This window comes from Aulostomus chinensis, chromosome 14 (genome assembly GCF_037954235.1).
Source record: "Aulostomus chinensis isolate RoL2024-O1b breed Wild chromosome 14, RoL_Achi_v1.0, whole genome shotgun sequence".
Classification (NCBI taxonomy): domain Eukaryota; kingdom Metazoa; phylum Chordata; class Actinopteri; order Syngnathiformes; family Aulostomidae; genus Aulostomus; species Aulostomus chinensis.
The window spans coordinates 15,286,900-15,537,772 of record NC_141333.1 but is presented as its reverse complement, the minus strand read 5'-3'; the positions used below and the strand labels follow the sequence as shown (position 1 = coordinate 15,537,772).

The 250,873-nt window shown below is 42.6% G+C and overlaps 7 protein-coding genes across 16 annotated transcripts in view; 5 read left to right on the top strand and 2 right to left on the bottom strand.

Annotated features, from left to right (window-relative positions):
• Positions 1 to 3,116, top strand: part of shdb (Src homology 2 domain containing transforming protein D, b) — a 24,856-nt gene extending 21,740 nt beyond the window's left edge. For all 3 annotated transcript variants that reach the window (XM_086223344.1, XM_086223343.1, XM_086223345.1), the window contains one exon: positions 1,401 to 3,116. In XM_086223344.1, the coding sequence (XP_086079470.1) occupies positions 1,401 to 1,587 (187 nt within the window). In that variant the 3' untranslated portion in view covers positions 1,588 to 3,116. The remainder of the gene's footprint in view (positions 1 to 1,400) is intronic.
• Positions 3,117 to 7,032: 3,916 nt separating this feature from the next.
• s1pr3a (sphingosine-1-phosphate receptor 3a) lies at positions 7,033 to 11,541 on the bottom strand. The gene is made up of 2 exons (XM_086224838.1): positions 11,244 to 11,541; positions 7,033 to 10,486 (listed from the first exon to the last, which is right to left on the bottom strand). The coding sequence occupies exon 2, from the start codon at positions 10,406 to 10,408 to the stop codon at positions 9,209 to 9,211; it is 1,200 nt and encodes a 399-aa protein (XP_086080964.1). The 5' UTR covers positions 10,409 to 10,486; positions 11,244 to 11,541; the 3' UTR covers positions 7,033 to 9,208.
• A 19,857-nt stretch (positions 11,542 to 31,398) lies between these two features.
• mier2 (mesoderm induction early response 1, family member 2) lies at positions 31,399 to 47,359 on the top strand. Of its 2 annotated transcripts, XM_086224607.1 has the most exons (13): positions 31,399 to 31,440; positions 32,444 to 32,603; positions 34,471 to 34,584; positions 34,809 to 34,920; positions 36,015 to 36,094; positions 38,869 to 38,938; positions 39,182 to 39,336; positions 39,915 to 39,996; positions 41,502 to 41,596; positions 41,673 to 41,803; positions 42,096 to 42,238; positions 42,896 to 42,993; positions 44,726 to 44,860. In XM_086224607.1, exons 2-12 carry the CDS (start codon positions 32,577 to 32,579, stop codon positions 42,949 to 42,951), a joined length of 1,065 nt encoding a protein of 354 aa, XP_086080733.1. In that variant the 5' UTR covers positions 31,399 to 31,440; positions 32,444 to 32,576; the 3' UTR covers positions 42,952 to 42,993; positions 44,726 to 44,860. The 2 variants fall into 2 exon arrangements, with proteins under 2 accessions (XP_086080733.1, XP_086080732.1); XM_086224606.1 differs by lacking the exon at positions 42,896 to 42,993 and having other exon boundaries at positions 44,726 to 47,359.
• A 12,071-nt stretch (positions 47,360 to 59,430) lies between these two features.
• plpp2b (phospholipid phosphatase 2b) lies at positions 59,431 to 78,893 on the top strand. The gene is made up of 6 exons (XM_086224777.1): positions 59,431 to 59,892; positions 72,391 to 72,542; positions 72,806 to 73,068; positions 73,147 to 73,204; positions 75,129 to 75,305; positions 76,290 to 78,893. Exons 1-6 carry the CDS (start codon positions 59,817 to 59,819, stop codon positions 76,446 to 76,448), a joined length of 885 nt encoding a protein of 294 aa, XP_086080903.1. The 5' UTR covers positions 59,431 to 59,816; the 3' UTR covers positions 76,449 to 78,893.
• A 14,267-nt stretch (positions 78,894 to 93,160) lies between these two features.
• Positions 93,161 to 133,484, top strand: tle2a (TLE family member 2, transcriptional corepressor a). 4 transcript variants are annotated; one of them, XM_086224139.1, is made up of 20 exons: positions 93,161 to 93,778; positions 106,085 to 106,245; positions 117,812 to 117,875; positions 121,375 to 121,419; positions 123,591 to 123,653; positions 124,062 to 124,166; positions 124,592 to 124,802; positions 125,209 to 125,225; positions 126,088 to 126,183; positions 126,604 to 126,648; positions 126,962 to 127,123; positions 128,041 to 128,167; positions 129,032 to 129,234; positions 129,405 to 129,484; positions 130,117 to 130,366; positions 130,503 to 130,750; positions 131,854 to 132,001; positions 132,180 to 132,330; positions 132,578 to 132,654; positions 132,763 to 133,484. In XM_086224139.1, exons 1-20 carry the CDS (start codon positions 93,755 to 93,757, stop codon positions 132,868 to 132,870), a joined length of 2,385 nt encoding a protein of 794 aa, XP_086080265.1. In that variant the 5' UTR covers positions 93,161 to 93,754; the 3' UTR covers positions 132,871 to 133,484. The 4 variants fall into 4 exon arrangements, with proteins under 4 accessions (XP_086080265.1, XP_086080268.1, XP_086080267.1 ...); XM_086224142.1 differs by having other exon boundaries at positions 93,162 to 93,778; positions 124,062 to 124,103; positions 124,595 to 124,802; XM_086224141.1 differs by having other exon boundaries at positions 93,162 to 93,778; positions 124,062 to 124,103.
• A 2,931-nt stretch (positions 133,485 to 136,415) lies between these two features.
• On the bottom strand, positions 136,416 to 222,701 carry tle2b (TLE family member 2, transcriptional corepressor b). 4 transcript variants are annotated; one of them, XM_086223254.1, is made up of 22 exons: positions 222,599 to 222,701; positions 221,716 to 221,757; positions 216,995 to 217,399; positions 204,914 to 205,011; positions 203,747 to 203,810; positions 185,491 to 185,535; positions 160,300 to 160,362; positions 157,537 to 157,611; positions 155,947 to 156,127; positions 154,432 to 154,448; positions 152,469 to 152,609; positions 151,121 to 151,174; positions 146,466 to 146,633; positions 145,914 to 146,073; positions 144,817 to 144,986; positions 144,147 to 144,223; positions 142,901 to 143,150; positions 142,451 to 142,698; positions 141,715 to 141,862; positions 140,392 to 140,542; positions 140,010 to 140,086; positions 136,416 to 137,790 (listed from the first exon to the last, which is right to left on the bottom strand). In XM_086223254.1, the coding sequence occupies exons 3-22, from the start codon at positions 217,016 to 217,018 to the stop codon at positions 137,683 to 137,685; spliced, it is 2,319 nt and encodes a 772-aa protein (XP_086079380.1). In that variant the 5' UTR covers positions 217,019 to 217,399; positions 221,716 to 221,757; positions 222,599 to 222,701; the 3' UTR covers positions 136,416 to 137,682. The 4 variants fall into 4 exon arrangements, with proteins under 4 accessions (XP_086079380.1, XP_086079381.1, XP_086079383.1 ...); XM_086223255.1 differs by lacking the exon at positions 222,599 to 222,701 and adding an exon at positions 222,413 to 222,459; XM_086223257.1 differs by lacking the exons at positions 221,716 to 221,757; positions 222,599 to 222,701 and having other exon boundaries at positions 144,817 to 144,917; positions 216,995 to 218,551.
• Positions 222,702 to 242,792: 20,091 nt separating this feature from the next.
• Positions 242,793 to 245,137, top strand: LOC147249897 (tripartite motif-containing protein 16-like). Its single transcript, XM_086223725.1, has one exon. The coding sequence runs from the start codon at positions 242,806 to 242,808 to the stop codon at positions 244,612 to 244,614; it is 1,809 nt and encodes a 602-aa protein (XP_086079851.1). The 5' UTR covers positions 242,793 to 242,805; the 3' UTR covers positions 244,615 to 245,137.
• Positions 245,138 to 250,873: the final 5,736 nt, after the last annotated feature.

The following is a 250,873-nucleotide window of genomic DNA, read 5'->3' as shown; positions in this document are numbered from 1 at the left end:
CATTGTTTTTGAGTAATCATGCTGAGAGACAAACTCCAACTAAAACATGACCTCATGGCTGAGGCAACAATCACAAAGTTAATAGCTGAGAAACGCCTAAAAATGACCTCACCAAGGGGAAACCAGCGAGAGCAAGACAGAAACAATCAGGACGTAGTTCCTGGTTAAAAATAGCCAGCTAATGTTGTTAGCTAAACACACCCAAAGAGAGGTTGAAGACAAATGGTGAAATTGTTTTTGACCTACTTTGAACTTCCACACTCTCCATAGTTGCACACAGTTTTCCTGTGCAATTACCAACACTGGTGGTGCATTCACTCCCCTCGGGTTTTACCTCCAAATATGTCTGTTACTGTATTTTTAACATTGCTACTTATAGATTGTGAAATGAGTGCATATGAGCAAAGCAGAAAATATAGAAAATGCAGGTTTTAATAGGTGGAAGAACAGTTTAACTGTGTTAAACTCGACTTAAATTATCGGCTTCACCCTTTGTCTCATTTGTCTGATCAACTTGTATTTCTTCAGCTTTTCTGCTGTGTTCGCAGGAATTAATTTGGTGAGGACAGTATTATCGTAACCAAACTGACAGTGCAAACTGCCACCGCCGGTTGGAATGAAGTAGCTGTTTAGTCTTTCATGGGTTGGGAGATAGAACAAGAATGTGTAGATAAAGAAATTATGCAGCGTCCATGTGCACATGCAGTGTATTAAGAACACGCACTGATGTGATTGGGAGGAAGGTTGTATAATGGAGACTAAATAAAAAAGCCACTAAACAGTGAGTGAGTGCTGAGATAGGTTTTTTTTTTTTTTTTGCCACATTTTTATAGCAGCATGAATATTTATGGAGGGGCACTGGTCCCCAAAACAAACAGCTGAGTGAAAGCACACTGCCAACTCCGACGTGATCAAGCATCTCCAGTGAGACCACGAGCTGCTCGTTGTTTAGCTGTTTCTTTTTTTCACCGGCCTTCGGGATTTAATTTACTTGAATAAGACAATGACGATCAGGGTGACAGCACTTGTCTTTCCCTCCGCTTCTATAATTAGATAAACATCATCTCTAGCTCTTAAAGGGGAAGTCATGGCTGCTTCACTCTTAAAGGGGAGAAAGCGGTGTAATTCTCCCAGCTTAGCCACTTTCACAGTCCAGTGCATTAAGCTCTCTCTCTGCCTTTGTGTCCATGTGCCGTTACACCACTACTCCATCCATCCATCCATCTTGTCTCCTCCCTCCTCATTTGAAACACATTTACAGGAGAAGGAAGTGAACATAAAGAGCAGATGTGACGGATTGTGTGGTGTGTGATGTTTATGTACCACCACATTTCATGTCCTCTCCTCCGCACTCTCATCTTGCATCCCCCCATCTGAATCCTGTTGTTTTATCCTCTCAGGAGCTGTCAGGGTTTCATGCACATGAAGTTTACCCAGTGTAAAGATGGCAAGTATGTGCTGGGACAGAACAGTCCGCCCTTTGACACCATCCCAGAGGTCATCCACTTCTACACCACGCACAAACTCCCGATCCGAGGTGCGGAGCACTTATCCCTGCTGTTCCCAGTACTGGTGCAGACACTCTGACTGATCCGGAGACTCATACTGGACCCTCAGAATCTCCTCATGGTGGGAAAGATAAAACTTCAACATGAACATCTCAGTGGAGCGCTCTTTCCTTAATTGAATTTGGAGGATTCAACTCACCACAGGCTGTCGCCATCACCCACCACTGCTGTTGTAAACGTGCCAAGTATCTCGAACATCCTGGATGGATTCACATAAAATGTAATACCTGAACTGGAGGCCACCTTTGCTGTAACTCATCTCCAAGCGGGCTGATTTCAGGACATCTAAAGCGCTCCCTTTCCCTATTACATTTCTCTCCCAGCTGACTGAAATGCAGAGCAAGTTAGTCAGCCTGCATCTGTAAGCAGGAGAAACATCCAGACTGAATTACTGCTGTTTCACAAGAACACCTCATTAACACTGGTTAAATGTACCTGTTGTTAGGTGAAAACCTCGCTGATTTTTCACATTTATACCAGCAACGATCAATTACATTGTACTGTTAATCCTGGGATTAGGAAATCCTTTTGTAAATGCTGGCTAGTTCAATACTGTTCTCAAGGATATGAGGTTTTTACCAACAGCAGTGATATTTGTTTTCTATACAAATCCACACTTGTACCATAATCTGTCCTGTCCAGCTCTATACTGTCAAGCTGCTCCATGTCGACACACATCTCAGTGTTACTTGTTGATTGTTAAACAACAGCGAAGTTGTGTTGTATGGACACTTGTGTTGCTGACCTGTATCTCCTGTTGGTCGCCATTTATTAACCAATCACTGCTGTCGTTGTCTTTTCACTGACTGAGAACATTTGAATCAAGGGGATGTCAAACAGGAAACACTGAACAAACTCTGTGAATGTTGTCACATTGTCTTTCTTCCAGCATTTTTAATTACAGAGTTTCCGCCCGCCAAATGAGGACATGTTGATTGGTGAGTTGTATTTGAGTTGAAACGCTCGCCATCTGGAATGTATTCCCATGTCTGCTGCCTGGTTGCAGCTCTGTGCAGCTAAAATCTGGTTGTTGATTTGAGCCAATTTTTTTACTGGCGGCATCTGACCAGCAAATGAATGAATCACTTACATCATTGTTCTCTGTCCAGACATTGTACCTCTGTTGTATTATTATTATTATTATTATTATTATTATTATTATTATTATTATTATGATCATGTCACCAGTAAAAGATGACAGGATGGATAATATATCTCCTGTGTTGATGCACCTTCTCTGTACGCGTGCCAAAAAGAAAGCCGATCACTTGGGAAAAAACATATTATCGCTTTGCTGTTGTATGTGCATCAGTCATAGTGACTTTGACTCCCAAAATGTTTTCAGTTCATCCTTGAGTCTCGGAGGACTTTTGTTCTAAATTTGTGGAAATTCACTCAAGGTGTTCCTGAGCATGTGAGGTGACAGAGGCCCTAATCTTTGACCAACAAAATCAAGTACCAGTGGACATTTGTTCCAAATTTGAAATGCTGGAATGAAACCGTTGAGCAGTCAGCATGGAACATAATGCCTCTGCCCCAGAAACATAAAAAAAGATATACAGTTCCTCCTGTTTGGTGTTTGGTCTTTTGTGAAATGATGCCTACCTTTTCAAGCCTTTAAAGACTGCCTGCAACAAGCAGATATGCAACCTGCGTGGATTAGTATCACAGGTCACATGCTATTTAAGGTTGAGAACCACTAAATAGATTGTTTCTTATTATTATTTTAACAAAGAAAACACTTCCAAAATCCTCTGCCCAAGAGTAAAGCTGATCAGATTTTATATCGTAGAATCCTTTTCAGCCCAGGAAAAAGAGGAAGAGACACAAAGGACTTGGCAAGATTGCGTGCCTCACATACTCAGTCTCACACACACGCATTTGCTTTCCTTCATCCATTAACAGCAGGGTTGGGAGGGAGAGGGTGAGGGACTGGGGGTGAGGTGTGGCTGAGGAGGCGGGGGTGTGGGGGGGAGGCAGCCCTCATTATTTGGGCTGCACTGCAGTGAAAAGCACTGGGATTGCTTTCATTACTAAGCCAAATGAAATAGCAGAGGCTGATTACCCGCGTGACGGAGAGAGGAGACGAGCTGGATCGCTCTCTACTGGGGAAAAGAGTTGAGGAAGGGGCGGAGGTGGGGGGGTGGGGTTCGTGCTGCTGGGTTGTACTTCTGCAAAAAAGACTCCAAACAAGTGTGTGTCTGTGTGAGTGTATGAGAGAGAGAGAGACAGTGACATTGAGGGGGGCTGCTCTAGTCCCATTTTCCAAGCAGGCTCCCTGGGGAGAAATATGAATAACAACGACAGTGGCAGCACAGCGTGTAAAAATCAAACAAATATCACGCTCACATGTTTCTGCCTTTTGTGTTACCTTGTCTCTGGTTTTTGGGGACTTTACATTGTTTCTAGTTGCTAATTCTTTGCCAGACTGAAGCTTATGAAACTATTTTAAAGGACATTTGTGTGTAGGTTTGGAACAGTATTCCTTGTCCTATCTGTGTGTATATATATATATATATATATATATATATATATATATATATATATAACATCCATAAAAATCCATTCTGTTTCTGTCAGTCGTGAAATGTGTGCCGGAATCAGCTCAAGTGTGTCAGCGTGCAGCTGTCACATCAGAATCAGAATGTGTGTAATTTCAGATGTGGTGGGTGTCGTCGATTACGCGGTGACGGCAGCTGTTAATCCATCAGACAGGCTCAGAGGAATGAACACCTGTGATCTCCAGGGAACAAACCATATAACACACACACGCACACACACACACACACGCACACGCACACACACACATATAGGCTAAATATTGAGATTGCCGTTGATTTCCTGACCTTAGAAGCAAAAGCTATGACAATGTCATCTCAAGGTCTTGTTAGTGATGTTTTCAAACAAAAGATCCTCCTAAAAAGTTTTTAGTTTTTGCAGTTTCACATGAACGGATGTAAAAAAAAAAAAAAAGTCCAAATGCTTATTTCTGTTATATTTGTCATTTTCATGTCTATTTTAGGGCAATTCATTAACCTCCAGTCTCAGCTTTAAACACTCAGAGCTAAAAAGTGCTAAAAACAAATAAGGAAGTTTAAGATGTTAAAAAGAACTCCACAATTTGAGGAGGGTTTTCTGTTCAGATTAAAAAATTCACAAATGATTAAATATTGTTGTGACTTTGTCAAAATGAATCCATTTTTTTTTAAAGAAATGTTGACCAAATAGTTTTTCGTCAATGAAAACAATTTGTGTCTACAACTGTTTCCTTGACAACAACTAAATAGTTTTCATTGACCAAGAAAAGATTCAATTTCTGAAATTTTAGTCTCCTAAAATTTGATTGAATAAAAACTGCGTGAGGGTCATGATGACAACAGACAAGGACTTTTGACAACATTTTTATAAAAACTTGACCCAAACTCAGAACAGAACAGAGAACAAAAATGAAAATACCTTAATCTTCTGTGGCTTTACAGTCACAATGGAAAAATGTGCCTCTATCCTTCCCTGGAACTCTACCAAAAAAGAGAGTTTGATCTCCGTCTAAGGGCAAAGATGCAATAAAACCTTTAAAGGGTCGTCATAATTTTAGATTTCAGCCTCACAAAGTGATGAGCATATTTTGTTCCTGCGTTGATATCCTGTATGGTGTTGAAATGCGCATCTGACGCTCATCGGGAAAGTTTATGTGGGATTTCCCCTCCTCCAAACAATAAACACTCAAACCTCCAGGGTGAGTTGCACGCACGCAGGCAGAGAAAGCAGCCAACTGTGCACGCACGCACGCTCAGTTCCACAAGTGAGAGACACTGGGACACGCATGTCAAAAGGCTGTTGTGGTCTCCCCCCCTGCCCACCCCTCCCTCAATCCTAGACATGCTAATCCCTACAGTTGTGGCAGGCAGGCGTGCAGGAGATAGATCGGAGGTCGGTGTGAGCAGGTGTGTGTGTGCCCTGCCTGAAGACTGCAATCAGAGATGGTTTGCAGAGAAAGCAGCTGCTGTTTGGAGGGATTTGGGGAGAGCGGGGGTTATTCTGGGGAGGAATGTGGATCACTTACGTGTTCTTGTAGAACACCATTTTAAAGGCTGGTCACACACAAATAAAAGCGCTGGAGACTTTGTTTGGTTGAGGTTATTATCAAGGTCAATACCGAGGAAAAATGTATTCAGGAACAACAAATGATCTATTTTGTTTCCTGTCATTTTAAAGTATAAAAGATATAATCAAGCAGTCACATTACAATCCTGTCTCAGAGATGTTTTCCTGAAAGAATGTTCTTGTTACCACATGTGAGACACAGGGGCTGCACGGTGGTGCAGTGCTTGGCACTGTCACCTCACCGAGTCCCGGCTCGGGCACAGAACTTTCTGTGTGAGTCTCCATGTTCTCCCTGTGCGTGCGTGGGTTCTCTCTGGTACTCCAGCTTCCTCCCACCGTCCAAAGACATCAAGAGGGGACGAGGCTGATTGATACTCTAAATTGACCGTAGGTGTGACTGTGAGTGTGATTGGTTGTCTGTCTCTATGTTTTGGCCCTGTGATGGACTGGCGACCTGTCCAGGGTGAACCCTACCTCTCGCCCGTAGATGCTGGGATAGGCTCCAGCCCCCCCGCGACCCTTACTAGTAGGAATAAGCGGAAGGTGACGATGGATGGATGGATGTGAGACACAATATAGCTAAAAAAATATCACTATTCCTGTGCATAACTGAGTATTGACTCAAGAGATTTAATGTGCAGAAGCGATACTGGGAGCCCAGCAAACCAAATCTGTGCTTGCTCCTTCAGAGATCCTCCAACAAAGTGACCTTTGCCTTCCCAGCTCCTCTCCAGCTGCTCCCTGGATAAAGCCCTCTGATCCTGGGGAGCTTATCACCAAAGTCTGCCTGGGTCTTCTTCGCTTTCTTTGTTCCAAGTGTAATTACACTGTATTGAATGGAAGAGCTGATGCCGGGGAGGAAGAATCATTACACACCACATGAATGTGTGTAAGAGGTGTTCAACTCTGGCTTCAGCTGCGTGAGCAGCAGCCTCAAATGGGACCCCTCGCCTTTCTCCACCTGGCCCCTCTTCACCTCCGAGCGGCTTCAAACAGGGACTTGAGAATGACAGAAGCATTTCATACTGGCACATTCAGAGGTTCGGACCAGATGGAGTCTTTGTTCTTGTGACCAAAATACACACATGCGCACACACTCGCGCATACACTCACATGCATGGCTGTTTGCAGCACATGCGAAAGCACACGCATACACACTTCCTTAGCACACAGACATGGAAAGCCAGGATCACGATGACAGGGGGTGGTGTGATTCGCTTGTCCTCTGTCGTGTTCACATTAGTCATATGCAAATCGGCATTGTGCAGTGAGAATGACACAAATCCACCATGTCTAAATCCTCAAAGAACACTGGTGACGGCTATTTAGTTAACATGATTTATTAAAGGTGTTTGACCCACTTAGAAACAGGGCAGTTTATGGTGTTTGTTTCACCCTCAAGAAGCAGACGTGAATAAATTCAGGTAAACAAACCCTTTTCCTTGCATAAGACATTTTAATCAAACTAAATCGATGCAGGGTAATCAGGCAAAAGTAAGGTAAATGAGCAGAATGAGCTCAGAAGTTACTGATGTGACACAGTGTAATGTTTCTGAAGTTCCAGATGGCACGAGGCCATGATCATCACAGGCAAATTCAGGAAAGATTGCGTGAACATTTCTGACAGGAAGCAATCAGTGACCTTTAAGCCGGGGATACTCGGCTCGTGCTGCATCCTTGATGTGAGGTGGATGTGCGTAACAGGGACACATCCTTCAGCGGAGGTGAGTGTGAAATGCCAGTCTGTCACCTCCAGTCTGTTTTTTTTTTTTTTTTTGCTGTGCGATGTGGTGTGAACAGCAAACTCTGTTATCAGCTTTTCTATTGGTTCGGTTCAAAGGAACCGTCACAGGTCCGCAGAAACGGAAGCACCTCCTGATGCCAATCATCTCTAAGAATTCTTCAAACTCTGCCAACCTTTTCAAAATGCCACGTTAGGGAACTTTTCTGTTTTAACACGTTCTGAGAAATGAATCAATTAAACGTGCCATGGGAACAATCTGTTTAACAGGAACAGGATTTCGATGTTCTAAATTCTGCAACACCCATTCCGTCACAGGATATGGTTGACAAGGACAGGAAACACGTCAAAGTGAGAGTCATGCACCTTTCGTGACTCACCTCATCAAACCCCTTTGTTAAAATAACAGTCATTATTCCGTTTGAACCAGGTCTCTCCATTTTAAATGACATCAATCAGCCTCACGTCAGGATGTTAAATCATGTATCGGGCCATGACATTTCTCTCCTCCTGTCTGAGTAGCTCATGATCAACAGACAAGCTAAAGCATTGCTGCATTCATATATTTATGATGAGGATTTTTAATGATGTCAGACTACGTGCTACTATTCATAGGAAGCAAAAGGGACAAACGTGAGGTTTGCTGTATTTGCACAAAGACTGTTTATGCAGAGGATCAGAACACATGAGAGGCAGAACGTCAAAAGCAGGCAGAGTTAATATTACGACACGACACGTATGAAAACCTCATAAAACGTAATTGGATTTTATTTTATTTGCTATATAATAATATGAGGCACTACACCATCCTAGGCAGAAATGTCATTTAAAGTCTAGCACTATCAAATGCTTCACATCCAACACTCCTATTCTCTAGTGGTTAGTCGATGTGAGTGGTTTCTAGATGTGCTGATGAAGGAAAATGGACAATGAGTAGAGTTATTAGCCCACGCCAATTCAGCCCACAGTGCAGCTGATGCTGACAAAAAGAGAGCTTCAACTAATGAAAGATAAACCATCTGGTGAATAAAGTGGTCATGTAGAGCCGAGCCCTTCTCATTTCGTTTCCTCTGACGCCCCCATCAGGACAAACTGTACGTGTTTGCCTCACTAGTGGTATGAACTTATGCAACAAATATCCTCTTTGTCGTGCGTGCGTGTGTGTGCGCGTGCGTGATGAGAACGACAACAGTGCTTCTCAACTCATAAAAATTCAAGAACGATAATGTCCCAGTACCATGAGGGTTCTTTTTTTTTTTTTATGCACACAAAGCACAAGGTGTACCTTAACAGTTTAGAGTATTAAGGTGACAAATGTTTTCACAGAAAATAAATATTTTACCAAGTCAAAAAATGCAGGTGTTGTAGGAGCGCTAGCAAATACAGTAGCACATGAAGCATAAAAGTGCCCCGATCATTTCTGCGTAACAAAAGTACAATTCAAATTGATACATTTCCAGACCTGACACTAAATAAAGGTTTTCTTTGAAGCATGATCAATATGACAGTCTCACTCATGTGGATTTGGCTTGTTTAGTGTGTCTAAGAGTTCAATTTCATACATTTCATGCACTTTGGTGCTGTGAGTGATATTTTTGAGTTACAGTGGCTTTAAATGTCAACGTTGATCACTTGAATCACCAATCTGAGTTGATTTGGCTCTAAGTGTTTAATTTCTATCCATGCTATACCAACTTAGTGCATAACAAAACAAAAGGTACCCCCCCCCCCCCCAACCAGGGCCGTGCCAGTCTATGTCTACTTCTGTGTGACGTTGTCTTTAAGGTGCTTGGACTCAGAACTTGCTGAGGGGCGGCAGAGCTCCTGCCTTTACCAGCACAGCAGAGAGCAGGTCTGCTGGCCCAGTGGGGTGGGGCACAGTGGTGGCAGAGGGGTCTCCATGTTTGCTCTCAGAGTTTATAGGTGTGGAAACCTTCCCTCTATTCAGGGTGGACTTCCCTGCCCCGCTGCCTCCTCCTCCGCCAAAACTGGTCCTGCTGTTCTCTGCTGTGGGGATGACAGTGCCCAGATGGGGGTTGCCTGCCATAGCTGTCCCAGTGGACTCCATGCTGGTCTGACAGCAGCACAGCAGTCGGAAGAAGGCAGCCCTCATCTCCCTGCTGGACAGAGTGTATATCAGAGGGTTGAGGGCCGAGTTGAGCACAGCCAGGGCAATAAACCAATCCACCTGGTAGAGAACAGGGCACTTTTCAGGGCTGCAGCCTACATCCAGCAGGAGCAGGAGGAAGAGGGGGGCCCAGCACATGACAAACACCCCGAGAACAATGACCACTGTCCGCAGCAGGGCCAGTGAGCGCTCCGAGGGCCGGCTGCTGACCCTGCGACCACTTGAGGTCACGAGGCGATAGATCCTGATGTAAAGGATGATGATGGCCACCAGCAGGGCACTGAAGACACTGATGCAAAAGGCCACGTAACTCTTAGCGTAGAGTGGCAGCACTGTGGAGCAGGAGTTCAGATTGTTCAAGCAATTCCAGCCCAGGCTGGGCAGAGCGCTGAGCAGCACTGACACCAGCCAGCAGGCTGCCAGCAGTCCTAGAAGTCTACCCCGACCTGCAGTCTCACACGGACGCAGTCGCACCATCGTCATGTGCCTCTCGATCCCGATGGCCAGGAGGCTGAAGGTGGAGGCGCTGAGGGCCACAAACATGCTGCCTTCTCTGGCCAGCCACTGCACTGGAGTCAAGAAGAAGGTTTTGCGTCCTGAGGTAAAGATGTTAACCACGTAGGCCACGCCAGCCAGCAGGTCTGACAGCGCCAGGTTTCCAATGAGGAAGTACATTCGGCTATGGAAACGCTTGTTCCTCCACAGAGCGAGTAGAACCGTGACGTTCTCCAGTACAATCAGAACACAGATGAAGAGCAGTACAGCCGTCTTACAGGCCCCGCCACTTCGAGGCCGGTCCCACTTCCCAGAGTGGTTGTAGTGGTTGACGATGTCAATGTTCATGCCTTCCTCGAGTAGGTTTCCCATACTGCCAGGACTTCCTCGGTCACACAGCAGAGGGCGCCACAGCACAGGAGACTGGCATCCTACAGCCTCCTCAAGGACCTACAGTTGGGAAAGCAGATGTAATTTGGGAATTCATTTTAAACACTTTAAAGCCACGGAGGTAGCGTGCTGAATCATGCGGGCAACGTTTTTTAAAAGACTCTAACATTCATAGCCTGCATTTGTTAAAAAAAGAAGCGAGGAGCAGATTAACAGACCAAGGAGTACAGAGAAAAAGATTCCAGGACAATTTGGATCAAGTATATAAAAACACATTTCTCACATAAATGTCTTTGCTTATGTACGTTGGTTCCACATAATACAATTAAAAAGCCTCATAAAGAAATAAACACTCAAATTTGCATAATTGTTAAATAAATCTTCATATCACCGGATCCTTGAGAAAAAAAAGTCAGAAGCTCTTGTTCTCTGATACAAGCACTATTATGAAAAAAGGCTTCAAAATAATCTTTAAATCATGGGTTTAAGTGGTTGAGAAGTCACCACATGGTTAGATTAACAACTTTTTCCTCTTTAAATTAAAATGACATGTATTCTAAACTGCGAAAACATTGGGCAAAAAAACCATCATGAGTACCTACAGGCTACACTCCTCCATAAAATAATATTCAATAAAGGTTTAACTGAGCAATGTTCCTTCTCATGAGACCTTTCCTGTTGTGGAACAACGGTTCAAAGATTTATGGGACCCGCGAATTTGAGCGTCTGGACATGTTTTAAACGACAGAATGAATCTCCAGATCTGTCATTCAGAGTTCGTATTTCACTGGTTAGAGCATCTTTAGTAACTTTTTACCTTTTGACGTCTTTTGCCTCATTTAAACATCCCGGCGACAGTTTCACAACTTGTGAAGAATTCTCTCTCCTGCGTAAAGATGCGATGGAACAAAAATTACAAGAATGTGATATATTCTCTTAATAGTGAAAAGTCCAAAAGTTACTAAAAAGTTTCCAAACATCGAAGTCCAATCCTCGGAAAATAACTGTCCTGAACTTCTCAGTGTCCTCACGTCATTATGAGCCAGTCCTGCTGGACCCGTCCCCTCTCAGACTGCGGGGCGGGTCTTCCTTCACCTCTTCTTTCTGGAGTCCAGGAAGAGGTCAGGACCTGATGTCGTCTAATGCCAGATGCTTAAATGTTCCAAAGATGATTCATTTTATTTTGTTTGTTTAAGAAAATCTCACAATGACTCAGATTGATATATACACACACACACACACACACACACACACACACACACACACACACACACACACATATATATATATGTTTTTAAAGGCAGATCTGGCGTCTTCTGTAGACGCTGCTCCAGAGTGCTCTGGCCAGAACATCTAATTTGTCTCTTCCAATGTGTCATAAACACTTACTTGTCCCAGTACATGTTAGTTTTGGCCCCAAGGCCCTCTGAAAGCCTCATTTATAATGATGCGTCATCTCCAAAAAAGCATCCCACACCAACGTTTTTCCATGAATTTCCACAGGTTGCCAGACTTCATCCTCTATTTCTTCTATTTATTCGGTAGATTATTAGTGCGTATTCTCCTCCAGAGAGTCCAGAGTCCCAGTTTTGTCATGTGATCCAGAGTTGACCAGAGTGTCATAAAAGAACACAAACATATGTGTTTATTTTCCATTTATGGGGAATCTGTTGCCTCCGTGACACATTAAACGAAGCTGCAGCCTCTTTAATATCTGCGATTTGATGAGTCACTGTTTTTTTTGTGTCCAGAATGAAGGATGACTGGTTCCCTTTGCTCCTTGAGAGTGTGAGATAGGTCAGACCTCCCCTATTGGAGATAACTGGACTAGACGGTCACACTTCCATTCCCTCGTCACGCATTTGATGAGATGAGAAGAGGGACTAAATACAACATTGAGACATGTGAAGATTTCATCTAAGAGGTCACAAGGTCACCATCCTGTCGGTCCATGTGTAAGAATTATATTTTGGCCATGCATGGCTGAAAGATCTTACAAGCTGAATAATTACCAGGATGTTTAACAGCCTAAGTAGTTAATTCTGAGTAAAGTGGCCAGCAGAAGAACCTCTGCAATCACTCAAGCATGTGTGTCTTGTGTAATGGCGTGACTGAAGCAAAGCAGAAAACAGTAGATTGCACCATCAACCATTGCAGCAAATACAAAACTTTGAATTTCGTGGCATGGTCCTGTGGGAACCAATTAAGCTTTTTTCACTGAGAGGCCCTGCAATGTGTGACTGGAGGAACTGAATGCCAAAGGTGAACATCTGGATGTGGAAATAGAGGGACTTGTCGACATGTTCAGGAATTTGCCCGAGCAGCGATCATCCTGTCTGAGTTGCTGCTGCTTTGGTGTAAAAAAAACAAAAGGCAATTCTATAGGTTAGCTATTATTCCAACTTCCGTAGGTGCTGTCACGCCTAAGCGGTGTTTGAGCTATGGGTTTTACTGTTTTTTGACCTGACAGTCTCTGACTTTAGTGACTTTAGGTACGATAACACAACTTGTGGGGGATGTTTTCAGATTGGACTGTGCCAAAGCAAGCTACATGATGGTGGAGAGAAGGTATGACAGAATAAGAAAAGGTTGACAGAGCAAGGAAGAAATAAGACTTGAATTAAAGATGGCGACTGTCGGTGAAAAATTGCTGGATTTGTTGTGACATTGTTTGCAACACAGATAGCAACGGTACAGTATTCCAACCCTCAGCTGAACACCATGTGAATAGAACAGATTGCCCCTTTATTGCCATTATAAAATTGTATGACAAGATTGGAGAGCTTCTCCTTTCCAGAGCAAACAGATATTTAAAAAGAAGAAAGTGTGTGTGTGTGTATATATAATATATATATATATATATATATATATATATATATATATATATATATATACACACACACACATACGGTACAGGCAGTGCAATGGCCTTTATATACTATATAAAGGAATATATACTAGGAATATGGAGAGAAGAAAGAAAAATGTACAAATGTATTGCACATGGTGTTTAAATAAATCCAGAATAAATATCGTGCACAGGGTGATTAATATTTAGTGTTATATTGGCTTCATGTATGTGGTGCACAGGGTAACTTCCTGATAACAGAATCCTGCCTAGTAAAATTAGCTGAGGGGCAGAATTTCAGCTGAATGTGTGAGTCGTCATGGTCCCGCCGTTGAGTGTAGCGAGCGCACGACTGGATAAAGAAAATTTGGATTCAGCTGGACGATGAGAGTTTATTAAAAATGTTTTTGCTTTTGCAAATCGTTCAATAACTATTCGCTTTTAGTTGTTGCTTAAGGACAGAAAAGACAAATAACCCCTGTAACATTTTGTCTCGCATTTCACAAAAGGAAAGTGGGACTTATTTTGAGCGTAGCTCTGAAAAGGACAGAAATGTAGACTGTGATGGATGATAGAACAGACACAGAAAGAAGAGAGAGCAGGAGACTGAGAAGAGGCAGAGCTGACAGTTTTCCCCTGTTTTCTTTCTTTCTCAGTCCCTCTGGTATCCCTGTTTTGGGAGGAGTTACGGCCAGTCTGGCCTTCTTGTTCATGTCAGCCGTGGCATTGTAGAAAAATGAATGACCCTCAGAGCTGTTGACTTTACCCTGAGCACTGAGAGATGTTCAGACACTTTGACAACCCATTTATAACCATATGAAAACAGCCTCACAGGCCTTGGCTCTGTGTTGTTGCAAGCTGGACACAGACTTCCTGGATTTTTTATTCTGTGGAAAGAGGAAATGTAGCTACAGGTCATTGGATCTTGGAAAAAAATCCCCGAAGTAAAGTCCGGTGTGTAATGATGAGGATGTTGTGCATGTCATCTCACAACTTTTGTGAGCACGGCTGCATTATATCTACGTGGGCAGCAACATCGTGAGTCAGGATGCCCTGACGTAAGCCCAGCTGATGAGTTAGATGTTGGAGAATGCAAAATGTAGTGGGAACAAAAGAGGAACTGCCGCGGTGGAAAAGCAAGGCCTCTCAGGTCGTCAACCCACTGTCCTCTACTCACGCAGTTTACCCACACCCACATAAATATTCCCATACGAGATGTACAAGAATGTGGTAAACAACACACTAAATATGACATAGAAGTATATATTTCCCCAGCCATGTGGAGGAATTTCAAACCTCATCAAATGTGTGCATCAGTCTCTTCAAGCTCAGTTCACGGACCTGATTATTGGAAAGCAAATGATTTGATCTAAATGGTCGATATTCCAGGTGACTGGTTGGAAAAAAACAAAACCAAAACATTATTCTGAGAATCCAGCACCAAAAAGTGATTTAGGCTTGGATAAAGCCACACATGTCCTGTTTGAATTCATCATACCAAGTGGAAAGTTTGAGCCAGTGATGGACTTGAGTGCCACTCAGTGAGAAAATATGAGAAGATTAATTCAGCTAATTTCAGGGGTGACCAGTATTTTCCAGCAATGCTCTGTTGGATGCAGGCCTCCAGCATCTGCAAAAAAAAAATCTTAGCCCATTTTTCAGGTTATTATATCCTTTTATCCAAAAAAAAACCCACAGCAGAATAAATTCGACAACTAAACAAATCCTGTCATTAAAAAATGACCTGCACTGTTGAATGTAGTTTTGTACAAGCCAGGGTAACGTCTCTGCAGGAGGTCATGAGCTGAGCTCTGAGGTATGATAATCTATCTGATGTCACGGTGCTTCTGGTGGGTTATCAGTGGAGGCTGGAGCTCTGTGAGGGCACAAGGTGACTGCTTGTCTGAGGACCAGACTCACTGCTTCTTGTTGATAACCTTTTTTATCAGCATCCAACCCAAAATAGCAGCATCAAAGCCTGCACAGACGGAGAGACGAATGGACGACAGATGGCCGTTCAGTGTATTTCTATAGTAGATTCGTCATTTCGTTAACATGTGTTGTTATGCATAAAAATATGTTCGTCCTAATCTCTCTGTTCTCCAGAGATTTAAAACAGGATTTGTTTTTGATGGAAGTTTAACATTGTGGATGAGATTAGACAGACTATTCCTTTTTGCACCGTTATCAAGAGGGGGATATTATCAGTAAGGAAGAGGAAGACTTGACTGCAGGTTCCAGTGGACCCTAAATCCTTCTCTTCCTCCTATCTGAACTTGCAAACAGTGCATTAGCAAATTCTGAGCTGGTCACATCTATGTAACCCCCTCCTAATAGGTCTCCTGAAGGAGGTCTCTGTCTGGACCCTGCATCCTTAACACGAGTGTCCCTCAGGGCTCAGTCCTTGGGCCTGTGCAATTCTCTCTCTATACTTCATGTCTCATCCATGTAATCTCAGTCACTGACACTGACACTGACCTTCATTATGTCTGCTCTCTCAGCGTAGCTCGTTCATCTACATGCTATGTTCCCGCGTGGAAAGTCTGCTTGCGACACAGTTGCTGATTTCAAACCAGGGAAATAGGGGGGCGTTTAGAGGAATTCTAATAAAGTGGGGGCTGTTGCAACTTACAAGATTCAGACACAGTGGTTAACAGTTGCCTGTTAGTTCTGTTACTTTGCCTATTTCATTGGCAGAATCAACCAAAACATGTATTTCAATCATCCTGCCCTGGTACCAACCCACTAACTGGCAACATCAGCCATGTCCTGTCCCTGGAAGTCATTTTTACTGGTTTGAGTGGATCAGGAGCTCAATGTTGGTTGTAAAATGATTTTCTTTTTAATGAGGTTAAGTGTTATTTATGCTAATGTTGGCTTTATTAAAAACACAAAGTCCCATTTAAGCACACATACTTATTACAATGGTCATCAAAGGGCATATAAACAATTTAATACCACAAAATAAGAAGCATAACAAAAACAGGACTGCTACTCCAATTTCCTTTTTCACTGAAAAACCAATACCAAATAATTTAGCTGCGTCAGCAAACACAAATGCTGGGTTCTCTACATATCCTATGCAAACATGTATCTGAACTCTTCATCGTTGCTCATCTATGTCTGCACTCACACAATCGCTCTGGAACTTACAATGTCAAGAACTGAATGCCATTATTTATTTTCCTTACAATCTGGGGGCCACACTAAATAGACTGCAAGACTTTGCCTTGCCAAAGTATGATGAAAATAACTTGGACCTCAGTCATGTAAACAATCATGCCCGATTTTCTCAGAACTGCTTTTCTGATCGCTGGGAAAGCTTGTTTAAGAATCCTGGGAGTGTGTGTGTGTGTGTGTGTGTGTGTGTGTGTGTGTGTGTGTGTGTGTGTGTGTGTGTGTCTACTTACACATATGTCTTTGCGAGAACCAATCTAAGTAGGATATATAGGATAGAAGGGATGTTGTTGGAAAAACCAGGTCTTCACGTTCTTCACTGGTTACGCATTTGATGATTATGGCCAGGGTACATGGCTAGGAGGTACATTATTGTCCCTGTACTGATAGAAATACATTCTCATATGTCTTGGTGACCAGCAATCACTTCTCTGCTGTCTGAAATGACCTCTGATTTTTCTTTTCAGCCTCATCGCCATCTCTTGCTGACAATGATATTAAGCTTCTCTCAACCCAGAACCACTCCGTACAATTTAAATTAACTTCTTTTTCCATGCAAAGAAAGGAATAGTTCAGTGTAATTTGGAAAATATGCTAATTTGCTTTTAAGAGTGAGCTGAAATTCTCAGCATGTCTTGTGGCCTTGTAAACAGAGGGAGAGCATCTAGCCCGTATCTGTCAGTTAAAATTCAACATTTTAACAATACCATATAAGTCTTATTGATACATGTATGCTATTAATTTAATTTAAGCAGAAACAGCCAAAAATGACCAATCGATCAACTTTATTGTCACATCAAAAAACACTCAGCAAAACAGATGCAGTATCTCAAAAGTTCTGTTTTCATAATGGAGGTTTCCAGGTCATTGGTCTGTTGAAACAATAGACTGTCAAAGATGTGGGAAGTAAGCGTGATGTCACCATCCACTTGCGAACTCCCATTTTAAAGCCTTGAGTATGACTTTTTTTAGTGACACGGTTTCAATTTTTTTCACGACAGTTGACCCTTTGGTGGATATTGCGATGTTGAAGCTGGAAGAGAGTGAGGGGCGGAGCTGATTAAGACATTTTGTCAAATATATCCCTTTATCATTTGTTTTACTCAAAACGGAATCATTCAGCTAAAAAAAAGGAATATCAATGAAAACAGTATTAAAAGTAATTTCCGCCATCTTGAAGCATTTAAGGACAGTCATTTATTTTTACTAGAAGTGTAACAGGTTGTCATTTGTTCCATCAACTGGTTACCCTGCATAAAGAAGGCCGCTCTTATCGAGTATAAGTCGGAGAACAAACAAGAGAGGAAAAATAGAAGAGGAGAAAAACACTGATGCAGCAGGAAAGAAACTGAGACCGCAATGAACAATAACTGAGGCATTTTTAGATCTGATTCTACTTGAAACATTATTGGTAACAGGGGAGGGTGAGGTGGACAGGTATACATGAGAAAAGCTGCGTCTTAAATTGGTAGAAAACTGATTTTTAGGTCAATGTTTAAGGTTTGGTAAGGGTTTGGCAAGTGGTGATGATAATGTAACGTATAACGAATGTCTATGTAATTCCTCCAGATGTTACTTAAGTGTGTTCGCATGTGTGAGTGGGTGTCATGCGCATGCTGTATGTCTGTGTACATTTAATGGCGTATCAGAGTGAGAGGGGTTTGACTGCCACAGAGCAGGAAACTCACATCTATTATTATGCATCTTATTTTTGGAAGTTTGCATATCTTGGCTGGCTGTTTTGTCCGTGTGCTACTCTATAAGAAAGAAGTCAGAGGTGATTTTCCCTTGAGACGAGCGCTAATGGTCATACGCTCCACTTTGGAGTTCCACATATGTTCCACGACCCCAATAAGGCACCACCACCCGCCTCGGCAGCAGTCGCTCTTGAGTGCAGGGACCCTCCGCACCAACCCACCACCCTCAGCTAAGAGCCTGAGAAAGACTTAACCCACTGACAGAAAAAGACCAGACTCCATCTTCAAATGCCACCAGTACAGATTTAGAATCACTTTAACCTTTCAAGGAGATCCATTTTATCATCTTAAAGTATCATTATGGTACAAGTCTTAAAGTAGCCTAAATATCAGAAGAACTTTTCCAGGATAACAGTGACTGTAAATGAGAAAAAAAAAATAGTTTGATGTTTTGGTAAATACTCTTAATTGCCTGTTTGAAAGTTGGATGAGCTGATTTATACCCCTCTCATGAGAGGGCGGCTGAAGCTGCTATCAACAGCTGACAACTTCATGTGTAGATACAAACAAAACCACAGCATTTTGTTCGGAGAAACCAAACAATATGGAATGATGTATTTTGTTACCTTTATACCAGGAAAAACTTGCCGATCGGGTCTTTCCTATGTGCTTTGCTAAGCAAACTGGCGATAGCTTCCTATTTACCAAATGCACTTGACAATCTTCTCCTTTAACTTATGGAAGAAAGTTATTTTTGAAGTCGTGTCCTGCTTGAGTTATTTGTTTACATAGTTTGGTTTCCTGTTTTATTTTGTAGTGCTCACCTTTATTTTAGATCCTTCTCTTCCTGCCCTCGTTTCCTGCCCTGCCCTGGTGTGCTCTTCATGTGTCCACATCACGTCTGTGTGTTCCAGTCTCTTTCTTTATGTTTTGTCTTTTTGATAAGCTGAATATTAGCAATCCTGCTTTCCCTTCGCTTATTCCAACTTCCTGTGTTCCAACCTTGTTTGACTTTATTCCAGAAGACCATTTTTGAGTTTTTACTGTCTACTCCAGGCGTGAAGAGGTCATGTCACATATGAGATAAGGTTGTTGGCTATACAATTCTTATAATATGAGTGTAAACACCATATTAAAAAAAAAAAAGACTTGCAGTGAAAACATCACATCATAAAAGCTTTAATCTTTAACATTTCTCATGAAACGAAGGGTATTTTCTGCTGTGTTTCTGCTTTCTGGTGAAATAACTGGCTGATAACAAATCAGTTTTGTTGGACATCTGGACTTTCAAATATAATTTGTCTCTTGACGCTATTAAAACATTCCAACAAAATCTTGAAAGTTAAGATGCTTTGTCAATTTCAGGCCATACAAACAAAAGTGTTGTGATAGTGTTTTTTTTTTTAAGGGTATCGGTGCATTATTACTTGATCATACAGAGAAACTGATGCAGGATGAGAAGACTTAGGTTTCCGTAATGTAATGAGACAAATACAGTGTAATCTTTTACTATCTTTCACGAAGTTGATAAGTCATTAACAAATAACACTTTGGGACACTACGGCGGCGCGTCGGTTAAGTGCACAACACGTAGGCCAAGACCGTGCAGACAACCAGGAATCAATTCCGGCCCGGTTCCTATTCCGCATGTCATCCCTCCTCTCCCTCCCCCCTTCCTGTCATTTCTTCACTATGTACTATCGAATAAAGCATTAATAATACCAAAAAAAATCTTAAAAAAAACAAAACAATTTCTCTTCGTATTATTCAGAGGATCCTGGGAAATTAATCATCAGCAAAACCACCAAGTTTTCTATCATGAGTCGGACTCCCCACAACACACTTCGTCTGTTAATCAGTAGACGGAACGTGAACAAAGTGGACTTGAGCCTAAGATAATGATATCACTTTTATATTCTGCAGTGGTGTGAGCAAGAAGAGCACAAATGAAAAAAAATCCCACTGCCACCACACGAGTCTGGAGGTATTTTCTCAGCGTGTCACCTCGCTGTGGCGGCTGAGTGAAATGAATGGCCAATGTTTGTGAATGAATTACTGCTGAATGGCAATCAGTCACAGCTGGGCTAACAACATCTAACTGACAGTGGGCTCTGTAGCTGGTTGGTGTGACGCGGTGATGCTGCACATAAAGAATGGCTTGATAGAGATCTGCAGAGGTAGTAAAGGCTGCCATGGTGACTGTTGAACCAGCAACAACAATAAGACAGGATGACCATCGGGCATGGCCATCCTAAAGCTCCCTGGCTCCAGAGACACGCTGGACAAAATAAAAGCTAAAAACACACACTTCACATCTGATTAGACAGAGCTGCTGTGACAGCTGACCAAAACAGGACGAGTCCACCAGTAAAGCCAAATGAATTAGCATAAAAGGTTAACCTGGGACTTGGAAAGAAAATGCCTCTTATTTTATTGTTGTCTGTCTTCAGAGGCTGCAGATGATTGAACATGAATCATTCATTGTCAAGGCAGTTGATAAAAGTGACGAATACTCCATTTAATTGACCATTTCTGATGTTCTATTATTGTTATTTCTATTTCACTCCATCTACTTGATAGTTAGAGTTACAAATCCAAATAGGGTCCCACTGAGTGTGGGAGTGGTCTCTGGGCAACTCAGAAGAATATAAACAGGTCAGAGCTGGCAATATTTTTCAATAGCGAACATAGTGAATGGGTTCTCAGTAGACTACAATTTCTAAACTATTACTCATATGTATAGATATTAGGGCTGTGCAATAAAAAGAACATGGAACTATATTGGCAAATAAACAGTAATTCTAAAAAACTGAAATGCAAATTTTGAATGAAATATTTCTGACGCCAAATTTTCAGTTATCGCTATCAGGTGAATTACAAATTAGTAGATAACCCAGGTTATTGACATTTTCTGTAAATCATCCATCCATCCATCCGTTTTCTTCTCCTTTTCCTGTTTAGGGTCGCAGGGGGGTGGAGCTACAGCAGCAGCTACAGGTGAGAGGCGGGGTTCACCCTGGACAGGTCACCAGTCCATCTCAGGACCAACACATAGAGACAGACAACCATTCACACTCACAGTCACACCTACAGTCAATTTAGAGTATCAATCAGCCTCGGCCCCTCTTGATGTCTTTGGACTGTGGGAGGAAGCTGGAGTACCAGAGAGAACCCACACAGGAACCGGGAGAACATGGAGACTCCACACAGACAGACCACCATGTCGCCCTTTCTGTAAATTTTTTAATATATATTCGTATGATATCGTATTGTATCACAATAAATTGTGCTAAAATTTCATTTTTTTGTATTGTGATACATTTCATTAAGTGGTGGATGTAGAGCCCATCCTCAACCCATCCGTGCATTCGGCCTACACGGGCGTGCTGGCTCGGTGTAAACTGTGATCGTTTCATAAAAAATGAGAAATATGAAATTGGAATTTTATTCTTTCAACATAAAACTTGACATAGTAATCCATTAATGCCAACAATTACTTGTGCTGCCCTGCATCACAAGTAATTGTGTATGAAATGTATGAAGGGTTTTCAACATCGCAATCAGTAAAGCAACAATAGCTGTGAGGAAATTCTGGGCATCTGCACCGCATGTGTTGCTGGAGATTACCTGAGGATTCATACACATCAACTCACACACACACACACACACACACACACACACGAGTCCCTGTCCTGCTGTGCTGCGGTCCACCTGTGTTTATGAGACTAACACATGAAGGTCCAGAACATTAGGATCACAGTGGTCTCCTTCACCTCCCGCCTGGGCTGACTCAATCATCCCACATCTGTCCTCCAGTCCCTGGCAGCATTCGGTGGTGAGCTACAGGATCCAACAGCAGAACAGGAAGGTTTTACTGCAACGGTCCTGTTGCTTATTGAAAGAGAATGAAATGAACAAGAAAGAGAGAGAGAGAGAGAGAGAGAGAGAGAGAGAGAGAGAGAGAGGTGTGGAAGAGGTGGAAGGGGGTTACATGGAGGGGTGGGGTAGTGAAAATAAACAAAGCCGGCTGCAAAAAGTGGAGCTAACAATGGCGTGTCACATCCAGCTCTGTTCAAGGTTTATGTGCCTTCTGTACAAACAAAGGGTTTGTCCTCACTCTGAGATCATCATTTCCAACACTTTGGCCTTTGCATTGGACCACCATAATTTCCCACAAACCTCTCTCTCTCTCACACACACACACACACACACACACACACACACACACACACACACACACACACACACACACACACACACACACACACAATTACTAAAACCTTGCCCTTGCTTTGGACTGCCGGACTGTTTTCCCTGGAGTCTAAACTAAAACAATCAAACCACAAACACAGGAAAATAAACATATACCTCCAACATTTTCATCACCTTTACTTGCCTTCACCAGGGCCCAGAACCAGTCTGACATTTTTAAAACACATTTCCTGTTCTAGATAGTATCTTATTAAATATTTTGAAAAACAAAAGCTTAGAAAAGTTGGACATCTTATCTGGTGCATTTTTGTTCGGCATGGGCATGCCTCTTTCAAATTCACCCTGCCACCATGTGAAATAACCCAGCGCTACTTGGATACAAACTTCATCTCACAGAACGTTTTATCTAGATGAGAGAACTGATCGAGACTTGCATTTCCAGATCGTTTAGCGCATGTTGGACATCGTGTTTTCTTTTCAGCTCTCAGGCTGATGGATTGTTTTTAATGGACTCCGACCAAAAAGATAAAGACATGACCTCTTACAGGACAGCAAGTACTAAAAGACCATCACCACAAAAGCACTCAGACACTCACTTGGCATTCTTGCTACCTTGGAAAATATCAGATCAGATATCAACTTAAGGGTCAAGAAGGAAACCGACCGCTTAGGGAGGTTGATTAAGTAAATAGACAATGATTTTATTATGTTACTAATATGTATAAAGCATGGCATGTTATATTTGAATGTGACAATTTTACACCACGTGTATGAAAGAATCATCTGCAAAGAAAGTCTGCAATTTCCAATTTGGAAGTAGCTACGTAAGATTTTGCATCAAGAAAATCAGCGGCCGTTGAGAAGTGATGTCTATTTTAAACAAGCCGCTTCCTATCTCAGGTTATGTGATGTAGAAGGGGGCTGGTTACGATGGCGGATTAGCGGTGGATTCAAACAGAAGTCCGGCTGTGTTCTGTATCTATGCCACCTGTGTGTACACACCAGCATGAAAGGCCTATGTGTCTGGGCGTCAGTGACTTAATGACACCACTTACTGGCCTAATTCACACTCAGGTTCTTGTGCATGTTCAGAAAAAAACAACACGCCAGGAAATCCTACCAACAGAGAATCAGTTGTATCAGTCAGATTGCTTTACCTCCTTTGATCTGGGTCGAAATAGAATTCTGTGTATTCTTTTATTCAACATTCAGCGTTCAGTATGTTTTCGCATCGGCAATTTGACACCTACAAAAAAAAAAAAAAGGAACATTTTCCAAGCTCCTTGTGAAATGAATTAGGGCCAAAAATGGCAAACGTGGGCCCAGGAAAGGAGCGGTTTGGCCGGAGAACCACAGAGAAGAAAGTGATAGAGGGGTTAGAGGGTGGAGAGAGACTAAAACAGGACAGGGCAGAGCCACACACATCTTTCCAGTCCTGTGTTTTTATTTGAGCTTGTTTCGTCTCGCTGGAAATGCCCTCTACTGTTTCCATGAGGACCTATTGTACAGCCCTGTAGACTGCTAATAAAACTAGAGAACAATACAGAGCAAAATAGGCAAGAAAAGTACAGTATAGCCGTCTTACTGTTCTCATATAGAGAACATCCGTAACAGCCATGCATTAAAAACAACTATTTATCTCCCATAGATGCAGATAGATTAAAAAAATTGTCCACCCTTTAATGTTTCACTTCTTTGTTTTTGCTAAAATGTGCCTTACATAACTTCAGCAGCATTGTTATGTCATGAAACAACTTGTACTTATGATTCAGATCCTGTGTTTCACAAACCACAGCACAGGCATCTGATATTAAGCGCGTTTCACATGGAATGCAGCACAATACACGGAAATCCAAGTCTCCAGAGTCTTATGATACCACCTTTGAATATCACAGTCAATAAAACCTGAATTATTACAGTAATAACCTCAGTACTGGCAGGCTTGTTTGATACACACATATATTCTTTTGTCCATTTTCTTGTCAGTGACTTTTTTTCCCCTCTTCTCTCTACGACTTCTCTCACAAAGATACATGATCCTGCTTGTGTTTGATGTGTTTGATGCTTGTGGGACTCAAAGGCGAACTAGAATAAACATGGAGACAGCGAGGCAGCCTAACTGTCAAGTCAGGGGAAGCGTGCTGTCGGCTGCATGACCTGTGTTTTGCTGTCTCTTGCGGTGTGTTGGTTTTAGTGGGGACTCCGAATGGAAGCCCTAAATCCCAGTTAATCTGTCACAGCGCTGGGAGAGCTGGGCACTCCAAAGCCACGCTATCTGATCATCAGCTTTGTATTGGTCTGCTGCCCCGCTGAGACACAAACATCCTGTTTGGAGAGGGAGTGGGGGAAAAAAAAAAAAAAGAGTGAGACACAAAGAAATGCCAGCACAAATTGTCAGAAAATGAACAGGACTGGAATATAGTGGCTGGAATGTTAGTGCAAATGTGCAATGAAAGTCTCACAGTGTCTTTGCCACAGTAAGATTCATTGTAGGTTTACTTGTCTGCACTTAAATTCACATTTCTGTCAGCAAAGAGAAGTGTAGACAGTACGTCATATTTGTATGAAGCCAAAAGGGCAGCCAGTAGATTTCAAATTAGTCCAATTATGCATCCACATCGCTAAATGTAATCTCTCTATCCATCTGGGCCAGTTAGGAATACCAATTGTAGAACAAACAGAGGAATGCTGGGTCATTCCCCTGTCTCACACACACACACACACACACACACACACACACACACACACACACACAAAACCCTACCGTTAAAAAAAAAAAACTTGCTTAATGAATTTTGGACACTTGACTGATTTTGTTCAAATGTATTCAGGAAAACTGCTGGCTGCCATATTGAAGTTTCTCAGTTCCTGCGTTGTCCTACTTAACAGGACAGCACTGCCCCCTTGTGGAATGGTACTTAAAGTGTGGTGTTCCCAAGTGTCCAATGAAGACTACATGAATAAAAAGCACAGGAGGCCTAATGATATGTTACATCATAGTGGAATACACAACTACAAACTCCATTAAATAAAACATGTGTGTTAGGGTTGTTCCTGTATAGCTTATCAATTAAAAAAAATCATATGGAAACATTAAAATCAGCAAATCACCGCTCGTTACAAAGAAGAGAAGAAAATGCACCAAGATCATGAAATGACATTTTACTTCCCTTTAACACAACATAAAAAACTCTGAATGCAAAAACAACTCATTAGACTTGAATATTATGATGAAACCTTTTTTGTGTGCCTTTGTGTTTGAAAAATTCCTTACAAATTAAATAATATTGTGAAATTGTTCATTATTACAGCGTTTGTCTGAGTATCCTTTCATTTTTGGTTTTAAACACAGCAAACAACTGTGTTCACATCAACAATGATCTTGGTTCCTCGAAAACATATTACACGTGGAGCTTCAGGTTTTGTTACACGCAACATGTGCATGTTCTTCTCGTATGGTTTGGTCATCATGTTGTCATCATGGATGAGCCGCAGTGGTGAGCGCAGGTCCGCTGATGACCATGCGCTCGGTCCTGTTGACCAGACAAGTCATTTCTAGGAAGCTTGTTGAAGAATGAGGAAATCATTTCCATGTCGACAGTTGTGTTATTACAGGTCTTGTTTATATTTGTGGTAGAGTGAACATGCTGGATGAACTTGAATAACTCTTATTCAAATACATCCTGGTCTAGTTACACAACATAGAGGGACATATAACACTGGAATTATTTGACACATTTAATCAAATCCAGTGAAAAACTCCTAGAAGGAATAGTGATAACTCAGAAACTTGCATCACATGGTAAAAGGCAGACATGGCGCTGCATGAGGTCACATTTTTTTTTTGTGGCATGTAGACGACAACTCGTTCTCTTTGTGGCTGACACTTGTGACAGCTCGGTGGTCACCATGGTGACTTGTTCACGCTGAGCAAGAAAGAAGCAGAAAATCAAAAACTAAAAGAAAACCCTCGACCTTAACATAATATGCACTTTTCAAGCACCAACATGTTCACAGCAGATGGAGGGCACACAATTTATACACTAAGCTATCATACCTCCTCCCCCCCCCCCCCCCCCCCCATGTTGTATCACCACCGTCATGCACAAAACACGTGTATGACAACAGCTCTTTGTTTCTCTGGGTGGGAAAAGACCTGGCGACAGAAAAGATGGCTGACATCATCCACTACCTTCTCCCGTATACAGGAAATCATGTGACATCAATGGTTAGAATTGTTCTGCTTTTTTTTTTTTTTTTTCTGTTTCGCTATTACACTGCATAAACTGGAGAACAATGAAGAAGCCGCAGTGGTGATGAATGCTGGAATGTTTGCTACCGCCCTCAGGAGACCCTGACTACATCAGCTATTTGTGAGCTAATCTATCTCATATTGATTATAACATTGGAGAGAAAGTATCCACCGTGAAAGTTTGGGCTGAGTTGTCCATGATTCAGCCCTCCTTGGATGACATGAAAGACTTTTCACAAACATAATGAATTATTTTTTTACTACCAGGATGGTTTAAATGACAGTATTAAGGGGGGCTATATGTAGAAAAACCTGTAACAGAGACCAAACCAATGGAGTTTGTCTTTGGTGATGGTTTGTCTTCAGGAGTATTTACAGTATAGTCGGGGATGTATGATGTATGTACGATTGATAAATGGATGAAGACAGGACATTTTGTGCTGGTTGGGATGGTTATTGAGATATTTTTGGAGTTGCAAATTTGGAAAGGTGAGCTTTGTATATTTCCATCTCAAATTTTCGAATCAACTGAGATTTTATAACCATCAGAGTATCAAAGCGCTCGGCCGATATTAGACAAGAAGGAGGATGCCCTGTCCCTGGCTTTGCTTCCTGTAACCAGCTCTGTGACGACATACCTGGATACAGAGAAGTGGCAGCTTCCTCCCACACTTCCAAAATCTGTTCTAGAGGGGATTATATAGCTTGGCAGAGCACAAGGCCTTTGAGCGATGGATCCATGCAGGCAAACCAGAGTTGGCCGTGGTTCACTAGCCTACACCCTTGTTGTGACAGCGGCCTTGAAAAGTTTACTTATGGGTGATTATTGCACCAGTCGCCCTTGGCTGCCAGTTTGTCCAGTACGCTACCATCACACCCTCGTCTCCACCACAGGCCTTCCTCAATTCAGATGCAGAAGAGTCAGGGGTCTCAGTTTTTCCCCCCTGAGGGACTCAAAGGGCCACAGGGTTAGGCAGTCTGACAGTTACAGGGATTTTTATTTTTCTCTTGATGGGGCCTTATTTTACCCTTGTTTGCTCTAATGTGTTGCTGGCTTGGCTGAATATGTTTTTTTGTTGGTTTGTTTGTTTTTTGTTATGAAAAGTCAGTTGTTGTTGATTTGTGTTACTTTTGAAGGGAATTTTTCGTTATATTCCATCATCGTAGAGTTTGACACAGTCTAAAAAAAATTATGAATGTGTGAGTGTGCCTTACAAGTCTGTAATACAGGGTTCAAAAGCTTTTTGACTTGCATTGTCAGGAAAATATGATTTTTTTTTAATTGCTTGCCCACTGTTAAATCCATGAGCAGTTGAGTGTTAATTCATACATAAATTATAAAGAGGGAGTGCATGTTTGTTTATGTTAAGTATGAACATAGTTTAAAAAAATTGTGTTTCTGCATGTAGGTGAAATATACTAAAATTGTTTCAAAAGAAATTTATCCCATTTGAATTCAAAGCACTCACAAAAACTTAAATGTAATTGTTCTTAATCCCACGGTGGTGCAGTGGTCAGCGCTGTCGCCTCACAGCAAGAAGGTTCCGGGTTCAAGCCCCGGCTCCATCACAGGATCTTTCTGTGTGGAGTCTGCATGTTCTCCCTGTTCCTGTGTGGGTTCTCTCTGGTACTGCAGCTTCCTCCCACAGTCCAAAGACATCAAGAGGGGACGAGGCTGATTGATACTCTAAATTGACTGTAGGTGTGACTGTGAGTGTGAATGGTTGTCTGTCTCTATGTGTTGGCCCTGTGATGGACTGGTGACCTGTCCAGGGTGACCACCTCTCACCTGAAGGCTGCTGGGATAGGCTCCAGTCCACCCCCCACATGATCCTTAACAGGAATAAGCGTAAGAAGATGGATGGATGTTTTTATTCCATAATAAGTTACTTGAATTTGGGTTAACTTCAGTTCTGATTGCTCTTAAGGGCAAGAACACATTACACTTTTAGTATGAAGTATCTAAATTACGAGGCATTACGGAGGAGTAGAAGACCTACAAAATCATCGGTACTATAATGCGTATACCGCCATCTACTGATGACAACAACAAGACATTGATATTGGCAGATTGAGATTCTGGGAAATCTATTGTTGTATTTTTACTGTAAATTTCAAATCCATTATATCAGTTTCATCAAAGGTCAGTGCTATTAGTCCAACAGGTTTGTAAATAATGTTATAATGGCAGAATCATAAAATCATTTCAAAATACTCAGAATGCAATTCATTTTTTATTCCACTTGTAGACTAAAAATTCTCTGCCCATTGTTCCAGGACTCTCCAGCTGTACCAGTTCAGTTTTTAAGCTGGACACCCCCTTGGCATCCTGTAAGTAAAGAAAACATACACAACTACAAGTGGATTGTAACTTTACGAGTTTCAAATGTGCCCCTTTGCTCCCTATAAACGAAGAAAAGGCATATATGAGTAACAAAGCCTTTAAAACAACAATCACTGTGAACAGCTTTTCTTGTGCACACAAAACAGAGATAAGGAGACCCTGCAGAAACCTCATGAATACAGAGTCTCATTGTGGAGCAACTAACGAGAGGAAGAATCCTTCATTGAGGGAAGCTGAACGTTAATGAACACTTTCTTCTGTCCCGTTTCAGCCTGGTTTACTCTCAAACCTCTCACACACTGTTCAAATATGAACAATAAAATGACTTCTGACACAGCAGCCATGTTAAATCAACAAATTCAGATATGTAAGTTAAATAAAGAACTCTGTGTATGATGGGTGCAGTAGATGTGTGAGGATTTCTGGTGTTTCAAAAAGTCCCGCTACGTCTCACTCCGCCCTGTACGTGGGATCGGGGACAGCATCTTTGTGTTCTCACGCTGTCTATCTGCTGTGATGAATGTGAAAATTGATTTCCATGTTTATTGCCCTCTTCAGTACGTCTGGCTGGTGTTTATCCAGTGTTCAAATCTTTATTGTGTATTAAACTGTCTTAACCATATAACCTTCAGCGATTTTAAAGCTTTAACATTGACTTTGAGGAGCCCATCCAGCAGGCTGGCCACATACTCACAGGAGGAACACCTACACGACATCCCATGACATTCGTTCGGGTTCCATAGGCCAAACCTGGCCCTTTGAATAAGAAACCCAGACCACGCAGTCACACTCTCTCCAATGGCAAATGAGCTTTGCTCTGTTTCTCTGGGTGGTTTGGCCTTTGTTAAACACAAATATGCCTTTATTTAGACTATTTCACTCAGGTGATGTTGACAGAGGGAAAGGTAGAAAGCAACCCTTTGACCTATTTTGGTTATACAGAATAAAATACCTTTTAGACAAAGCCTTTGAAAACAATCCTAATAAAACGCATTATTATAATTCGGAACGATAAACAGTTACAGTACATTAAACTGATACGTCACCCAAAATTATGTTTTTCCTTTCTGTCTTGAGCTCACAAAAATGTTTTTCACCCCCTCGTGACTTCTCAGTGACCCCAGAATCCAGAAATCTCCAGCTGCATATTTTTAGCTGGAAGCTAACAAACAGCTCACCTGTCCAAACAAGTACCAGTTCTGCAGGACTTCTTATACTTATTTATTTGATTTTCACTCAAATCAAAGTACCTGTATGTTACTGAGAATCAGCTGGATAAAGAAGACTGGGAATGCTGGATGCTGCACTTGGAGGTTTGGGAATATACATGCCGGCTCTCATTACTGGTCGGTCTCCATCATCTTTCAGTTAAGATCACGCGGCTTGTTTTTATCTGAATTCTGGAGTCACCGAGATGTCACGAAGGGAGACAAAATGTTCTTGACACCTAAAAGTGAGTTACTGAAAGGCAAATTACATATTAAGAGTATAACTTTACCTTAGTATTTAATAATGAAAAAAAGACAACCAGAGACAAAGAAAATGAGCAATGAGAGTGGCTTAGGAATAATGAAAAGCTGCACATAAAAATCTACATTATCAACTACATTATATTGACTAGACCGGTCTGGCAAAGGCTAGCTTCAGTGTGTATGTATCCATTTATTTTATTTTGACAGGATTGGGGAAAATAAACTTGAAAAAGATATCCTAAATATTTGTTGCTTTTTATATGGTGACACAAATTTACTGCTGGACTCCTGTTGAGATTACATAGATCCACACCAGAGATGTATACCTCTTCAAAAGTTATATTATAGTTTCATTATCTCATTTATTATTATTATTTGTAAAGTGTTTCTATTTGTAGTTGTTTCACCTGTTGACATGTCTTCATTTTGACATAACTAATTCAATGATTTAATTGAATTAATAATTTTCGATAAAAAATCTATCAATAGCTCATAATAATGTGTTTTGTTTCCGGTAATTGAATAATATCACGCGAAGTCAATATATACATTTAATCTAATATATGTTGAGAGGTATTCACATATATTTAAAGAAAGGCAGCTGTTGTGTTTATCTGCTTCGGCCATGTCCTGTCCCCTCCCTCGCTGTACGAGTCGTTATAGTGTCGTTCTTTAACACTCAAGCTGAGGCTCCTAATTACATTTCATTTAATAATCATATATGTTGTATTGTGAGCGGGGGGAAAGGAGGAAGATCACATTAAACGCACATGAAAATAAGAATAAAAACATATTTTATAATTTATCGCATTCTATTATGGAGAAACAAAAGCAAAAGTTTTGAAAGAAGCAAACTTAGCAAAAGTTGCGGTTGTTGTCGAGTGCAATTTGAAGTAAGACAAATAAAGAGTGTGTGAACCTGAGTGTGTTGGTAATAAACGGAGCTGTGGACGAGTAGACCTACAACATCCGGGCAATAGGCAGCTCGCGCAGAAACGGAATGGCGGCGGAGGTAAGTGGGCGAAAACGAGGAATGTAACGACCCAGATGATAGAGAAACTGAACCGACTTGAAGACTGCTGTCAAGCCGGACGGTACACACGACTGTCGGCGGTTTGACCGGCGAATGAAAGCTGGGTGAAAGGGAGCTACTGGGGGTTTTGTTAGGGGGGAAGGGGAGGAAGAAATGGAGAAGCTCTCCGGCGGCGTATCGCTTCTCTCCGCGTTCTTGGCGTTAAAGAGCCATTCCCCCCTGCCCCGGTAGTCACACCGTAGAAAACAATAGGGGGCTCGAACACGGCGGTGCTGAACTATTTTACTAAGTAGGTTGAGGGGAAAAGTTAGGAGAGATGACAGGACGTGGCGTGGTTAAACTGCGACGGTGTTTTCGGGAGATATTGAGAACTAGTTATTTCCTACTTGCGCCACTCGTAGTGAGCCGGAGAGAGGAAGAGACGTTCAGCACCAAGTCACAGGAAAGCGCCCCTGGTCAGGCACCCATGGGCTGGGAGAGCCTCCCCGCATGGACGTGTAGTTTTTACTGGACTTTTATCAGTCAGTAGTATTGTCTGACTCATCTTCTAACTTAGTAGGTGTTTGGAGCCATCTAAAGTTCCTCTCTTACTTTGTAGAAGTCTGGTGGCCTCAACTGCACATCTGCAGACTTTGTCTCTGTATTCTTTTGACCTCAAAACTAGAAAGAAAGCACACTAAAGGTGTGCCATCCCCTAATATGAGAAACATTCTTTATAGGGGAGGAAAAAGCAGTAGTCAAGTCAGTGACACTTGCAGGGCCATAAATCCCATAAGTGATGAAAAAAGGTTTTAAGTGTCAGAAGTCACCTGATCTATAATGGGATGAACCAGGATCAGCCACTATTTGATCCCTGGTATGCTGTTAGTCTGTGCCATAGATGCTTCACTATTGTAATGCATCCCCACTCTCTTGTAGGTGATTTTAACTGTTTGTGTGTGTGTGTGTGTGTGTGTGTGTGTGTGTGTGTGTGTGTGTGTAGGGGGGTGAAAGGCCTCTGAACCTGGCTGTAGAGGTCACAGCCTAGTGGAGATCCTGAGGCACCCCATGAAGTCCATGAAGAACCTCCGCAGGAGAAGTCTCGGCAGGAGTTGGAGGAGAACTCTCCTCGCCCCATGAAGATGGCAGCACAACCCCAGATTGTACGGTCGAGTTCTGCCGTCTGTCTGTGTGTCAATGTTTGTTCTGGTATTAGAGCTGCAATCTCTTTATCTTAAGATCATTATGTAATCTTGCAAACATCATTGCTTCAAATAATCACATCAACAAATGCAATATTGTTTCCTTTGAGAGCAAACACAACCAATTTTTTACATCATCAATGAAAGTTTCTTCTATAACTTAAATGACATATAATTAATCTTAATAATCCCTTTTTTGGTACTGTAATTAGATGTAATGTAGTGTAGTTGCTAATACTGGTTGGACTACAAACAAAACTAAAGCCCTGCATTTAGGCAAATATGTAAGATAAGCAGAAGTGATGTGCAAGGGCTACTGTGCATGAATGCAGAAATCCCATTCTAATATGAACGGATAAACCCTGAGTTTCACAATTCTCACATAAAATGTTCAGATTATTGCACTCTGTCTTTTAACTTAAGTTGCACTGCCTTCATTTTATCCCCAAAAAGCCACATTTACACACACACACACACAGTGTAACGACGTCACTGACATTACTTTTATGCAAAATTGCCAACTTTATTTTGTTTGAGTTGTTAAACGTGGCTAAGAAAAATGAGTATTCCACTTATAAACCCTGTTTCCATGGATCCACATAAATCTAGCCTGGTCAGGCTTTTCTGAAAGAGTAAGAGTGGAACACAAGTTCCCCATCAGTATTTCTCTCCATCTATATAAAGTGTTGCACACCATGAGGCTTTATGAAATTAGAATATCCCCTAATGTGTGTTCATGTAAGTGTTTTACTCTATCCTTACTTTGTTATGACATATCTAATAATTATTGAAACTTTGAACGTATTTCAGTTTACATTGAGCTAAGGTTTAAAAGTATTGTAAAAACCCTCAATTCCAGGGACCTATTCCAAATACGCTGCATACATATCCACAGAATACCACTAAAACCCAGATATAATCACTATATCCCACATCTTTATAAGAAAATGCGAAATTTAGAAAAGGACACTCTCCTCCAATACCAAGCAGAATGTGCTGTTTACTGTAATCTTTTCACTTTTGGAATAATCATGAACACTTGTGTGCATGTAAACATAGCAATTGTTTTCCCCTCTGGAAACAGTGGATGATTACAAACTTGTCCCTGATCAACAGTATTTTTGGCTTTTCTCATTTTTTCAACCATGGAATAATAGTGATTTAGTTATTTGCAACTTACTTCGAATTCCAACAGAAATACTCAACATTGCTGGTAATACTTGAATATATAGAGTAACTCCGAATATCCAGGGATTCATTTCCCCATCTTTTTTGGATCTGAATGATTATTAAAGACAAAAACCTTTGTTATCTGTCTACTATTGCGTTTGAACACCAGAACCATCAACCGTGAAAAGGCTGTAACTTTATCCTCCATGCAATTCAAAGTGTATCTGGTAAAAGTGCTCTTTTTTTTGTTGTTGTTTTTGTTCCTGACTAGCCCCGATTGTTACTTTTGGCCGTATTGTTGAAAGGATCCAGTCTTTGTACATACCACTGGCCTGTGGAATGGGCATAGTGGAGTATTTGCAACCACTTGGTGGCTGCAGATCAGAGCATTCTTTCTCAATATTGAACTCATACTGTATATTTTGACTCCATTTTGACTTCAGTAGTTTTGCTGAGCAGCAGCAACCTCTGCTGACACATGTGGTGTAATCCAGGACGCAGGGACATTCAAATCTGTTTCCTTTGTGTTTCTGGATGCTTTTGCTTTGGGAATACTCTGACAGAGTTACGTGGGTCAGTAAAAGTAAGAGTATTGAATACATATGGTGATAATTCAGATATATTTGTGTCTCACATCCCTTCTTAACCCAATCTTTAGGCCGGTGAGCTGCCCTTGGAGAAGCTGCTAGCTCTGTATGGCTACACGGTGTCAGATAAAGAGAAGAAGACCTGTCACGTGGCTGCCAGTCTGCCAGACATGACACTGGACAAGGTGAGATACACCTGATGCATATCACCCAGGGCCTCCTTCACATTTGCAATCATTTTGCCATCATTCTGAACTGTTTGGTCGAAGTCACATGAAGAGGGCAGAGAAAGAGGTGTTTTCAGTCTGAACTGATAACATGATAACAGTTCAAGGAGTGCATAATTGTTGTGTCTGTTCAACTGTGTGCTTTTCTAAAGTGTACTGTTCTATTGTTCTCTCTTGTTTAGCATCAGATAACTGAGGACCACTTTCCTGGAGAGGAGGAAGAAGAGTCATCTGCTGATGATCTCACCCCCTCGGTCACCTCAAACACCTCCGATCTGCTTCACCGCCTGCAAGGTTAGTCACACACAAAAGATTTCTTGACGCATTTCAGGTCACAGCAGCAGATTAAACTGCACATTCCAGGCAAATTGGATGTGAAAATTTGCAGTTTTAGGAAAAGAAACTATATTCCAGGAGCTTTTTTGTGTGTATTTTCTATTGATTCAATTTTTAACATTTGCTGAGACCAAGAAACATTCTTGGTGCTGTAATCCAGTGGTCTTGAACCTACGTACGTCTATGGGCTACCAAACATGCTCACTGACCGCAACGCCAAAGAGTCAGGCCTGCTGGCATGGCAGCAAGAGTGCATACATAACTCATCCATGACTGTGGGCATCTGTCTCGTACATGTCAGAGTATTTAACAACACCTTTGACTTGTTTGTTTTTGTATTATGTATCATGAAATTTCTTAACCCTTCTTATATTCGGACACAAGGAGTTTCCTAGTGTGTTAGTACACCTGGAAGTCCAGTCATTTCCTTTTGAAAACTCTATCATCTCTTCTGTGTCTGAGCAGCACCTCCTTCCATTTATTTTGAGTCTGTAATGTTGAAAAACCTTTTTGGGGGGTTTGTATAAACCACAGACTGTGGTTTCAAAAACAATCTTACCAGGCATGTGAATATTTTCTATTGGAATACAGCCCGTATTATACCAGACATCCATCTGTGGGAACAGGACGTCAAACATTTATGAACTGGGAGACATTAGATATAATGTGACAGCCTTCCCCTTTGTAGTACTTATTTTAGAATTAAATAGAGAGATAAATGCAACATAGGGAATGTATGCTGTATTTATACCTTTTATTTAAGGGGAGATAAACTGAGCTGCCAGTTTTTCTAAAGCTGAATAAGAGGAACTGCTTTGTTCCTCTAATCCCTTATTAAAATGATTTTAGTTGTATTTCTATAACATTCATTGCTACCAGCACCTGTTGAAGCCATGTTTTGCTACAACACATTTATATTGTCAGCAGAAAGACATGAAAAACTAAATTGAGGCAAGAGTTTTAGACATCCCCACACAGCCTTGGAATAGGCTGCTGCATGACCTAGATAGTGATAAACAGATGATCACAGTCCTCCCCTCTTGTCCTCTCAGCTGGAGACAAAGACACATTAGTCAGCTCATCAGACGAAGACTCTGATGATGCCTCGCTTCCCTCCAATGAAGAACACAAGGTAGGCACCAACGATATTGGCAGACATGTCATGATTATGGTTTGGTATGAACCAGACTCCCTTCACTCTGAGGAACGATTCAATGAGACATTAGCACTAGCACAAGTGTTTGGTGTAACATTGTCACAGTGTGGGCATAAAAACCTGGTATGGTGTGTACAGACTGTGCATGGCTGAAATTATTCAGTTCGCCACAGGAGCACAGAATGGAACTCCTCCCACACATGCATTCATGGGAGGGTTCGAGGGAAAAGTGAATGTTGTGCAAAAACATGGGAGGAGGTTCACAAGGAGAAAGTATTTATGTATTCCTTTGTATATATGTATGAAAGCCGTGGGAGGGAAGAGCAGTGAAATTTCTTCCTCACTTCATCCACTTCCTTCTGTGTAGATGTCAGACCACATCACACCAAATGATACTGAACACAATGTCAATTTTTTTTTCTGGTTCAAGATGTACCAGCAGTATTCAAATTGGGTATCTACTCTTGTGAAGATTTAGTCAAGTCAGTTTTAATAGTATAGCGCCAAATACCAACAGAAGTTACCTCGTGACACTTTATTGGTAGAGTAGGTGTATCATCAAACTCCTTCAATTAATTCACACCCAACCATTCTCCATGAGCAAGCACATCCTCAGGGCTTCAAGTTCTCAGGCACGGTGCCGGAATTCCGATGCAGATCATATTTCTAAAGCCACAGTAATTTAATCAGAGTGGTAGATTTGTAAAATCTCTGCATTTAACTAGTCATTTTAAACCAAAGCAAATAGATAGTTTCAACTAGCAATGATATAATCACATTACTCAAGGTAACCAAGGAGTTTTAGCCAATCAGAGGCAGAGTAGGGCGGGCCTTAAATAGGTTTTCACAGGCGCGCGGCACTCGAGTTGATTGACGATGTCATTACCAGACACGGCTGAGCGTGTGACTCACATCAGGTAGCGACTCACACACAGACATTAGCAGTTGAGTTTATATTAGCGAATTAGCAAAGTTGACAACGGGGAGGATGGAGGCCAGGTTTGTTACACCTGGTGAAGATACTTCACACAAGAAGGTAGGGGTGAAGAATAAGTGGCGCTGGGCGTGGATAGAGGAGAGCGGAGCAGACGGCAAGCCTTATGGTAGCTGGTGTCAAAAACTAAGGGAGCCAGGTGCTTGTTTTTGTATGGCATGTTCCAGAAAACTAATTTGTGGAAGCAGTGGAAAGAAAGTCTTGGATCGTCACGTTTCAGACCCGGTTCACAAAGCTTCTATCCGTGCACTCTCCCACACAACAACCTTACCGGGAGTGACGGCGACAGGTACTCCCATTAATATATCTATGTCCGACTGTGTTTGGAAACCAAAAATACGTGTGTGTGCATTCTTAGTTGAACACAATCTCTTGTTCACAATGGCCCAGCCACTTGTGGATTTGTGCAAGAAGCTCGCGGGAGAAAAAAAGGCATTGTCTACGTTATCCGTTTCCAACAACCACGCTAGCAATTTAAAAACACACAATCTTGCCCCCGATTTCAAGAAACAGCTGTCTGAAAACTATGTACTGAGATTTGAGATTGTATTTAATTCGTAGTTCATCATTTAAAAACCATGAAACATTGGTATTCTAGCTTCTTGATTTGATATTTGATTGATACTCAAAGTACACCATACCAGCCCAAGAAAAACATAAAGTTCAGGCACAGGATTTCTTGCAACACCATTAACAAAAACCATCCTTTTGACAGGCGGGAACATCAAGCAGATCCAGGCTCAGTAAGAACGGACATCTGCTTTGACCAGTTGAGGGGAAAGAGAGCTGGAGAGCAGGGGCAGAGACAAAAACAGATCATGTGAAAAGACAGATATAGAGAACGAACGAGACGGATAGAGATAAAGAGGGAGATAAAAAAAAAAGGAGGGAGAGAGAATGACGGCCAGGGACATGAACAGGCCAGAAGGAGAAAGACTGGGGGGGACCAATAACACCTGGAAAATGGATATTTCCAGGCTTGAACAGGTTTTTACAAAATAAACAGAGCCAGAAAATTTTGGTGAAGTCATGTAAATGTCACAGATACCTGAATATTAGAAAATGTGTGGTTCAGTAAAGATCCGCTGAGAAAAATCTCATAACGGCTAATATTGATTACATTTAATACATGTTTATGTCTCAAAACCATGTTGCTTGTCAATAATTTTAGTTAAACGCATGCTAGTACATTTTTACATGGATTTCTATTACCGGTAATTTTTCTAGTCGGAACAGATGTTTCAGAGAGGATTTGGTCATGAAAAATGTCCTCAAAAAAATGGAAAAGTCTTGGTCATTTCTAGGTACAAGTGTGCACGAACCTTATTATTGTTATTGCTAAGTATTGTAGAAGCTCCTCACTCCTCTGTCTCATTACGTAAAACCCTTTGTCTCCATATAATAGTGGACGGATTCTGTTTAGTCAAGGATGCTGCAAATTAAAGGTACAGGAAAATGACATATGCTGATTACATCATCTGCCAAAGGTTCACTATATTCATCATAAAAAGAAAAAGCACAGTGTTCACCTTCGCTTGACTGGCCAAGTCCCTGTTTGCACTGCACTTTCCAACCTACATACTTCTGGCCCTCAGTCAGTTTAAGTGTAAAAAAATATATATATATTTTTTGTGAGAGAAAAATCTCAGGATTTACCTTTGGTGAATCACTTGATTCTAACACCCATTTTAACACTTTTATTAGCTCTGATACATTTCAGTCCTTTAACCATGTGTTTCTTTGCCATCCTTCACAGGAGATCATGGTTGGCTCTATGTACCAGGCAAAAATCCCTCCACTCAGTCCCTACAACTACCAGGAGAGCGGTACGATCATGTTATTGGTGTAAAAGCAAGTTTCATCTTCCACTCACTGTAGGTCAAGTATAGCATATTGTATGATCTTTGAATTAAAATCTTGACGCACCAAGTATTTCTATACAAATCTCTCTTTGTAGAACTAGAAAATTATGTCCATAGTCGTCTCTTTACCACCTTATCCTCCATCTCCTACCTCGTCACAATTTTTCCTTCCACAGGGTCTCACGCTCTCATTCTTTCTGTGTCCAGCGTACAACAGTGAGGAGGACCAGTTGTTGTGGAGGCCAGAGGTTCTCCCGGTGCAGGAAGTGGAGAATTTCCTGTTAGATGCACAGAGACCCCATGGCCAGGAGGGGGCAGCCCACAAGCAAACACCAGGAGGCACCATCAGAGACAATGAACAGGTACATACACTGCATCCCAGTGTTTGTTGTATATTCCACCTGGACTCATTGCACACGCTGCCTCTTGTGTACTCTTTAAATCTGCTGTGCAACCGGGCAATAAATGAGAATTTGAGATCCAACTCCGAATATTCAGATACCAGACTAATTATTGATTCTTACACATGCACAATTAGTTATAATTTTTAGAATTTATACTGTTTAAAGTAATATTCTTAAAAAGCTGAAGGACAAATGATTCTCACTATGGAGGATATTGTGCTTGTAAATAGGCATCGTGCTTATTTCTGATATTTTGTATCACTTGTAGTGGGTTTTTATCACATATGTCTCAAGGTTTGTGAATCTTTAACAGGTCTGATCAAATCACGTCACATTCAGGATGACGAAACTACGTCAAGTCAGTGCAGTTGATAATGCCTTCACGGCTTATCAGTAGTGTGGGTTTTTTTTATTAAAAGGTCATGAGCTCTTATGAATGCTGCTCAATTTAAACATTGAGGTCAAGTTTCTTCGTACTTATTTCACTTTGTCTCAGTCTTAATCTTTTTTCACTCTCTACCTTCCTCTGGCTCCAGGCACTGTATGAACTAGTGAAATGCAACTTCAATGCAGAAGAGGCACTGAGACGATTACGCTTTAATGTGAAAGTTTTCAGTGGTAAGACCCTTCCTCTTGTTACACAGGAATCTGTGCTGGACTCAAAATGCAAAGGTCACTGAATCCACTACATCCTATCGAAATGTTTGCAACCATGAAGTTGAAACTCCACTTAATGATGTAACACCACAGTCACAAGCAAAAAAAAATATTCAAAACAAAAGAGGAATACATCTCCCATGCCACTGTAGCGTTTGTAACATCACTTCACCATCCAGTGAAGTGAAAGCTAACGCTCCATCTGAAACACCACCATATTCATGCACCAGATGAAACAATTGTCAGGAGCAGCTTGTTGACAAGATCTGAGACCAACAAGGTTCTGTTAAGATGAACAAAGCAACTAATGGCACCAAAAGTTGTTTATTTAAATCGGGTCTCATTTCTGTCGTTGTCTCTCAAGAGCCTGATTTAAATTTGGTTTGCAAGGACAGGATTTATCAAGTGTATTTCCCCTGAAGTGCAGCCAGTGTTTGATACACAGGGAGATGCTTGTTTCCATTTATCGGAGTCCAGAGCTGAGCTTTATCATGACTAACATCATAACCACAGTAAAGGAGAGGAAAAGAGTTTCAAATAAGTAGTTGGTTATCCAATGTCTTTATATTTCAATGGAAGCCTCTAGAAGAGGGTGTTAAACGGTGAGTAAGGTGATGATGAGGCCCTCTAGTTTAAAGATTTTTTATAAAGGGGAATTTCCTTTTTTCCCCCCTCCTTGCTATGAAAGAAAAAATATTTTACCAATGCTGTAAATATGGACGGAATGCAAATCTATAATAACTCTTGCATTCCCACAACAAAGTATTCGGGGAAAAAAGTTTAGAGTTGCCAGTGTCCTCGTGAAGTGGAACGTTTCAGAGAGTTTAGGAAAGTGAACGAAATCTACCCTTGCAGGACATCAGCACACAAAGGTAAAATAGCATCCTTCCCGAAACCTCTGGTCTTGGACAACAGGACTAAATATGCTAAATATGACCATGGCAAGTTTCAGCTGAGGAGCTGTGTAAAAACTAGATACAATTAAGTAAATTAACTACAAAAATAGGGATGTATGATAGTAGTTGTTAATGTCTGATATTCCAATATAAAGGGGATATTTACTGATGTCAGTTTGTCTGTACAATGAGTAATGATGATAATGTATTTGCACACTAAAAAAACATGTAAAACATTGTAAAAAGCTTTTCTTTATTTCCAGAACAATTGGAAAGCCCATGAATCTTGTATTTTCTGCATTTTGTCCTCATCGTGCATTACAGATGATGAGTAAAGATGACGAGAGAGATCATTGGTCAAAAATGACCTTTTTGCCGAAACCAATAATATGCTGATTTTCTTGTGAATCCCTTTAAACAAATAACCAAAATTGTCCCCTTTATTTTTTGAACTTCCCATAGTGCTTAATGGTTTCTTTTGTTCATCTACTATAACTTCTAATTACTTTGCATTTATTTAATAAATACTTACAAAAAAATTACTTTGCTGGTTCTCTCCTTGCTCTTTAGAAGAGCTGTGTGCCTGGAGTGAGGAGGAGTGTAGGAACTTTGAGCACGGCTATAAGGTTTACAGGAAAAACTTCCACCTCATTCAGGCTAATAAGGTGAGTGCTCAGGAGATTGAAGTCAGTTTTCTTAAATCCACTTGTCAGTAAAAGACAACGTGTTCCTTCCGCTCAGGTACGAACACGCTCTGTGGGGGAGTGTGTGGAGTATTACTACATGTGGAAGAAGTCTGAGCGTCACGAGTACTTCACCCAACAAGCCACCAGGCTCAGTCGCAAGAAGTACAGCTTACAATCAGGGAGCATGTGAGTACTGCTGGCACGCAAACACAATTGCAGCTGAGCTGAATTCCACCTAATCATCATCTGTGAGTGTATCGCGCCTAGTTGAGTTCATGAACGTTTCCATATATATCTTTGCAATTTTCCTGAAGGAGAGCGGAGCATGATGCAGGAAACCAGAGGAGGGATTCATGCGCTGCTTGTTCCTTTGATTTTAGAGCAAATGAAACTTGAGGCCATTATTCTGCTCTTTTGTGTTTTCAATAAGAAACTGTCTTGATAACCTCAAGGCTTTTTATGACTGTTTGTGTTGCAGGGAAGATGGATACCAGGATGGAGAGCCTGGGGAGATTGAGCAAAGCAATAACTCCCCTGGTTTATTGTCTCAAAGCTCCACTGGCCCTGGAAAGCTTGAGTCCCCATTACCTCCACGGTCGAGTCTGGACCTGGACAAACAAGGTAAATTCTGATTAAAGCACTTAGAGTTATCTCCTGTGGGGGCTCAAATATTGGATCCTGCAGCCAAATGTGCCACTTCAATTTTACTTTGTTTTACAGCCTTGTAAACTTCTGTCTTATCAATCACCAACATAACCAGCAATCAGCAAGAGAGCGATAGTTAACAACAGGACAGGACTAAATGGAGAAGAGGCACATCAACAGTCCAACTCTCCACATTTCTAATTACAAGTTCCATTTCAAAGGGATGCTGCTGATAGTGCTCTCAGCTCTGCTCTTAAATACGGTGTTCTAAAATAGTCCCTCGGTGAGCCTGCAGGACCGACTCTGGTTTCCAGGAGGAAGAAATATTTTAGGGAAATCAGTCAGAAAGCTACGATCTCCTCCCACCTTTCTACATGTAAACCATTTACATGCCATACATACATGCATTTTTGCTATCATCATGCAGTATTATGGATTTTGATTTCAATTACGTGCTTTGCCTTTTATTTTGACATCATGCATTCATTATCTTCTGTTATGAATCATTTGTATGTGTTTTATCTCCCCTCTTTTGTGCATGTTTTCTCCCCATTGTTTCTCGCTTTCTGTTTTGTTCTGTTCTTGTGCGTGTGTCTGTGTGCATGGTTTACACGTTTGAACATGGTGTTTCAGAGCAGGAGGGCCGCCCCCGGCGCAGAAGAACTTCCCGCTTTCTCTTAAAGCCATGACCTTGGTCCAGACAGGCCACAGAAAGCAGGCTGGGCCTGCAGGTAAAGCTGGCGAGGAACACAGAATGGGCCTCATGCAAGAACCCCTCATACACACACGTGTCGTTCTCCACAGAGCCACAATCCCAGTATGGCCTGAAGTGAGATTATCAGTGGAGAGGTTTTAAACATGAAATAATGATTATATATGTATACAGGATACTATATGTAAAACTAAATACATGTGCTGCAAAATGAATATGCTGTTCACATGATCATCATAGTGCTTCTTTTTATTTCATGATTTGTAGTTCAGGAGGAAATGTTCTGTCTGGTATCATTTTCTGTGACACGTATAATCTCCTCATCTGTGGCTCGTTCTGCTCATGGAGCAAGATGTTTTCTAGCATCTGTTTGTCTTTTATTCGAATCACAGAGCATCACTGCTCTGATTCGTCATTGACTGCTCTACTATTAGAGCCTCTAACATCATTACCGTCACTGCTGTTCATCACGTTTGTGTCTGATGGTTTCCTACAGCAGCACTAGAAAGGTCTGCTGTGGTGGAAGATTCTTTTTATTACTGTGCGGTAACAGTTAAGGGAATGATACAGCAACCTGCAATCAGGGTGGTGCTATAAGTGGGAATGTTGCAGACATAAATTATGTTAACTAGAAGGGTGCTCCCTGGGGTAAACCTCCAGCAGGGCCAATGCCATGTAAATGCAGTTTTTCAAGTTGAATGGATTTTCCCCGAAAATATTAACGGATTTTTCCGCAGCGCACGCTACACCCCTGCACCGATGCCTCTAACAGAGGGACTAAAAACCAACCAACAAACCACCATGGTCAGGTGGTGTTCACCCAGTTTAGGACTTTGGTCAGTTTTGCTTGGAACACACTTAGAACGACGCAGAAGTATTGGATGAGAATACGTTGTTGCACGAGGCCCAACAAGAGAGGTGACAGGGAACAAATCCATGAACTGCTCTGTCGAAGCTATAATTAATTCACTAAGAGTTCATGCTGGGATCAGCACTTTGATTTTGATTTATAACTAGACTGACTAAAATGTCCATGTTAACATGAAATCTAGAATGTCTTAAAGCGATACGTCACCTTAGCGTATTTTGCCTCTCAGAAACTCATAAATTGGCATCTTCAGCTTATTTTGACATTTTTTCCTTCCTTCATGATGTCTTTGTGACTCCAGAAGGCAGAAAGAGCCAGACACGTTGGATTGAAGGTAGGAGTGACTGCTGACAACAACAAACTGTCTACAAGTGTCTGTTACTAAAGTTCTCCAAGTTCGTCGTCCATTACGCTCTACGTGGTCTTTACCCAGCCATTTGTTCAGCAATCCACAACCAAGGTGGCTTAACTGAACCTGCTGAAATGTCCTGTTGTGTTTGGTGCTACTGTGAATGAGCAAAGGCCCTAGCTCAAATCAAAGTGAACGTGGATTACTGAGCATACGGCTGGATAAACCAGACAATGCATTTGAGTTCATAAACCGACTTTTTTTTGACAGTTGTGCTGTTGTTAACAGCCAGTTGCTACTAGCTTCAAGCTAAATATACACGGCTGGCTGGAGTCAAAAAGAAGTGATGAAGTAGTAAAAGTGAGCAGTAAAATATCTCTGAACTCAAGACATCTATTTGTGAGTACTTGAAAGGCAAAGGTGAATTATTACTTTAATATTATTTGTTTAAATAAAATTGTAACCGATGATATGGCAAAGGTTAAAAACCTTTCGTTAACCCACTATCCGATGAACTGCTTCACATTTGTCTAGATGGAGAGCTGGTGACGGGGCTGTCAGAGATGTGTGGCGACGGATGTCCTCAGCAACTGTTTGGCGGTCCTTTCTCCCTACCGCCCATTAAAGATCTGCAGGATCCTGTCTCTGGCAGTTTTTGTCCTACAGCTGGGGCCCAGCTCCAGTCCCAGCCCTCGCCACAGAGCTCCCAGTGTGCCTGCGAGGACCCTCCGTCCTGCCACGACGATCACTGCCTCCCAGGCTCCTGCTTCTTCCAGCTGCACATGCGTGACGGCCCTTTCACGTCTGAGGGTCCTGACTGTGGTACAGCGGGTGACGTGACTGACTCCCCAATAGAGTGCAGGTGGAACTTGGCCTGCTGTGTGCCTCATCTCCCTCATCTGCTGTCCTCCAGGCATCTGCCACCCTGCTGCAGCCCGCTCCCGTCCAGCATCCCTGCACTGACGCACAGTGACAGAACATGGGAAAACCAAAACTGAGTGGTACTCTAGACCGGTTATACACTGGGATAATAGGAAGCAGAACACAGTGGACATTTTCCTAACTGGAAGAACAATGGACCTACAACCTGTGTTATGGGGGTTACTCGTCCGTCGGGCTGTTGTTTTACCCACCTTCTATTGTGAAATGATGAGCGTGTTGATCACTACTTTCAGGTATAGACTATTGTTTATCATGTTTATCAACAATTTATTACCACAACCTGCTCCAAGGCAATAATTTAACTCTTAAATGGACATGATGGGTACACGATGGAGGCAGCCATTCAAACAAACAGGACACAGGTGGCTAGTAACATGAAGAACAACATTCACCACTGTTACCTACTTTTGACTGATGGGCCGGTGTGGTGAACGTTTCATCCATCATGAGTCCCACACACACGGCTTCATCCTGCAGAGATCAGTCACAGGAGCGTAGCACAGCCCACAGGAAGGTCTGTCCGTTTACTCAACATAGAGTCATGATTTAAAACTTCAGCCCTCAGTCATTGGCTCTCCTCCCTCAATTAGTTCTTTAATTCACTTCCATCGTCTTGTTCTCCTCGTGTTGTGGTAGAAGAGTCATTCTTCCTCACGATTATGTTCGACTATGAAGAGCTTCAACTAAAGATTTTGGAGAATGACGGAGCTCTATATTTTTTGCAGGTTTTTCTCATCCCTTTCGTCCTTGTTCTTCCCTGAGGATTTGTATAGAGATGATAATGCAGTGCTCTGCTATAATGTCTGATCGTCATCATGTTCAATATTTAAGAGCCTCTTCTACATGCAGAGTTAGCATGAATTAGCATTGTTAATTTAAAATGAACACGCTAGGCTAGGTAAGTCACTGAACGCAAACACAGATTCTCCCTGCACCTTCCCTAAACATCCCAGCTGCCTGCAGTGTAGTGGAAGACAGCGGCCTGTTCCAGGAAGCAGGTGGACCAACATCTTACATCAATTTATAATCCAGAGTGCTCTTGGTTTTACTAACTTGGTGAATCTGCTTCTCGCAGCAGGCTACATTGAACTGGTAACATTTAATAGAATTATTGAGAAAAAAAGCCCATCCAATTAAAGTTTAATCTACGATGTGTCAACAAAGGTACAATATTTCGAACCCACAGTTTCTCTTTCTCCTTGAGCATCCATGCTGATTTCCCCTAAACATGATGTACTTTTCTGATTATGCATCTAATTTATTTTACAATCCAAAACTCTTAATTGGGTACTGGCTAACAAAGTCAACTTTTTCTCTCCCTTGTGTGCAAATCAATTTGGAGAATTTTATGCAGTCATTTGTGTGTTTTCAACAGCACCTCGGTAACTTCAAATAAATTGGTTGTGATATGATAAACAGTTTGATGTTTTGAATAAATCTGTCAGTTGATTGTTTTACATGAAGTGAAAGGTTAAGAAATTTGGAAATTTGGGTGTTGGTTTGATAATAAATAGAAAAGGTAAAAAAAAAAATCTGTAAAAAGCTTAGAATTTTTTTAATTTGTAAAAATATGAATTTGAATATTTAATATATTTCACTTAAACACACTTCATTTGGGTATATTTTAGTCACTGTATCCAAAGAGGCAAAGCAAAGGTTTCAGGAAAAGGAAGGACTTGGTTGGTTGTTAAAAATCTGGCCCTGTGTTCATCCTTCCATCTGTTCTTCTATTTATTATGGGGTTTTTTTTTGTCTGTAAATATGTGAGCTCTTCCTGTGATACACGCTAACAACCAAGCCAGTTTCTGATCAATGTTTGTTTTGTCTTAGGCGTGTTTACATGACGGGGGGTTTAAAGACGACACCATGAAGGCGGGAACACAAGTAGTCGCTGCCTTTTTGTTAATTTTTTTTTTTATTATTATTATTTTCACTTTTATTTCAGCAATTTATATATTACACTGCTCCTGTTATGTCTGTTTAAAAGTATGTTTTGTAAAAGATTCTAAGATTAAACTGAATAATGGTGAAATATGAAGATGTTGTGTAATGTTTGATGCTTTTTGGAGGTCAGATCCCCGGGGACCTGCTTTTGAACGTTCTTCTGTTCCCTAGTTTGTTCTCCACGGGCCACAACATAGAACATGCTTGACATTTACACAAGTACAGAGCTTTCCTTTTTGGGGGGCTGTATAACTTCTAGCTATCATTGTGGTCTGTTAAAGAATGTGCTTTTGTTTAGCTGCACACAAGTCAATAACCTTGCATCCAACCATAGAAAACTACACTTAAACCCAATTACTCTGAGGTTTGGTGTCAACAGCCTGAGCACTTCAACAGATCTCGTCACAAACTGGCTCAGGAAACGCCTGTTTAGATGAAATTACACTGTTATTTGACTTTACATGAAAATAAATCTTGGCTACCACAGTTGACTTCTGGGCTTAAACTATATTAACTTCTTTACAAGGCCAACATGCTGTAGAGACTCTGATTTGTTTAGCATTCTTCCTGTTATTATCCTTTTAACCGTAGCTGCAGCGGCTAAGATTTATTCCCCATAAAGTCTCCCTCAGAGTACCTGCCCAGCCTGCTGGGCTCACTTTGAGGTTGTCACATGGTCAACCAAAACTCTTTGCTACAATGAGGTCATCGATCAGCAGCGACAGCTTGGAAACTTCCTGATTTTGTGCATTTATGGTGGTATTTACTTGAAGTCAACCTGCTAGTGATTGTATGTGTGTGTGTGTGGGGGGGGGGGGGGTGAATGCATCAAAAACATGGAAGATGCAATGAGGAAATAAAATCTAAACATATACATCATTAGAACCGTCCACCTTCATCCTCCTGATGGGCAAGCTGCCTCTTCTGTGGAGGAGGGCATGAATAAAGAGGGAGATGAAGTGTGTGACAGAGGAAGAGGAAGGACAGGATGGGACTGCGCCTCTTCGCCACCTGACAACTGACTTGAGTGTGTCGTCTCCAAACCTCTTTAGGTTTCCTTACGGGCAAGTTGTGCTGTTCCCTCACACCCTGATATCCCTCAAGAGCTGCAGTCCTTCCAGTCCCCAATTGTGTCACACCAGTAAAAGGTGGCTTCTGCCTCTCACTGCAGCCTTCTGTGTCGGGGAGACAGTTGCTTCTGCCCGGCTGCTGTAGAAATGCACCGATCCATAGTCGTGATGTGTTTCCTCATCTGGACTGTCTTCATCCTCCAGCCCTCAACCACCTGCAACTAGAGACGCAGTCAAAACCAATAACGGCGCTGAACCCCTACTGACTTCAGTTGCTGTGACGGCACGTAGCAGAGCACCAAGAGGCTCTGCAATAACACACGAAAGCCTGATAAGAAAGATGATCCTGGCTTAGTTTTTCAAGGTTATAGAATTATGCCCGAGCAGAGTATAAACCATTCACCTGAAGAGTCGTGGTGTGTAACAGGCTTTCCGACTTCATAGCTTCATTCTGTCTTTTCACTGGATTTTCATAAAAAAACACATCACCAAAATTTGTGTGTGTGTGTGTGTATGTGTTTAATGCAGGGCTTTCATCAAGCCTTTAACAAGCTTGACTATTTTTGTAAAGCCTGAATGAGTATTTGTCTGCCTCAAATTGGCCCTTGGGAGAATAATAAAGTTGTTTTTTTTTTATTAAACTGAACTGGTTAAGCATGCACATGCACCGTTTTGATCTTTTATAAAGGGTACCGCTTCAGTATTTTTGTTTTGAGATGTTTGCACGCGTTGAGATTGAGGGTCTTTTTTTTCTCTCCCTCAGAATATTATACACTGTCTGTAGGGGCTTTCAAGAAACGATGAGATGATATTGTTTATCCGAAAGAGGCGTCAGTTGTTCCTGCTGTTGTGATTCTATGTTGGCGTCTATGAACTGAATCATAGGAAATGACACCTTTCAATGATATGTTGCACGAGTAGTCACTTAAATGCACTGTTATTTGCAAAGTAGCAATGTGACGGCACACCTGTGGGTGGGGCCCTCCATTGTCATTGTCACCTAACGTGTGCTGGGAATCTGAAATGTGGAGCACACCGTATCACCACAGACACCACCTGAACTAATCCCTTCACTTTGTGAAGTTAAACTGTTGTCTGATTGAAGTAAACGCGTTACTACTTTAGTTATAATGCGTTTTCACAGTTATTGTTGTTATTGCAGCTATAGTGATGGATGTGGGATACTTGACATGGGACAGGCTAATTATTTTATTATTTCAAATAAAGAGGTAAACATAGCCTCTCTTTTTTTAACCAATTTTAATTAATTACAACAAACTCAGTTCTCTCTCCTTGCTTTCTTTCAACCAATTCCTCTCCCTCTGGTTCTCTAGTGCCCTCTAGTGGCCCAGATCTGCAATTCAGTTCTCCTTTCATCATGAGAGGGAGCCATCCAGTTTACTCGTGCACAATCTTCAGATTTAGCTTGCACAAATGCTTTTTTTTTTTTAAAGAAAAAGAAAGAAACTGCATATAGAGAAAGTACTAAAAGAGAAAAAAGGAGAGAATGTACTAAATGAACAGTCCTGAGGGCATTTTTGCTATGTGCGGTCATAAAAGCACCATTACATGACTAGATTATGTTTCACTTACTTTATTTTGTAAGATTGATGATGACACAAAACAGATTTGTATACACAGCAGACGAGTGTAACACATGTGGGAATAAGTATGAGCACGTGTCGCAGTGGGTGAAGTGACTGGTCTATCTGGAGTCCATCAAATCTGAATCTGACAGGACAGTGGGAGCCGGCCCAGTTATGTGTCTCACTGAAGTTCAGACCCAGTGCCAGAGTGGCTGAAGTAAGCGTACTGTTAGTCAACAAATACTCATACAGGAAAATACTGGTTTACGTTCTCCTCCTGTCCATGTGTTCATGGTGGTTTTTCCTCCTGACAGAAAAGGCTGAGCTGATCTCCCAGTTCCATGATGCGGTTCAGGGAATGTCTCTAACCTTGGTCTCTTTCTTAGCTCTCTTCTTAATGTCTTACTGTGAGATATTGTGCGTCTCCTTTGTGTATTCGCAGTGAAGAGGCTCGGTTGAGTTTCATACGCATTGTTAAACTGTGCGTTTTGTGGAGTTTGGTGCAGCAGGAAGATCCTTCCGATGAACCGCCTCTGTCTCTCCAGTAGTTCTAACAGGTCTCAAACATAATTTCGCTTTTTTACAATCAGACGAGGACAGTGCAGATTCATTTCAAGACGGTAAAACTCGAGGGCTCGTACCCAGTAAATTAAACAAAAGTAACAGATAGCAGGAAATATTTTTTATTTCTTCCTTTACCAGCAACTAAATAATCAAAGCATTTTGTAAAGTCTTGATGTCACATGGGCCTAATAAGTTTTAACCTGTCACTGTCTCTGATGCCTTTGATGCAGCCAACATAGAAAAATGGGAGTCACTACAAAGTCACGTGCGTTACAGATTTCGTTGGATGGAAACTATCGTAAATAGGAGGAAATGCCACAGAGTGGGAAATTACCTGATGACCTCCTTTTCACAAAGTCAGGAACACAACCTGAAGCTAAACGTTTCCTTTTTTCAAATATTGGAATGGATGAACAGTACCGCCGTCCAAATATACATAAAAAGTCTGACATTTTCCTCCATAAATTGAGATCACATCTGCAATATGCTGTCTTAGAGGAGGTTCACTGACTTCATTGACAAGGTGCAGCTCTCCCGAGACATTACCAGCAAAGAAATTCCAAATCCTTCAAAGCAACAGAAGGACTCTGGATGAAACATACAACAGATGGGTGAAGAACCTGTCAGACAGGGAAGGTACTCACCCAACCAGAGACACGTGTCCCCGCCAAATGTTTGACTTCTGTCTGTAGCTGACTTCATCACAACAACAGAATCAACCACGAAGAAAAACAAGTGTCAAGCTGAAGGTGATGACAGTTTGGAGGTGCACCGTCCTCCGTGCATGCAAAAGTTGTCAGATTTCTCAGGGGCAAAAGTTGAAATCCCACCAGTGGGTAGAAGAAAACCTTGAGTGCTTAAAACCCTCAATCAAATGTCGTCGCTTGTATCGTTTGCATGTATCAAGATTCACAGATTCTACTCTGCTCTGCTTCTTATCAGCAGCTTCAACTCGGGTCAAACTTGACCAAGGAGGAACTATTTCGTCCCAGGTTGTGAGCTCTTTGTTCACGTGTACAAACCAGAGAGGCAATCAGGAAACAACTACTCCGCCCTCAGCGATAGATCCTACCTCTGCCCAGACCAGATCTGTCTGAACACCGACGACTTCAAGTACAACCAGGAATTTTACAGACAATAACATGGCTGTGCCACCGTCTCACTGGTACTTCCTATTGTGGTCAACCTCTACATAGAGAACAAGGCCCTGAGGTGCTTCAGAGGAAAAACAGAGACACTTATTTAGTTTAACAGTATTCTTCTTCTCAGCGTATGCTGCACTAACTAACGAGAATAAAAGCCTGCTCTGAAAATGTCTTGAGCAATAAAATTAAGAAGTCACGTTGCAGAATTTATATTAAAAAAAAGTATCAACAAGGCTGCAAACCGACTTCTGAACAGATGAAGGCGACAAACCTTGTGCTCAAAATGTAATTAAATATGTTCTGATTTTAAAAGATTTATTATAATAGTTTTTTTATATGAGCACAAAGCAAACCAAGTTATTTTTTATTGTATTATTTCTCTTCCCCAAGCAACCGTTACTTTAAATTTCTTGGTTTCTCTCTGGACAGCTTTATAGGAAATGTGTGTATCAAATATATTTAAAAGTATGCTTTTCTCTTTTGATATCTTCTGTTTATAAAATAGAATGTGGGACAAACACAAAAAAATCTATTTTTGGACTTAAAGATGAACTAGAAAGCCACAAGTGGCTACAAACGGGCCCTTACACCCATGCACATGGGTGTGTGTCGCAGATCGGTACATCATTCTGGTCATGAAACCCGACAACATTTGGATTTTACATAAAGGAGGGGACAGCGTGGGTTTATAACATTTTGGGTTTCATGGAGGATCTTCACAGTTTGCCGTCCCACCCAAAGCTTTGCAGTTTGACATGGCAAAGGGGTCCAGAATACATGGTTTAACTTTGAAGAGAATCAGTAAAAGCCCTTTAGAGAAGTTTGTTAAAAAATTAAAATGGTGGACTTCCTATTGAGTGACGGTCATGGCACCGATGAACTATTTCATAGGCCTCATAATGTTACACATTCTTACTTATTTCCGTGCGTGTGGATGAAACACAAAGGCACAGAGAATTTTTTGAAAATTTCTGGGAGGCTCAGGTCAAGGTCATTGCATTCTGCAAACCTCTTCACCAGAACCATAATATATACAAAACGTCAGTAGGTGTGACGTGGAAGTGCAGTGCAGTGAGGAATAAATGATAAATGATATTGATTAATTAACTCGAAATTCCTTGAAAAAAACTCTATCTAAAAATATTAATTTATATTTTTGTGTAAACTTCTGACTTGGGGAAAAACAGAATTTTCATTACATTTAATTTCCACATTCATATTTGTTTAAATGTATACTTCCTGCCATGTTTCTGACCCCGCCCCCTGGAGGTAAGCCCCGCCCAATCCACCGGATGTTGCCGGGGATTCTTGATACTGATTGGCTACTAGGTTAGTCGTTTGTTTATGAACTCAGCTGCTATATATAAGCTCGGGAAGTGTTCTACTTCTTTGCTTCAACCTTGGTTGAACACTATTGAGAGAGACAGAGACATTCTTTAATATTTCTTCCTCTCTTCCCCACCAAACGCTTTCTGAAAAAGGTAAGTGGCGAACAAATTGACGAGCTTGTGTGAATATTGTATCTCATCCAATGTGTAAAGATTCCTACATGTTTGTGTGAAGAGTTCTTTACATATTGAAGTCATTAAAAGTGTTTTTGGAGAGAAATGTATATTTATTTACTCTCCTACCAGCAAACAAGGAGACAAATACCCAGAGACACCTGCTGAAGTCCATTAGCTGTCGGTTAGCTTAGCGCTGTGACTGCCAGCAGTGCACCTTCAACAACAGTCCAAAAACAGCTTCTTCTTAAACGATGTTTTTCTTGCATTTATTAGGACTCAACTTCAGCGTAGTGCTCATGCAATTTTATAATCAGACACAATGAGAGCTATTTTACTGAGTGATTGACCGAGCACCTTCCAACTAAAAAGCGCCAAGTAAAGCCAAACTTTTATCCATTTCAAGAGCTTGAAAAGATGTATGAAATGTATATATTCGAAGTCTTATACAACAACAGAGGCACCTATTGGTTTTAGAACAACTTTATATGAACCATTGTGCTAGCTCCGGTGCTACGCTAAGCTGCGCTAAGCTAACTAGCTAGTCTCTGCGGGTTCCAGCTCCCCAAAGCGCACACAGAGGGAGAAGCGCTTCTCTCTCGTTGGCTGGCAGCGGGAGGACAGATGTTAACCTCTCTGTAGAGTTAAAAAATGGACAGCACTGCTTGACTTCGTCTATCACTGGAGTCAATAACAGAGAAGAATGTATCTAGAACGCAAGTATTAATGCAAGTTAGTGCTGGTAGGGGTTTGTTCCGACTTTGGTGAGTGTGTTTGTTCTTCAATGTACCCCAGTGTTTGAAGTGGTTCATATTATTTAACAAAGTTAATTCACCAAAATGTACAAGCATGTTGTGCCAGCAGGATGTTGGTCTCAGTAGATTACCAGGCCGGCATTGTGTTGCCTTTTCGATGATGTGCCTCTTTGTTGCCGTTGATTTGCTGACGTGTGGCTCCTGGTGAAACTCCCTGCAAATTTCTTTTAAAACAACCTTCTGGAATAATCGCGGATATTTTTGCACAGACATGCAGGAGTGTGACTTGTTGATAGCATCTAGTAATTTGTGAATTAAGCAGCACTACAAGCGTGATCATGAAGACCTTCAGAAGGAATGATATTAAAATGCAGGTTAATGAATATTGATGTGATTGAGGTGATGGTAGCGTAGCTTCTTGTAGCTACTTGGTCTGGACCAAGTATGTAAACGCATCAACAAGGTGTTGTGATTGCTTGAGTTATTTCATGTCTGGACTTCTCCTTCTAGATGCCTCGTGGCCGTGGCCATCGCTCTCGGGCTACAACCTGGTCAACTGTGACCTGGGAGCCACAGGAGCCCCGCTTCCACCATGATGCACGTATGTACCAGCGACTCTGTGCAACATTGCTGTTATTTAAGGTGCCTGTTGTACTCCCTGTTTGGAGAAGCCCTGGTTTACCAAGAATGTCTACGAGTTAAATTTGTGTGTTTCCACTCGTTCATGATAGGCTACGGTACTGGCTACCGGCACGCTGTCCAGAAATGGCCAGTTTCAGAGCTGACTGGAAAAAGCCACAAGCTGATCCTTCCAGTGGAGTCTCCACATCAGAAGGTAGACCTGATGTGGAATTGAAATGAAATCAATCAAGTCAGAATGATTTAGTGTTTATTTCTCCAAGCACCTGGTTGTTTTGTTTCAGTTTGGACTGATCGTTGGGGACTCCCACCTGCGAGGAGTCGTGGATGGTTTTGTTAGGATGCCTGAGGGAAGACTGGCCTTCGGTGTGATGTCAACACCAGGGGCCAGCGCCGCTGAGCTGAGGACTGAGGTCCTCCACGCTGTGGTGCCCCGTTCACCCGAGGTCGTCTGCCTCCTGGCTCCTAGCAACAACTTGACGAGGAGCAGGACCATCAGCCAGGCAGGAGCAGACTTCGGCTTGCTCCTGACCACCGTCTGCAGGCGCTGGAGGAATGTAAGTAGATGGTTTTAATGTTTGTTTGTTTTAGTCATTTATTGTTGGGTTAAATGTGATTGCTTGTACACACTCTTAGACATACAAATATAATATTTAAATGTGTACGATGAGCAGTTTGATTTTATCTGTTGTTTTTTAGGTCTTTGTTCTTGACTTCCCTCCACGTCTCAACATTGACGTGGCTCACCAGGAAGCTCTGCGCCGGGAGTTTCAGCACGTGGCTGCACGAAATGGTGAGTGCGTTTGTAAACTGTGCTACTTTTTTATTTGTGATTTTTTTCCTGGTTGAGGGATTTGAGTTCTTTGTGTCTGATTAGTGGAACTGAATCATGTGTTTCTGTTCTGTGACTTTTCTGTATCGATAGGAAGTCTTTGTTAATAGTTGCATGTGACAGTTGACGTGTTTATCCAAAAATACCTGCACGTTTCTAGAAAATCTAATTTACTGGTAGTTGATGATTTATTGCCTTTTGCTGGTTACAGTTTGTGAAAGTTACATTTCCACAGTTACACTGTATTTTGAACCATCTGTCAAAAACCCATTATCAGCTTTTGCAGAACCAAAAGGGTCTCCATGATCTGTCCAGGCATTTTAATAATTAGTGATTGTGATGTTTATTGAAGGTGTGAAGTACGTGCCTGTTGCTGAGCACTTCCCCCTGCAACGCCGTGAGCTGTGGTGCAGAGATGGCGTAAGTAAACCCCATGTTGTTGTTGAAGTGTGTGACATGCATCTCTTTGTAGCTGACAGTAAAAGTTCATGGATTCAAAGTCCAGTGTTGATTTTGTCCATTAACGGTGAATGTGTTGTTTGTGAAGGTTCACCTGAGTGACAGCGATGGGATGAAGATCCTGATGAGGCTGCTGGTCTCAGCTGCTCACCGGCAGCTGTAGACATCAAGCCAGCAGGATCCGGTCCCTCACAGACCCAGAGGTGACGGGTACAGCCCACCTCTGGGTGGAGAGAGGAGCACAGGTGGAGGCAGACTGGGACGGGACACGGAGCGTCCACGACCTCAGAGACCCAGAGGTCACTGGTGTTGGTGTGACTGATGACGGGGACAGAGGAAGTCTGGACGGAGGACCTCCAGGTAGGAACTCCTGACTAAAGTGTGGATTTGATAGATGGACGCAGTGTTGGTGGTTTAGAATGATGTTTTTAATGAGGATGCTGGATGATGAGAGAATCAACTCAACCCTGTATTGTCTTTCTCCTCCCTAGTCAAGGGTGAGAGCCCCCCCACCTCCTCATCCCTCTCTTCTCCTCGGGTGGCAGCAAAATCTCGCGCGGGGGTGTGGTCAGGCAACGTCAGGGTCCTGGTGCCCCTCCTTGACCCTGTTCACTCATGAGACCGGTGCAAAGAGACCAAGGTAGACCAGCCTTTATATCTGGGCGTAGCCTTGGTGGAGCAGGTCTCTTCAGGTAAGTAATGTTTAGCATGTTACCATGGCAACAAGCTAAATGCACACATACATTTAACATGGCGACATTTTAGAAAATACACTTTATAGCCCTTCATCAAAAGAGCAGGACAAGAGGACAGACACATTTGTGTCCTGCATTAGAGACCAGCTCACTGCTAGTTAGCTTAGCACAATCAATAGCAGATGGTGATAAATAGAGCCTTTGACTTTGAGTTCATCTTTTCATTTTAAACCAGCAATGTTTTAAACATTAAACCTACAATAACTTAGTCCTCTAAAATCTTCTCCTTTAGCACTCCAGGGGTTCTTTTTTCCTTCATTGCAACAGCATTTTAACATCCATTTGAATGACATTCAACAACACAACACACACCGTTCTATGTAGCTTTAACACACTTGTGAGGTCCTCCTATACCATAACAGACATTTGCATATGAACATCAAATGCTGTTGCTAATGAAGGTTTTCTTTCCCCAAATGTCATAAAAAAGCAAAAGACACTGGTAGAGGTACTTCCATACAACTGGAATGGGGTTCAACTCCCTGCGGTGTCCATGCTTCCAAGTATGACATTATTTACTCCATGCAGTCGTAAGATTTTTAATAAGCATTCATGTAGTTTTCATAGGTTACCCTCGAAATAAATATGTCTGGTGTAAATACAAAGCAATCATTGCCTTTATGCTGCAAATACTTTCTGAACTGTGCTGTCACTATAATGATCATTATTCATCATTTACATGGGGGGGGGGGGGGCTGCTCAGCATGAAGCTGCTGACTTCAACAGGCAAGACAACAATCTGCAGACCAAACAGAGCCACCGCACAAAAAAGGTGGAGTGGATCAGCCTCAGAGGGGAAGGAAAATAGTTCATCAGCATTTTTTTGTTCATTGTTGTGCATTGCCACATAGTAAAAAACTGGTCTCCCCCATTATCAGACAAGTAGGTCGAGAGACTTCTCTACGGTTGGGAAACAACATTAAGTTTCTCACATGCCTCTGAGGCCGTATTTGAGCTGAGTACGGTCATCAAGCTGGGAGAAAAATGTAAAACGTCATTTCCTGTCCCCGCTATTTAGCTCTATGGCTAAGAGTCAGTATTGACGTGGAGATGTCTTCATGGTGGGACCTTCAACAAACGTGGTTTGAATCGGATCCGATCGCGTGGGGAGGAGATACAGAAGTTTAGGTTTTTCACGACGTACATCGGAACTTCCCAGCCCATCACGCCCGCCTAGTGAGACGGAAACTCCAAAGCTTCACAATTCGATATCAAGCAGGGGACTTCTGTTATTAAAACTGGTTGATCATTCTGCTGAAAGCCTTTTTATATTAAAATTCTGGAGGGAATTAAATGCTATCTTAAAAAAAAAAAAAAACAGCCAAGCTGAATGTTACCAGAGAAGTTCAGGATGAAGTCCCCTCTACAAGACCTATATTGATGTCTCACTGGACACCAATATAGGCCAAATGCTTGTGATTATCTCCAGATATTAAGAATATATACTAAATTTATATTTAATTTCATCTCACAGCATTTGAGTAAGAAAGTACAAAATGACTCGGTTATTTAAAGGCATTTTCTAGTGAAAAATGTTTGCATTGCTTCCAAAATATCTGAATAAATGTGAGACTCGTGTCCAACTCACTGTATGAAAATATATGAGGGGGGGGGGGTATACTGGGACGATCAAATCTGAGTTATCGAGCTGGAAAGTGTTGGACAGAAGCTTCTCGTTATTGGAAATAACCAGCAGGGGGCAGACTAATCTCCTTGTATTCCAGTACAGTTACACTGGCACCTCGACGTCTTAAAACAAGATATTCTTCTATTGTTTAACTGACAGCTGTAGTTTGGATTATTTGATGTATTTCCCCATATTATTTGAAAACGTGAACCATATAAAACAATGATGCATTTTCACAGTGCGCTCGTGTAATTCCATCAACCCACGGTGCTGCGCGGATAAAGATTTGTCTGTGGAAATCAACGTGGTCTACACCTGCTCTGGAGGCTGCAACCTTTTTATTGAGTCTGCAAGGAAACATCCTGACAATGTTGCCCCGGAGTGACGCTGCTGTTGAGCCGGGCTCATTCCACCGTCCCTGCAGAGCTCATAAAGCTCTCCGTGGTGTTGAGTTTGGTCGTTTGACTCTCGATCCACTCAACAAGTTTTCCCAGTTGACACGGAGATGTTGTTTGTTGCGTTTTAGTCAGCCGTTATTTTAAGTACTCTCTCCTATGCAGGAAAGTTTGTAACAGCGATGAGCAGTTCAATTCCGTCAGGATTTCAGGGGAAGCGTTAACTATTCACCAGCATGGGAGAATTTCAGAATAAAAGCACAAACTCAATCTGAACTGAACGAGAACTCAATCTGAAATGTAAATATTAGATGTAAGAGTTTTAACAACCTAGTAACAATCGCTAACATACAGAAAAATCACACATACACACACACAATTTTGAAGTGACTTTTTTTTAACTCAACAGGGAATACACAGTTTTGACCCCTTAGTCTTTTCCATAATTTTACACCCAACACTGAAACACCTGTTTCTTTTAAAAGACTTTATTTCTAAGGGTGTGACAAATGCACAACCCTCTTAAATGATACTTTCCTTCTCTTCACGCAGAATAAAACCGTACAATATATTAAGCTTGTGAGAACCACAGACCTGATTTTAGGGATTTAATTTAAAATGTACTCAAAAAATCCATAGATGAGACGAGAGATCCAGATATTCAACAGTCCTATGTTACTTCTAGGTATTCGGACTCATGGGGGGGGGGCTGGCCCACAAATGCCACCAATGGCAAGGCCCTGCCCACAGCTGATGAGTTCAGATTGTACTTCAATATTCCTAATATTTTCTTCTTTACTTCTCTTCAATCCTCGATGTTGTTGTGCTCGGATTCTCCTTTTCCTCTGGTCCTTACAGTTCGTCTACATTCTACACGTGTCGAGTCGATTTGTTCCTTCTTTGCATTAAAACTGCAGGGACCAGAAAACCGGAGTGGTGCCAGACAAGGAAGTTGGGAGGAGGGACCAGCGCAGTGGCGTGGTGTGTGTGTGTGTGTGTGTGTGTGTGTATGAGCGCGACTATGTCCGTGCGTGCGCGTGTGTGTGTGGTGAAAGACTACATTGGGATTCTCCTTCAGAGCAGCGACATCGGATGATCTCTCAACTACTTTTGCTTTTGTGCTCGGATCCCAGCAGTAATGCGCGCAAACGGACGCAGCAGGACGTCGCCGCGTGTTTACTGGGAAACGAGTTTTTAAAGGAAAGTCGCGCACCTTTGCTGTCAATGTGAGGGCAGGTAGTGAAGAAGATCCCGGAAGAACTCGTAGTGCAGGTTATCAACTCGTTTGCATAACTTGAACTGAGAATACAAAGCAAGCCCATGGACGTGTTGATATTTTTGTAAAAAAAAATATATATATATATATATTTATATTTATATGTATTACCTGAAGTAGAGATTTTAAACGATATGAACGGAAAGAATATGAAGGAGATGAGGAAGAAAAAGCTGTACGTGGTGATGGACGTGTTGTGCGTTTTAGTTGGTGAGTTGTGGACTTTTAACTCAAATATATGCCTACTTGAAAAGGGTTTTTGATCATATCTTTGTGTTGACAACATTTTATGCATTCTTCCTGGCTTCGTGTGGGCTGTTTGTGTGGTTTTAACTCAGGACAACCCCTATGGAACTTCTTTTATAATGGAAACCCTGCCTATGTTTGCACCACAGTGTTTGTGCATCTTCAGGACAACTCTCTTTTAAAGGCAAATAGCTTCTCATGCTCCAAAGCTAAAATAGTAGTCATGTCTTGCTGTGTGTTTATGCAGATCCATCCTTGCTGGAATAGAGTCCACGCTGAAATACGGCATTAAAAAGCACCATGGTGAGCTGTGTGCTCCAGCCTGCTGCTCACCAAAAATACATTGCAGGACTTTACAGAACTTCAGGAAGCTGAATGTTTGTTTATGGAAATCTGATATGCATTTTCTTCCATTTTTGTTTGCCAGGAATCCTCCCAAGAATGTTCCACTTCCCAAATTCTAGTACATTTCCCAAGATATACTTCCGCTTCTGCTCCACGGACTATTGTTGTATGTTCAATTTTAGGAAAGAATGATTCCTTTTAGGGAGCGCATTGTTTTTTTGTGAAAATGAGCTGCTGAAAAGAGGAGTGATATCAATGACACATTTTGTGGTCTCCCTCGTGAGCAGTTCTTTGTCCTCATCCATCAGTCTTTAATGAATGAAGCTGATTTTAACATGATAATATGCTTCTTCTTGTTATAACGAATCCTCTGAAGAAGATGCGACCTCTGGTGATCATGTCTATATGTGGAATGTACCACTCTGGTGGTACCACAAACCCTTCCACAGACATATGTTGCATAATGGTCGAGTGTTGTTGTGTCTGCACAGGTGATGGTGGTTAATGGTGATGGGTGGGCATGATGGCATGTGGTTCCACCCCCCCTCACCACCACTAACACCGGCTTTCAGGGAGCTTAGGGGTGTTTTTCATCTCTGGAAACAGGCGCCAACCGCTGAATTTGATAAGCCTCACCATTTCACTGTCACAAGTCTGGGATTATTGTCTGGGCCGGGTTGGTCAGCCAGGTCCTGATGGCTCCATCCCACCCCTTTCCTTTACCACCCACATCATCGACCCAAATAATCATCAAGTCAACCCGAAGCTTATGCGAGGTTGCGCCAGCCATGTAATGATAACATGGAGCTTGTAATTACACTGACCATTTGATTATATGGAAAACCAAATTTTGTTTGGGTTGGGAGATTTGGCTGCATGTCTATCTACATTTCTTAAAGCAAAATTTACAGGATCTATCCTTCCTGATAAGTAACTGATATTTACTTTCTTTATTTTTGAGTCATTCAATTCTGACTCCAAATATTCAACGCTTGTTCACTATTGTTGCAGCATTACTCAAACTGTGAGAGATATGGATTTTGGACTGTATCATAATCATTTTTGGTATTTTTTTGTATTTATAATGTAAATGGTAGAATCTTAACACACGGCAAGAAATCTCTATTTCTGACAGTGACACAATTATCTCATCAACTCCTCTTCTCGTCGTGTGCATTGCTGGCACCTTGTGGAAGTGCAGCGCAACGCTTTACCATCTAAGGTCTGAGATGACAGTCAACTGAGATGACAGTCAGAATCACTGAGATCAAAGTAGGAGATCGACAGTGGTGTTAGATCGTGTGGAACACATGCTTCCACACTTTTGTTGTTCCATGTGTAAAGCGCTTTGTTGTGCTGTAGTTTGAGACAAACCTGTTTGTCCATGATGTATTCAAAATACACAGGACACAAGCACTACTGGATATAAAACAATTCCTAATCCTGACACTCATCAAATATTAAACAATACCAATTAAGTTTGCTTCAAAAATATATAAGAATTTGATTCACAGATCAAATCACTGTGAAAATGCAAATCAGGATTTATAACCTAAACTCACAAACAAAACAAAAAATAGAGCTCGTGAAAAAAAGTGCCCCTTCTTCGTAAAGGTGTAAGTAATTATTATCAAGATAGAAAATCTATATCTGTGGTGGTTTATCATGGATGTTTAGAACAATCTTACCTGAAACCATTATTTGTCATGAAATTCCAAGGACCGCTTTGTGTCATTCGCACCCTGCCCTGCCCAGGTCAAACTAACAGCTGCTGGTGTTACATGAACATGCTGTCTAGCAAACCCTTAGCCCTTTTTCAAACAAATCTGATTCCTCACACACAAGATCATTTGCCCTCAAGTTGTTATCTAAAAATTCCAATCCTAAGAGTGGCATGAGCTTGATAAAGACTTAGGTTTTATTGTGCTCTGGAGGGTTTTGGGCCTGTCAGGCTCCTTTATTCTTTCTTCTCAGTTCTCTTTGGTGTATCCCTCCCTTCCTCTTGCCTACTCTCTCCATGTAAGTCTACACTCAGTACAAATAGATGGTGGGTGTTGGCTCAGAGCACACAGAGGAAAGACCGGGGTTAACCGCTCCCTGCCCACAGCTAACATTCATAGGTACGGTAGGTGTAGACTGCGTAGGAGGCGGAGCTCTGCTCACACTGCCGAATGAATTGGGTGCAGCCGTAGGCAATATGAATGGCAATGAGCTGTGAGTTATGAGTAATGGCATAGATACTCCTAGTGCCGTGTGGCCTTGAGGCGAAGGCAATGGTGGAACACATGCTTCCACACTTTTGTTGTTCCATGTGTAAAGCGCTTTGTTGTGCTGTAGTTTGAGACAAACCTGTTTGTCCATGATGTATTCAAAATACACAGGACACAAGCAAGTTCTGTCGAGCTGTTTGACTTATTTTATCCACACGGACGCAGCTCCTCCAGAAAGATGTTACTTCTTTATACTATTTCATTTATTTGTAGGACCTGATTGTAGTGTTTTTTTAATTGACTGTCTGTCATTAACAAGAAGACAATCGAGCAAAAGATTATGCTCCGCTGCTCAAAGGCACAGACCTACCTTTTTGGGAAATACATTTATTTGCCATCCTCACCGGAGCCAAGCAAGCAGATCAACGGCCTTCTTTGCTCTGTGGAGGGAGCTACCACAGACACAGCTAACTGCTAGGTAGCTTAGCGCAATGATTGGTAGTAGATGGGAATTGTTAGCATACTTCTGGCAAAAGACATCATGAACTTTACCTGACAGCTTTTTCTCACACCCTCCATCCATTACCATACATCGTGCTAAGCTAACCAGTGGTCAGCTAGTTTCTGGGTGCCTGATGTACAGCGGAGAGAAGGGTATTGATCTTTTTGTCTGGCTCTGGGATGGATGGTTAATGAACAAATTTCCCCCAAAATGGCATGTTCCTATAAATGCTGTCTCTAATTAATTTACCCTTGAGCTAACTCCCAAAGGCCTACAGAAGTGAAACTACAAACAGTTGCAACCCATTTCCCCATATTAATGTCATCGGATTACATTTTGGTTCCATGTAAACATCCCCATGTTCCGCTCTTTGACCTTGCTGGAAACCGGTTAGAGTTTGTTGGTGAAGCGGCACTGCGGCGTCTCCAGGGAGCCAGGCCTCTCATGTGGTTGAGACTGGGAAGGATGATTGTCCTACGTTCTCAGAGAACGGCATAGGAGACTCCTGATGGGAATTGTTTTCCTCTGGAGAGCCGTGTCATGGAAACTGAAGGCCTATTAACAAACACACGTTCCTCAGAGACACATGGTTTTCTTTATTGTTGTTCTAATTGCAAAAAAAAACCCTTTGATCAGTCATAACGAATAAGATTCTTTTTCATGTCTTTTTAATCATTACCATTTTTTACTGAAAGTCATCCCAGTGCACAGTAGGGCTGACTCATGATTTTAGTGGAATGGTTAATCCCTCTGATGATGGGGATGTGAATTTTGCTGGGGTCTGTACCAAACAAGAATTTTCCTTCACGTCTGCAGAATTTGATTCGTTGGCCGGTGCATCTCCGTAACACCGCAGTACTTCATTTATGATGCTGTGATTTCACTAATATTTCAGGTAATTAAGCAGTCCTTTAGTACATAGAATGTCAGAAATGTCATTAAAGATACAATTTGTGGTAGATCTTTCCTACTACTAACCAACAGGGGGCAGCATTTTTCTGTTTGGAGCTTATGTGATCTAATGTGTCGGTTGAAATTTCCCCAAAGCTGCAGGGTGAAGACGTCCATGACTATAGGTGCAGCCAAAAGCTCCTTCACGCCACAGTAGCAATTTTTACGTAATTTCCACAATATCTCCTTAGTGTCATTATTTTGAACGCGTTGTTCCACCATAATGGTTGTCCATTTTATATGTTGCGACTACCTCAGCTGCCTGATCAAAGGAGGGATGCTGTCTCCCCTCACTTTGTTTCTGTGCACTTTTAACCAAACCACGATGTAGAACAGCACCAAAATTTTTCCAACTAACACGCCAGTGAGTCACTATCGCTGGGTGATGAGCTCCAGAGGGAAGTCTGAGGAGCCGTGGCTCCATAGCACTACGGTGACTCGCTGTTGCCTCTTCAGGACAAAAATGGTATCATGAGACAAGACGAGCCAGCACGAGCTTGTTTAGACTAAAACAAAAAAGTATTGTTGGAAAAATTGTTTAATCAGATGCCGTGAATTTAATATAGCAACAGGCTTATAAGTTGACAGCATTTATGCAACATCTCATCGCATACAGTGATTTACTGAAGAATCACGTTATATTTAGCGGTGATCTTTGAAGATTGAACCCACACACACCACAGGCTGGCTTTGAACTATTCCCCCAGACCTTAATGGTTACGGTTCAAACCTGTGTGGCCTATTTCTTTGATCCCTCCAAACCCAGACTCTTTGATTGCCGGTCCTGATTTAGTTGCCCCCACCACTCGTACGCTCTCGTCTGCCACCCTGTCTCCTTCTGCACTGCTTGTACTTAAGCATGCGTAAATGATGGACGGAGAAAAGCAGCGGGATTAAAAATAAAGAATGGGTAACAGCGGCAGGATTTGGTGTGACTGAAGTTGGGCGTTCCTCTTGTGAATTAGAATTCCAGAGGCCAACGCCGCAGAGCGTTGAAGGCTCAGCACATACCTTCCACATTAGTCAGTCCAGCTTGGGGTGAGACAGTCTGTAAGGGGGAGATGTTTTGTTACTGCAGTGCATCTTTAAAAGGTCTTTAACATCACCTACACAGCTTTGCCACCTTAGGTTTACCGCCGTCATGTTACACCGAGCATGTATGAATCGGAAGGAAGAAAAAAAGAGAGCGAAAAGGAAAAAAAGTGGACTGCATCTGAAAAAAGCCTGAAAAGCCTGCCTCTGTGCTCGTCCACAGCAAGAGGACATGAGCGGGAGGCAGTCGCGTATGGATGAACCGACCAAAAATATAAAGAAGGGAAAACACTGCTAATGAGAGGCAATATAATTTAGTGAAGAGTTGAGGAACAGAACGAAGGAACCTGGTTGACCTTCAAGCTGGCATGAGATGGAACATGAGTGTGGAAGAAATTAGACCTGCGAGCGGTCTAGCAAATATTCCAGCTGTGACCCTGAGGGAAAGTTGTAGACCAAGCAGGGCAGGCCGAGGGCACGAGAACACCCTTCTCACGCATGCACACCACTAGAAGGTTTTACACACCTTTTGAAATATGCATAATGAAAACACAGATGTACGTTTTGCGAATGGAGGAGAATGAATATTCGTTCTTGTGGTTTTGCAGGTGCAGCAGGTTATGTCAGAGGGTGAGAAGGTGTGAGGTGCTCTGCCTTCCAGATGATGGTGGTGGTGGTTTGAAATGGCAGTCGTACAGCAACATGAAAGTGAGGAAAAGCAATGACAGAGATAAAAACAACTCTGGCTGGGAGAAGACACAAGGAGCCTAGAATCTCAGCCACAGATTGTGGTCCCCATGGTCAAGTGTAATTGCACATCTGCCAGCTAAATAAAGCAGCATCCCATTGAGGCCTCTATTTTAGAAGCGGAGAAAAGTGTGTGGGAGGACACTGCGATCATCGGGAGAATGACGGGCATTGAGACAGAGAGGGAGAGACAAGAATGAATGACTTTGAGCAAGAGGGGAGAACCAGAGTGGAGGATGTGATGCAGCAGTGGTGGAATGAATGATGAGTAGTGCAAATTTCCTCTCACACTGACAGCTTTATGTGTCAGTAGGGTGTCAATTCAGACTTCTTCTGACTGTCATTGCTTTTCAGACCTTCTTGGCCAGTCTCAAGTCTTTAACTCTCTTTCCCCTTTTCTCCAAGTTTAGCGGTAATACAGGAACCAGAGATGCTCTATAATATTTGCGGATATTATTCCTTTTTGAACGTGTCGGCCCGATAGGCAAAACTGGTTTCTCTCCGTCTGTGGCCATCATCTGATTTTTATCTTAAACAGTGCTGATGATAAATGCTTTACAAGCAATTCTAAATATTTTGGAAATAAGAAAAATGATGTGTTTCCTAGTATGTAAAGAAAATGTAAATACTGAGAATGTATACAATATCATTGTGAACTTTTTTATTGATGCGATCAACATTGGTAAATATCAACAATTGACCCATCCAGTCGTTAAATATTCGCTTATCCGTAGAAATGCCCAGTATCCCCAACAGGATCACAGGTGTATGACAGTCATTATCAAGTTAACCTCCCACGAAGCTAGTAGCAAGCTGACATATAACTGATACTGCTAAGCTAATACTGTTTATGCTAACTTCATCGTTTCTCATTAAGTGGCTGACATGTTCATATGTGCTCTCAGATGCCTGAGAAAGTTAAATGTGGTCAATGCTGCATCCTTTATTTTGACATCGCAATCATTGCATGTCGTAGTTCTTTAATTTAAGCTCTATGTGACGTTTTTATTACCAAAACAAATGGCGTAGGTGTGCTAATGCTGCTCGCCTTGTTTTGCTGATGCAGCATCTCTGTGTCCGTGCCAGACAAATGGTTACGCATGACAGGAGGGATTATATTCAGCTGTCAGATAGTTCCTTAATGTTGTTGTGCAAAATAAAGATTGTTAACAAGTCTCAAGGCTCGAGCCTTTGGAGAATGAATTCAAGTCAAGTTGTGTTTGTGTTACTGAAATGTGACTTGAGTACAAGTGTCTGCAATCAGTTTATCAACTCTCTATATTACGATTTCTGCTCGGGGAAAACCCACATTGCTACTGCAGGTGAATGCTAATCTGCGGCCATTTAAACGTGGAGCCATCAAGTTCTCAGAATGCATCTAAGCCCTCTAGAATGGGCCCTCCTTAATCTCAGACAGGAAAGCCTGATCGCTGCATCCTGTGGCTTCAAACGGACTCCCATTAGGGGCTCAGGCAGCTGGAGATTAGCTTCTTGGCTACATTCCAGACGGTTAGTGTTTCCCTGCTTGCATCCAAAAAGGGCAGGTGTCTAGAAAACTCTTTTTCCTACATCCTAAAAATCCCCCCTCTTCTGTACCTGCCCTCTAGGTATGTGTGTATGTGTGACAGAGAAAAAAATATCTGCTGTAGATGTCTGAGTTAAGCTCCATGTTTAGGAAGCAACAGCAGCAGAGGAGCGGTTAGGGTTGTGGGGTTGTCTCGTGGTATCTTAGAGGCCTATTTCATCTGCAGATGTCTGTTTTTGCCCGTCAGTAACTGTGTGTGTGTGTGTGTGTGTGTTTTCAATTGAGTGGCTGGTTTGTTTCCTGCAGATATTATCCACTCTGCTCAGGAGACACACACACACACCTCAGGATGTGCCCAATTATACAAGCGCAGACTCTTACATCATTTTATTTGAGGGCTTTTATTCGAATCATATTTATGACTAACAAGAAAAAGTCAGGTGTCAGTCGAATCGGCGCTTCATTATGAACACAGAAATAAAAACAAAATCGGTTTTACAAGCAGAGTTATGTGAGACTAAGTACCCAGCAGACTTCACTCTGTCTATGAACTGTGTGGCAAACTGGCAACACTCCCAGAGCCTCAGAAGGTTTGGTTAAGAGGATTTAGTGAGTATAAAGACACAAATCATGTACCTAAACAGATAAATACCTCCAATGCTTCGTAATGCAGTGTTGACGATGGTCTTGCTAAGACTATTCATCCTTTTGTCAGCTTGTTCATTGAGCGTATTTAGAATATTTCATGACCCGCTAGAACGTCTCTTCAAAGATTGTCCACTTCATTTTTCTGCCAGCGTGATGAGTAACCACGACTTTCGTAAACCACTTCAAAGTTACAATCCTATATATTGTAGAAATAATGATGTCCCTCTGCTGTTTTTATGGGACATTCCCCATGCTGTGTTTTTTTAAATGAACAATTCTGACTTTGGCCAGGCCAATCTTGCAAAAACACTGCAGTTGTATGCGTCAAGCAGCTTTTTTTCCCCTCTGCAACGATATGTGGTGCTATGTGCAAACATTCTTCATTCGATATACAGACACAGCAAAACATTTCAGGATCTAAAATAATATTTGGAAGATGATTTAGGTGGCTGCAAATTAAATATGGTTTCTCCGAAACTGTCAAAGAGATGTTAATCTCTCTGTTTGATTTAAGGCTATAGCCTGAGCGAAGGTGAACCAGCTGGAGTTGCTTCTTGACATTCTGCCTCATTTCATGCCAGCTGGAAGCAGGATGCAGGATACAGATGCAGAAGCTGCCATCCAAGAGCCACACCACTAAATCCATGTCAGGGTTCTCTCCCGGGTCGGGGGGTGCCTGAGACAGGATGTTAGTCTAATATAAGAGCGCTTATATTGTGCCGCAGATGTCACAAACAGGATTTTGGTGGCATGTAGAGAAACATATACAGAATAAGACATTATACACACAGTTTACCACGTCCAGACACAGCTGACAGGTGTGTAAACAGGAAGGTTGTGGATGTCTGGTGGTTGGTGGCGAGTGGGAAGCTGCTGTCCTGGAACAGGTGTCGTCCAGCTGCTTGTGCTCACTAATAGTGAAGACAAATGGAGGGGGAAGGTGAGATAGGGGCGCTGAAATGAACTCAGATGAAGACAAACACAGCAAAGTAAACCGAAGTATTGGTAGTCTAGGGGTACGCAGGTCTACCACAAAGAAAGTTTCTTTAAACTATGCAACTATGGAAGATGAATGAGCTCATAAATGGAGCTCAATCAGGAGAGAAATGTGCAATTTTCAAAAGTATATATAATACAGTATATAACATGTTCATACAGCTCAGATTTTTTATTTTCACATTGCAAACTGTCAACTGGAATGTCAGTGGTTTGATAAAAGGGTCATATTGAAATTGCCGTATCAAAAGCAGAATTGCAAGATGTTATGTTCTTGATATAACCGACCGTAGTCAAAGTCCAAGAGTCAAGAACAAGGTAGAATCCAGTTTAGCCGATGCTTTTGATGCGAGCTGAAAGGAAACATCTAATGAAAGACCCGTTCATTGGAATGGCCTCAGCTGTGTGATGGTGCATGCTCAGCAGGCGTTGGTGATCGTGGTGCTGATAATGGGTTTGTTGCATCCAGGAAAAGAGTGCAGCCCAACAATAAGTGGAGGTGTTTTGTCTCGTAGCGACTACGCTTTCATCGTTCACCACAAACGCTGCCATTTTGTGTACTTTCCTAATGGGATATTCCAATATGACCGGTGTTCATTTGGTTCTGGTTTGACCACATTCCTCATAAATTCAAAAAAAGAAAGGTTAATTTTGAGAAAAACCTAAAATTTGCAATAGTGATGACTGCCTTTTAGTGTCATATCTTTCTGTGAAGACAGGAGACAGTGCTGAAGTCAAAATTATCTCTGTCTTCCTCCTTTCTTGTTTGTTGAGTCTAACATGGCTACTCCGAGGTCGGGTACCAGGAGGCAACTCCCCATGGTGTGTTTATCCTATAGAGTGCTATTGTTTATCCTCCTCTCAACACAAAGCTCGTGTTCTTCCTCACTGAGCCAGCCGTCTTTGTCTTTATTGTGTCTGCGAGGAACACGTGTGCAGTTAGCATGATGCTAAACAATGTCAGCACTCATCTCATGTCGCCTCGGAAATGTGATGTCACACAACACACTGGCCATTGTCTGATGAGAAGCTGAGGAGTCAGGGGTATTTCCTGACTTCATTTGTTCATTTCATCGACAATGGCAAGAATGGAAATCACTACCCAGGGTTGTTCCCTGTCCGTATCTAAAAATTCAGTCAACAGAAGCCCAAGAACATTTTATTCGCCTTTTATTTGAACAAGTACTCCCATATGTATATACTTTTTGTTGTCGTTCCACACCCATCGTGAGAAGTTTCTGAGTCCTGGTCTACCATCGTCTTGTGTATTTCCTCAATGGAACTCTCCTTGAATTCCTTCAGCTACAGACATTTTTTGAAAGAATGGGAGGGGTGCACTACTCATTTACACAGAAATCTAATACCATTGGTGAGTGCACTTTTAAGGAGTGTGCAGCGCTTTTTCACATCTGTTTCTCTTGTGTGTAGTATTGGCGGTATGGTATTTCCAGAGTGGCCCCAAGTCTCTGTCCACTATTCATAACGCAACTTAGGCTGTAACAAATGTTCATTTCCACCCATTAAATTATGACTAACAATGTAAAATGTCAAAAGATAATGACACTCACCAAACTGCTGGTTTGAAAAAATACAAAATATAACTTCCAAAAGTTAGCGTCCTGAGTGCCTTTGAATTTTAAGTTGATGGAACTTGAGAAGACAAGCAGAGTTAATTTTGTAAGAAAAGTTTATTTGTTTAATCCATACTCTAAATTGACTGTAGGTGTGACTGTGAGTGTGAATGGTTGTCTGTCTCTATGTGTTGGCCCTGTGATGGACAGGTGACCTGTCCAGGGTGAACCCCGCCTCTTGCCCGAAGGCTGCTGGGATAGACTCCACCCCCCGCAACCCTTAACAGGATAAGAGGAAGACAATGGATGGATGGAAGTGTATTTGCCTTTAATCATGACAAAATTAGCTCAACTTGTCTTGGCAATCAATTTTTATTTTTTTTTTTTGGAGTAACATTTGAAACACTTGAGTGACCCTTTATAGTAATGTGAAATTGAGAAATGGCATTTAAACCCTTAATAAAGTTGTGTATTGCAATAAAAACAATCCTCTTTTTTTCACAACTGGGTCTTTCTCAAACATGCTTTGTCAGCTTCAACCTGATTCGACTGGAAACGGTTTCTCAGCACTGTCGGCTCACAGTGAACAAGTACAGCTTTTAAACTCCATCTTCACTTCATGATAGGGTTTGTGCTGCTGTTATATGATCATGACATATTAGAAGCACTAGAATTAAAAAAAGTAACACTTAAGAGTGACAATTATCAAATCCTAAAGTTAGCTTAAAAAAGGAGAAACTATAGACTGGCAACAAAATCAAAATCAAAATCAACTTCTAGTTAAAAAATGATTTCATTAAAATCTCAGTAAAATGAAGTGACTCATTTTTAAGATAATTACTTATTCCAAGAAATCAAGTAATTTTTTGCTGTCTGCATCGGTGGATCATTTTGATTACTTCATGTATAAAGCACACGGGACTCTTCAAATGACTTGAAATACAGTTTGAAAATGAGGCACGATGTTGACTTTGGGGATCATTTTTATCGCTGAGGAAACGCAGCCTTATTACGAATGTTACGGTCAGATCAAATGGGATTAAATGGTAAAGTTTGTTCAGCGTCGGCGAAGACACGTGAACCAGCTGCTGCTCGAGCTACCTGTGGAGCAAAAGCGCCTCTCTGCCTTTCATTCATGTCTGTAAATACGAGTCCGGCCTGCCAGTGTGGGCAGAGGACGATTCATCTGGATGTTTACATGAACCTGTGTTTGTCAGTACAACCCGATTAAAATTTCTCCCTGTTGTACACACATTCCTGCAAATACACAGGGTTGCGAAGATGGTGTGTGTGTGTGTGTGTGTGTGTGTGTGTGTGTGTGTGTGTGTGTGTGTGTGTGTGTGTGTGTGTGTGTGTGTGTGTGTGTGTGTACATCAGAGGAATAGATGAGAAGATTTCTGGTGTTTGACATCAACTCAAGGACATCATTTGTTCTCTGGGGATGCTTCAGCGTCTATATTTGGTCTTGTTTTTGCACTCGGCCACATCATTTAAAAAGGACGAGTGCGTGCAATAATTTGTGTTGCATCTTGAAAGTGTTTGCGTACTTGTAATTTTACACAAACCTAAGTCTATAAATACATTTTTTTTTCTCTGTTTACTTTTGTAATTCCTTCCGGTGGATTTCTCAACTGACAGTTAACTTCCAAAGAAGGTTTTTTTTTTTTTTTTTTTCCCTTTTGGGTTTCATCATTTTAGAAGTCAAGCTCTTTAAGGAAAGAAAAAAGAAATGTGCTATCCTTAGAGAAATGTTTTTGCTTCTCAGTTTAGGAAATGATGTAATGTCTGAAACCCTGTTGAAAAAGAACAAAAAAACAAATATATTATTATAAAGCTTTTTTTTTCTTCTCAAATGTTGAAGCGCATTAGCCCAGTTCCATGTCTGACTGCCTCAGAAATAACAGACTGTTGTACTCTTGGTCTTTTCCTTTATAGCGGCACTCCCGTTCATCGTCATGACCATCGTGTTCAAGCCATACCAGCGGGGGGTCTACTGTTATGATGAGAGCATCAAGTACCCCCTAAAACCAGACACCATTACCCACGGCATGCTTGCAGCTGTCACCATCTCCTGCACAGTCATCATTGTAAGTTGTACTTCTTAGAGGGCGTTTTATGACTTCTCACCTCAGTAAGCTATTAGCCTCATTAAAAATCAAAATTACGGAAAGTTGTGCAGCACTTCACTGATGCGATTACATCCCGATGCTATTTGCTCCATTACTGAATAGCCAGAAGAATCAGGCGCATATGTAAGAAGGAAAAAGTGGTTTCATTTTAATGGTGCATAAAAAAAGGGGGGGGGGGGTAGTACAAAGCCTAAAATACCCTTTTTCTACATTTTCTACAGATATCCTCTGGAGAGGCTTATCTAGTCTACAGCAAGAGGATTTACTCTAATTCAGACTTCAACCAGTATGTAGCCGCTCTCTATAAGGTTGTGGGAACCTTCTTGTTTGGAGCAGCTGTCAGCCAGTCACTAACGGATCTCGCCAAGTTCACCATTGGCCGCCCGCGACCTAACTTCATGGCTGTTTGTAATCCTACAGTGTGCACGGGCTACATGCAGGTGATTAACTGCACTGGAAGGCCTCAGGATGTCACAGAGTCCAGGTAGGATGTTTACACTGGTTCTGAGTTTCAAAAACAAAACAAAACCAACATGAGTTTTGATTAGTCCTCTCTGTCCAGGTTGTCTTTTTACTCTGGCCACTCGTCTTTTGGAATGTACTGCATGCTCTTCTTAGCGGTAAGTGCAACACGTGTGCCTCAATCCATCGAAATGTCCTTAGCACAGTATATGGAAATCTCCATGCATCCACCCACATGCATGCAAATATTTCAATCAGGTATAATAGACCCCAGATGGCCTCATCCCGGAACAGTCCTCTGCATTTTGATCAGTAGTTAATAGCTACTTGTTGAAAAGGAGAAAGGGTTCATAGAGACAATTTGTGCCTGTGGACATGAAAGGACACGGCGATAGTTCAGAGACAGAATGACGATATTGAGAGAAATGATCTGCAGGCCTGTGTTGCCTTTTTCCCAGCAATGATGAAGTCGAAAACATGCTCTGTGTTCTGCCTTCCAGGCCTATCCAGTTCATTACCCTTGGCCTCATCTCTTTGTGTTAAAAGCCAGGCACCAGTGCTTAGACAGCAAGCAGCAAGAGGCCAAGCAAAGCAGCGCTGCTCAGTTCAAAGAAAATACAGAATATCTCCAGCTAGTGTCGCTTGCTGTCAGTGCTTCAGTCCATACTTTGTCAGGCAAATACTGCAAGTAAACAGAGCCAAACACTAATATCCAGCATGTGTCCTGTATGATGTATTACTGGAAAAGTGTCCTGCAGTGTCCTGTAGCTACGTGGCAAGGGGGATTTGAGTGTGATGCCAATTTTTGCACCTTCAACCGCAGTCCAGCCCAGCGAAGTCAGTTCTGTTGCCAGGTTCATAATTTTTTTGGCTGCAGTTGCTTTCCAGCAAAATACTGTTTCAGTCAGTCATTTTTTTATGTAGACAGTAGACTTTTTAACACCTTTTTAAAGTTAAATCAATCACTGCTTTTGCATTTATTTGAACAACTCACTCTCACTCTAATACTGGAGTTCCCAAATGTGGGTTCAAGCCCTCCTGCAGAGGGGGGCACAGGACACAAGTCCCTTTTACACAGCTTTTTTCAAGGTGGGAATATTACACCACTGTTATGTGTTGCTGTCTGTTTGAAAGCACACAGAAAAAGACTGGGGAAAATAGATCAAAACACCTTGAGCCAGAAGGCTGGAAGGCTCTACAGAACGCCATAAAATCACAAGCTTGGGCCGTATTGCGCTTGCTTATATAAGCGCAATCATGCATCCATCCATCCATCCATTTTCTACCTCTTATCCTGTTAAGGGTCACGGGGGGGTGGAGCCTATCCCTGCAGCCTTCAGGCGTGAGGGGGGGTTCACCCTGGACAGGTCACCAGTCCATCATAGGACCAACACATAGAGACAGACAACCATTCACACTCACAGTCACACCTACGGTCAATTTAGAGTATCAATCAGCCTCGTCCCCTCTTGATGTCTTTGGACTGTGGGAGGAAGCTGGAGTACCAGAGAGAACCCACACAGGAACAGGGAGAACATGGAGACTCCACACAGAAAGATCCTGTGCTGGAGCCGGGACTTGAACCTGGAACCTTCTTGCTGTGAGGCGACAGTGCGAACCACTGCACCACCGCCTGCTTAGCGCAATCAGAAATGGCAAATTTAAGAATGATTTGCTTTAATCTTTATTAGCCAAGTTGCAAACCTAAAAATAACTCTGAGTTCTTGAGGTGTTCCTGACCGAATTACAGATGGAACTGGAACACTAGAAGTAGAACAAAATGTAAAAACCAAAATACAGTACGGCTGACTGTCTATTTAGGCAAATCTAGACATGAGTTTTGCTGCATGATTTCATCGCCTGGTCAGAATATTATATTACACCTAAACAGGATTATGTCAATTCAGATAGATGTTGGTCTGGACACTAAATGTCTTATTACATCCTTTTTTGGTGTGATAACCATTCAGAGGCTAAAACCACAACATTTAAAAGGAAAGGAATGTCCACATAAACACACCGTCTCTCCCTTAACTCCCCGTCTCACCCTCTACTCCTCTTTTACTTCATTTTCCACTCCAGCTTTATGTGCAGGCCAGACTGGTGGCTAAGTGGGCTAGACTTCTTCGGCCCACCATCCAGTTCTTCCTGGTGGCCTTCGCGGTCTATGTGGGCTACACCCGAGTGTCTGATTACAAGCACCACTGGAGCGACGTGCTGGTGGGGCTGCTGCAGGGAGCGCTCATCGCTATTCTAAACGTGAGTCTCCAACTTTTTAAAAACATTTAGGATGCCCGCATGATATTTCCATGCCATAATATTCCATACTTGGTGCTCTTAGAAAGGAACAAACAATCAATGAATTCTCTGGAATATTTTTTGTGGTATCAACCAATAAAATGATGACTGGAATACAATGTTTGTCCAAATAGAGAAGATTTCAAGCTGAAAATACTCCACATGTTCTATGAAGTAATTCCAGCCGTCAACTTGATGACATTGTAGCTTTACATCTTATTTGTGGTTTCTGGCTTTTGGAAAAGCAAGTCTGGGTGGGACTGTCCATCATATGAGTGACATTTAATGGAAATCTTCCTGTTAGTACTCCCTTCAAAGTACTAAAACCACAGATGGAACAATATTTCAGCTTTATTTAATTCCTGCAGTAAAATCCATATAGACAGGAAGTAACAAGGGAGGGAAGTGTGCCTTGATACAAACCCACACACTCACACCGACACGTTCTCAGGCAATAGCCCATTTTTCTCACCTCATACAGCTGGGTTCCTTTATTGTTTAACCACTTCCCTGTTTTGATTGAACGACAGTCAGCACCATCTTGCGGAAAGTCTGGTGCGCGCGCGCGCGCGCGTGTGTGTGTGTGTGTGTGTGTGTGTGTGTGTGTGTGTGTGTGTGTGTGTGTGTGTGTGTGTGTGTGTGTGTGTGTGTGTGTGTGTGTGTACCCATGTATGAGTAATTGGGATGTGAGCCCACAGCTTTGGCCTTCACAGTGCAATTAGAGACCCTCCTGGGCATAGTGTTTTATAGCCTGCAGGGGTTGTGCCTGCTCTCTGTGTGTTCTCCTCAGATGTGTGTGTGCATGCGTGTGTTGATGTGTGAGTGTGTCCCCTAACAGCTGTGCAGAGACCTGTCCAGACATACGCAATCACACTTTCCAACTATTGGATCTCTGACATAGCTTAACTATGGGAATGTGACCAACACACGTCCTCTTCTTTGCAGGTGCACTGCGTGTCAGATTTCTTTAAGAAGCGTCCGCCACGTTGCACCACACCAGAAGCCACTGACAGCCACGAGCCAGAGAGGAAACCTAGCCTGCAGATCGCAGACTCGGAGCACGGCAACCATTATAACTATCACCACAATCCTGGCCCTGTGTGATAAGGGCTGACACTGGGGAGCGAAGGCTGCAGACTGCAGACCTCTTTGACGGAGTCAGGCTTTGATACTGTTTGGTCACCTGATGCTATTATGTGTGATGGTTTGCTGTTCTATGACAAATCATGGACATGTGAGATGTTAGAATCAAACCAGTTGTGTTTGAAAGCTAGCGATGTGGTCTGTAGCTTGCAGCCTTGCAGCCCCCAGCTTCCTCTGTGTCAACCACTCACACCCCGCCTGCTTCCCAACCACTGGACTGACTGAGGGGCCTGCATCTCACCGCCAGGTGCAAAAGCCTCCTCTCAAAGACACCAAAATGACCTCCTTTTCTCCTGTAAGAGAGAGAGGAGCATATTGTTTCTAAGACATCATTGTTGATGTTGAGTGTATGTGCTTAAAGCTTCATTAAGAGACAGAACCCCCCCCCCCCCCCCATGATTGTCTCTCGACGTGCTTTTGGCTTACGTGTTGGCAGGCTAGCTGCATAACAAGCATGATGAGGGCAATTACATATTTTTCTGGCCACCTGATGAATGTAAGTGTGATATTTGGTTGCTTTTTGCCAGCATCTCCTGGGAATCCCATCCAACTGGCTTTATATTTGTTCCACTTTTTAAATTCCACTTGCCTCACTCTTGTGAGAAGGTGATGCATGACATTTTTAGCGCCACATTTGCAGCTGGATTGAAAAAAGAAAGATTAAATATGTCACTTAATAGAGTTTCAGTATGTTTTTTAATGTCTTTTTGTAAAGCACCCAAAATTTTTTTTAAGCAGAATAAATACAAGAATTTCTATAAATGTAATCATAAGCACAGTTTGTTCAGTGTAACTTCAGTGCACCTTTAACTGAGCTGTAGTTGCCGCAATGTTTCATTCATTCAGGTCGTTTGGATGCTTGTGTGCAAAACTGCTTCTTAACAAAGCATCACAATTTAATCATCACTACAGGTGATCTGACATTAGATGACTAAGTGTTTGTGATGGCTTTCTTACACGCTACACAAACAGGTTTGTAAAGCTAACTCTGCTAATTTAGCATGCCTGTTAATCCTCCCAGTGCAACTGCTATGTGGTATCAGCTTTTTGGGTCATCAGAGCTGCGTTAAGCCGGGATACACAGCTCAATCTGGCCCTGTGTGAGTTGTCTCTATCATGAAGAGGATGTGTTGAGTCAGATTCAACATTAGCGCCGGATCTGGCTCCATTCAATGAAGTGATATGTTGAATTTGTACGAAGAAACATTGTTTCTCGACACGTCTTTTGCTTTTTTAAAACTCCGAGGAGTTTGTGATGTTTCACCTGTGTAAAGTGGACTGCAGGAAGCATTTTAAGACAGGCAGACCACTACTCTATTGCCAATTAACTACAAGAAATGTCTTTGTTTGTTTGTATAATACCAATAATCAAAGAAGGATGAGACACCCATTTTTTTAATGGTCTTTAATTTATTTTAAATAAAGACGTTCTTTATTCTTAAATTGTTAATGCCAGCGCTGTTGAGGATTTTGTGCAATCACCCCTGCTTGCATCTATGAGCCACGCATGCTGTGTGTACCAACACTATACGTCTGGTGTTCTATGCTGAGTGAAGTATGTATAGGTAAGTTTTAGTTCCATCTGTACAGTGTATCTGCCCATTTTCTCTCTATGACTGGTGCCTTTTGGACTTGCCACACAAACAGATCTAATTCCAGGTCTAAACATAATCCAGATGCCTTGGCAGACTTTTAAAGGGCTGTTGTAATGATAAAAGGTTACATGCCCATCTGTGTTTGGAAGCTGGTAACATTGTGCCATTTCCACTTCAAAGATTCGTCTATGTTCCTTTTCCCCTTCCTGCGTTGATAGATGGGGCTCATTTGTGAGTAAGTTCTCCTCAACAGTTCTTTTACAGCATGCAGATGCCCGGAGGACTGACGAGAGATCAGACTGACCACAGTCTTGATAGGAGGGGAGGGGGGGTGGGCAAGACGACAGAGAATCTCACCTGGCAGTGATTGTGGGGCCTCAAAGCTGAGCTGGGACCAGGGAAAGGCGGGGGTATTAACAGGGGTGGGGTGTGGGGGTATCCCTTCGTAAACCTTGGTCCTGGGGGACTTCTACACATTTAAAACAGATTTGCAGAAAGAAACAGCTGGAAATGGTTGAGGTGAAGTGCTGCGTGAGCGTTACACCCCCCCCCCCCCCCCAGCTCCCTCCATTTAAATCATCTGAGTATATCTGCAACTGAAATGAGGATATAGAAACATCATGGTGTTTGATGGTTCTCGACTTTAACCTGGCTCCATGTGTATTGTGTGGTGTTTTGTTTTTGGAGTAGTACCTTAAGGTGCTGTGTGTATATATGTGTTGTGTTTACTATTTGTGTAGATTATATCTAGGTTCTAAACCACAGAATTTTAAATAAAGTTATAATCCAAATGCAGTTTTTTTTAATGCAGTCATTTATTGCTTTACATTGTCTAAATACAAAGATCATGCCATCAGTTTGAGTGCTTTTCTTTAAAATGAAGAATGAAACTATGTTATTGCGGTTTAAAGATGTTCTTGGCAGACTCACTGTAGTCTTGACAACCAATCATTTTTCGTTCAAATGATGTAAAATTCTTCAGCTCATAAGATGTCACAAATTGAATTGAAAGCCGTTTAATGCATTTTTCTTTGCTCCAAAGGGCCCTAGAAATGTGTCAGGGGGTTTAGTGAGTTCTCTCATTCTTGAAACACACATATTTTTGAAGTAGCAGAGCAATTTACCCTCCGGAGCTGAAGGGGCACTATCAAGCTGGATGCTGATGTACTGTTGAGTCAGACAGTGGTGTGTGTGTGTGTGTGTGTGTGTGTGTACCCCAACTGACATGTTTAACTTCTACAGAGACACCTGAGATAGCAGTAGACTTTGGGATGATTTGGGAACATTGTTGTTACGTTGTTAATGATGCTATTTTGGGGGATGTGAGCGCTGGGAGCAGATATTTCATGTTGGCAGTCTCTACTGGCCGGAAGTGTGGGCAGACTGATGTTACAATAGTAATGAATAGTTTTGTTTCAGGCCATATAGGTGAATCATGTTGGGGATTGTTGCTAGGCGAGAGGCAGGGTTCACCCTGGACAGGTCACCAGTCCATCTCAGGACCAACACATAGAGACAGACAACCATTCACACTCACAGTCACACCTACGGTCAATTTAGAGTATCAATCAGCCTCGTCCCCTCTTGATGTCTTTGGACTGTGGGAGGAAGCTGGAGTACCAGAGAGAACCCACGCAGGAACAGGGAGAACATGGAGACTCCACACAGAAAGATCCCGTGATGGAGCCGAGGTTGAACCCAGAACTTTCTTTCTGTGAGCCAACAGTGCTAACCACTGCACCACCGTGCTGACCTGGTATCTTGGTTAGATAACCACAAATTAAACATGTTTTTTTTTTTTAATTAAATGAGCTCTGCTGTTACAAATGTATGAGAGGGAGCGATTGCTAAATTTCTTACTGTAATTCTGGCATGTAACTAACATGTTTTAACACCAACGTGCCACCCGCAATAAAATATCTACTGGGTCCTCTTACTTGTATTTAATCTTATAATGTCGTCGATGTTAAATTGAATGTTATTTCATTGGTTTTACGATGTGATCTGCTCTTCTTCATTAAGCCTTGCCTGGTCTTGCCTGGAAAAGGTTTTGTATGTACAGCACATAATCCAACGGGATTAAGTGTTCCCAGAAACATACTGAAGGTTCAGCTCACCTGAAATAGCTAAACATTACTTTTATTCAGTAAAGGATGAGTTCTGAGGTCCATTGTAAAACAATTACAGAGTGTCCATATGAATATAATTTCTTCTGTGTATACTGGCTGTTCAAAGATCAATTCTTTCAGTACTGAGGGGCCAAATCCTGAGTTAATTGTCAGCGGAAAGATCTATAACCGATCTATGTGAGGCTAACGTGAGCTATCTGCCATCCATATTAGTCAGGTAGACAGTTAAGGGAAATAAGAGGTGATCAATGCAGCTTTGACTCACATAAATAATGCATGAGTGTGTGAGTGCAGTTTTACTTTTGGAGACACACGAGTGACATTACTTTAGCATTTGACATGAGAAAAATTCAAACCACGCACCGATGATTCACAGGGGGTTAATCACAGCTCCCCAGCTTCAACTAGAGAATGGAATGCTCCGCAATGGTAAACTATTTATTAAGAAATAAATACAGGACCCGTAAGGATATTTTTGGAAGGTGTTGTTAAACAAAAAAACAACCCACTGTCATCCCTCATTTAGAACCGCATTACTACTTCAGAGTGATTTACAGTATGAGTTCCCATTTTTGCTATTAATTTCTCAAGAGATACATAACACACCCTCACTGAATACATTATCCTGGAGGCCTAATATTCATTGTACCCTGTTGTATCATGAGACAAGGTCTCCACCTGTGGTTGTAAATATTAAGACCCAATCTAAAAGACATCATCGGTGGATTTCTTACTGAGGAGTTAATGAGGCAGGGGCTCGCCTAACAATTATCCTGAGGGAAACCATGGAGCTCTTGTAAAATACTCTCAAACTGTCTTGAAAGGCGAAATGTGGTTTAAGCAAACAACCAGATATTGAAACTGGCCTGGTATGTCTTATCTGCAAACACAAGTGTCCACACAAACAAAGCAAATAAATCATTCCTTAGAAACCACCTCAAATCCTGAATGGTTTGGTCCGCAGGGATGGGATTATGTGAATGACCTCTATGGTGAGAGGTGGTTCTTGCGATGAGAGGTTTGGGGAAAACCTCAACACTGGATGCAGTAAGCATAACAGAAAATACTTGGTAGTCAGTATTTTTGATGCTGCGGTGGACGACGTTAGATGACCGTTCAGCTCACTTTAGCCTGTGTCCCTGCGGTTGATTGATGTGTAGTTTTAAGCTACAACTTCATGACCAGAATCGGAAGTAAAGAAGAAGATTTAATGTGGGCTAAGGGCTTACTGGGAAAACTTCATGAATCACTGAGCCTTCTTGATTTAAAAGCTGATTTAGGGCTCTAAAACTAAATATTTTCATTATGTGCATGTTTTTGGCTTTTTTTTCAGCGATTCAACACGCTCGGTGTGATATGATTTGACCTTATTGTGCCCTGTCAACCACCAAAGGTTGCATGTCTGATGGAAAACCATTCAATAATATATGGCGATGAATCAGGGACAAACACTCGTCAACTCCCTCTAGAGGAGCCGGCAAAGGGAATCAGAGGGATCAAAACACCATAGAAATAAAAGAAACTTGTCCTTTCTCCGTCCCACAGTGTCTCTAACTTCCACCACACAATGTAATGACACTTGACGTTAACTCTAGACTATAGGCTCACTTTTGCTAGGTTTTCAATTAATATTATTGTGCTGCATAGATTGATAGATGTTACAGTGCAGCTTCTGTTCCTTTCTCATGCAGGAGGCCAGCGGAGACATTTTTAGCTTGGCCCTCTGTTCTAGCAATTAAAATGCCTTCAGAAATGAGCAGCTTGTCTAGTTGTTTTTCTCTTCCCATTATAGACAGCGGCGCTTACTCACAGGGTCTGTGGTCAAAAGGTTCGCTTCTGCAGAGGAACAATCCTTCTACTATTCTACACACACGCAAAACAGTTGTCTATATTATTGTATATGTATGTAGCTTAGCTGAATATATACATATATATATATATATATATATATATATATATATATATATAAATAAATAACCTCGCAAACTTACAAACGTTTATTGCCATTCTCTGGAGCCAGACAAGAAAATAGATCTCCTCCTCTCCTGTATGTTAGCTTAGCACAATGAATGGTAGTGGGTGGGAAGTGTTAGCATACCTCTGTCAAAGGTGATTAAATGTTGTTGTTGTTGTTGTTTATCAAAACAGTTTTACTTCTGTACAAATCAAAACCTTATCTGTTTGAACCAGTGGAGGAACTACAGGTTTTAGAAGCTTAATTTAGAAACCAAAGACATGCTATACTGCCCATCCACTCGCTAAGCTAACTAGTGGTCTGCTGGTCTTTGTAGGTCTCAGCTCCCTGAACACACAAAGGACTGAGGGGTGTGGCTCTGAGGAGGAGGGCAAATAAATGATTTTCCCAATAAAGTTGTGTTCCATTAAGCTTTGCTTCATGTTACATGCCTAACTTCCATCTTACCTTAATCTATTTTTTTCATAAGTATAATCTTTCGCTATGGAGGTTAAGATAACACACGCCACTGTTCTGTTCCATATTCCTGTCTGTCATTAATGTTAAACTTCTCCTTAGAAAGGAGAATTATCTTAGGAGACCCCTGGTCAAGGAGGATGAAGCCATGCACTCTCAAAACTTCATTTTAAAAGATCGCAATAGTTTAAACTCAGGACAGCCAAACTTTTCACTCTCACTGGCAATGAACCACTGGAAAGAAAGAACTGGAAACGACTTGGTAGTAGGCCTGGAGCAGATTTTGGCTGTGGTGCAGGTTGTCATAAAGTCTAAGGAGGTATCTAAAAGTTTCTAGCCTTTTGGCCTTGGAAGTTGTCTTGGACAGCAGGTTTATGCTCAGGGGCCCAGCTGAGAGGGCCGTGCTGGATAATGACACACTTTCAAGCAGCACAGAGCAGAAGCAGCTTATCTGGCTGCTAGCCATCCTCACACCACCACCACCAGTGACCCCGATGAGGGATTTATATATTTACACACACCACAAGGCAGTCAGGGGGCTCCATGTCTTCCCCCCTTGATGCTACAAGACGTGAGACTTTATGGATTTATGGTCGGGGGGAAAACGTGTCTCACTGTGGAATAGTAGCGACACGGAGACGTAAACAAACCTTGGGTGCGTCGCTGGAGGCCTTGTGCGACAGGGCCTCAGTTGGGAAACAGCCCAAGGTCCTGTTTCAGGCTGCAGTGATGTAATTCCAAAGGGAGCTGCACCTTGTTGCTGGAGTCATGTGGATGAATACCAGCTGTAGTTATTAATTCACAAGTATGTTAATCAGGAAAGGTGAAGTTTGGTTCCTGTGTCATATGTTTACACAAGAAAATATGATATATACTCATATACATTCTTGGCATACTGTGAAGCCCTCATGCAGAGACCACCCATCTCATCAGCCCATATGGGTCTCTCACAGCAAACTTACAGTATTTATCATCCCGTTAGGTTTCCAAATTTAGATTGCAGAGTTTTGTATTATTTTTATGGGGCCAGAGTGGAGATACAGATCCCATATAATGCACGAATGGATTCAATCCAGCAGCAAGCTCAACATTCAAGATTCAAGATTCACAAACTCATAACAATGCACAATGACACTTGAAGTATATTTTTGTGGCCTGAAAGTTAATGGCCTGAGAGAGTCATTCTACCAGAGTAAGCTGTGCGAGTACTGTATATCCTTCTGAGCTTGTTATTCAACACTCTTGTTTACATAATTGCTCATATTCTTCTGTTAATGATAAATATCTGCCTCTGAAATTTCCATCTATGTGCTACTTTAACTCTCTTAAGCTTACATTACAATATCTATTATCATTGCTGTTGACAAAAAATACTATAATCAGTAAGATGATAGTTTTGAAGCCGTCCTCCCCATCAAGAGTCCTGATGCTCCTTTTTGTGTAGCTATTTTTTTGTGTTCTATTTTGAATGTCCGCCACACAGACTTCTACACTTGGAAGCAAATATCTTACTCTTGTATCTGTAATTTAGAAATAAAGTGTTTGCTATTCTAGTTCCTGCAGTATCTACACGTCTGATAGACGACTGCAGGGCAGGTGGGAGGCTCAGCTGGTCTCTCCTGGAAAATCCAACATGCCAGAAATCTGCAGAGCAAAATGAATGAAGGGAAAATGTCAGCATGTATGGCATTTGCCAAAAGAAAGAATGAGGTTGGATCATTTTAATCAAATTCAACAATCTTGTGAAAAGGGGAGTTCATTTTGACTGACAGGGAGACGTAAATGCTTACGTCCCCTAGGATGCATGAGAAATTCCTCTGGAGTGTAGGAGGAGTTCAGGGAGGCCATGGCACCATCTGAGAGAAGCACAAGCTGGCAGAGGCTGGTGCCTGATCAAGTTTGGAATACTGGTCATCTAAAGGCTAGAGATGCCAGCTTATGACTGAGAGAGCGCCGGTTGACCGACAGGATGAAAGTGGGTGGGGAAAGTGTGTGAAGACCTAGAGTTTGAGGGGCAGATCACCCAGGGATGACATGAATGTCAGTGTAAAATAAACGCTAAAAATAGGCAACAGAGTAAAAAATATTCAAGTTAAAAAATTAGATTTTGAATTGGATATGAATGAATGAATGAATGTCGATGTTACAGAGTTGTTTATCCACCCACACAAACTGCTGTCAAGAACAGGAAAAGACAAGGGGTTGCAGAGAGCAGAAAAAACAAACAGCCACGTTTAATTTCTGTTATCAAGTTACTCTTAGAATTAATATTAATTAATTACATCTGATGTGATCTGTCGCCAGCAATGTTCTCCGCTTAATAGAAAGCTGCAACTGAATGATTTCTCCAGTCCATTGCTAATGATTATTAGCACTGGAGCGTGGCAAATCTTTGTAATTTTTTTTTAACCTCAGTGTTTGAACACAGTCAACTGGGTCCAAATACAGTCACACACTTGAAAAAGCAGAGGAACTCTGTTCTTTTCATTCCTGCAGGAGACTGCAACACTACAGAATACGCGGCTTTACATGTAATTTATATCATATTTCATTCAAGTGAGTAACCCATCTGAATGTTTTGGATTGATTCAAAAATTATCTTTGTGTGTATGAATGTAGCATTTATACAACATCACTTCATTGGAGTGAAACCAGTTGCTTAAACAAAGTGAAAGTTAAACAAATTTACACATCATTTTGTTTATGCTTTGTTTCCTTGCAACTCTTGTAGAGAAGCTAGCTCACATTACATCGCACTGTTAAGATATCAATCTACTAAAATATTCCCAGAATGCAAACAAGATCAGAGCTGGGCGTCTCTACCGAGGAACCTCCCGGTAGAGCCTGCTATGGGAAAGAACTCTGTCAGTCAAAGAGCCGTGACCCCCGATGAAAGATATGGAAAGGGAACTGACGTCAGTTATCTGTTAACACCCAAGGAGACAGCGACGTCGTCCACATCTGATACCAAAGACCCTCCTTGAGCGGCAACAGGGGTTACTACCCTCCTACGAACGGTGTGAGCATCTACCATCACACAATCTGTGTTACATCACATGACCACTGAGCCGACATCATGGCTAAGATCACGCAAGTGAGGTTGAAAGCTAAAATGGAAAATTGGGCCTAATGTTTATATAATCATACTGTATAACCTGCGACTAACTTCTTTTAAATAGGATAGAAATTTATGATGATGTTCTTCTTTGAATCACAACAAGAACACTGGTTGTATGTATTGTATGTATGGTTGTACTCTGCAATGTCCTCCCGTCTCGGTGGTCTTAACCTTTGACCTATGTAGTCCAAATTCTTCTCAGTTCACCCTTGTGGTACTATTGACGTTTGCATTCATATAAAGTGACCTTTGACCTTTGACCATGTCACTGCTATGGAAGCATAAAAGCTTGTTGAATTTTAAAGTTAAAATGATATCTAGATGCCAACACTGCACTCAAGATCAAGTTTACACATTAAATGTATTTAGTCATCTATTTTCCTTGAAAAATTCTTTGGATATTGGGTTTTGAGAAGTTCTCTCTGTACAAAAATCACAAAAGCTGTTACTGCGCACGTTGAAATTACTTTCTAATGAAGCTCGGACATCAATTTTAAGTAACTTGTGCATCCTGAAACCTCCCGCTATTTAGCTAAGTTACATCCACTTTTAATCAACATGTTTTGGGGGTTTGGGTCACTGCTTCTGCTGCTTGCATCATTTGTAAAATTACAGACTGATTATGTAAAGAAATACATACTTTAAAAGGTTTTCAACATCTCATAAGTCCCCCGTTCTTTTTATTGCTCTGTTCAGCAGAACCTCTCCAAATGCCTCCCAATTAGAAAAGTTTCTATATTTTACTGACAATCCAGCTCTTGTCTCCATTAATTATTTCATTCTATTTTTTTTTGTAATCGTATCTACCATGTTAAGCCACTCATCCGTTGTGACTCAAGATCTTTATCTATTCCAGAGACACCATATGGATGAAGTTTACCACTGAAGGTGCGAGCCAGGATTGAATTCTGCTTCCTTGACACGACTGCAGACTGAAGAGTGGCCTGAAGGGTTCAGACTGGCTCATGAGCTCTAATTATTTATTGTTAATGATAGATGCATTTAAAAAACAAACAAACGAACATGTGTCGACTAATAAACACATGAAGGTCTTCAACACACACACACACACACACACACACACACACACGTAGACACATCTGCTCATTTTAAAAGAGGAATAATCACCTCCTACATTAACTCACTAACTTCCCAACATTAACAGTCCCGCTCCGACACCGTGTGGTGTTATTTAAAATTGCAGGCTGCTGAAAGGAAATGGCGTCATATGGTCCAAAGTAGTTTTTAATTTCTTGATTTGAGAAGCTTTTACCATTTTCCAAGAAGCTGCTGGTGATCCACCAGTAATAATCTCGTGTTTAAATGAGGAACAGTGGTTGGTTCAGCGCGTTTGCTCACCCGATGATTTCCTGGACAGGTAACTCTTGTTTGAATTTTGATGTCAGACCACCTGGTTAAAGTCCAGGCTATTAAATAAGTAGACATTCTCTCCCTGGTACCATAAAAAGGAATCAGTACCACAGCGGACAATTCCCATTTTCTATTAATTTAACTACGGTCGGGTTTATAGAAAATCAACTCATCTTGATAGAACTGCGCTACTTCTTCTGATCAGCAGGTGGCGTAAGTGGCTGCTGGATTAAACTCAGCAACCACATAATGTCTCATTCAAGCTTACAAGGACGCAACAAATTTGTTCTGGTGTTTTTTGTTTTTTTGTTTTTGCTTTGTCGTTGTTGTTGAATTTGGGGGATTTTGCCCTTAGTTTAGTCTAACACACAGGAGCCTGACGTCTATTGTGAATTTCTCGTACTATTAAAATATCTGGATAATTGACAGTTATAAGAGCTAAACAATAGATGTCAGAGCAAGAAGTAACACAATGCTATCAGGCTTCTCTTCCTGTGTGTAAGACTAAATGAGGGCTAGAGTGAAAGAGAACTAATTTGTGCACAACAGCGTTTCATGGCAAAGCCCAATGTTTGCGTATGAGTTGGTATGGAAAAGCGAACACCATGTTTATGTGCCCCGCCACCTGTACAGGCAGACAGAAATATCAATAATTACAACAGACCTTATACAAAAAAATAAAAATTATTCTTTAATTCATTGTTAATGTTGTTGTAAGGTGAAAAGAAGTGTTGAATTCAAGCGTGTAAAAGCTTCAGTAATTTCAATGAAGGAACCATGGACTAGTATTACGTTTTGACATGGAGAGCGAAGTATTATATTGTTGTATTTTTACTCTGTTTGTCAAATTGTTTACTCACCGGTATCCACTCCATAATTCATAAGAAGAACTATGCTATCTGGAGGTGTTAAGGCACATATTAATTGTAGGAATTTATTGTCTGCTATAATTTTGTCAACATTTACCTACGATGGATCTCCTCTCCTTCATGCATCGATGACGTCTTGTTATTCAATCAGAGAGGCTGTTTTTAGTTGTAGCTGACCTCATTTTAGAGCCAAACTCAGCAAATATGCAGCAGATCGTTTTACCCTGCACCCTTTACCTCTTTTGCATAAAGAAAATAAATGATAAATATATTCCCCCCACCTGTTTCAGTGCATTAACACAACTATTAACACCTGACCCTCACTCTTCAGCTTGCCCTACACTCATGTTAAGTGGAAACCTGTGGAAGTAACCGCACACTTTTTTCAAGAGCGTATCACTCCGCCGGTGTGAGATGAGTGACAGCACATGCAGAGTGCTGTGGGTAGGATTTGCAAGTCAATGCTCAGATTTAACCTCTTCGCTCTCCCCTCAGCGCAGATCTACTGCCTGAATTCTAAATCAGCCTCTGAAAGGATGCTCTTTTCTCACTTGGCCCTTAAAAAAGGCAGAGGAATGTGAGAATATGAAGTGTGGCATTGTAGAGGAATTCCACTGGAACATACGAAGCTGTTCACAAAAAAAGAAAAAAAAAACAGCAAGCCCTCTTCTTTCACTTCTATGAACTTGCAATGCAGTTTTAGATTTCAGGGCCAAATTGCACACACTGAGATTTGGGAAGTCAAAAGGAGATCTTGTTGCACTTGACTGCAAAAAGGCACAAATCACTCCATTGTTCTCTCTAATAAAGACAACATACCATTGAAAAGTAGAGGCGTACTGTACTTTCTCTCTTTCCAAGGTTACAACAGGTTATGAAAACTGAGTCCTATTTAGGCAAATGCAAAAAGAAAGGACAGAGGAACACAGTATCGATCTCCCCGGTGTTGTGACATGTGGTGCGACTGGAGGAGACTCTTGCGTTACAGCACAGCTCTGGAATTTCTGAGGTCCCATATACACATGCCTGTGGGCGTAAATGTGTCAGCGTCTGTTTTATGTGTGCATACGTGCGTGTGGGTGTCACAGAGGGTATTTATTATTTGTATCTGCCTGCAAGAGGAGATGAGGTGTGTGTGCGTGCGTGCGTGCCTGCGTGTGTGTGTGTGTGTGTGTGTGTGCATGTGAGCGTAGCTGCTGCTGATGTGGGTCATTACCCTTTCTTTTCCCAAGGGGCCATGCAGCAGGAGAGGACAGGCGGGAAGGGGATGGGTGGAGAGTGTGTGTGTGTGTGTGTGTGTGTGTGTGTGTGTGTGTGTGTGTGTGTGTGTGTGTGTGTGTGAGCTAGCCTTCTCATGTTAAAGGGACATAAATCTGGTATTACAATCACATCATTGTGAGGACTTTCCATTTGTGACGAAAGCCTCTATGACGTTAATCATAAAATTAAAGGTATATGACTTGCCTTAATTTTAAGATAAGGAGCATGTTAGTGTTTGAGGTTAGCGAAGGGTTAAACTGGCAGTGGTTAGGGTCTCCAGGATGTCCTCTGAAGTGATGGAGACATGACTGAGTGTGTGTGAGGGGGAGGAAAAGGGAAGAGGGGTCCCAGAGGAGCAGAGACCAATAAATCACTGTGCCGTCTCTGTGCTGACACCCAGCTTGTCTGATGAGGGACAGGGATGGGTGGGGGCAAAGTGAGGCCACTGAGAGTGGAGCACCACCATGACAACACTGTGGCCTTGTCTTCCTGCCATTCTTGACCCCATCCCAAAGGCACTGGGGTACTAAGGAGGAGGTGCGGGGGAGGGGGGACTGGTGGGATGGGAGGCGTACAAAGTACATTAGAGATACCAGAAAACTGAAAGTTTATGACCTGAACTAAAGCACCTTCCTCTGTCATCATCCTTTTCCCTTGTGATGTCATTTTGTAAGAAGGCTGCTTTTACTCAAGAACAGTTGAATCAAATACAAAAATCTGCTCTTTTACTTATAATTATTGATGTTATTCCATTCATTTGCCTGATAAGTTTTTTTGCGATGCCTGAAGAACCTCCTGCAAGCGTTGAGCGTGATTTAGATCAAAACTGAAAAGTGGTACATGAGTTTTTTTCATGTCAGCACTTGAAAATGCAGCATGTTTTGTGGTTTCATTACATTGTGGTGTGTGCTGTTATTGGAGAGATTGGTTTCCCCGCTACGTCTGTGATGGATTTCTATCGTTATTGCAGCAAAATTGTGGGTGTGGGACGAAAGCCTGTGCTATTTGATTCTGAAGGACTTTCTCCCAAACCTGATGTTTACCATTGATGTTTTTACATACTTCAACATTGTCGGCAATCAGTTTCTATTGCACAAATAGCTGGAGGAGAAAATATCTCATGTGATATGAGGCAGTGTTTCTCAACCACTGGGCCCAGGACCACGGATGGGCAGTGAAATTCTTGCAAGTTGAAGCTCACATTTGCAATTTTTTTTTTTAACACGCCCATAAAAATCTGAAAGAACTTGGTTGTATTTAGCCAAAATAATGTTTTTTTTTTTTAATGGGCTCTGTCCTGTTACAAGTATGAATAAGTTTAGCTTTGTTTATTTAATTTAACAAAGGACAGAGTGCCCTTGTGCATTCATTATTTGCAAGAAATCAAAAGATTGGTGCGCCAGATTTAGCAGATAGCTAATTTATGGACCCTGAAGTGGATTAAAATATAGATGATAACATCGAAGGTCATCAGAAGGTACACCTGTGGAATACAACAAATGACTAAATAATGCCTTCTGTTCGAGGGCTCTTCAGGTGTGCATTCGTGGATTTGAGAGAAAACATCTCAATGTTGTTTTCAGGTTGTATCTGCGTCATCACAAGACGAGCAGAACTTATTGATCCGAGCAAAATGTTGTTAGAATCGCTCTCATTGTGCTGCTTTCCAATTAAAAGGGAAAAAAAAAGAGTTGCGTCTGCCCACATTTATTGTTAATATAGTCCCAGTTTGATACCTATATTGTCACCATAGCAACCACAAAGGAATTAAGTTTGAAGGAGTTTATTCCATCATCGCCCCATTTGGATAAGCAGCAGTTTGGCAGCTGTCACTTTAAGTTGTGATTATAAAGGGGATGCGTCCATGTTATTATCCTTTCAGAGACTTGTGTGTGTTGGTGAACGTGTGTTTACTTCTGCTCAACATACATGTGTTTGACAGAAATGTGATTTTCCAGCCTCACACAATTGAGTTAAAACCAAAATCTCATGTTCTGGACCATTGTGTTGTCCTCATCTAGTAGGGGGGTGGGGGTACTTTGATGTCCCTCTGAGGAGGCAGAGAAGGGCATTGTGGACTTATTTAATCACTGGAACTCAGCCAATACACACACACACACACACACACACACACACACACACACACACACACACACACACACACACATACACCTAGCACACTCCTTCATCTGACCTGCCAATAGCAATAATATGTGTCCTTCACTTATCATTTTCTATCATCTATATTATCATGCCCCCCAAACCCCCAGCACAACGCAGCCTCATACATCCTGTGCACCCCTTCGCCAGCTCCCCCGCCCCACTGCCAAACCACTTCCCACACACACTAACATGAAACATCTCCCTGTGCAGCAAAAGCAGCAGCAGGCTGCAAAGCGTTGCATTCCTCATGACTTTTTATTCTAATAAATGTGATCCCAGAATCCGGTAGGGGAGACCAGAGCTGTGCATTAAAATTCATGGAAGAAAATGGCAATAAAATCTTTCTCTCTCTCTCTCTCTCTCTCTCTCTCCACTTGCTCCCCTCACCCCTCTCTCTTTTTCATTCCCTCACTTGTCTGCTCAGCACACACACGCACACACACACACATTCACAATCTGCACGTACACACAGACATATACACAAGCCACACATTTTTTCATCACTGGTGTGCACTAACCCCCCCACTGGCTTGTCTTTCTCAGCATCCCCCCTGCTGTCCTTCATCCTTTATTCTCCTCCTCCTCCCTTCCTCCCTCCCCCCTCTGCTTTTCCACTCTCTCTCTCTTTCTCTCTCTCTCTCTCTCTCTCTCTCTCTCTCTCGCGCGCGCACACACACACACACACACACACACACACATCTATATATTCCAACTCCACCTCTGGCAGGTTGTGATTTCCACTGTCAGAAATTGCTTTTTCAATATCTCGCTCTCTAATTATGAGCCCTGCTAAAGGGGTCTTGCCACCAGAATACCAATTTTCCACACACCCCTCCTTCTCCACAATAATTCTCCTTTTCCAGGTATGCAGACATTCCATATATAACCATGTAGGCATTGAACACATCTACTATTGTATTTCTTTAGGGGGCTGCCATGTCCCCCTGGGCTGTGATTTACACATAGTTGCTCCTGTGGTCTTGAATAATTTCTAGAAATGAACGAGGTGATGCAAACCTTTAAGCAAAATCGATTTATTTCGACATCAAATAGGATGAAATGTAACGTTTTTTAATGCATTGACAGCTTGTGGCGAGAAAAGTGGAAACCACTGAATCTTGATACTGCAGCCACCGCCACCACCACCACCACATCCACCGCCGCCGCCGCTCGGCTCCTCCTCGCATTCTCAATCGCCAAACCTAGGAAAGGGTTAACCTCGCCGAGCGGTTGTAGCTCGCTTGATTGACGTGCGGAACATTGCGCCGCCTGCGCGCTCCAATCAGCGAGCGGTCAGCACACCCCACGTGGGCTTGCCCGACTCCGATTGGACAGTTTTACCAGTGTTTACCGTGCTGAGGACGAGCCCCACGTGGAGATTTCATTCAATCACCGAACAATTCCGGTGAAGCCCTTCTTCCCCCCTTTTTTTCCTCTTTCTTTTTTTTCACTCACACACTACACCTTTTATACACTTATTTTTTCAGAATTGTGTGCATATATTTTCACTAATTAACAACACAAATTCAACAAGAAACTCGGCAATTAATTCTTTGCAAATATCACAAGGCTGTTACAACTTTATAATGTTTCCAAGTAGAGAGAAACAAATCATTTTTAAGGCGGAAAAATTAGCATTTCAAACCGCCTCATTCATTTTGTGGGTATGTGAGAAGAGGAGTGTGGGAGGGGGGGGGGCAGCAAACCATGTCTTTAGGTGCCCCTCTCCCCCCACCCTCTCTTCTTGAAGAAAGCTCCTCATATGTTATGTCTCATTGAGGGTCGGAGGGGGGAGTAGTGGGAGAGGGACTGGGAGTGTTGCGTGAAAAGAGTGCAGGCCAACGAGCGAGACAAAAGAGGCTGCGGCTGCGTTCACTGCTGCTGTGTCCGTCTGCGAAGCCGCAAGCGAACCACACACACACATACACACACCCCTCTCCGGTCTGTAGGCTACGGGCGGTGAAAATACATCGGGGAGGGATTGCGTTATTGTAATTTCTGGAAGTTGAGGACTTGTGAAAGCTCTCCTGGACCGGGCGTTGCTGCTCCTCTCTGGCCGTCCTCGCCACCAGCAGCAGCAGCAGCAGCACAGCGCGGTGCGGTGCGGTGCGGGTTTGGAGATATAAGCCAGAACAAAGGAGTCTTGGAGCGGGGAATGAGCGAGCCTAGACTGGCCCTGCTGTTGCCGCTGAAACACGGCCAAATGCCTCTTTGAGACGAGTGGGCTCCATCGTGTTTCTCGACGAAGCTTTCGGCTCCAGACGGGAGAAAGAAGAAGGACCAAAAAAAAAAAAAAACAACCCCACAGAGAGACGCAAGTCGGCGGCTAAAATGTTTCCTCAAAACCGACCTCCGGTAAGTAGGCTGCTGTTAGTGTCTTCTATTGTTTTCAAGCCGGAACATCCATTCAACTAAGTGTTGTGGTTGTTTTACTCAACCTCTGGTGTATTTCTCCCTTTGTATGCCACATATCGTATTTGTATATGAACGCCCTGTGTTTGTCATATGAAGGTCAGTCAGATTATTATCCTCAATTGCGGTTTAGTGACCCCCCCCCCCCCCTCCATACACACACACGGTTCTCCCCCCTTCCTCTTAACTTTACCAAAATCTCACGCATGTCCTTGCTTTCTACCTTCCATGCTACTGTGGAGTTGACCCAGATGATGAAGAGTGTGAGTGTGTGTGTGTGTGTGTGTGTGTGTGTGTGTGTGTGTGTGTCCCGGCTTAGAGGCTGAGAGGGACCAAAATGTGTCAGCCTGGTTTGTTGACACCTTCTCTATCACTCTTCTTTATACTATCAAGGATTACTCCTGGTTTCTTCTTTATACTATCAAGGATTACTCCTGGTTTGCTGATTTGTAGGGCTGAGATTAACAATTATTACGTCAAGAAAATGTAAAAAAAAAAAAAAAAAAAAATCCCAAAGTGTCACGTCCAAGAAGCAGCTTTTGTCCATCTGTCTAAAACTCAACATACAATTCAGTCATAATTGACAGAAAAAGCAGCGAGAAACCAGAAAATGTTTGTGTTAAAAACCACCAGAATAGCTGATGATTTAATTGTTGCACCTCTACTGTTGTGTTAAGAGCAGAGAAATTCTCTGTAACACCTCCTTACGCGGCTGTTTCAAATTGAAAAAGAACATTGCCATGCTGCCTGTTTTGCTATCTGTGCGAGGTTAGGAGTGAAATTCATGCTGCATGGCTTTAATTTGTTTCAGTCAAGTTAGGTGGAGAGCTTTTGAGCAGACTGAAATACATAAACACCGGTCCTCCAGCTGTGTGAAGTATCAATTAAGACCTGCTCATTTGCCTAACCCTCATCTCCATGCCTCAGCCATGCCACCCTGCACCCCACCCTTGGCACTGTTTTGACATTCATGTCCCACACATTGAAACCAGATTAATGTGAGCCACTTTTAATTCTTCCTACAGGTAAAGGCCCTTTAATTTGCACTGCTATCATATGTTGCATTTCAGCCTCTACTACCGTATGAGTGGTCTTGAGTTCCCCCTCCTTATACCCTAAAACTCACAGCTCGTACCCAGCACCAGCAGCTGTGTGTGTAGTAAAACTGACTGCAGGAAGGCAGAGCAGGAGGCAGACTGTGGCTCTGTGGTTTGCACTGTAAACTCAATCCCTCTCATCCAGTCTTCCCTCACTGTGTTCCTGTGAGAGCTCCAAAACCACATCTTAATGTATGGGCAGGCATCCCAGGGTGAGAGGAGCAGACTGCGGCGGGGCTGGGTGGAAAGTTTAGACCATGCCGTCCTGTTTCTTTTCAACCCTCCGCAGATCTCACAGTACCCTGCGATGCACCCATCCCTTCGAAGTCTCACAGCATCGGTAGCACTCTCAGCCACTCAACCTGGCAGGATGTCAAAAAAAAAAACAAAAAACGAGAGAGAGGCGGCCAATAAGCTGTCACTGCTGGATGCAGGTCTGCTGTGAAGGATGGCGCCCTGTATATTATGAAAATGGTCATTTTATCAAGTAATAATGAAGGATGGTGTCACATTTGTTTTAAACTTAAGTGCATTTTCAGATCCTGAATAAGGCAAAGTAGCTTGTAAGTGCCCGGTGACGAGTAATTTAACCCGCGTTATAGCCTCTTGTCACAGATCATTCACGATTCGTCATGATGGGTAGAAACTGCTGGGCTGTTTTAACCCTTCAACATATATAAAAATCTCCTTCCTCTACACAGAGTGCATGAAGGTAATTATTTCAGCCGTCTCATACCAACTAAAAGATAGCAATCTAATCTTGTGCATAGATGTAATGACACTGTGGCGAAAGAGCCTTAGGTCCCCGTATGTGTTTGGATAATTTTTGGCTTCAGCTTGACGCCAGATAAAGTAGACGAGCCGGGGAGTGTATAGGACACGGCGGGCCTGGCTGGCTGTCGTACGTCCTCAGCGTTGTTCTGAATCTGCCATTGTGACAGAAACATGGAAGCTAGTTTGTAGACACAGGGAGGAGTAGCTAAGTCAGAGAAAGTATAACCTCAAAATAGAATAATTATATATCAAATCCCAGCAATCTTTGTTAATATATACACTAATTCAACAAAATATATGTAGTTATTAGCTGGTTGTCTTTACCTCACAGCAAGACTCAAGGTGTCCTGTGTGTACACTTTTAGTAGAAAGGGGAGTTTGAAGCGCCTTTGCTGCTCAGTCTAGTCTGCAGAAGACAATGATATTTTATCTTTCAAATGATGGTAGACATGCGCATATCTGAAAGGTCACAGTAACATTGGTCGTAATATTTCCTCCAGCCCTTTACCTCGTTTATCTCCTGAACAATGCCCCCGGGGTTGGAGGGAGGAGGGGGTTATTAAAAGGTTGAGGGCTCATTCATTCCAACAAGTCCTTCTAAACTACACAGGTGTAGAGGTCGTTTGTTCCCTCTGATAGGACATATTTGAGTTATTATAAGTTTAGGGACAAAACCTTTTGGTTAGGGTCTGGAGGTGATGATGGTTTCTGTTCAGATGAGCGCTCCCTTGATGAGAAGGGGTAGAAAGCACTCACTACTGGCGACACAAAATCAACAGCTGCCGTCTGCTGCTCAATATTCACTCTTTACCTGCTACCATAGTGAACTGGAAAGGTTGTCATATATCCAGTTGAAATAGCCTTGGAGCGGCATTTCACGCCAGAGACCGTCAAAACGTTTATCTCCACTGAGTAGCCTAGAACGTGGAATCTCCTCCACCACAGTCCACCTGGTTTCCACATACGTACGTCTGGTGTCCAAATCTGCACAAGATGGTCTGGAAGTCCCTTCACTTTCTATGGGAACCTCCATGATAACCTCATGTTCGTTCGAATTTTTTTTTTTTGGGGTGGTGGGCGGGGGGGCATGGGTGTGTGCCTCAAACTCTTTGAACAAAAATGATCTTTTGCCTCTGTGGTCAGCGTGTTAGCAAAAACAAGCTGACAGAGTATCAGAGAGGTAAATAATAGGCTTTTGCCTTTGTCTTTGTCTCTGCAGCTATCGTTTCAGTCTTCATGCTCATTTTCCTCACGTGTAGGTGTAAAAAAGGAGGCAAAGTAGCCTCTGGACCCCGAGCTATCATTGGGTGCTTAAATTACCTTGGAGAGGCATGAAGTTAACAACACCTGATGTCTGTATGTGGAAGCAAGCCTTCCAGTTCATCACATCTCCATTCTAAAGATTTTTTGTTCTCGTTTCATCGATGTCCTGCGATTTCTTGCTTTCTTGCAGTCATAATTACTGCAGCCGCTAGATGGCATCTGTCACATTTGTGTCAATATTGATCGTTTTCACCACTGTGAGGGAGGGCGGGCTGCTTACTCTTGGTTTACATCAGTTGTCACCCATCTGATATCCGCTAATACTGGTCTTTATCAAAAGTTACATAAAGAAAATAACCCCTGGCCATCATTTTGTAGTTTATATCCATTGTGACAACTTTGCAAATTTGGTGGTTGGACTGGTTTCCAAGTGTTTGTTGTCTCATCTAATCCACCGATTTGGTTCCAACTGAAACTGCCCATTGTCAAAATTAATATTTGCTAGCTCTACTTGCTGGTGCAGTTGGATCTCCTGCTCTAGCTGTCGGTGTATTAATGTTCCATCTCCATCTTTACCTTTTTAAATAAGTGGGATTGGATAATGGTGTTAAACTGGATTTGTGGCTGACCTTTTGCCCAACTGGTGGTGGTGTTTGTCTCGGAGGATTATCTTGAAAAGCTCATTTTGTCACAGACTGTGCACTCGGAGAAATATACGAAGATGATTCCCGATCAAAATCCTTCATAAATGTTGTTATCAAACAAACCTGTAAGGAAACTACAAACCTGTTTGATTATGGACCCGATATTGAGGTCACGATGATTCAACAGGATCACACAGCTGCTCTTGGCCCTCCTTGGATTTCTTCACCCACTGTGTTTGGTTTCATCTCACTTGCTGACCAAAGAGTTTAATTTTTCAGGCGTCACAAAACATGAGCCTCGTTAAGAATTTGACGCAGTCATTTTTATTATTTTCTGGTTTTCAAAATAATTTAAGTGAAAATTCTATACATTTCCCAGCCCTTCTCTTAACCTTCTCTTTGTCTAATGGTGAAGTCAGCGCTCAGCTGTGTATGTAACAACTCAAAACTAAATTGAATTTGTATCATCTGCCAGAGCTCTACGTTCCGTTGTGATGCCATATGTGCCGCTGTTAACTAATTAATCTATGCTGATGCAGAAAAATCTGATGACATGTTTTCACATACAGAATGCCTGATCCAATTGCAATAACAATATAAAATCTATATTATAAGAATAATAATATGATAAAATCCTTCTAAAACTTGCTAACATCTGTTTTTCGTCTTCCATGGGAAAGAATTTAACTAGCGTTCACTCCTGTGTCAAGTGACCCTGTGGTAGACGTAGGAATTTATCAGCTCTGGGTCCGATCAGCCTTGATGTAAACACAAAACCCTGGTGAACACAATAATTTGCGGCCCTTGTCAATCATCTTGGCCACAAATTCAACCCATCTGCCTTCTAACTAACATCACTCAACCGCCAGTGAATTTGGAAAACTGACTGGAACGAAATATGCAAAAACTACTGAAAACACGGTCACTGCCATCCATGACGCTTTCTATGACACAGTTTATTTACCCTGTTTTACGGGGTGGGGGGGGGGGGTAAGTGTGAAAAACATTTGCTGGACATTTGAATTTGAAGTAGCTGCCATTTCCACGTATGTGCAGAAGACTAAAGCTCTTCACCTGTGCCCAGTTATGATTTTACTAGTATAAGCAAGGTGGTTGTAGATTTGCTGAGTTAGACTGCTCTGGCTTTGAAGGAGTGACTGATAAAACCTTCCTCCCCTCCATCATCAGATCCAGCACAAAGCCAGCCTGACTGCCTTAGTCCTAGCCTTCTCTTAGCTCTTTATCATCAGTGTCGGCCGGTGGTGAACGTGGCTATCGATCAGCAGCTCGCCTGCCTTGCTCAGCCAGCAATTAGAGCTGGGAGAGAGAGAGAATGCAGAGGAAAAAGAAGGAAAAGAGGCTGAGGGGACTGTGGTTGATACAAGCCATTGTGGAGGTGCGATTCGGTGGAAGGAACAAACGAGCTGAGGGGGTTACCTAATAAAAGAAGGCACCTCCAGCAATTAAGCCAGCTGACAGGCAAACTGTGGCGCTTCGCTAATGTGGGCTGACAGCAGGGAAATTTGAATAACGAGGCTTACGGGAGGAATGAGAAGGTGGAGGGGGTTTGGGGAGGGTAGAGAGAAAGAAAGATGTGTGAAACAGGTGCCTGGCAGCCCCTCCCCTAAGTGCAGGAATCATTGAGAGGTTACCAGCATGTGTCCCCAGAAGCACTAGCTGCTTGACGTGATGAAGTGAGGGGGGAGGGGGAACGGAGGGGGGCAATGGGCCTATGTCTTTCCCCCATCATTGGAAGGAGTGTTAACTATGCAGAGTCACGTTTGAATAATTTTAGAGGACGGCGTATTGGCATGTGTACTCTCGGAAATGGGTAGGTGTGTCGTGGGCGTGTGTGGGCGGCGAGACGTTCAGAAATGCTCTTCTGCTTCAAAGTGTCGCTGCATCCCTGGTGGTATCGTCAGATGACAGAGGGAGAGTTTGGTGGGTGTTTACTCTGATGATCTGTGGCTACGGAGTGTAATTAGTGGCCTTAGTAATGGGCCAAGCTGTACGAAGGGAGGCAGCAGCACAGCGGCTTCCCAGATGGAGCAGACAGACAGAGAGATCAAGCTCTGATGAAAAACCAGGGGGGAAAAAATGAATCGACATGAAACACTGGAGAAGGAAGTCTTCTCTGTGTGAAAAGGCAAAGTTTTATATAGGATAAACTTTCTTTTGGTTCTAGTAGTTGAGTTTTGGTAGAAGTTTGGTCAAATCTGGACATAACCAGCATTCAGGGTTTGCATTGAGGGACATAAAAAGGCTGAAAAGAAACAGAAGAGAGGAGAAAGGTGTGTGTATGTGTGTGTGTGTTGTTTCTTTGAAGGCATGACAGCGCATTTTCAGGGGGTGAAAATTGCAAGAGAATGTAAGAACGTGAGAGGTTTTCTAAGTTTCTCCTCCTCATCCTCCCGACATCCTCCCGCAGGCGTATGAAGAGAACGCTTGGAAGAGTTCTTTAGTGAGAACCTTTATATTCCTGTGGTGGTCACACAACCACACCGTTACCATAATGGGCCCGACTGTGGGTCAATGTGGGTTGCGAGGGCTGAGATGAGTCCTGTCGATTCTGACGTAGGGGCTCGTCACGTGTGAGCACAATAAAGAGCATGTGTGCTTGTAAATACTTGTGGAAAGCTGCATTGTGTGCACATTCAATTAGTTTTTTGTTGCGGTGTGTGTGTGTGTGTGTGTGTGTGTGTTTTTTGAAGGGGGAAGTGTGTAGAGCAGGGATGTGAGGTCATAGCGGTTTGTTACTTGTGGTGTCATTAGACGTAAGTCAAATGAAAACAACATGGGTTTCATTGAGAGAATACCACACTGGTAACCTCAGACTTTATTGTGTTTTTTTAATGTCTGCACCACAGGTGGGGGGACTCGAGCCACATGACTGTCGCAAACTCGAGGGAGTTGAGACTTGCTTGATGTCTGACACTCAACCCAACTTTGATTTGCTCTCGAGTCTTAACTTTTAATTTCATGGTTTTTCTTCTTACTTTTTTTTAGATATTGAGAGGTTGGGATTTGTTTTTAATGATTGGGTGACTCCTAACGTGCAGCCTATACTGTACTTTCTCACTGCACACACCTGAATACACGTAGGTTCTGTTGACCTGCTTCAATAAAAACTGGTTGATCTTTTTTTGCATCTTGGTTCATGTCACTAATAAAGTCCAGAATAGACCAGAAACAGAGGAAAAAAACGGTACAGAGTCACATGGCGGTCATGACTATTTCAGTTCTTGTGCTCCCATCTGCTTTTCAGACTCAAAGCTGAATGAATGATGTTGAATGGACCCCTACTCACTAATGACTAATAACCAATAATTTCAATTACTGCCATCTAAATAAGCACTGTAATGTCCATAGATTTATCACTAATTTTTTTCTGAATTTTGAAAAATATTAGGTCACAACTCAAGTTTTAATTGAGTGTATCAGTGTTCACCACAGTGGTGATGCCCCCTCCATTGATTTGGATAAATACGTGTGTGATTTTTATTTTTAATACAAGCAGATATCGTGGCTATATTATTATCAAAGATGGGTTTCTGGTTATATTTTTTTCTCCTCCAGTTCACTGCGGTCTAGACTCGACTTCATGTTTTTCTTTGTACATTTGTGAATGTCTCCTTTGATGATGCTTGGATTTCCAACCTTGATACAATTACTTGGTAAATATTCAATTTTTAGGAGAATTTTCAAGGAAAATTGGACAGTGAGGACATGAAATTCAGACTTGTTTTCAAAGAGAAGAGCATGCTGGTGTGCTTATCTGTAATTTTCCTCCTGCCATCATCAGGTCCTCATTTAATCATTACTTGACATTACATAGGGGGTGTGTGTGTGTGTGTGTGTGTGTGTGTGTTTACACGTACTTTTACATCTGTGGTCATTTCTGGGGTTTTTTCTGTTTGGTTCTGGTGCAGTCTGTGGCTCTAACCCCCTGACTATTCTGAATCTTCCTTCGCTACCTTCCAGGAAAGGGAACGACCTCAGCAGCACCAGTAACAACACTGAGCTGATCTAAAAAGGTCACTAATGAGATGATCTCTAATCATATCAGAGAAAAGCCTTCTTTCTTCATATCTTCCCAACACAGTCCCTCTCCAGTATTACTGAACCTACCTGATGTTACGACTGTACCACACAGAAGGATCTGGCCTCGACTTGTGTAACAGCAGTCAGTGTAAGCTTTGTTCAAGGGCAGACGGTGTGTCTCTTGTTTGCATTTGAGCCTGGACACAGCCAAGAGGGAGGGAATAACTCGCTGTGGGATTATGAGGTGAGGCTCTTGCCTAGATCCATTCCCAGAGGTCATCGCCAAGTCAGCTTAATGACCTGACCTCTCACTGCAAGGTCTGCTCATCTGTTTACGTGATCAGGAGGCGGGACAGTGCTTCATGGGATATGTAACCAGTTAGAGCTGGAACACGATCTATGCTTTTCCTGTGTTTCCAAGACAGCATCTGTCACACGCACCCAGTTTAGTCTGGTGTGAATCATCATAACAGTTCTGACCAACGGACTGGAGATGTGTGCTAATGTCTTGAATGACTGAAGCAGCAGAGAAATGGCGGCCCCCCCCCCCCCCCCCTTTCCACTGGAATGACAACAACAACAACAAAAAAGAGCAGTCATCTCAAGCCCTTACTGCCTATATACCTCTCACCTGTGCTCCTGAGGCTGTGGAGAAAAGAAAAATAGTTGAAAGAAGAGGGAGGTTGGTGATAAATTGGAGAGTGAGAGGATAGTACCGCTTTCTTCCTACTTCCATCTTCCCATAAAACGACCTTAGTGCTCTTTTTCCCTTGTGAAGTCTAATTGGTGTGTGTGTGCGCGTGCGTGTACGTGTGTCTTCAATCACAGGTTTTCTGTAAGGAAAAGTGTTTGTGTGAGCATGTGTGTGCAATAGTGGATTTGTGTGTTTAAAGAAATAGGTTTGTGTGTGTGTGTGTGTGTGTGTGTGTGTGTGTGTGTGTGAGGCTGGCGGTGCTCGAGGAGGGGGATCTGGCCGACAGATTGAGAGCAGCTTGTTAGAAAGAGGAACAATGAGGCCACAGCCCCCCTCCTGTCTTCTTTTTTTCCCTTTTTCCTTCCCCTTCTCTCTCTTTCCTCTTATCTCCTATTTCCATGCCCTTTTGGAACACACTCTCCCGTATATTTCTGACATCTCACTCGCTCCAGTCTTATCTGTCCATTTTCTCTTTTCCCTTCACCTTCTACATTCAGAAGGTGAGACATTCTTTCTTTCTCTCTCGTCCCTCGTTCCTCCTGCTTCTGTCTCTCCTCATTGTGTGTGTGTGTGTGTGTGTGTGTAGATATATATCACATATCTACAAACGCTTGGATATAAATGTATGTTGGTGCTGGCCCACTCAGCTCTTGTCATGCCAACATGGAAGTGCTTTTCACAGCTTTCATTCAACCCCCTTTGCATTCTTTTTTGGCGCTGTTATTGAGGGATGTTGTGATTAAGCTGTCAATTAAACCTTATTTGTTGTCACATTAGACACTGAGATGTGAGATGTACATTTTTTATTTTGACTGTATCGGTAATGATTTCACAAGGATTTTATTTTTTGTTGAAAATGAAAGCTTCGTCATCTCCTCTTTTTAGACTGTTTCTATTGATAGTTGCTCCAGAAGTTGAGATGGAACGTAAACGGGTTGAGAGAGGCATAAAAGTGATGGGGGTAGGGGGAACAAATTAAGACTTGGTGGAAAATGTGAGAAATGCTATAGGAGCTGAACTGAGCGTCTCTTTCATCCTCAAGTCTGACCATCCTCAGGTTAGTTTTCCATAAATTACAAACAGGCTCTGCAATGTGCACTGGTTTAGCCAGTAAGACATTGTTTCTTCCTCTTTCCTTAGTTGATTCTTCTTCTTTTTTCCTTCTTCTCCGGGCCGCTAGAAACAATTACCCTCGATTTCCCGAGATGGAAACACAGGAGATGCACTAGACAAATGTTTGCTCTCCTAATTCTGTCTGTGGACAAGCATACCTGTTGGGAGGAATGTTTAGAAAGATCCATTTTAATGGCTCATCTTTATTCCATTCTGCACAAGGAAGTTGAGTACTTTACGACAAAACCCTGGGGGGTTGGGGGAGCTGATAGAGCAGCCCAGACAAACACTTACAAAACTTCAAGCCCACATGTAAAAGATACGTGAAAACAGAACAGTGAGTGTGGGGTTCAGCTAGATGGTATCAATGTGCCCTGACACTTTCTGTAGCTGGTTACATTTTCATTAAAGTATTTGTAGTATAACAGAGTTAAGCTTAAAATTATTGACTTTGAAGTGTTAGGGAAATACCAAAAGATGTGAAGGGTTTTTACTGGATGTATTTCAGTGGAAGGTATTATTGTGACGAGGGCTGTACAAATAATTGAAATTGAACCAAAATCATAATATGGCCAGCCACGTATGCAGAAAGACTCACTGTGTCAAAATAACACTTTGAATTAAATACTGCGTTCTGCAGAGGTGTCCTGCCTACATGTCACGTTCTACAGCCTGAAGGAAAAAATAATTGTTTGGTAGAAATGCAAACACATTTTTGCATCATTTTGGAAAAATGTTTTGAGCACAACATTATAGCGTTGAAAGTCACATCAAAATTGCAGTATCATTCACAGTAACTGCAATTTATTTTTACACGTGCAATGCAGTTCTGACTCCGAACGCTACATTTTTAACACACATTAATTTAACGTATCATTTGCAAGCACTTGAACAGTCGCTCTTGTCTCATAACAACGCAAGGTGTTCCTTGAGATTAGAGTGCTGTGCGCAGGAGCTGCTGATATAGCAGAGGTGCTCTATATTCGTAGAACCTGGACCTACATAGCCATCAATCTCTGGAGCGCTTCCCCTGGCGATAGTGAGACTCTCAGCAGGTTTACATGCAAGCCGAGGTCGTTGTTTTTGACCTCTGGCATTGTCCAACTATACCTCCACTTGGAAATAATGATTTTACTGAAGGGAACACGTCCGGTGTTGCTGGTTACAATCAGACTACTTCTTCTTCACCTTTTTAAACGTATAACAAAACAAGCTAACCAGCGACATGTGACATGGCTGTTGAGCAGAGGATTTGCATTCAAAGTCTAGTAAAGGAAATTGGGCAACTCCTTAAACTGAGACAGCCTGTCTCCTCATTGGTGGGGCTGTAGTTTCACCCTTCAGCTGCTCACTGCTCCGTAGAGAATGGGTTAAATACAGAGGATAGATTTCGCTGTGCAACGTACATGTGACAAAGGCTTCTTCCACATGATGATGCCCCCCTGGACTGTGGACTGTTCAACTTGTGGGTAAAACACAGCAGCGGGAACCTACGGAACATGTGCAGACCAGCAGGCCAATTGGGAACTGATTGAAGCGTGTAGATGCCAGAGAACTTATATTCCCAAAGGCATTATTCATCATGCCTACATGCATTTCAGAAGTCCAGTTCTAATCATTTTAACACAATAATTTGACTTTTTTTAACATTATGTAAATTTACTAACTATTGGCCTAGGAGGCAACAGTCACAGCCCACCTCCCTCAGAGGAAACTCATTTTGACTGCTTATATCTGCGATTTCACTCTTTTGGTTTCTAACCAAAGATCGTGATCAGAGCAAGAGATTTGGAAATATGAATGAACTCATAAATAGAGAGTCTGATCCTTTACTATAGGAGCGGACACCTAAACTCTCTAGTTGTATTGGTGAAAAGAGAGCTTGATACTTGTTTTTTAGTTGGTGCTTTTTGCATGAAATGTATATCTCAAAATCTCATCATCAAACTTGACCATCTTGAAGCTTGTGAACTGTCTGTCCCTGTGGGCTACTGTTATTTTGACACAGAGCCAGATAGACAGACAGACAGACAGCCCCCTCCACCCTCCAGTCCAGCTCTCAGCCCCCTTTTGTCTGCCTGTCCTGCAGCATTATGCCTATGGTTGTAGCCTCCTAATTGCTCTGGACCCTGCAGAGAAGGGAGACTAAGTACAGGGTTTCGGTGGGGTCTACAGCCATGATGGGGTCCTTTTTTTTTCCCCTTCCCCACCCATTTTCTCCCTCCCACTGCTCTTATTTATTTCTTCAACTCAGACCTGCAATTAAACAATGTGTGTGCTCATTTGGCCAAGAATCTCTTGGATTCTCTTGTGTCCTGTCCAAGTCTCGGTGACCCTTTCACATCTTGCTCTGTTGGCGATGACACTGTAATAGACAGCCTCCCACCACGGTTATGCACAGCAGGCTGGCTAGCAAGTACGCAGGAAGGCCCTCTTCATTGCTGCTGTGATTTGTATATTCAACTACCGGTACTTATATTTTTATAGAGTTCGTATCTTATACACAATTCTTTTACCTCATCAAATCTGTTCCATTACAAAGCTTGTGTTGCCATTAACAATTTCTTTTTGGAAAGAGTGCCACACATAAATAATCAAAGCCTGGTATGTCTTCTGTTTTCAGGCACCTCTACAGCCACCCCCGGGGTCCTCGGCCTCAGTGGTGGCAGCCGCGGCGGCAGCAGCAGCAGCATCGGGGACACCCCAGTCTCTGAAACTAACCTATCCAGAAACACTGGACCGCATCAAGGAGGAATTTCAGTTCCTCCAGACCCAATATCACAGGTGGGTGTGTCAAGGTGAAGTATTTGCTTCAGATGCAAGATGATTAGTGGGCACAATTTTTTCAAGTCATTTTTATTTTCTGTCCAGATAATCAATGCTTTAGACAGGAGCGTGCATCTTGCAGTTTTATCTAACAGCAATGAGCACTTCGAATATATTTGACCAGTACAGTGTGTTCCCAGCTGACTTCGCACTGCACTGGGGTAAAAGCTCAGCTTTTCCCAGCCAGCGTGGTTTTGCTTGCCCTCTCCTCTGTATTAGCTCATACATTAGCACATAATAAGTGTTCAGGCTTCTCTTTTTGCATGACTGAATGTGTGTGTTTGGTGTGCTGTAATATGTCCAGAATGCCTTTGAATATGGGATTTGGCTCAGATCTGGAGTCCCACTATTCTCTCTCTTTCTCTCTCTCTCTCTCACACTTTCTCGTGCGTTTTCTCTCTCTCTCTTTCTCTCTCTCACTCACTCTCTCGTGTGCTCTCTCTCTCTTTCACTCTCCCCTCGCGCTCTCCCTTTGTTCTCTTGGCACACCTTCACAGGGTCCCCTCCCCGCACTCTTATCCTCTCATCCAGCTTTGATTTTAGCTGGACAGAGTATCCCCTCCCTCTCTTTTGGTCCCACTTCAAACTTCTTTTGTATGGCCCCCTCATCCACAGTCCTCTAACCCCCATGGCTTCTACAGCTTCCAGTGCACACACAAACAGCTGTGTGTGCGCATGCATGCATGCACATGCATGTGTGTACTTGGACAGCGATGTTTGTGGGGTCTAATGTGAGTATTGTGGATATTTTTGAACGGTCCTCTGAGAATCCCTCAAATGCCAGAGTAAGGTTTAGGTTCTTTTTGGGGATAAATGTTGGTATCACCGATTTTCATTTCTGTTGTTAACTTATCGTGTCACATTGAGTGCCTGTGAAGACATGAATTTCTGTACAGAAGGCAGCTTCACATTCTGGAGATATTTGTTGATCTGCTGCAGTCATTAAAAAAAAGTCTTACTGCATGTGAAGTATCCCGTTTGGAATCATCTTTGTTTTTTCTCAGCTTCCCGCCTCTTAAGTCCAAAGCTGTTATACTGAAGTTTGTGAGGTCCCTGGGCACGAATTTCATCATCAGAGGGTTGAATGGAAGGTCTGTGCACCTGTGACCGAGCGCTCTTCTCGTGGTGATGAAACCGCACGATTGCAAAAACCTTGAAAAAAGGATAATGACCCACATGTCACATTCTCCTTCCCTTTGTTCCTTTATTGCTTCTCTACCTTTTACTCTAAAGCACTTTTTCATTTCTATCTGTGAAAGTTTCTATTTAGATGAATGTTACTATTTCTTCTTGCATGAATGGTACCATTATTTCAATTTGAATTTGTAGTGTGCCTATGCTGAAAGCAACCCCCACTAGATGCCGATCAACTATGCATGTGTCGAAGGCATCTTACAAGCAGACGCCACATAGTTTTAAACACTACGCATCTGAATATAGCTGTTCATGTACGCATCTGCCAAGAGGTAGAACAAAGGCTTGGGTTGGGAGCTGTTGCCCACCCGGCCATCTTTCCCAATCATCTTCTTCAGCCTTTGTCTACAAACACCAGGGTTGTTTGGTTGTGAATTTCCGAAATATCATGTGATTCACCATCCAGTGACGATGCTCTGAAGTTGGGATGCTGTTCGGTGGAGTCTCCCTTTGTTCCCGTTGTGACTTTGCCCACTGCTCCACCTAGAAATAGACAGTTTTTATGTACATACAGAATTAATTTGGACAATGTACTGTCCTGGTGTTCCTGCTGCTGGATGTACCCTGTTTGAGAATCCTTCCCAGCCCTTCCTCATGGAGCTCTGACAGATCCTACATGCCTTGTTTCTCAGCTCAACGCTGCAGGCTGAGATACTGGCGAGGCTTTGACTTACACTGCTGTAGTTATTTTCCTCAGTGGAAGAAAAGTATTTGCGCTCAACAAATCCAAAGGCAACCTTAAGTATTCACCCTGTGAACACTTACTGAAAAAGACTAAAAAATATATTTGCAGAGATGCCGTGAACCACATTCTGAGTAACATTGACCCAGACAAATCAAGCCATTCAGGGGAACATGAGTCACCCATGGAACTGTTGGTTGAGACTGTGTGATCAGCTCCTCTGGCAGTGGTTCAGCGTTAACCTTGTGTTACAACACACCTGGAGCATCGCCCTCTTGCCAAGAACTGGTACTGAGAACTAGCTATCAGGATAAATAATACATGAACGATGAGATTAAGATCATGATTGGGAGCAAGAGCGAGCTTGTGATTCCATCTGCATTGTCCAGTTTCAAGAGCGGGCAGTGTGCTGTTGTTGCGGGTCTGGTTCAGGTTTCCAGGAAAGATTGTGTACAGCCTCCCTGCAGGCTTCTCCAGCAGTCTCACAAAACACAAAAGCACAGAAGATTAAGACAGCAGGGATGACGACAAAGACGGGAAACCAACTGTGACCATAGAAAGTGTACATTACACTGATACTGCTGTTAAACTTCTTTTCTCACATGTGTTGGATGTACGCTAAATCTGATCCTGAGTCGTTCCAATTAACAGCTTCGTACCCACATCATAATTAGCTCACGACTGGCAGCTAACCTGGGTTTTGCAACATCATCTTAGAACTGGATGGCAATCAAAATCATTGTCTTTCAGCTCCCATCACCTTTGTTTTGTATCTGTTATGTCACACTGACGAATTCTGGACATTCAAGGAAATGACAAATAAAATGTAATTACAGACAAAACAATTACTTCAAGAAGTTTCTGCTGATTTTTTTTTTTTAACTAAAGCATTACAGAGGTCACCATTTTTACTATTTTACATTTGATTTTTGCACATCGTGGTATCAGTATTTGGGGATCTTTATTACATACTCAACTAGTACTTGTATTTATTGTAGTTGATTGTAGTGTATTATAGTTTATTGTAGTTGATAGTTTCTGCTATTTATTGGCCTTTTACTTTTTCTGCTCTGACTTCTCTGTTTCTTCTGCTGTAATAGTGCCAATTTCCCCACTGAGGGATGAATACAGGTTTGTCTTATCTTATTTTATCTTATCTTAAGTGTATTTTCAGACGGTGGCTGTGGTGTTTACCTCAAATTTGCAGCTCAATAAATAATGAAAGTGATGTTAATATTTAATTTGAAATGAGTCTGAGGCTTTCTTTTTGGGGAATAGTTATCACTTAGACCATTCAGTTGCGCAAATTTGGTTGACTCATCGGCCTCTCTTAAGCCCCGAAAGCAAAAAATGTAAAAATATTGTCTGAAATATCCGCACAGTTGTGTGAGTGTTAGATTGCGCACCAACTGGTCACCCTTAAAAAGCCCATTTGGCAGCAGTTTTGGAGAGGAGCACACATGTACCGGTCTGCAGGATTAGCTGTGACCTTGTTTGTGCCATCAGCGTATGAGGTCACACTGCAGATCCACATCTGATCACCAGCTACACCTCATGTAATCAGATCCACTTGCACACTATTCACACTGCCGGGAAAACATGACTTGGACGCTTACCGAGATGGGCTCACATACACACACACACACACACACACACACACACACACACACACACACACACACACACACACACACACACTGGTTCCCGATCTCCTGCATGTGCTTAACACACAGTCACAAATGTACGGGCCACCCCAATTATCTTCACACACGAATAGATGTTGTCTGGAAATAGCAGGGCTTAGTTGTGTATTTTGGCTGCAGAGAAGGTGGCTGGATTCTGATAGATGTTGGATTAGACGGCAGGAAAGAGACGGAGGGAAGGGATTAGCGCTGATGAGCTACAACCGTGTGTGGCGGGAGGATGTATGTGTGGGTAGATGGCGATGTTCGCAAATATGTGTGTCTCTTGTTTTGGTGGCTTGGTTGGTATGTAGGGACGAGAAAGATTAGAAGGAAACTAAAGAAAGAGGGGGGTTAATTAAAGGGTCATTGGTGGGTTAGCGGCTCAGATTTTTTTTGGTGTGTTTTAACTAAACAGGCTGTAATAAGCAGACTGAGGGGAGACGGGAGGAACTGCTGACACAGAGCTCTCATTACTGTAATTCTCTCTCTCTCTACCTCTCTACACACACTGTTCATATCTGTTCATAGTGTTGCTTCCTGTGTGTGTGTGTGTGTGTCTGTGTATGTGTGTCTAGAGTAAGATGGGCTCTCCAGTTGCCACTAACATGCTGCCACTCATCTTTGAGAGACCCTCCACTCTTCTCTGCCTAAATACTACACAGCACTAGTGACACTGACACACACACACACACACACACACACACACTCTCTCTCCGTATCAAATGCAAAGGATTATACTGCTAATGAGAGTGAAAACACTGATATTGGCAAGTGACCCCCAACCCGCATCAAACTACTGCTGTCCCTGGCTGATGTCAGTTCATCTTCTAACCATAGAGAGACGGTTAAGTATGGAATCAGTTGATACGAATTTCATATCTGAGTTTTACTGTTGGTCTGACAATACTCACAATATACAGTGGTTCGCACTGTCACCTCACAGCAAGGAGGTCCCGGGTTCGAGGCCCGACTTGAGCACGGGATCTTTCTGTGTGAGTCTCCATGTTCTCCCTGTTCCTGCGTGGGTTCTCTCTGGTACTCCAGCTTCCTCCCACAGTCCAAATTCATCAAGAGGGGACGAGGCTGATTGATACTCTAAATTGACTGTAGGTGTGACTGTGAGTGTGAATGGTTGTCTGTCTCTATGTGTTGGCCCTGTGATGGACTGGTGACCTGTCCAGGGTGAACCCCGCCTCTCGCCCGAAGGCTGCTGGGATAGGCTCCAGCCCCCCCCCCCCCCCCCCCCCCATCCTTAATAGGATGAGCGGAAGAAAATGGATGGATGGATGGATGGATCATTTGTAGGAATATTTCCTTTTTTTGCAGCCCCAGTTTGTAGTTATTGAATAATATGTATCACAGCCAATTACAGATGATCTGTTACTCCTCAAAGATAGAGGTGCGAGTGTGTACCTAAAATTGTATAAATGCTTGTCACCGATCCTGTTGAAATACAGATTTGTACACTTTAGGTCGCCTTTTACTTACTCTTTGTTTTAGTCTGACTCTTAAAGACCGATAATGTACTTTTTAATTGTTGTACCTGTCTCATACCTCCATTCTGATTTGTGAACAAGTACTGCTCCTATATCAGTTTGTTAATATACACATGCACAACTGTACCAAATCCATGTGGACGGATTCCAAAACATAAACATACACAGATATTTGAATACTAAACATGTCACTGTTGATTTTTAAATGTAGATTACTGTCATATTTTCGACTTTGTTGTTGTTGGCTCTGTCCAACTAATATTACGCTCCAATCAATTCTTCTTTGCTGCTGCAAAACAGTGGTTGCCAGGTGAAGAACATCACAACTTCCTGTTAAGGCTACTGTTTTAGAACAGCAAAGAAGAAATGATTTCCTGGATGTCACGCTTTGGACAGACATTACTGAGCTAACTGGGAAGCAGCAGGGTCCTGTTTCAGGGCTAATTTCAGATACTGGTATTAAAATTGAAACAACTTTACATTTACAAAATAAATTATCTCAGAAACACACTAATACATTTTTGCTCATTCAACAAGCCTGTGGAAATTTAATTTGCATTCCTGATAGAAGTGCCTGTCCACCAAAGAGTCTTGTGCCATCCAATCTTCATTCATATTTCAAACGTACTGGGACAGGCGGCGTGCATGCACCTATAATTAAATAGTTAGGAAATGATGAAATTATATTGCTTTAGGGAGAACTGAGAGTTTGTGGTTTGTTTGTAGTTTAGTGTATATTTTATTTTGCCGTCGGTTATATAATGCAAATTGTGTGTGTGTGTGTGTGTGTGTGTGTGTGTGTTATCATGAAAAAGGTGGTCTTAACCGTGAGTCTGGTAGCAGACGGGGGTACTGTTAGCTCGCTACTGTGCGACAAGATCCCAGCTTTGTTTCATCTGTGGCAAGTGCCTATGTTTGCTCTTGTACATGCCCCTGAGAGATGATAAGAGTACACAGGCAAGTTGGGTGGGTCCCTCTTGTGTGTGTGTGTGTGTGTGTGTGTGTGTGTGTGTGTGTGTGTGTGTGTGTGTTTGAAGAACTAGGCTGGGAGAGATGCTGAGGGTTTTTCCAGCGAGCGGTGAGGATGATCAATAGTTAATGAGATGTTAAGTGAACAGTCACATACCTGGAGGCTGGGGGACTAATCAGGACCACTGCAGTTAACACATGGCTTGTGAGTGTGTTTTCATACTCTTTAATGGTGCGTCACTTGCATCAGTCAGGTGCAAAGGGAGTTATGGGTCAGTCAGAGCTGCAGCCACTTATCATTTGAGCAATTGGAGTAAATCAGCCACTAAATATTTTCATAATTGAATGGTCTTTCTGTCTGTTGTTTTTTGTCTGAACAAAACATGTCAGAGCTTTTATGTGGTTGCAGACTTCCGATAATTTAGCACAGATAATGAAATGTCTTTGGGTTTTAGAATGTTGGATGGACAAAAGAAGCAATTTGAATGCGTCACTTTGAGTTCTATGATGAGCGTTTTTTATCTCATTTTTCTGGTATTTTAGACAGAATGATTCATCATTTGATTGGGAAACTAATTGTCAGAGTCATTGATGATGATAGTTGCAACCGTGGATCAATTGAGGCTTCAGTCAATATAACATAGTAATTAAGTGCTGATGACTGAGAGATTACTCTGATTTTTTTCTTTTTTTTTTTAGTTTTGGAAAAGAGAGCTTTAATTACATATAGTGTGAAAGTGCGAAATAAGGATGATGTCTGGATTATTTCCTCAAACCACAGGTTGACATATGCTTGTGTTGCCAAACCAAAATAAAATGGAACACCATAGTAATAAAAAAACAAAAAAACAAACAGGAAGTACTCACAATTGCAATGTTGGAGCCCAGCATTGTTCTTGGCATTCTCTCTTTAAATGACTAAAATAATAAATCAATTATCCAAATAGCTTGTTTACAGCTCTGTTGAGGTTTGACACCCAGCCCAGATGTTCTCACAGTAAAATGCGGAAGAGTGTGTTTGGTTTCATAAACCTGTGACCTCACCTCACATGTTCACATCATGTGACATTAGCATGTGTGTGTGTGTGTGTGTGTGTGTGTGTGTGTGTGTGTGTGTGTGTGTGTGTATGTATGTATGTGTGCATTAATGACAGACCACCTGGTCAGCTGAGAGATGAAGAAGAGATTAAGATTTTCCTTTTGACTAAATTGTTTGTATAGAATGCCTTTGACCACACTATAAAACTGTTATTCTACCATATATGTTAGCAAAAAAAATTAAATATTTCATCATCAATAAAAAAACAACAACATTGATTTGATAAGCTGGCTAATTTAAGGGCTCTGTGTTTTCCTCATCTGGTTCCGTCGATGCCTTTTATATGAGGAAATATCAATGCTCACTTACAACGTAACACGGTTAAGAACAACAACCACAAGCAACGTGGAAAAAAGAAAAATATGAAAGTCTTTGTTCCTTTAGTAAAATAATCAACGGGGGAATCGTGAAAGTAAAAGTATTGTGAAGAAAACAAACCCAGGAAGGGAAAGTTGACATTTTTACCCAGCAGCCTTTTCAAACATGAAGACTAAAAAGGCAGTTGGCACATTTCTACAAAGTGCACCATCTTAATTAGATGCTTCACCGTCTGTAGCATCTCGTTAGTGTGTTTGTGTGTGTCTGTGTGTGTGTGTGTATTCATGCCAGTGTTTTATCTAGCAGGTTTTTTTGTGCGGGTGCATGTGTCTGTGTTCTGTGTATGCAGTGTATTTGCTAAGCGGGCCAGTTTAGTGTGCATACATGTGCACACATATTCTTTAAATGCTTCTGGGCTCCACATGCTGTGTCAGTGTGTGTGTGTGGTTGCATGTGTTCACTGGCGGTGCAGCACTGACAGAGCTGTCTGAAGGCTGGCAGCCTGCAGATTTGTAGCGCGTTCGGCTGATCACCTTATCTCCTGTCACCGCCAGTGAAAGATTGGAGTCCACCGTCTCTCTCTCTTTCATGCACGCATGCATGCGCGCGCGCACACACACACACGCGTACTCTGCTCCCACCCTCTCGTATTTCTCTGTGTAGCTGCGTCTTTCTCTTCATCCTTCGTCTTTCTCAGTAAATGGTGCTGAGCCAAAGACTAATTATTACAGGCAGTCATTTTGGTGTGAAATACCCACTTCCTGCTCACCGCTCTCCTTGCTCCCTCATTTTCTGCCCCTCTCCACCATTTATGCTTCTACAGTAATAATGGTGTACACGCACGCGCGCGCGCACACACACACACACACACACACACACCACAATTTTGTCCCTTGGAAGTCCATTTTCTGGGGAGGGTGCGACCTTGTGGTCTTCCTTGTAAGCATAAAAATGTGTGTGCGTGTGTGTGTATATACACATTTACTATAAAAGCTTGTGATTCTGCTGTACCAAAAAATGGGGGACAGAGCTCAGGGGGAGTAGAGATGTAAAAATGTTTGCCTCTGATCAATGGAGGCTGATTCGAATTTCATGGTCAAAGGTCTAGGTTGCTGTGACCTCACAAATCATGTTTGTTGCCATCACTCAATAAATCTAACAGAGTTTGACACAAAATCTAATGGTAGAAAATGAAGAAAGGATGACATTTCGTATCTAAAAGGTCAAAGGTCAGCTTCCCTCATGAGATTCTCTTTAAGATGTGCAATCTCAGGGTGGTCGCTCCAGTTTTCCATTGGTTCTTGACTCTTTTTTTTCAATCTGAAGATGTGGATTTCTGCTTTTTTCCTCCATTTGGGATCCATCCATCCATCGTCATCTTCCGCTTATTCCTACACATTAAGGGTCGCGGGGGGGCTGGAGCCCATCCCAGCGTCAACGGGCAAGAGGCGGGGTTCACCCTGGACAGGTCACCAGTCCATCACAGGGCCAACATAGAGAGACGAACAACCATTCACACTCACATTCATACCTATGGTCAATTTAGAGTATTCAATCAGCCTCGTCCTCTCTTGATGTCTTTGGACTGTGGGAGGAAGCGGGAGTACCAGAGAGAACCCACACAGGAACAGGAGAACATGCAGACTCCACACAGAAAGATCCTGTGCCCGAGCCGAGACTCGAACCCAGAACCTTCTTGCTGTGAGGCCACAGTGCTAACCACTGCACCACCGTGCAGCCCTCCATTTGGGATGTGACGGCTAATTTTCCATAATCATTACAGCAATAATCATGATCCATTTTTGACTGCAACATTATAACAAGTCATTATCGATTAATCTATTGATCCTTTCATTGTTTGGTGTAGGGTTTCCGTTAAAATGGAGACGGAAAATATTGTTTTGTTGTTGTTGTGTCTTTCAGCTTACGGTCTGTAAGCTTTAGAAGCTATTAGGGTTGTAAGGCTGTGGTTTGGTTTGTATTGTGTTTTTTGGGGGGGTGGGGTTCAGTTCTGTTTGTTTTGTACATTAAAGAGAATAAAAATGTCCTCAGTAAATGAAAACAAAAGGCAGAGACACTTGGAGCTGAAGAGATTAAATAAAATATTCACTCACTACTGCATTTTGCTGTCTGTCATGGTCGCCAGTGTGCCAGTGCCTATACTTTCCTCTGCACTTTGTCAGCAAGGGTGATGCTGACAAGCTGTGTGTGTGTGTGTGTGTGTGTGCGCGCGCGCGCGCACGCGCACGCGCACATGTGTTGCTGCATATTGCACACTCAGCTGATGCACACAACATAATGTAACTTGTGTCCTTGTTGAACCAAAAACTTCTGCATCAAGTGTGAAAGTAGGGTTGTGGGTTCAGCTTTGCATTCATATTAGACAAGTTAAATTGTCATTAATGAGCACGAATAGAGCTGAAATTAATTGATCAAACTACAAGAAAATGATTTGCAATTGTTTCTTTAGATGCATTTTTTTGGTGAGTAATAAATTAATATGCATTGAGCTCCAACAGTTTAAATTTCATTCATTAAAACAAAAATGCAAAATTCCATTCAACATTTTTTCATTGTTTTCATCTTTTAAGTTAAACCTGTTTAGGGGTCGTCTTCAAACACAGGAACTTCCCTAAAAAATCAAGTTTATGTTAGAACTCTGTGTGTGTGTGTGTGTGTGTGTGTGTGTGTGTGTGTGCCTGCTCTCATCCTAAATTTATCACTCTCACAAACACACACACGCCAGTTGCATTATTTCTCAGCCCAGCTGAGGCAATTCCACTGTAATAAAAGCTATTGGTGTGTGCGTATGTGTGTGCGTGTATATGTGTGTGCGTGCGTGCGTATGTGTGTGTTTAAATCCTCACTACCCTCCACCTTGCTCCACCACCACCACCTCCACCACCATTTCCCTCTTCTAGTCCTGATTTTTTTTCCCTCTCCTCCCTCGTCTCTCCTCTCCTCAACTGGCTGGCAATGATAAATGAGTCAATTATGTGTGAGTGTGAGTGTGTGTGTGTGTGTGTGTGTGTGTGTGGTGTTGGGGAAGGGGAGCGGATGGGGCCGTTATTACCTGTTGCGGCTGGGGGTAATGTTGCGGTATTAATCATATTCTAATTTTCCTGCGCTGAACGACCCTCCCATCCCCACCACGCTGCCCCCCCCCCCCCCCCCCATCAATCTATCTGCTGCCTGCAAACAAATCAGCGTAACCTGTCGAGGGCCCAAAATATACTGCCTCTCTGGGGAGGGAGGGAGGTATTTCGATGTGAGTCAGGCAGCAATGGAAGAGTTGCAGAGCTAAAAGGGAGCCATTTGGACCTGTTACACAAACACATTTCAATATGGAATTGTCTGCAAACCCAACCATAGGCATTATCCAATTTTAGAGGACACCAGAGACTGCTTTGCATGCACAGAGAGACACAGAGGACAGACCAATATATAGGACACATGGGAGGCGGCTATCATCTCTGAGAGCGAGTGGTGGATCACACTCATGTGGCTTCCTGGCGTGCTCAGACTCGACAACAGACAAAACAAAAAAGGCAAAAATTATTGCATTTTTAAATAGAATTGGCATTTTTCACCCAGTTAAAGCAGAGACGTGAACTTGCCAAAGTGCCGTCTAAGGTGAAAGAAGGAGGGACGATGAGACAGAGGGACAGACAATCAGGCTGGCTGGTAATTAGAGAAGCAATGCAATGGGGAGGAGTGAGAGGAGGACACATTGGGAGATTGAAAATCGTCCAGAGAGAGAGAGAGAGACACCTGGGAGGTGCAGTCTTGGCTGGGTTTCAGGCTCCAAGCGTGACTTTGTCTATTTCTGCTCTGGTCTGAGTTGATAATGGGTTGTCAGCACCTCCGTCACCCTGCTCCCCCTTCCCCACTGGGTGTGAGAGCAAGGGAGAGGATGACTGGGAGAGATGTGAGAAATGTGTTGTCATGTTGCTAATTGCATTGTGTATTTATATTTGGAATATAAAACAAATCAAAACAGTTTTAGAGACCCATTGGGCTTTCCCCCCCAGACCCCCGCAGTCCACTCCCTTCATTTATAAAATGTTTCTCTCTGTTGCAGTTTGAAACTGGAGTGTGAGAAACTGGCCACAGAGAAGACTGAGATCCAGAGACACTATGTTATGGTGAGACACACACACACACACACACACACACACACACACACACACACACACTGAACCCATGTCTCTCCACATTTACTCACAACAAGTGCATTGCCAAGTCCTCTGGATCCCTTTCATCTACTAACAGCTGCCAAACACCCACCAAAAACCACACGCAAGACCACACACACACACACACACACACACACACACACACACACACACACACACACGGGATCAGACTGTAGAATAAACAGCACTTAACATGGGCGTACTTGTGTTTTCAAGCCTTTCTTTTTGTCTCCAAGATATAAACTGGTTGTGTGTGTCCACATCTTTCCCCATCCAGCAGCGATGCAGCTGAAGTCTCTTATGTTCAGGGAACAGCGACAAAACGTTTTCTAAACTTTCTCCCTACTTAGCCACTGTGTGCACAACCTAGCGACACGTAAGTTAGCCTCTCACAGCTGGGTGTGAACTTTGTGACGTGACAAACCTGGAGGTCTTATTAACCCCGTTGTGACCTCATCAACACCTGCGTAGTGACCTTTAATCAGCGCCTTGATATTCTGCACCTGTGCGGGAGGTTACCTCATGATTGCTAACATGATACTAACACATTTGTGGGCAAAGCTAGAGAGATATTTTTTTTTAGCACAAATCATAAATGCATGATGTATCAATCAAATACGGTGAAAATGGCTGCAAAAACAAAGTGTTTATAAGTTTTTATGTGTGGGTTTGGATTTGGACCATAAACCATTAAACATTTGTCACTGAATTCCACAAGAGCTGAAATGATTAGTCAGTGTTAGTTGATTGAGAAAATTGATTGGCAGCGATTCTTTCTTGCACTGAAACAAAATAGCCGACAAATGTTTTCTTTGTCCTTTGGGTTGACAACTAAAGAACATTTGGAATTGTGCAGGAATTTTTGGAGCCTATATAAAACCACATGCTGGTGTGGCTTCAAACTGTTGGTTGTACAAAAGAAACATTAAGAAAATAACAGCTGGAAGAATTTATCATCAAAATAGAAGCTAGTTGCTACCTGACAGTAGCTGTTATGTGTCTCGTTACGTTTTCTCAGGACGGTCGATGGTTGCTGTAATCAGCGGCTGTGACACGCCTGCCCGATTTTTTTTTTTTTAAGATACTCATGTGCCTGAAGCTTGTCATCACTGAGGAAAGACAGCCAACTAGTTAACGGTCTGAGTGAAAATCCAAGAACTGAAACAAACAACTCTGACACATTTCCATCCAGCACAGCAGACAGAAGCAGCAACGTGCCTCTGAACCAGTTTCCTCTGCAGTCGTGCCACTCCGAGGCAGCTCTCTGAGTATTTGGGGCTGTATGATTCTACCGGATACGTGATCAACAGAAAGGCTAAACCTCTTTGTCTTGCTTTGTTGTTTTAAGCTCGCAAACCTCCATCTTTGATTTACCTGTGATCAGAGACACACATAACCACAGCTGACGGAGTGAGGGCTGCCCAGAACCTGCTGTGCCAAAAACGAGCTATGTGGCAATCTTGGCATAGAGTGGGGACTTGTGGGGGGGGGTTGAGGTTTTGCTGGGAGGGGTTGGGGGGCTGGCATCAAGTACAGGCGAGGTCTCCGTTCCTGGCTGATGATGTGGGGGAGTTTGGATGTTGCTAAGCAACAGGCAAAACTTGGCACACCAACTGTCAAGCAGAGCTGCCAGCTGCCAGGAAAGGCATCTTTTATGGAGGCACACAGACACACACACACACACACACTCACTCAGGGAGAAGCACGTAGAAACACACACCTACACAGTTGCAGACTTGCGCTACAAACACACACACACACACACACACCTTGCACACGTTTGTGCAAACTGCCAAGAAAGATGTCTGTAGAGAGACGGGCCCTGCCATCTCCTCTCCAGTCCTGCCAGGATGTTCTGGCTGCCCAACTGCCAATCTCGTCTCCACAACCAGCCACGCTGAAAAGCAAATGTCAGCCTGTCACTTTTCCAGGCATCTGACTTTAAAATGCTCTCCTTTTCCCTCTACCTCTAAAGGTAGAGGGAAAGAGGGAGAGACGTCGGTAGAGAAGGGGGACCAGCCAGGGTCAAATAGCTCAAATTAGACAGGATTATTGCAATAGTCTGTCACCTTCTTGTGCCCGGTGACAATTTTTCCTTCCCCCTCTTCCCGACCTCTGAAACACGCCTCAGGGTCATTTTAGACTCATTGACTTTCAGCAGTCAAGGTAACATCAGTGACGATGTACTCTCATGGACAGAAGGGCACTTCAGAGCCTTGGAAGCATCGTCTGAACCTGGAAGCAAGGTCGGATCTTTAACATAGTTGCTGTTAATTTGTGTAAAAACACCAAGCAAGTTACATATACTCAACTAATGTCCTAAACTAAACTTGCAAAATTTTAACATTAGGTTTTTATGTTGTCAGGAAATTTTTAAAAATGTATTTTTGACATTTATATCAACTCTTCACTTTATGTTTGTGCAGATAAAATAGACAATATAGTTCATTCATTTTTATATTATATTCATTTTGGTACATATTATTCCACCAGTTAAAGCAGATGAACTGTGAAAAATGTTGTTGCATCATTAAAATATGGGAAGGTTGTTGTTAAAATGTAGATATACTTTGGATGACAGATGTAGGATTTTGTACAGTAGTACTTTGCTGTGTCATACTAGTGATGTATCATCACATTCTCTATGTGAGAAGGATTTTTCATCAGTATTTATGCCGCTATAATTATAATTGCACTATTTAAACATTAATCGTGTTCTTACAGAAGAAGTGTTTCTACAACCCTTAACACAATGTTTAATTATAAATCATGAGTAGCGCTACATTGTGTTCATGCTGTTTTTGTGTCAGTGTTTGTTACACGGCTCCCAAGATCACGTTGATGGGATGTTTATCAAAAAAGGTGTTGCTGGTTTGGTCTCATCAACTGTATCAATGCAAAAAATTACAATGAATTATTGTGATACAGGTTTAAATCTGTATTGTCCAGCTCTATGTTGCCTTTATATTCATTTTGGATGAATAATACATAACTGATAACGTACTGTTATTTGTTTTGTTTGGAATGAATCCTAAAACCAGGAAATTAGTTTGCATATACAGTATAAGATATGTTACTGTATCATGGCATTCGTGCCTAAAGGAGACGACAGAGGTTGTTAGCATCAGAAGCCGTGAAGCAAGAAGTCATGTGGTCCTGATGTTGTTGGTTCACAGCAAAACATTAGTTTGTAACTCAAACAGTTGCGTTTACACTTCAATGATCTTGAAGTGTTCGTATTTGATTTGCTGAAAAAAGACATGTCAATCTCAGATACTTGTTTGCCACAGAGTTTTCTTTCAACAATAATCCCACAGAGATAACGGCCATGCTAACATCCAGGTTAGCCTACAAAAAAAAGCATCATTCCTACAACCACTCCCTCTAGTCGTGTGGCTTCTGTCCATGCAGCCTGGTCTCTGCTAACTGATTGTCTTCTGTGTTGCAGTACTATGAGATGTCCTATGGCCTTAACATTGAAATGCACAAACAGGTGAGTGAACCTCCAATCCCATCGGCTTTTCTCAAATTCTTCCTTCTCCTTCCTTTCTCCTCTCAGTACATTCGATATTTTTCAGGACAGTCTGTCTCTGCGGCTGTCGTGTCAATCCTCTCTCTGATGGAACTATATAGTGGCGCTATGCTGTGGAGGCGTTAATAGGATCCACAAACAGAATTCATTTCGGCGCTACAGAGGAGAATACTCTTCCCTTCACCCAGCTCCGGAACAGCCTCCCCTCTTGGCCCTTATAAATCCCTGTCTGTTCCTGCTCCGTCCCTCCATTTAACCATCCAGCCCTCCCACTCCTCTATCCTCTTTCCTTCCTCTTTCTCCATTCACTTGCATTTTTTTTTCAAATTCCCTTCTCTCTTAATCTCCCATTTCTTCAACATCTCTTTCTTTCCATTGATTTTTGTTTCTTTCTCTCCATCTTTTTTCTTCCTCCCTCCACCTCTGTCTCTCCTTGCAGACACAGTCCATGCTGAATTTCACTTTAAATCAGGTCACTGCCTTCCTGCTGTCTACACACACACTCTCTCTTGCCCTCTCTCCATTCATTTCACCATCTCAATCGTTTCACTTTTGACATGTGCCCCCACCCTCCACCCCCAATCTAGATTTTTTCCTCCTCTGCCTTCCTTCTGTTGCTTCTTTTTTCTATTCCTCCTCTCCATCTTCCATCCTCACGTCATTGTCTGTTATTTCCTGAACCAAATTTGCCCTTTTCCTTCTCCTCTTCCTCCTCTCCTTCCTCCGCCTCTTCTTTTCATTTCCTCCTCCTCTTCTCTTTATTCCCCCTCCCTCTCTCCCTCCCTCCCTCCCTCTCCTCTTCTCTCTCCTGAAGATGTCATTTAGTAGTTGGAGTTCTCTAACAAGAAATCATTGTGTGTCCCCTGGGGGGTGGGGGGTGGGGGGGATGAAGGAGGAGGAGGGGGGGAGCACACTGCCTGGTTGAAAAATGGAAAGCGGAGGGAGGGAGGGAGGCATGAGGGCAAGCAAGAGGGATGAGAGTGAGAGATGGAGAGAGAGAGAGAGAGAGGGAGAGAACAAGAAAAAGGAGGGGGTGGAAGTTCAGTCCGGCATCAATAAATCACTTAAGAGAGAGAATGGGGTGGTGTGTGTGTGTGTGTGTGTGTGTGTGTGTGTGTGTGTGTGTGTGTGTGTGTGTGTACACATACATACATAAACACACACACAAAAGAGTGTAGTTGTCAACAAGACAAACAGCCTGTGGCCATAATGATGTTGTCATGATCTCTGCATGCATATCATTACTGGCCCTAACGGCCTTGTTGGGGCTGCCACTAAGTGTGTGTGTGAGTGTGTGTGTGTGTTTATGAATCCAGAGCTTGTAACACTGATTACTCCCTAATATCAGGAAGGGAGAGATGGAACGAGGCATGGATGGAAATAGCGATAAATGGAGTGAGATGGAAAGAAAGATGCGGAGGAGAGAGGGGATGGAAGGGAATGATGGTGATGATGATGATGATGATGATGATTGACGGAAAAAGGTTTGGCTGTTGGCTGTGCAGCAGAGTAGACCAACACAGACACACACCCCTAGCAAGAATCGCTGACCCCCAGCAGGAAACACACACGCTCACAAAAGCATGCTGAGTCCACAAACACACACGCGCGTGCACACACAAATATATGTGCACAAAAGGACACATCAGAAAGGAAGACACTGGGAGAAAAGATTGTAAATCTTGCCTTGTCTCTTTTACACACACACACACACACACACACACACACACGGAGAAAAGATGATGAATCGTTAGTTGTTTCTCCTACACACACGCGCACACACACACACACACACACACGCGCGCGCGCGCGCTCTGTGTGGGCTGACTGTGGCCACAGCAGATGCTGTCCATGAATATTTTAGCCAAATTCCCTGGCAGAGTTTCCATTTGCAGGGACCAGATGTAAGCAGCTGAAATATTTACCACACTGGCCCTGAGAGAAGGCCAGAGCCACACTGTGTGCGTGTGTATGTGTGTATATTGTGTTTCTAACCTTTTACAAGTGTGTATTTGTGTGTGTGCGCGTGTGTTTTCTTTTTGTTGTGCTCTATCTTGGCTCTGTGAGTGTTTGTGTGTGTTTCTTCATCAGAGTGACAGTGTCTTTTTTTTTTCTCTCTCCTCTCCTTTCAGACGGAGATTGCCAAGCGGTTGAATGTGATCTGTGCTCAGCTCATCCCATTCCTGTCACAGGAGGTGGGGCGCACACACACACACACACACACACACACACACACACACACACACACACACACACACACACACACACACACACACAAGCGTTTCTCTCCTGTGAGACAGTAGCCCACACAGAGGACATACATGTGCATACACACAACACGCAGTAATATATACACACACGTAGCTGCAGATGGACAACTTCAAAGCAGATTCATTCTCCTCGATGGCCAAATGGTTGCATGCGTTCACAGAAATTCCCACAGTGAAATATTTCAAACATGCTGTTTGTGAAAGTTGGAATAATTTTTCATACTAATGAAATGTTCCACAGGATTAATATTCATTCAGTTTACAGAAAATTGAAGCTGAAGTATTAGATAGTGGTCGGACTCAACCTCACTGACCTCTGTGTTTGTTCCACAGCATCAACAACAGGTGGTCCAGGCTATGGAACGCGCCAAACAGGTGACCATGGGGGAGCTAAATGCTTCGATAGGGGTACGTGGGCTCCCCCCTCTGCCTCATAGCGTGTGTACTTTATCCTCCCGTTTATTTATTTTTCCTCCTTTTGTTTCCTTTTTACTGAGGCATTCTTCAGCCCACTCCAAATTACACAGGCAGAGTCTTGTGACCAAAAAAAAAAAATTAATTCAGATGTCCTACACCCTCTGAACCAGAAAATATGATTTGACCCCCCCACCCCCCTATCAAGACCTGGTGCCCTGACCTTTGTGTTTCTCCTATTGTCGCAGCACTTAGTTCTCCTTTCTTCCTTCAATGCCCTCCTTCCTTGACTCCTTCCCTCCTCCCTTTCTTCAGTGAATCCCTCCCTCCTTCCTTCTTCCTCTTGCGCTCTTCCTGTTGAGCCACTTCCTCTAAGTGCTTGTAAGTCACCCAAGTCTCTCTCCCCTGTTTCCTCTCCCCTCCTCCTCTTCTTTTCTTCCTCTCTACAGCAGCAGCTCCAGGCGCAGCATCTCTCCCAGCATGCCCAGGGTTTGCCAGTGGGCCCCCACCCATCAGGACTGCCCCACCCTGGCCTGACGCTCGGTGGAGGCTCAGGTCTCCTGGCCCTCTCCGGGGCTCTGGGGGCCCAGTTGGCTGCCAAGGATGAGAGGGCCCACCTGGAGGCGGCAGCGGCAGCAGCGGCTGCAGAACACCACAGAGGTGAGCGGTAGCTTTAAACAGTCATGTTTACTTGAGCAAAATGTGCACACCTCTGAGATGATTCAGAGGCGGGACAAGAGGATTGGAATTTTGGAGATGGAACGTTTTAGTTGAGGTGGGAGCAGAGTAAACACCAGGGCTTGGCTCGATGGCTTCTGATGATTAGCTCTGCTTTGGGTCTTTGGCAGGGCAGAAGGGTGGTGCTGATATTAACACTCCCTGAGGAGTTTTCCACTGAGTCATCAGCTGTAGAGCAATGCAATCTGACGGGAGATACTTTTTCTTGCCTGTGTGTGTGTGTGTGTCCGTGTCCGTGTCCGTGTCCGTGTCCGTGTTCGTCCTGTGCTGCATCTGCTGTCCTGTGGCCTCTTACCTGGCTGTGCTGGATACGTCTGCCTGGAAACAGACCGTGAAGCTGGACCAGTGAGTGGAAAAAAAAAAGTTACTTCATTTTTCAATTTAAAGATTGAAAAAAATCTTCTTTTTTATCACCATTGATGTCTCTTGTGCTGAGAATTTCCTTGCACATTTATTATAAACTTGAAGTAACACTGCATGTGGTTCTTCTACACAACTGACATGTTTGTAAATTACAACTTTATGTTTCTTCATATAACTTCGTATAGAGGAAAACCAATTATTTTGAGGCCATGAAGTATAACTTGTTCAAAAATAGAAAATAACTTAATTCCAGGAACAAGTCAGATTTCATGGCTGCTAATTGATTCAGTTCCAAAACAAGTTATGTCTTTTGGCCTCAAAACTAAATTGGTGAAACAGATTATATCTGGTGGCCATGAGTTATATCTTATGGCTTCAAAGTAATGAAATTGCAGGAAAACGTTGCATTGTGTGGACACAAATATTTTGTGTCCTAAAAGAAAAGTACAAAAAATAATAATGTGAATTATTTCAAGGACCCAAAAAATATGGTCACTGGGGGGTTCTGTAAGTATTTATTATTGTTTAGTTCCTGGTGCCACTTATGATTACATTGAAGTTTTCAGCACAAAATGATAAAATAATGTCAATCACTGTTTAGAGCACATGCATCAGTGGCAACACACACTTCCTGTTGCCGTCCATGTGTCTCTTGCTCCTACAGTGATATTCTTTTTAATTAATCCCTGTAGTTTTGGAGTGATGTTATTTATGCTCCCCCTATCACCTCATTATCACCCTCTTCTGACTTTCTACCCCCCCTTCCCCCACGTCCACCTCCCCTTTGCCACTTTCTCTCTCTCTCTCTCTCTCTCTCTCTCTTTCCCTTTCCCCTCCCATGCAGAGCTCTCTTTCCAATGGGGATAAGGGTCGCCAATCAGACTACCTCAGCAACGGCAAGAAGAGGAAAGCTGATGAGAAAGAGTTCATGACGGACTATGTGAGGACGCTGTTAAAATTTAAAGTTTCTGTTAACTCTGCCTGCTGTTGTCAGATAAGCATTTTTGCACAGCAACAGACCACACACACACTTCCTGTCACATCATTACTGAACAGCATCATCACTTTTATTGATTGGAATTACTGCGGGGGGGCACAACTATGTGAGATAAGGGATTTTTTTTTTTTAGTGGAACGTAAATGATATGACACACCTGAAGGATGTGCTAGATTTCAGTACACAGACGCATGTGCACACAAATACACGCACATGCTCACACACGCGCACGCACACACACACACACACACACCTATCTTTGTTTTTGTTTAATTGAAAGTGTGTATATTTCCTCTTGTAACGTTGAATCTTGTACATACATAAGACAGCCAAACCACTATCGTGTTCTCTCTCCTCTCACAGGGCAGCGATGCAGATAAGAGTGATGATAATTTGGTGGTGGATGAGGTTAGTGGGCGTCGGCTTTCACAGCTTTCATTTGCATGCATCATGTAAAGATGGAGCAGGACCGCCTGAATAATAACAATAACACGCCTCCTCCTCCTTTGTACCAGTAAACACACTCATCAAGTACGGAACACAATCCAGTCTGTGTGCACATGGGGACACTGTTGATTATTTTCATGAATGAGGCTGGAGAACTTGATTGATTTTCATAAGAAGAAGCAGCACATGTTATCATGCTAAGAAGAAAATCAAGCACTAAAAATATGCATCTTCTCTGTTCAAAATGTGTGTTTGTGCACTTTTTTGAACGTAGGACCCATCATCCCCCCGCAGCGTTCAGTCTTACTCATCCCGGGAGAACGGTTTGGATAAAATGCAGCCATCCCGTAAGGAAGGCCCCCCACAGGCCAGCCCTACCTCCCTGGCTTCCTCCAGCAGTGCTGCCTCCCCATCCCGCAGCAAGGAGCCGCCACAGGTAGCACACACACACACAGACATCTAAAACCCCAGTGTCGTTTCATTACAGTCTTGTTACCTATATGCAAATGAAGAGTGTGTAACTTTCCTCTCATTTGTCGGACTGTGGAACTACAGAATGCACAACTGCATTCTAAACTGAACACTATGGCGACAGCTGCACACGTACACACACACACACGTTTTTCTCTAGGGGTTGAGCAGAAAAACTTCCTTCATCGAAATCAATTAACGTAGTGTGAGAAGTTTTTAATTTGCCATAGCATGGGAGCAGGGTTTGAAATGGATTGATCGGCCATTTTGATTCCAAATATCTAGATAATGTCAACATTTCCATCACAAAATAACTGCTAACTGAGCATTTCACGACTGACAGTATATTCACCTGCTTTGTGACGCTTTTCATCCAGCTCGCCCATATGACCTGTAGGACCGGGCGTTTGTCTCTCCAAGCTTGTTTTTCAATGTGAGAAGTTACTTGATGCCGACTGTCATATTTGCATCAAGCTTAAAAAAACAAAACAAAACACCGCCCTCAACATATGAAATGCATGAATGACTGAATACTCTTACCTTTTAAGAACCAGTTAAAAGTTAAATACATATGCCTGTATCTACTTCCTAGATGGCCGTCTTATCAAAAACTCGTATTTCCAGCAGTGAAATCCACTCACAGGGTGTAAAAGACCAACCTTTGTGTGTGCAGTCACACACCAGGACATCAGTGTGTCCAAGCTATCAGCACATACACTTCTTCCATTCAGGGTCAATAGTTTATCTTGAAGTTCTGATGCTGTACATCCTGGAGATGTTCTCCCGCTGTCACACTCCACTTGATTGTGTGTCCTTCTTTTTCTTTCCTGACCTCGATATGTTAAAATCAGATATTTCTTTTCCCTTCTTTCTGTCTCCCAGCGAGAGAAGTCCAGCACTCCAGGTATGAAGCCTGGCACCCCCATGTCTCAAGAGTCAAACACGCCTGGACCCAGCGGACCCCCACAGTTCAGACCTGTCCCAGGCAAACCTGGCGTCGACCCCCTTGGTAAGAGTTTTTCTCTTGTAGAAACCACCTGAGTGACTATCGTTTTGTTTCCTGTCATGTGACACAGGAGACTGAAAGTCAAACATCTCTGAGCTCTGACTCCATCCAAGCCACGATAGATAATACCAGTCACTGTTTACAGTTGTGGGTTTCTGGTGTGTACCTGCTGTGTTAACTGTAATGATTCTATCAGCGGTGGGCTTCAGTCGCTGGTATGCCCCCCCCAACACACACACACACACACACACACACACACACACACACACACACACACACGCCGGCCGCCATCTGGACTTAATAAGCAGCTGTGGGCAAAAATATTCAGTACTCCTCAGTTTTTAAATGAAAAGATTAGGAGAGGTGATTGGCTGTGACTGTGCACTGCTTCATAATGAGCATCCATGTAGTCCTCTCTCTATCTCTCTCTCTCTCGCTCGCTCGCTCGCTCGCTCACTCACTCGCTCTATCTTGCTCTCTCTCCCCACCTGGTGTCACACACAAACACACAATTATACATGCGTAGGTACACACTCGTGGATGCAGCTACTTGCAGGAGGACATATGCCCGTGCGTATACACACACACACTCACTCACTCACTCACTCAAAGTAGCTGCAGGGAGGAATGGTGGCCAGCAGGGGTCAGTAGTGGTCTAGTGCTGCAGTGTTGCTCCAGTGTTCTCAGCCTGTCAGTCATAGTCGTCTCCGCAGTGGTGTAAAGGGGGGCGGGGCTTATTCTAGCCTCAGTAAAGTGACAGACAAAGCTCCTGACAGGCGTTCTTCGCCTTCATCAATAATTTCTTCTCTTAAATAATTGACAGCAAATTAACTCTCTTGTCTTATCCTCCTGTTTCTCCTCCTGCAGCTCTCGGTCTGAGGAACCCCCTGGCGGTGCAGGGAGCATATCCTCCAGGTGCTTTCGGTCTGCCCCCTCCTGGGGTGAACGGGGATCTGCCCGGGGCGGCGGGCTATGGAGCCGGCCTCCACCTGGTCTCCCCCCAGATGAATGGGGCTGCGGCGGCAGCAGCGGCGGCGGCAGCAGCTGCAGGCTACGGCCGGTCCCCTGTGGTGAGCTACACGTCCTCTGATGATTTCTCTGCTCATTGTCACTGTCAAACCTCCCAATATCTGTATTCCCATGCTGTATTCTGTGTGTGTGTGTGTGTGTGTGTGTGAGTGTGTCTTCTTCCCTCCTCAGGTGTGTTTTATCTCACACATGGTATCTCTGTGTCTTCCAGGTGGGCTATGAGTCTCCACACCCACATATGAGGGTCCCCGGGCTGCCTGCCAGCCTGCAGTCAGCTGCTTCTGGGAAACCGTATGTCTTTTTTGTTCTTTTGTTCTCTCCAAGTCTTCACCTGCTCGCTATTAACTGCACTTAGAAGCTTCTCAGATTTCAGTGGCAACATCAGAGAAGAACAGAGCAGACAAACAATCAGATAACACAACAGAAGGTGTAAGAATCCCAGTCGTGAGCTGCCATTAAAATGGTTGGATGGCCCAGTTAATCTCCCGGGAATACGTGTCCTGGAATATAGAAACAAACTGCTACAAATAGTTGAGGGAAAATAAAAAAGTTTGGTGAATGGCCAGTTTAACTTTATGTGGAAAAATAACTCCTCCTCAGTTTATCTATATTCTCACATCATTACCTTCTCTAGCAGGAGAGCTGTTAAAAAGAATATGAACCAAATGTATTCTCTGCTTTATGGAGCGCTAACTCTGTACAAGATTAACAGAGCTTCTCCATATAATGATTATAAACATGGCCGACTCACATTGCTAAATCTTAAAGCACTTAAATTTTCATTATAAATCTCCATTTACTCCTAAATATATTTACAATCTGCAGTAAATTTATGGATATCCATGTGTGTCTTTTAAGTAACTCCAGTTATTTCTGGAAGTTTCACTCACTTTCCTGCCTCTGGATCTTCCCCTTCTCTCCAGCGCCTACTCCTTTCACGTGAGCGCTGACGGCCAGATGCAGCCAGTGCCCTTTCCCCCCGACGCCCTGCTGGGCCCGGGAATCCCTCGCCACGCCCGGCAGATCCACACGCTGAACCACGGAGAAGTGGTGTGCGCTGTCACCATCAGCACCTCCACACGCCACGTCTACACCGGAGGCAAAGGCTGCGTCAAGGTGTGGGACATCAGCCAGCCTGGAAGCAAGAGTCCCATGGCCCAGCTGGACTGTCTGGTTAGTTTCTAGATTTCTAGCTTGTGTGTCAAACCACTGTTCTGTTTATTGCTGTGATGCTGCTGTAAGTACACACTCCTCCTGCTGTTGTGTGACAATGAACAGCACTTCCTGATTTACTCTTCTGTGCCATCAGAACAGGGATAACTACATCCGCTCCTGCAAGCTGCTCTCTGACGGGCGGACCTTGATCGTTGGCGGGGAAGCCAGCACGCTCTCAATCTGGGATTTGGCCACGCCCACTCCTCGTATCAAGGCAGAGCTGACGTCGTCAGCACCCGCCTGCTACGCCCTGGCCATCTCCCCTGACAACAAGGTCTGCTTCTCCTGCTGCAGCGACGGCAACATTGTCGTCTGGGACCTTCACAACCAGACGCTGGTCAGGTGAGAGAGAGAGAAACGATGTATTCTGTTCAAGTGAGAAGACGGAAGCGTGCCCATAAAATTTCACTTAGAGAACGTCAGTCTGTGCTGTCAATCATGAGGCAGAGAGGGAAAGTGGTGGATGGCTGAGTGAAGCAGAGAGGATGCAGCACACAAGTGATGAAGCTTCTCCTCTTTTTCCTGACCGTCCTTCAAGGACTTTACCAGGTGTCTCAAACAATTTAAAGTACCCGTACTACAGTACTATACTGGAGTAACTGTGATAGAGTATCATCCCTGTACTTTCCCCCCATTATGAAAATATCATATCAATTAATCATGAAGGAAAAATACCCCTGAAAAGTAAAAGAAGGAATGTCCGTTTCTGACAGTTGAGACCCATTATTCAGAGGGGCCTCAGGGCTCCGTTCTAGGAGCGAGCTGAAGCATCATGGCTACTTCCAGTTTGGCACAAATGACGTTTTCACACCAAACACCCTCACATTCGCCCTTTAACTAGCTAATGAACTTGTGCTCCACCTGCTCCAGGTGGTAAGTATGTCAGTGAGGCGTGGTCTGGAGCAACCATGGCGTTCTGCTGTTTTGGGACACAAGAAAATGATGGCACCATAGACCAAGAAGAGGCTGGTCTTCAGTCGATGGCGTTGAAGTGCTATTTAAAGGGTGCGTCAATCAGACGATGGCGTGCAGCATTGCACTTTAGTTCTGTTGATGCGTGACATCATGGAAACGTTGGCCGCCACCTCCTCTTAGGCCTGCTGCACCTTCAGTGGTCCTGCTACTTCTGTATGTGACACGCTGGCGCGCCGTCACCTGGTGCACGAGGAGCTCTGTTTCTCCAGATGAGAAGCTTCTCCTCTCCTGAGTTGAAATGCTTCCACCACTGACATAGCAAGACAGCAATCCTGGTGCAGCCCAGGCTCTCGGAAGGACAGGAGGTTCGGCTTGGTTTGGAGTGTCACACCCAAAACACACCTATGAACTATGAGGTGGCTCCGGTTACACAGCTTCTAAATTACAAATCTTGTGGTCGTTTTGTCAGAAAGGACATGAGAGCCCAACCAGGAAGTAGACGTACGTGCTTGTGTGTTTCCCCCCTGCAGGCAGTTCCAGGGCCACACAGATGGCGCGAGCTGCATCGACATCTCCAACGACGGCACCAAGCTGTGGACGGGAGGGCTGGACAACACCGTCCGCTGCTGGGACCTACGAGAGGGACGCCAGCTCCAGCAGCATGACTTCACCTCGCAGGTACAAATAGAGGGTTGGGTTATGATGCAGTTCACACGTGGCGTCATTAAGTTTTTGTTGATGTTTTACACAATCTAATAGAACTATTGTTTCTCTGTGGAAAGAAGAAAATAGTAAGACATCACTTTTCCAGTCTAATGAGCGGTGGTAACTCTGTCCCTCCCCTCGCCGTCTCCAGATCTTCTCTCTGGGTTACTGTCCGACCGGCGAGTGGCTGGCGGTGGGAATGGAGAGCAGCAACGTGGAAGTCCTGCACGTCTCCAAACCTGACAAGTATCAGCTGCACCTCCACGAGAGCTGTGTTCTCTCCCTCAAGTTCGCCTACTGCGGTATGCGTACACACACACACACACACACACACATTAGATTGATGGTTTGGTTACATCACATCACCTGAGGGTATTTAATCACAGAGCAGCAGAACAAATCTCTGCTTCTCTCATTATTCACAAACCGTTTCTCCCTTTTCGTCTCTCCTGTTCTTTACAAAGCGGCGCTGCCTCTCCTCCATGTCTCTTCTTCCTCCAGACTTTATCCGCTGATGTGTGTGTGTGTGTTTTTTTTTCCCTCCTGTAGGTAAATGGTTTGTGAGCACGGGCAAAGATAACCTCCTGAACGCATGGCGGACACCTTACGGATCCAGCATATTCCAGGTAGGCTGACTGCAGACAGTTCTGAAATATCGCCTGATAGTTAGTCTTTCTAACATAATGTCCTCTCTCTCTCTCCCCCCCCCTCACTCTTTCTCTTGCTCTCCCCAGTCTAAGGAATCTTCATCGGTCCTCAGCTGTGACATCTCCCCTGACGATCAGTTCATCGTCACTGGCTCAGGGGACAAGAAGGCGACAGTCTACGAAGTCATCTACTGAACAAAAGAGAGAGGAAAAAAAAGACACCTTCTAATGAGGGGCGAAGCCGAGGCTCGCTCCTGCACCGTGACTGTACAGAGCATCGGCGGCATGGAAACAGACACTCCGCTTGTACTTTGTTGTTTTGTTTACGTTTGTGAAAGGATTGAAAGACGCTGAAAGAGAATGAGTTACAATGGGCACAAAGTCACATCTCTGGATTAAAAAACAAACTGTTTTTAATGCTCTGAAAACGCTGGTTAGTCGATAGCTGCGCAAATGTGGGATTCCTCCAAAGACCTTTTTTGTTTTGTCGTCTTTTTAAAAAAACAAACAAACAAAATAAACCTCTGAAGTGAACATGAAATTAGCCAAAAGAAAAACTTATTTTTTTAGCCTTTGAAATTTTTTGCAAGAAGTTGGACCAAGAGAGAAGGGGGTAAGCGAGGAAGATGACGAGAGCAGAGGAAGAGTGTGAAGGGTCAGAGTGGGCTGGGTAATATATTCTGTGGTTAAACAGCCCCAGCCTGGTTCGGCTCGGTCCAGTCCAGCTCCTGTTTTCTGAGAGGTTTCAGCCTTTTTTTTTTTTTCTTCTCCCCTTTTAGTTAAGTTCCAGCAGCGACATGATTGTATCATCTCTAATACACACATACACACACACGCACACGCACGACAGAACAGGGCTTGGTTTTCTAAAGTGTCCTGAGATTCTGTTTGTCCCCCTTTTTTCTCTCTCTCTCTCTCTCTCTCTCTCTCTCTCTCTCTCTCTCTTTAAGAAAGAGCAAAGATGAGCTCACTCCGGAGATGTTACAGGTTTTGTTTTTTGTTTTGATTTTTTTTTTATAGCCTGGAACAGAAAACCTCAACTCAGAGGACATAAAACTGAAGTCAAACAGGTACTCTGCATCTGTGGCCGCATCAAGTCACATGGAGTGTTTTTCTATTGTATCCGTTAGGCCACATCGGCAGGTATTTTCACAGCTGCATTGTGAATCTTGCCATATATGGACGTGTAAATAAAGTTCTCTAAAGACAAAGGACCCGGTGGCTCGGACTTGTTTTGTGAGACGAGTGTGGGGCATCTCTCACGCTCAGGTCACTCTAGTCACTAACTCATCTTCCGAGGACATGCGCTCCTGTGTGAAATTTAGAAATTCCCACCATTGTGTGTGTGTGTGTGTGTGTGTGGGCGATGCCTTCACTGTCAAAAGTCAGTCTCATCAGCTTTAAGTAGAACGAAACCAAAAAATAAAAAAATCCCATGCTCACACTTAACTTACCCACACGTCTTCATAGATATTTAGATGAACGATGTGAGTGCTAAGTACACTGTCCAAACGCCACTCTGCTGTTAACAAAATCTCTCAGAGGAAACAAAGCTTCTCCTTCAAGTGGCTCGTTCTTGTGCTGCATCCTCACAGCTGGTTGGAGCTCTTTGGGCCAAACCAGATCGGGACCGTGAGGTATTATCAGATTTAAAATCCAGATGTTCTGCAGTGAGTCCGTGCGCAGAGGTGACGGTAACCTAAACTATATAACTGCGCGAGAAAGAAGTAAACAGGACGGTTGGCGTGCAGGTGGATAATTATGAGGTTTCTTCTAGTGCGAGACAAAGGTTTTAACTTCTTCACCCTTTTAAAACTCTCAGAACTGTCGGGCAGATTAGTGAGTCAGCCATAATCGCAGCACAGAGCAGCCTCAAGGTTATTATGGCTTTTATAATGTTGCCAACTTAGTCTGACTCAAGACAGAGTGAATAAAGAAGAGCTGGCCGCTTGGTATTCTGGCCAGATCAAAACGAATAGTTTTAGCTCCCTGATTAGAACTTTCTTACCAACACTTAAGCAGGATTGTCTCGGTGGGACTTATTTATCACAAAATATGCCAAAACTTGGAGGGAGCAGGTTTGAGAATATCCAATAAATGTGAATCTCAGCTTCCAATTAAAGGACACAGCCTTTGAAGATATTTTGACACATCTTCTTTATGTATTTTAAATTCAAGCCCAGCATGTCAGTGTCTTTTTTAAAATTCCACCCATATGGAAATCTTTGTAAATGAGCTCCAGTATTCGGGTTGCAAGTTATCCTGAAAACACCGGTCACACTTGAGGAATCAAAAAAGATTTGGTCCGATGTTTAATGGTTTTTGCTGCGCATTGTCAGTGTTACGCAAAAAACAAAAACATCTTGCATCACCAATTTCTTTTTCTTCTGCTGTCAAATATGCATTACTGGTAGAAGGCAAACTGGCAGAGGGATATTGAAAGATTTCTATTTTTCTGACTGCAGTGCGTGCATTTCATCATCTGACTGAAAGAAAACTATTCAGATCAGGAGAAACTGGTTCTAGATCTTGAGTTTCAGGCAGAAATCTCAAACGCCAGAGAGGATGAACACAAGTTTGGTTTATTTTTTCACACGTATTATTTCTTGTACAGCACATGGGAAACGCATCTGGAGGGAAGACACAGTGCATCGGAGAGGGGGGGGGGAAGAAGTTCCTTGGCCTTTTTCTTCTTTTTTTTTTTTTAAAGGACAAACTAAAAACATGAGCTTGTGAAACAAAAGTCTTTACTGTTGGAACAGAGAAACCACAGGCAGGGGAGAGACGTTACTGACAGGTAAAGAAGAGTCTCTAATATTCACGCTGTAGCACCAGATGCATAGCCAGTGTACAGCAGGAGAAGGGAAACTGTCCTCGCTGCTCTTGTAGCCACTGTAGAAGTCCCTCGTGGTTCTCCTGAGCTCAGCAGTCAGAACCAAATCGCTACACAACGGAACTAAATTGCATATTGTGATGTGAGATTCATCACATTGTTTTAGCTGCAAAACCAGAACAAACTCAGATTTAGCTCAGTAGAAGTGGGACTTCTAGAAATGGCCGACGCTGTCGCCTGCTGGACACGCTCAACAGAAATGACACTCTTAAGGGACTGAAAACAGACTAAAGTACATTTACTAACACTTAGAATTGGAGAAAGTGTCAAACAAAAAACAGAAAAAACAATTTTCTCCCAAAATATAGGGTCTTTTTCTCTCTTTTTTTTTTAATACATTGGATTGCTGAGGCTGCAGACCCCTCTGCCTGTCATCGTCTCCAAGGTGATAAAACCCAAAATAAAAATTAAAGAACAAAATGATTTTTTCCCGCTTGTGATTTTACAAGTCTGCGTGTGAGTGTTTCTTTCCGTTGCTCCCCCGGGAACCGAATCACAGTCGTAGGCAACCCTCAGTACATAAATGTGAGACGAGCAACCACTAGTCATAAAAAAAAACAAAACACGGAAATAAATGCGAGTTAAAAGAAAAGCTTGAAATGTGCCGTTTGAGTTTTACACGTTGGTGATGCGTCTTCTACTGAAGCTCTGATATACAGTTGGCCTGCCACTCAGGGATATGATACAAGGAGGATCGAAAAATAAGATTCAGGTTTAGCATCTCCGTTAATAGCGATCGATAGCTTATCAAACGGGATTTTTGCCGCCGGAGCACTTTGAACGTTAACATCAGCAGGCAGTGATGGAGATAATGACTGATTAACATCTCATCTGCGTTGTAAATGAAAACTAGTTGCATAAACTTTGAAAAGGAACCGCCTCGGTTGGCTGCTGATCATAGTGTAATCGGATCGTGCTAATTCGCCCTCTTGTCTGTCTTTGCAGTGAAGTTGGCGCGCTGCTACTTCATCTCGCTGACAGTGCCTTTAATGAGAGCGCGAGTGGCGCCCGGTGTCAGGAGAACAATCCAGAGGAATTAGGGAGAGCAGCTCGTCTGATGTTCTCTGTTTGTGTCTCGGGGTCCTGGGAGAATGCCGTCGACGCCGCTGCTCATTAGACGCTGCCGTTGTCAGACCCAAATAAAATAGATATTAAGCAGTGAGACAGGGAGCACTGTGCTGAATGTTTAATTGGGTGCTCCGTGAGTTGTGTGTGTGTTTTCCTCTCCCTACCGAGGGGGGTGTATGCGAGTATGTGTTTTCTTCCCTGGTGATGTGCAGCTTGTGTGTGTGTGTGTGTGTGTGTGTGTGTGTGTGTGTGTGTGTTTCATGTATGTGGAAATGTGAAGCAGCCTGCCCTTCCATCTCGGCACGGCATCGTTCCCCAGCTCCTGACACCTCTCGCTGGGGAGAGCGTGCTGCGGCGTCAGCCTCATTAAGGCTTCCTCTGTCTGGCTAATGAATCGATTGTGTGGTATCAGTGCTCCTGGCTGGCGCTCCCACAGTACCACTCTGCACATCCTCTGGGGGCCTCCCTTCCACTGAGCTCTTAATCAGGAAACAGCCCTAATTACCCAGCCTCCCTCCTTCTTCTCCTCCTCCTCCTCCTCTTCTTCTTCTTCTGCTTCGTCCTTTTTCATTTATTTTCCTCGCGCGCTCTCACTTTCTCTCCTCCGTCTTATATTTCTCTCTTTCTCTTCCTGACGTTATCTTCATGCTCCACCGCCCTTCTTCTTTGTCCTTCTTATCTTGCTGCTTCCTTTCTGCCTCTCTCTCTCTCTCTCTCTCGCTCCTATCATGCCTCATCCTGGGGCTAAAAGAGGAAGGGGTGGGGGTGGGGTGTTTGGGTGGGGGTGTTGGGGAGGGGTGTGTGTGTGTGGGAGCTTCCACAGTAGCTTATATCACAGCAAAAAGGGTGAGGGGGTGATGTATCAAGGGTGAGGGTCAAGAGTCCTTTGCAAGGAAAGCAAAGCTGAGACGGAAGTGCTGCTGTAATGAGAATGGGGAGCGGTTGTCAGGACAACTGGTTGCCCCCTCTCCCCCATCCACCCCCCCTCCTCAAAAAAAAAACAGCCTAAAATCTCCGTCCCGTCTCTTCCCGTCTCATCCCAGCCCTCAGTACACCACCTCGTACACCGTGGCCTTCTTGTCCCCAGAGCCCGTCACTATGTACTTGTCGTCTGGGGAGACGTCACAGCTCAGCACGGACGATGACTCCTTGGACTGGGGGGGGGATTGGGGGATGATGATGATGATGATATGACGACAGACAGGCGGAGACACGTGAAGGGACACAAATGACACAAAGACAGAAATGTTAGAAAAGATGTGACTCATCACTTAATACTCAATTATACAAGACATATTTGCATTTCAAAACAGTCGGCAATTATTTCCAAACAGACGACTACAGCTCCAGGATGCTGACTCATTCGTCTGCTTCAAAGTGAGACACACTCCTCCTCCTCTTCCCCCCACCCTCTCTCTCTCTCTCTCTCTCTCTCTCGCTCGCTCTCTGGTGCCTCATTAGCTGCAGATTTAAGCATCACTAGCAGCACAAGTCTGATGGTCTATATGACCTGGCGAAATGCACGATCCTTTTTTTCCCCTCCATGTCTGAAAGCCAGAGCGGAACACCTGGCTGAGATGATCTAAAGCTCCCTCTGCTCCACCTCCTCCTCCGTTTGCTCTATCATCATTTATCTTCCTTCCTTTCTTCCCAGACTCTCCATCCTCTTAGGCTCCCCTCTCTCTTTCATGACAGTTCGTCCTCCTCATCTCTGAACTCCTCTCGCCTCCCTCCCTCGCCGCGACAGGCCTGTCAATCATCAAACCACCAGTGAGAGGCTATTTCACACAGGGTCCCTCGTTCTGGACCCAGATAGCAGGCGGGAGAGTGGTGGTGGTGTGTGTGTGTGTGTGTGTGTGTGGGGGGGGGGGGTTCAGGAGGGAAGGACACATTGACGAGACAACAGATGTGCTGAAACAGAGGACGTTACCATCAGATACATAAACTGAGCACGAAAAAAACAGCCTGACGTTCCAACACTGAAGAGAGCAGAAAAAAAGCTCTTCCACAAGCTCGTTTCCCTCCTCGCTGCCGGAGCTGATGCATGAATGCAAACCTGCCTACCGAGAGCACAAAGGCATTGTTGGCCCTGAATGTTCCAGTTAGATCAAGTGAAGAGAGCAGTTCTTCCATAAAGGCCGTATCACGCGCAGACATCCTCCACGCGACAAATGAGGGGAAGAGGGTAACTACTGATGATGATTTTATTCATTTGTTGGTGGAGAACTCATAAAAAGCGCATGCTACCAGATTTTAATGTCTTCTTTGTCCAACCAGCGTTTCAGCTCCTCTGCTGATGAGAGTGCTCTGGTGCTGCTATTTTCATGAGTGCATGTGTGCGGGAGTGTCCCTTTCAGGACATTTGTCTTGAGGTTTTCAAACACACATTCTGTTGTTAAAATACTTTTGTCTGTGTCTTTTCCCCTCTCCTTCTTTCTCATTTAACTCCCTGAGATCACTAGAAATGACTTCCCGCACCACCGACTGATCAAACTATGAAAAATGAGTAATTCCAAATTATTCAAAGGGCATTTTTAATTCACTGAAAAAGAAAAGCATCAACAGTGATTTAGTTGAAACTTCGTTGAGCTCTGGCGACACACTCGTCGTGTTCTATCTGCAACAGCCTTCATATTTACATTTGAGCAACCAAAGCTTTTTGATAAAAGTGAAACAGAAAGAAATTCGGTGAAAGAGGGACAGAGGTGCAACAGAGCAGAGTGCCTGGAGTGAATGACAACGAGGTCGGATAAAAGGTAGTTTTAAGAGAAAAACGATGGAGGAGGAAGATTTCAAGGATGGGGATAAACAAAAAGACAAGGGTAAAGAAGAGTGAGGGGAGAGCTACTGAGAATGATTAAAGCGAATGAGCACAGAAAAGAGACAACAACAAACACAGAGGCATGAAGAGACGTTTGCATGGTGGGAACCTGCTTCTCTGTCTGGGGGGTGGAGGCTTACACGTGGGCACGTGCTGGTTACAGTTGGGGCTGTGGTAAGTCTCCAGGAAATGATTGTAAATCACTGTAACGTCCTCTGAGGTGTGTGTGTGTGTGTGTGTGTGTGTGTGTGTGTGTGTGTGTGTGTGTGTGTGTGTGTGTGTGTGTGTGTGTGTGTGTGTCAGTCTGGACCCTAAGATAAACCTCTAGAAGTCACCCTGGATCAATAAATCTTTAATGTAAACTGTGTTTAATAAATTGTCTTTGTCTCGCCAAACCCCTCATGTTTTTTCTTTTTTTGAGTGTTAAACGATGTCCACCCTGTCAAAGAGGTGACTCCACAGCCCCAAATAAACACAGTGTAAATTCCTATGTATATATAATATGTATCTAAAGAGCATAAAAAGAGCATTAACACCATCAGTGTCTCCCACCTGAAAGATACTAGCTCCGTACGGTGTCCTCCATGCGTTCAACAGATTGTCTTTTCCTGTGCTCACAAACCACTTGCCTGAATCCATCCACAGGCACACACACATACACACACACACACACACACACACACACACACACACACACACACACACACACACACACACTGGTTAGACAATAGTAATGGCAATGCAATATATAAACTACAACAGAGTGGAGGGATAGGTGTGCGTGCAAATCAAAACACTCAAAAACACCAAAAACACTGAGTACCCAATGCATACCCATTTGTGTGTATCTGTGTGTGTGTGTGTGTGTGTGTGTGTGTGTGTGTGTGTGTGTGTGTGTGTGTGTGTGTGTGTGTGTGTGTGTGTGTACGCATACCGCAGTAGGCGAACTTGAGGGAGAGAACACAGCTCTCGTGGAGGTGCAGCTGATACTTGTCAGGTTTGGAGACGTGCAGGACTTCCACGTTGCTGCTCTCCATTCCCACCGCCAGCCACTCGCCGGTCGGACAGTAACCCAGAGAGAAGATCTGGAGACGGCATACGCAGAAAGAGAAATAAGTGAAGAAAGTAAAACTGACAGAGAAAAACACAGAGGAATAGGAGGAAGGGAAACAAGGAGGCAGGGGTGTTGCTATGAAAACACAAAGGAGAAGATGTGAGGAAACAGAATGAGGGAGGAAAGAAGATAAGAAGATAAAGATGATGAGGGAAGAGTGACACAGGAAGACGGAGAACAATGGAGAGAACAAGTGAGGACAGAGTGGTATAAAGAGGGAATGTAGGAAACATGTTGGAGACAGGAAAAAAGTGTGAGGGGGGAAGGCATAAGAGAGGTAAATATAGAGTGAGTTAAGAAATAGAAAAACAGCAAGAGAGTGATTGAAAGCGGTAGATGTGGGGCGACGGCAGCCGAGAGAGAAAGTCATTACATGGTGGATCGAAACTCATCTGACAACAGTGGTCAGCTCTATAGCTCTGTTGAGGGAATGAATGAGTCTGGCAGACAATGTGTGTGTGTGTGAGTGTGTGTGTGTGTGTGTGTGTGTGTGTGTATCTCACTGCTGTTTGGATGTTGACTGCATGTGTTTCTCCACAAGGAAAATTCAGGCTCTGTGTGTGTGCGTGTGTGTGTCTGTGCGTGATACATTGACGCATGTGCTCACCTGTGTGTATGAGAAACTGTTACATGTGTAAGTGTCTGTGTAGAGGTGAAACACAGATTCATGTTACGGTGTTTGCACATGGCCCTGCACGGAGTAAATCATGTCTGCCACTAGAGGTCTCTCAATCAAAACAATACACAGTAGTACTTTGATTATGCCATGGAGCACTGTGGCGTGGGATCATGGAAGTCGTTCAATCAGAGAGGAACCATTTATTCAATCTGATGGGACTGAATTACTCAAGTAATGTTTACCAATATCACAACCCATTCAACTATTCCAGTACTGCCAACAGGATGTGGTGTACTGAGTTGAGGAGCAGCACAGCTGAGGTCAGAAGTTGACAGGTGTGTTCAACTATGGATGTCGACAGTTAACCATAGGAAGTATCTAGTGTAGTTACAAATGTCAGCTTTGCTAATTGGCTGCCTGGAAAAAAAAGAAAAATATAGAGTTTTGGACATTTTAATGCTGAAATAGAACAAATTACACCTTTGAGGTGATTTCTTTGTACATGTATGTGCGTGTATTTGTACCTGCGAGGTGAAGTCATGCTGCTGGAGCTGGCGTCCCTCTCGTAGGTCCCAGCAGCGGACGGTGTTGTCCAGCCCTCCCGTCCACAGCTTGGTGCCGTCGTTGGAGATGTCGATGCAGCTCGCGCCGTCTGTGTGGCCCTGGAACTGCCTGCAGGGGGGAAACACACAAGATCTTCAGAGATGAACACACAAACACACTACTCTGCCTCCTGTTTCTTTTTGATCTTGGAGGTGTCAGACCAAATATATTTTAATCCTTCCCTCCCCGTGGCCCCTTCTGCCCTCCCCCCACCCACTCTTGATTTGCTTTCCTCACCTAAACAGAATCATCCCCACACTTCTCTCTCTCCCTCTCTCTATTATTCTTTCTGTCTGTCCTACCTTGCCAGAATCTGGCTGTTTCATTCAATCCATATCCCCTAAGGCTGGTTCATCCATCCTCTACTAACCTGACCACCAGGTTGGACTGCAAAGAGTTTCCTCCCTCCCTCGCTTCCTTTTTCTACTTTATTCTATTTCTTTTCCTCACTTTTCTTCACCTTTTCTCTCTTCCTCCATCTTTGAGAAGTTCCTATAGGTTTCCATGTCCTTCAGCCTCTCTGTTCCTGCCCTTCCTCCCTTTTCCCTCTGAGCTCTCTCCTCACTCCACTCTATTTGTGGAGGCAAGACACCAGATTTTTCATGTTTTATTTTCCTGTCACGCCTCTCTCTCTCTCTCGCTCTCTCTCTCTCTCACCTGACCAGCGTCTGGTTGTGAAGGTCCCAGACGACAATGTTGCCGTCGCTGCAGCAGGAGAAGCAGACCTTGTTGTCAGGGGAGATGGCCAGGGCGTAGCAGGCGGGTGCTGACGACGTCAGCTCTGCCTTGATACGAGGAGTGGGCGTGGCCAAATCCCAGATTGAGAGCGTGCTGGCTTCCCCGCCAACGATCAAGGTCCGCCCGTCAGGGAGGATTTTACATGATCGGATGTAGTTATCTCTGTTCTGATTGGATAACATGAAGAAACCAGTTAGATGACTTTTCAAAACTGGGAAAAAAACGCCCCATGAGCGTTGAGATTCAGGAAATTTACACAGTCAATAAACAAATCAGTTTTTTGAATAAATGACATGTACAAAAGTATATCTGTACAGTAATATTTGTATTAACACTGGTGTGTGTGCTCTCTCCTCCCCGGTGTCTCACCAGACAGTCCAGCTGGGCCATGGGACTCTTGCTTCCAGGCTGGCTGATGTCCCACACCTTGACGCAGCCTTTGCCTCCGGTGTAGACGTGGCGTGTGGAGGTGCTGATGGTGACAGCGCACACCACTTCTCCGTGGTTCAGCGTGTGGATCTGCCGGGCGTGGCGAGGGATTCCCGGGCCCAGCAGGGCGTCGGGGGGAAAGGGCACTGGCTGCATCTGGCCGTCAGCGCTCACGTGAAAGGAGTAGGCGCTGGAGAGAAGAGGAAGAAAACTTACATCAGGGATCGGAAAGAACGAACTGATAAAAAGATGAGAGAGAAAAATGAGAGACACATCAGAATGAAGGTCATGAGAACTCCAGACTCCATTATGAATGTAGAAAAAAAAACAACAACAAACAAGAAGATTTGTACACTTTGTGACAATTACATGACCGACTGTAGCTGCAGACGGGGATGCGTAATGGCAGATTGTATTACAGGCCAGAGTCAGTGTGGCCTTGCTAATGGCTGATCGATACCGCAGTGGTTGGGAGGCAGGCATGTTTTATGATTTCAAATTAGCGCAGGGAGAATGAATTGCTACTCTGCAACAAAACAACCAACGCTTCAATCAGCAAATCCAGGGAAATATTTGCAAGTGTGATGGAGAGGAACCATCAGCAACGCTTGACACTGGAGAGAGAGCAATTAGGGGCGACCACTACTTGTTACACTTCTACATATTCTAGATAAGAAATCATCTCTAATTGTTCTTGGATCTTTATTGATTCATTTAGTTAGTTATTTATCATATATTTATCATAGAGTGCAATTATTCTGTCTTTACAGGTTTTCCCTACCTGAGAGATTCTCTACAATCTTTTAAATCGCTCTTCATGGAATGCCACATGCCAAGAAAAGATATATGCCTTTTTTAAAATGTATTTATTGCGCAGAGTCACTTAAAATACAATTTCCTTCCATGCTTAGTATCCTTCAAACTGAGAACAAACAACTTCGGTACATTTCCAAGTAATACTCTGAAAACCTCAACATGTAAAACCAGCTGTTCCTGTCACGTTCTCATAGTAAAGTGACAAAATGTTCTTTTCCAAACAGGAAAGGCAGGACACATTTGTTCATGTTGCAGGTGTGTTGTGTTGCTGGAGTAGAACTTGTGTGTGTGTGTGTGTGTGTGTGTGTGTGTGTGTGTGTGTGTGTGTGTGTGTGTGTGTGTGAGAGCAGCAACAGAAATAGAAACTCACGGTTTGCCACCAGATGAACCAGGCAGAGAGGATGACAGCCCAGGGGCCCTCAGGTGAGACCGCGAGTCGTACGCCACCTGGTGGGAATAAAACACCAATGATATAATTAGCAGCTCGCCAGTGATGAACTTCCAACTAAATCCCATTTCTGAAAGGTATAATTTCACACGATGTACGATGATCAAATAGACGTAAGTGAACAGAATCATTCAACTGTAAAGGAGCAGAGTTAAAACCTGGGGAGACACAATCAGAGCAGAAGAGTCTGAACCTGTGCTGGTGTGTAAAAGTGTAAGTGAGCACGCTGCCTTTCTCCTCACTGATGACAGGCTGCTGAAAGAGGCACTGCGGTGAACAACCAGCATAAAGGGTGAGTTATACCTGTGGGGGCTATGAGAGGAGGGTCTCCCCACAGCTGAGCGTGTGCCCTCATACTGAAGACATCATATGGGAGGAGGAGAGGCTACGATAAGCGTTTCAATTGCAAAAGTTCTCTCTGTGGTTGTCACTCCATAAACATGAACTAGGAGATGTAAACATGATTAGTAAATGATTAATGTGCTAAGCTAGCACCTTCCACTAGTCTGAGTCAGTGACAGTCAGGGGTTATATCTGAAGCTACACTATAAATCACAGCTGGACAGAGAAAGATGACTTGGCCTTTACTCACCATGGGGCTTCGGGAGTAGGCGCTGGCTGCTGCGCTGATTTGGGGGGAGAGAGTTAGAGCCCCACCAAAGCCCCCTGGGCTGGCCAGCTCCCCATTCAATCCTGCGTGGGACACCACGCCAAAATGAGCCGGGTATGAACCGGGGGGCACAGACATGGGACTGCGGAGAGCTGGGAAGGGAGGGAAAAAGGAGGGGAGGGAGGTTGAAGGATGGTAATAAAGAGGGGGAAACATAATTCACAAGCACAAACACAGTCACAGAGGGGCTAAGAAGAATGGAAGACTTTCTCTCCTCCTAAATTTTATTCAATCATAAAGCTACACAGGCTGAGAGCAGAGAGATGTCCAGAACAAACACTGTCTCCCCGCTCCATCACAGCAGTTCAAATTCTTGTAAATGAGTCTTCAAGAGCACAATAGCAATAGTTTATATATATATATATATATATATATAATAGTGTGTGTGTGTGTGTGTGCGTGTGTGTGTGTGTGCGTGTATATATATATATATATATATATACACACACACACACACACACACACTATTATATATATATATATATATATAATAGTGTGTGCGTGTGTGTGTGTGTGTGTGTGTGTATATATATATATATATATATATATATATATATATATATATATACACACACACACACACATTCAAATGCTTCAATGTCTAGGTACATTTCTGTTTCTTCATTGTACAAAATTGTCACTGGAGGACATGGCATCAACATCATCAGCATCAACAAATGATGAAATGACCAAACGGAGGGAGAAGAGGATATATGGCATGAAGGGCAGAGGTGATGCTGGTGCAGATCCCATAAAAATGACAGTCTGATAAAGGAATTTGTTCTGGTTTAAAACATTCTGTAGTTTGTGTCTTAAAATTGTTCGAAGTTGCTGCAGGATGAGGAGGTAAATATAAAGTGGTGACTCATGCGCTTCCTTTCTCCACTAAATGATTGGAACAATATTGGCATTATATGTTTTAGATGAACAGATGATTATTTATATTGGGGTACTTTGTCTGAGGAACACTCACTTGTGACAGATTTTCAAATTCATTTCAATCATGTAAACAGGCTCACCAAGGGGGTCTGCAGCAGATGCTGCTTTGCTGACCAGGCGAAGACAGGAGGTGCTGGGACCAGGAGCTCCCGGAGCTCCAGGGGCTCCAGGGGTGAGGGCATCACGGTGGGATGGGGATGGGGTGCCAGACTTGGACAACGGAGACTGGGATTTATCCATCTACAAAAGTAAAATAATGAAAATATATATGAAAAATATATTGCTAATACTGTTATGTTATTAAGCCCTTTTAATAAAGTAATCAGTCCTATTACACTCTAGAGGGCTGACAATTTGAGACTAATGAAAACAGTGAAAACTGAAGAAAAGTGTCTAAGTGGCACTGATTCAACTGAAGAAGACATCCACTTATCTCGATTTTTATAAAGGCTATTTTCCTTCCAAGAGGAAAACACCATAAACAGAAGCATCGCATGTGAGAGAATTAAGTTAAATGGAGAAGAAGAAAAGAATATCAACATATCAACATATTCATCAACAAAGCACAGAATGTAGGAGGGTGAGATGGTGAGAGAGCCGACATGTTTCGCGGTTTAGATCTGTTATCTTACCTGTGCAGGATCCTTTGCCTTCCCTGGGGTGGGGCTACATGGGTTTGGGGTGGAGGGGGCATCTCCGGTGCCAGAGGAGCCTGGAAGCTCTTTCCTCAAGGTAGGAGCCCGGTCTAAGCCGTTCCCATGAGGAGAGTGAGGAGGGCTGCCAGCAGGGGAGTTGGGCTCCTGCAAGAAGAGATGAGGAAATATTCAATGATTTCAGCAGAGTATAAATATTAGAGTCTAAGTTTCTTCCTCACAATAATAGAACTGCTTTGTTTATTTGACTTCCAATAGCCTGAATTCTTCTCCTTGTATTTCAGATGTATTTCATCAACGTACTAATTAAATTAAAACCATGTTTTCTATTTGTGATTCTCAACCAGGGGAAGGCTGTAGTTTAAAGGGCAAAAAAAAGTAGTTGATAAAAAGTTCCGTCCCTCTGGATGTGTCTGGTCATATACCATTAATGACATCATAAGACATCAATACAGGGCTCATTGCAGGTATAATTGGAAAACAAATACTGTATATACATTAACTTCTTTTTAAACACACTGGTATTAGATCAGGTGGCATGGTGGTGCAGTGCTTCGCACCATCACCTCACAGCAAGAAGGTTCCTGGTTCAAGTCCTGGCTCCAGCACAGGATCTTTCTGTGTGAGTCTCCATGTTCTCCCTGTTCCTGTGTGGGTTCTCTCTGGTACTCCAGCTTCCTCCCACAGTCCAAAGACATCAAGAGGGGACGAGGCTGATTGATACTCTAAATTGACCGTAGGTGTGGCTGTGAGTGTGAATGGTTGTCTGTCTCTATGTGTTGGTCCTATGATGGACTGGTGACCTGTCCAGGGTGAACCCCACCTCTCGCCTGAAGGCTGCTGGGATAGGCTCCAGCCCCCCCATGACCCTTAACAGGATAAGCTGTACAATGGATGGATGGATGGATGGATGGAATTAGATCAACGCTCCGTATCAGATATACATGATCAGCATTGGAACATATGTAATTATTAACATTATACACTTCAAACATAAGATGTTGTGGTCCATTTTCCATCAAGAAGAAAAAAAAAAATCTCTTGCAAGGTTTAAAAGCTTTCATGAGCCGAGCCGAGAGGAAAATGCTTCTTCCTTAATGGCTCCACCATGGCCTCTGGTGTCACAGTATGTACTGAGATTTGTAAAGGGGCTCAGAGCTGAGGGGACAGCGCTCGAAACAGCCTAGATTGTCACCGGTGCTGGTTGGGTTGTGTGTGTGTGGCCTGTAGATTATGTTGCTGTTACAGGCATCTTTCATCACCACTGTTGAGACGCCACAGCCGCCCCCAGAACAGTGCTGGAGTAAGCTCTTCTCACTGGGTCACAGTGATCAGCACCAACATTTTCGTACTACACAGACACAGACACAGACACAGACACGCACACACACACATGCACGCACACACACACACACACACACACACACGCGCACACACAAACACACACACGAGCAAGCACACCATTCACCAGAGAACTTCCCTCCCTTTTTCTGCTATTACCCACATTTGTCTGCTTTTGTACCAGTTTCCAAATCACACAAGAGACCGGCTCTGCCTTTGTGAGCAATATCAAAATACAGAGGCTTTAGATGAAACATATTTTTGGTACACAGTGTATTTAAAGAACAAAAATATTCCAGGGGCATACATGGCTTAGCATATGCTAAATGAACCCAACTGCAGTTATCTAATGAGAGAAGGGAGGAGAAGGAGAGGGAAAGAAGAGAAAGCCTTCTAGAGGTTGTAGAAAATAACAGAAATATACACAAAAGAGGTCGATAAAAAGAGATGGAGATTTGCGTGTGTGTGTGTGTGTGCGTGCGCATGTATGTGCATGTGTGTGTGTGTGTGGACAGACATGGTTCACTAGAGAACACAAACAGTGGCGGGTGATAATGAGCTTACATAGGAGCTATTCCTATTCACATGGAAACTGCAGTGGGAAGCTGAATTTGCTACATACCTGCTGACTCGTTTCACATTTCAGTTACACATACACACACGCACGCGCGCACACACACAAGCTTTCTGTATATGCACACACATAAAAACCAAGGTTACTGAAAAAATAATATCAAGAGAGCCGGCAAGAAAAGAGAAAACTACAAAACAAAGTAAGAGCGAAGAGACAAACTGATTACAAGACTCTACCCTGCAAGCATGTTCTTTGTTGGGGAAAAATGAAGTTCCAGCTTCATAAATGTATAGCTGTGCAATTTTCTTCATCCTCTAATAAAGAAAAAATGGAATATAATAGGTTTTGTTGTTTCTTTTGGAACAAAACAAGCTGCTTGAAGACTCCACATTACAGTTCAGAAAGTTGGAACACATTATTTTATTACATTTTGTCATTTTTATAGAACTAAAAAAATATATCAAAAGTCAAATTAATAATGGAAAAACTTTTAATGAACTAGCAGCACTGAGTAGGTGTAGCGATGGACTGTATGGACACTCTAAACATTGAAGTGTTAGCAGCGGGGGCTAACGCTACACCCGATCTTCATGCTCAGTGTTTTTGCATCCTCACTTTATTAAATCAGTAACCATATGAGATACAATCCTCTCTGTTTCTGATTATTTCCTCTCTCCGAACTGTGTTTTGTGAGGTCTAGCCTAACAAAGCAATTTCCTCATGGGCATCAATTATGTTGATTCTGAACAAGTAGTTGCTGATGCAAATTTTGTACTGTGCGAAGTTGAAAAACCCAAATTTGAACTGACGCTGACTGAACCTGCAGGTTACTGAAGGTTCTTGAGATGAGGGGTTTCAAACTGCATCTTCAACATTAGACATCACCAAATGGTGTACACACACACACACACACACACACACACACACACACACACACACACACACACACACACACACACACACACACACACACACACACACACACCATTGCATTCAGTTCTTTATCACCTGTAAAGCTATACTTATTCCCTCAGGTAAAACCCAATTGTGTATATTTGTGGCTTTCTCAACAACTTATGACTTAAGACTAAAAGCAGAAAATATTCAGCATAGGTCTACTCAACAGAATCCACTTGTGGCAAAAACAAAACCATCTCTAAAGCACAAACACCACCTCCATTGAACAATTAAAATCCAAAGTGGACTGAAATCAAACAGTTTTCTCTCTCTCTCTCTCTCTCTCTGTCTCTCTCTCTCACTCACTCACTCACTCACTCACTCACTCACTCACTCACACACACACACACACACACACACACACACACACACAGAGTTATTGTGTTAAATCATTAAATCAAACTATCGACAGCCAGACAGGGTTATGGAGAGGACGGCGGGCGGTTCCAGGCTGTGCCAAGTACATGTCTGGTTGTTCCCTCGAGCTAGGCTGGTCCTCCTAATGCTGCTAACATGCTTTATTCATGTGTGGGCTGCAGCGGTGTGAGAGAGCTACTGTGGATAAAAGCTGCCTGCAACTCATCGCTCATCGTAAGGAGAGATAATTTCTGTCACAGAGATGTACAGCTCTGCGCAAAGATATCGCTGCGAGGGGAAGGGAGGACGAGAGGGAAGTGTTGTTTCTCTGAGTGAGTTAGATATATTCCACTTTTCAAGCTGAAAAGAGAAACTAAACGTTGAAGTTTTTAAATACTATTGAAGGCTTTTGTGTATTGCTTCTGAATGAGTATAAGCAGTGTTCGAAGTTTTTATAAAGTTGCCATTATTTGATCAGTGAAACCCCAAAAATAACATTTATTAAGAAAGCACGTTCTTTGTTAACAGATTCAAACATTTGAAAAAACAGAAGTATTTCTGGTCAAAAAATCCCATGTGCAGCACCCCAGTTTCCATTGGCGTTGCCTCCTATGCAATTGAAGAGAAACATTTTTGACAATTTGACAACTAATATTCTTGTAAGGCTCCTAAAGTGACAGGCCTTTTAAATATATGCGATAATATCATTCAAAGTTATCAAAACAGAGAAGCAAACTATAAATTTATTTCAAAACAGCAAAAAGAGATGATTTTTACCCTCTTAGAAGTCTGGAAATAGTTGGCAATTCACACATCCAGCCGACAACAGCATTAATTTGGAATCACGTTTGGGCTACCTGTCTCCGGCTAGTTCAGGTTTTGGTCTATTGTTGAGGCTCATTAGCTGCTAAATGTGCTCTGGCTTGTTGCTGTAAAGGTCTGTGATTTGATACAAGAGTGATGAGTACAAAACAAAGTAACAGAATAACAGAACGATGACCTGAAAAATGTTATGCAGCGATTTAGAGCAGCGATTTAGCAGAATTCAGGAATATAGACAATGTTCTGTTGGTTTATTAGCAAGAGCAACAACTCTCACACAGAGATCTGATCCACTGCAACTTCAAACTTATATCGGACTGAGCAGCTATAAGTTTGAGAATATCAAAGAATTTAAATCCCCCTCGAGTCAAAAAAGTTTTTTTTTTTTTTCCTTCTTTTTGTTACCACCATTGAACATTTATAGGTGGAAGTGTAAATTTCCTCTGTGCTCGGTGATTTTACGAGGTGGACTGACCAGCATGATTTGTGCCACTGCGAATGGTTCTGGAAACTGATCCTGCTCCAATAATCAGCATGCAAAAGTATAATGTGGAACTTTGAAGCCTCTAGACAGGCAACTTACCTCATTGGATACATCCACCACCAGATTGTCTTCACTTTTGTCTCCATCACTGTCCTGCGAGGCAGAGAAGATGGAAAAATATGACTTTCTATAAGAACAAGACAGTACTTTTTCTCTGTATCACCTACAAAGACATGTACTGTTCAAAGGTAACTTTAATAATAAACATGCGATCAATATATTGATATCACCTGCTGCTCTGTGCTTCCCTCTGTCTGTCTACCATGCAACATTTAACACAGATATACCGTAGACCATATATTTTCACCAAACATCTCTTGTCATACAAACACGATATTGATCTCTCTCGCTGTCTACACGCACACACGCTGTTGCTCTTTCTCCATCCACAGCACATTTTCACTCTCTGCTAGCCATTTTTCTTTCCCCTTTTCTGGGGTGAGAATCATGGCACTTAGTCACCATGGCAACAGCGCTTTGATATGATCATGGCCTGATATTCCTATTGACATCAGTGTGGAGTGACATCAGTACCTAATTATACAGAGCCGAACAGGGCTACATCTACAGAATATTCCTCCGAAAAAAATACAGGCGGACAGAGAAAGAGAGCGCATGAGATGGAAAAGGAAAAGAGAAAAATAGAAAAGGAGAGAGCAGAAGAAAATGAGAAATGTTATCAAAATGAAAAGGAAAAAAAGAGATGAAAGAGAGAGTGATAAAGAGACAGAGCAAAAGGCAAACAGAGAGAAATGAAAGCTGTAATGTGGAGCGACAGAGGGAAAGAGAAGAAAAATATTCAGGAAGTGGAAACTATCTGTGCTTGTGCTCACTCAACTAATGGGAAGATTTGGACTGTTGTTGGAGATGCCAAACTGATTTAGCTGGAGGCCGTCTTGCGCGCGCGCACACACACACACACACACACACACACACACACACACACACACACACAGTGAGTGTCAATCAATCCTCCAGACTGCAAACACACAGCCATCACATTCATTACAGCTATCTGCTTTGGCTCTCCCTCCTCTGGCACTACATCGACTCTGGCTCCCTGCTTTCCCCCTGCTGGACCTTTCCTAAACAAACATGACTCTAATTGGCCACCGGCCCATGACCCCTTTGTGGACTATAATGTCATACGCACACACACATAAACATGCAATGACATCACATACTGTTGGGTAAACATGTGTCTTTTTGTAAACAATGGTAAACATACTTGCACATCCATAGTGCATAAAACCATTAAATTGTTTATGGCATGTTCACTGTTTGTTAATTTTCCTTGTTGTATCCTGTTTGATGTATCTATCACTCAGATGTTATTTAAGGATCAGCTTATTTAAGGACAAGGACATATACGAACACAAGCACGTACATATGAGTGTGGCGGTAGGGGCTCTTTTTCATCACAGCGTCTTCTTTTGGCCTCCGCTCCTCCCTGAGAGGAGGAGTAGCCTCCTGATGGGCCCTGGCGCTCCTCGGGGGGCTGACTGTCTGTCGACGACACTGACTTGCTCTGCAGGGAGTGACATGAGCACAGACAAAAGCAATGAAAACTCACTGATTAGATTGAGCTTTCACAGAAAAGGGAGGCGATGACAGCATGAAAAGATGCATGTTTGACACAGAAACGCACACGCACAACCAATAAAGGAGTTAATATGTACAAGACAAACGCACTGAAGACACAAGATCAGATAGACATGCGGAAAATCACACAACATTCACAGTAATAACACGTAGCAAGAAAAGCAGATGTGTGCAGCACAGGTAGCCATAGAAGTATCGGAGAGCCTATAAAGCTAATTAGCGCTCTCCCCTCGACACACCCGTCCTCATGTAAAATATGACTCTCATTATTAGGCAATAAAGCTGTGCGGGCATATTTACAATACACCCTGGCAGAGCGCTCGGCTCTCAGAGAGGCAGATCAAAGCAATGTGTTGTGTTTGAATTGGGGCAGGGGCCAGAGGTTTGTTGAGGGCCACTTTCTCTGTGGGAGGGAGGACAAGAACACACCAATGAGTCATACAGGAAAGAGCCCACAGGGCCGACAGGAAGGAGCACTGGACACAGAGGGGGAAAGCACACAATGGCCCTCAGTGCTGCTCAACAAACTTCCCTCTCTTCTTTCTTCCACTTCATTTTTAATTCCAAGATGTTTCACTGGTGCGGGGCTCTGTCTTTCACCAGATGATATTGCGTCTCTCTGCTGCATTCTTTCCTCCCTCCCTTTCCCTCCCTTTTGCCATAATGCTTCAGCACAAGCGTCAACTCCAGGGAGAAATATTTTCTTGGTGCTTAAAAATCAGCATTGTGTTTAAATTAAATTATGCTAAGGGTTTCATTGCGGGTAGAGAGCGACGGAGAGAAATTAAAGTCAGTAGCACTCTTAAATCATTTTCATTTCACAATAAAAGCCAGGAAAAAAAGATCGGCTGGTATATTTTTTTTACAACCTCTCCATCCCAATTTCTCTTGTTTTATTTTCTTCCTCTTTGGTCGGTCTATCGTTTTCCTTTCCTACATTCAATCTCCATCTCCCCCCCCCCCCCCCCATTATCAACAGTTCTACTGATGAAGGCCAGCTGTCCACTGCTGCCAGTACAGTAAAAAACAAAAAAAAGGGTTCACACGAGTTCCATAAACCAAAGAAATCTGCAGCAATAGGACAAGTCATCCATATCCAATGAATTTCAATCAGCCCATTTGTGCTGCATTAATTCTGCAGACGATTAACAGGTACATTTCCAAATATGTGCAAACCTGTGAGACAAAATGAACACTTCTCTCACACCTCACCTTTGAAGGACTGTATAGTTAAATAGTTTTTCCACTGGCAAGAAAAAAATGCAAACACTCACTAACATCTGGCTTTTGTCTGCAATAGGAAAGGGTTTAATCTGCATTCACCCCCGGGTCACATGACTCTACAGCAGACACGGGTATTAATCGGCTCCAGCATACATGTGAAGACAAAACCCGTGTGAACGTGGTAATTAGCCACCACCCACGTACGACAAACGGAAACTGTTGGTTGTTCATTCATTCATTTGATTTGCACCTTCCGCTGGATAACAAGGACACGCTGTGAGCTCAGATGTTAGTGTGATGTAGAAAACTTTGAGTAGCTCATGGTTGATAGTGCTGAGCAGCTTTTGTGCGGGTGAGGAGCTGGGCTACTGCTGGCTGAGCTCCAGCGCTACAAAGCATAGAGGCCACTTTACAGTGTGTCTCCATTTCCCCCCGTTTATCACTGTCACATGCACACACATGCAATGAAAAACTTAAATCAATTCACACACACACACACAAACACACACACACACACTACTCACCCTGCTGGGCGCTCCCTCTGGAATGGGGTGGAGAAAGGAGAGAAAAATGGATGGACAGAGAAGGAGAAAGAGGGGAAAAAGTTTGACGTCAGTCCTGATAATAGTAGCAACAGTACCCCAGTCAGCCTTTTAGGCTGAACTATGAGTGCTTGCTCTAATAAAGATACAGACCCACTATTGTGTCTGACTCCTCTCCCCTCTCCATCCTTCCCTCTCTCTGTTCTCCAACCAGACAAAGCTCGCTGTCTTCCCCTGCTGCCTCTTTCAACTCTTGCTTTCTTTTCACTTCTTCTTTTTCTCGTATGTAAGAACAGAAACGCTCACAGCTGCAGACATGCAAGAGCTCTCGCACAGATGTGTAATAAGCCAATATGAACACATTGATCTCTCTCCCTTTCTCTTCTGCCTTGTACCTTCTTTTTTTCTTTCCTTTCTAGCGCTCTGTTTATTCATGAGAAAGTCTCTTGGCTCTGTGCCTGCAACAGAGCACAAAGATAAGATATTCTATCGGGGTGAATGAAAGTTCATTGGGAGAAAGTGATTCTCCTACATTTACACAACTGCCACAGATACATCTGTCCATATTATGACAGTCATCCAGACAGGGAAGTTCAGATTCAGTCCAAAAGGCAACAAGTTACACCTTTTGCGGGTCTAAAAAAAAAAATGAATTGAATGAAATTATTCTCTGCTTGATGACGGTTCAGAATGTCTCCTTATGGCGGATTTGTGTTTATTTCAGGAAAAAAAGACATTCAGCTGAAATGAAAATGCACACATTTGATCTGTAAGCCAATTATTTCCTGTACAGAAGCTGATAAACATCTCAGAAGTAAAAATTAATTTTCAACACAGAAGCATGTTGAGAATTTCACCCTGATCCACTCGACTCTTGACTACATAACTATGATCATGTGTTAAGAGATCACGTGAGGTATCACAAGTTATGATCAAGTCTTTAACTGGAACAGCTTCCAAAATACTTTACTTTTTCTATGAACACAGCACTGGGTTTCAACTGTGTCTCCATTGTGTTCTATTGAGTAGACAGCGTGTTGCCTAGTGACAACATCAGAAAAAATGATCTCACTGTGGAGGTTTTCAACACCTGAGACGCTTGGCCTCCCAACTTAGACTCAGCTCACATGACTTATAGTTTTGTTTTTGGATGTCTAATGAATCATTATCATTACTGCAATATCTGGTTATCTGATCTCACAGACAGTCAACTACCAAACCAAGCTAGTATTGTTGTTTTACACGTATTCGTACAACAAATACATAAATATGATCTGTCCCGACTCATTAGTGTTTGACTAATTGTCAGACAAACAGGGAAATTTTGCCTGAACTACTGCATATGAACACCTTATATTAAAGCCAATCATGTACATTTAAACTGATGCCCTTTGATATCTAATGTGCTCTCATCTCCATTCACTGAGCCTCCACTGGACCTGTCAGGACTTGTCTCATGTTTGTTTTCTTTCAGATCAGGTTTTAGGAGTTCTTTACCTCGAAGGTGTTCAGGGTCAAGGTGGTTCCGCTCGTCTTTGGAGGTAAGGTGGGCTGAGACACCCAGGGCTCCCGTCAGTGCCAGAAGCCCTGAGCCCCCCGCGCCCAGAGACAGGCCTGATGGGTGTGGTGTCAGAGGGATGCCGGGGGCATGGTGAGACAGGTGTTGGAGCTGCTGCTGCTGTGGCCACAGGGAAAGGGGAGCAAGGGAGGGAGTGGTTTGGGGAAAACGGTGTCATACGGGGGTGGGGGGAGGGTGAGTGGTTAGAAGAGACAGGAAAAAGGAGAGGGACAGAAAAAAGGAGGCAGAAGTGGCAGCAGACAGTGGAGAAATGAGAAAAAAAATGTTAGATAAATAAGAAAGATAGGAGATTAATGGATTAAGAGATTATGAGAGACGTAGTCTCCAAGGATGCGAAGGAGGGAAAATAATGAAATAAAGGAGGAAAGGGGTTATTTGGTTTTTACAAAGAAGGTCAAGGAAATGAAAGAACCAAAAGAAAGACAGACAAGCGATGTAAAAACATGCATTTCGGGCATAACATGTGGAAGGAGGGTAAAGGAGTGTAGGAGGAAAGGATAGTGTGAGAAAAGATAAGACAACAAAAACAGAGAGGAGAAATGAGGACAGGACCAAAGTGGGAGGAAGAGAATGATAATAGATTATGAGAGGATGGTTGAAAAAAAAATTCCAGAGAGAAAATGAACAGAAAGACAAAGAGAAAAAGAAGGATAAGGATGGAGAGAGGGAATGGAGAGCCAAGGAGCAGCTACTGATAAAGAAAGGCTATTAACCTGAGGGGAGCATTATGATGTGTTTTCCTGCGCTGTTTTGCCGAGCCGGTGTGTTTGACTCGTACATACACACAGAAGCACACACCTTAGAGACAACGGTGTTTGTAGTGCTGGGAGGAACAAAGGGCTTTAAGTAGACAGTAATGTGATCAGTGCTCTGACAAGCCTTGGAAAGCCCCTTCTACTGTGGCACTTACGGCACCACTGTCTACATGTGTGCGTACATATGAGACGAGAAGCACACGCCTGTAATATGTTTGGTTGGTCTGGAGTTTGTTAGTTATTGAATACAAGTGGGCCCTGTGATGGACTGGTGACTCGTCCTGGATGAACCACACCTCTCACCCAATGTCTGCTGGGATAGGCTCCAGCCCTCCATGACCCTTAACAGATAAGCAGTATAGAAAATGGGTGACTGGATGGATGGATGGATGGATGGATGGATGGATGGAAGGACGCAAGTGCTGGGTTACTCTGAATGGGACATTTCTGTCTTTGCCCACAATCATTTGTTATTATTACTGTTATATACACCTAAATAAATCTGAAGCAGTATAATACTGCACCCTGCAATAATTATAATTCATTTTTGCTGTCGAGGGCCAATTTTGATTTTTAAAATGTGCATTAGCCAGGTTAATTTATAACAAGATAGCATATTTTCCTTGTATTTATTTACTCTGCTCCATGGAAGAGAGACAGAACCTCCTCAGTTGCTCATTTGGTGTGTGTGTGTGAGTGTGTGTACAGTGTGCATATATGTATGTGTTGTCAAGACGAACAGAGATGACTCACCCCAATAATGGCATTGAGTTCAGCCATGGTGACCTGCTTGGCCCTCTCTACTGCCTGGACCACCTGTTGCTGGTGCTACACACACAGACACAGACACACACAGACAGACACACACACACACACACACACACACACACACACACACAAATAATCATGTATCCAATGCCAAAGACAGCAAGGAGAAAGACAGGTTAATTTATTATCATGTATGACACTGCTACAGTATGTTGTGTAAATATAATAATTATAATGTACAGTCATTGAGTTAGTCATAAAGAGGGAGTCTTTGTTCAGAAGAAAACTTGAATTAAAAATCTGTTGAATTAAAAATCTGTTAAAGCAAACGTACGAGAATTATAAATACATGTCTGGATTAGGGCAACCATATATTCACACAAAATATACACTGATATTAAAGAAATGAACACTGAAACACACATACAGTATATACAGCCACAGGCATGTACATCTGCAAGCACACACACACACACACACACACACACACACACACACACACACACACACACACACATTCATACAAAGTAAAATCTCAGCTTTGTTTATACAAAGTCCCAGTGTAATCAGTACATGCAAACATACATGTGAGCGTGCAGAACAGTGTGCCGAGTCTCTCTCTCTCTCTCTCTCTCTCTCTCTCTCTCTCACACACACACACACACACACACACACACACACACAAAAACAAACACACACACACAGCGTCAATATTGATCAAACCGACAGAGCCGTGACCTTCCTGTCTCCAGGGACACACAATCATCAGTGCACCCTCACACTCAGACAAAAAGAAGTGGTGTGTCTGCAGATTTGTATTCACTCTCACTCACACACACACACACACACACACACACACACACACACACACACACACACACGCACACAGTGGAATAAAACTAATAAAGAGAGGTTTCACTCTTATCTAATGAGTCTTTTTCTCATTCAAAACAAATCTGCAACAGATTTTAAATTATCCTGTTACTGCTACTCATGCGGTTGTGTTAATCAAACTCAGGTTCAAAGATAGTTTCAGAAGAACTGATTGGGGACCAAGTGCATGTTCGCAAAGTTATTACTTTGGTAACTGGCAGTATCTGATTTCAAGGTAATGGCATCTAGATGTTGGGGAAACAGACTTTTCTCAGTCATAATTCATTACAGGGTATGATGGCACATTTGTTTGTCATTTCCTGGGGCAGAAACCTCTCTCTGTCTGATATCAGTACATTTTGAATTTTTATAAATCTGCTGCAAATGCACAATGGGACGTGTAATCTTTCATGTCACAGAGATTAGCTGATCATCAGCTGACGCTATAGAAGCTGAGAAGCACCTTTGGTTATAAGGCAGTAAGCTGTGTTTGTCATACCAGTTTGTGATTGTATTACATAAACACTTCAGGGCCGTGTAATGAAGTTGTTGTGTGCGAGAAATCAAGTTCACTTGTTTTAATTTAATTGCACATTCCCTCGTTCTGATTCATTTGTGCCCTCACCTTTATTATGTGACAAAATTATTAATACGAGTCAACAAATGGGACTGGGCTTAATTAATGTATGCTTAAAACTGGTTTCACTTCTGTGGAATACTAAACTGTGTTGTGTTGTTGTATTATCACCCACACGACCCATGTTTTTGCCCTGGTTCCTCTTTAAGTGAGCAGCTTGACATTTTATGAAATGTGCTGATTTGCTTTCTTGCTGAGAATAAGATGAGAAGACCGCTCTAATGTGTGTAGATTGAATATTAAATTACTGCCAGCAGTGAGCTGGAAACTGGGACTAACAGCTGCAAACAGCCAGCCTGACTCTGTCCAGCGGTAACAAAATCTGCCTATCAGCACCTCCAAAGTTCACCAAGTGTCACGAGCCAGTGTGTGCGCTAAGCTAAGAGGCTGGCCCAGTAGATTCTAATGCACTTTTCAGGCTATTTGCTGATTTCATTTTTTTTTCTCTAAATTCACAGAAAGTATAAGCAGAGGTGGAAAGAGTACTGAAAGTCTGCACTCATGTATATGTAATGTTTACTGAAGTATTACTCAACTGCAAGTAAAAACTGTTGATGGGTTCAAGCGTAAAATAGAAAGAGAGAGCCTGCTCTCAACTAAGCACATTCCTCTGATGAATGATAAAAGGCATTAATGGATCAAACTTGGGCAATTTGTTTTCTTAACAAACACACAGATAAAGCAGGAATGTCGTCTGTCAAAAAGCGTACTATAAATCGTTTTGGGTACAATAATCCACTGCAAACAAACCTCCAGGCGTGGTTTTTCTTTTTTATTTCCTTCATGTTCACTCTTTTCACTGTGCGTTTGGTTTCTTCATTCACGATATGAACTCCTCTGTGACTCTGATCAGTGGCCACCTCTTGGCACCTCTGCTTGTTTTTTCTTTTATATTTCACAGTTTATATCAGCCTGTTTGATTGGCTGAATTGCAGCTAAAACCAGGAAGATCAAGCTTCCTCACTAACCTCCGAACTGTTCTCAATGAAAGGTACGAATAAAATGACAAATTTTGGAAAACACATGATCTAAAGTACCCCCCCCCCCCCAAAAAAAAATGTAATTACAATCATCTGAGGAGTTTGTTATTTTCAACCTTGGAGATGAGCCAGTAGTGTCGTCTCCCGATTATTTGTGTGAAAGATTGCGTGTGTGTGTGTGTGTGTGTGTGTGTGTGTGTGTGTGTGTGTGTGTGTGTGTGTGTGTGTGTGTGCGCGCCTGGCAGCGGGGACACTTACCTCTTGAGACAGGAAAGGGATGATCTGGGCACAGATGGCACTGAGACGCTTCACAATCTCCGCCTGTGAAGGAAAGAAAGAAGTGAGAGAGACAGAAGGAGAGAGAAAGAGCTTTATCATCATGTCACATACAATAAGATAATAAATACACCATGAATGCGGAGCATATGACACACCTTTACAGCACATTAAGCCTTTGCAGCATTAAAACACCTTTCTAATGAGCGAGGTTCTGTCAGTGACGACACAATGACAGCCGGAAAAGAAAAATGCTAGAACTATCAGCAGAGGTAGGAGGCGCCATTAGAGCCTCAGTCATCATCCGGCCTTTTAGCACCATCACACTCTTTAGCTCAGCGTCAAACACTCTCACCCACTTCATCTGTCTCTCTCTCTCTCTCTCTCTCTCTCTCTCTTCCTTTGACACCCGAACAGACACACGGACAAGCACACACACAAGCATACAAATGAACAATCACACCTTCATAAAAGCAGATACCTTTTGAATTCCTCCCAGGCTCTCCATCTCCAGACAGCAGTCTGTCTATTCATTACATTTTTAAGAAACTCTCCCTCATTGCTGTCCTCTTCCTTTCCTCCTTTATCTCGTTGCCTATCATCTTTCTATTTTTCAGATAGTTTTAATTTACCCTCCATCCTCTATCTCAGTTGCCTTTTTATTTCACCCATCATCGGCCTCTCTCTACTGTTTTGATGTTCATTTCTTTTTACATTGTCCTCCTTTATCTTGTTTTCTCTCTCACTCGATCCATCTTTCTTCACTATCACGTTGCCTGTCGAAGACGCGGAGAGGAAAAGAGCCGTTTTCCATTAAGACGAACTTTGTTTTTTTTGTGGTATTGTGTGAAGATTATCTCGCTGAATAAAACATTTAAGTCTCATAAACATTTGCTAATGAAATTATCGATTATTTTCAGTAAAAGTCCAAAATCTAATGTAAAACTCGTGTTGGCTTTTGTCAGGAGGGCCATGGTGATGATAACTTCAAGGTTGGCCAGCAAAACTTCACCAACCCTGCAGCACTCTATCGGCCCCAAAGATCCAGTACCAGTGGAGCAGATGTATACACACAAACAACAGTCTCACACATATAGATACAAACACACACTCACTCATACGAGCCTGTCAGTTCCAGCCGGTCTGGAGTCATGACTCAGGAAGTTGCTATTACCAAACACACAGCCCTGTTTCAAGGACAGACACGTCATGTCTTCGTTAACCTACGCCCGCGTGTCTGCAGGTACTTTGGAGTTCCTTACTCTAGTCTCTTAAAGCTTTTTTTTTTTTTTTCATGGCCCTGTGTGTGGGTGAGACACCAGGATGATAAAGGAGTTATGCCTGTCAATCACATATAGATTCATCTACCTATGATGATCAGCAGCAGAGCTAAATAACAAACCAAACACAGTAAACGGAATTAACTTGTTCCTGTTTATCTACCTGAGATCAGCTCTATGTTTGTCCATCTGATCATTTTGCGTCAATCTTTCTATGAGATGACAGCTGTGAATAAAATAAGGCACAATGGTTGCATGAAGTCTGAACAGTCATTCTGGTTAATGACCCTAACAAATCAATGGCTGCTTGTGCTTGCTGACCATATTGGCTTTGTTAACAAGTAGCCTTAATATGCCCAAATAAATTAGTTTCTAGCCTCAGATCAGGGAATAGGCAGATTTTCTTTAATTTGGCAAAAAAAATACTTCACAATCTGGAAACAATTTAGTCAGAAAACACTTTATCAAAATGGCCATTGGGCAATTGGGCAATTTTGATTGGGACTTCAAAATTAGGCTGATTCAATGCAAACGTTTCTTTTACTCGAATACATTAAATATTCCATCTATTCTGAAAGAACTTTCCTCCTCTCAGTTGCATCTCTGCAGCAGCACCAGATGACCTCACACAGCAGGACAGGTTGTCCTCCAGCCATGTATCAATTCAGATCGCCTAGTTCAGTTTTGGCCAGATAGAAGCCAATCGTGATATTGGAATAAACTCTAAATTCAACAGAATCTGTCCAAAGTATAAAAATACAATCTAGAAGGCACTTGGAGAGAGCAATACCCCTGAGACAAGCTCAGACAAACCCAGGGTTAAAAAAAAGCCTTAGTTTTGGCTTTGTTAAATATATCAGCCCCAAAATTGAATGGGTTCCTCCTTTGTTAATGCTGCGCTCGTCCACCAAGTTTGGTGAAAACCAGCCTCATATTTTTTGGATTAATCCTGTTAGCCATGCAAAGGTGTAAGAGAACACACAAATCAGAGGGAGGAGCAATCACAGCAATCCTTCCTTATCAGGCATTGGATTTGAATGCACCTTTTATTGAAGTATACAATAATGAGTATTAATGTTGTCAAGGAATCAACTTTTGCTCCACATCCCACAAACTCCATGTGCTGCTGGCAGAGAAACGCCGGGTGCTGCTGTGAGTGAAAGCGGCCAATCAGCCGACGGGTTTTACAATAGAATGAAAGCAAGCTGGAATGAAACAGTCCGACTAGAGCCAGGTGTCACAAACCACACAGCACAGTCTCGTTGCACAGTCCTGCCAAAGCACAGCCACTGGGGAGTACTGGCAAAGACTGGATTGGATGGATGGATGAACGGATGGAGGGAGGAATAGATGGGTAAATACAAAGAAGGGGGGGTTGGTCAATAAACACCTGAGGGCAGATATGCTGCCAGCTGGCACAGGGACAGAGAGAGAGGCTTACACGAGTGCTGAGTGCTACATCGACTTTTTAAGATACATTGATGAGTTTTCAAATGAGATAAAGGATCAGAAAATAACATTAGTATCTATATAGTGTGATGTTTTCAAATAAAATTATGGAGGTAATTTATTTTGAAAAACTCCAATCCAATCTCCAACCTCTGCTTAAAATGTCCTCCAAAATGCAGAGGAACAGCACCAACCGAGACTTGGTTTGTTATAGGAAAAACGATTCAGTTATTTGCAAATTTCAATCATCACGTGAGCAGCAGTAAACAGGCTGCGTCCAAAAGTGACAGTGCTTCAAGCGTGTTCCATCGGTTACAACAGCGACATGAACTGCAATACGAAGAGGCTGTTAATCTCATTGCTGCTGCTGCAACCCCGACCACAAAGCCTCCCCGTGACCACAGATATTTTCAGTAGTCGCCTTGACCGAGTCGGTGCACAGCAGGCAGTGGGCTGAGAGCTGACCGTCCATCACTCAGCGAAAGGAGAGCAATGTTTTGCGAAGTTGGAAAAGTATTAAGATTCTAAATTCCTGGATCAATAACTCATAATGGAAATATTGTTAGAATACAACACCTTCTTCCAGCAGTAGTGAGGCGCTCAGTGACGTCTACAAAACGAAACACTGAGTTATTTCAAAGGTATTCAACAACGTTTCTTAAACTTGCATGTATGGCGTCACCAACACTGTCAGGCCTGAGGCCTTTCATTAAAAAAAAAAAAAAAAGCAGTCCTAGCTTGATTTTAAGATGTTAAATGCAACTTGGTTGTGATTCCTCCCTTTTTACAGTTCTAAAAAATGTTATAACAGAAACCTGAATGAAAACAAACAAGAATGTATTAATTCAGACTACTTGAATCAACATACTAGTGATTCTTTAATCACCAGTATGTTGAGCATTTAAAAGTTTAAGATGACTTTTTAAACTCTCAAGATTATGTTTTACATCACGATATACAGTAGACTTAAAACAGAGAGATATTTTTTTCAGGCCATGTCGTTCACTCCTAGTTTGAAGTGCAATAGAGATACACGGCAGGTTTTAACTCTGAGGAGAGACACTTCCCCACATTATTCTCTTAAAACCAGACAGATGATGGAAGTGGGAAGTGAGGTTAAAAGACAGGAGAAAATGAAGGACACAAGAAGGAAGAAAAGGGAATTAGCTGCAAGACAAGGACAGCTTGTTCTTGAGGCTGTGGCACATATTAGCTTGTAAGAGCCTGAGGGACACACACACACACGCACACGCACGCACACACACACACACACACACACACACACACACACACACACACACACACACACACGCACGCACGCACACACACACAGCAAGCACACTCAGACTTGTCATCTTGTCAGATCATTGACAGGAAGACAATAACACCCCCAACCCTTTCATATGATCACAGTGCCTTGTTGCTGCATTATGATACTACCTGAGATGTGTGAAGCAAAAATGCACACAGAAGTTTGCGCAAATCAACTTAAATCCTCCTTTAAGGCAAGTTTGATCGATTCAGTTGATAAAAGATTTTCAACCTCAACTGTCTCTATGGTTAGGTGAATTTGTATGAAAGTTCTTGGGTGGGGGGGGGGGGGCAGTTGTATATCAAGGAAGGAGCAATCCATTTTGGGGGGCGGATCTTAAAACATTGTGGAAAATTGTATTTCTCACCTTCACAAAGGAGGTCCTGCTGTCTGTGGCACTGACACGCTTGTTTTTCATTATGATGTTCTCCTCCTAGCGAGTTGAGAACTTGGCGATGGGTTACTTGGATGAATGTGAGTCTTATTAAGCAGTGTTACTGAGATAAATATTAATATTTTACCATATAACAGAAAACTGTTGTAATGTTTGATGAGAGTCCCGGCCTGGTGATATCTGCAAGCGGAATATAAGTCATAGTCATCGTGCAGCTTAGTGCTTACAGCAAGTGAGCCTGATGACTCAAACACCTGATTCACATCAAAATGACAGTGTTATCCTCAAGTGATGTACAGCAGAGCAGTGAATGTGTGTTCTTTAGCGCCATCTGGTGGACAGAGGAAGTGAAGTATACATATATGTATATATATATATATATATATATATATATATATATATATACATATATATATATATATATACATACATATACAATGGGGGAAATAAGTATTGAACGCATTAACTTTTTTGTCATTACATTTATTTCCAAAGATGCAATTCATTCATTCCATAAATAATGATTATGTGGAATTATGTGCAATAACACAGGAAAAAAGTATTGAACACACCATGGGAAAGCTGTATAGTTTGGCAAGGAAAGGCACCATACCATCTCAAATCTGAAAGTAATTAGTCTTTGTACTTCCTATAAGTGCAAACCAACATCAGCTGGGTTAGTGCTAATTGATGGCCCTATAAACAGGTTGCTTTTTCACCAAGTAGTCAAACAAGACATATCTCATGATGGGCAAAAGCAAGGAGCTCTCTCAAGACCTTCGCAACCTGATTGTTGCTCAGCATCAGAATGGAACTGGTTACAGACTTATCTCAAAGCATCTGAGTATTCCAGTAAGCACCGTTGGGGCTATTATCCGCAAGTGGAAGAAGCATCACCTTATCATCAACAGGCCACGCACAGGAGCTCCTCGCAAGATTTCTGACCAGGGGGTCAGAACGATGGTCAGAAGAGTTCTCAAAGAGCCAAGGACCACCCGGAAAGCGCTCCAGAAAGACATGGAGGCAGCAGGTACAAGTGTTACAGAGAAAACGATAGGCAATGCACTCCACCGCCATGGCCTCTATGGACGCTCAGCCCGCAAGACTCCATTCCTCAAAAAAAGGCATGTTGAAGCTGGTTTAAAGTTTGCTAAACAGCATCTGGATAAGCCTGTGGAATACTGGGAGAATGTTGTCTGGTCAGACGAGACCACAATTGAACTTTTTGGCTGTCACACTACACACCATGTTTGGAGGAGAAATGGCACTGCACATCACCCAAATAACACTATACCAACAGTGAAGTTTGGTGGTGGAAACATCATGGCATGGGGTTGTTTCTCATCTCGTGGTACTGGCAGACTTCATATAATTGAAGGAGCAATGAATGGAAACATCTATCGGCAAATTCTTGAGATGAACCTGCTGCCATCCACCAGGATGATGAAGATGAGACGTGGCTGGACCTTTCAACAGGACAACGATCCGAAGCACATGGCAAAGTTGACTCTCGAATGGTTTAAAAATAAGAAAATCAATGTGTTAGAATGGCCCAGTCAATCACCTGACTTAAATCCGATTGAACATTTGTGGAAAGAACTAAAGACAAAGGTTCACCAGAGGGCACCAAAGAATATTCAAGATTTAAAGACAATCTGTGCGGGGGAATGGGCAAAAATCACACCTGAGCAGTGTGGGCGATTAGTTAATACATACAAGAAGCGTCTGGAAGCTGTCATTGCAAACAAAGGCTTCTCCACAAAGTCTTAAACCAGTCTCAGATAGTGTGTTCAATACTTTTTTCCTGTGTTATTGCACTAAATTCCACATAATCATTATTTATGGATTTGAATGTTGTGATTTCTTTTCATGTGTTGATTATTTGAGTTAATACCAGTGTCTGGCAGAAATGTCACATGAATTGCATCTTTGGAAATAAATGTAATGACAAAAAAGTTAATGCGTTCAATACTTATTTCCCCCATTGTATATATGTATATATATTCCTTCTTTAGGTAAAATCCAAATATTAACAGGTTTCAGTACTCTCTTGCTCTACAGAACAGCCAAACACAGTGACATGTGTGGGAGTGCATGGGCCCGCTCATCACTGCTTGTGGTTTTAATTAAGTAAGTAATTTTATTTGTATAGTGCTCTTCACAGTACTAATACACAGAGTGCTTTACAATAAAAACAGAAAAAAAAACAGAACAGTCAGGCGACTGATATCACCGGCACAACAACAAAAACATCAGTAATAAAAGTCACAGCTTTGTGACACAGGCCGTCCGACATAGGGTGCAAGTGCACTGAATTAAGGCCCAAACACAAAAGTGTCAAATGTTCACCTTAGCGGAGGTCCACGCTCCCTTTGTTCTTTCTAGTCTTATTATGGCTTTGGTGGAGGTCTGTTCGCGACAGAGTGCCCTTCTAGTTAACGGTTTGACAGGAAACTCACAGAATGACGGGGACAATAAAATGAAAGAAAACCCCTATAAGACAGGATATAATGAACTCCAAAGTAGCTGCATAGTCAAAAGGTTTGCGACTGCAGTAGACAGACAGAACAGTAATGACTTCAAAGCAGCAACAGCGCAGCGCCATTAGCCAACAGAGACGTCTCTGCAGTCAGGCGACAGAGGAAAACTGAGCAGCGTTTAGCTTGATGCACTGTATACAGACTGTTAACACAGTCCGCTACGTCTTCAACTTAATGTATAGAAGTATTTTTACAAATGGGATGCAATTACATTGATATATTGTTAGTGTGATTCCTTTAAGATTCCACTTCATATAAGGTCACATCAGCTGCTATGAAATCATGTTGACAAAGCTCCTACCTAGATTATCTTCAAAATATAAAAATACAAATTAGAGGCCATTTATGGTGGAACAGTAATAATTTCCTTCTTGAACACTTTGTACCTGTCAAACAGAGGAACATCAACTGCAAAAGAGGAGCTGATAGAAATTTCTACAGCAGCATTCAGGCCCAGTGGACCAGAATCAAATGCAGACTGGAAAAACTCATTCTCCTGCACTTACTCTGCAATTGCTATTGCTATTGCTACTGTTCTCTGCACCCACATATTTAACCCACAGTTCAAATCTAACACGTTCCTGCCTGTTCTATGATGGCTGTCAAAAGGCATTCTGGGAAATGTAGAAAATGACTAACTGAAGTAGAAACAGACGAGACAGGTGGGTAGATGAGGCAGTGGCTACACTTAAAGAAAATAATAGTACTCACTCACAAAACAGACCACCACGGACTGATGGTGTAACGGAGTGTATTTACGTGGATTTTTAAAATAATGAGCCAGCGTGCGATTGTTCTGACGAAGACAAAGCTGGTTCCAGAGGGAACCAGAGGGAGAAGAGGATCTTATTGGACTAGGATCTGCCCCCCGCTGTTTTCTTTGAAATGCCTAGAACGACAAGGAGCCCTGCTTATTTCAACCGTAGCATATTATCAGGCTGTTAAGAGGTGAGAAATTATCTTGGGGTTGATGCCTTCTAATCTAGACTAGAAATGCAGGCAAACTTAGTTGAAAGGAAGAAACAAGCTCACGTTTTTTTTCTTGTACTCCTTTCACTGGTGACACTGAAGTGAACTTGGTCTGCAACAAGGGGGAAGCCACTTCCCTGTGAAAGATCCACATTGTATTTGGTCTTCAGGCAACAGTGACCGCATTCATCTTGCCAATAAAGCTTGGAGAATTTGAATGTGATGAGCGTGGGATAAGATTGGCATAAGAGGAGGGAGTTGGTGCCCAGTGTGCTCACACACTGCCAGCGACGCCAGCCTCATGGCTGAGCAAGTAGCTTTATGGGGGGAACGTGTGTGTGTGTGTGTGGTTGTGTGTGTGTGTGTGTGCGCGTGTGTAAGTGAGTGAGTGAGTGAGTGAGTGAATGAGACAGAGTGTGATCCCCCACTCCTCTATTCATTCTCTCTTCACTAATTGCTCTCAACAAAAGATCCTTGCCATCTCTTTTAGCTCCTATTCTGCTTCTAGTTCTCTTTGGCTTGTCACTGGAGTCGTCGCTGGTTTGAGTCACTGAACACAGACATGTTACGGTAGGAGGCAGAATAGGCAAAGCTCGAGAAAACAACGACTTCCTTAATGTGAGGCGTAACAGCAGTTTGAAGAGGATGCAGTCACCTTCGCATTGCTAGAAAGAAGGTGACAAGATATTGTTTTGACCCTCATAGTTCCTGTGATTGGTAGCTGAGAACGCGAGAACAGCAGACAACCCAGGAGGAGTAAAGCCACAATGATTACACTCAACTTGCCCTGAGAAAACTTTCAAATAAATGCCGACAAATGTAAAATATGCGAGTCTGAGAAGTGATTTATGTGTATGAGGACCTACAGTATGTTGACCCCGTCATTATTCATCCATGGATTATGAAAGTTATTGTCTGTTACAGCTCTACACTGGGTAGTTCACCGTATGAGTTAATGGGTTGGACGTTCTACTCTACTTTTAGATCCTCCAATCATGCTTAAGAGATACCAGAGAAGCAAGAATTGAGGCTGCAAAACTGCTTCAAGCTAGAACGGTGGGCTAGGTGACAAAGTCACAGAAAAGAGCCTAGGTAGGCAAACCGGGTGGTAATTAAGGATCTAATTCATGTGTCAAACTGCTCGTTAACCGCTTTAGGTGATCCGATGGTCTTTGGGAAAATCAATCGTTATTCATGCCTTCAATCAGCGATAAATGATCTGATAGCCAATTGGAACAAGCCTTTTCCATACAGTTGCACCTGGAAGGCAGCTTGTTCAAGACCTCACCACCTTTATTAAAGTGCATGGTGATGGAATGGAGGGTCAGAATATTCTGCCACTAATCTGGTAGCAGAGGACGCCACATTGCAATAGAAATGGTACAGCTGGAACGGCTCCCTCAAAAGACCGATGCTATTGAATTTAGACATCACCACGATATGCCGAGTGGTAGTGTTTACAGATTGTAAGGTGTTAACACTGCTTTATGCGCCTCCACAAAAATGGATCTTGTGGGCTTTGCAGCAGGCAAATGAGGTGGGTAACAATAGAAGTCACAACTGCAGTTCTTACTGTTGTGATGCATGTACACGTTGTCAATCAGCCATTGTTATTTTTTTTAATATCTGTGCAAAAATGTGCAGTGTAGGCCGGTACTTACCCTCCTCTACACATCATTTCAAGCAAATGCAATCATGGAGAAGCCTGTCTAGAGAAAGGCAACAGAATCACCTGTATTTGTAGTAATGTATATTTTATTATATATCACAATGCAACTGATGCCGAAGTACTTAAATGAAACCATTTGCAAACCTACAAAGCCAGCTGAACAGCTGTGTGAACACTACTTTAGTCAAATGACCTCAGATTATTAACAGCTCTGCTCACAGACGCCAAATACACAAATGGATGCAGACAACCTGGCAATACAATTAAATCATCCGGACGCACGGCTCAACATTCAGACTTGATGTTTTCAAATCAGATTCATGAATTGATGTTGCTTTTCAGCACCAATTGATCCAACAGGAACCATTAGAGGGCGATTTAATTATCACGTATCCCCTCCCCTGTTTGGTGAGCGTGCACGACATGGAGCGACTCCATGGCCAGGTACAGTTTCTATTTGTGCGTGCCTTGAATCGCACTTTAAAAGTTATCTGTTTACTGTGTTGAAGCCTTGAGGAGGCACACCATTAGGTGAGCCCAATAAAATAACACTAATTGCCCTGTAGCCTGTCATTGAATGCTATCCATGCTCTATGTCACTGTGCCTGGTAGCCTTTAGCTGCAGGTGCTCATCTGCAGACTAGATCTTCAAGGGTCAGAGTGTATGTACACATCACACACAGGAGTTTATTTTTGTCCTGCTTTCTAATTGGCATGCTCTCACCTCTGTGAATAGTTTAAGGTAAATATTTGTTACCAATGACATACTAATCACCTACTGATTGGGGCTGCAAGCTCAGAGCTGTTCAACGAAAATAGCCTTTCCCTCTTTCGACCCTCTCCTCCTCTTTCTCCATGCAATCAACTTCCCCCTCTCTCTCTCTCTTTTCTGCTGGCTCATTTTCCTATCTCCCTCTGTGTCCTCTCGCTCTGTTTTCCCTCAGTGCACTTGGCCTTGCTCTTATGCTCTCCCTCTCTGCCCTCCTTCTCATTCTCTCTCATTTCTTTCTCCTTGCTCTATCTGCCCAGCCTCTCTCCCTCCACACTCCCCATTTTCTCTTTCTTCCTCCGTCTTGTTTTTTCCCCGCTCCGCCTTCTCTTTCTTTCTCTCTCTCTCTCTCTCTCTCCTCTGGGCAGCGTGCCAGCTCGTCTTCCCTGGCGCATAGCCAACTCCTCTCCTCCACTTTGCCTCCGCCTCCCCTCCCTGCCTCTATTCCCCTTGCCTCTGATTGATGGCCCCTCTATTCTGGAAGGAGAGGAAGGGAAGCCGGGAAGGAGAGAGAGAGACGGAGGAAAGGGGAGCAGCAAAGCCCACATGAGCACCAAAACACACACACACACACACACACACACACACACACACACACACACACGCACACACACACACACACACACACACAAACACGAAAAGTCATGCACACACACACGTGCACACACATATTGCACAAAAATACAACAGTTCACACAAAAACCAACAGGGGCACACATACACACAGACACACACAAAACCAATCCAAACAGAGCAGAGGGGAGCACACATACAAAGAGCTGTGTGCAGAGCAAGCAGAGCCTTCGAGCCTAGGAATAAGCACGCGCGTGCACACACACACATACACTTCAGACACATACACACACATACACTTCAGACACATACACACACATAAGGACACTGATTCAACCATCAGGCTTAGAACCAATACAAGATAGGCAACATACCAGCTAGCAGAAACATTTAGAATGAAAAATACTGACAGATAGCTCACTTCAATGGGTCCAACACACAGTTCTTGTTCCACCACCTCACAGGAAAATGCATTTACTTAAATTAATTTCCTGGAACCTTACCCTGAGTAGCCAACCTAAGATTGACCTCTAAGTCACACTAAAATTCAATTGTTTATTTCTTGGAGGATTGAATTTTGTTCCCAAAATGGACATTACAATAAGAAACAGTTTGGTTTTTCAACAACATGGAACAGCTTTAGCCTCACCTCAAAAACCAAAACATTTAAGTGTTTATATTTACACTGGGTTAATACTGTATAAACAAACATGCAAGCAAAGACACAGATGAAAATGCTTCTGCAATACACATAGGAACATGCACATGATGAATACACACATTCCTGCACACAAACAAGAATTTTTCTAGGGCATCTGACTCTGAGACACACATTCTATCCCTCACAGTTGGGGTTGTAGTTTTACAACCATCTCTCTCTCTCTCTCTCTCTCTCTCTCTCTCTCTCTCGCTGGCTATATTATTCACTGAGCTATTAGTCATATTCACACTGTGCCAGCTCACCAGCTTGCATTGACAGACTGCATACAGCTCAAAACTCATGTCCCCTACAATGCAAACAGACACAAAGTAGCCAAAGCTGTCTATACAGCATGCATGCAAAGATGTGCACACACGCACACACACACACACTGTAATGAATGTTGTGTTACTACACCTCAGTTTCATCTGTACCTCAGAAGCAGTAGAACTCAACTGTGTTTTAGGGCAAAACACACACACACACACACACACACACACACACACACACACACACACACACACACACACACACACCCTCACATTTATGGTACATTCCGACATAGACTGAATTAATCAGGTACACTTGTGTACCTCTATCTTCTAGTGAATTCAAGAGAGCACACCCCAAAAAAGAAAATACCCAAACATAAACAAAATGTTTTTTGTTGAAATGGAATGAGAATGCAGAGAAGGCGAGAGGAAAATAATTCTGACTCTCAGGAATCACCTTTGAATTCAGCTGCAGCTGCGACTTCCATTGTTACCCACTTAATTTGCTTGCTGCAGCGGTGCAGGCGGTACCTGTGATAACACTGAATCCACTCTCCCACCCCCCTACCCTTCCCACGGTCACATGTTGTATTCAAAGATGACATTTCATTTGTCTTCTCTGTGGGAAACACACAGTGACCATCCCTAAAATAGATTTCTCATTAATTAAGTTCTTACTGGTGTCTTGCTAAGATTTATGCAAAAATCTATTTGTGTACACGGGACATCAACATTGAGAGTTTGACTTTTAAGTTGATATTAGTCCTGCTATGGACAACTCCAGCCTAGGGTTTGATTCATGATACTGTGTTGGACTTCAGTACTGCACAGATGTGTATACCTGCTGAGGCAAATCATGCTTTAATTACAAAACATTCCTCAAAGTGACTGTGTTTATATGGTTTAATTCTATGCGTGCTAAGTGATGGTGGGAAGGTCCGTCTCGTTTCACAAGAACATAGAATTTACAGAATATAGGACGGACACTGTAACTGTTGCTTTTTCACCTCATTCATGTTTCAGTCATTGTTAACAATCTACCAGCACAAAACATGACCAATACCATGCTCCCAAATCTCTAACACCACAGTTTTTGCCATCCCAATATACATAACCCAAATATACGGTTACATTCGGGGGGAAGCAGACATCATCTACAAATAAGCTACAGTGGCTACGTGGTATTGGTGCTAGTGGGCTATCTAGTAAAGTGAGCACTTCATATCTTAAATTGCAAATCAATAGAGAGCAGCACCAGCTGTATTTCTTTTTGGTTTGCAGGTGGAATAAATTTCCTACCGCGGCCTTGAAGACATTCCAAATAAAAGAAGAAAATGATCAGATGTGATAAAGTGTGGTATGATTACCTCAAACTGTTCATAGCTGAATGTATGAAAAAAGTAGTGTATCGTAATATATACAAATACATGATTTAAAAGTAGACATGGTCGGTTGCCTTCATTTGCCTGTGGTATCTTCAAAATGTTACATGTAGCAAAGACAATCCAGTGCAAAAAAGTTACGCAAGGTTAAATTGTGTTGGTAGTTTTTGGTGTTTCTAGATTTAAGTGGGTGGCCAAGTCATGCTAACTGCAAAATCCTACATTTCTCATGTAAGGCATCCTTTCTTTGCTGGATAGTTAACTAAAATACGATGCAAATCCATCCGACTCATGCAATCTTAATTTTCTAGCATAAATGACAATAAAAGCAGCAAATCATTATATTTATGTCTGGAACCAGCAAATACTTGTTATTTTTGCTTGAAAAAACAGGGAAATAATAAATCATTTATAAAATATTTGGTGAATAATTTTCTTTTTATTGATGAATCAATAAATCATTTACTTTCTACAGCTCTATCAAACAGAAATACTTCCAACAAGCCAATAAAGTCTGGCTTCTCTGAGCTTGTACATGTTAAAAGGTTAGTTCACTAGGAATTCAATTTTTTTTTTTACTCTCATCGCATCTTTCTTCTTTCTACCCTGAACTTTTGATCATTCCTAAAGGGTCATATCTGTCTCTCCCTCCCTCCCTCCCTCTCTCGCTCTCTCTCTATATGCCTCATTATTCACAAATGAGCTCTGTTACACATGTATGCACAAGCACACACACGGTATAAAGAGAGGGAGAAACATCAAAGCTACACACACCACAGATGCTACAACATGTGCAAAGAGGGACTGCATACACCACTGATCAGAGAGAGAAAGCAAACACACACACACACACTCATGCACGCGCGCACATTCACACACACACACTCATTTGACCTCCGCAAAGCCAGTTCTCGCTGACCCACATATGCAGGCTTGTGCTAATCTTGCCCTTTAAATAAAAAGAGAGGGGAAAAAAATCCAACCACAACTGTGGGATTATTGACTGACTGGGTGGTGGGAATGACAGAGAAGATGAGGCGGAGGGGATAGAAAGTGAGATTGAGAAAGAAAGAGTGGAAGGGGAGAGAGAGAGAGAGAGAGAGAGAAGCCCAATCCTATTATGAGGCAAAGTCTTGAGTTGAAAATGAAGGCATCTCTCGCTCTTCCTCTTTCATTCACTCACTCTTCTCTCCCAAAAGAGAGGAGGATTCAGGTCACAACTTCAGCCAAATATACCAGTGTATAAACACACACAAACACACACAAACACACACACACACACACACACACACACACACACACACACACAAAACGGCTAGACAGCTCAGGCTAATTAAGCAGGATGATAAGCACAGGCACACACTTTCTTCATGAAACACAAACAGATAAACATTCCCCCATGTGATCTCCTTCCATTGCTTATCCTCAGTCTTAATCCCTCTTTTTTTCTCCTCAGATGTTTAACTTTCTATTCAGCTCAATTTAAAGATGTTCTTTAGATTTTTGCAAAACAGTTGCACTAACACAAACATTGTTCACAAAATAGCATGAACTATCATATGAAAAGTCTGCAAAAGAGGGACTGGGCTACACATACTACTGTCACACAAAGACACACACTCCCACGCTCAGCCTTGTGTGTTGGTGAAATGAAAGGAGGGAGCAGGAAGGAAGGACAGCCAGCTGCTTCATCTGTCCTCAGGAGTCCACAGGGGAAACAGTCTGGCTGCTGAGCATCCTGACTATCAAACACAGCTTCCTATAATATCCTGCCTGCTTTGTGGACCGCGCCGTCTTTCTGTCGAGCATTCTGATACAGTATATAGAGGCCATATATACGCCAACATTGATTCTTATAATATCCTGTCTATACGGAGAGAGCAATACCTGCAAAAAATGTCATCATTGTTTTAGTATTATGCTGACTCACCTTGGAGGTCAGGGCTCAAGCATTCCGCCGGAGAACGAGAGATACTTGTGCTGTAGGCTGGTGATTTTGATTACATTTTATTTCAAGTTCTTATTATGCTACAGTGCATTGCTTACAAAGTCCAGCTGAACCAGCATTTCAAGAGCATGTAACTGCTACACCGAGGTTGTTTTTCTTTGAGTGAAAGAGGATAGAAGTGTTGAGGGGAATTTAGATTTCACATGCTGAAAGGGGGCGTGTCCAGAGCAAGATACTTTATCTATAGCGCTCATACTTCTGATTATATAAGGCGGGTCACAATTTGCATGTTTAAAATTGGACCTCTCAGAAATGAGAAGATGTAGATTTTCCCAGCGGCAACGGGCAAGAGGCAGGGTTCACCCTGGACAGGTCACCAGTCCATCCCAGGGCCAACACATAGAGACAGACAACCATTCACACTCACAGTCACACCTACAGTCAATTTAGAGTATCAATCAGCCTCGTCCTCTCTTGATGTCTTTGGACTGTGGGAGGAAGCTGGAGTACCAGAGAGAACCCACACAGGAACAGGGAGAACATGGAGACTCACACAGAAAGATCCTGTGCTGGAGCCGGGACTGGAACCTGGAACTTTTTTGCTGTGAGGCGACAGTGCTGACCACTGCACCACTGTGCCTCCCTAACTGAACAAGGGATATACAATTAATGTTATTATCAACATTAACTGCTGCTTCTTTGTCAATGTCAAATTAAAATTCAGTGTTTCCACAATAGTTGAATATAAAGTTAACACAGTGAGCATAAAACTCCTCTATTATTTCTAGATTAAACCTCACTTAAAATTGATTCTAATGAGTTTCACTGCCACGAGGTAAACGAGTTCTAGATTTAGGCAAAGATGAATGGTTTTGTATTGGCAAGATTGGCAGAAGCCCTCAGCTGAGGCATCAAAATCTATAAAGAGCCATAAAAGGCTGGAGACCTCTGTTTGGAAGCTTTTTGATGGACATTAATTGCTGATAAATCTGGATTTTTATTCCTTCAGTGAAACTGGAAACAATGTGCTACAGTCAGCTAAATGCAAGTCTGTTTTAAAATCCCTCGATTTTACGGTCTTGTTTCTTTTCCTTTCTTCCCATGAACACTGTGAGCACATCTAATCTGAGTTTTCTGTTATTTTAAAAGTAAAATTTCCAAACACACCAGTGTGTGTGTGTTCACATCTAACTTTCTTCGGACTTGCAAACCTCAGTATTTGCATTAAGGGTGGGAATCACTAACATTGTGATAGTATCCACTTATAAATGAGCTTGCTTTATCTCAGAAATTTGCCTCGGTGATCAAATTCAAGTCTCGCAAATCTCTGAGGAGCCTGTTCAGCAAAAAAAAAAAAAAAAAATGCTCTTCTCAAGTTTTTTCCTTAAACTGGACAGGATATTTGGGGCAGGGGAGGAGAAACAGGTCAAAATTCAGTAGTCTCCCATTGTGAGCAGAAAATGTTCCTCTGAAGCAACCCAGTTGTTGAGAAACACTTATCCAAGCAGTTATTGAAATGCTACCATGTGGGTTCCCTGCTGGTCCCAAGGGTCTACGGTACAACACTACCATAGCAGAGTGATAAGGAAACTGCGTATTACCTCTGAAACCTGAACAGTTTATGCACACATTTAAATTCAAAACTCCCCACAAGATAGAGGAAAAAGATATATTACGACTCCATGGTAATTTCAGGCTGCAAGGTCAGCGTGTGGAGTAACAAAAGCTCCTGCACACTGCCTCTGCACTTCCAATGAGCAAAACAGTGTGTTGCTCTTAGGAATTGTGAGCAAATACATTTATTGCTTAAAGGTGTTCAGTGAGACGGTAAAGGTGCAGTCCCAAATGTTTTCCCCACTGCACACTGCCTATGTGTGTGTGTGTGTGTGTGTTAAACCTGTGAATAACCGCTTTATAAAAAAGCTGATTAATCCATTTGCAACTATATGTGGAAGCACTCACGTTTTGTTTTTTTTTCCAGGGGAATCACGTACGACATCTGAAACTGCACTGGAAAGAAGCAATGGCAGCGGTGTGTATGTGAGGTACTGTGGTTGTAGTAAAAGCAGCACTGAGGACACAGGCGAGAGTTTCTGTTTACATCTTTTGCTGCAGTTGCATTTTCAAACTCAACACTGACTGAGCAACATTAGAATGTGCTTTTGCTGGAATGCAGACAGGATGAATTTGTGGTAGGGATGATATTAAATTGCAGAAGTTTCTGGTGGAGGTGACGAAGGGCAAGATGTATATTGATGATGGTGAAGCCTTGACCCCTTTGTTGCGTGTGGTTCAGAGACGGGAAGTGCCGGAAATTGGCTTCAAGTGACAACATTCAGCTAGTTTTTGTGGTGACACTGATGCTGACTGGAGCCAGAGCAGATAAACGTCACGTCTACTGCCGGGTCATTTGATTTCAGGAGTGAGTGCAAATTAAACCTGTCCCCACTGCAGACAGCAGGTGTTAGTTTGCTTTTTTTGTCAATAGGAAAGAGTTTCTGCAGTACACAAGGCACTTTTGTGTCCTTACTGTCAAAACACCACTCAACTCTGTTCTCTGAACATCACTGGTCAAGAGTGACCAACTTCATGTATTTAGTAACACATTCTAAAATCAGCTAAGTTGTTTTTGTCGGACCAAAACAACAGAAAAAAAAAGTATGCGGAACTGCACTTTACAATTTCAGGTTTACACAGTTCACCTGTTAAAGCTGTGTGGATCTCTGCTGGGAATCACGTGATGCTATAAACATCCATGGAGTCACCATCATATTATCATGAGTGCATGTCATCGCGGGTCGAGCGACACCCATTCCCATTCATTCTGAGCTGATACCTGCACATCTGTCCACAGGCAGACACCCACCTCTGCGATAGATCCTGCTATGGCTGTTGTCTCCACGGTTGCCGTGATGACAAACAGAAACTCAAATGCAGCTCCAGCCGGTAATGAAATATTTGAATTGTCTGTAAAACTGTCAAGACAAATAATCAGATTTCTATAACCCCTATTAGATTGTGTAGTAGCGAATCAAGATCTCGTTTTATCTTCATGAACAAACTTGATAAATCAGAGCTCTTGATGTAACCGAAACTGGACACTGGACTTGAGAGCGGCTGACGGGTCCAAACATTACAGAGCAGGAATGTGGTTTTTGACACGAGAATAGAAAGAGGAAACAAAACTGACCTCATTACTTCTTTGTTGAACGGAGTAGCGTGTTCACTGGCAGCAGATCAATGTTCCTCTATTTGGACTGATTATCCGTCTGTCCTTTCCAAGTTCTCTTTGTGTTTTCAAAATTTACTTCTGCATACTAGGGCTGCATGATTCTGAAAACACATCTAATTGCTATTATTTACAATGTGATATGATTTAGGATATTAGAGGGAATTGAATGTTAATTTTAACGTCATAATTCTAATATTGGGATTTTTATGGTGATACGTATCAAATAAAGATGTTTTCTTAAGACTGTGGAAGATGAGGCAAGGGAAGGACATCTCTGCAGCACTGCATCAGTTGATCTAAAATGGCAATCGCATAGCATTAGCATTTCACAAATGTCACGCCTCCCTGCAATTTGATAGTCATAGTAGGCCATATTGGGATTTCAATGAAACTTCCACTTCATATGCAGTCCTACAGCTTACCAAATTTTGATAAGTTGTTCACAGATATGTTCGGGATTACATTTTGTGGGTCCATATTGATCATGAATGAAGCGCGTTGAGCTCATTAGTCCTGCTGTCGCCGCTGTCCTCTTACTGCCGCTGAGCCATTGTGGGCTCAACACTTTGCTTAATGGGCCTTTGAAGTTAGCTGCTGTTGGATAGAAAGGCATATCTTACTCGCTTTCTTTCTCTTTTACACATTTTCATTTTTGTACTCCGGCTGTGAGCTGCTGCTGACTCTTGCTGGACACGAATCAAAAAAAGAAGAAGAAGAAGAAGAAGAAGAAGAAGAAGAAGAAGAAGAAAAGAACCTGCGATTCTTTTGCTTTCATCATCCTTCTACTACTTTTGCAGCTTCAATCCATTCACCACACACCTTAGAGTGTAACAACACATCATTCTGTGTGGAAGCTGCCATCTGCTGTGAGCTCATATATGTCTGAATTACAAAGTCACTCAATATACATGTTATGCGTCTCCACACAGTGGAGGATACAGGCAATAACGAGCGAAGCCCCAGAAGTGCTTTATCATTGAATATAGAACAACCAGGTACAGCAGTGTAAAGTCCTTATAGCTTCTCACTCTCCTCCTGGGGATACATCTAGTATATATATGATATGATAATGGAACTGAACCAAGAGAGATAATGTGATGCGCGTGTGTGTGTGTGTGTGTGTGTGTACTGTATGTGAGTGTGTGTGCATTAGTGTATCCAATGTAGCTTCGAAAAAAAGAGGCGGGCTGTTATCTTTGCAGTGCCTTCATATAGTTCAGATATAATCATCTGCTGAAGAGAGACGGAGAAGAGAAGTGGGAAGAGGGGATGAAATAGAGAGGAAATAAGAAAGGATCAAGATAGTAACTGGCGAAGGAGGGTGGAGAAGATAAAGTGTGAAATTTAAAGACTGAAAGAGAGAGGAGGAGCTGGGAGGGAAAAAAAAGCAGGCGACTCAAAGGAAGGGTAGGAAGGCATGAGATGACTGTTACAGCTCAATTAATGCTGGGACATGAGATGGCCTCGCGACTGATAATGACAGAGTGTGTGTTAGAGAGAGAGAGGCAGAGAGAGAGAGAGAGAGAGGCAGTAGCAGTAGCAGTGATCTCGACAGGATGTTAGGAGGAAGCTGGAGGGGGGGGAGAAGGGGAGCACGAGGAGAGGAAGTAAGAGCAGATACTGTTAAATCTATTCATGATTCATTATTTCTCACTGCAGCCCCCCCACCCTCCCCTCCTTGATGTCTCTCTATCTCCCTCTTTCTCCGACTGCCCTCACGCTTCCTTTGCTTTTCCCTCCATTGCTTTCTTTTCTTGGCTCTCATTTTCATCTCAACCTCCCCTCCCATCCTCTCCTCCTCCTCCTCTGTTCTCTGAGGTCTTTATCTGTCTCTTCTAAAGCTCCATCCTTCCTGTTTACCCTCTCCTCTTTCATCCGTTCAATTAATCTCTATCCCTCTTCTCCTCTCATCCCTGCTCTCACACTCTTTCATTAGCTCTCCACACCAACTCTCCATTTTTCTCTCTCTCTCTCCCTTACACTCTTAACTACCTTTTCCTTTGCTGGACTCTCCTCTGCTAGATCTTAAATGTCCTCATTTTTAAAATTAACTCTCATTTTTCAAACTATCCTCCTTTTTTTAGTCACGTCTTTTTATTCTACAACCTCTTTCGCTGAGCTTTGTTCAATCTATCTTCCAAATTCTTTGTTACGGCTTATTAAATCACTGTTTTTGATATCATCGGATATGCCATGGGGGGGGGGGGACTTTAATGGCATAAACGGCCCCCCCCCCCCAAAAAATTTGCCAAAGCAGCAAAATATAAAATGTCCAAATATTTGGACAGAACAAAATGATGGAATGCATTGATATAACACTTTACAGGCCGCACAAAGCCCTTGAAAACATGTTCACATTCATTTACACATACACTCTTACACACTGTGTGTGTGTGTGTGTGTGTGTGTGTGTGTGTGTGTGTGTGTGTGTGTGTGTGTGTGTGTGTGTGTGTGTGTGTGTGTGGCCATTACATGTGCCATGATGCTGTGTCAGATGGTTTGTTTCACAGAACCAAGCAGAAAGCCGTCTGTAGAAGTGGGGGAAGGCAGACACTTTCAAGAAGTACTTAGCAGGTGACTGGATGAACCATCCGTCAATCAGTTACTTTGTATCAGAGAACTTACTGTACATAGAAGTACAAGCCAGCACATTGAAGGGCAAAGTTGTTGTTTTTTCCCTTCAGTGTTGTTCTGAGAAGAAAAATTCTCCAATTCTGACAGACCTGATGTTACAGCAGCACCGACTGTACGCTAGCTTGCTGCTACCTCGCTGTAGTTTTCCTAATAAGAACTCATTGAGCTCTTTTGAATCCGAAATTACTGAATTAAACTTGCTAACGTAAGCGTTCCTCATTTCTTTGAACGCAGAAGGAGGAAGTACATTTGTCTCACTTCCACCTGTTGAGGGGAAACCACATGCTATTTAACCAATTCACAATCTCTTTTTAAGGACACACACACACAACAATCTACTTTACTTTGGCCTTTAATTTACCTGTAATCAGTGTTTGGAAAGAAAAGTAGGTCCAAGTGAGTCTGAGAGCGGGCAGTTAGTCCCGGCACTACATGAGGGAGGGGACTCAACTCGTGGTTTTGGATGGCATTGGGGTGGAGAGTGTCTGGGGGGTCTGGATTTAAGGTGATTAAAACATCTGAGTGCTCACTTCTGGATGTTAATTATTGCAGGGTTTTCTGCATAATTCTTCTCTATGTGCATTTTTTTTCCCCAAGAAATAATACAAAATATTCTTTTATTTGCATTCAGAGCTCTTCTAGCTTTTACTGATAGCCTTTTTGCGCCAGTGTGCTTTTATCGAGGTGTAATTTCAAAACAAGTTTTTTTCATTTTTGCTCATTGTTATTTATGAAGAAGCAAAAAATGAACAATGGGGGTTTTTCTTCCGAATGTTTTGGAAATAAAGAAAAAAATGTTACTCTTTCAAATTCACCTGTTTTGCTGTGTGTTTTCAGTATTGACAAAATGTTAATATCACAGAAACTTCTTGTTTTTATACAGCAAATACTGGCATCAGTAACTATCAGCTATCAGCCAAATCAGGTGTAAAAATATCGGCGTGTCAGATATCCTGGATCCCTAATCTGAAGATGTGAATCTGGAGATTATTTCGTTCCATGTGATCACCTTTCAACCGTTTTCTTCGAGAGCACATGCATCTCCTTTTGAGTTTTATAAAGAACAATTCTCAAACATACCACTACCAGTCTATCATTACTAAAAAAAAAATATGTCGGGGCACAGGACGGTGCCACTGGTGGACAAGTGGGCTATCGGCCTTGGCAGAGGTCTGCTCTCTCCTGGTAACCTTCTGTCTAATTTTTGGACATAACCTCTTTTCCACAGTTGCTCAATGTACTTTTGTGTACATATACTTTTTTTTTTTAAACCTTTCTTCTTTCTTCCATATTCCCGTGACTCACTTTTCTCACATCCCTCTTCACCAGTCCCTGACACCAGGCCTCTCCCTCTTCATATATTTCTGTCTTTTATTCACGTTCTCCTGACTGTAGCTTGGTCTCCTGTCATCCTCACCACTTATCCTTTCTTCCTCTCTCTCCTTCTTCTCTTCCTATTTTCCACACTCTCGCCTCCTTGGTCCCCCCCTGTCATCTTACCCCCTACCCCCGCCCCGTTCTCCTCCTCCTCCTCCCTGCATCTCTCAGAGGTGCAGCCAGCACTCCAGTCCTTTTCTCCTTTCTGGCGACAGGAGCTGACAGTCCAGTTCTGCTTGGCTTTGCTGCCAGCCATCTCTCTCTCTCTCTCTCTCTCTCTCTCTCTCTCTCTCTCACACACACACACACACACTCTATCTCTCCCTATGTCCCTCCTCATTTCTCTCTTTCTCTCTTTTTTCTTTCTCTGTATCCACTGATAGGTAAATGCTTCTCTTTTTGCAACGACAGTACACATTTCGCTGCTTCTTGCTTGGTAGTTCACCTCAAAATCATACTGTTCTCATTTACTCATTATTCTGAGCCAGCAATGAGACGTCGGGATATTTGCAGATGTTTTAAATTGATGTATTTCTATTTTAACACAAAACCTAACCAGACCTTAGCCACAGTGTGTCACAATTATCTCTAGATGTTAAGCTTCATACTTAGAGAAAATAGAACGTTCAGAATTTGGCTCACGTTCTCAGTGTCTGTGTTCCTGGACATTTGTAGAATAATTCACGAAAAAACGTGCTTTACTTTTCATGCAAATGTTTCATGAGAATATGATAAAATATTTTCCGATAGAGAAAATTTAAAAGACTGTTCAATATCAGCCCAAATAGTCCATTTTAGCAATAATCAACATAAAGCAAATTTCTTGGCTCAAGTAGTGTTATTATGATGTATATGATAGCAATGCTCGTTCATACCAACTTGAGGTAGGTAAGAGACGTGTGTTAATCCCGAGAGCTTCAACTGTATATCAACTGTGGTTTGAAAAAACTTTTTAAATGCACTTTTCCAGAGTTCTGCCCATCTTGGTTTAGGTTTCTCTCTCAATTTGTCTGTTTGTCTCTCTCCCTCCTTATTGCTTTGTCAATACTCGTGTCTGCTGAGGGCTTTAGGAATCAATCCATCCCATCCATCAGTCAGTTTTATTGTGCACATAAGTCTTTTATTTTACTAGCGCAACAATTCCAACATAAATTCCCCTTGAGGTTTTCTGCTTTCAAATGCGGTTCATGTCTTGGGTCAGAGACCAGGGTGGAATTTGAATTTTGGAGGAATATAAAATAAAACACAAAGAGCAGAAGGGACAATTTCAGCTGCAAACATGGGAGTCTATGTTGTTGCACAGACCAAAAATGTTCAATATTATCCCACATGAAAGTGTGCCAAATGTGATGTGTTATTTTTTCACATGCTTACATTTTTGGTTTATTATATAGCTGACGCTGATTGTCAGACCGATCATCCTTTGTTTCCAAGCACATAGAACGAGACACCAAGTCCTAACCGAGGTCTTACAGATGCAAGAATGTAAACCGCACTCTCAGTATTTGGACAGAGGCCCCCTGTTTGATGCTTCTGAACTATAATTATAAAATGACACAATGATTATGAGGTAAAGGTGCATGAAGTGCGAAAGCTTTCATTTGACTGTTTTCAAAGAATGTTTCATATAATGTGCTGCTTGCTAAACATATATATGTCAGGCATGCAGAGACCTTACCATTACAGGAAAAATAATATCCATCAAGCATTCCCCCCCCCCCCCCCGTCATGTATGACAGGGAACAACAGCAGAGAGACAGTCAGCATGAGAAAGAGAGAGAAAGTGAGTCTATCTGACGGCAGATCTCACATTTGCTGTCTGTCTGGACATTTATCTGACTCTCTACCTGCCTTCCTGACTGCAATCTTTCTTTTGTATAATGTGACCCAGGGAGCAAATCAGCAGCAAGCGAAGAGAGAGGCAGCTCTGGAGATCATGCTGCTCATCAAGAATACTGGAACTCTGCCAGAATAAATGGAAAAGATGGACAGATTTCACTGGTCTTTCACTGCCTTTAACCAGATCTCAGTTATGACAGTGGCTACATTTAAACGGACGGCAATAATCCGACTACTGACTTCATTCTAAATAAAACAGCTTTTCGACTGAAATGAGTTTCTTACAAAACGTTCCATTCATATTCCTGTTTAATTGCTGCAAAGCAGTCCACCCTATAACCAGAAAGCGTACATCGGGCTAATGGAATTCAACCTGAAAGCAAGTCAACCTTGTCGAGGTAAACACCGGTTTGTGTATGTTTACTCATTTCTAGGGGACATTTTTAAACTTTTTTCATTGTTATTTTATACAAAAGTGTTTCTGATAAATTGTCCATCTCATTTATATACACGTAGGAGTAACAGTCTTTTATGGAAACATGAAAAAAATAATAATGGTAGTTACATTAAAATAAATACACCCACACAAAATGACACAGCGGCATACAATGTTCGAGTGTGCAAAATTCCACTCCTCTTGCCTACGCAGTAAATGCAACTTGTACTGGACACAGTGAGTGACACACACACACACACACACACACACACACACACACACACACACACACACACACACACACACACACACACACACACACACACACACACCTAACCACAGCCTCCAACCAGCAGCAAACTAACAATAAGAAGAGACAGAAAACGACAGTCTCTTACCTGTTTGTGCATCTCAATGTTGAGACCGTAAGACATCTCATAGTACTGTGGAGACAAACACAAATGACAGAGCTCCGTCAGAAATGTTGACAAAGCCCACATTAACATTCAGTCTTATACAACATGGACTGCTGAACATCTGTTGCTCAGCATTAGCTGCATAAGCTGCAGTTGCCGGTAGCAGAAGGAAAGAGTGAGAAAATGAGAAATAGAATGTGAGTATACAAGAGAAATATGTCTTTAATGAGGTATCTGGTGGGTTTGCGTCTATACATACATCTGCAGAGGCCACGTGAATGACTCAATACTTGTTAAAAATACTGTGGGGATGTGTGTGTGTGTGTGTGTGGTTGTACTTTCCATATACCGTATGTGGATTTGACTGTCGTCTCAACCAAGGTGTGAGTGAGTGTGTCAAAATAAAGTCATACATGAAAAACAAAACAAAACAGCCCATCATTTCAATACAGGTTTCAATTAAAATGTGAACAATGACCCTGCAATATCAGTCAAATTAATCTTAATGAGATATCAAATCTTTCATCCCTGAATCAAGATTACTAATTGGATGGGCATTTAAGCAGAAGCAAATTTTAGAACTGACTGTAGGATTGTGAGTGTTAATGCTGTCAAAATTTTTCAATAGTGAGCCAGTCAGAATTTTTAGGATCATTTCAGCTAATAGTGATACCGATTTGAAGTCATGTCACTCAGCAGCTTGACAAACTGAAAGCTGAGATACTTTCAAAAGCAGTGTGTCTCCACCACTGTGGAACCTGCCAGTTTACAGCACTGCAACTAGAAAAGAGAGTGTTTACAGTGCAGCGACTCCCTGCACCACCACTGCGTGAATGAGAGCAACAGTATAGTCAGTCACTCGCTGCAGTTGCAGTTCTAGTACTAATGAAATGGCGAAACAGTAAAAACAAAAAAAACAAAAACAAAAAGAGGGCGCTTCCACTGAGTGCCCAGGCGGTTTCTGCAAATTTATGTTGTGAATTTGAGACAGGAAAGATCAGGACAGAGGGACAATCAGATCTCCCCTCTCTTGTTCATTGTATTTTGCCTCAGTTATGTGTCTCTGTGCGCAACTTTGTGTTTTTATTGCGGACTGTCTTGGCCAGCTCGCCTTGAAAAAGTTTCTTATCCTCAACAGGACTGACTTGGGTAAATAAAGGCTAAATTAAAAAAAATGATCCTGTCTTGGCAGTTCAAAGCTATATTGGACTATTGAGACATCATTTTAGCTGAGGAACAGCTGATGCTAATTGTTCTTCCTGATTAAAAGTGGACTACAGTTTGCTGAAGTAGAGAAAAACATTACACTATGAACATTAACATTCTAAAATAAACTTCTGACACGCTAAGTCGCCTCCCCAGGCAGTGTGAGTCTAGCTGAAACCGAGGAGTTTCCACCACGGCAACTTTCCTTGCATCCGTTTTGTCTCATTGTGAGTCTTTTGGTGTGAAATGACCTTAAGAAATGAGGGTCAAAGTCTTCGCTTCGAGTTCTTTTTCCGCGCAAAAGTGAATTCCAAGGTTCACTCACAGCTAATATGAGACTTTCGCTGTCTGAGTACAATCAAGAGTGTATTTTTCTAAAGTCAAAATCTTTTCACTCTGAAATTAAATCTTTCCCGACACGCTGGGAGAAGATCTGTTCACAGCCATTATGAACAAAAGGGATGATTACATCTGTCCACATCTAAAAATAAACTTCTGTTCTCACAGGCTTATGATTACCGCTTGTGTGTGTGTGTGTGCGTGTGTGTGTGTGTGTGTTCGTGTGTGTGTTTGTGTGTGTGTGTGTGTGTGTGTGAACGACTTAAGCCATTTTCAGGGGCACAAATCAGACTTGAGACCATGTTAACTGCAGGCATGCAATAATTTGGCGACAGAAGCTGTGCCCCCTCTCGGGTGAACACAGATGTTTTGGGTCAGCGGTTAAAGTTAGCATTAGCATTAGGGTTGGGCAAGCTTATGTTGTTTGTCAGTTCTTTGTGTTCTTGTATTTCATTGATTATCCTTTCAATTATATATGTCACTTGTTGATCTATGGCCTCGATATGAAGCCCGAGCCTTAACTGTGCTATGAATAGATGAAATATCCCTGACATGCTACAAACTCTTTCATTGTAAATTTGGATAAGTGAGTTGCTAAATGAAGCAAAACCTAAAACATATCCTTAGTGGCTACAAATCACCCAAAAAAGTAGAAGGCATGTAACTCTTCCTGCCATCTGAGGTGAGCTTGGAGAAAACTTTAGAGACGGTCGCTCCCCTGGCATGAGGTGGCATCATCTACTTGAACTCAACAAGGCATCACGAGTCTGCCAGCAGAAATGTCTCAGTGACAATAGTCATAAAAGCTTACAAAATGGTCCAGAGCGAATGTCCTTCACATTTCTGACTGCATGTGTGTTTTATGTGAATAGGAGACTCCTCTTAGTGACTAAAAAACTGCTGCTTCCATCGCTGCATGTGATTTTGTGTGTGTGTGTGTGTGTGTGTGTGTGTGTGTGTGTGTGTGTGTGTGTGTGTGTGTGCGTGTGTGTGTGTTCATTCATAATGTGCTGTAATGGTGTTGGTGGTGAGCGCCGTACATCCAGCCAGGATCCGTCATGGCGACAATGGGTGGATGAGCAAAGCTCTGACTGATGAGAGTGAGACACGACTGTCTCTTCCTCTGTATTCTTGTCTTCCCTCTATTGCCCTCTTCTCTCCATTTACTCGCCGCCTCATTCAGCGCCTTCCTCTCTCTCCTATCTCTATCTTCAGAGGCTGTCAGTCCGTCTTTTCTCCTTCCCCTCCTTCACTCTCTAGTTATTCCCCTCTTTCCTTTTTTTCTGGCTGTCAAATGGTCTTTCACTCTCCATTTCAGTCCATCTCTCTATTTCCTGTCTCATTTTATTCTGAGTTAGAGTTCTCTACCCATCTAACTAAATTTAAATTCACTTCACTGGAAAGAACGCTATTAAGTACAACATCACTAAGGCAGGTCATACAAGGTTTACAAGGTTCATGATGTTAAAAATAAGACGACAAATGATTTGCTCAATACGATGATATATAAACTGTACAACAGCATAAAAATTCAACTACACAACTAATTTTATCACTGAATTATAATTATCAAGCAGTTTTCTTTGCGCCTAAATTTAGCCGGACATGTACAAGATCGTCACCAAGCAGGAGTGTATTCAACAGTTTGAAGGCACAGTGTGAAAGTGGAGAACCACCTAGCATGAAGCAGAGCGCCTTAAAACCTTTTAACGCACACCTAGGAGTTTATGGACTTATTTATCCGTGTATTCCATCAAGTTAAAAGAGCAAACAAAACAATAAATAAGATATGCAGAATAAATAAACAGGCAGCAAGATGAAAAGAGAATAAAATCTGATAAAATATTAATACCTGCAAAATAAAAGTAAAAATAATAAACATAAAACAGAAGCGCATTTTTGGTGGCGGTGACGAAGAGACGAATCTAGTCCTCTTTACGATCAAGCCGGTTAGTCATAATATTCTGGGTCAAATTTTTCAATTTTTGTCTTGAAAACACGGACTAGTTACCAGAGCTTTGTTTTGCAGCGCTGCATCATGGACATTTGGTAATTGCTGAAGTCAAAACACACCATGCAGGTGGTCATTTATTGGTTTATTCATTATTTAACAGAACTTAAATGATAACACGAGCGTTGATCATTTGTTTTCCTTCCAAGCTGTTAGTTTCTCCTGTTGATAACAAGACTAAATCTTTGATAACTGTGCTCTTTATTGTTGCTATGGTTATATGTCAGTAATCGATGAATTAATTTTGAACGGCAGTTAAACTTCAGGTCAAAAATATGTGCAATATAATATTTCAAAGCACACCTCCCAGCCAATCAGAGAAGAGTACTCACACAAACTCCATCAATCTATCTATATATCTATTTCCTCTGCTGTCACCCTTCTCCTATCTCACCTTCCTCCTCTGGTGTATTCTCTCTTTTCTCTGGCTCTCACTCTCACTCTCTCCTCCTGCCAACACCTTTTCTATCTTTCTTTCCAGCCATTCTTTCCTCCACATCTTTCCCGCTCTCTTTGCCCTACTTCTTACTTGTGTCTCCTTGTTTTTATCTGTGTATTGTAGCCTTTTTCTGTGGAGGTGTCTTGTCCTTTACTCTCTTTTCTTCACTTCCTTTCTCCTTTTTGTCATTTCTATCAATCATCTTTTCCCTTCATGTTCTCTCTCTCCATTTCCATTTTCTACTTCACTTCCTCGCTTTGTATATTTGTTCTCTCTCGTCCTTGTCGAGTGCTGTATCTTTATTTTCTCTTTTCTCTCTCCCCCTCGAGCTGCTGTGTATTTAGCTCTTCTTTCTATTCCTCTCATGGACAGACTGACACACACACACAAAAAAGTGTGTTGTCACGCACACAAAAAACATATGCAATCATTTCTTGGAATCTCTTGTGCGTTCAAAAATGCTTCACATAACACACATACATTAAAGCACACACAGACATACACACAAACATACTTGAGCTGGCTCTTTGTGTTTCCATGTCTGCCTCTCCTCCAGCCCTCTCATCATGAAAGGCATGTGACATCTCTCTTTGTTCTTGCTCTCTCCCTCTCGCCATCTCTCATCAGCCTCTCTCTTTACCTCTCCATCATTACCTCTCCACACCATTCCCCATCTTTTTAACTCAATTCCTGCCTGTCTCTCCTTATTAATTCTCCCCCTATCTCTTCCATCAGCCTCTCCACCTCTGTCATTACTCTCCATTTCTCCTGTTCACTCGCTCCCCTTTCATTCTGTCCACTTTTACATCCTCTCTTCATTTACTATTGCACGTTTTCCCCAATTGCGCTAACAGCTTACAGGGCTCCAACTAGAGCTTTACTGTTGGAATACAACCTTGCAAGCAACATCCTAGCTCACTTCAGCAGTCGGTCTCTGAAACAGCTCCCCACTCCAGACTAAAATGATGAGGCTGGCTGTATATAACCAGCACGCCATTATAGAAGGGAATGTATTACTACACAGAAGGTGTGACGGTTCTCCTTCAGCATAAGAATTCATGTGAGACTCGGAGGACTGAGGAGCAGAGTGTTAAGTTCACTTAAGTTTCCTTGAGATTGGTTAATTAAAAATCCCATTCATATGATGAGTTCCGCAGTTATCATGAGGGATGTTTTTATCTACGTATGTATCTCCAAGATAAAATGTATGTTAAAAACTGTAAACCGTACAAAGATACATAGAGAACCAGTTGTACTCATCAGCCAAAGCATTAAATGTACTGACAGTGTTTGTTTTGAGTATAATAAACAGGCCTGCAGTAAGTTCCCTCTTAACGAGAATCATAATGTTCTAATTTGATTGAGTCTGTTTCAGAGACGATTATTTCGGAGGCTGTCGATCATGGTTTTGTTGAATTACACTGGCTTACACTGGAAGCTGTTCCTCATTTTCTGTCCCCTTAATTCATATAAATGGGATGGAAAAAATATTAGCTAGGCTACATCTATCGGTAAAATCAACACCGTTTTAACTGACGCCTTCAAAAAGTTAAGATGAACAGACTAAATAACAGCTAAACATTATAATCCTTGTGAAGGGGAATTTATTGTAGGGTCTTATACTCAGTTCGTCAGTTGTTTTAATGCTTTGGCTTATCAAACTATAGTTATTTGTTATTTTCATGTCTCAGTAAAACACCAGCCACAACAATAACATCTTTTTTTCTTGACATCCAACTGAAAACAAATATATACCTTAACATAGTGACCTGGGTCATGAAACATTTTTACCCACTTTAGTATTTACTTATTTAGCGCTAACAGGCAGGAAGGATGCAATGCCCGACTTTTATTATGTACCACTTGTAATATGAAAAGTCTTGGGTGATTGACAGTTACAAGATGCACACAATAGATGTCAAGAGCAAAGAGTAACTACGTCGATGGCAAAAAAAAGTCTAATGCATATAAGAACAAATCTGCATGAGGTAGGGCCCCATGATTAAACTATCTTGATACTTCAATATAAAGTACAGTCTAGTCACTGTGCAGTACAATTACAGGTCAGTTCTTACACATTGCATATCTCTATTCAAAGATGCTCATGTGAAGCAAAAACGTTACGAATATGTAAAACCCAAATCTATAAGCTATATCCTCGTGTGTGTGTGTGTGTGTGTGTGTGTGTGTGTGTGAGTGTGTGTGTGTGTGTGTGTGTGTGTGTGAGTGTGTCCAGCACTTTTCAAACTCTCTCTTTCCAGCTTTCAATATGACAAAGCAGGCTGACCATTGTCAGTCAGCGCTTAACAAAATATGACATCATTTCACAGCAACATCACACAGCAGTCATGGCAAACAGACATGCAAACGCCAGACATGTGATGAATTATAACATCAAGATTTAAATGTAAATGTAATAAGGAGCAACACTAAATTTCATAATGAGACATTTTTGCTGTATCACGATGCATGGACATGTGTCTTATCAGTGAAATGTTGACCTGTGTATTGTAGCAGGAGATTCCCACCTCTCGCTGCCACAAGAGAATCGAAACCTTTTGGTTGGTAATGCGAAATACCATATTTTGATTGATAATTATCATATGTAGCAGTTTCCTACTCATGTCCCTGGAGTAAGCTTGCACGGAAGAGTGTCACCACTAGGAGTCAAACCTGAGTCAGTCTGGGATTCTCACATAGACAGCAGCACTGGTTTGAGACAGGTAGTTGAAGTCAATCTACAAATTCCCTCTTTAAATTATACAAAAAAATTAAATTCCACAATTTAAATGACCACATGCGACTTAATTGAAAGACACTGGAAGAAAAGGACTAAGTGACTGAGACGGATGTGCTTAACAGCTGTTCCGTGGGTGTCGGCGGGACAGCAGTGAAGTGACTTGGTGTATTTGTGCAGTTCGCTCCGCAGTCGAGTGAGAACGCTACATTTGACTCTGGTTTGAGTTGTAGTAGAGAAACAACTGTACTATTACACAGTAATTAGTACACAGTAATTACATGCTTATTAACAATCTTAGGAATAAAACACTACAAACTTATTCTGCCAGATTTATTTTGTCTGTTGTACAGTGTACAGCTTTACATGTTATTTTTTGTTGCATATTCATCCTCTCTTTACATAATCACTGCAGCGTTTGAGAGCGAGAGAGAGAGAGAGAGAAAGAGAGAGAGAGAGAGAGAGAAAGAGAGAGAGAGAGAGAGAGAGAGAGAGAGAGAGAGAGAGAGAGAGAGAGAGAGAGAGAGAGAGAGAGAGAGAGAGAGAGAGAGAGAGGGGTTCTTAGTCAACAGGCTGACATCATTGACTAAGAACAACCAAAAATGACGACCCAGGGAATCAGGGGGAAGAGTTATCGCTACCCTCACAGTTATCAGTGTATTTTGCTATTTTTTTGTTAAATGAAATTTTGAATCCATGCAATGTGGATTAAAAACACCACTTTGTGCATTGACAATACACAAAACACACTCCCATACTAAGCTGTATGTTTGCATTCATACTGAAGCCTTTTATCATGTGAGCATTCCAACCAAGAATTTGTATGAACCTAAACCGTCAAACTTGGTTTTTCCTGATTTACTAAATGACCACATGGTGTTTGGGAAATATAATTCTAAGCCCAACCTGTGTGTATTTCAAAAGACCAACGTGTAGGAGTTATTGGCATCCAACTGTGAGGTTTCAGGCTGCAAACAATCAAATATCCCTGCCTTCCCAGGAATGCATTGCAACACTTAAGTTTAAAAAAGCAATCCAACAGAAAATGGACCATGTCGGCATCACGCAGCATTTGACCCTCATATGGAATTTCTATCTGGGAAAGGTCCCATCAATGTTTGCTCTCTACTGTTATCAGTCTCACTTTCTTTGTGGTATTTTCATGAAACTGAAACTCTACAGCAGGCATCTCATGATTTGATGGAATTACGAGTCAGAGAGCCACAATTTGATGTTAGAATTATTACCGGTGCATCTCGGTGCCAGGAACTGCCTGACTTCTTGCTACTTTTAAAACAGTGTATTTTCATGAGCCCATTAAAATAAAATCACCAGATAGCACTGATTAAATGATAAAACTCAATTCCCCTCCTTCGCGGCAGTAAGCATTCTACTCATCACATTTTTCTAGAGACAGAAAAAAAATACTGACAAAAATGTGCAAGCCATGATGACCGTAATAAATACGAACAGTAGGGGCCTTTGTATGTTACCTGTGCAATAGCGTAAGCACATAAGTACATAAACTTATATCTAATTATCATGATCCAGAGTAGACATCTGCATATAAATAATGTTCTATCAAAAGTCTACAATGGAAGAATGATTACTTATTAACATCATGTCCTTGTAAATTACCACATATTTACTATGACAAGTTGGTGAAGTGTAGTTCATGATATCAGGAAATCTCCTTGGTGATTAAAGGGAATAAAACCTCTGCAGATCTGAATATTTTTCAATGTCCAGTGTACGCACTGTTTTTAATGATTGTAAAATTCACCGCACGTCTATTGTTTGTTTGCCTCTAATAACACACACACACACTCACACGCATACACACACGTACATGCACGCACGCACGCACACACACACACACACACACACACACACACACACACACACACACACACACACACACACACACACACACACTGCGCTGTCATCATCACAGCAAGACAGACCAAAAGTGAGTATCTCTCACGCTGCTCTCTCTGGCTTTCTGTTTCTTGCCTCCCTCACTCTTGTGTTTCCCTCATCTTTCCTCTCTTCCATTCTTGAGGGAGTGTTTGCTCTTTCGTCCCCCCCTCCCTTCATCCCTCCCTCCCCCACCCTTGTGGTGCTGAGAAAGTGTCAGACAGCAGTGCCAGACTCCCTTCCTTTATGCGTTCTGTCAAGAAAGCTGGCAGACTTTAAAATGAGCTTAAAGAAGTGGGTCTAATCCAAGGTGATTTATCTAAATGGGACGTTGATGTGTGTGTGTGTGTGTGTGTGTGTGTGTGTGTGTGTGTGTAAGAGTATCTTCATGCATGTGTGACTCTTCAACATGTTTGCATTCTTAAAGAACAAGCGAGCGCTACATACATGCGTGAGCACAAATTAAGTTTACTCCTGAATAATGTGTGTGTGTGTGTGTGTGTGTGTGTGTGTGTGTGTGTGTGTGTGTGTGTGTGTGTGTGTGTGTGTGTGTGTGTGAGAATGTGTGTAAAATCCTTAACAAATGCATTGTTCATCGGTGTCTCTCGGGTGAGCTTGTCTCTTTCATCTGCCCGCCCACACACACACACACACACACACACACACACACACACGCACATGCGCGCGCGCACACACACACACACACACACACACACACAGCAGTGAGGTTAAAACATTTATTAGAACGCCGTGCTAACCCACATCAGAGGTTAGGTTAGCAGGCTCTGACTTCTCCATTGTGCCCTGTCAGCAGGTGATGACTAAATCAGTCACGGCAGACATTCAGCATCACTGCAGCTCCTCTTGCAGCCAGTTTCATCAGAGGACGAAGCAACACAACAACTGGATGGAGCTGACCTTGGATTTTAGGAGGGTGCATTTCTATAAACACACATGTACTGTAGGGATGCGGCAACATATCAGCTGTGTATTATATCGGCTGCTATTTGCTATGTTGACGACCATCCACTTACAAGCTCTCATGCACAGACGTCAGAGGACCCATCCTGATGTGTTGCTGTTAAAATCTTTTATTTATTGTTGTTTCAGGAATTTTTAGGAATGATTTTGTCCTCAAAGATGGACAAAGGACTCCAAGACCTAAAAATTGACTTATTTTTTAATGACTTTTTATTATTATTTATTTTAAACATCAGTATCAACATAAATCCAAAATTTCACCATTATGCATCCCTTAAGCACTGTTTTTTATCAGCAGGGGAGACCTGCAGTGGCTGCTCTGGCTGAACACAAGTTCAAATGTAGCTTAGTTTGAACTTAAGTGTAAATTTCAAACGGGGTTTATGGACAACTAACATTTAGCGCCAACTAAAACAGTTCTAATGTAGACTTCACTTACAGTACAACTAAAATCCTACATCCAGCTCTTAATACAGCAAATGTAAAGTCATTTGTGTAACAGTTTGAAGGGGGGTGGGGTGGTAATTTGCAGGATGGGGAGGAAATGTACAAGCTGGTTACAACAGCGTACCTTTATATCAACTTGAATTGTAGTTTGACAATTTAACCACTTGAGATGAATGTCACTGGGTATTTTACATCAGCTAAGGTTGTAAAGTAGGCTACAATTATCAATTAATCTTAGTGCTTTGTGCTAATTTATTGAAGTCACCCCTTTTGTTGTGTTTGGGTGAGTAAAGTTTATTTTTAGCAGTTGGACTATTGCTATTGCGTGGCAAAATGTTGATGGATTTATCATCAAACTAGCTTCAACTGAGCATTCAGTGTCGGCAACTTGGGGTACAACTTACATGCTGTATAGCTGGTGCAACAGGCTACTAGCCTGTTCTATAAACACCATTTTCTTGCTTGTTTGTGCTGATCAGGACTGTTCAAACAGGTTAAAGAGTCGAGACTCAATCCACCTCTACACCTGGGCCTCAGCCCCCAGGCCAACCTCCACTGCTGAGGTACAACGCTTAGCACGGTAATATCTGCCCTCGTCCTTCCTGCATCTTCCATCATTCTCATTTCCTCTCTTCACTCTTTGCTTTACTATACACCTCCTCTATCCACCACCTCTTCTATCACCTTTGCCCAATTATTCACAAAAGTGCACCCCTTTAATCTTCGTGTTTGTTCTTTTTCTTTTTCTGCTCTCTCAGCCAATACCCTTGTGCCTGCTCTCCTCTCATATTTCTTTCATCTCTGTCTGCTTAGCTCACTCCCTTTTTCTTGGTCTCAGTCCCCATCGCTCTCCTCACATCCGTTATTACTTTTATACCTCTTTTTTTCCTCCCTCAGTCCTTTCCCCAACCCCCCACTTCCACTCCTCCCTTTTTGTTGGTGCTGAAGAGAAATGTTGAACACAGTGTGTCATCCTGAATCTGACAGATGAGCTGGGAGTGGAGTAAGAGGCTGACAGCCTCGCATTAATCCACGTTCGCGCGCAGCGTGCGCGCGCACGCACACACACACACACACACACACACACACACACACACACACACACACACACACACAGTCATGTTTCCATCACTTCAGAAGGCACAGCACTGACTTATATTCATGCGCTAGGAGACGTATCCTCACTTAGTTAACCTGCATCCTTAACCTAAACCTAATCTTCCCTTGATCTAATGTTCCCTAACCTTAACTTTCCCTTAACCTCTTATGTCCTCACACTCAACTATTAAACCACAAACAGACACCTGAGGGTCTGTATCACGTGAACAATCCACGTTAAATGTTTGAACGATATCTTGTGAGGAGTTCTTCACTGTTATTAATGTACTGATTTGCTTTATTCAAAAGTGAATGACAAACGCCTGAATGACAGCACGGCAGGGAAGAGACATAACTCATGAGACACTTCAAGATTTAGAAAACATGAAAGAAAAAAAGCTGCACTTTTAAAGGAATTATTCATGCGACATAAGAAAGAATTATATTAGAGAATGTAATTCTAATTCAATCAGCCAAGGTCGGTTTACATCTTGGAGTAGATTTCTTTAAGAAGTTTAATTGAGAGAACTAAGATTCATTTCAGGGTTGCAACTTAACTTAAATCAGGTGAGACAGCATAATTATTTCCAGAGAATCAATCCAGTTTTATTTTTTGCTGATGCTGAAAAAGGGGCTGATGATTATGTGTTAGGAGCAGTTTCAGATGCCAGATTTTGAGAATTATACCATCCTACGTGAATGACCCTGCAGGCCAGCTGGAATCTCCAACTCCAGTGCTTAATACCACTAGATCCTTCCCATCAGTCCTTTAATGCAATAGTATTTTGTCTCTTGCCAAGAGTATAAGCATTTATTAAAGTGGACCCCTGCAGAGCCTTTGTATCTCACTTTCACACATGCAAACACAGCTATGAAGAGGCTGCCTGATGTGATTCCCCACTGTGAGCTGTCACCCACACAACTGTCTTTTCTACGCTTTACATTGAAGGGGAGGCAAAGTCCACTCAGCTGTGAGAGTTCAGTCTTGTGTTTGACTGAAGGTATGAAAATGAGGCAGCAAGACCCTGGAGAACAGAGGTTCCTGAAGGTATGTCATCAAGAGAAGAAGTGAGAAAACCACAGCAACTGAGCAAAATGATGACAGGTGTAAGACTATTAAAAGCTCACCCGGACCAATTTACCTAAGCAGGGGGGTGACGGGAGACAAAGGACTCTTTTGATGAATTTGGATAGTGACTCTGGGTGATTTTATAACACAGGGCAACCCTTTTAAGAAAGCCTGATGCTCGTGGACTCTTGGTTGTACTTTGTGTATGCATGTGACCGACACATGCACACCCCCTGATTAGCCAGGGCAACAATGCAACCTTATTTAAAAATACACAGTCGAATTCCAGTGAAATGTGAGAGCCATGAATTATAAATACAACAGCCGGAGAGAAGCAAGACACCCACAGATACTAGATGTGTGTGTGTGTGTGTGTGTGTGTGTGTGTGTGTGTGTGTGTGTGTTTACAGCTACCACTGAAGTTACACATTACTGATGTCTCACTGCACATGCACAAAAAGATGAGCCAGTCTGCCAGAGCAGCCAACATAAAACATATACTCTCATCCAAAAAGCTAAAGAGAGCGAGTCTGCCAACATACAAATACACAATATCCAAACCTGGCTGTGTCATTTCACTGCAGACAGGAGCAATTTGAGAGGGTTGTGGCATCATATCTCAAAGCGTGAAATGTAAAACTGAACTACTGCCAGCTATAGAATTAAAGCGGTAAATGTGAGGGGAGAAAAAAAACAACTTCACAACTTTGAAAAGTTCAGTGCCAAAAGGAGATAAGAACTAACACCTTCTGTTAAAACTGGTGGCTGGTGTAAAAAGTAAAGCTCTATGGAAAAATCAAGTGCTGATGCTGTTATTAGCTTTCATTCAGTTTTAGCTTCTTAATTTGAAAGAATCCCATTCTCTCAAATGGCAAAATGTGGACAAAATCTTTTAAAGGGAAATAAAATAATATAAGTGAATGGAAGAATGAAAATGAAAACTAAATACATAAATGGTGAATGTAACGGCAAATCAGTGGGTGGGAGCGTGACATCCAGAAGTTGTATACCTGTAATAATCGGTCTTTGTCATGTTTGCTGGAAAACGTGTTTTTAGTTAAAAATGAGAAAAAGGCCATTCCTGTCTCGCCGTGCTACTGCTCTGATTGAATTTCTTTCATTGTGGAGGATGATTGAGGTTGAGCATCATTTCCTTTCAGGTGTGTCCTTGACAAAATGTAAAGGGTGTGGGTTTGATGCTGGCCGATCTGGCTGCCTTTCAAGCAAACACTGGGCTTTCAGTAATGCTTCGATAATCTCGGATGTCTGGCAATGCTAGACTTGTCTGTGAGCACAACATATCTTTAAATGAATAAAACAAAATAAAGAACATACACAAGCAAACTCTCTCTGATAAGATCTATCCCTCCATCCATTCATTTTCTACCACTTATCCAGTTTAGGGTCGCGGTAGGGGGCAGGAGCCTCACCTCACCTGTACTACCTCATATGACTGACTGGTGATGTCACAAAAAATGTGGTCACATCTGCATGTGGGTCATGTCTGAATGTCCTACTTTTTGAATATTTTACAACCCTTCTCACTTCTAAACACCTGTCACTCAGATATCTGCGCTTAAAGAAACTCCACATCCAAAAGCAGTTTACATTTCCTGCAGCAGCACTGGTGTGTCTATATTATATATACACACATATATGAGAATAAAACAGCACATTATCCTAACAATGGATAATCAAAAGCTTGCAAGACTAGTATGGAAGCTATAATAAGTCCATCCATCCATTTTCTTTCGCTTATACTATTAAGGGTCGCGGGGGGGGGGGGGGGGCTGGAGCCTATCCCAGCAGCCATCGGGCGAGAGGGGGGGTTCACCCTGGACAGTCGCCAGTCCATCACAGGACCAACACATAGAGACAGACAACTTAGATTTAGAGTATCAATCAGCCTCGTCCCCTCTTGATGTCTTTGGACTGTGGGAGGAGGAAGCTGGAGTACCAGAGAGAACCCACACAGAAACAGGGAGAACATGGAGACTCCACACAGAAAGATCCCATGCCTGAGCCGGGACTTGAACCCGGAACCTTCTTGCTGTGAGGCGACAGCGCTAACCACTGCACCACCGTGCCGCCCGTGCTATAATAAGTCTCTAATCAAAATATTAAAAAAATAAAATGCCACAACGTTACATATACTACATGACTGTGATATTATCACAAAAGGTCATGATGCACAAACTCATCGACAGTCACCAAACAGATCTATTAATAATGTGTATACTGCAGTGAGAATTCCATGTGCATCAGCCGTGCAGGTATCATCTTGTATAACCATCTCCCCACTCTCCAAGTCCTCACCCTAGCATTTAAAGAGCTTAAAACTGATGAATAGTAATGGCAGGAGCAGTGCAGCGTGGTGAGCAGAGCCCCAGCCTGTGGAAACAGGCCTCAGTGTGGATGACAGGCCTAACGAGCTAAATATAGCCTTCTGGGTTATCTCCTCTGTGGGCGCAGCCAGTCCGTTGTTGCTTCACATTATTTACGTGTCTGTGCGTGTACTCTCTCTCTCGCTCTCTCTCTTTCATTTCACGCCCCCCCACACAAACACACCACTATCTCTTTCTCTTGCACTCTGCGTTAAATATTCTCTTTTCTTTCTATCTCTCTCTCCATTTCATCCCTTCACAGCACATTTTTTTCACCCTCCATCTCTCCTCTCTGCAATTTTGTCCCCTGGTATCTCTCTCTCTCTCTCTTTTCTTCTTTCTCATTCCTTTTCAGCAATTTTCTCTCTCATTCATGTATCAATTCTCCCTTTATCTCTCTCCTCTCCCTATCACTCTCTCCCTCTCCTCTTTTATTCTCTTTATCTCTGCCTCCCTTTGTATTTTCCCTCCCTCAGCAGCTCCCCTGTTTTTTTTCCATCTGACACTCTGAGCTTTTTTTTTGCTCTCAAGCTATCTTTCTCTTTGAGCATCTCTTTCACTCCCCTCCCTCTCATTTTCTCCTTCTTTCCCTCCCTCTAATTTCTGAGCCATGCCTATGGAATAGCATAGCACAGCATTAGCCATCCACCATATACAGGTTGAAATAATGTAGCCTGGAGTGCTAACCGTCTGTCATGCTCAACTACTGTGTGTGGATTTAGCAACTGCATCTGATGCTCTGTAGCCTCTAAACTGTCACAGGGAACAGCTGAGGCCAAGTGTTGGACACATTTAACATTTCCGATGTTTAAGAATGACACAATGCTCACACGTGCCAGCTCTGCATGAGGTTTGATCAATCCCCCTGACTGTGGCAAAGACTGACACCTTTGCTAGCTCTCCTGGTAAACGACAGGGTGGCAGAGATGCTGGATAGTGAATGTCTGTCTGGGCGGTTTGTTCCACTCAGCAATTATATGAAACCGCAGCTAAATTGAGGAGTGCCTTAGATTAGGGAAGTGGGTGATTTTTTTTTGGAAAGTCTGTGGTTTTCAGAGATTTTCTTTGTGTGTGTTCTGAACAGTACAATACTTGTGCACATATAAACGCCCACCCCCCTTTTTACACAACACTTTAAGTTGTGAAACAGAGAAGATATCTTTTGAAATGAGGTTCATCTGACAAATTTTTAAAAAGACAGGTTTAAAATTTTGTGACGATACTTCACAAAACAGGCGGCACGGTGGTGCAGTAGTGAGCACTGTCACCTCACAGCAAGAAGGTTCCGGGTTCGAGTCTCGGCTCGGGCACGGGATCTTTCTGTGTGAGTCTCCATGTTCTCCCTGTTCCTGTGTGGGTTCTCTCTGGTACTCCAGCTTCCTCCCACAGTCCAAAGACATCAAGAGGGGACGAGGCTGATTGATACTCTAAATTGACCGTAGGTGTGACTGTGAGTGTGAATGGTTGTCTGTCTCTATGTGTTGGTCCTGTGATGGACTGGTGACCTGTCCAGGGTGAACCTCGCCTCTCGCCTGAAGGCTGCTGGGATAGGCTCCAGCCCCCAGTGACCCTTAACAGGAATAAGCAGAAGACAATGGATGGATGGGTGGGACTTCACAAAACCTCAACTAGCTTTAGGCTGCGCTATTAGTTGAATTTGTTGTTATGCAGTTTCTTATTTTAACAATGTTCATGTTGCTGCCAAAACAAACAAAAATGCCTTCATAATGCCATAAATAATGTAGTATAATAATACAGGAAAAAAATACAAATTTTACAGTGAAATTTTATTTTACTGGCCAACATTAGCTCCCACGACCTGCAGACCATATCGGACCCAAAACTGAGAGAAGTTTCATCACTTCTTGATTCAGCTCTGTGTTTCCCTTAAGCTATTATAGAGCAGAGCAATACTACAATGCTACACTACAGTCAACAAGAAAAGTTGATAATGCTGTTGGAGTATCTGACCATGATTTCATTACATATATGCTATGTAGAGAGAATTCTACAAATGTTTCAATACTGGTCTGTGCCAATTACATTATCAGTAACTGCAAAATTAGAATGGTGTTAGTTGCTAGGAATCAATGTCTTTCATGTAACGTCCTTGTATAGGAACAAAGAGAAGGATTTGTGTGGAAGGAAAGAATCTGTGTTTATCTGTTTATCTTCTAGCTGTCTGTCCATGTGCTTCCATATCTATGTCTGCTCACACTCAGCCTTTTTGTCCGTCAATCATGCAGTGTCTCTCCCTCTCTCTATCCCCTCTCTCTCTGTCTCTCTATCATCCTCTCTTTCAGTCTCCGTCCATCCATTTGTGAGTCTATCTAGCTCATGGTCCTGATCCTGCCCGCTCTCCCAGGTTTATGAAATGCGAGCAGCTTTGCGGATGGTGCATATCAAATTCTGGTCAGGTCTGTGTGGATTTTGTACCACAGATGAAGGCTTACAATGCATGTGAGCTTTTAGTCGCACGTACACGCCAAGAGGTGTGAGGGAGCTCAGGCTGTTAGAGAGTAAAAATACTAGAATTACCACAGCGCGGGTGTATGCCCCCATTAACCAGTCCAACTGCCCTTTACGTCCATGTTACATATAATTCATGGTATGTTGTGCGTTCTTTAATGAGGCTTTAATATCCTCTTTTTTAAAAGAAATATAAATCATCATTGTTGTTTTTTTTCTTTAGAAACTATTATTTCAGCAGACTCCAGATTACTTTTGTCACTGGATGCAATGTCTGCCAGCTCAATGTCAGTGAAACTAGGGGCGTTATGGTGAACAATAACACAGTAACGGTTCTGGGAGAGGACATGAGGAGGGTGGACTCATGAAGACCAATCAATTAAAATACTAAGCTGGACTCATGACACTGGAACGTAACACTGAAGCCCACTTCTTTAAGTTCCTCACTGTGTGCAACAGGCTGTCACAGCTCTTCTACTTTTTGTTTGCAAAATAGATGAATGAACAAAAAGCAATTTTTTTCTTGATTAGTTTGTGACAAACTAACAGTTGTGACTTCTGACCCTTGAACAAAACCAAAAACCAAAATCAAATCAGTTCATTTTTGAGCCAAGACGAGTATCTGCCTGAATTACCTTGAAGCATTAACTGTGATGTTCCTTGACCTTTGACTGCCACTGCCAAAATGTTATTAGTTTATCCTTGAGTCCATGTGAACATTTGTACCAAATTGAAGAAATTCCCTCGAGGCCATACTGAGATATTACATTCACGAGAATGAGAAGAACAGACAGACAACCGGAAAACAAAATGCCCCCGGCCATGGCTGCCCACGGAGCCATAAAGGCAGAGAGAGGAGGGAGAAGAACAAGACAAAAGACAAAGCAAGACAGAGACTCTGGAGGAAAATGGAGAGAGGCAGGGAAATGAGAAAAAAAGGGCAATCGGAAGAGTGGTATGAAAGAAAAAGGAACAAGAAACTCTACAATGGGGAAATTTAAGCTCCACTATTACACTGTATGAACAACATAATGATTGTGATTCCTTCAAAGGAACCCATCCCACTCTTTAGTGTTTCTGAGGAGCCCAGTAAGACTAACAAATCCCTGTAGCGCTCTGGTTAAGGTCCGATTAGACTCACCATGATGTAATGCCTCTGCATCTCCGTCTTCTCACTGGCCAACTTCTCACACTCCAGTTTCAGGCTGCACAAGGATTGAAAAGGACAAACACACACACACACACACACACACACACACACACACACACACACACACACACACACACACAAAAACACACACAAAGTTCATTGTTTTATTTGCATGCACTGACATACATGATCATTTCCACAGGACTTGGAAATGACAGGTCATTCTAAGGCCATGTATGGACATAAAAAGTTATTTCCGGCCATATGGTGTGTCCACTTATTACTGCTGATGCATATGAACTGACACCAAAGCAGGGTGTGCCTCATTGCAGCTCCTCACAGTGACTCTACATTGTGTATTAGTGTGTGCGAGCATGCGTGCGTGCGTGTGTGAGTGTGTGTGAGTGTGTGCGCGCGTGCACTTGGTTGTGTACATTTATTGAATCTGTTTAATGGCTGTCAATTGTAGGGCTCTTGTGCTGTCAATTGTAGGGCTCTTGTGCTGCAGTGAATAACAGTAAGTGTTCCTATTATTTTGTCCAAAATTTTCTGTATCGTGTTTGTTAGCATCCAGCACATAACTTCTGTTGTCCAATTGTTTTTCTTTCAACTTTTTTCATTGTCTGTCCCAACAGGATCTTAGAAACAGTAATTTGTGCATTCATTTCATCCGAGTTAGATTACTGCTATGCATTCTTTACGTCACTCACTTAACAACTCTCAGTGTTTATTCTGTACACAGTTGCTTCTTTTTAAGCTCCAGAATATCACACCGAACACTTAACCCCTGATGAGCCAACATTCAACCTGAGATCCTCTGCTCGGTCATTTGGCACAACTCCTTGGTCAAACATTAAAACAAAAGGTGGCTGGACCGTCTCTTTTTGGGCTCATCCAAGAAGCTACATTTTGACTTCATCACATTACTCAATTAACTGTTCACCTTCTTTTAATTGTATGTAAAGGGCTACATGGATAAAAGGTATTGTTTGGTTTTAAGTGATAAAATATTAGGTACCTTCCACCCATCACAGGTACAAAAGGACTCCCCAATAAGCACTGATGAATGTTATCGATAATGTTAACCACTGGCAGTATGCTGTATACCTGTGTGCACCATATTGTCATTCTTGTGTATACTGAGTATACTGTGTGTACCTGTGATACTGTGCCTGGAGGAACTGGAATTCCTCCTTGATACGGTCCAGAGTTTCCAGGACTGTGAACTTGAAAGACTGGCCAGGCTGTAAGGGGACCTTCAAAGGAAAAAAGAAAGAGAGAAAGAGGAGGAGAAAAAGCAAGGATTAAACACTGACACTAAGTTGCAAGTTTGTGTGTGTGAGCCTGTTACAGAATGGTTTGTATGAATTTACGGCATTAATCTATATGCGTATGTGTGCTTGTTCGTGTGTGTGTGTGTGTATTAACCTGTGGCTGTATGTGTGCGTATGCATGGGTGGGTGTGTGTGTGTGTGTGTGTGTGTGTGTGTGTGTGTGTGTGTGTGTGTGTGTGTGTGTGTGTGTGAGTCAGACAGCAAGGCAGGAAGAGAAAAAAGCCAAGATGAAAGTGAGAGGAAAGGTCACTTCCTCTTCCCACACATCATAAAGCCTTGTCCTCTCTGTCTCTGTTCTCCTCCTCCTCTAATGACTCTGCCTCCTTCCCCCTCCTGCCCCCATCCTTTCTTCCCCTCTCTCTCTCTCTCTCCCTCTCTCTCCCCTTCACATTAGCATCCTCTCCCCTCTGCCAGTTTACTAATGTATTCCAGCCTGCAAAGAGCTGAGGAGGGAGGAAACGTCAAATGAATAACTTATAGGGAATCACAGCACCTGCTAAAAGCTAAAGAAGGACCAACAAAACAAGCACCTCCCAGCACCCCCACCCCACCCCCACCATGATTGTCTAACGTGCTTTTGACAGACATCCTCCTTCTCCTCCATAGTTGCCGTGAAGTTTCAGACATAAGAGCACTGTGACTGTTTTAGATGTGGTGCTTGTTTATTTTGGCTTTAGTTTGCAGTCAGGGAAATCTAGAGTAGGTATGGGTGTGGTGGTTTTTTGACATTTCGGATTCTCACAGGAGATTTTTTATGTCAGAAAATCCTTTGGAATTTTTTTCTTCCACTTTGGATCTACTAATTTTCAAGACACTTTAGGAACATTTGACTGAGTACAGACAGCCAGGTGTCGGTTCTTTTCAGCCACATCGTTTCTCCGGTCAGTAAGCAGCTTCATCATTCACACCATCCCCACATAGATACCCCACTTCCCTCTGCACAACCCCCCTAACACAGACCTCCTTGCAAACACTGGTTACTGTTGACAGAGTGCCCGGACTGAAGCCCCACAGCTGGGGACTAAAATACAGACCCCTGCAATCATGGGCAACTGATTTGAGAATATATATCAAGATGAGGAAAAGCAAACTGGTCCATCTTAAAATTCTGCTTAATTAAATCCTAAAATTTAAATAATTAATTTTTATAATCATAATCAACTCAAAAATGTTGCTACTTAAAATCTAATCCTGGTTAACGCTGTTAATTTTACAATTCAAACCATTCACTCATCTATTCTCTTATCCATCCAATCAAACTCAGCCACACAGGGCAATGTTGGGTGGCTATTGGCCCGCAGCTACAGCTAAAAGATTGGCGGTTTCAGTGGCGGGGCTTCATTAGTCTAGACAAGCACAATTCAATTAGATTTCAATTAGTCCGACGGTGGAGGTCAGAGACGCGGTGGGTTCCCTAGTAATTAATCCGAAGAGCCGAGCTGAGCTGAGCTAAACTGAGCTGATGCAGGCATCGCAGGGACATCTAGATGGCTGGATGGGCACAAAACACACACACACACACCCTCTGGGGTGTGAGGGAGGGGTGGGGTGGGTGGGATAGATGTCGGGGAGTCAGCCAACAGATCCCCACTGACCTTGATTCACACCACACACACACTCAGTGGTGGGGGGAGGAGAGGAATAGATAGTGATCTGGCACACACACACAAACACACGCACACACAGACACAACACATAGCCATGAGCACACTGAAAACACACACACATACACACGTACATACATACACAAACACACACACACACACGTCTGTGCCATCACACAAAGGACCTACACATGCAGATTCACACTTAGAGAACACACAGGACCCACAGTGGGAGGGATGGAGGGATGGACTGACGGGAAAGAACGGAAGATAGACTCATCTGACAGACTGATGGATGGATGGATGGATTGAGGGAGTGATAGACTAGTTTGACATTCTTACAGAGGGATGAAAGAACGAGCAGCGAGACAGATGATGAGAGAGCAGCGTGGCTGCTGACTGAGAGAGATAGCCAGCCATTCATCCGTCTGACACCCAGGGGATGGGAAGAAATGAGCAGAGAGAGGGAGAATAAGAGAGAGAGAGAGGGAGAGAGAGAGAGAGAGAGAGAGAGAGAGAGAGAGAGAGAGAGAGAGAGTAATGCTGTCTTCACTGTACTTAACACAGCCTCGTCGCTCTACCCCGTGTGCACTGTCCATTGGTAATGCTTCCACCATCTGCTACCATGAACACACAGACACATACTTATGTGCTGCTGGCGGGTTACATCAGCAGCACAAAGTCACATAACAAAGCCCATAGTCACAAATCAGGATTATACAAGAGATCTGGGAGCCGCTATTGCTAGTGTCAACATGGTGTCCTCTGTAACGTGCTGATGAGAACGATTTAAATTTCTTTCATCTATTGGACAAAATGTCTTCCGTTTGATTTGACAGTTGCACTTTCTGAATGCTTTTGAACCCCAGAGCTATCTAAGTTCTCATGAGCAAAAAAAAAAAAGGAAATGAAAAATACACAAAAAAAAACCCAAAAAAACGAGCGAGTTACAGGGTCCTCGGGCAAAAGGGGAAATATTACCTGGCCGTGCTGAGTTCATCCTGTCAGGATGTAGAAACTCGTATGGAGAGCTGGAATCAAATTAGGTCATGCTTATTAGCAATAGTAGGAGAATTTCTGAAGCACACTCGGCAGGTGAAGCGTTAAACCGAGATGAAAGTGATCTGAGGGGATGTGTGTGCATCCCTCTGCAATGTTGACAAAGATGGAGGCATCAGCAAGTCATGCCGTAGAGTATATACACCAGAACAAACATTTGTTGTTGAAGTGTGTGTTTGGTCTCTCCTGTACTGCGACAGATGGCCGCCCAGACTGTTAAGGGTCCAATAGCCCACCGCCAAGGGCCAAAAAACAGCCTATCGCCTCATGTGTTTTCATATGTGTGTATATTTGTGTGTGTGCATGTGTGTGCATGTGTGTGCGCACCCTAGCAGCCATCGTAGGCGATCCTGAAACCCAAAACTGATCTGGTTAATCTAGAGGTGGATGTGAAGGAGGGGGGAGAAAGGGAGGGAGGGGTCACTTGTGCACACACCATGTGGGACAGCAGTCAATCACAATTTGGACGAGCTGGCACGGGCAAGCAGAGAATTAGGAAGGATTATCTTGGGGGGGGGGGGGGCTGGAGGCAAGGGGAGGAGTGATGGGTGAAGCCTGTTTCACCATATCACATAACAGGACGGAGGTGGAGCTCAGTGGCCGTAACCATCTGTCTGTTAGTGTCTGTGTTTAACTGTCTGTCATTCTGTCTGTCAAGTTTGACTGTTTAACTGACGAAAAAACAGGAAAGGTCATATGATAACAAGCAAAATGTAAACCAAAATGATGAACTCAACTGAGAATTTCAGGTTCTCTTGTGAACAAACACCATGTTTACAGTTTTATTCACCAAAACACAAATTTGGAGAACAGGTCCATATCAGAGATGACCAAAGTAGGGGTCGGCCGATGGTCGATGCCTCTCTTTCACCATCCTTCTACCATTGTAATGTCATGATTTAAGAGTCTGAACTTTCACAGCTTATATTAAATCATATTATTTTTGTTATATTCTCATTTCACTCGCTTGGTCGACTGAAGCCGGACGCTTTGTACAGCAGCAGCTGTGTTTCTTTTCTGCAGATCACTCTTAGTGTGCATCTTCAATCAAGCAGCTGTTGTTTTTAGCTTTTCTTCCTCAGTACATCTAGCAGGCTAGCTTTGTCACCCTACCTCATGTCCAACATACATATATGTTGGTGCAGGGACGTGTGGCAGTTGCTGTCAGAGTGAACCGGAAGTGGCGGCAACTACAGTGGTGAGCTAGTCATGTTTTCTGCTAGGGGACAGCAAAGCTCTCACTTAACCCCAAAACAACGATGCTTCTCTATGGACATCATCTAATGCCAATTTTGCCCGACCAAACTACGAAGCTTTAAAAAAAAAATCAAAAAATCAAAAAACCCCATGTTATTTAATTCCAGGTGGTCTGAAGAGCAGTTTTCTTCATGACAGCGTTTGTCAACTCATTGAATTTCTTCTTTGTGTTAACACCACAAACTGTCAATCAGCTGAATGGCATGAAATCAATAGCAAGACGGTCCCATGTGCTTGCATACGCACAATACAAACACGCCTATTTGCAAAAATGTCATCCCAATCTGACTACTTTATCATGTGCGTCTGCCCATACTGCAGACTGGGATCTGATACTTTGATCCATAGATTAAATATGTACTGTATATGACTGTAAGAGGCACTTCTGCTAATAATCTTTTTGACTTTCAATTATTGAGAACACAAGTCAGGAGAAAAGGTGGCTGAAGCTAAACCATAGCAAGATGGCAACTACAATGAAATCTGAACAGCTATATGACTACGCAATCTGACATATCAAGATTTTCGACGAGTAACTTGATCCAAATACTTCACTAAAGCTCCTGACTCAAAGGTATTCTTGTATCTAAAAGCTCAACAGGAAGACTGCAACTTCAGAAAACTGAAGTGACACAGTCCTCCAGACAGACGACAAGTACAGACTCGGATTGCAGACAGCAGACAAACAAGAAAACGGGTTGGATTTTGGCCTGTGATCAAGTTACTTGCCGAATTCACATTAATTAGCTACAGCTGGTCAGACTTGACACAAAAATGATTCAAAACGGGAGGCTGAGTTTTTCTTATACTGCTTTGCGTGATTATTAGCATATGGGTGTTTTTACTTTCTCAACTAATGCCTGGAAACATTCACTCACTCTATTTTTTTTTTACCTGCACCTAGAATGCTGCTCTGTAGAGATGCTTGAAAGGAGTGAAGTTGTGCAACACTGTACAGTAAAGGAAGGATTAGATTTTTTATCTACTCAACTTTAGTCGATACCAGTGCCTTAAAATATGTCCGTGTCAGCCCAGTTAAACTTCGGGTCATGAAACAAACGGCTTTTTATGGCGGTCCTACAGTAGTGGTGAAAAGCTCCAAGACTCTTGCTTCACCTCTAAAACAACTCATGTTAAGTCCATCTGAGCCACACAACAACAGAGAAGTTTGATCTTGGTTCAATAACCAAGTGACAATGCAGTGATCCATACAGTGACTTACATCCCTTTACTTTCAGTCAGAGCCAAACTTTTTCCACATTGTGTCTGAATATTACATCATCTGTGACTGTGTCAGTCTCTGTCTCTTTGTCTTTCTATCATATGGAAATGCAGCAGCCTGTTTTTCCACCACTGGCGATATCTGGATGAGACAGCAACTGTGAAACAGATGCAGGTCTGGGAATGATTGGGAAGGAAATGATTCTATCTGTCTGCTTGTCCTCACTGTCTCCCTGTTTGGCCCCGAGCAAACTCTACCAACACATGAGTATTCACACAGTATAAGCAGGCATGCCTATGCATGGATGCATTCATTCACGAAAAAACAGCCGCAAACAAAACATTTCCTGTTTCTTGTGCCCTTTCTCCTGCTGCTTCAGATCATTCCTCCCTCATTTTTCTGTCTTTTCATTCTTTACTTCCCCTTCTTATCCCCTTTGTTCTTCTCTTTGCACGTGTCGCTCTGAAACAAGCAGAGACACGTTCAGATAGTGCATGAAATAATAATTGGCTGGTGAAATATTTAGAAAAGCGGCACATGAATAGATGAGAAATACCAAGTGTGGCAGAGGAGTGTCAGCGCCACTTGTGAGTAGTGTGCGCGGGTGTGTTTGTGTGTATGCCCTGATGTGAGCAGTAACATAAGCAACAGCTCATTGGTTTGGACTGAGCGTAAATGAAAGACTGAAGGGCTGGAGGGAAGAAGAGAAAAGCAACTTACACATCAACCAAAAGGCGAGTTTCCATCTTTTTATGACACCCTCATATTTTCCACTTCCTTTTTGCCTTAATCCCCTTCCACACATGCACTGTAAAGCTGAATTCATTGACGCATGGCAATTTTAGGACAGCCTTTAGGACACTAGTACAACTAGCCAATGTCAGCTACCCTGTTAATATTAGCAAGTTACCCAAAAGATGCCTCACGGGCCTACAATCTACATTTGCTGTGTGAGAATAGTCGCAAGTCCTCTGAATTTGGCTCAGCACTCCAACAGAAAACGCACCTGCAACTTGACGAGAATCACAGTAGCAGCAAATCATCGTTTGAGGATAGATTCATTTCTCCTTCAATCTCAAAGAGTCGAAAAAGTTACAGTACATTTTATTTTCACATAAAGCTGGGAATACACTGTGTGCTTTTAGAAATGTTTAATTACAACTCACACTGTACGAGTAGATTGCTTGTGATATAAAGCAAAAGCTCACGATCCCACCAGTGCTGACACATTACGGGCTGATTATCATGCCACAATCTGAGTGCTCACACTGTATGAGCCACCTGAGCCTCCAAACTGATCTGGTAACTGAAAATTGTCAAGAAAAAGATTCGTTTGAAAGCTCGATGGAAGTTGTTACGCACTTTGAAGTGAAACAAAATGAAGAATTTGTTGAAGTTGAATGAGTTAATTCAAAAGCGGTTGTAATAACCGAAGTGGTGGGTGTTGAAGCCCACTTTTCTCTGGTTTATGACTGTCAAAACAGGAGGAGGAAGTTTCATCAAACAGAATAAAGAAAAGTCCTAATTATAAGTTATTTGTATGTATGTATATAGCCACTAAAAAAAATAAGACAAGTGCGTGTAAGTCTGTGCTACATATCCAACCAAACACTGCTTCATACAAGAACACTCTTCTTTGACTCCGTCTCTGCAGAAGACTAAACAGTCTTAAGAGAGCCACATTGCACTGAGAAGGAGCTCATTTAGAGTTAGCAGGCCTCTCATTGTCCTGAGAACCGAAGAAAATCTTTCAAGCCACTCGGTCATTCAGAGTCCACACATTTAGCCTGACAGTCAATTAACAAGCCACCAACACACAGAAGACGTATCCATGAGCAAACCAGGCAGTAAACTGGAAGAGTGAGGCAGTCAGACAGACCACTGGTTGACCAACAAGCCCGAGAGAAGTCGGCCAATAACAAGCTGCGGATTACAAACTGAGTGGAGATTGGAGGCCAAAAGAGTCTGGACACAATCCAAGTGTTGCTTCAATTTAATGACAAAGTCAAGAAAATAGTGCGCAGAGTTTAAGAATTGAAAATGACTGAGAGAAACATTCCATGACACTTTTTCTGTTGTATTACTTTTTGCTTGTTCTGTGGGTCATCTGGCTGCAGCTGTATTGTTGTTATTTGACTTTTTGGCATTTTATGGGGCTGCCTTTGAAATCCTGAGCGAAATTGAATGTAAACAAGATTAGGACAAAAGAAAGGAGGGGAATGTCATCTGTGGGAGGTGACAGCAAGCCGCTGTGCTGTTTACGGTACATGGCTTTCATTAAAGCCTCAAATGTTGGGGAAAAAACAAACTGCCCGACACAGCTGCGTGCCAAAAACAAAGGCATGTCTATGCTGACGAAAGCAAGTGACACACATGTCGACGAAACTCATAGTCACATCACATTCATACATTCAGTAAGCACTTAGAAGTAGTGACGCGTGTACTGACACTCTGACAACAAAATAAAAAAACAAACATCAGTTCAGACTCACACACTCCCACAAAAATTCAACTTTTACACACAAACACTCTTATATTAGCTCTGCCCTCATTAATGGAGCTTATGTGATTTCTGTGGCCACATTTTGGCATTAGTTTGTTTACTTGGCAGTAAAAATAAAGTGTTAGCCTACTCAGGGGCAGAGGAGAAATAAGCCCTCCGCGTGCGTGCACACACGCGCGCACACACACTCACAATTTGTACAACTAACACTTGTTTGTTTGAATTTCAACAGTTGCATGATTGTTTCTGTATTCAGTTCTTAAGCAGAAAGAAACTGAATTATTATCATGAACGACATTATATAATTAAAATCAGATCACATTTTGATGAGGTATCAACACTTATTCTGTCATTCAGGAAGTTTTGTTTTCTTTCTTTTTTTTCCTCTCTTTCCCTCAAAAACCTTACAAAACACTGTCTCATCATCATTCTTGAGACTGCACCCACCTCAACTCCTGGGGCTGAAGAAATGTGTAGTACCCACACAAAAACAGTGACAGCTTTTAGTGTATACACACACAGCCATGGGCCCAACATTCAAAAAACATCCAGCGAGTGACGAGAATCTATGGGAAGATGTTTGTGAAGGTGCCATTTCATATTTATGTACAATTTAGACATGAATGCATGTGTATGTGAGTTTAGTCTTCTGTTTGCAAATGTCCTTCTTAAGCATGTAAAAACGCAATAAATCCTCTGTCACAAAACCGCACACACACACACACACACACACACACACACACACACACACACACACACACACACACAGGGGTGTGGCAGCCAATCAAGGGCTTGTACATTCACACCAACAATCGAGGTCAAAGTAGGACATTATTTATTGTTGTTGTTGTCGGTGCACAGCGTGCTCACACACGCACGAGCGCATGCATGCATGCACACACACACACACAAACAAACATGCATGCATCTATGCACGCACACACACCACTATCATTCTCCTTCCTCTTCCAGAGTCAAGCACACATACTTTTATGGAAACACAAAGACAAAAAAGAACATGCTGAACATATTCACACGCACCAAGCCACGCATGGGTTTTTCACACAGTCACGCGACGCCTCAAAGTACATAAAAACATGAAACATAACTACAACTACATGATCATATTATAAAGTAGATCTGAGTTGAAAACAAGCCAACACACTGCTAAAAACATTAATCCATCATAAAGCAGTAAAGAAACATTAAAAAAAACTAATTACACAAACGCACACATTGGCATGTCTCACATAGCTGCACACACACACACACACACACATACACACAAAGTTCCTATAACACTTGCCACAAAAATCCAGCTGAACCAATTACAGCCCCCTGCCTGCTAAATCAGCCCCAAGTTTTAACCTGTTCCCAACACTTAGTGCAGAGAACAAAGTCTGACTTCTACTCTGTTCAAGAAATAATGCCTCCTGAGCCTAGCGTGTACATTTAATCTATTTAAACTGACGAAACCTTCCTTATCGCTCGCAGAGGGACACAGAGGGGTTGAAAGGAAGCACTCCGTCCTCTCTGACAAGCTATGATGTTTGATGGAATGCTTTTGCTGCAAAGTCACTGGGGTAACAGAATGCAGTTGGGTATTTTTTCCTTTTTGCAAGTGATAAACGACGGATTGCTGATAATTTGACATGCCTGATGACCATTTTCACACAAACCGCATATTGCATCTTAATGTCTTACTTCATGATGATATAAAAATCAACTTTTATCGTCATAAAATGTGTTTACTGATATATCAGAATAAGTTGTAAAGTTGTAATGGCAACTGGTTATGCAATTGACAGGTGAGGCTGCAATGTTCTGAAAAACTCACACCCTGACGAAACCCGGAATCCGATACATGAGTTCTGGGGGCAACAACAGCTTTTAAATCAAACTCTCCCAAGTAAATTGATGGACACGTTTTTGGAGAGCTTCATGTCTCCAGCAGTTTGTGATGTTTGCTGCCACTTCATGTACGTCCAAACAACAATTCTGTTTACTTTGTCCTGTTTTTAGAGTGTATTTTCTGGCACCGTACAACCACTCATCAATGAAATGCTGTGCTACGGAGAAGGGATGACAATGATGGGAATTATAATGTCATTTGCGTTGAACTGACTCAAGCAAAAACCAAGTGTGGTCCTGAACATACTTCCAAGAAATTCTAAACCAAGCGCAGCAGGCAAAGTTAATGTTTTCTCTGAGTGTGTTAGAGGCGCAGCGGTCCAGCACGGTTCGGTTTGTATTGCGATTTTGGGGTCGTGGACTCTGTTTGGTTTGTTCAGAACATTAAGGAGAATTAAAACATCTCAGCCAATGATTCACTTACTCTGAGTTGAAATTAATAAAATACATCAATGAACAAAGTCGCTACATTGTGGTGCTGTCATTTTTTTCCGCTCGTGCCTGAACTGCAACCTTAACCTTGGGACGTGTCTTAAACTGGTCGAATTTTGAGGATTTGGTTTTGCATCTGGGTGGTTATTAATGTACTCAAGTAATGAATTGTTGTGAGAAAAGGAGATGAAAAGTCTAGCTTTTCTAGCTACACATTTAACAAGTAACTCAGTTGTGAATTTATAGAGACACACACACTCTCCTGCATCCAAATCTAAACATACACATGGCCACACACACACAGTCTTGCAAACACACACACACACACACACACACACACACACACACACACACACACACACACACAACTGTCCTTTGCACTCTCACACCTCACCACAGATCAAATTTCATAGCAGGACCAGAAATAAAGATCTGTTGGCGGGGGGGGGGGGGGGGGGCTGCGGGAAAAGCAGAGGAGAGACAGAGGAAGAGAGAGATGGAGGCGATCGATCGGTTGGAGTTGGCTCCATCTGGGATTGAACTTTATCACAAACACAGAGCATCGCAGCAGGAAGCTCTCTGATACGCCTCTAAAGGAGAGAACAGAGGAATGTTCACACTCGCATCTCTCATTCATTTTCATTTTTCTTTCCACCCCCGGCGATGCCTTTTTAAAGAATTCTGTCTCTCTTTTTCTTTCTTGGCTCTTAAATCTTTTATTTTCTCCCTTTGTTTTTCACTTCTCGCCGTCTATTCCAGTGGCTGGCTTATTAGCATTCTCTCTGTACATATAATTGATTCCTCATGCCTTCCTTGTGTGAAAATGTCATTCATAATTCTGTGTGATAGCTAGCTGGCTATCCGGCGAGCTAGCTGGTTGGCTGGCTGAGAGTTTGGCTGGACAGCTGACTGCAAGGCAAAGTGAAAAGCTACTGACCCATTTGTAGCAAATAAAAGAGAATGACAACCAAATCTGATTAGAGCAACCGGACCAGGGTCCTTGTAAAACTAATGGCCTCTGCCAGACCAAGCCTAAGCTGTCATTCATCCTTTGTGCTCTTTCGACTTTAACCTTAATTTTAGCCTGGCAGGTAAATTAACTGCAACTTCTCTCTGCTGATGAAGGGTGAAGATGAAGGAGGGAAGGGACTTTAAGGAGGTATTACAGGGGAAGTACTCCTGCACTCACGACCTTTCTTGGTGGTAATGGAAAAGAATTAAGGGTAATTTAACTATCAATTAAATGCTGTGTGTGTGTGTGCGCGTGTGTGTGTGTGTGTGTGTGTGTGTGTGTGTGCCCGCGCACAAGTGTTTGCTTAGCAACCAAGAAGAGCAAATGGGCAGCTGACATTCAGACAGACCAATTAACACACATGCACACACACATTAACACACACAGATATATTCTTGAACACATGCTGCCTCGCATACAAACAAACACAGACGAGTGAATGCTAATGGACATGCATATGAGCGTGTACACACACAGTTATTCACACACACACAAGCCACACACACATGCACACACAAGCTGAGAAGCTGAGAGTCAGCTGTGCCACCTACGCAGCTAACCATCAACAAGATCTCAAAAGCACCTGGTTGCAGCTGACAGCGATGGAGGTAGTGTGTGTGTGTGTGTGTGTGTGTGTGTGTGTGTGTGTGTGTGTGTGTGTGTGTGTGAGACACCTCATGTTACAGAGCAGTCTATATAACTATACTGAGAGGGACAGCAAAGACAGACTGATAAACAAGTGTAGCTCAAGAAGACATAGTAAGCGAACAGGGGGAAAGTAGAGGAAGTACAATAAAGACAAAAACAGGAAAAGAGAGACAAGGATATGGATGACAAAAAGAGGACAGAGACAGACAGGGAGAGAGACAGACAGGCAGATGAAGGGGACATAAGGAGGTGCTTACCGGATGCCTGCCCTGAGGGTACATGATCCCAGGAGAGGAGAGGCTGCCAGTCCGTTTGATGGCCAGGTTAGTCCCCTGGCCCTCCACTCCTCTGCCCTCCACCGGTTACCCACACACACCCACACTCCCACACACACACACACACACACACACTTTTTCACACACTCGGTGAGTCCAGTCCCTCTCTGGCTGTGTTGAAGAGAACAGTCCCTCTGCTTCTTCCTCTGTCTTCTAAAGCAAATTCTTGTTTACACACAACTGAAGAGCGTTGAGTCTGTCGGATGGTTGATCCAACGATGTCATCATGATAAAATGGAGTACCAGACTTTACCCGCTTCTTCCTCTCCTCTCAGTGAAAGTCTTCCTCTCTCCTCCACAGCTTCCTCTGTCTCTCTTTTCCTCACCCTGTGATCAGTCAAGGTCCAAACATAGTGACATGACACAGAGAATTTCATCCAGGCAGCCCCCCTCTCCTCGTGCCCCCTCAACCCCGCCGTCCAATGGCGAAGCAAACAAACATAAACACACACTCAGCTCAGATAGTCTTCTTCTCTGCTTTTTCCTCCTCTCTATGACACACTCTGCTTTGACTGCTGCCGCAGAAAAGAAGAGGAGGGATAAGAAGGAGGAGAAGAGGAAGAAGGAGGGAGGGGAGAAAAGAGAGGGAGGGAGAGAGAGAGAGAGAGAGAGAGGGAGAGCTTTGTTTTTAATATAAATGTGGAAAAAAACGCGAGAGGAAAGCAGGAAAGAACAGCAGGTCAGTGGAGGATCCAGCGGGCTTTTCAGCAGCAAGCCCTAGACTGTAATATATTGTGCCTGTTGGCTTCAACACAAACACGACAGGCTGCTAAAGCTCCTCTTAAGGTGGAACTGAGGAGATAGAGAGACACAGTGGAACAGAGATGAAGAGAGGCAGCAGGAGGAGAGAGAGGCAAAGAGAGAGATGGATCTCTTTTCAATTGTGGTCAGACAGACAAAGCAATCAGTCATGCACAAAGACTTAGGCTCAAACTGATATGAATTCAGATTCACACTCACACACGCTCTGACACTCATACACAAATTCACGATGCAGCCTGAACACACACACATAACAGTCCCTCATAGTGATATGTTTATTACTCAGTTTCACATCCTCGATGAACTGCATCTTGCATAACAGGAAAGCTACACGATTATACTTGATCTCATATAAATGCAGTTGTTAACATGTCCAGGGTGCATTGAAGAATGTTACTGACCCCGTCCCTCAAACCTCCACAGGAAGTGGTCTGATATGGTTGCAGACTTTTGTAAATACAAAATCACGTCAACCAACATACATCAACAACTACCTCCACCATGAACATCGGAAGAACAGATGTTCAGTTCATTAAGAGTTCACGAAGTTCACATCTAGAGAAAACAGGAAAAGTCACAATCGGGTTTTCTTTTCCTAAAGTTGACATGGTAAGACATGTTGCTACTTGCCAGCCCCACCTGCCAGGAAACAACCCAAGCTGGGTAGAGGCAAGGACCTCACGATACATGGGTCACAATATGATTTTATCACCACATAAGGCAATACGGTACATACTGTGATGCATCATTTACCGAAAATGTCAAATTGAGCTTAATATACAACTGGCTATGCGCCAGCTGGAACAAAACTGGCAAAGCCATAACATCATAGTGAAAAATAGAGAGCCTACACGTTCTTGCGTCTCACTGAACAGTAGCACACTGAAATAATATACATGGGTCCTCATTCAATTTCATCACAGTATATTGTGTTACATTGCTAGGGGCTGGTGGTGGGTGATTCAGTACCTGAAAAAAAAAAAAAAACTGTAATATGTTGTTTTGATTTCATGGCGGAGCCCTAAAAGCAAACCTGCACAGGTTCTTATGTAAGAAGTGTTCATAAATGTTTGCTGCTCTGTCTGTTTCAGTTGGTGTTCTACTGTGGTTAAAAGAGTGAAATGACAAATACATCAAGAAAATGTGCCACTTAATCAAGGTAGGTTTAAGGGAATGACATCACCGCAGGTATTCTGAAGTGATACCTTTGCAAAACCAATGGCAGCACCAACGGCTCACCACCACACGTCATCCGAATCAACAAGCCAAGTGTCTGGGGGATTACAACTACAAAATCCCTTAAATATACTGCTAACAGATCATAAAAATGTCTGCCCGTCTTCTTTTGACTCTTGGCTCTTTCGCACATGTTATTTACGGGACGTCCCAGAATGGACAAACTAGGACTTGGTATTTAAAGCTTCTCCGTGTACAGAACACCAGTCTGGCCCCACCGTCCCTTGGCACTGTTCATAATGACTTTATCCAGGGCAGCTCTGCCTTTGAACTTGATCAAACAGCCATTAATCCGACACTGTTGAATTGGACACAGTCAGTCTTGGCATCTGTGGAGGGTTTCCAGTAAGACAGAAACTGCACTTGATAACAAGCAGGTTAGCCAAAGGGCAGCCCCTAAGCCTCAAATAAGGTCACATACAGACATCCCATTATCCAATGCAGTCTAAGACCATACACAACAGAGCAAACCTAATGGTGCCTTATACTAATCCTTCCTCAAAATTATTGGAAAGTTGCGTTGTCATCGTCTCTATGTATTAGCATATGACGTGCTATATTTAGAGACAAACTATGTGAAACTGCTGTCTGGATATCAGGAAGAGGGTGCGTGAGGCTAGGCTGGGTTAATCTGGTATGCAGCACAGACTCTGTCGAGTGGAGGAAAGGAATCAGAGAATGTAACGGCAACACTGGTGAAGGTCCATTACTTATGGAGCTCACTCTTTCTTTCAATAATTCATTATGATGCGATGCAAAGGTTCCCAAACTTTTCAGATCAGGACCCCCAAAATCAAGGTCCCAGAGACTGATGACCCTGACTGTCGCTGTGGTTTTAACACTGCAAACACACGCGCTCGTAGATCGATAGAGGTAGATTTTAACTTCAGATTTTTTTCGTAAGAAACCTTTAACTATAGAAACCAAGACCGTTGTTTCTACCAGGCAGTAAACGTGTGTATTATGGCTGTAAATTTCAGTGCTGTAATGTGTCCACTGGAGTAACTGCAGTTTGTGGCACTTGCACGTTATCTTCCCTGTTCCGCTTCAGTGGGTGCTGCTTAGTATTGACTTGTCCTGGCAGGAAAAGCAGCTGTTTCTAATATCATTTATAGCTGTGTTCTATCCTGAGTCTGAAACACACTGGATACACACACTGGATACGTCCACCCACGACGTGATGACGGTCGCTACAGCCAATAATCATTTTAATCAATCGGGACAGCCGCGCTGACCAGGTCTCCTTCTCGGTTTTGTTTTGTGTTTCATTTGTCTAGAACCTCAAATCGCAGTCAGTGTCACAACTGACATTTTGCCAGCATGTCAAAATGTGCATGCTGGGAACCATTAAAAGATAGTCCATTCATCCCGGGTGGGGTTTTAGGAGACCGGTGCCTCCTCTAGGACAGACCCTGGATCCCCATGTCAACAAGTTGTCCTTCATGCCATGGTCTTTTTAGGTTTCTTTATAAGCTTGCCTGCTTGTTAATTGACCATGGAAGGACATCCTGAAAAACTCCTCACAGAAAGGCTCCAGCTGGGAGGTCGAGCTGAAATGTAAGTCCTTCATGTGGTGACAGTGGCAACAGTCCTTCGCTCAAAAGGAAAATTACAGTCTAATAAATGATCATATTGCCAGAATGTTCACAGAGGATGAGGAATGTTTCCATTTTGAACACTCAATGATCTTTGTGAATGTACTTTCCCCCTCTTTACTGCTCTTCTCATCAGCCTTCATTCAAAATCTCTCCTTCAACCTTTCTCAATGGTGCCCCCTCCGACAACATCGTTCCCCATGTAGCTCGTTGTACTAATCAGCATTATCTAATTGTCTAGAAAGGATTAGGCAGGTAATTATTCCCCTGACTCCTCACACTGGGTTTCAGAGACAGATGGGCAGGTATACAAAAACACACAGACATGCAGACAAATCCGCTCAAATCTACGCTTGTTTATCACCAGCACAGCATGTGCTGTAGTGGTCTTTAGGAGGGTATCGTGGTTATTTTTATTTTGTTTTTAATGCCTTATGGGTTGAATAGATCATTAAATCATAAGATAATTATGGGCACAGTATTGTACTTTTGCCTATTTTTCATTTTCCTACGATCTTCTTGAGCAAAATTAAAATATTTCATAAATTCATTTGCTCACTGACAGACTTATTTGCAGGTTTACATCTCTTCATGTTCGTATTTTCTCTTCTGTTTCCAGAAGTAAATTTAAAGAAACGGACCTTTTCAAGAAGAAGGTCACTGTTGAGCTTTGTGGCAGCATCGAGGTTAAACAACATTTGCAGTAGGTGTTTGTTCAGTTTGGTGGTTTAGCTTTTAATTTCAAGGCATAAAATATTTAGGCTACGTCTGTGCTTTCGGTCTGGATACGTTATGGAGGAAACTTGGGGGAAACAGAGCGCTAAACAGGTCTCAACAACCATACAGCAGCATACAGGAGAAAGGATTGTGGGCGTTTAACAGTTGAAAAAAACAAACAAACACCAAATCAATTATTGGATAAATTAAACTACTTCTGTCCCCAAGCAGCATTTTAAACATACACAAAAGGAGTGGGTTTTTTTTGACCGACCTCGACCCTGGTAATGCATGACGGGCAGGAGGAGGAGGAGGAGGAGCAGAAAAGGATACGGGTTCAGACACAGTCAGCATCTCCAGAGCCAAGCTCAGCATCTACAAACAGAGAGGAGCAGAATCAGGGGGCAGACACTGATCTCATGAGCTGATAATAATGGCTGACGACCAACATCCTACAGAAGGAGGTTTGAGATTGTGTGCCTCACTTCAGACAAAGCTTGGAATAAAGCAGAGCCTGCGCCTGTGAAGAATTGTTAGTATGTAAAGTTATCCCATAGAAAGTCAACTGTTTAGCCAAGCTAGCCTACTGCAATAGTGCTGTTCTGTATAAAGTACAAAAAATACATGAAAACAGCTTGATTCATTCATTAGAGTCTGACTCTTGAGCGTAGGACAAACAGCAAAATTCCCCACAAGGACTGTGTTTCTAAACCACATCTTGAACACATTGATAGATAATAATATTCTTTTGATCCCTAATATTACATTGACTGAGCCTCCCCTGTAACCCAACCTCACACTCTGACAACCTCTGTTTAAGGCAACAGATAACAACAAGTAAACACCTCTGTTATAACACGTGCACAGGTTCAGTCCGTCAGTGCAGGTTTCACTGTAGTGGCTTGTAGCTAACATAGAATAAAATACATAAAATAGCTACAGATGCTTCTCTAATAAAGCTTCGGTTTTCCTCTGAAGTTATAAAATACAACATAAAAGCTTTACTAAATGGGACTCAGGGGGTCCTTACCGAAAAGGTCTTATTTCCCGGATTTCCCGGAGTTTTTCCCACCAACATTACAGGAGACATAAAGCTGATTACAGGGAAAACAGGCTAACAAAAACACCTGTGCAACTAAATCAGCGGGGGATTTAAAAACAACCTGAACCAGTTAAATACGTTATAACAGCATAACTTACAGTAAGAGCGGCTGACCTGTTAGTTATGTGTCTTAAACTTCTTCTTATACCAACAACAAGCTGTGAAAGCGACGGAAAGTCACGTTTCTTCCTTTAACATCTCAATTTATGCAGTTTAGCCCGCTGCTAGCAACTTCTGGGTTCCACCTTAAAAGCTCTTTCTTGTCAGAGGGCCCTTTTCGCCTGCTGATTGGACGAGGGGGATTTCGGTTCTAGCCAATTGTCTTCCGAGAACCCCACGTTGGGTTCTGACGTCATGAGAGAGCCGAGCCAATCGTAACCACTGAGTGTGTAAAGGCGGAGGGAGGAGGGGAGCAGAAGCAGGAGTCTGTGGGGATTGTGGGCATTGAAGTTCCAATTATTCTGCGCGCGCACACACACGCGCGCGCACACACGCGCACACACACACACAATATATATATATATATATATATATATATATATATATATATATATATATATATATATATGCACACGCGCTGTCAGTCACGCTACATAAATGCTCAGTAAATTCAGCCGTTAATTTCAATCCCGCTATTTCTACGCCACACTCACAATCACACTCACACACACACACACACACATACACACACACACACACACACACACACACACACACACACACAGGCTACGGTAGGTACACACTCACTCACACACACTCACACACACACACACACACACACACACACACACACACACACACACACACACAGGCTACGGTAGGTACACACTCACACTCACACTGGGTAAACACTTTGTCAGTGAGGTCCAGTTTGAAAATAAGACCCCCCCAGCAAGTACTCTTTATTGTACTTCAAATAGGGAAGAATCAAAATAGGTGCCTTTGGATGTCAAAAATTAAAATAGTGAATTCTATGTTATGGAAGAACATAAATCATAACCTTCATGGATGTAAGTATTCAGCTGTGACATTCAGCTGCAGTGTCTGGGTGTGTGATTTGAAACGCTACAGTCAATTTACTCAATTTTTAATTTACTCCCATTTTCTATATGTCTTGGCCAATAGCACTCAGTGTGCAACAACACACACACACACACACATTGTGTAAAGCTCATATCATCAAGTTGATATTGCACCATTAGGTGTGTCTCGACATGGTGCGCCATGGTAGGCCCAGCTCTCCACACAACCACATTTAACAACTCTGCTGCTGCAGAGTAAAAATAAAACCCTGCTCCCTCCCATTTCATCCACACTCTTGTCGTTACTTGTATGAATGTGGAGCTTTATGAACATGTATGTTCCTTGCATACTCATTAATGCATGGAACATAACATGTATGGTGGAAAAATGAGGTCCTGCAACAGTCACTGTGCAACAGCAACTGCTCTTAAAGGCATCATATCTTGTTATTTTTACATGAGAGAATAAAATAAATGAAAGTATCAAGTGAGTTTTGATTTTGGTCAAAGGCGTGTGTTCTATAAAGTGTAGTTTGCATTCGTCGAATCTTCTCTGGCGCTACCCGAGTTGATCTGGTTCCTGCCATCTTGGACCGCTACGTACGGCAACGGCGAACTGAATTAAAATACGAACAAATAGAAACAAGCAACGCCAAAAATATTGACAAGATAGATATGTATCAGGGAGATGATGTCAACTTTAACATATAACAAACATATTTATTTATCTATTTGTATAACATAATTCTCAACATGATTTCTCATTTTTAAGATGTCTTTTTTGTTGTTATCTTGTCCCGATAGCTAACAGCTAAAATTACCTTATATGAAACTAAAGCATCACATGCTCTAGGTCAAAATAACTGTTTTTACACCCACATTTCAAGTTTTACAGATAGTGAACAATAATGAATGAACACACTTAATAACACATTGGTAAATTTGACAAATTTTCAACTCCAACGTCATTTGCATGATAATGGTTAGCCATGACACATGCAATCTAAAGTGGTTTGTGCCAAAATGGATGTAGAAAGGCAGAAAGTGAGCATTTTGGAGTTGGAGCTACAGTGCGAACTACAATGCTGAAAAGAGCTCAGATGAGAGGAGGAAATGGGAGGAGAGAAATGTCATGCTATGAAGCGAAAGTGTCACAGCTGCGTCGCTGCAACGCGCATTTACATTTCTGGGGTGCAGCATGTCAACCAGTGATAAAGAAAAAAAAACACAGAATTAAAATTCATTTTTCCTGCAATGTATCATTGAAAAGCTTGATAAAACTGTAATGTTGCATACTCCTGTCCACTTTTTTTTATTTATTCAAACAATTAAAAGAGAATAACTAAAGGCTCGTTTTAATGACCAAACTCAAATGGAAACCTTAAAATATTGTAGCTTGTCTGATTTGCATGACTGAAGTTCAACAACAAGAGGATAATTTGAACTGTATAACAGTTTATATGGAAGAGAGCTTCAGTGATTGCAGTTCATAGAACATCTTTATTAAAGGTGCACATATGAAGTCTCAAGTCGATCTAACAAGTGGAGGATGAACTTGTTCTGTTGAGAAATCCTGCATGTAATCATTTCAAAATCTTTTCACTGTGTTAGCGGGATATTTTTCTACCTTTCTTTTCTTACTGGAACTGCTGCACCCAGCAATGTTTTTTCATAAAATCACATAAGACTGTAAAGACCAGGATTTTTACACACTCCACTGACACAAATCCATCATCAAAACACACACACACACACACACACACATACATGCACACACAGAGTTGTCAGTCAGTAAAAACGATTGGGCCCATGCAGTAATGGGAAATGGCGGAGGGAGAAATTCAATCCGTGTGATGTGGAACTCCGGATAAACTCTGTGCTGGTCTGATGCTGGACATGGGGGAAAAAGAGGCGCATATAAACAGAAATATGGGTACATACACACACACGGGGTGAATAAAACTGCTGTGTGTATGTACGTACCTGTGGTTTGTTACAGGTCCCTCAGCGCCTGCAAACACATGTGACCTCCTGACCTTGTAGTGCAAACATTTTGCTATGTATGTGCATGATACGTGTGTGTTTGCTTTGTGCGTGTGTGCTGTGACCTGCTGGGTGTGACCGTGTATGTCTTTGTGAGATCAGTGTGGCTGTGCAGGTCTGTAGATGTGGGACATGTGCAGGTTCCAGAATTAGCTTCATCCAACTTATTTCCTGGCGGCAGGAAAGAACTATGTCACTCGAGTGTGTGGTGTGTGTGTGTGTGTGTGTGTGTGTGTGTGTGTGTGTGTGTGTGTGTGTGTGAGAGAGAGAGTGAGTGAGAGAGAGAGAGAGAGAGAGAGAGAGAGAGTGACATTTTTGTCATGTAGGAAATGAAATTAAATTATGATGTTAGTGTGCTCACTTTCAGACTTAGGGGGTTTAAAGTTCTACAGGGTGAATCAGTGGAGGGCCTCTAGCTTCTGCATCTTTATCTCTGGCATATTTGATGGTGGTTGTCTCTTAGATGACATCAAATTCTACTTCTAATCATTACTTTTACACCCTGATTTCATTTACAGGGTCATAACTGGATGTCAGAACTTCCTTCACTGTTGATCATGTTGCAGTGAACAAGATGTGAAAAACAAAATGCAAGTCACATGAACGTCTGGAGTTCACAACTCTGTCGTACACGGGAGGTCCATTTATTTCTTTTAGAAAACTATGATTTCTGATGTTTATTACAGTTCTGCTCATTGACCGTTAAGTTTTGGACTCCAGGCTTTGGTCTTCGCATTGATTCTCCTCCGTGTCTGTGCAGATTTGCTTGGTTCTCCTGTCAGTTTCCATATCTATCAATCAATATATTGATAGCTCCTCCAGAGTTTAGCTTTTCAGAGTTTTGTTTATTCTTGATATTTTGGATCATTTTTAGACATTTCACTCCCAGACCACACTGAAATGGATGTTGGGATGGTAGATAGCATGCTAGTTAAAGCAACCTAACAAGCTACAAGTGAGCTAAATGAGCTATTTCTGATCCAAACACAAAACGGACAAAAACGCCTCTCATCCAGGCTATTTAGAAGCCTTTTCAAGTGCCTTTTGGGAAAATATTCCTTAAATTTTAGGAAATTACCAACACCTGACATCCGTATGAGGAAACGAGCCCATTGCGCCTATTATGGCAAAGAAAATGGACTTAACCTACTGTGTTGATACTGAACATCCAGTTTGGGTGTAATCAGAGCTACTGGGCTATGAGCACTTGCTGAAATGTTGATGGACAACCAACAAACAGATGAAGATAAGTGTAAGCTCAGAAAACCCACAAGGAGGTGTCTGCTGACGCGGATGAGTCATGGACCTCAGGCAGTAAGTTGCTGTAAAGGTCAACAAAAAAAAAAAATACTAGCTAACCAATTCCGGATGCTTGGACCTGGACCTGGTCCCACCTGCTGGCAGAGCAACTTTACACTGAAATCAAAGTACATTTGAAAGGTTGCAGCGGATTCTCACATTTTTCATACAGTCTCAATATAATTTAAATATTGGCACCCGAGGAAAATAAACCATGAAACCACATTTTTTTTAAAAAGATACATTAAAAGTCATTCAAAGTTGAACAGGTAAGGATAATAAAAATGTCCTGACATGAGGCTGATGCTCAATCACAGGGGACAGGTGACCTTTATGTGACAGCCTTTGATGTGCAAGGTTCACACACTCACGCAGGAATCACCTCAGAAGAATATTTATGTGATGATTACTGGAAATAACTGCACACACAACAATAATCATGCTAAAGCTGCTTCCAAACAGTGCACAGGTTTACAGATTGGACAGCTTTCTCTAAAACTGCAACAGCTGAATCACCTGATCTAAAATGCTCCAACCCTCAAGTTACAGCGACCTCATAGCTGCGGAGTGTCACGTCACATGTTGGAGTCAAGAGAACTAGAAACATCTTATCCATCTCTTAATGAAGTGTGTCAGATCAGAAAGCCAGGAAATGAGGCAACCGAGCATAATGAAGTCGCCATCCGTCACTGTCTCAGTCTAACACGCATGTGGAGTGGACGGCAGGGGAGGGGGGGGGGGCATTTGGGGTACCGCTGGATGTTGGATGCGTCCCTTAATCAATAAATCAAATGGCATGTACTTGCATGTGTGTGTGCGGTAGGTGTCATTATTTGTGTTATCTTTTTGTATCTAGCTTGCATATAAAGCCTCAGCTTGTTTCATTCATTTAAATTTTTTCTCTATGAACACACACACACGTGCGCGCATGCACACACACTCACAAAGGTTTCACGGATGTGTGTGTGTGTTTGCGACCTGGAATGTGTGTAGTTGTATAGAGTATAAACACATTGTGCCTTAGTGCTGTTTGTGAGGATGCGGTGTGCATACCGTGAGTATCATATGATGAGAAAGAATGTGTGTGTGCTGTTGTATGCTGGTTTGGTGTGTGAGTGTGAACCATGCGTGTGTGTCCTATATGAGGGGTGGGGTCTGAACATGCAGTGACCATACAATGCGTGCTTATCTGTGTCTCTCTGTCTGCCTGTGTCGCCTGTGTGTGTGTGTGTGTGTGTGTGTGTGTGTGTGTGCGTGCGTGCAGGGTGCCCAGGCTTTAGTAGACAAAGCTGTGATCAGCCTACTTGGCAAAGCTAGTTGTGTGACTAATTGGAAGCGAGGTAGTGAATAAAAACGTCCTCCTCTTCCATCATCATTTTCATCTCTCTCTCTCTTTCACGCATGCACGCGCACACGCACCCCACTTGAAAGTGATGATATTGCAAGTTGTGCTTTTTGTCACACAAAAACCAAAACAGACATTCATTTCATCCCTGCATTATCGTCTCCTCACTGATTAATAAAGGCTACAGTGATGCTGCCTTTTTAACGGTGAGCTCATATGAGTGTGTTCTGTCGGGATCGTCTCCATTGACACCAGGCAAATAGATTCATGCAGCTCTTTAGTTTGTAATAGCAGGTCATTTTTTCCGCAGCAGCACACAGTTGCCTTTTGCTTTTCATCTCTGCATGTTGCTCGTTGCATCCTGCATAACAAACACTTTCCCTTGATCTGTCTGTCTCACACTCTGACTCCCAGCTCTGTCTTCAATTCAATATGCCACGTTGGACGAGAAAAAAAAAAGGGTTTGTTGATTTAGCAGTATCACTAATCAAACAAGGACTATCAATATCTTTCCCTCCATCCCACCCTCACTTTATCTTGATCTCCTCTTTCTCCTCCTTGCCCGCTCCGTATGCTCCTTTTTTTAAACACTTTGACAGTAGAATGCATTATGTAAGTGTAATATGTACTGGCAGGGGCTCTCGTGACCAGATGCAGCGCATTCAAAAACACACAGAGAGAGGAGGAGAGAGAGGTGAGACAGGCTGAAAGAGAGCAGATGTGTGTGTGTGTGTGTGTGTGTGTGTGTGTGTGTGTGTGTGTGTGTGTGTGTGTGTGTGTGTGTGTGTGCGCACGCGCGCTGGTCTGGGTGCAGATGGTGGATGTCAATGTTGAAAAATTCATGATGCCATGTTTGGAGATTCCTGGGGGATATCTTGTTGTTCAACTGGCCTTAGTGAGCACTACACAAACACACACACACACACACACACACACACACACACACACACACTCACGCATATGAGCTCTGTGTATGTGTGTATAAAATATATAGAATTAAATAAAGAGTTAGACTTTGGAGATACAGAGAAATGCCAATACACAGACAGAGAAATCTTTTTCCCGCTCTGATTCTTTTCCCTCTCCGCTATGTTTGGGCTGAGATGGTTTCGTCAGCCTCTTGAGGGGTTCTTTGTTTCACAAAGTCGCTGAAGATATAGTTAACCGTCAAGTGAATATTTCACACAAATTTGTTCAGAATATCATGAATCTAATGTAACCAACGTGACTACAAAATAAATCTTCTTTGCTCTCCACAAAGGAATATACAGCATTGAGGGAGCCAATCCTTCTGATATTTTACCATGTACACAGATAACTACAGAATTAGTTAGTAATTGGAATAAAAGATCGATAAAGCTGCTCTCTGAAATGATGATGATGTGCAGTCTATGATTACTCCTGCTGTGCTCCCTCTCCAGATTTCTGTTTCAGAATTTCAATTTAAAGGTGCAATGTGCAAGAAATGGACACTCATTCGCCTTGCACATATTAGTGAACTCCACTCGAAGGGGATGACTCCAACTATTAAGATCAATGTTTTACTTGAGTTAAAGTATAAGATTACTTTCTTTGTGTCAGTATTTTTACTTTAAATTTTACATTGATTTGACTAAATTGCTCACTTGGAATGGAGTAATGTTTGACCTGGTATACTTTGACTCAAGTACTTGGGATATTTACTTTGTCCACCGCTGCTACTTAGTAACGGCAGGAAAAGAATATGCAAAATTCTACCAAGCTGATAAAGACAAGACATTGTCATCTTCTCAGCTTCACACGCGGCACCAACCTTTACCGTCCAACAATGCCTGTGTTGCTGGTAGGACAGTGTTTACTGGTACGCGACTTCTGCATACTGGAATGGATCTGCAGGTTGTTGTTTTTTTTTTTCAAGCTCTCTTCTTGTAAATCAGTCTCTATGAGTGAAGCATTCAGACCCGAGAGCCTGGCTTAGCTCAGACCAAAGGTCAATACTTCTGGTTTGTTGGCTACAAACAGTGTGCTTTTGAGCAGCGCTCCTGCTCCATGTGATCCAAGGGCAGTTTGAATACTATGTGACTCACTATCACCTCTCGAGGTACAAAGTGGTATTACAAGACAAACAGGACATTCACATTGCGTGCGGCTGAGTTACAATAAAATACTAGTGTGTGTGTATTTAAATGAGAGCATACATATTTTGCCTCGTTAATATGACCCAATTTTAACGCATAACAAAATTAAAAGGAAAAGGTAACTGCAAACAAAGGATGTGAAGACAGAAACAGCAGAGAAAAGACAGGAAGGACAGATATAGTTTTGCATAATGTAAAAGCTCTGTGTTTTTGCAACACTTTTACTCACGTGAAGTTTACATTTAAATGCATGTTAGGGGAAAGAGAGAGCGGGAGAAAGCTGCACACGACGTCCTCGCCTATGAAAAAAGGTGCTCCTAACTGCCCATTACAGCCGTTACTCCGCGGCTTCTCCCCTGACACTGTATTTGTTGAGTGGGCCATAATGCACATTAGTGAGCTAAGACCATCTGAACAAACAAAGCGATCTAAGCCCAAGTGGAGCGGGTTCAGACTGTGCAGTAGGTAATGGAAACTGGCAGCGACCAGCGTGACAAACCCAGAGCCTCACACAGAGCTGAATATGAGTCCCAGTTCTCATTACAGCCCCATTTACCACTTTATCTCTGCTTCTGGTCTGCTGCTGCTGCTCAGAGCTGCTTACAACCAGAGGGCTCAATACAGAAGTAGAGTACTTGCTGTGTTTGTGACATCCATGTCCTGATGCTCAGATCATGACTGTTGCCTTACTCTCTTTGCGTTTTGCTATTAAAGTTGATATCCAAGATTTAGATACATGTTTCTTTCTCTCTACTTGACTAATGGGGGTTTAACACTATCTTCACCTTAATCTATTTATATACTTTTGTGAGGTCTGATGCTGCCCTTCAAATATGTCATTTACTTTTAGCATCTTCTTTGGTGGCTGCTAAACCTGTTTGTGAGTCTACATGATCCAGCAACAGATAAAGACCAGATCAGCAAACAGGTCTAAATAGGGTCCGAGCCCCCCTCAGCAGGTCCCTCTTAACACCACATAGACTTGCTACAAGTTGGACACACAGGCTCATGCCCAGAGTCCAAAAAACAGAATATTAAATTTTAAAAAGTTGCTTCAGTTAGGCCGATAGAACGCATCACAGATGGTTCCACTTTGGATTTTTCCATAATTTCACTGAAGAAAAGGGATCAAAATGATACTGAAATAACTGCCAAATGATGGTGATCAGTATTATACAGAAATTCACGCTTTACTCTATCTGTCTGCAAAATGACAAGCAAAGCACCTTTAAAATATTTGTTTTCTGATTGGAGTTTAGTAGACAATACAGTTTGGCTCTCCTTCTCTATCAGGCTCATGACTTAGCTCTGTTCCCTTATCACTTGTTGCCACCAAGTGATGCTAGTTGCTATTTGTCGCTACAATAGGCAACACTTCCTGCTTTGACTGCAACCAAAGATGAATGTTGCAGTGCCAACGTGAGAGGCACCGTACATAAATCAGACTCCCAAGTAGCTTGGCCTTGTCTCATCTACACCTAGAATGGAGAGTAAACATGCTGCTATGCTCTGTAATAGCCTCATTTCTCGGAATGGTTTCATCCTAATCTTTACTTCACTCATCAAGAATCTCACTCGAGTCCAGTTGCCTTGAGTCAGCGCTTCTGCATGTATCACGATGACTTAAAGTCTTCCTGCCAAATTGCAAGTCGAGCAAGCTGATTGGTAGATCCATCTGCATTAGACGTCATACGAGTTATCCAATCGAGTAAACAAATGTGGTCGTGTCTGAACAGCCAGCAGGTTCATCTATATGACCCAGGGGATAGTCAGCCACCTCTGAAGCATGTGCGTGCCTTTACTTTCATGTTCTCTGGCCAAGTTTCAATTTTGTAAGTGAATGCGGCCATAGACAAAAACATCAGATATTATTTCTACCATGTGGTGTCTTCATTTATCCTGTCATTCATGTCTGCACACAAACTACCTGTACACACACAAGTAAACACAAAAAACATGTGCTCGTGTGACATGATGGCATGTGTCCTAGCAGCTAATGACATGTAAAAACATATAGACATAATGCACACGTGATCACACACACACACACACACACACACACACACACACACACACACACACACACACACACACACACACACACACGCGACTTGGAACAATGCCTGAGCCATAGTGTGCCAATTAAGTTCAGAGACTAAAACAGGAAAAAGTCCACTGGGAGTTACTGTGTCCTGAACTGACCAACGCTCACTCTCAAACACACACACACACACACACACACTGAGACACTTTCATTTCCTAACACACAGATAAAGTCATAATCATGGTAACCAGCTGAGACAGATTCAGCAATCATACAGCTTACCTACCCCAAACATTAACCTAGTTTCCCCTCCAGAAACCCCAAACCACTCGGCCTACATCCTCACAGCTCACACACTCACACACACACACACACACACACACACACACACACACACACACACACACACACACACACACACACACACACACACACACTCCTCCACTTCCTATCATCTGTGGCAAACATTTCCCTGACAGGTTTAACCGATGGGAGGAAATGGCCTCACCAGGAGCTGCCAGAAATGAAATGAAAAAGCCGTGAACGTGGGGGGAGAGGGGCTGTCGAAGGTAACGAGAAATGTTAAAAGGGAGTGCAGAGGTGTCACGAAATTAACATGTTTTGTATTAAAGAGTGAATCATTAAAATCCATTAGAGGAATATAATTATTTCCTTTGGTGCTACCAGTGATCTTAAAGCGATACTTCACCCAAAAGCGTAGTTTGCCTTTTAAATACTCACAATGTCTTGAGCTCACAAAGATCTTATTTTAACTCTGCATCATTTTATTGTGACTCCAGAATGCAGTGTCAGCCAGCTTGAAGCTAACGGTACTCAATAACCACCAACTACAAATAACCATAGAACTGTCTAAAAAAAAAAAAAAAAAATATATATATATATATATATATATATATATATATATATATATAATCTACATCTTCTGATCCAGCCCTATTCTCAGTAACCCACCAATACTTTAATTTGAGCTAAATACAACATGTCGAGGCCAAAAGCTTCAATTTAGCTTCAAGCTTGAATTTGTGTCCTGTTCATTTTATATTCTGGGGTCACAAAAAAAAAAAACAGGCAGTGGTGAGCCTTATGTGAGCTAAAATGATCTATGAGTAAAAGGCAAAGTGCGCTTTTTGGATGAAGTATCGCTTTTATTTTTTCTCTTATGTAATAGTGCCTGTTGAGTGAGGAACACCCCCCCCCCCAAAAAAAAAAGAAAAAGTGTGTCATGGCAAGAAACCACAAGTGGGACATTTTCAAAAATAATTAGGGTGAAGTGACCTTCTAAATGCTTGTTAGGATGGTCAGGCAAGTGGAGCAGAGCAACCTTGTCTGGCCGAATGACACCATCTGGCAGGAAGCTGGGACAGCACGGTCAGCCAGGACTGTGTAAGACAAGTGTGTATGTGTGTAGTTCTGAGTGTCCATGTTCAGTGTATTTGTAAAAATGGTGAGCATGGTTTATCGTTTATCACTTAATCACTGTATTGTAATACAGGGTTCTCACCCCTACTGCAGTATTTATACCATATAGTAGTGTTGTTTGTGTACCCTGCAGAGCAGCGCATGTGAAAATGTGCCTCCATTTTATGACACATCGTCCTCAGTGGCAGCAGCATTCCCTGAGAGAGTAAATGTCAAAGTGACATTGAGCGAGCATCGCGTCTGGTGTGTGTGTGCGTGTGTGTGTGTGTGTGTGTGTGTGTGTGTGTGTGTGTGTGTGTGTGTGTTTGTGTGTGTGTATGTGTGTGTGTATGAGCATCCCCTGGCACTGGAGCTGGCTGGCTAACTGTTCCCAAGATGTCACCAGACATCGACTCACAGTGCTATACACTCAAGAACACAACTCGCCTCCATCTGTCCATCTATCCTTCAATCCTTCCATTCTTCCATCCCTCTAAACTCAAACTGTCAATGCCTGGAATTGGATTAAATCTCCAGAAAGGTTTGTTCGCTCAACTCTTCCTGGAAAACATGTTATCCTGTTGACTGACTTCATCACTAACGTTGCTGAAATGACCACACAGCTGCATCAACTAACTGGTTGTGCTTCGTCATGGATTCTAGCTCCTCTGGCAGATACGGTATTGACTGGCCACTAACTGTACAGTACCACGGACTGATATGTCTCCTCGGGTTGTGGAGCTGCTTTTTCAGCCTTCTTGACTACCTCTTGTTTTTAACATTAGGAGCGTGTGTTACCGCCTATATTCTCTTCAAACTAAGATTAACTTAATGAGGTTGCACATGATGTAACCTGCCATCAATGCGCAGCCTCAAAGACAAAAGCTGCCTTTTAAAACATTTCAACCTTTGCCAATTTAAGACGGCATGTCGAGGGACTCGCTCGCCCCTCACTGCTGCTTCCTCGCTGGCAGCAGGCGGTAGAACAGCTGGTAAAAATGGTGTCCGGTCAATTTACAGGCATTTCTTTTATACAAAGAATGACCTCAACCCATCAAACCAGTCTTAGTACCTATTAGAGAGGGTAAACCCATCCAGATGTGAACCATGAGCCAGCATACACGCACCTGTGCGAAACACAAATCAACATTTTTGCTCAATATGGTTCTAAAGTCTGACCTTTAACACCTTCTGACCAATTTTATGCGTCCACCACCAGGACAGCCAGGCATTATGGGCTGTCCCTACGTACGGTATGTGTGCACCTTCTATACTCATTATATCTCATAATAATATATCTCTCCACAGTATCTCAGAAACACCTCCAGGGAAAGTCATCAAACTTCCCACAAAAGTCCACTTCACTTTAAGAGGACATGAAAAGATTATCCTTATTGATTCCACATTTCCATTCACCTGCTATGAGTCAATTCATTTGTTCAAATCTGTTGTCAAAGACCTCCCCATTCCTGGTTTAGGGTCTTGTACCTGCGACCAAATCCCTTTTCTCCTCATGATGAGCTTCATCTGTCTCTGGTTTGGGTTCTGACCAGCAAGAGGCTTCTCTCCACTCACCTCCTACGGATGTAAAATAGTCCTTCGCCTCTCAGCCTAATGCAATATTTACTTATGGCTTTGTGTAAATTTCACTGGTCTGGCATTGCACATAAACCCAGTGAACATGTATTTTTGGAAATGCTTCAACTTATGATTCCCCCTGCATTTAAAAGTGATAATGCCATGCACAGGGGCGAACCAGGGACGTGAGGATTAATTTGGTATCAGTGGCACAGGATGAACCGAAAAACTGACAAACAGGGCTAATCTCCCCCCCCCCCAAAAAAAAACTTAGCATATCCTTTTTAAAAGTGGTATTTGGGAGGCTAATCCCCCGTCTGCGTTCTCCCCCAGATCTGTGTCAGTGTTGTTCAAACTCCGCAGACAGCCCTGTACAGATATAGCTGAGTAACTAGGCCTACTGCAAATAGAACAGAACTGAATTTAATCAAATCAACACAACTTGCTCTGTGTTCCAACATTCACCCTCTGGCAGCACCTCACCTCCTCCTCCTCTTCCTCTCCCTCTCTCTCTCGCACTGTCGCTCTTTGCTTCCCTCTCTCCCTCTCTCGCCTCCTTACAGATGGAGAAACACACAACCATCTTATTAGTTCACTTGTCTTACCAAATCCCTTTTCACCTTAAATCTCTGGGACTAATTGCTCCATTTCTTGGTTTCATCATCTCACTCTCATTCCTCCGGTCTTCATTTCTTTCAGTTTTGTTCATTAAAGGTTCTACTGGATGATCTAACTGCTCACCTGGAACGTTCAGGTTCCCAAAACATACTGAGATCGGTTCCTGCCGGGGTAAAGGGCATCATCTTGTAACCTTCCCAAACATTCCAGGCCTTTAAAGGTTAGGGCGACTTATTTAACAAATTTTCTGGATGTTCTGGGAATGGTAATATGATATTTTACAGGAACCTATATGGAATAGAATGTTCCCTCTGTGTCTCCAGTGCAAAGCTGTTGGAAAGTCGCGTTATGTTCTCAGGAGATGATGCAAGAACCTTGATAGATCCAAAGTGATTGATGTTGTTCCCCTAAGTTTTCCTGTAGGTTCTGCAAATGTTCTTGGAACATAGAATAGAGACCAAGTAGAAGTGTCCCACATATCACTCCTGGAACACGGAACACCCTTAGTGTTCCCTGAGTGTTCACTAAAAAGCCTTAACCTTTAAAGAATCCACATCTTGAAATGTCCAATATAACGATCCCTTGAACTTTCCCTGAACATACTGAATGTTCCTAAATAACAAGGCCGTTTTAACCTTAAAACAACTGTGAGAACCTTAACTTTTACAGCACCGGCAGGGATATTCCCAGAACATTCTGGAAATGTATTGGTGAGAATCTTTTTCCCGTTAAAAAAGTCCCAACAGGATGTAATTGAGAACTGTAGGTTTCCTACTTCGTCCACTTTTTGGATGTTTTAAGAAGAGTCCTAATGTTCCGTAAAGCTTGAGGATGTTCTCTAGGGAACCTTTACAGTAGCCAGAACATCCCTTCCTACAGGGGTCTTGTAAAAAACACCCTCACACCCACACGTGGACAAAGATGGGGCCCTCGGCCTCTAACGGATCTGTTGCCGCCAGCTGCACTAATACATAAAAGTAGCATGAGTCATCACGTTAATCGCACTCAGCTTTATCACTGACCAGCTCTCTCAGGTTGCAATTACAGGATGATAAATGGCGTTTGGTGGCATTGCCAGATTATTTAGACAACAGGGAGCATTAAGCTGGTAGCGGAGCAGCAATGGGACGCTGATGGCTGCCCCGTGTCTCCCGTGACACACCAGGATAGTTTATGACAGGCTTGTGGTGGCAGCAGGGTGTGTATGTGCATGCATTTGCTACACCACGCACCACCTCAATTACTCAGCAGTCACTCAAGCGGTCGTCCAGCCATCCAGCCGGGTCCAGACAGGGTGAAGCAGCCGGCTGGTAAGCAGAGAGAACCGCAGTGGCAGCGCAAACAGACCACAGTCCGACCGCATCGCAACCACACAGCAGCCTGCCATTTACAGAGCTGCTGCATATGCCTGTCTGCACGGAGGGAGGGATCACATGACGGACGCAAGAATGACATGTCATTGACTGGCAGGGGCTACGAGAGAACGAGGAAGAACAAGAGAGAGGGAACCGCAGAGAAGAAGGACAAGAGGGTTTTTGCTCTTAGATGATGAGAACAGTTTGTCAAGGGAGGCAAAAAGAAGGAAAGACAAACAGAAATGTCAAGAAGGGAGCCAGACATTTTCACAGACTGAGCCTAATTTGGACATTTTTTTAAAAGCAGCTTTCCATCTTCATCCCATCTGTAAAGGCAGATATATTACATTGACAACTGCGTAATTCAACTGACAGAGGATTCTCTGAGGAGAGACGATTTACTTGAAGCCACATGCCACACTGAATGTTCCAGTGTGCAGGCGAGCAGAGATAGCTGGCTACCTGAGCATGTTCTACCAGTCTGTAACCTTTTGTCTGAACAACTACATAAATGGAGGAAATCATATAAAATTTGGTTCAAAGTAGCTTTGATAATGCTGTGTTTTTGAGAGCTCTCTCTCTCTCTCTCTCTCTCTCTCTCTCTCTCTCTCTCTCTCTCTCTCTCTCTCTCTCTCATTCTCTCACCTGAGCATCATGGTGCAGCTGTGAAAGTAAAGCCAGAATTTCAGATTAAGAAACAAGGAAATTTCAGTCAAAGTCACTAAAATTCAGCCTTGAGTCATAACCTGATCAATTTCACCCGTGTGTTGAGTTGGTCGAACAAACACCAAAACCTGCATTACACAGTTTTAGAATTGTGTTGTCCCTGAAATACTGCTGCCCACAAATCATTCAGCACATGTAGAAATGGATGAATTATGGATGACGGCCACAAAATGTATTTGGAGTTTCGGGATTAAAATCAAGACCTTTACTTTATTAAAAAAAACAAACAAACAAAAAAAACGCCAAAACTTCTCTTGATAAGTCGTGATCACTGAAAGAAATATGAAATAAAAGAACAACAAACACGAAACTGTCACGCACACAGCTCCAAATAAAAACACCCACATTTCAACAGCCTACATCCTCCTCTTCATCACACACACACACACACACACACACACACACACACACACACACACACACACACACACACACACACACACACGAGACAAACAAAGTAAAGATGGTATCTTTTCCACTGGCATCGATGGTCTCATGCATGGTAACGTGATCACACATATTATCGCGTTATAGTCATAGTCACCTGACTCATTTTTTTCAGTTTTTTTTCGAAAAAGTAAAAAACTGGACCCAAAGCGCTTTTACAGTTGAAGCAGATAAGTGTCTCTCAGCTTCAATTCATGTAAATAACGTTAATATTTAACACCTAAACGGACATTATGTAAAAAAAAACATGCTGGACTTGTAAAAGCTAACATTTGGAGTTGAAATGTGGTTAAGTGACGTGAGCTGGCAAGCAAACTAGGCTGAAAGTACTAGATATGCATTCATGTAAACCCAGTATTTTGCAGCATGACAGTTCAGTACAATAGACTGAAGAAATGTCCCTGCTGACCTGAGCTGGAGAAGAAATCAGCCTTCAAAAATTAAGGACTGATGTGAAAGGACCGACTCTCTGCAGCCGTGATCCACCCCGTTTTCCTACAAAAAAGGAGAAACAAGCAAACAACAAAAATAAGGAATTCGAAGTAGATGTTGGCAGCGATCTATTCATGAACAGAGACGCTCTTTTATCAGAGCTAACTACAAGCCGACATTATCTTGTCACTGGCGCTCACTTTAATACTTCCTTTAAGGGTTGAGCTCAAAGATATACAGGGAAAGGACAGCAAACAGAAAATAAGAGAAAATAAAAGATGAAGAGAGAAAGATGGAGAGTGGCTAACAAGTGAAGACTGAAGGAAACAAGAAAAAGAAAGAAGCCGAGGGGTTTTTCGGGGGTGTGAGGAGGAAGCCTCGTCACCACGGCAGTGAGTTGGCCGGAGGTGTTTTCATACTTGAGCTGGTGCTGATGGATGAAGGTTGTAAGCGGATGAATTAGTGATGAGGATCATGATGAAAGTGCTTTGCACAAACAACAGGGCCGGGCAGACAGAGCTGGGGCACATGAGATGGGTGAGAGGCTGGAGTGATGGACGGCCGGCTGTCAACACATATCATACACTTCTACACACATACCAACTCATTCTAGAACATTCCGCTGACGTTCCGTCCTCATTTCAGCTGGAGTTTGTTACAGCTGGCGTCAGCAGAATCAATCAGGCTCTGATCAATTAATTGTACTAGGTGTGATAGCATCGCTGCTTCAAAGCCCCTTTTTGAGGATCGAAAATAACTTTGACAACAAAAGAAGAAAGAAGAAAATCATGCTTGTGTTATTAAAGTTACATGCCCTTATCCAAATAAATAAAGAGATGTTGTTGTTGCCCTCATGTGGTCCAGATGATCTGCCGTTTATCCGCTACTTATTATGCATTATTATGTAGCTCCTCTAGGCTGTTGCATCATGATGGAAGTGATAGTCTACATCAGTTCTTTTAACCAAAGATATTATGATGTTCAGTATCATAAAAACTGCACAATTCAGCACCCTTCAGTTAAAGATGGAATTTTTTACATATTTGTGAGTACTTGAAAGGTAAAATACACTTTTTGGGCAGAGTGTAGCTTCAAAAACATTCAGAGATTGTGACAAGTGCAGACAACGGGAGATAGCAAAAGACATACGTGTAAAGATAGACAAAGGAAGAGGAAGAGAGGAGGCAGCAAGAGAGAGAGAGACAGAAAAAGAGGCCACTTGCTAAATGAATTTGGCTCTCAGCAATGGGGAGTCCTCTCCACTGCTGTGCCAGTGTGTGTGTGTGTGTGTGTGTGTGTGTGTGTGTGTGTGTGTGTGTGTGTGTGTGTGCGTGCGTGTGCATGCATCTCAATGCAGACATGGTTTTGCAAGCATGTGTGTGAAAAACATTAGCGTGGGTGTTTATGTTTTTCTTAACAAAGGTGTGTCAGAAAAACAAAAGTATGAGCATGTGTGCGTGCGTGTGCTTGTGTGTGTGCGTGCGTGCGTGTGTGTGTGTGTGTGTGTGACAGAGAGAGAGAGAGAGAGAGAGAGAGAGAGAGAGTGTGTTGTTTTAGGCGTACTAGCACCAGGATTGGAAGTGACAGGCAGGAAGTATCAGAGGCAGCTGCGTAACAGCCCACTAACCACACAGAGGAGGGGTCTACACTGAACAACATTACCAGCAGGGGTGGGGAGAGAGAGGGAAGATAAATCAAAGGCCAAAAATCAAATAGAAAGAAAAAAGAGGAGAGAGAAGAAAAAGAGGAAATTTGCTTAGCTATTATTAAACCAAGAAAAATAACTTCAGAAGAGACTTACATGTTCTTAATGCAGAGCAGTTGTGGGTTAAAGGAACAGTTCAACATTCTGTGTTTGCCTCTGCTACAGAAGATTACTACAGAAGAGTGTCACGTTTGTGTGTGTTAAAGGTAGATTTTAATTTTCGGCAGCATTTTGTTCAGCAGGTCACCTTCCTATTCATAAAAATAATACATAGTCTCATTTATTTACTCACTGATCAACAGTTTGGGGCACAAACATATGAGAAACCTGCAAATAAAGACAAGAAATGCATTTAAAGGTACTATATGTAACACTGACAGTAGGACAGCTCATACTACATACTCCCAACCCTTAGGGGGCAGCAGCTTACTCGTGAGAAAAAAAAAAATGCTTTGACTCTTAGCATGATTTCAAAGTGGAAGCTCTAAATTTATGTTCCACTACTCAAGTTAAGTGGAAGGACTTAAAGATCCATTATGAAAACCTCTGAAGCGAACATTTTTCAATATCTGAAATCAGAGAAAATAGGTTTGACATCATTCTGAACAGCAGTGTTTGTGGTGAGATAAATATGTCCCTTCATTGCCAATTTAGGTTGAACTCATTAGCCAAGGTCACATGATTAAAAATTTCATTTTGTGTATCTGCCTTTAAAATGTTGTGAGATTTAAGTAATATTTAACTTCTGGCCAGTTAGATACACATTATGGCAGCAGAAACGGAGAAGAATCTCTGGTGGCAACCATGTTTGTAGTCTTTATGTGAACAGTCTTGCTAAGTCACTTTGCCCAAGGTAGAAATCCTGTTTTCAATCATGATGCTAAGCTTGGCTAACCATAGTTTAGCTCCAGTTGTATGTCAGAATAAAGATGCAATCACCAGCTTTACACAAAATGTTAAATTAGTGCGCCAATAATCTCACTGGCAAAATGCTTTTAAACGTTGCGAGGTCAAGATCTCAAGGAAAGTGAAGAGACAACGATGAACCGCAGAAATGGAATTTTCTGATGGAAATTTAGAATGGGCCTGCGTCTCAGTGCATGCACCCAGTTGGTGTAGCACACAGGTGTCAAACTGGTCCAGTAAGGGCCGGTGTGGCTGCAGGTTTTCATTCAAACCAAGCAAAAGCAACACCTGATTCAACTTAAATCAATCAAGCTGTGTCCACACAGCTCATTTGTTGGATCAGGTGTTGCTTTTGCTCGGTTGGAATGAAAGCCTGCAGCCACACCGGCCCTTACTGGACCAGTTTGACACCCCTGGAAACTGCAGACAGATATAAAACCTTGGTTGTAATAAACTTTAGACGCTTAAAGTCTTTGTATTCGCTTTATAGACACAGATTTTCAGGTATGAGTCGATCCTGATAGGATAAAGTGAATCATTTAAATTGCACAGCTGATACAAAAAGATTATTGCAATTAACGCCAATAACAAAAGTGCCCTTTGATAGGCAAGAATATATTTGATTAAATTTGCAATGTGATGTGTATACTGAGTAAATTTAAATATCAGGAGAAGCACCAGTACATTAGGAAATGAGCTAACTTTAGCGGTCAGGGTGTTATGAAGCTTTAGGTATCCAATACAGAAAAAGCCCAAATAACCACGAGCACAGTAGTAATGATCCGCGCTCCTGGTAATGATCAGGGTGTGAGGTCATTCCTCCAGGATCCAAAAACCAAAAAACTCAAAATTAAGATGAGCATTTTAGTGTGAAGTCGTAATAGAAGGAAGAAAAAGGACAGAAAAAACAGCAAATTCAAGAGGCAGCCATTCTGTCTGCCCATAAATCAAAACAAAGCTGAAACTAATAAGTCAGCACTGAACCAGTAAGTTTTACAAAGGAGCCAGAATGTCTTCTCCAGAGTGAAATTCCTGTTGTCAATGTAGTCATCTGCTATCAACTGCTCCCTAAGCGAACTTTGTCACCTGATTGTCTAAAAGCTCTCCGACATAAATGTTGTCGGCAAACTTTTCCTAACTGCTCTCACACTGCATTCACCCCCCTCGTCCCCTCCTCTTCAGATCAGCAACGTGACGTAAGCACTCAAACCAGTTTCACTTCTGCGAAAAGGAAACTCAGAGACTAATCGCCACTGAGAGGTGAGATGGCGCAGAAAGGAGCTCAGCTGGACTCAGAAACTTTCTCCTGTTCGATCTGTCTGGATCTGCTGAAGGATCCGGTGACTATTCCCTGTGGACACAGCTACTGCATGAGCTGTATCAAAGGCTGCTGGGATGCAGAGGAGAAGAAAACCAACAGCTGCCCTCAGTGCAGGAGGAGCTTCATACCGAGGCCTGTCCTGGAGAAAAGCACCATGTTAGCAGCTTTATTGGAGCAGCTGAAGCAGGCGGGACTCGACCCCGCTGCTTCTGCTGCTGATCACTGCTATGCTGGACCTGAAGACGTGGCCTGTGATTTCTGTTCTGGGAGGAAACTAAAAGCCTTCAAGTCCTGTCTGGTTTGTCTCGTCTCTTACTGCCAGAAACACCTGCAGCCTCATTTCCAATCCCCTGCCTTTCAAAAACACAAGCTGGTAGAGCCTTCTGAGAAGCTCCAGGAGAACATCTGCTCCCATCATCATGAGATGATGAAGATTTTCTGTCGCACTGATCAGCAGTGTATCTGTTATCTCTGCGCTATGGATGAACACAAAGGCCACCGCACCGTCTCAGCTGCAGCAGAGAGAAATGAGAGGCAGAAGGAGCTGGAGGAGAATCGGCGAAGAATACAGCGAAAAATCCGGGACAGAGAGAAGGACGTCGAGAAGCTCCAACAGGAGGTGAAGAACATCAACGACACTGCTGATGAAGCAGCGGAGGACAGTGAGAGGAGCTTCACTCTGATGATCTTCACGATGGAGAAGAGACGTTCCTATGTGGAGCAGCGGATCAGATCGCAGCAAGAATCTGAAGTAAGTCGAGTCAAAGAGCTTCAGGTGAAGCTGGAGCAGGAGCTCATTGAGCTGAAGATGAAAGATGCTGAGCTGAAGCAGTTGTCTCTCACTGACCATCACACCCAGTTTCTACAGCGTTTCCCCTCACTGTCCCATCTCAGAGAGCCTGGAGACTCCCCCAGCATCAAAATCCGTCCTCAGCGCTACCTTGAGGATGTGAAAGCAGTAGTGTCAGCGACCAGAGACAAGCTACAGGACATTCTGATTGAGACAGAATCAAAGCTCTCACAGATGACGACTCCAGTGGAGGTTTTACCAACAAAACCAGAACCTAGGACCAGAGATCCATTCATCTCTTCATCCATCAAAAAACACTTAACCATTTTACTGGGTCACAGGGGGGCTGACGTCTATCCCAGCTGTCATCAGGCGAGAGGCAGGGTACACCCTGGACAGGTCGCCAGATCCAGGACCAGAGATGAATTCTTAAAATATTCATGTGAGATCACTCTGGATCCAAACACAGCACACACACAGCTGTTACTATCTGAGGGAAACAGAAAAGCAACATTCATGAGAGAAGATCTGTCTTATTTTAGTCACCGAGACAGATTCAAGGGGTGGTGGTATCAGGTCCTGAGTAGAAAGAGTCTGACTGGACGCTGTTACTGGGAGGTGGAGCTGACAGGAAAAGCTTCTGTAGCAGTGGCATACGAGAATATCAGCAGAGCAGGAGGGGAATCTGCATTTGGATTAAATAACAAATCTTGGGCTTTAGAATGTGACAATCAAACTTATACATTTATACACAACAAAGTCTCATCAGCTGTCTCAGGTCCTGGGTCCTCCAGAGTGGGAGTGTACCTGGATCACAGCGCGGGTCTTCTGTCCTTCTACAGCGTCTCTAAAACCATGACTCTCCTCCACAGAGTCCAGACCACATTCACTCAGCCTCTACATGCTGGACTCAGGTTTTGGTTGGGTTACGGAGCCACAGCTGAGTTGATCGAGCTCAACTAGCCAGATGTCATTCATGAGTATAGCTTAGAATCTGTACATTGTTGTTGAGAGCTAACATGTGTGGTGCTCCTGCGCCTCCTCTCAGAGAACCTGCCAGTCTCCTCTCCTTTCCTGCTGCTGCTGCTTTGATTGTTGACAGTCATAAAGGTCTTTGCACTCTCAGTCTATATTTTCATCCAAAATTATCAGGTCTAAAAGTCAATTCGAACGCTGACTTGTTATATCCCAAGTCTCCTCCCCATCTGCATCAGCCATAGACTGTCACTCATTACAAGACCACACCCACATGGTTATAGAACTCCGCCCTCTAGCTGTCTGATCTACAGATTTTTCACTAGTATAGATTTATTTGTTAGATTTGTCATCAGCAGATGTCATTTGGATGTTTTTGTACCTCATCATACCTGTTTAATCTCATGATAATTGTAATAAAGTCACTTATAATGATGAACCTGATTAATGATTGTTTGATTTTCTTCAGATCTGTTAACATGTTCTATTATTTCTGCACGAAAAAAAAACCCCACACCATCAATCAACCATCCAATCAACATCTAATCACTTGTGACCACAATAAAGTGTCCGAACGTCATCCTGGATCTTTTGTTTAATTATGCATCTCGCATCACACGTTCTTGGAGCACCAAAAATAGAGCTATTTCACCCATGTAGATCATCAATCGCACAACGTTTCCCTGCCATTAAAGATTTTACTTTGTTTTTTTTTTTTCCTACATCTACCACGAAGTGAAAATTGTCTCGTCTGTCATCAACACTGAAGACACTTTGTGCTGTGGCTGTTCACAATCTATGGTAATTCAATAATCCAGCTGGATCGTTTGTGATGTAGTCAAGCAAGTTTGGTGTTCATTGAGCTACAAATGTAGCTGTTCAGATGGCTGCTGTCGCGCCACCATCGGGACAGTTGGTCTTTAAAGTCACTGCAGAACATTTGGCGTGGACAGACAGGACAGAACCTCTGGACGAGGTTTAATTTAATTCATGCATGGGGAGGCAGATTTCCTAATAGAGAACAAAAATTTCCTGTGAAAATTATGAATGGGGCTGTGTCTCGGTGTATCCAGTTAATGTAGCTTAGTTACAGACTGATGTCAGACATTGGTTGTAATAAACCTTCAACACTTGCAGTCTTTATAACCACATCAATTTTCAGCTAAGCCTTGTGAGACATGAGACAGTACTGATAGCGTAAAAAGAATGGAGATTGGAAAATAGACACTAAAAGATCAATGTAATCTCCACCAATGACAAAAAATTCCCCATGAAAGGGAAGATTATGTAGGTGAAGTGATGCGTAAACTGAGTAAATGTATGTAAGGAAGAGCACCAGCACGCGTGACAGAGCTAACGCTAGTGGTGACGGTGTTCAAACAAGCCTCACTTCTAAAATACGGGAAAAACCCCAAATTAGCATTAGCACGCTAATGCTAACACATGCCAATGGCAATGCTCAGGTGAGGTCATTCCTCAGGCATCCAAAACCAAACGTACAGAAATATCATTAGCGTGCTAACATGTGGTAATGATAGTGTTCAGGGTGTTAGCTGTGTGAGACTGTTAGTGAAAGTAGTACGATCGTTTGAAGTTTTCCGACAGTTTTAGTGAAAAAATTATGTGTGTAAAGTGAAAACTGTGGGTCTGAGGAACATCAGAGGAATTTCCCCATCTCTCAAACTGGAGCGATGACATCAGCCACTCTAGCCTCTGCAATACACGCCCACTGTCAAACCAAAAACTCTCCTGAAATCTTCTAAAACATGAACTGCTTTTTTGGTAAAAACAAAAAAACAAAACGAAACTGTTGTAAATATCAAAATGATTCTTTACACAAAGAAATTTCAAGACTTGTCACCAGTTTTGGGGATTTTTGTTACCATGGCTACTGGAATCTCCACCGAAACCAATCGCACACAGATACACAGGTTTTGATGTATATGTTGTTGATTGTGGGAGCTGCAGGAGGAGTTTGACTCTGAAAGAAGAAGGCAGAGCAATAACAATATTCGCCGCTCCGCATCGCAGGCTCATATTTAGACACAGACAGAGAGAAAGTCAACGGCGATTATGAGTCAAACAAAGACAGACTGAGAGATGAAAAACAAAGAAAGGGTGTGAGAAATAGAGCAAGAGAGAAAAGAAAGAGGAGAGGAGGAAGTTTTGATGGAATTTATGAAAATATGAAAAAATATCAGAGGGAGGAGTAAAAAGAAAAGGGTGCGCAGCAGTGAAGGAGGACAGATGCAGAGGTTGTATCTCTTATGAATCCATTAAAGTTTGAATAGTTCTCATTCCACTTTCTGTTTCCTGCTGCTGGAAAATACGAACACACACACACACACACACACACACACACACACACACACACAAATGCACATCATAAACAGAGGAAGAAAACACTGAGCAAGTGCGTGATGGGGACCTGTACAGAGACTAGAAGATTAAAAAAAGCATGCCATGAGACGGTTTTCCATGGTGCATCTCTGGAAGCATCTGTATTAGATCGGCTGTGTCAACACTGACTGCTGCTCCAGCTGAGGCGCGCGCACGCACACACACACACACACACACACACACACACACAGAAAATGTGTTTCCATTTCTGCAAATGTGGCTGATTGACACGCACGCACACACGCAGAGAACGACAGATCACGCTGAATGGCGAGGAGAGAAAATTCAAGGAAGGATGAAGATAAATGGAAGACGCCTTTGAACTGAGAAAGAGAAAATGTATGTATGAAAGAGCGTCAGACTGGCAGAAGTGAGTGACAGAGAGAGGAAAAGGAAAGGAGTGATAGGAAGGGAGGGATGATGGATGGATGGATGGATGAAGAAGAGGAGATTGACAAGTCTCCTTTCCCTCGGATGGATGAATAAATTGGCACAGCAGGAAGAGAGAGAGACAGAGAGAAAGGATGGAAAAAGGAGTGAGGGATGGTAGAGGGGAGGTAATGAGAGATTGAGTGCGTCTCTGTAATCAAGCCATAAAGGAGAGCAGAAACGCGGGAGCGAGGGGAAAAGACGAGTGGGCTCTGAATGAGTCAATCATGATTAATCAAGACGCTTCTCGCTCTCGGTTGCTCTCTTCCCTCTTGCTGTCTCTCTCTTTTTGCTCAGACTTATCATCGTTGCACGCGCGCACACACACACACACACACACACACACACACACACACACACACACACACACACACAGAGTTCAACCCCCATCAGGGCACACAGTCATATATTTTTCAAGCCCTCAGCAATGGTTTCCAAACATGTAGACTTCTGAACCTTCACAAGGAAGATAAAAGGGCCGTTCCACAGGATTTAGAGGCTCTATTTGCAGAAATTAAATATAACGCTCCTAAGTACTGTAGATTATGATTTCATTAGGGTTTAATTACCTGAACCTGTAAGAATCTTTGTTTGTTTGTTTTTGTTTTGTCCTGTTAAACCTATCGTTTAGCCCACCGTGTTTCACCGCCATGTTTCAAGCTCAGAACTGACCGATCAAATACTTTCTCAGTTTCATGTACAAGCATCACCTTGGATTTGGAAAGCAAACGAAGGAATAGATGATTGTTGATACGGGCCAACCTTTACGTTTGGTGTAGATGCCACAAAATCCTGTCAATGTGTTATATATTTTAGGCAGCTCACTTGCACGTGATTATGTGTTGGAATTCAGCATCTATTTTCTGACAACATCCCTCCCCAAGAGGACAGCTTAGGTCTGCAGGGATTGAGGAGTGATGACGTCAGAGCTTGGATATTAAATTTCCTTGAGTTCATTTGACCTTGTTAGAATGAAGGTTATGTGAGTTGTTTGACGCTACTTCTGCCTGTCGTTCATCTCGTTCAAGCCTGATTGGTTCGGGCCCAGCTTTCCCTCTAACAGCCACTGAAGTTCGACTCGATTGTTGTTTAAACAGCACGCCATTTTGGGGGGAAATACATGTATTTGTCTTTGACACAAAACCAAACAAGAAGCTGGATACGCCTCCCTCCTTTATGTGCATTAGGGCTGAGTTAGCTTAGCACAATGAATGGAAGTGGTTGGGAAGTGTTAGCATGCTACCATCAAGAATACAATACGTACACAATTTCTCTCCAAGATGGTCTTTGTCTGCATTTTTATAGCAAAGGCTGTGAATTTTGATCATATTCACAACAAAATAACATTTAAAAATGATGGGTTCATCATCGCAAATCTCCAGCCGGCAAAGTTTGCTGAGGACTAGAAGAGAAACTAGAACTACTACCACTAGCCATGGCTAACATTGTAAGAGAGGATGAGGAGGATTATTTTTGAACAAAGCAACCTATTCTGAAGATGATCTGCTGATCGATGATCCAACACTTCCCGGCCACTACCATTCATTCCGCTAAGCTAACTAGCAGTCAGCTGGTCCCTAATGCACACACAGAGGAGAGGAGGGCATCTTTGGACACGTCCCTTTAAACTAGCCAACTGCAAACTCATTCTCAGAGTGCAAAAGGTAGTGGCAAAGACAAATGTCCTCAGGAATTACTTCTTAGATAAACATACAATCATTTCATCCAAAACCAGACTGGACAAAATGAAGCAATGAAGTGCTTTCAATAAACCCTCTCGTGAAGTGATCCAAATCCTTCAGTTATTTTAGATGCAGCTACAACACAAACACCAGAGGACTTATTTTTAAATTTACTGCTTTATTTATTTTAAAAAAAAAGGTTCTGTTTTTGTCAGTATCGCTTTGACGGCAGGTTTAAAGTTGAACTCTTTCAGTGCTGCTTACTCAGAAAGAACAGAAAGCAATAACCTTACAAGCGTTCATCAGGTCCATGTGAGATTAATCGAAATAAAATGACGTTAAAGGGAGGAGGTCAGCCTGCACAGCAGTGTTTCTGCCCGCTGACGTGACAACAAAGGAGATGTGTTGCACAGAGGAATAAACTAACAATGAAATTAACTTTTTTTTGAAAACAATTATTTTTAGATTTGCCCTTGGTGTGGGAGTAAGGCTAAAAAATATTTTCCTCCGATGGCGTTGCTCTGTAGAATATGGGAAGAGAGACCTCGCCTCTGCCTGCTGAGGAGTGTGAATCCTCAGACAGGAGGATGAGAAATAGGGCACTTTCATATTTATTTAAGTATCAGATCCAGAACAGTCTATAGGGAGAGAGGGAGGAGGGCTGAAACCACAGGAACTCTGAGGTTTCATGAGCTGCACACTTCCTTCTCAAACAAACACACACACACTTGTCTGCTTGTATAGACACACAAGGGAGAGAGTGATGAGGAAGGAAAGAAGTGAGAGCGAGGACGTGCTGTCACTCACATAGAAACACTAACAAAACATCCTCTGTCATTTATCCGCTGTCAGTGTGTGAATTAAGAGGAGCTGTAAAATTCAGGCTTCAGTGTTTGTTGGGACTAATAGTCAGAGCGTTTATACGAGCATTATGTGCAGGTGTAAACAGGCCGTGATCCAACGTCTCAGGTGTCACATCAATTCCAGTTGGATGCGGTACAGAATAGATAAACTCTCATCAATACACACACACACACACACACACACACACACACCCAGCCAGAACAACAGGAAACTCTCTCTCTCTCTCTAATGTGACACACACTGAAGCACATGTGAGAATACCTCGCCACAATTACCTGACTGCTCCATCCTGGAGAACAGGTGGAAGTTGAAGCAACACTTCCTCCTTGTGGAGTTGCGGTGAACTACAGATGGCAGAATCAGCAGAGCCACTACTCTCAGAGCACCCAGCATCATTCATGAACTCTTCCGCTGTACGAATTTGTTACCGCACACTTCAGAACTCCTCCTTGTTGCTTACATTTATGGTGCACCTCTTGTTTTTGCAAAGCCGTGTGATTGATAGTTACAAGAGACGCACAATAGATGTGTCGGCAGCAAGGAGGAGCTTCCTGACAGTAACACGAGGGTTCAACAAGACCGGTAAGTGTTTAACAACAATGTCATATGCAAGAACATTCAATGAATGATTCCAAAACTCCAAAACCTCTTAAAATACATTTCAACAAACTGAAAATTACATTACACATTGTTCTAAATCTTAGGTTTAGTTTCCACCTCCTTGGTGTTTTCTCAAAACCACTTCAGAGCATAAAATTATATATATAATTTTAAGAATTTTTTTGTTTTTTTGGTTTCATGTCACAGCACATTGGTGTTTTTCCACTCAAAGCAGTAATACATCATAAAACAAAGGACTGCAACCTAGGGAT

What these genes read in the sequence shown, in the direction of transcription:
- LOC147249897 (XM_086223725.1), top strand. Translation starts at nt 242,806, where the DNA reads ATGGCGCAGAAAGGAGCTCAGCTGGACTCAGAAACTTTCTCCTGTTCG.
- s1pr3a (XM_086224838.1), bottom strand. Translation starts at nt 10,408, where the DNA reads ATGGGAAACCTACTCGAGGAAGGCATGAACATTGACATCGTCAACCAC.
- tle2a (XM_086224139.1), top strand. Translation starts at nt 93,755, where the DNA reads ATGTTTCCTCAAAACCGACCTCCG. An exon ending in TCCCATTCCTGTCACAGGAG is followed by an intron (nt 123,654 to 124,061) that starts GTGGGGCGCACA and finishes TTTGTTCCACAG; the next exon opens with CATCAACAACAGGTGGTCCA. An exon ending in ACGGATCCAGCATATTCCAG is followed by an intron (nt 132,655 to 132,762) that starts GTAGGCTGACTG and finishes TGCTCTCCCCAG; the next exon opens with TCTAAGGAATCTTCATCGGT.
- tle2b (XM_086223254.1), bottom strand. Translation starts at nt 217,018, where the DNA reads ATGTACCCTCAGGGCAGGCATCCG. An exon ending in ACCCTCAGGGCAGGCATCCG is followed by an intron (nt 205,012 to 216,994) that starts GTAAGCACCTCC and finishes TTTCCTTTGAAG; the next exon opens with GTCCCCTTACAGCCTGGCCA. An exon ending in CCCTACCGCCACACTCATAT is followed by an intron (nt 151,175 to 152,468) that starts GTACGTGCTTGT and finishes TCTGCCTCGCAG; the next exon opens with GACAGTGATGGAGACAAAAG.
- plpp2b (XM_086224777.1), top strand. Translation starts at nt 59,817, where the DNA reads ATGAACGGAAAGAATATGAAGGAGATGAGGAAGAAAAAGCTGTACGTG. An exon ending in TCTCCTGCACAGTCATCATT is followed by an intron (nt 72,543 to 72,805) that starts GTAAGTTGTACT and finishes CATTTTCTACAG; the next exon opens with ATATCCTCTGGAGAGGCTTA. An exon ending in ACTGCATGCTCTTCTTAGCG is followed by an intron (nt 73,205 to 75,128) that starts GTAAGTGCAACA and finishes TTTCCACTCCAG; the next exon opens with CTTTATGTGCAGGCCAGACT.
- mier2 (XM_086224606.1), top strand. Translation starts at nt 32,577, where the DNA reads ATGAAGATGGCAGCACAACCCCAGATT. An exon ending in CAGACATGACACTGGACAAG is followed by an intron (nt 34,585 to 34,808) that starts GTGAGATACACC and finishes TCTCTTGTTTAG; the next exon opens with CATCAGATAACTGAGGACCA. An exon ending in CCATCAGAGACAATGAACAG is followed by an intron (nt 39,337 to 39,914) that starts GTACATACACTG and finishes CTCTGGCTCCAG; the next exon opens with GCACTGTATGAACTAGTGAA.